The sequence below is a fragment of the Anarhichas minor genome, unplaced genomic scaffold (assembly GCF_050575085.1).
Source record: "Anarhichas minor isolate MPS153535 unplaced genomic scaffold, ASM5057508v1 ptg000006l, whole genome shotgun sequence".
Classification (NCBI taxonomy): domain Eukaryota; kingdom Metazoa; phylum Chordata; class Actinopteri; order Perciformes; family Anarhichadidae; genus Anarhichas; species Anarhichas minor.
Window position 1 is genome coordinate 5,064,107 of NW_027466452.1, and position 260,894 is coordinate 5,325,000.

At 41.3% G+C, this 260,894-nt stretch overlaps 3 protein-coding genes across 3 annotated transcripts in view; 2 read left to right on the top strand and 1 right to left on the bottom strand.

The window, feature by feature from the left end:
- The window catches only part of LOC142935516 (cadherin-12-like), a 59,284-nt gene extending 23,858 nt beyond the window's left edge, over window positions 1–35,426 (top strand). Inside the window, exons 4-12 of the mRNA XM_076079925.1 lie at window positions 1,938–2,057; window positions 6,955–7,122; window positions 7,651–7,838; window positions 12,659–12,912; window positions 15,323–15,459; window positions 23,762–23,883; window positions 24,015–24,129; window positions 28,656–28,907; window positions 34,840–35,426. Of these exons, the coding sequence (XP_075936040.1) occupies window positions 1,938–2,057; window positions 6,955–7,122; window positions 7,651–7,838; window positions 12,659–12,912; window positions 15,323–15,459; window positions 23,762–23,883; window positions 24,015–24,129; window positions 28,656–28,907; window positions 34,840–35,426 (1,943 nt within the window). The remainder of the gene's footprint in view (window positions 1–1,937; window positions 2,058–6,954; window positions 7,123–7,650; window positions 7,839–12,658; window positions 12,913–15,322; window positions 15,460–23,761; window positions 23,884–24,014; window positions 24,130–28,655; window positions 28,908–34,839) is intronic.
- An 84,512-nt stretch (window positions 35,427–119,938) lies between these two features.
- Window positions 119,939–221,263, top strand: LOC142935525 (cadherin-18-like). The gene is made up of 11 exons (XM_076079936.1): window positions 119,939–120,826; window positions 150,416–150,710; window positions 159,865–159,984; window positions 186,285–186,452; window positions 191,069–191,256; window positions 195,014–195,267; window positions 196,612–196,748; window positions 203,586–203,710; window positions 209,710–209,824; window positions 216,422–216,688; window positions 220,599–221,263. Exons 1-11 carry the CDS (start codon window positions 119,939–119,941, stop codon window positions 221,261–221,263), a joined length of 3,222 nt encoding a protein of 1,073 aa, XP_075936051.1.
- Window positions 221,264–231,655: 10,392 nt separating this feature from the next.
- LOC142935532 (E3 ubiquitin-protein ligase TRIM39-like) lies at window positions 231,656–235,655 on the bottom strand. Its single transcript, XM_076079945.1, has 2 exons — window positions 235,539–235,655; window positions 231,656–235,327 (listed from the first exon to the last, which is right to left on the bottom strand). The coding sequence occupies exon 2, from the start codon at window positions 235,316–235,318 to the stop codon at window positions 233,678–233,680; it is 1,641 nt and encodes a 546-aa protein (XP_075936060.1). The 5' UTR covers window positions 235,319–235,327; window positions 235,539–235,655; the 3' UTR covers window positions 231,656–233,677.
- Window positions 235,656–260,894: the final 25,239 nt, after the last annotated feature.

The window sequence follows — 260,894 nt, forward strand, 5'->3', positions numbered from 1 at the left end:
CAGCCATGTTTCTCTTTTTTTTTTTTCAAAGCTCCTGGAGGACCGTTTCCTGTGGAGCTGTGACTTCTCACGTTCTTTTTTTAAATAATACTCTTTCTAAAACATGCATTTGTATTGTAGCGGTACAGCTCTGTGCTGTTTCTTAAAGGGGAAACCCACCAATGTCACACATGAAGCTCACTTTAGTTGTCATGTGGAGAGCTACGTGGCTCCGGACAAATAACCCTGATGATGTCATTGGAGGAGAGAGGGAGGTAGAAATCAGTTAATGAAATCTCACCATGATGTTAATGTTTGAGTGACTTGTTTCAAAGTTGGTGGATAAAGTTGACAGACATAAAATGTAAAAAACAAATATGAAAGGAAAGAACTTCAGAACTATAATGAGATTTCACCCAAAGAAACTTTTTTGGGAAATCACAAAGCAAAATTCACTTTAAAATGTTGCATAACGTCATCATTTCCAAATGTGTTGACGTGATGTTAAATTACCTTTTGAAGACCTGAGACAGAAACACGGATGCTACTCTTTTGTCAGGACCCTTCTCAATTGTGTTTGGAGTCACCGAGAGAAGTTTGTTGATTACTAGACTGGACATTCTATAACAATTACCCCTAAAGACATAGTCACGACATATGAATGTAATAATCCATTGAGTTACATGACAAGCATACATAATGCATGTACATAGATACCCTTATGACAAGCAAAAAGGGAAACTCACCATCTCATATTTTAGAGAATTACTTTCTCTAGTCCCTGATTAAGGTATATTGACTTTTCTGTTTTATATGTTTGGATACCTTATTTTTATATTGATTGTCTACTTTTACACACTGATAACTTAACTGTGTAAAAATGTCCATTGACCTGCTGAATGTCTGTCTGTGCACAATGTTCAATAAAGACAATAACTTGCTATTGAGATGCTATACAATGATTATTATTCTGTAGAGCCACAGCCAAGATGAATATTAATTTGATAAACACAGTGACACTTTGAAGATCACTCCCTGACTGTATTTTTTCCCTGTCAAGCTGTCATCTGAACCAAGCTGACACCTAAATACAATGTAACAGATACCGTTGTTTCTTTTTAAATATTTGTTTTGGGGCATCTCTCCCCCAGAGAAAGAGGTTGTACTCAGGTTATCACCCGGCTACCAAGGCGCTCCCCCTTAACAGCTATCTTAATGGTGAAGTGTGTAACACCTGGCCACATGCTCCAAACAAACAAGCAGCATTTCACCTCCACTACTGGGTCCATACAATCTACATTTATAGTCACCAGTTATAAAATAGAAAGCCTTACAGCAGGGCAAGAATATGTCAAATTCAACCAAACTGGTTATCTTTTAATCTTCATGTGTAGCGTCGGCCTGAGGTTTACTTTAGCTAATCGGCTTATGCTTTGACTGTTTGTTTATTGGATTAAATGGCAGAGACGAGAAAACCCATTTTTTATTGTGTCAGTCATGATTTGTCATGATTCTGCTCTTCCATGTCAATATGGTTTAGGTAGCCACATGTCTACCTAAATAATCCAATGTTTCAGGCAGCAGTATCTGCTGCATCTGGAGCCTTGTTTTACTCGCGTTCTTATTGTGCTGGACTGAATCAATGTCAGCCCATCGATGAACCCGACATACGTAAAACACTGTTACTACACGCTCTGATGCACTGATGATCATTAAAGGATCTCCAGGATCTGACACTGCATCAGTCACCATGATCAAATATGTCATTATAGTAAAAGAGTAATAATCTTTGGTTTATTTAATAAATGGAAGAAAATAACCTTTTACCAAAATATTTATTTTGTTATCTCGAAAAAACTTGAGATCTCGATATTCAATACGCAGACAGAGATGTATTGTTCTGTTAGAAGAGAAAACACATAATTACATAACCTGTGTATGTGTGTGTGTTTGTTAAGGAACCTATGTGACTCAGGTGACTGCCACCGATGCAGATGACCCCACATATGGCAACAGTGCACGGATCGTCTACAGCATCCTTCACGGCCAGCCGTACTTCTCTGTGGACACCAAGACAGGTTAGAAAACGTTGATCGTCACGATTCCATTACTGCAGCCATAACAAACCAAGAGTTATCCACACAGTATAACTGCTCTGTGACTGCTGTGTGAACCCTCAGCTCAGTCATAACACAGCGAGTGAGTTTCTCCTCAGTCCTGCTGCTGAATGCTCAAACAAGCACTAAAGATTTTCAGTCCTATATCAGGCATCTCAGCTGAACGGTAAAGACTCTGCACAGTGTGTCATGTTTGATTTTCACCCCGAGGAGCAGCATGGGTCACCCTCCTGCCTCTTCATAAGTACAGACTGCATCAGAGATTACGGCTTAAAACAACGAGGCTGTGACTGGTGAAAACGGTAGAAGAATGTTGGAAGCAATCAGCGACTGTGATTTTTCACTTTTCCACTTACAAGCCACTAAAGCTCTTTAACCTCAGTGCTCCTGTTTGTCAATTCAACATCTGACAAACCACAGTAAAGCGGTGTATATGAGAGAATTACCCCGACATCTCTGAATCCTCCCAACATTCTACCAGGTAGCTTCAGTCAGAAATAGATGTGTGCACGTCTTCACTTTGATCTGAGGAAGACTAACCTGATCCGCCTGATGGTTTGTTACACAGAAACTTCTTAGAAGCCGTCATTGTAAACTGTTTTGAGGAGGGCAGGCACTTTCAAGACTTACGTGGCAGCTGATTGGATGAGCCATCTGTCAATCAAACTCTGACCAAGCCAGTCGAGAGAAGATCAAAAGATCTTTTCCATGGAGAACAGCCTTCAGTGTCGTTCTTTGCTCTTCTTTCAATGAAGAAATACTCTGCAGCTCTGATAGAACTGATGCTATTGCCATTGTTGTTTAGAACAAACAGTCACCTCTCACACACATCCTAAGCCACGCCCCTTGCTACCAATAGCTCTTCACAGGATTCTGATTGGTCCTTGCTCTGGCTTACCAGACACAAACATATTACTTGAACCTTGAAAGATCTTTTTTTTGTGATATGTCATCAAAGTAAGAGGAAGATAATCTGTGTTTGAAATGTTATTAGTAATGACCACATAAGTATTCTGTCTTTTCTCTTCTTTGGTGTGCATCATTTTCCTTCTACTTATCTGTCTCTCCTCACCAGGCTACATGAGTAACCATGATAAGTTATTTTGTTCATACAATCACAAATATGCACAGTTTTCCAATATTTACATTCGTAAAGTTAGAAGTAATTATAAGTGTGTAGGAGGGGGAGGAGAGAGAAAAAGATACAAATGGCGGACATAGTCTCGTAAGTGATTACGCCATGCGAGACTTGACAATGACGGAGGAGAGAGGGAAAAACAAAACGGACATAGTCACATACAGTAGTTACCTCATGCAATACTCCACAATGGCGGTGAGGCCACAATTATTTAACGGGGAATAAGATACACAATGGAGGCCGCACTTACACGTTACGTGTGAAAGAAATAAGGGTAACGGCGTATATGTGTGTGAGTGTGTGTTAGTTTGGAAAGAAGGAGAAAAGAGGAAGAAAGCTCTCAAAACAAGGCAGATCCTCACCGCAGCAGTAAAGTACAGTAACTATAATGTTATCACACAGAAGCCTGACTAGTGAACTCAGGTTTGGCAGCCGCAGCACTGAACCTTTAATTTCTAAAGTACAGTTTACCGACTTTACTCGCAATGGTAGATAGAAACAACAAAGCACAGCAGCGTGGAACAACGCTATCACAGCAGCAACAAGCACAACAGTTATGTTACACAACACTGAACGGGACTCAGTGGTCCGTAAAATACACACGAACACAGTTACACTTAAAACAAAACAAGGTTACAAACACTCTATGACCTATCTCTGCCCAGACAAAAGCCTCTTACTTAAGGTCGCTCAGTGGTAATTGGTTAGTTCTTCAAACTTGTTGGCGGAATTTCTCATTTCCTAGGATCGGTGATCGTGATTGCACTCTCTCAAGCGGTCAAGCGGCAAACTCATCCTCTGTATGACAGCGGGGATTTGTTCTTCGGACTTTTAGGCAGAATTTCTCCAATTCTAGGACCTGAGACCGACCCGGGTATACAGCGAGCCGATTCTAGTCATACACAACATTTGATGTATCATTCCATTTCCATGTAATGCTGAATACTATGGTTCAGCATTACATGTTATTCGCAGAGCTGCTCTCGAAGAAGCACCTTTCCCAAAACTGACCGGAAACCCTGATGAGACCGGGGAGCAGAGTTCTGTGGTCGCAGTAATCTGAAAGGCACCGCTCATTCAGCAAAAAGGAGGCCACATTAACTGATGATAACTTCAGTCCCAACAACAAATACAAAAATGTACCCTTCGTTGACCAGTATAACCTTGCGTCTTAAAGATGTAAAAAAATATTTCCAAAAGAAAAAGCCAAATTTCAAAGATCAGCAGTCGAAAGTTACGAAGAATCACATTATTTAATTGTATTAATATTAATTGTAGAATGCCAATTAGTCACATTAAAATGAATAAAACAATTTGTCAATTAAGCCCAATTTACCATATGACAAAAAAGATGAAGGGAGAAAATAGTGTCGCCTCCTTTTTTGAGATACACACCAACAATGTGAATTGAACATGTTTTTGTCTTTGTCACTAGACGAGCCCTGATCATGCCCAGACAAGTTATGAATTAGCATTAAGTTAATGATGTATTTAAGTCCACCCTCATAATAGTAAAAAACACTAAAACTGATTTAGTAATTATATCAAACTCAACATTTGAAGTGATATGTACCACATAGCCCCTTATTCTGGCAGAACAAAGTCTGCAGAGCGCTGGGTAGCTTTTCATCCCAGTGTTTCAACGAATAACTGCTCCGAGCCCTTTTTTATGTTTAATTATCTTGATAACATATCATACTACCATCGCTCTTTTGCTTTGTATTATCTATTTGGGCCATTAAATATTTGTTTTACATAGTGTTTTCACCATGAGCATCAACCGGAGGATGTCTGCTTCATACTTCTTGCTTCTTCTGGATCCTCCGCACGTCGTCCACAGATCTCTGATACACAAGTTTATCACTCACAGGTCCACACAAGTAAGACACAAGTCTATTAGAATCACAGATCATTGATACACAATAAATACAAACCAGTTTAAGACAACTGTCAAAAAGTGCTTAAGAGGAATGCATTTTTAAGTGTTGGTAAGCGTCCACTTCCTGTGGTGGTTTATGGTAAAAGTCTACCCCTGCCTTCACGTTAAAGCACATACTATATATTATAAGCAAGAAATGCTTGATTTGTTTCTGTTGAAATGACCTTTGTCTTGAATTTGTAATTTGTTTTTGTATTACATTAGATATGCATTACTAAATGTCAGTGGTGGGCCGTCAGGGCCTGCAAGGCCTTCTCTGCTGGCCTAGACAGAATCACAAAGTTATAGCTATTTTATAATTTAATCATTTTTCATAAATACACTACATGTATTAGTATACTTCTTACTGGAACTAAAACCCACGGATATACTGAACAACCGTGGGATTAAACTCTTTATTAACAAAAAAAGGAGGATGGACTTTGTCTTTAAATAGTGAACAGCAGCTTTGGTAAGTGAACTGCGTTTGTTTTTCCATCTGCAGTAGCTTCAATATGCTTGTTTATATATTATTATTTGTACAACTTGTTTTTATGAAGATGGATTTTTGTTTGGTTTTATATGTGATAGGAACTATTGTTACGTCCAATGTTGCTCTGGGGACACATTTAGTTGGTGCCAGTGTTGCCAACTTGGCGACTTTCTCGCTAAATCTGGCGACTTTCCAAACCCTCATGGCGACTTCTTTTGTCAAAAGCTACTAGTGACAAATCTAGCGACTTTCTCTGGTGTTATTGGAGACTTTTGTGGTGTTTTGACTCTGATGTGAAAGCACGTACCGTTCTACACTGTCGTGAACGAGCAGCGGGTGCTGCCATGAGCCAGATGTTAGTAAAATCAAATGACATCTCCTTTTCCCAACTGAGTCTTGCCTACTTCAAATCACTGAGAAGAGCACAGACAAAACCTAATATAGAGAAAATCTCTCATGCGAAACAAAGAAAATCTGTTCTAACTTTAGCAAAAAGCGTCTTTATGTACAACCTCAGTAAGACGCTGATTTAAAAAAAAGGGTTTCAGCCTTTCGGCCTTTAAGTCCACCGCACGAAATAAATGGGCCAGAAAAGTATTGTGCTGGCAATTACTAAGGTCCGTGTTCAGGGGATTGTCATGTTACCACACCAGAATGAGTGAAAACCATGTGCAGATATTCACAGGTAGCATCCACAGCACTGACCAGTGGCTTGAGTAGTCGACTACCTGACCAGTTGATTGATTCATGTTTGATTATTTAGTTTGTTTGTTTCCAATGTCAAGAATGAGATTTGTGCTAAAATGGTTTGTATGATATATCCTATTATATTTGAATATTGACTTGTAGAGTTGTCCTCATGAAAAGAACTCAAATAAAGTGCAGATAAAGCCAAAAGGCTTCAATGTCTTACATGCTTTTTTGTCTGGATAGCTGCTTAGAGCACAGCAGCACACCTCTCTAACCATTTCATCAAACCAGGGAATCTGTGCTCTCGTTGACAGGGAGTCCTTCACCTTGTTTTCACCTGGTCTTAGGAACCTGTAGGACATCGTTCAGCTCTCTCTCTCCTGCTGTGCTGTATCTTTGGCTGTCCTTGCCTGAATCAATGCAGCTCTTTGTTCAACTATTTATACAGCACATTTCTAGTCCTCCCACCACTCATAACACTGTTTCATCACTCAACCATTCACACACAGTTATACACTGATGGCAGAGGCTGCCAGGCAAGGCTCCAACTGACCATCAGGAACCCTATATGGAAAGCTAAATCATCGTTATCAACCCTTTTCAACCCCTCCTCCTCTAGGAGTCATCAGGACAGCTCTAGCCAACATGGACCGCGAGGTGAAAGGGGAGTACCAGGTTCTTCTCCAGGCCAAGGACATGGGAGGTCAGCTGGGGGGGCTGGCCTCCACCACCACCATCAACATCACCCTCAGCGACGTCAACGACAACCCACCGCGTTTCGCTAAGAGTAAGAAAGTCCCAACAATGATCTGTGATTGGTTGATTGCTTCTAACTGAAGAACCCAGCAGTGTTGCCAATTATTTCCCAGCAGCGAGCAGCACTAGCTCTCAAATGTTGCTAAATCAAGCGAGAAAGGTGCCAAGTCGGCAACACTGACAGCCCTTCAGGCCTCCTTCCAAAGCCACTCCCACAAAATTATCATGAACGTGAACAACAAACATGGCTACTGATAGTATTCACGGCTGTCAAGCTAGCAGTTTGTGGACTCTATGGATTAAATATCTGGACGGTTTTATTACAGTCCTGCAACAAACAAGGATAACAGATTTTTTATTTTTATTTCGTCAGACCATTTGATTCATTCATTGCTGTCAGGATGTAATGAATTCAACAAAAATATATAAAATGTTTTTTTTATTTTTATATTATCATACCTACCTTTTAAGATGAATGAATAAAATCGGTCTCTTTCAGTTTTAAATTTGCACTTAATTGCTTTTTGCTCTCTTCCCGTCTCCTCTGTCATTCTCTCAGGTATTTTCCATCTGCGGGTTCCAGAGTCGGCGTCAGTCGGCTCAGCAGTAGGTCAGATTCGAGCATTCGATCTGGATGCTGGCAGCAATGCAGACGTGGAGTATGCCATTGTTCCAGGAGATGAGGGCAACATGTTTGACATCATCTCTAACAGCCAAAGTCAAGAAGGAGTTGTAGTCTTGAAAAAGGTACATTAACACGTCATCGGCTGCACTTTAGCTGTTTTTGTCACAAAGACAAATACTGTACTGCACCAACTCGATATGCATGATGATTATGTGTGTGATGTCTGGCAGCGTGGCAGGTATGAACTAATTGAGGTTCATGCCAGCCAACATGGGCTGTCTGTAAATACGGCATACCATAGAACAGCATAACTAATTCCTTCAGGCCCTCTTGCTACTTCACAGTCGACAGTGGCATGTGACTGGTTCTTGTGAGTTTGTTCTTGTCATTGTGTTAATTACATTGATTTTGACTATATGCGTTGCCCGTTAATGACGAAGCATCCCGTCATGCTGCCTCATAGTGATATACCGGCATCATTTATAGTTTTGCGCATATTCATGTGGTTCAGCTGTAGTCGGACAGCACTGAAGGCCCAGGTATAAAGGTTTAGTCATTTTAAACTCTGGTCATTTAGTCCAGTTATATTTGAGTTAAACTCTGAACACATCTGTTATATCAGTCTAATTTTTGTTGATATAAACACTAAACATTTTAGTGTTATTTCAGTCGAATTAAACTCAACATTTTAAAAAACTTTTGTCAACTTTAGGCAAAAAGCTGGTGCACAAAATCTTACACTAAATGACGTTTTATTAATGCAACTTTGCAGAGAGGGTGTCTAATCTGACGGAATATATTTCGGCAAAACTTCCAGACATGAAACATGCACTATATTAATACATTTATTTCTTACCAACTCTATTGCGGCCCCCGGGATAAGTGAAGCATACTGTCTTTACAACAGAAACCTATTGATATCATTATGTTTACAATAGTTTGTACACTAAAATGTTGATACATTTGGTTGAAAACAATTGTATTGTTTTTGCATGCAAGGCAATATAAGTTGTGGAAGGCTACTTCCCAGCTTAGTTTATCTAAGCCCCAAACCAGTTTCACATGAAATGCTTATGAGTAGATGTTGCACACACTTTACATTGTACTGGTCTGGACCTGACTGTTAAATGTGTGCAGCAATTATATTGTGCATGCTTTATTATGGATCGCATGTTTAACTCTCCAAATTAAACAAACTTGTCTTGAACAAGAAGATAACGTATCCAATTCAGCTTTTGACTTTTAAGTGCAGCTAAACCACAATAAGTAAGCAATGTCCAGTTGTTGTGAAAGTTATTCATAGTGTTACACCACTGCAATTTGTAACTCAGCAAACTAAAGTTAATTTAAGTTAAAAAGCAAAGTAACGTTATAAAACATCTTATTGTTGCTTAATTTCAGCTCAGTTTCCTTGTGTGCCTCTGTGTCTATGTTTAGACACAACTGATGAATGAATAACCACAGTCACAAACAGCGGTGACATTAGGCTGTTTATTAATATAGTGGATAGAGAGATTTGGAAATGTCATCATTCGGGGGATAAAAATTGAGGGGAATGGAACCTCCAGTAGTTCAGCAGGGCAACTCTTGCTGAAGAGCCTGAGCTCTGTGCAGCGTGTCCTGTGTGAGTGAACAGGACGAATGGTTCCCATGGGCACCCAGAGGACGCAGGCAGCGCTCCTCTGAAAATAGGGACACCTCTGCGTCCACGGTGAACCCGGTGCTATGATAAATGAATGTATGCTTGCTCCAAAGAAAGGCCCGGTCCTCTCTGAGGTTGAGGTGAATGAAGGTATCAGTATAGACGGTGTTGCAGCATAAAGACACGGATATTACCTCAATGTTTTCCCTTTCTAAATATGTCGCCAAATACCTGCAGAGCTGTGGCTTAAAGGGCTATTCTGACTGAGAAATAGTACTAAAACTGTATTATTCCGTGATCAAATTGTTAAAAAGTTAGAACCAAAGGCAGATTTTGCAAACTCCAGCATTTTGCCAGTGATCTAAGAGAGGAAGGGATGTGTTGATCTGACTGTGATCCTAATCGTGCTTCCTCTTAACCTTCCACTGAACCGAGCCATTACACTCGCACACACAAACACACACTCATGCACACAAATCAGTCTTTATTCTGCAGCGTCAGCCATTGGATTCCCCTGATGATTTAAGATCACTGCTATATATCGGAAGAACAGGGAAGAAACTAAAGCAAGAAAGGATGGTGGAAGGAAAGCGAGGGAACTCAAGAGAAAAGGGGGAAAGACAGACATCACGGTTCATTTAGGATTTGTTTTTCTTCAAGTATATGACAGTTGCTCCTGGAGGACCACAGCAGGAAACTAGATCTTAGAGGAAAGCTCTTCCAAAAAGAGTCATCCGAGGACTTGAGAAAACTTCCAACTCCCCACTCACACACACACACTGGAACACACAGCGCACATGTCACATCACATCAAGCAGTTTAACATCAGAAGGGCTGCGAAGGCTTTTATTTCAGACTGTCCTCTAAATCAGATCAGACACCACAGCTACTTGGTGAGCGTGCTGTGCCTCTTATGTTTGCATTGAGAGAAGCCATGGCTCTCTGTGTGGCCATTCGGTCCCTGCTCATTGCTCTAAAACAAAGAGGCAGTTGTCAAGCATAAGTTGACTCACCATCACGAAACATTTCCATCACAAACACTGAATTAAACATCTCCATCAGACAGCAGAGGTGGCAGTGTATTACAACAGTCAGCTGAAACTTTGAGGTGAACCCAGTAGCTGTTAACTGATGCCTCCTCCACATTCAGTATCAGTCCAAGTGTGTATGTGCAAAGTGAGAGGACATGTTTAGAGTTGGATAAGATAGTGTTGCTCTGAATGCAGGGTGGACTAGGTGCAGAGATGAGCAAGGGTAGAGGGTAGAAGTACAATTTCAAGCTGTGTAACAATGTGCCCACTAGACACTACACTCACTACTTGGTATGTAGACTCCATACTACAGGCCCAGGTGTGTTTCCACCTGTCTGAGAGGAAGTCTTAGCCTGTTGTGTTTGTGTGGATCTCAGTATTTGAAGCCAACGGGACTGATGGAGACTTTTAGCCAGAACACTTTAGGAGATTTGAGGGACTAAAGACACAGATGAGCCACATCATACAGGTGGACACAGACCTCTGAGGAGATACCCAATGCATCCCCCACCACGCTGTATCATAGGAAAGAAAAACAGGGTTCACTATATCTCAGAGGTAAATATTCTACATTTCTCTGACAGCTTTTGTTAACTGTCAGGCTGTAGAGGAAAAACAAAGCATGTGTATAGTGTTTTGATATACAATTATTCAATTGTGTTTCTTTTGTAAATAACGGTAGCCGATAGTTTATATCAGGACATGAATGGAGATAGTGCCATTCTCGTGCACGGGGGAGGAAATATAGACAGTGCAGCTACACTGGGGCCCACAGAATGGGGAGGGGCCTAAAATAGCTGACTGCAACATTGTGTAGGATGGTCAACCGCCAAACCGCCACCTCAGGGATGCTCCTGTGTTCAAAGAAAAACCCACACTGAATAAATAATTTAGCTTTTTGCATCATAACACATTGTAAAGGAAAACCTATCCCCGTCATGGTTTTCTTTTTAGTTTTTTTAATAAAATAGTCAGTAATGATGACAAACTGATAATCGTATCCTACATGAACTATAAAAATGAAATAAACTAGAAAATTAATGATTAGTCATTTTATTTGGTATTTTTTTCAGCAATCATCATGCAATGTTGGTAATATGATTATGATGATGGATGATGTTGTCCAACGTAAATTAGATCTTTTGATGAGAAGATGATGTATAAATAATTCATAACTAGTAACTATTATGCACAAGGGCCCGTCGTAAACGTACACCCCGGGGCCCATCAAAACGACTGAACTCATGTACATGTGTTGGTGTCATTGGTGAGACTGGAACGGTACTTGGTTTTTGTGATGTTCATAGCAGTTTAGCCTGAAAGGAGCAGGTCAGTTGCTTCATGCTGTCACATCTCTCACATCTCTCACATCTCTCACACAACTCTCTCACATCTCCCCTTAAATTCATTGTGCTCGGACTACTTTTATTTATGGTAAAGCTTGATATTGTAAGTGCCACATCTCTCTCACAATTCTCTCACGCTGTTGTTCTCTTTAGCATCGGTCCACGATGGAAAAAAAATCACTTTCATTGACTCAGTTGAGTCAAACTATTGTCGTATTATATGGATTAGTTGCGCCCAAGCTCTATAGATGCAACTGACTAAAAAAAACAACTATCCATGAAGATTTATCATCATCACTCAGTCCAAACATATGGTCCACCATGTGGTTAGACCAGCGAAGCAGTGATGTGGTAATGTTTCTCCATGTGGCAGTGGACCTACACTATTAATGATAGTTGTGTCACAGGGAGTTGTGTAGCTTGAGCCCGCAAGGACCAGTTCCCCCCCATTTGTTATGGTGCTTCATGCCTAACTGTGTCTGTTTGGTGAGGATGGTTTAGGCTCACTCTGGTCCACACACAAATCAAGAGCGGACTAACCACTGGATTGTGTGAATGTAGATATGTGGTTTTAGCTAAAAGTCTGTGCTGATCATGGGAACTGTCACAAAAGCCTCATGTTTTCATTTTGCAGCACATTAGCAGAACAGCAGCAGCCTCAGTCCTGTACACAGGATGTATTCAGGCCCAGTATTGAGCCTTTAAAACCGAAGAAAATAAACCGAAAGCATAAAAATATGGCTATAGCAGCAGTAAAGACAGCGTGACACTGTCACTGACGGCTAAAAAGCAAGGCTCGATGTCTCCTGTGTAGACACAGCGCTACAGTTTACACTTACTAATATAGCAATGTAATATAAGCTCTATTCTCATAACTTTAATCTCTCCATGTGTCTTCATCTTTTATTCTTGTGTTTCTGCAGACTCTTGACTATGAGACAAAGAAGTCATACACATTTAAGGTTGAGGCGTCCAACGCACAGCTGGACCGCCGTTTCCTCCACTTGGGGCCCTTCAAGGACTCGGCGACAGTCAAGGTGAATGTCCTGGACACGGACGAGCCTCCCGCCTTCACCAAGCCATCCTACTCCATGGACGTGTACGAGGACACTCCTCTAGGAACCATAATCGGCTCTGTGACGGCTCAAGACCTGGATGCTAGCAGCAGCGCTGTCAGGTAACGAGGACTGCATTAGTCAGTGGGAACATTGTTACCAGCACGCTGTGCCACATACAGCCACCGTCAACGGACACAAGGAAACCTAACTGTTTGTTGTTTCAGTGAGATGTATGATTCAGATTTAGTTTGAGCCTTTTGGTATTATTAGTCCTGAGCTAGCTGGACCAGCACTTCCCAATTTAAGCAAATCTAAAAACCTGGTTGCACCACACAAACAGTTCTTAATGGAGCAGTGTGTAGGATTCAGTGGCATCTAGTTTTGAAGTTGCAGATTGCATCCAACTGAATACCCCTCCGCTCCCCCTCCTTTAAGTGTCGTAGAACTTCAGGTCTTCGGGTAACACCAAGGTCTCTATCTAAAGCCAATGTTCCGCTTGTCCGTTGTGGGCTGCTGTAGAAACATGGCGGTGCAACATGGTGGACTCCGTGAAGAGGACCTGCTCCTGATGCAGATATGAAGAGCTCATTCTAAACTAATGAAAACACAATGAAGCTTAGTTTCACTAATGAAAACGTAGTTTGCCAATAAATCCAACACACTTTAATAAGTGTTACTAGCTAAATATATATACCCTGTACCTCGCTAACTAAACCGTACAAAACGCCCAGAGTGAAGAGTAAAAGAGGTCGAATGAAAAAATGGTCGATGTATTCGACAGCTTTCTTTTCGAGTTTAAAAATAATGAACAAAAATTATTTAATTTAATTTAATAATTTCCCCACGGAATGCTCATATTATGCGTGAAGCCACTTTTTCACATTGCCAATAAAAGTATCAATCAATCACATTGTGTGTGTATATACAATGTAAGCTATAGTGAACAACAACATGAGTTTAACAAAAGCAGTGTGCATCAAATCCACTTCTTTCATTCTTACCTTTCACAATAAAAGCCCTAGACATATACACTGTAACTGTTTACCTGAGGAAACTCATTCCGCTAAAAGGAAACTCAATACAAGTCATTAGGATCCTGGTAGTTGGTCCTCCATCTGTGTGAATCTATTCAAACCTTTAATTAAAAAAGCTTTGCAACTGTCTGGTATGAATGGTTTTCAAGGGACATTTTCGCAGACAACTATTTAGCATTTTTGTGTCATTTATTTGTCACACCCCTGATGTGTGAAGGCCTTTAGTGTAAACTGCATGAATACTACTAACAGCATGTATGCATGTAAAAACACTGAGGAAGGTCTTTACACACAAACTAACTGATGGATTTATGAATAGCTGGAGGGCTTCATAGTGAAAGCAGCACGTCAGCAGCAGCAGCTTCGCTCCTCTGTGTCTACTCAGAATGTGTTCAGGGACTGTACTTCTGTATAGGTCGCCCGCATTTTTTGGTGGTGCTGAGAGAGCAATACACAATCACTTTGTTAAGCCCATAAACGTCCATGTGGTGTATATGGGAAATGCTGCATATTCAGTGGACTTTTTAATGCTTACTGCACAATTGTCAAGCTGCTGCCACCAGTTTCTTCTGAAGTAGCCCGTCTAATGAGGAAGTCCCCTGTCCGTACAATCAATGCGTTTTGTCATCAATTATTTTGCTAATATTTACACTGAAGACTACTCACGCTCTCTACAGGAAAGTGACCGGTCTGCCAGATGACCGGTAAGGCCCAAATCTCTTTTGACTTTGTCAGTATTTAACCAAAACCAAGATCTTTGTCTTATCTTAACCAACTGTTGTGAGCCTCATCATAACCATGAAGAATTTTAATCAAGCTGCAGTTTTAAGATTTTATATTGAAATTAGTTGTAAATTAATTTATATTTCTAATAATTTCGAGGAGACAGGGTTGAGGAGAATAAAGTTGATGTGAATCTAGTTCCAAGAATCAATGTTGATTTCTCTGAACCATGACGGAAAAGTTTTCCTGTCCCTGTGATGCATTACATTACATTGCATTACAATATTGTGTTCCTTTATTGCTCCATCAAATGCACAAATAAACTAAAAGGAAACTGGTGCAAAAAACAAATATTAAATACAAAAATATGAACATGTATTTTTCTCTTTTTTAAATGTACAGTGATCTAGTAGCAGAAATATTATATTTTTTATTTTGGAAAGCACTGACAAACAACCAGTTCTTTAATGTAGGAGCAGTTGTGGATGGTCTCTAACACCAATGTTGAAGCTTCATCAACGTTCAACATGTCCTGGTTTAAAATCAAATACAGCTCTACATTTGAGTTGGTCAAGGTTATTGGAATTCAAACCGAACTGCAAAACACCAACTGATCTGTTTGCGGGTTTAACAGCCGAAAAATAAATTTGCTTTCTTTAATGTGTTCTCCTTTTGAAAAAGGTTTCCTACTGTGCTCCTCTGTGGGAGTGGGATCATTTCTCATATCTGAGCTCCAGCCCATCACTATAACGTGTTCCTCTTATCTCTGCAGGTATTCCTTGGAATGGCAGATGGAGTCCGACAGCGGTTTTGACATTGAAACTGTTGAAGGGACCATTTCCACTAATGAATACCTGGACAGAGAGACGGCTGCCCAGCACAATATCACTGTAGTGGCAACTAAAGTCAGTAAGTATTCCACAGTGCAGAAACAAAGCGTTCACAGCTCAGAGCTGATCATGAAAACTTCTTACAAAGAACCAGAAGGAGTAAACATGGAGTTTTACAGACTGACAGGTAACTAGATCGGACTCTTTTAGTGTTTGTCACCCTGCATCATCATAACTCACGTGGGGAAGTCAGATTCTGTGACTGACAGTTTATGGAGCACTTTAATTCTTCTGATGTGTATATCTAAATTATTTGATTAATATCTTTGATTATTAATTATACTAACATTGTTACTATAATTAGATGTATAAAAGCCCTTTGTGGCCCTTTGTTCCTGGTTTGAGTTCAAATAAATTCTTTCTCGCAGGATCCCCTGAAGGCAAACTTCTCCCATGTGCACACACTCTCAGATAGATGACTGATGTGAACATCAGGGAGCGCACAGACACACACATGAGGCGTCTTATACAGTAATGATTCGGGTCTTTAATGGACTGACAAAGTGACAGGACAAGGAGTCAGATACAAGCACAGCGGCTTTTACAGCTTCCGATCTTTTAACCTGGACAATAGCTGTGCACACGTGTTGTTTTATATACATGGCCTTACACAGATCAATTATACGGTTGCTTCCTGAACAGATTTCCCCATCAGCAGATGTATATCACATCTCTGCTATCATTAAATCCTGTGGTTGGTTGGTTTGCTTTCACACCACAAACAAACTGCACCAGAGTCCACATGGTAGCGGACCGAGACCCACCTTTTCATGCAGTCTCGGTTGGATTGTTTGGTGCCCAGCAGGGTTCCATTGACAGCTCAAAAACACAAAAATACGATATTACATTTCACCAAACTTATTAGAAGGTGCACCAACAAACAAGGCCACACTCTCTCACACACACACACACACACACACACACACACACACACACACACACACACACACACACACACAGAGTCAGGTGAGAGAAACAAGCTCTTGTCAGCTTTAATCCAGACACAGACAGAAGGCTCACTAACCAGGCAGGCAGAACTAAGAATGCTGTCACAGCTCTTTGTGTTGTAAACTAAAGATCCTCACAGTAGTTTTACTGGATGAGGTTTTAACTTTGACAAACCAACATAAGTGTTCAGCTCCACAGAATTTCACCTCCAAGATTAGTGGCTGTAAAAGCAATAATAGTGATCTCTTAAAAGATGTCAGATCCCCATGGGGTCTGGAAATCTGGAAATCTACTTTGTGTACTAAAGCAACAGTTTGTACATCTGTGAACTTTGTTTCGTATGATTTAGGGATATCCATCAACAGAAATGGAATATAATATTCACTATTAGTGTATAATAACCTGCAATTTGAATGAATGTGTTTTCCTTAGCTTAGATTAAGCCTTTCATATCTACATGGGGAGCGGGTCCGGTGTGTTGCACTGCTATGTTGCTACGGAAGCCCAGAAGTTACAAACCAAACACTGGCTCTAGAGAGAGCCTTTCAAGTATATTTACGTATGTTTAAGTGGCAGCTTGAATTTGGTGGCGCGAAAGCACTGCAAATGCTTCTATGAGCAGAGGTATATCTGTAACCACACTGCCACTGAATCCTCCACACTGGTCCTCTAAGACCCACTCGGAGGGTATTACCTTACAGAGTGAGGTGGGGAATGGAATATTCATCCATAGCTCCACTTAAAAATCATGGAAAAAAGACACTTCAGAACATTACATAGTCATCACATAGTACTTAGTGTAACAATGGGCGTGCTGTCAATGGAGGTGCTCATAGCTAATTCATCATATTTTGAATGGCACCAATTAGCCAAAATGGAGACAGATATAGGCCGAAAATATTGATGAGCTACGGGGGTTCTGCTCTCCTGATGCCTTAAATTTTTTCTGCAGTCATATCACAGGCTTATATGTTGGCGTCAGCACATCTATCAGATTAGCATAATCGTTTTTTCATGTACTCAATATTCCAACAAAAGTCAACACTGAGCTCATACAAATAAGAAAAGAGTGCGACAAGAAGCTCTTCACATAGAAAAACTCTAAAATACTATATATCTGGGGAAGGAGTGATCGCTGTAAACAGGATTAAAATCAATATTTTACTGGAGATAAGGTGATAAATACTCACTTTGGACGGGTTAAAAATGACTATATTACTGGGGAAGAAGTGATGCATAATCACTGTGGACTGCATTGAAATTATTTACCAGCCCAGGTGCTGTAATTGTAAAGTTAGCCTACCTCCCATAAATAAATCCAGTCCAAATGAGGCCTAATTCACGCTTTTTCATAACCAAGGTTTTGACAGTCATCAGAGGGATTTAAGAAAAAACTAATTTTATTTTGCAAATATCAACGGCATGCTTGTTAAGAGGGATAAACTCAAAATTGTACCTTCAAAGTTTTGACTTAGAGTCCCGTCACAGTAATATGATTATGAACGCTATCAGTTAGTTACTGTGGTTCTTCCTCCCTATTAAGACAACTCAAAATTCACTCATTTGGTGTGTATTAATGTCTCATAGTTCAGGGATTTGCTGTGTGTGTCCTGTGCTCTCTGCTTCATAATTCACAGAGACAGTCTTTCTCATGTATTAAAGGATTTTTAACCTGTAGCAACATGTCACCTTCTTTAACTAACTTCATAATGGGATTTTAGTTTTTAAATGTTCAAAAGGTCCGCAACAATGTGTTTGCAGGTCTAGTTCCTTAACTAACAGTTAACTCATTAGGTACACAGGGTTGTCCACAAATTGAGTGATTTGATCACCGGCCTTTCCTCCACATGTTAAAGTGTCATTGAGCAAGGCATTGGTTCCCAATGGTTTGCCCAGTTCCTTGCTTACTGCAAGAGAGGGCTGTAGGATCACGTATTTTTGTAGTCCACCAGAAAGTTAGCATCACACTGGTTCCCTCCATAAAAAGCCAAAGGGATTCTTCAAGGGATTTTGGATTATTGCAGAAAATAATCTCTCTGGCAAACAACATTTATGATACCTACATGTTTTGTTCGGCAAGATAATCTTCACAAATGAACACCTGCTAACGTTAGGCTATAAACAAATTTCACCAACATGTTCTCACTCCGGACTACCGACACTTAGTTTGAAGCTTAGGGAACTGACCATCAGTTTTGGACGTATCAGGGACGGCGTGTCAATAGACGCTCTTTACATACACAGTGTCTTTTCAAAATAAACTTCAGTCTTCACAGGAATTTAGGCTTAGGCAACAAAACCTCTTAGTTATGTTTAGGAAAAGAGCGTGTCACATAACTACTGATTAACTAACGACTCTCGTGAACAGCGAGTGAAGGACGAGTCACATAACTACTGATTAACTAACGACTACATTTTGTTGCTGCTCTTATTACATCATATCACATGATCTCCATGAGCAGATGGAGTTTGTCCCGTTGTTATGGTCACTTTGAGGAGGTTTTGTCCATGCTGGCTTAAAAGCTATGATTGAAACTTTGTTCTCTGTCATCGGCCATGTATTCAGTACAATAGTTAATGGAGGAAGGACAGAAAGTTATGATATTTACAGTTAAAATACATGAAGAAAAATCATTGTGACTCTTTAAGCTCAAGGGAAAGCTGTATCTCCTATATTCTAACTTCAGCTGCAGTTTGCTGTGCCTCTCTCAGTGCAGCTCTAATGGAGACTCAATTTATTCAATTTGAGCAAGCAGCTTAACTCATCCTGACTCTGTGTGCACCATATGATTTCCCCCTGTAAGCTTCTTGAGGAGGCAAAGGACTGCAGTCACAAATCTTCCAACCTTCCTCATTAGAGCAACAATATAAATCCTCTCACTCAGTCATAGAGCAGAAAACAAGACTGTGTGGTTACATAGTAAGATGATGCACAATGGATTAACTGACAGGTGTTTGAGATTAGGATAAACACACACACACACACACAGCTGGGGATCATTTCCGCTCTGACTACTATCTGGCTCTATCTCGTGGCCAAAGCTGATATTACAAATGTCACCAATCAGAACACAGCGGCAGCATTTGGGGGTTGGCTGAATCATATGGCATGTAAGATAATGTGATGAATGCAAATTAAACATGATTTAGACACCAGCACTAGTGAAATGCTTACATTATGTTCAGTGAGCTGCTTATATAATTTAGCGACAGATAATGGATAGGTCTAAAAGTAAAAAGAAAACTTCAAAAAATCACACATGTAAACCCTGACATGAAGGTCAGGAAAAGCTAGTAAGTGGACCTGGAGTTGGGATGTTTTTTTTCAAACTATTTCCTTATATTTTCATAAATTGTAATAATAAAATTCAATAGCTGTTTCAGAGATTCTCTCTTATTTGTAAAAATAATTAAAAGACACAATTGTGAAGAAAAATAGCCACACAATCGCAAGCTAATGTTAGCTAGCTAACTGCCGCTATATTGAACTGTGCTGTGATTGTAATGCTACACTGGTTAAAGAAAAGTGAAAACCACAGACGGTGTGGGGAAAGGGGAAAAGGGAGTTAACGTTCTTTTATTGCTACTGATTTAAAACAGTAGACTCTGTTTTGAGCCATTTCCAACCATGAAATGCAGATTTTTATAAAGTTGGTAGGAAAGATCAATATTAACAGCAGCATTGATGTGTTTCATCATCGTTTAGTCTGTAGCTTAAAACACATGTTTAAGTGTGTAGTTACTCTTTAAGGAAAAAACAAAAGAGTTCCCAAGGAGGAGACCTCAAAAAGTAGACCAAATATTTCAAGTATATTTAGAATAAACATATTAGAAGATCCGTTGTGGTCAGTGGGTTTGGAATACAAGTCTGTTTATAAAATAGTCTCAGTGGATAATCAAGTGGAGAACACAGATTCTCTCTAAATCCAAATTCATAGTGAGCTTTGAGGTGTTAGGGTCTGAATACAAAAAAGAATGTAGTTGCCTTAAAGAGACTAAATATATCCTCCACATTACTCTTGTTAGGCAGGAAGACTGGTTGCACCATTACAATTCTTTTTTTTTCAGATAACCCACATAAATGCTAAAAAAACAAAACACACTGAAACTCATAGCTATGTCTCTTTGAAGAAGTCAAATCGTCCTGAAACATAAAATAAGTTTCGTCCCTCAATATGAAGAAGACTGTCATGATGAAATGTTGGTGACATTGGTGGGGAGCGGGACATTGTTGGTGACATCCTTTTTGCAAATCCATGGCGCTGTCCGTGGTGCTGAAGTAGCGTACAGATTTGTAATTGAGACTCTATATACATTTATAACATATATAATGTATCTCTCTCGCTATATATGTTTATATAATGTAGTGGAGGAGCTAATTCAAAGTGTTTTTAATATATTTTAAGGGTATTTTATTCTATATTATATTATTAGTATACTATATTAATAGTATATACTATTCTATAATTATGCAATATATTTCACAGGATGTTGTGGAGTAGAAGATGTTGATACTGTAACGGAGTTTGATTCCATTTGATTCACTAAATTGTTCATTCACTGGTGGATCTGCAACAATTTGCATGGGGAGAGGTTTTGGCAGGGTGGTAGGGAGGATGATGAATGGGGTCCTTAAATAAAAATACACACTAAAGGTAAATGACAACAGGAAATAATCAAGAACTAAAACATGTTGTTTTACTCAGTGAATTGGTAAGCTGTGTTTTGACATGTTCTGACTGTGGCAGACATGGGGTCACATGTCTCCCTCGCTTCCTCTGAACACTAACTGTCAGTCCTGCTGTGTGTTTAGTTCCAGTAGCTCTAAGCTATATGCTTGATATATTCATTCTTTAACTCTTTGCATGGGGAAAACACACTTGGTGCTTAAACTTGACAAGTGCTCTGTGAATGTAATTGTTGTCATTACTACACTAGTTGGCTACTTATCTCTACTATATTATGGTCAATTTTAAGGGTGAATCAATAAAACAATGACTCAGATTTCCTAAAACAATCACTACAGGCTCTGGATGCGAAGGAACATCGTGTGTGTAATGTGTCTCTAGGAGCTGTCAGTAAATGTCACCTGTACTGGGATACAGTCCTGGGTGAGCGGAGTATACAGCAGCATATTAGGCCGCCGTATCCCTGAGCGAGGCCTGAGGCTGCCCAGCCAGAGGCGTGGCAGAGAGCATCACTGCCTCAGCTGTCTGTGCTCACCTGGGACTGAATGCCGGTATAGATGGTGCTGCTGCACGGGTCTGTCAGGGCTGCTAAACCGAGCTTGAAGTTTGTCATGTACAAACAATGTTAGAGAACTGACGATGACGTCATCTTTGTATTTTGGTTGTTGATTGGTAACGTCGGAAGGTTGCCTCCACATCATTTTACGTATTTTGGCCAATCGGAGGTTAGAGTGAAACAATGAATTACATTAGATTGATAGAAGATGTCTCTCACTCAGGGAGGACACTCTCTGACCCCCACCACGTTGCCACTAACTGTTATGTCCTGAAGGTGTCCCTGTTTCGGTATTTTAATGTAAATTCCAAAGAAGAGAAGAAAACATTTTAAAATCAACCAGTTACTCTTTTATTACATTTTCATCTTCCTCTTGCCCCTGAACAATAGAGAAGCAACCTCCTCTGCCTCGATGGACCAGCCTCCTCTCATACATACATACAAACATACATACATACATTCGCTAGCAAGGACCACACCATCAAATAGAAGCGTTTATTCGATTTATTGAAGGTAAACGTGATTGAGATGCGAGGCTTGAGCTTCGTGTAACTCGTCTGTTTAGCCGAACCCCCTCAGGACCCTACGTAGAGGAGAGGGGGAGAGAGGGAGAGATACCGAATACGAGAGCTAGGCGAGTATTTATGGATATGCAGGATTGAGGAGTGGTCCTGCTCCCGAAATTCCGATAAGTATCTTCAATACTTGTACTTATAGTGCTATTTTAGTCTTCAGACCACTCAAAGCGCTTTAACGCTACATGTCATCATTCACCCATTCACACACTGATGGCAGGGGCTAACATGCAAGGTGCCACTTGCCCATCAAAACTAACTAACATTCACACACCGCCGGGACAGCTACGGCTACAGGAGCAACTTGGTTGAGTGTCTTGTCCAAGGACACATTGACATGGACTAGCGGAGCTGGGGCCTAACCGCCGATCCTCTGATTGAAGGACAACCCTGCTCTACCACTGATCCACAGTCGTCCATAGATTCATACACACATACACACATACATACAAACATACAGGTGCTGGTCATATAATTAGAATATCATCAAAAAGTTGATTTATTTCACTAATTCCATTCAAAAAGTGAAACTTGTCTATTATATTCATTCATTACACACAGACTGATATATTTCAAATGTTTATTTCTTTTAATTTTGATGATTATAACTGACAACTAAGGAAAATCCCAAATTCAGTATCTCAGAAAATTAGAATATTGTGAAAAGGTTCAATATTGAAGACACCTGGTGCCACACTCTAATCAGCTAATTAACTCAAAACACCTGCAAAGGCCTTTAAATGGTCTCTCAGTCTAGTTCTGTAGGCTACACAATCATGGGGAAGACTGCTGACTTGACAGTTGTCCAAAAGACGACCATTGACACCTTGCACAAGGAGGGCAAGACACGAAAGGTCATTGCAAAAGAGGCTGGCTGTTCACAGAGCTCTGTGTCCAAGCACATTAATAGAGAGGCGAAGGGAAGGAAAAGATGTGGTAGAAAAAAGTGTACTTTGTATTCAGGCAAAAGGAGCCCCAACTAAGTATTGAGTGCTGTACATGTTCATACTTTTCAGTTGGCCAAGATTTCTAAAAATCCTTTCTTTGTATTGGTCTTAAGTAATATTCAAATTTTCTGAGATACTGAATTTGGGATTTTCCTTAGTTGTCAGTTATAATCATCAAAATTAAAAGAAATAAACATTTGAAATATATCAGTCTGTGTGTAATGAATGAATATAATAGACAAGTTTCACTTTTTGAATGGAATTAGTGAAATAAATCAACTTTTTGATGATATTCTAATTATATGACCAGCACCTGTATATACGTACATACAAACTTGCATACATACCTATATATCTGTGGATAAAATGAGTTTTGAATGTTGCCTATTGAAGGAACAGTGTTCAACACTTAGGGGGATTAATTGGCAGAAATGGAATATATTATTCCTAACTTTTTCTTCATTAGTTTACAATGACCTGAAACGAAGCCCTTTTTCTTGATGTTTGATTTCTGCTGGTCACACTGATAGACTGTCAGTGTGTTGTATTGAGACATGAGGCTGTGCCACTGAGTGTGTAGTCATATATGGCTTCATGTCTCTTACAGACAACCCTCTGCTGTATACTAAAGTGTCGCTGGCTGTCAACGTCCTGGATGTGAACGAGTTCCCTCCTGAGCTGGCGGTTCCTTCAGATACCTTTGTCTGTGAAAACTCCAGAGTAGGACAGGTAAACAGAACTGTATCTGCTTGAGATGATGTGCTATATTAGCAAATACTAAACAACTGTGTTATTTAAATACATAGGTTCCCTTATTCAGTGTGCTAAGTAGATCCTTTCTCTGTTCGCTTCCTAACCAGGTGATCCAGACAGTCAGCGCTGTGGACAAGGACCTTCCTCCTGCTGGCCAGAGGTTCTTCTTCAAGTCCCCCAAAGAGCTTCGCAACAGGAACTTCACCGTTCGAGATTTTGGAAGTAAGCAAGAAAGGGGATTAAAGGGGAAGAAGAAGATGGTTACATGTTGAATGATGACTATTTTCTTTAATTAGCAAAGCACTTTGAAGTCTCTATCTTTATAACTTATGTATCAATTGAACATTTGAAAGAAGGAGTTGCTCTTAGTGATGAACCTAGAGCTCCTCTTTTGGCCGTCTCTTCTCAGGCTTTGGTTCACTCATCGTCACAGCATTGTTTTCAGCGGCAGCAAGCAGCTGTTTCCAGTGAAAGCTCTAAAAGCCCACTGTGCCCTCATAGCAACCAGCAGACAAACAAAGTCAGAGGCCAGCTGGTGAACAGAGTGGAGCATTTAGCTTCAGGAGTTGGTAGAGACCAAAAACTGAGCTAAAAGAGAGAATGGTTTGTCAATGTGTTGTCAATGAGTTTCTGCCCCCAAAGAACCCGAAAAACAAGTTAAAAGTCGTGACTTCATGATTATAGACTATTATAGATTTATATAATTATTTCCAAAATTCACAACATGTTTTTATCTAAGGACATATAATGCTTCAATCCTTATTTGTTGGGGTTCAGCCTTTCAAATACAATATTTCAACTGAGGTCAAACTACTGTTTGTTCCCCCGCTTGCTGTGTGGCAAACGAAGGCAGGAAGATACTGACAACATCAGCCACACGTTCATGAAACAATAATAATTTAAGATAATCGTTATTCTCGTCTGCTTTAATGCTGCAGTTCACACATTTAATGAAGCAGTCACAAGTGATGCTTGAGTCATGGTGCTGTCAGCGCCTGAAATCGCTCCTGAATGTGCAGTTGAGGTCAATTGTGAAGAGTAGAATCCTCCAGTACGGAGGAATGATTTGATTGACTTTTTTATGAATTTTGAATGCACAATTATTTCCCTCTGCACTGCAGTCACTGACAATGCTATAGCTCGGCAGAACGGCGTGTGCTATCTTCATGACACAGGTTGTCTCCAGACGCTTCAGTGATGAGCTTCATCGCTGCTTTACACGGTCAATGCTGGACTGTTGCACACACTACCGAACAGTCTTCATCACTAACCAGTGGGAGGTACACGCGCAGCAACAAAAAGGAAACATTTTGTGAGCTTACAGCTCTCGGCCACAGTGTCCTGTTTATTCTAAGGTTTTATCATTTGGTTACTATTCACTACTGAAAGAAAAAGAAAACATTTGCTGCTATTTAAAATGTTCTCCGATACCCACTCCCTGGGAGCTTCAACAAATCCTTCCCCGCTGAATGAAGAGTGAGTCTGAATGTTGCTCTGGGATGTTCAGCTTGTACAAATCCTCCCCTGACATTTCCTGCTTTCCCCTGCAACACCTCACCAACAAGCATTGTTGTGTTTTTGTATGTTTGTATATATACAGTCAGCATCACATCTGATAGACTCAGACACATAGGCCTACAGCCACCAAGGGGAACTGGAGCGTGCGTGTGTGTGTGTGTGTGTGTGTGTGTGTGTGTGTGTGTTTGTGTGTGTTTGGATACCTATCTAATAGTGGACCGCTGTGATGTTGCACATTCACCAACAGTGGACTGTCGAGTCGACTCAGAATCTGAAATACTTTGTTGATCCCCTGGGGGAAATTGGTACGTTACAGTGGCTCTTATATGCAAGCATAAAGTAATATGAGATAAATAGAAATAAAAGACTATGTGAAAAGTGGGAAATATATAACACAATATATGCAGAGAATACAAGTAAACAAGAAACAAGAAACAAGGAAGGAGAAATATGTGCATCAAACACACACAACATACAACCACAGTGTTAAGACACACACACACTCACACTTCATAAAGGCTCCTGTGTGTTGCGTATTAAGAAGTGTGCCACATGGTTGCTGCTATGAAAGGTCTTTTTCCTCACAGAATGCTTTTAATGAACTCATGAGTGATTTGTATTTGTCTACTGTGAAACTGTTGGTGTTGAATCTTTGCATCAAAGCAAAAACAGGTTTCAAACCTTCCAAAACTTCAAAAAATGAAGTGCACATAAATTGTTCCAATAACAAATGAATGATATTCTTGCTCTTGTTGGCTGCCTTTGCCCCAGAACCTTTGAACATGCGCTAAGAGAATGCAGCACAGCACTTGACATCTCTTTTTCAAAACGATAAAAAACAGTGACACTGTGATTTGAGTCACTGAAACAAACAGTGATGTGGGCAGCAGTTATAAGGTCTCCAATCAGGCCTATTTTATCTTATTCTGTCAATGTCATTATGTTTCCACGTCTTAGCTATTAGCTTGGAAGGAGTGGTATTTTATTATATTCAGTTCGGATGATTGCCAACCGTACAAAGTACAACGTTTTTCTCGCACATTGGATTCCCTGAACCTGTTGGATCACAAGGGTGTAAACACCTTACATGTGTTTATCTTCCACCATGACAACAGCTGCATTTCACCTGCAATTGCAACCTTCATGCACACGCCTTCATGCACACGCCTTCCCACTAGTGTGTTCCCCTACTGGGAGGGCATCAGTTTGAGGAGATCCAGAACAGTAGTTCTGACATTGAGATAGCAAAGTGAAAAGAAGTGTGTGGATGTTTCCCCAGCCATGCTGTTGATGAAAAACATCATTGCTGTCTGCTCACAGGCAATGCTGTTCTGAGTGGATGAAGAGCTACATGAATGCACCAGTGAGGGACTCAGCAGAGTTTCACATCATGACTCCCATCTGTGGTTAGGTCTGCTTTACGTTAAGGGAGAGACTGTTGCTTCAATAGCACGTCTCAAGAAACTGCAGACATTTCTGTATTAAAGAGCATAATCTTAGCCTTGACCTTACCTGAACCATGATGCATAACCTGCTTTATCCAGTAAAGTAGTTTCCCTACTTTGAGATATGGAGGATCACATGGGTCATGGGTCTGAACCAGCAGCACTGAAATGAATGGGCAGAAACCAACAAACAGGAAGTGATAAAACATAAACATTTAAATGTTCTTAATGCTTTCCAGACTTTGTGTTCCCTCTGATCAGATTTGAATCCCTGCTACATGTCTTCTGGGTGAATTGAGTCTTCTAAGGTTGATTATGTTTATTGGAATCCAAATAGATGAATTTACATCCCTTTACTTAAAAACGTGATGCAATTTGTGATGTTCTTTTTGTTATTTTGCATTCAATTGTGGTCATTTTTAGAGCAGGTCAGCGGATCAAAATGCAACACTTAAAACATGTAATTAGTTCCAGTATGAGTGTTACTTCAGAAGGAAGTCGATTATTTTTGAGCCATGAACTGGGCGGAGCTTCCTTCTGGGCCACATAGTGCATCCAACAAGGTCCATTCATCAAACTGCTAGTTAGAGATCTCAGGTGACAGACGTTTCAGGCCGGGTAAAGGTTAGTGAAAGTTTACTGATATCTGAAAGGGTGCAGAAAAAAAGACAGCATCATTGAAAGGGAAACGGGTGTGAGCAATAACATTTGAAACAATTCTCAAGAATGGAGGAAATTTCATAAAGACTGTGGGTTGAATTTGCATTAACTGTTGGTGGTCACTTCCACCAGGTAGTGGTTCTGTATGTAAAGTTCTGTAAAACTCACACCTCTTCCTAACTGGACGCAGTCGAGTGAACATCAGATTGTTTCAGTTTTTTAAATATAAAACCTCTCTTCTTATATCAGAACACATTGTCACACTGTCTACGCTGTTATACTATATGTGTCACACTCCTGGGTCTTCCTTATGAGTCTGTTACTGCAGCATTTGTTTTTAGCATTAGGTCTGGTGATATGTTTTTCTTATCGTCAATAAATCCCAAATTAATAACAAGTATTTTATTTGTATCAAAGCCTGTGCCATAGAGCTCCATTGTTCAAAAACTATGAAAACACATAAAAGATCCACACCTTTTCATTCCCATGAACACACACTGTGGTTCATTTTGACTCAGTCCCACAAAGTGATGTCACCAGAACAAAATTCTGAAAATATCACGGTACTCGTTTTTCTACAGTTATGGAAATTGAGTTTTTTTTATGAGAGGCTTGATGTCTGAAGGAGATTTTTTTCACAGCAATGTAAAATAGATATTGGAGAGGGAATTATGACCCGTTTAACTTTTTTAAAACTAGCTCAAAGTGTTTATTGTTTTGTTGTAGTTGTTTACCGTGGTATCGCATTGGCTATCGAGAACTACACATTTTCGGGTATTGACACATCCTTAATTCCACATCCACCAAATTTATCGAATGAAAGAAAAAATAAAATTAAAAAAACAAATGCACTATGTCCTCCTGTTTAAGTAATGTTTGTCAGTGACCAGTTTCAGGAGATGATTGAGACTTTTGAAAGAAAAAACACAATATTCTTGCTATTTTTGCAGATTTTAAAGTCCTGTGCTTTAGTTTATTATAAATTAGTATAATTGTAAAGTGGACAGACTAACACTTCAGCTGTGCTAATGCTTGGTATTCTCCAGTGTCGATCACATTTGTGTCAGAGGTTGGCGTGACGGTGACTCTGTCAGTGACGTAACATCACCCTCTGTTGGTTTCCAGACAACACCGCTGGCATTGTGTCTCGGCGTACGATCTACCAGCAGCGGTTGCAGGATGTGTATGTCCTCCCTGTTGTGGTTGAAGACAGCGGTTACCCCGCCCAGAGCAGCACAGCCACCCTCACAATCCGAGTGTGTTCCTGCAGGGGAGTAGGCTCGCTGCTGAGCTGCTCAGCTGAGGCCATCTTCCTGCCTGTGGGCCTCAGCACTGGAGCTTTGATGGCTATCCTGCTCTGTGTAGCTCTGCTGATAGGTAAGCTCATCTTTCTACTATAACATGATGATATGATGAAACGCCAAACACTGTTCATAGCCCCAACACCAGCTCATTATTTCACCTGCCAGCCCAGGGTCAGTCTGGGGTTGTGTTGAGGTGTACTAGTAAAGTAATGAAACATAATCCAATGAAACGTAATGAAAGGTAATGTAATGAAACGTAGCGTAGTTTAAAGCCACAAATTGAAGGACTGGTTTACAGTCTAAAAACGTGACATTTTTTATGAGTGCATTTTGAGAAGACTAACTGGACCATGACATACAACTTTTCTGTTCATGTAACTTTGTGACCTTAAAAAGAATATATATATTTTTTTCCAGATTATACTTTATTTTAAAAATAAAATGTAAATTTGTTATGTAGTTAATTTTCATTTCATTCATTCAGTGTACTATTTGAAGTCTCTGGCTTGCAGCTGGTGATGAGGTGAATTAATGCATGTGATGTAACACTAGAGGGCATCAACAACCCAGAACAAGCCTCTAATTATCACAGGGAGGTCTTTTTTTCTTCTACCATCTCCTTTTATCTCTGCCTGTTACATAACCACCTGTCCAACACAGTGGAAACACGCAGGGCCACGTGCACACAGCTCTCATGGTGTGTTTCAGTGTGTGTGTGCATAAACAACTGGTATGTGTGTTACATTACAGATAAAGCTGCTATGAAATGGAAGCAGTTTGAAAGAAGTTCTTTATCCTGCTCTCACAACTGAATCACTCCAATCATGAGAGTGTGTGTGCGTGTGCGTGCGTGTGTGTAGCATGGCAGAGAAGAATTGCAGCCTCCTGAGGACATTGTGCCTTCTTTATTGGTGTTCTCTGTAGAGAGGGAGGATAGCTGAAAGAGGACATAAAGGAGGAGAAGGGAGGATGGGCTAATAGCTGGTAACACATCCACCTTTTTCTCGAGGCTTTTCCTCTCATTTGTCAGGATGGCAATGTAACACTTTGCTGTAGAGGAAGAAGCTTGAAAACAGGGCTGAATAAATGATGGCATGGTGTTGATTACTGAAGTGTTACTATCTTAATATTTGTGCCTAAAATGGCAAATCTAAAAAGAGTATATTTTTACAAAGAAGGTTTCCTGGAAAAGGTACAATTGAAAATTGACACTGCTGGTACATACCAGAACAAAGGGAGAGGTTGTCTTGCTGGAGAATGGCATGTCCTGTGGCTTTCATAACATCCTCTTGGTACCTTCAAGGCAAAGGCACAAGTACAGCAGGCGGGCTGGGGAGAACTAGGCCAGAAGATAAGATCCTGTCCACTGACTACAAACATTTGAAAAAATTTATTGAGTTATTGATTAATAGTTTAGTCAATTACATGCAAGAAAATAGTGTTCAGAGACATCACAGTGCACAATGATATGAAACAGAGAAGTAAATGTGTGGCATTTTTGTATAATAATACAATTTTCTAATAATCAACTATTTGTGCTGGTACTAGACTCAAATACTGTATAAACCAAGAACTCTCTGTCTCTCTGTCTGTGGAACAACCTTCACATGTCATACGATCAACTTTACAAGACCCAAGAATGTGCAGTGTGGAATTAGGAATAAACCTTGAATAACCAGGCAAACAGCGCTCTGCTCAGCAGCAGCCTCGGCATGCTGTCTGCAGCGGACATTGACTCATCGACTGCAGTTCACGTTCGCTGATGATTCTGGATAAACTAACATTACAACGGAACTCTTCTTCACTTCCCTGGAGTCAAATGAGCGATGAGCATTTTGGTTTTCCACAGCAGCACATTGCGGACAGGCCGTGCACTGGTGAAGTGCTGACGCTTAGTAAAGTAAACTAAGTAGAGTCATGCATTAAACGGAAGGAGAACAAAATGATACAGTCTAAAAGCCACAGCAGTTAGAACAAAATACATTAAACCTGGACAAATATTTTAAAAGAATATTTCAAGCAGGGATTTCAAAAGATGACAGATTTCCGAGGCAGGCAGTTAAAAGCATAAGAGCGTAAAAGCCGATTAATTCACCTTTTCTGAAAGGGCTTTGACACCACCAGAGAGATGTTCTCCCAACCGAAGGCTACTTTCGGCTTATGAAGGCTCAAAGGGTTTTAGGACTTTGCTGACCCTCAATGATTAGTAGCATGACAATAAAACCGATCCATAAGTTAACAGGGGCCATTATAGGTCTTTTTAAAGGGCTGCAGCTCTTTGGCGACAGCTGTTGGATAACAATAACCCCGAGCGTAAGTAACTGAGGCATACATTACCTTCTTACAGATCAACAGAGAAGAGGCTGAAGGTAACATGACTGAACATCTGAATCAAATGCTATATCAAAAGGTTAAACTAATCTTATAGTGACGAATATCTAGTTACCCTGTTGTGTCCGCTCCAACTTCAGACAATTTACAAGTTTTCTTTCTGAAAAATGTAGCTTTAATGTGATTTTCATAAGGTTCCATGACATGTCCAGGAAGGTAATTGAAATACACATCAAATTGTGATAATTTGTATCACATTTGGGGTGTTTTATTTCACTTTGGTGTAGCAGAGGTGTTCCCGGTCAGAAACAGCCGCTCATTAGAAATGAATGGGTGAGAATACGGTCAGTGTTTAAAATTGAGTTCAGTAAAAAGTCCATTTAGCAGATGGACACACTTCCTCTACCAGACCTCCACATGAATGTGTGTTTGAGCACACACACACACACACACACACACACACACACACACACACACACCTCACTCCCCTTCTTGGCTTCCATGGCAACCCCCACTAGAACTTTTCCACACCTGTTGGCATTTCAAAAAGCAACAGATTCTTTCAATACGTCGACCTTTTCTCGCAGCTCTAGTATATAAAGATCACAGGTAATTCTGTGGCAGCACAATGACCAAACGCTTTTCTGTACATGAGGCTCTTGATCATTGAGGAGAGGCCAGGAAACTAACAGTGAAGATCTGTAGAGGAGGAAGTCATGATGAAGACAACGCAGATCCAAAGCCTCTATTAAGATCTAACACAACATTATGGATTTATAGTCCGCTATAATGGACCAGGAACACCATATGAAACAAACACAACAGGGGGCTAGTATCAAACAGAACATCCCTGAAGGCTCTAGTACAGTGTTCGACTCTCTCATCCTTTAAGTACATACGTATATACAGACCATCCACACTATCGCACTTAGAGCCCACAACAACCCTCACGGCCTACATAGCTGTAAACCCAGTGCACTTACATGTTACATTGCAGTAACATTTAGTGTCTAATAATGACTAGTTGAGCGGTCGGTGCGTCTCATATAGACACTAAAGAGGACCTTGTGCGTTGGTATCAGACAATAAGAACGAGCTGGATGAGCTGCTGGTAGCCAGATGATCAGTTCTGTTTCATAATGCCTTATTCTGAGTGGGGCTCAGGAGGGCAGTATGTGTCTGTAATGATAGAAAGTAGTGTTCCTTACAGCCTGGAGAGCTTTCAGATTCTCCTCCCCTCCTCCTCTAATGCTAACACAGCGTTATTCTCCCGTCTGCAGCAGGACACAGTACTGTTGCTGATCCTGCTGAATCACAAACTAATGATTTCACATTATTCTGACATTTATTATTCTACAGTATATTGGATTGCATGCTTCTTTATATTGTCCCTTTTTTGTAAATGTCTTGCACATGTAGAACTATTTTGTGACACGCTACAGTAAACAGAATATTGGCTGTAGCTTGAATCACAAAGGCAGCTAATAAACTGCATTTTTTTCCCAGACAGATCGCAGACTGTGTGTTCTCTTTTAAATTCCCCTCTGACCGACTGTAGTGCCTGCTATTATTTCTGGAAGCGTGTTGGTTCCTTTTTTACAGTCCTCAGGTGTACCGTACTATAAGTTCTTCTTTCCTCCTGCAGCAAGCAGCACAAAAGCCCTGATGCAGACATGTGATGGTTTTCTATTAAGCCTCCCAAAGAGCTGAGCATGCAGAAAGCACATGCTCTAGTGTACATACCAGCAGCCTCCATTAACCAGCGCCTCGTCTACATCGTGACCTTGTTTAGTTTATATAGCACATACCCCGAGGGATGTCGTTCTATGTACTGATCTGCCTCACAGATAGTTGGTTCATAATGGAAATGTGTGTGTGTGTGTGTGTGTGTGTGTGTGCGCACATCATTTTACCAACGAAGGCATCTTTGCCGAAGTGCAACAATTTGTGCTGTAATGTAATTTGAATATAAAGCAGAAAGATCACCTGAGACCAACAGAAATACAGCATTCAAACGCTGTGTCTTTAGGAAGACAGCTGTTTAATGGGGCTGCTGTGTATTGCAGTAAGCAGCAGCAGTGGTGGCATTAGCCGGTGTGGAGGCAGCCTCACAGGACACTTTAGATTCATTGATTGTCTGGTTAGAGCAACGGCCTTAGTTTCCTTGCTCCTGCTGATTATACAGTAGTAGACGGGACACGATGAGGACAGATGAAGTAGGAAGAGTGGCTGATGAGAGAGTGAGGTAGAGAAATCAACCAGGACAGAGAGCAACAATATATTCCCTATAATCGACATGTACGTGTACCATTTTGATGTGATGACACCAGAGCTAACTTCAGATTCATGACCAACAACACTTGGAAATAAACAGGAAGTATTCCCACAAAAACAGTGCTATCAGTCATTTTAGGCAAAGACGCCAAATTATATCCAAATAACTGATACATGCAATCACTGCAGACACATTGAAGACACTTCTGTTACTGACTTCTTCACTTCTGGGTGATTCTTTTGGATCTGGTTTAACGTGAGGCAGCGTCTTTAATCTTCTAATACCCAATAAGCTGTCAAACCAGGCAGAGAGATGGTGTCCTATTGGTTATCTTGTATTTCATCTTAATCCCAAATGTTGAACTACCATTCGTGTTGTTACTCAACTGTCTTTTGCCAATGTCTCCTAGCTTCTGCAGAGCTGTTACTCTGAACTAAAGCACTTACCATAGTTGTGGATTCTAAAGATTTGACAAAAGAATCTTCCACTTAGTCTTATTCCACAGCTTTCAGCCTCCTATCATGGCATTCCTCCGTGGATGGAGTTGTTGTCATTGTGTGAGCCAAGTATGGAACTAAGATCTCCATCCACTGAGGAAAACCATGTGATGTGGTTGATTTTTTTTAGATGAATGGGTTGAACTGGGGATTTTAAATCTAACCAATTATGAGTCATATATATATATATATATAAAACTCCATAATCTTCTACAAGAAAATGTTTTTATGTAATAATGTGCTGGGGAGGCAGCATGACTAGGATTGCATCAGAAATATTAGGAATACATGTCCTTAAATTGTCCATATAGGGTTGTGTGTTAATGTCAAAATGTGAGAGTGTGGGTTCACAGATCAGATAAGAAACAGCAGAACTGTAGAGAGCAGTCCGGGACAAAAGAGTAATCAATGCTTTGTACCAAGAGGAATTGAGACGTGAGTGAGCAGCAGGGCTTCCTCTTCTCACCATCTTCAAAGCTGCTCACGGTCAGCGTTGGCAGTTTGTATCCCTCACATACAGACTCTAACAGAGAGCACGTTAGCCCGGATCTGACCTGGGAGTCACGTGTTAGAGCCTGCCATCTGGATACTTTACACGGGGATCCATCCGCTTTTCCAATTGTTACTGACAGGAAATACTTGATAGTACAGCGGGATATGTAAGTGGTCCTATTAAAGTAGAGATCTTTAACCAGAAATTGTTAGTTAGTCACCCACTGAACGCAGTGTGATGCAAAGAGAAGTTCACCCATATTGGCTATCATTTAAAAGACGCTATAATCACAGAAACTGTCAACATACAGATTTTAAAACGAAAAATCAGGCAGAAAATACTGAGATTTATAATGCTAAGATCGATCATTTTCAAATAACTCATCATTTATTGTCCTTTTGTCTTGCAGTCATGGCAGCATTATACATGGGCCAGAGGCGCCACAAAGAGAAGGACACTCTGATGACATCAAAAGAGGACATCCGTGATAACGTCATTCACTATGACGATGAGGGCGGCGGCGAGGCGGACACGCGCGCCTTTGACATGGGCACTCTGCGCAACAAACACTCACAGCGCACCAGCACTCACAGCAGCAGCTCCAAGAAGGAGAAAAATGGCTACGGAGACGGGGTTCTGCTGCACCTCAGCAGCCGCTGCGACCATGTCAGGTCCCCTGACATCCATCGTCAAACGGCCAGTGTAATCGTGAACAACAAACGGGTGACTGAGGGCGATGCTGGAATGATCAGGGAGTTCATTGCACAGCGGCTGGAGGAGAGTCAGCAGGGTTACGCCGCCCCGCCCTATGATTCGCTGGCGACGTACGCCTACGAGGGCAACGGCTCGGTGGCCGGCTCACTCAGCTCCATAGAGGAGCCATGGGTTATTGACGATTCAGGGGATTTTAGCTCCCTTGGTGACTGGGGACAGCCGTTTAAAACACTGGCCAGCATCCTGGACAGACAGCCGCCGCCTCTGACTGAGGAGAGCTGAGAGGGAGTTGGACAGCAGAGAGACTACGGACAACTTTTCTAGACATGATTTTTTTTACTGTGACGGGCACTGGCTAGAACAATGTGAGGACTTTTTAGGAAGCTGTCCCTTTGAAGTAGAGTTGTCGCCTGGTTAGCTCGAGAAAACAGAATCTAGCTACAGATGTGTGAAAAGGTCAAGTTTACGGTTCCTCAAAGTGCCTGAGGTACTATATGTTTACATGTATTTTAATTAATGATAGTTAATAAAAACATCTCCATCTGATCCTTAAGTCTCATCAAAACATTCCCAACAGTGGTCAGCCAGTTCCTGACTCTTCCTCTAGCATGTCCATGACGTTGCCACTTTGTTTCAGAGAGAAAGGCCGCAACAGCTACTATGCAATTTGGTACGGACATACAAGTCCCTTCAGGATGAATCGATAACTAGTCCTCTAGGGCCATCTTCAGGTCCACATAAGAGTGTGTGCAATACTTTGTCCAAATATTTGCAGAACTAATGACATTCCCATCAGTCTCAGCTGTACTTGTCTTTAGTGCGAATTAGCAAGTGTTAGCATATTGATATGCTTAACTAAGGTGGCGACGTATTAGCATATTAGCACCGTCATTGTGAGAATGTTAACGTGCTGATATCAGCATTCAGAGAAACATTTAGGTTCACTGTCTTGGCAGAAATCTGATATCAGATTTCTTAACACTCCTGCTCTCCTTTTCTGTGAACCATTGTTTATACACTTTATTTGCAGTTGTCAAATGGCAACCACCAGACCAAGCTAAATGAAATAGAATAAATGGAACAGAAATAAAAACAGATGGACTTTGTTTTATAAACCCTGAGTCATCAGACTGGCAAATTAATTCAGTATGGAGGGGGGGCACATTGCCACATGTCGACACTGATGTGTGGACCGTGCACTAATTGTTCCTGTTTGTGCACACTGGTCATGATGCTGTTGTAAAGCTGCTCTGTTTAACAGGAGAGGTGTCTCACAGTGATGAGCCCACAGAGAATCCGTTCGGTCTCGCTCTGATCCACCTTGCCTCCAGCAGCCGGCAGCTGTTTTCACTGACAAAGTTAGTGACTGTGTTGGGCGAGCTACTTGGAAAGTGCAGTGAGCTACGCTACACAGGTACAACACATTAAATGATGCTTCGCTACACTGAAGCTAATCAAGAGACAAGTAGCAAGCTAAGCTACATCGCAAAAATAGTTTTTTATTTAGTTATTTGATTGGCAGTTTAAAAAATTGTATTTTTATTGAGCCCACTCTGTAGTAGCTATATCTACATAAATTTCAAGAAAAACATTTTAACTTTAGATTTTTGTTGTACCCTCTGCTGGTTAATGTTAAAAACTACAAAAGTAAACAAACTGTTTAACTTTTCATGACAACATGACAACTGTTGCAACATGAGTCTTCTGTGGCTCCCTCTCCATCACAGGTAAGTTCCAACATTTTGATTACCACATTATATAAACATGACCGCAACAACAGGTGAGCTACAAAACATCACTGTAATGAGATAAGATCTGATTATTGATACCCAGAGGGGACATCTGGTTGTTGCAGCAGCACAGTGACAGTAATGGTACAGATGAATAGACAGTCAACTAAATAAACAATAATAAGAGGTATATAACACAAAAATTACAAAATAATGAAAAAAATATACTACACAATAGGCATATGGAAAAGTGACAGTGGTGTGATTTATAGCAGCAGAGTCAGTACGTAGTGTTTTTCTGTACAGATATAGAGATATAATATAAATGTTATATAGAATATGATGCAAATATCTGTTTAACATAATACAATATGGTAAATTATAGGATATGAGATATAAAGTACGTGAGATATTCGTGATGTCATTCACGATGACGATGAGGGCGGTCACTGGTGTGTTTGATATGGGCACTCTGCGCAACACACACTCAGCAGCAGCTCAGCGAAGGAGAAGAATGGCTACAGAGACGGAGTTCTGCTGCACCGTAGCAGCCGCTGTGAATGTTAGCTAAAGATAAGATTCATTTCATTTTGCATTCTGGTCAGTGCCTCTGCTCCACAGTGCTGTATGTGTGACTTTGGAATGTGGGATAATGGCCCTAAAAGGGGTCGGTACCATCATTTGTCCAGTAGTGTCCTTTGAGAGTCTTTGCAGGCTGTTCCTGACTCCGAGATCAGCGTTTGCTGGTGTGTAAAATTAAAGTAACCGTACTTTCCAGTTCTCAAATTTGTAAAGAATAAAAGAAAAAAACATTTCTTTATGTTTCGACAATATTTGTCATAACTGGCATGAAGCCTATCCCCCATGGAGAGGGGCCAAACTGATAATTGATCCATCTTCACATGGGGATAATGGTGCACACTTTTGAAGAGGTACTCTCAGTTGAACATGCAGAGTGTGACACAGGTGTGCAGAACGAAAAACGGAGCTTCAATTAGGCGTGATGGTCGGGTTGTCTGCTTTATAATGTTCCTGAAGTTGTTGGAAACAGCCTCCCAATAGGGGGAGGGTTGGTCACTCTTTGTTGGACCACCTGACAAGCACTAAGCTGTCCTTATCCCTTTACTCCTCTCTTCACTGTTGTGATGTCAATAAATGACAATCAGCCACACTGTTCCACTGGGTGACATGCCTTTTTGTTGTTGTTTTCATTCATTTATTTTCCACACGTTCTCAGCTGGAAGGGGCTCAGTACAACCACACTCTTATCTGATGGTCACTGAGCAGCTCCACTAAAGCCCATCTTGGGGTTTTGGGTCTTGTTTTAAGGTCACCTCAGTGGTGGTAATAAGACAGGAGAAAGAGCTGCTCTCATACTTTACCTAGATAGATTGACTTGCTGGCCAGTGGATCGAGGCTGGTCTTTGTGACACGAGACCACCATGTTTCATTGGATGTTACTCAAGTTCTTTGAATTACATAAACATAACCTTAAAATTCTGTATAGTAAACATTTTGCAGTTATTTCCAATGTTAAGCTCTTTCCAAATATTTTTCAGTCATTTTTATTCAAACGGGTTTAAATGCTAAATGATTCATATGAATATAGACAGAACCACATGTGGCTCCTGTTCTACACTCATTATTATATCCAGGAAACAAAATGAAGAGCTGCATTACATTGACACTTAAAGAGGAAGAGACACAGCACTGAATGCTTTGATTAGTCCGCTGGCTTGCTGCTGTCTCTCACTTAAATGATTTAAATGGTAATTCTAGCCGAACGTGTCCTCTACTTTTAGCCCTAATACTCCAGCTTACAGTCTTTAGATGCTGTCATTTATCTCAAAACTGTGAAAAAGCCTGTCAGGAGGATTTATTTGTGCTTTAGAGAGTGTGTGAAAGTCCCACCAGGACACCAGCCATTACTGTGAGGCAAATACGAACAGTTGGGGGACCGTTTTGTTTGTCCTTCAGAAATTGGCAATTCAATACCTGTCTATGTGCATCAAATCCATCTTCTCCTGTGCAGCTGCTGTGATGGAAAATAGATTTAGTTGATTGCTACGGCGTAACAGATAGCCTCAGACACTGGAATGACCTTCATTTTATCAAGCCTTGATCTCAGCTGGGACAATACACTCGGCTTGACAGGACAGAGTCAATTCACTCCTGAGTTCAAGAAAGTTGTTTTCATCAAAGTGCCTCGTGCTTCATCTTCAGGTTCACAATACAAAAAGAGCCCCCCCCCTCCAAAATACAAGCAGCACTTCACAGAAGCACCAGACCCTCTGAGGATTCACATAAACTGGGTGCATGAACCTTTCTAGTCTACTGATCACTCAGAGAGCTGTACACTACTTGTTCATTCACATGCACATGTATACACTGAGCAATTTGGGGTTCAGTGTCTGGCCCAAGGACACTTAGACATGGAGACTGAAGGAGCAGGGGATCAAACTGCCGAACTTCTGATTACGGGACAACCCAACTCTACCGCTGAGCCAGTCTCCATATGTTTCAGCATCAGAGATGAGTAGTTTTGTATTAGTTTCGCTAACATTGTAATCTCTAAGGAAATTACTGAGATTACGATCACCCACACTGTCCGTTGTAATCATCCTTCCTGCTTTAACTTTGACTGACTGTAGTTGCATGCACACAGTTTTCCTGTGCAATGATGAAATATGTTTGACATTTCAGCTCTCACTTTCGGTTTTTACCTAAAAACTCATCTGGATTATCTAAGATTAATGATACAAATGTATTAGATAATACATGTATTAGATAATACATTTGTACGGTGGAGAGAAGAAGGAATAATAGCGGTATGTACACTCATAGAGGGAAAAACTTTTTAAACTTTTGAAAAACTCAAAGGAGAATTTAATTTAGAAAATGGGGATCTGTTCAGGTATTTATAGCTAAGACATTTCTATGATACAGAAATTAAAAAAGGAATTTCAGCAGAAGGAAATGAAGTGATTGAAGTGTTGACAGGTGCATGTAAACAAACCCCCTCAAAGTTGGATTCCAAACTGTACAGGAGTTTACAAAAACGAAACGGAAGAAACACTATTCCATGCCAATCTAGAAGATGGAGGGAATTCGGTTGGAAGAACTTAATCCGCTTTTTTATTACACCCCACATAAAACAAACAGTTGGGTAAAGAGCAGCCATGCTGGAGACAGTGTGGGCAGATGAATGCTAACCACTCACACATTTTCTGGTCATGTATACAAATACAAACATTCTGGGACAGAGTTATTCAGATTCTGGAGGAGATTCTATGCTACAAGATTCCCAGAGACCCCCGGATTGAGTACCTGGGATTGATACCTGGCGACATAATTCAAAAGAAGGACATCGATCTCTTTAAAATCCTGATACTCGCAACTAAAAAGGCCATCACAAGGAGCTGGTTGAGAAGTGACCCTCCAAGTCCAGGACAGTGGCTGAACATTGTAGAGGAAATATACTCCATGGAAAAATTGACTCTTTATCTCAGGATCACAGCAGAGATCCGTGATCAACGTTGGGGAAAATGGACTGTATACAAGGGAAAAGATGGGTAGTGTTCTCAGCTGGTGTGAAAAGAATGGATCAAAGGTGGTGACCCACTTATATTTTATTTTTACTTTTATGTCTATTTTTATTTTTGTCATTAAGGATGTTTTGTCATGATTTTTGTTCAGTGAAACAGCAAGTGACAAATTAAATAAAAAAATAAATAAAAAATAAATAAAAAAAAACTCATCTGGAAGTACTGTTGTCTTGTTTGTCTAATCGTCTGACTGCTTGGGTTGGACAGTAGACCTGATGTCACCGTGTTCCCAGATCTCATAATTGCCTTGGTGAGTATCAGATGTGAGGAATAATGGCCAAAAGAACAAAAATAAAAAATGTTTTAATAACACAGCATATAATAGAAATCTAAAAGTAATATATAGTATATATACAGTATGGTATACACTCACCGGCCACTTCATTAGTTACACTTATGTTATTTTGTGTGTGTGTTTTAGTCTTGTTCTTTTCTCCATAAATTGTAAGTCTGTTTTGCTGTATAGCTAAAGATGGATACCCTAACGATCTTTTTATTATAAAGCACAACCATGTTCTGCACTGAGACTTGACGATTGTTTGGAGGCAGAAAGGATGGACCTCCATCTCGCATGCTTTCACGTTAAAAAGCCGTGTAGCTACATAGTTACTTACGCCTTCGTCGTTTCCACAGCAATAAATAGTTTGAACCAAACTGTTTGCAGATGCCTCCATACAGGTACTGAGGTCTATCTGATAAACATGAAAATAATGTGAATCATATGCTATGGCCTTCACAGTCACCAGATCTTAATTGATAGTCCATGTCGATGTATCCTTGGGGACTTAACCCCAAATTGCTACCAAAGGCTGTACTATCGGTGAATGGGTATGAATGTTAGATATTCCTGATGGGCAGGTGGCACCTTGCATGGTAGCCCCTGCCGTCAGTGTATGAATGGGTGTGAATGGATGAATGATGACGGTGGTCAAAAGACTAGAAAAGAACTATACAAGTACAAGTCCATTTACCATCTATAAGAGAAAAGCAACACTGCTGCTTTCCTGGGTACACACTCTTCACTGGAGAAGCCTGACTGCATATGCAGCTGTTGCCACACTACATTTCCATTCAGGGAGGGATATATAAACATGCAATAAAGAAGGGCTTCATTGTGAGTGAAGGGGGATGTTATTCTGCAGAAGACTGGGAGAGCGTGCCAAGATGCCGAGATGAGTGGTAGAGGCAGACTGTGAAGGAATTTGGGTTAATGAACAATGGATGAACAACAAATGTAGGGCACAAATACAAAAAAATGATAGAGCCTGAGGCAGAAAGAGAAGGAAGCTGTGAGGGAGGAGGCAAGGATATGTATTTTCACCCTTTTCATTCTTAATGGATGTATTGAACTGCTTTTAAGAATGTGGAAAAATGATGATATTCTTGTCAACACATTCTCTCTGCCAAGTCATCAAAAACAGCAGCTCGATCATAACTAAAAATGTAATACAATGTTGACTTGGTTGGACATGAACAGAGGTATCCTGGGTGAAAGCCCTGTTTGTTTGACCCATCGAACCTCCCTTTGCCCATCCCAAACATTATCATGCCGATATGAAGCAGATAGGTATAATGTTTACAATGTATATATTATATTAGTTTACCATGTTAGCATTGTATCTTTTGCTGACCAAAGGATTCTCACTCCCAACTGGTCAAACAGCGACGCTTAGTCAGTGGCCCTACAATTCAAACTGTGACATTCTATGTTCCCCTCTCGTGACAGTTTCTCTTTTTCCCTTTTCATCATATGCAGAACACATACAGTGGGGAAAAAAAGTATTTAGTCAGCCACCAATTGTGCAAGTTCTCCCACTTTAAAAGATGAGAGATGCCTGTAATTTTCATCATAGGTACACTTCAACTATGAGAGACAGAATGGGGGGAAAGAATCCAGGAAATCACATTGTAGGATTTTTAATGAATTAATTGGTAAATTCCTCGGTAAAATAAGTATTTGGTCACCTACAAACAAGCAAGATTTCTGGCTCTCACAGACCTGTAACTTCTTCTTTAAGAGGCTCCTCTGTCCTCCACTCGTTACCTGTATTAATGGCACCTGTTTGAACTCGTTATCAGTATAAAAGACACCTGTCCACAACCTCAAACAGTCACACTCCAAACTCCACTATGGCCAAGACCAAAGAGCTGTCAAAGGACACCAGAAACAAAATTGTAGACCTGCACCAGGCTGGGAAGACTAAATCTGCAATAGGTAAGCAGCTTGGTGTGAAGAAATCAACTGTGGGAGCAATTATTAGAAAATGGAAGATATACAAGACCACTGATAGTCTCCCTCGATCTGGGGCTCCACGCAAGATCTCACCCCGTGGGGTCAAAATGATCACAAGAACGGTGAACAAAAATCCCAGAACCACACGGGGGGACCTAGTGAATGACCTGCAGAGAGCTGGGACCAAAGTAACAAAGGCTACCATCAGTAACACACTACGCCGCCAGGGACTCAAATCCTGCAGTGCCAGACGTGTCCCCCTGCTTAAGCCAGTACATGTCCAGGCCCGTCTGAAGTTTGCTAGAGAGCATTTGGATGATCCAGAAGAGGATTGGGAGAATGTCATATGGTCAGATGAAACCAAAATAGAACTTTTTGGTAAAAACTCAACTCGTCGTGTTTGGAGGAGAAAGAATGCCGAGTTGCATCCAAAGAACACCATACCTACTGTGAAGCATGGGGGTGGAAACATCATGCTTTGGGGCTGTTTTTCTGCAAGGGGACCAGGACGACTGATCCGTGTAAAGCAGTGGTCCCCAAACTAAGGCCCTCCACATTTGGCCCGGCCCCCTGAACAATACCAGAGACGCATTATGATTTTTTTTCAGTCTGGCCACGCAAATCCTAGACTAGCCCCTGTCAAATAGAACGGAATAATGGCGAAAAGGTTAGGTAAGAGAAAAATTGATTCAGAATGCAGGGTATTTAACCTGCAGTGGTCAAACGATTATTTTTTTGTTCAATGCAAAGAAAAGGCTGTTTGTCTCATCTGTCAAGAGGCGGTGGCGGTATTCAAAGAATACAATCTGCGCCGACACTATGAATCCCGTCACAAAGACAAGTATGATAACTTGCAAGGCCAAATGCGAGCAGACAAACTCTCAAAGCTAAAAAGTGGACTGTTAGCTCAGCAGAATACATTTGTATGCCAAGCTCAGCTGAACTTTTTTCTGTGAAGATCCTGGAAAGGGTTATTAATATTTGGTTATGTGTGGCTTTCTGGAAAACAATAAATGTTTACATTTAGGCACCCCTGCGATCGTCACACTTTTTCTGTTACAAACTGACCCCGGCCCCCATCAGAGAAGGGAAAAGTTATGTGGCCCTCACAGGAAAAAGTTTGGGGACCCCTGGTGTAAAGGAAAGAATGAATGGGGCCATGTATCGTGAGATTTTGAGTGGAAACCTCCTTCCATCAGCAAGGGCATTGAAGATGAAACGTGGCTGGGTCTTTCAGCATGACAATGATCCCAAACACACCGCCCGGGCAACGAAGGAGTGGCTTCGTAAGAAGCATTTCAAGGTCCTGGAGTGGCCTAGCCAGTCTCCAGATCTCAACCCCATAGAACATCTGTGGAGGGAGTTGAAAGTCCGTGTTGCCCAGCGACAGCCCCAAAACATCACTGCTCTAGAGGAGATCTGCATGGAGGAATGGGCCAAAATACCAGCAACAGTGTGTGAAAAGCTTGTGAAGACTTACAGAAAACGTTTGACCTCTGCCATTGCCAACAAAGGGTATATAACAAAGTATTGAGATGAACTTTTGTTATTGACCAAATACTTATTTTCCACCATAATTTGCAAATAAATTCTTTAATGTGATTTTCTGGATTTTTTTTTCTCATTTTGTCTCTCATAGTTGAGGTATACCTATGATGAAAATTACAGGCCTCTCTCATCTTTTTAAGTGGGAGAACTTGCACAATTGGTGGCTGACTAAATACTTTTTTTCCCCACTGTACATAGAATAAAAATAATTTAATTAAATAAAAATAAATAAATAATAACATAGAAAGGATCTGGATGGCTCTGTCCGCTCAAAAGCATGATAAATGCTGAGAAATATTCAGGAGTTCTTATCTTGTCTGATGGTTGACATGTAAACATCGTCCATTGCTCCCACTTCTCACGACATCACTCCCCTTGAGCTCTTATCCTGTGAGTTAATGGTTCCATATCATATATTTCATTCACAATTATCAGCCATCCATCTTGTGATGGTGGTTCTGCCTTTTTGCCATCTCTTCGTAATTGCCTTCTTACAAGCTGTTAGCGAAACATATGAGAAAAGTCACACCATATCTACAACCATGGTGAACTATAAAATGTATTTGCATAGCCAAACTTCTTAAGCTTCTCGTGTTCATATAATCTGTACCTTATCCTTCCTTCATTTTCTCATTATTTTCCGGCGTTTAACAGGGTTATTCAAACCGTTCACATTCAACGACAGTATCTAAATATTATTCTCTATCATTTGTGTTTATGAAGTCAAGTTACAATCCGTACCCCAAAAAAAAAAAAAAAAACATGAACCAAAAAACGTTAATCGTATATAGAACAATGTGACTTCAGACAGAAAGGATGCAACTTGCCATCTTTTGGGTTCCCTGTTGGTGGGAGGACGGTAGAGTCCTTCTCTACTGAAGGGGCCCTCCCTAGTGGTGAAGAAATACCTACTAACTGGTATTCCACCTACACTAGAAGTGTCCAACATTCAGCGCATACTTAAAGTGCTCCCTCCATCGAAGTCTTTCTAAATATATTGTCCATGGTTTGCATTATTTCAGATGGGAGAGACCATACCAAATACAACAAGCCTGTATAAGAGTAAGAACCTCAACCCGGTTCAGATCTAAAATGTTTGTTACTTCATTTCAAACCCTTCTTTTAAGGTGATGGGCTCTGTCTGAGCTCGGTGAGCCTCTCTCTGGCACGCTGGGGCTGCGCTGTCTGTGGCGTTGGTACGCTTCCATGGCAACACCTAATTCAGCCTCTCCTCCACGGCACCCTCTGTGTTCACCCTCGCCGCCACCGACACCTTTATCCCACGTTTATTCAGGTCCCGTGCAGCCTCGTTGGCGCTCTCAATGATCAAAAATTGACTTTGATCATTTACATGCAAACATTGCATTGATATGCATTTATGTTTTCCTCTTTGCAGCTCGTTTAGGTCCGGCGTCCCCAGTACACTCGTATCTTAGTATAGGGCGTCTGGTACCGGATCCATTTCTCTTTAAGCATCGCTTTGATCGGCCTGTATGCCTTGCGTCTTTTTATTGTGTCAGCTGCAGAGTCGCTGCAGAGTCGTTGTCAAAAAACAGTTGCTTGCCATCAAGTTCAATCTTCTGCTGCCATTGTGGTATCTTGCATGCGACAGGTCTGTTGAAGTGATGATGAAGGATGCTCCGTGGACACTGTTCTTGCTGGTATAATAAAGTTTATTATAAACAAGCAACACATGCCATTACGGACGTCTAGATCGTCCGGAGGTCTCAAGTCGAATCCGAAAGTCCCTCCTTCTAGGGCGCTCGCTTCATCTTTATATAGGGTACATGTCATGTTTACATCTGGGCGGAACGTAAGAGAATGTATGTGGCCCCCCCATTCTACACATCCACCCTTCTGCCCCTGGTCTCCTGCACATCTGGTTTTCATCTAAGACAACTACCCTTGGGGTCTTCGCTGTACTGTGTAAGGCCTGAAAATATACCACATATTCCCCCCTTCGAGACTTACACAAAGTCTCGAAAAAATAACAGAAGAGACATACAAGTGTATGATCATGACAAAATTAACAACCCTTTTTTAACATTAAAGCAACGATAGGCCTACGGAGTATATAAAAAAGTGAGAGTGAAAAACCTGTTAGGCAGCTAATTTTTCTTGAAATATCCATTAAACAATGTAAACAGGAAAATTCTCTCACGGTCCCTCTGCCAAGGCGACCATAAGTAATACTCCAAAACACTGAAATGAGAAATTTAGCAATTTGTGTAAGGAAATGACTTAAACAAATACATATGGAACACTCAGCAAATCAAAACAAAACAATGTCCAAAGTCAGGCTGGTCGACCCATCGCACCTTTCTATGGACCTTTTCCTGCCTACCCCACTGTCCCTAAACATCGAGAAAAAGAAAACATCCGAGGTCCCATTATATTTAGAAACCATCATTTCCCAAGCATTTAATATACAAAGACGAAAATTCATTTTTAATAATACTAATGTAACATTTCAGTGAAGACATCAAACTGTATAACGCTGCAGTTTTCTCAGCAGCCGTGACTCAGGTGTAGTATCGAAGATGTCTTGAATCTGGATGTTGTATCGCCAGTCCACGTTCAGAGTCCTTCAGATTTTCATGTTTTCATGTTTGAAGTGTCTGAATCCATTCAGCCCATCGGAGTCCCTGACAATCCACCACCCTCACAGTGGTCTTCCCCCAATATGTTCTAGAATGAAAGAAAAGAAGACCAGTATCTTTTGCATACAGAACAGATACACATTAAAACATCAAACACCGAATAATAACACTTCTATAAGTAAAATGTGAGATTATAACTCATAATGTCCATTAATCATTTTGTTCATTTGTTTCCATACCCCCCCCCTCGAGACTAAATAAAGTCTCGAAAGAGCAAAACAAAATCAACACTACAAACTACGCAAGCAATCACATAGGTAAATAATAGGATTATGATCATGAGATATTCAAAATGGATATTCCTCCACCACTTCGATCTTTATTGCGTCATCCTCATCCATGTCCGTGTCAGCTTCGTGTAATAATGGCATCAGAGTTTGATCGCCGGGTAGCACAACTCCAACCCATCTAATTATCATTGCCTTTGCAAAGGTCAACAACAGCGTACAAAAACAAAACATCACACACGACAGAACTAGCGCTACCAAAATCTGAACTAACACTGCAATGCCTTCCATTTAGTGTCCCTCTTTTGTACTGTATGGTATTGATCCATCATGTACTCTGGTGCCTGATCAGAGTCACCAAAGTTATTATCTACGTTTGAAATAGTCCTCTGAGCTGTCATGGATGACTCTCCATGCTTCTCTTCCATCCTTTGGTCTCTACCTTCAACCATGTCATTACTGTTGTTCACGCTAGGCTCTATTTTTGATATTAGCTTCTGGGTTGCATTAATCATATCCTTAACTGTTCTAGATGTCATATTAGATGTCCGCGTTATGTTTACAAATGTCGTAGGTGCCACAGATGTAGTCACTGTTGTAGCATTCATCCCCTTTGTAGTCATAGCTAGAGTAGTAGTCTGAGTAGTTGTATGAATATTCTTAGTTGTTTCTGGAACTAACGTAACAAGTTTCCTCTGTGTACTAATCACCCTTGGAGTGGTTACTGTAGTAACCTGTTTCTGAACCCCTTTAGTACTTCTTTAGTACTTCTTTAGTAGAAATTTCTTGACCTGTTGCACTCGCGAGCAAAATGACCGTATTGTCCACAAGTATAACATTCGTTTGATTGCTGTTGAAAGCTTGGATTAAACCTTCCTCCTCTTCCGAAGTTTCTTTGATCTCTTCCTCTCCAGGGTTGCGCTTGATCAAAAGCTGGCGGTGGGTAAGAGACAAATGGACTCACCGGCGGTGGCTGGAACGATTGGAGCTGAACCTGGTTCGGCTGAGGCTGTGGTACTCGTTGATCTAGTGGAGCCTGATTCTGCATAACCAGAGCCTGCTTCTTCTCCATCTTCCTGTTATCCGTCAGTTGTATTTGATTAAGTTTCCTGAGGGTCTCTTGGTCCTGGTCTTTCTGATCATGTTCCTTTTTCCTATACAGCTCCACTTGGTGGGCTATATGATCCGTATAGACACCCTTTGTCATGCTTCCAAGACCAACCACCTCTGCCAACTTGCTTCTCACTGGCAGGGGCAACCCCTTTTGTATTCTGGCTCGCAAAATTGACCGCTCCATTTGATTCAAATCCGGGTCATTTCCTGTGACATTTCTCCACACTTGATGAACTCTCGACACATAGGCCCTCGGGTTTTCTTCTTGTCCCAGTGGTTCAATAAGAATATTGTCAGGATGTACATTTGTCGGAAATGTGTCTTTCAGCGCCCTCCACACTTGACCTCTATTTGCAGCAAACAGCTCTGAATCATTCACAGCAGTTCCCACATATCGATTAAGTCCAGCTTTCTGTAGAATCTCTCCCATAGCGTGAATTCCAACGAGGTTGGCCAAGAGTCTCTTGATATCTCCCATGGCTGGTTGCTCTCCCACCAGGATCTCTTCCAACTTCGAAATCCAAGGATGTGCTCCATCTTGAAGAGTAGGTAACTTTTCCAGTATGTTTGACATATCTGCACTCTGCCAAGGCTTATACTCCAAATTCTGTCCTCGGATGACCACGGGAGTCATCCTGCTGGGATTCGACTGTTTTCTAGAGTGCACTCTATCTTTCTTGGCAGATTGGTTGAAGTTTGCATTCTCTACCTCTTCCTTCCGAAGCCGCAATTCTTCCAGCTGGTACTCTAGTTCTCTTCGTTCTTCTGGCCTATCAGTTTTTTGTCGTTCACGGCGGCATCGGTCTATGCTTATTTCGACCTTTCTCAAAGTCTTCCGGGCTTCCTCTTCATGGCTCTCTTCATCCTCACTGTCATCAGAGCTAACATTTCCTTTCCTTTCCGCTCTGGCCAGCATCCGCCTGACTTCAGGGTCATATCCTCCCCTGCTCCTGTCCTGGTCGCTTTGGTCACTCTCGTATCCATAGCTCCACCCTTGCTTCCCTTCTTCAAACTTTGTTTTCTTCTTACTTTTGGATCTTGGATGCATCGTTATAGTTGTCTCCGCTCGTCCTGTTTCTATTATTATGTCCTCCTCGTTTCTGATACGGTAGTCACCCTCCTGACTGATCACTGGGATCTGAGGATAGATTTTCTTGGACTTTGTCCCTACCTCATAAGGTGGCGGTCCCTTCACTGGGTTCATATGTGAGAACAATGAATTGGTGGCTTTCATCAGTTTTTCTGTTTGTTCTGTATTTTGTTTTATTTCTTCTGCATCTTTATCCCTCTTATCGTTTGCAGCTTTGATCAGTTTCTGTCCCTCATTTTCAAACAACTGGAGAATGCCAAGCTCCACTTGCCTCTTCTCCTTGCGTTTTCTCCCCTTTTTTCCCTTCTTTTGCTCTGCCTTGTATGTGGATACAAGTACCAGCATTATTTTAATTACATCTGGGTTAAGAGTCCCCTCCACTGGCCATGGTTGGTCAATTTCAGGCCAGCGTTTATGCCATTTTTCCGATATTTTTGCAATGTTTGCAATGCCTCTAATTAGAGGATTATTCTTCTGTACCACTTCAACAGGAGTGATTACCTTTGGATTTTTAGTATTCTTTTTCCCCATTATGATGACTTCCTCTTATTTTCCGTTATTTGTACTTTAAGAATTAATTGCTACAATTTAAGACTACTCAAGGCTATTTAGATTACTTCCCCCTTTCAATTAACCAATTAACCAATTATCCAATTATCCAATTATCCAATTATCCAATTAAGTTATGCAATTAACCAATTAAGCAATTATGCAATTAACCAATTAACGAATCAACAAACCAATCTGTCAATCAATCAACAAATCAATCAATTATCTAATCAATCAATCAATCAGTCAATCAATTATCCAATCAATCAATCAATCTTCCGCTCAAATCATCAGACAGTCACCATATTGATGTACACCACAGCACAGATCAGAACAAACCACGCACAATGACAAAAATGGACATCTGCAATTATCAGCAGAGGTTAGACCACACAACCATATGCCATTAATTAATTAAATGCATTAACTGGTCAATCAGTTGCCAAGTTTTCTATTTATTTATTTATTTATTTATTTCTCCTATCTGCCTAGATCATGTATTCTTTCATGTGTATAGGATCAGGTCAGTATCCTCTTAGGTTTATAAATGAAAGCAGGTTTATATGTGTACCCTCAATATTACCTACAACTGAGAACACATACAAAGTGTTTTTGCTAAAGAGTTTTTTCTAAAGAGTCTGTAGATAAATTTGTACCGGCCTTTAGTAGATTGAAACGTAAGCCTCCCCTTTGACGTCAGCCAGCCACACTCCGTGATGTGCCGGTCCACTGCCTTGCCTCCCCTTGTCAATTCTCATTCACCGTAAATGACATAACAGACAAGAAACAGGCAATGATTTAGTCTCTTATGAAATCCTTCGGTCCCGTTATCAGCATACATAAATATTATTACTAAGTTGAACCCCTTACCTAAACATTGTAGCATTTAGTGAACTCCCACTGAACCTAAACAGTTCAACTGGCAAAGAAATTCTCTGTATCTCCCAAGAGTGTTTTATCATCACCTTTCGACCTCCATCTGGAGGGAGTTTTGAGGCGAGTGAGGGGGGAGGGGTCAAATTCTACCCTTCTTAAACGAAGTTCATTGTGCATTTAACAACTCATTTGTTATTTTACGTCCCTTTTAAGAAGAGCTCATGTTTTATTTACTGACTCGTTCAATTCATTAGTCTTCTCCAACGAAGCTCATGGTTTTATGAAATACATCATTCAATTCAATTCATTACGTCTCCTTAAACGAAGCTCATGGTTTTATCAAATATATCGGTCCACATATCTGTCCTTTCAAATTATTAAATGTCCCGTTCTAAAATCACCACCTATGTACATTTATTCAATCATAATATGTTTTTTCTTTCTTTCCACTCATCCATTCTCATCCTATGCATTTTATGGCCCACATCTGGAACACATCAGCAGCTAAGATTCACACACACACATTGTCAGCACTTCGACGCACACCCATTCTCCCCTTTGCTCAATCCCAAAGTAAACAGACGCACACACCTTTATATATTTTTTTTCAGCACTTCATTCACACAGCATGCTTTTTGCCGCTATATTTCCTTTTCCTTATAAAATTTATGCTACCTCTGAGGTGTAAATATTCGATGAGAGGCTGCATCAGACACCGTTCGTCAACCAATGTCAGAGTGGTAACAGTCAATCGAATTTGTGAATTTACACTCTCCAGTTATTAAACTGACCATAAGATGTTATTTCAGGTTTTATTTCGGCCCGTACTACATGCACCTACACTTTAGGGCTCTACCTATCTGATTTGCGGCTCAATCATATGATCATTTCCTTTATTTCCTTATCACTCTTTCCTTTAACCTTTTACATTTATTTATTCAAATTACCTGGATCCAGGTTTCTCCCAATTTTGTTTTTCTAACTTAATTCCGGACTATGTCAGAGCCATCGTTACGCGGTGACTAATATGCATATGTCTTACCGTTAAGAAGTTGAGGGCCCCTTCTTCATTAATCTTGCATGATACTATTTAGTCCACCTTATTCGTTACCATGAAGCTATTCTAAACTATTCCTTTTCCTTTTCCTTTTCCCCCTTTTTTTTTTTTTTCCATAAATTTAGCACGGATCCTCACTTTAAACATCAAATCAACAGGACATGTCCATAACAAGAAGGTTCTTAATTTACGGTGTGTCCCAGCAACCTCACATAACAATTCCACATAACAGCCTCAATTAATGACCAGCATTCAATCGAGAGATCTCACCGTATGTGAAGTCGTAGTAGGAAACTGCCAGGCCACCTCCGATACTGTTCGTGACGCCATCTTTGTGGTATCTTGCATGCGACAGGTCTGTTGAAGTGATGATGAAGGATGCTCCGTGGACACTGTTCTTGCTGGTATAATAAAGTTTATTATAAACAAGCAACACATGCCATTACGGACGTCTAGATCGTCCGGAGGTCTCAAGTCGAATCCGAAAGTCCCTCCTTCTAGGGCGCTCGCTTCATCTTTATATAGGGTACATGTCATGTTTACATCTGGGCGGAACGTAAGAGAATGTATGTGGCCCCCCCATTCTACACATCCACCCTTCTGCCCCTGGTCTCCTGCACATCTGGTTTTCATCTAAGACAACTACCCTTGGGGTCTTCGCTGTACTGTGTAAGGCCTGAAAATATACCACACCATGCTTTCTGTTCTTCAACATTAAACTGTAGAAAGTTAACTGTTCTCGGGGTTGAAGTCGCAGCCGGCTTTGGGATCAGGGCTCTGTGAGCCCACTGGATTTGGAATTCAACGCCGTCGGGAAGCGTAAGATGGCTCCGTGACCGAGCTCCCTTCTTTATCTTCTAGGACTCCATACATGTGGAGGTTGTTTCTCCTAGAACGGCTCTCCAGATCAACAATTTTGTTGTGCATGTTCAAGTTTTATTTCACTACCGTTAGCAGCGTGTCTTTCATCTCCAGGCAAGCTGATTCCAGGTCTGCTATATGGGTTTGTGCCTTGATGCTTGCGTGTTGACTCTGCAGCTCACGTATGACTTTGACTTTAAACTCAGTAAAGTCTTCTTTTGTAGTTTTCTTGACATCGCTTCTAAATTCACTGAGGTCCCGTTTCACATCTTGTTTGAAGCCCCTCAGGTCCTTAGACAATTGTGTGAAGCCCTCCAGCAATACGTGTTGGTTAGCTACATTAGCTTCATCACCTGCAGTTGATTTTGCGTCGTCTCCGCCATCATCTTCTTGATTACTGACTTCTGCAACACCCAGGTTTTCTTGTGTTTTGTTCATTTTCTTGTCAGACTTACACCTCCTTTGCGATTTCCCTCCTCTCATACTCAACTTGGTATAATATTCGTTCAGATTTATATTGATAGGAGGTATATTGAATAACTGACTCTGAGGAGCTCATCTTGTTGTAGCGCCACCGGAAGTCCCCTCCCGTGACAGTTTCATCTCGTTACATGCATAATATTTTTTCAAAATAAACTTCTGTGTTTAAAGGAAACATATGATTTCCTATTGTGTCATCCATACAGTCTCTTTTGAAAATAAACTTCCATCATAATTTTTAGATGAAGTTACAATGAAAGAACTTGTTTAGATATGTTGTAATGTGCATCATAACTGTGTACAGGTGCCCCCATGTTACACGAAAGCGCAGCAAAGGTGCCGTCTTGGTGCCTCTATAGAAGATAGAATATGACAAAGTGCCCTTTATGGTGGCCCAAGACTTTCATACATGAATAAGGATCATGTCATATAAGGCTAGATAAAGTTTGTGGTCATGATTGTTAGTCGTCCTTTGTCAAATTTAGAAGCATTGTGCTCCCAACCACTCACCCCAGAGTCTTCTTTGAGACATTTTGCAATGCAACCAATGTCACAGTATCTATGCCATGGCTTCTGAAAGAGAAGATTAGCACAAAAGGGTGTTTAAAGTGTTTGGACATAAGACCATTGCTGCTGTTTTCTGGTGAGGAAAGTCTAGTATTGGAGGGTGCCCCCTTCCAAAAGTTCTTGACTTGACTTTCTTCTGTTGTTTTTGTCTGATGACAATCTTAGAACCAAATCACTGCAGAAAATCAAATATGCTAATGAAGAATGTTCATTCCTTACCCACATTCCAAAAGATGATGAAAGACTTGTCTGAAAAAATGGTGATGCAGCAAAATCAAATTCAGCCAAGCTGTTTGTCTTCATCAAGGGTCCTTAAAGAGACAATCAGACAAGGTTTTCTCAGAGGACAGCGATTGTGGGTAGAACACTTCTGGGTAGAGTGTTGCCTACTTTCATGCTCGTCTGCAAGGTTAGTTGCATGAGATTTTCCAAGCAATGTAATTGCTGAATATTAAATATTGACTAATGTATTGAACACGATACATACAATAAGGATGTAGCTCAGGTTGATGTATTTGACTCACTCTCTAAAGCAAGTCTGAAAATGTGTAAATGAGACTGAAGGATCATTTAAACTGTTACAGCTGACAGCCGCTCTGCATTTAACAGTGTTCAGTACAGTGAAGTGCAGCTAAAAATAAGTCTGACTGGCCCAAAGATGGATTCTCTCATGTCTGTTTACATGGTTACATAACTCAAAACAGTGTGAGAGAATCAAATAGCGTGTGCAATTTACACATGTTTATCAGCTATGTGGGGCAAGTGAAAATACCCAGAGGCCGTTTCTCTTCTAGCGGTGTGGTTTAGGTCCATTGAACTCAGTAGGCACTTCAGTCAAAATGACACAGTGACATCACAGCGTCCCCCAGAGACTCTATGGAGTGTAAGGAGTCCAAAAAAAAAAAACAGTTAGCAGTTCGTGTTAGTGGAATTAATCATATCCACGAGGGTCTTAACAACCGTAGTGTGTCTTGGAACATGTCTGTGTTTGGCTTCAGCACTGGAGGATGATTCAATTGAACAACAATCGATCCCTGAGCTGACTGATTGGTGAATCCAGTTCTTTCTGGATCCAGCATCTGCAGGGCTTGCTGGAGCCACAGCAACCACCAGCATTCCCATGCTCTGATCAGTGCATATGGTGTTGTATAGTGTGGTAATATGTAATGTCGTCCTCACGGTAAATCAGCAGGTTTATAATAATATTGTAAACCTTGTACAACCTGCTTTAGAAGACTGTATTTATGGTCATGCCCATAAGACAAATTTGAATTTGAGACATCAGGGAGATACTGCACTCCTGCCTTGTAAGTGTTTTCATATTTATTTCAGGTTAGCTCAAACCCTGGGCCTGATTGATCTGATGCTATTCATATACCGACAGTAGATTCTCCTCATTTTGAAGAAGACAGTTTTGAAACTCTTCCTTCTTGCCATCTTCATTCAAATCAAACTGGTTTCCTCCCAAAACCCTGCACCACCGATCCTGTATAAACCCTTCACACTTAAATTAACAAAAACTAAGATAAGATATGCATTACTTTCATTGATTTAAAGAGAGCCATTGAGTCTATTACAGACTTCTATATTGTGGAATAGGAGGCAGAATGTATGATTTGGTTAAATCAATGTATTTAGAAAAGTGTCCTGTGAAACAAACTGAATTCATCAGACGGTCCTTTTAAACACTAGCCCTATTTTTAGGCCTCTGCTCAAAAATTGCATACCCATACTAAAGAGAGTGTAGATATCTAACTACAAGGTCTATTTTAATAATTTTGATGGTAGAATACAGGTAAAACCTGTGAGACACTTGTTTAGATGTGTAAATATTGTGTATATGTTACTGGTTAATAGTGAATGAAGATGGAACACAGCTCAAATTGAAAAGTTTCAGGTTCACCTGAAAAAAAAGCACTTGTATTGAAAATATTTATTTGAAATAATACAGATACAAGCCTAGAAATACACCACAGTCATAGCACAACATGTTTTACATGTCTCCACAAACAAATTTCACTTTGATTGAGTGAAGCAGGCCAGCATAATAGAGGTTTGAGTACGGACAGTCAAGCCAAATTCTCATTTTTGGAACCAGCTGTTACGCTGGTTTTTATATATTTATATATATTTTATATACTATTTAACTATATATTTCACTTGTTGTATCACTACTAGTGTTCAATACATCCTAATACAGCAGTTTGGCATCATTTTGAGATCTCATATCTCTCCTCCATGGAATTTTCTCATCTCTGTCTGAGTCGTTGGAGACCTTTTTAAGGCCTGTGATTGGTGGATTTCATCATGTGACACCTTGTTCAATGCGGAAGAGACTCAGGCAAGCAGTAGGCGGGTTATTTAGTAGATTGACAGAGTTTTTAGCCACTAACAATCTCGATCTGTGCGGCGCAACCCCCATGCGTAAAATCATTGGCCCAGCAGGGAAATGCTGACCATTTCATCATAGTTTTGCCCAGGACCTTCATTTTAACACAGGCACGCAGTGGAGGAGACGGACTATACGGCTGAAATGGATTACAATCAATTTCGAGCATTTTTCGTCACGAAAATCACCTAAAGGTACGATGCGTTTAAATATTTTTGCTGGGGAGTGGCTTGTTGTTCGTTGGCTTTATGTATGTAACTTTTGAATGGTTTAACGGAGAGGAATTTGGAAGATGTGAGTCGACTGGCGGTCGAATCCTCGTGCTTTCTCATGTATCCATCCGCCATGATAGCGGACAGCGTTGTGTTGGGAGATGCAAACGGAGTGCATAGGTCGCCGATTCGTGGCGAAAAATACGTGATATTGTGGTAAATCTTCTAGTTGGTATAATTGTGTTTGGAGTGTGTAAAAAGTGACTTACATGATAGTGTTGCCCAGCTGTTGCTGTTTAATCTGGTATATAACATGTATACATGCAAAATATTCGCTCTCGATATGTACATTTTTTCGACGATTTTTGCTACGCCACTTGAGCACAAAGCCCCCAAATTCGGGGGCGTCGTGTTTAAGAGGTTGTCTGATGTATGTCACCTTGTTGTCAGATGTCAATGTTTGGAATGTTATCATAACCATAACCCCCTGTATGGAGGGGATTTCCAAAGTTGCAAGAGGAAGACACATAACTAACCAGAGTTATTATCATGTATGAATTTCCTACGGTTTTATAAAAGAATCAGACTTTTTCAGAAGCTTTGACATAAGCAGCATCTCCAAAGCCACAAAAATAGGATTGTATTGAAATAAAAACAGCCAAAGTAACAGTGCTGGCTTCTACTCATACAGTATATCTCAAGCAATAGGAAGACTCATGATGAAACAGGTTCTCATGCCACAGACTGATTGGTGAACAGGCTTTATCTTCTTCACTCGACCAGTGGTAAGAATTCACCTGGACATCTGTATTACTTTCATCTTCTCTGACTTAAAGGTATGTATCGCTCTTCTCTGTGATGTATAGAACTCAAAACATTCACAACATTAGAACGCAGGATACTCATCGCCAGTCGATCTTTTTTGGTATGCAATAGTGTTCGTTGAAATGCCAACAACAACATTGGGCATGGAATAAAGAGTGTGTAAAGCTGTCAGCAGGGAAGGTGTTTTTCCAAGGAGAGACATCCCAGAGGTGCAGTACATTGTCTGGCTCATAATACAACTCACTTCTCATTTGAATCTGAAAACTGCAGTTATAATTAGCTCCTAAAACAATTAAGGCAGAACTTCAAGCCATGTCAAAAGAAATCTTTCTAATTGTGACAGGTAATAAACAAACAGCTAACACATTGTGTATGTAAGTTAACCACATGTCTGCGCTTCAGTTTATTAGGACATAGGTAAATATCTGAGGATGTCATGAGGACTTGCATGGCTCTCCTCTCACTCCTCAGGGGTCTCATTTATAAGCCTTGCATACGCACAAAACGGGACCTGAAAGAAGCTTATGCCACTTCCCACACTTAAGTTGTATACAAATTAACTTGACAGGCAAATGTGTAACCTAAACATAGACTCATGCGTATGCACATTTTGTAGACACAGATAGTGAGGTGGTGACTTGAACCACATTGTATAATGACGCCTGTCACTCACTTAATTCACTCACTTCTAACCACACATTACTTATAGATCCGCTTCATCATTCAAACCAGCAGTGTTACTTGTGTTGTGCTCATGAGCCTTAACTACTCAATGAGCACCTTTCCATTATCAAAGATATAAACCAACTCACATCAAAGCAAGTTCCGCTCTATATTTCATCACATCGCTCAGCCTCAGAGCGCAGAGGAGAGGACCGGACTGTCTGGATACTAACTGATGAAATTATCATCATCAATAGAAATCCAAGATATCATGATTCAAGATTCAAATGATTCCGGGTGGTGGATAGCACTACCCAGTGAGCACCAACACGAATTTCAACGTTGATTTCTGGTTGAAATTCAGTCTGAACGTCTAAAAACAATTTTCACCGTCTTTTCAACCGGTTAAAATGTAACATCCCGTTAGTTTCATCGTGTCTCTGTGTCTATCTGTGTGTGTGTGTGTGTGTGTGTTTCCCCTGATTGCACTCATCCTACTCACCTGCCCGGTCCACCCAGCTGCCTCCAATCTTCTCATCACACCACTCATATATACTCCCCTGCTTTCCCCGCTCCGGTTGTCAGGTCGTCATTGTTCTTCCCTTTGTGCTCCTCGTGTCTCCCGTGCTGTTACCTCGTGTCGATTCAATGACTTTGCCTTTTTGTTGGTTTTTGGCTCGCTCCCGGTTGGAGTCGCTTTAAGTTTTTGTTTATTACTTTTTTTGGTGACCAGTAAAAGACCTTATTTCCAACTTCACCTTGTCTCCAGTGTTCTGAGAGCAAAGGTTTTTGTTTTGCAGCCAAAAATTCTCATTCCATCAGCAAAACAAACAAATAATTTATTCTCAGTTTATATATTTTTACTTACAAACTTGATTTTTGATTGCAATGTGAGAAATTTGCTCTCAAAACATTTTTTGTTTGTTTGCGTAATAAAGACACAAATATACCTTCATATACAGTTAGAAAACTCTTGAATGTTAGTGTTAATTTTAGGATCTGCTATCATTCATCTGCTGATGGTTCCCATAACCCATCTCTCATTTTGATGAATGTTGATTTTAGGGGATTTTAACATGCATATCTGCTGCCCATCCAAACTCATGGGCAAGGAGTTTTTATGCCCTGTGGACTCCTTAATCTCTATTTTGTGTGTGTGTAACACATCGGAAAGGTCACACACAAGACATGAGGCCTTTCTCAATATACGTTCTTGTCTGTACTGGTGTTCTCGTGGACTTGTGAAACATCATCAGTCGCAGCCAAAGTACTGTTCCAATTCAAAAGCCTGCATCGAGCCAAGCACGGTCCAAATGCCCGGATGTGAATATCCTAGAAGGCATTTCGCTCCAGCAACAAGGAACAATGGTGGAGGAGAAGTCACACTACATTTTCTAAATACTACTGTTGAGTCACGGAAAGCAATTTTAGGATTTTTGTAGACGAGAAGTTAGTTGTTTAAGCATCAAATCTGTGGTCGGTTTGTCAAGATTCAGCCGACTTAAAAATTAGCTCCGGCGATGTGAGGTGTTGCTAGCGGGACCGTCAGTAAACCTCGCCAGCACCCCCCGGGGGTCAGCGCTCACGGTACCCACCGAGAACAGCCTGATCTCGGCAGTAAACCTGAGCTATAATTCGGTTTGGTTGAATCTAACGAACAGTCTTTTGCTCTCAAGAGGTACAGGTAACGTTAAATCAGTTTGGGGGAGGGTAAAGTTAAGATTCATAAACTTATTTTTAATTTACATTTAATGTTGAACTAGAGCGCTGTCTTTTTACTGTTGACCGACTTATTTGCTCGTCTCTATCCATATTGTGCATGCTTGTTATACTGTCTGTCATTGTGCATTAGGACTAACATTTAAGCAATATTTTAATTAAGGGACAACTGAGGAAACCCGGGCCCTTATTGACTGGTGGGCGGCCAACAAGAGCCATTTTACAGGCCGGCGCTACTCCAGCAAGACTGGATGGGAGTGAGTATAGATTTTGAGTGCTCTTATTGTAGCACCCCGTTGCCACAGAGACCCGGTTCAAAACACCGTAAAGGCACGTACACACAGGAAGTTATGAAAATATAAATCTTTTATTTGTACAAATATAACTCTGTGGAGTAAACAGTGACGGCTGGTTTAGCGGGCAGGAGGAGTTCACAGACCAGGCATCACGAACAATTTAAAGCAAAAGAAATAAAACAAAAGTCCAAGGTAGCGTCCCACTAACTAGAAAAGAAATGAAAACGAAAACATAAGTAATCACAAATAACTGCCAATAAACAGAAAACAAACCCAAAAGATTCTACTTCAACCCACCTACTGTTCAGCAACCCAGCCACCCCCACTTGGATTCCCCCCCCAGTTACCATTGGGTGCACTGCTCAGGAAGCTCTAAAAAAACACAAATACAACATTACATATTTCTTGATTGTACCCAATTTCCCCAGCACACGAAATACATAAAGAAAACCCTTCCACTATAAATATCTATACCTGAATCAACCATCCCCCAAACACACGCTGTCCCCTCCGTAACGCATATTCATTTTTGAAAGCAATTGTGTATATTCACAACAAAAAACAATTACAAAGTCCTATTTTTTTATGTACAGTCATGCAGTTACATTTAAATTAGCCAGAACATTGCAAAAAGGTTTACATGCAGTCATGTTCATCCAGAAATGCAAGCAGTCCTTCAGGAGCAGAAATCTGGGCAGCAAGCCTTCCTCGGATCCCGTTCCCAGACAGGTCCCTGTCATCAGTGTTGCCCGTGTCATCCTCGATGTCATCTGGGCCTTCCTCATCCTCCTCCACCTGCTGCCACACAAATGTTATGGAGGATACAGCAGGCACCGATTACCTTCAGGGCAAACACAGGCAGGCAGGCTCTTAGACAAGCCTTTAGTGGGTAAGCTCCTGGCTGTTGGTATCCTTCTGCAGCTGTGATTATCTAGGATCTCAATTAATTCTTCTTAGTCAAAAAATCTGATCTCCATGATTCAAACACTGTATGCTCAGACTCAGGCATGTACAGTGCCTTGCATAAGTATTCACCCCCCTTGGATGTTTCATCCTTTTGTTGCTTTATACATGAAATCATGGTCAATATAATTTGGCTTTTTTGACAAGAATTTGCAAAGATTTTTACAAAATAATGTCAATTAATTAAAAATATAAGGTAAAGTAAATGATTGCATAAGTATTCACCCCCTTCAGGTCAGTATTTAGTAAATGCACCTTTGGCTGCAATCACAGCACTGAGTGTGTGTGTGTGGATGTGTCTCACTCAGGCTGGCACATCTGGACACTAAGATTTTTCTCTATTCTTCTTCAAAACAGCTCAAGCTCTGTCAGGTTGCTCAGTGATCGGGCGTGAACAGCTCTTTTCAAGTCCAGCCACAGATTCTGGATTGGATTGAGGTCTGGGCTTTGACTTGACCACTCCAGAACATTCACCTTGTGGTCTTTGAACCATTCTGTGGAGCTTTTGCTGTATGCTTGGGGTCGTTGTCTTGCTGGAGAATAAATCTTCTCCCAAGTCGTAATTCTCTTGCAGACTGAGTCAGATTATCCTCCAGGATTTGGGGATATTTTTCTGCATTCATGTTCCCCTCTACCTTTACAAGCCTTCCAGGGCCTGCTGCTGAGAAGCATCCCCAGAGCATGATGCTGATCTTGAAGTCCATCATCAGAGAAATGTGCCATGAGCTCTGGCAGTACTTGCCCTCTGTGAACAACCAATATTCTCTTAACACTCTCACTGGATGGCATGGTTTGTGGTGAAACAGGCAGTGTATCATCCAAATTCTGTTGCTCATTTTCAGAAAAGTCTCCTACAAAAACAACGTTGCTACTCTCAAAAACATCCTTGCGCCCACCCTGTGTGGAATATAGTGCAAAGTCAAAATTGTCATGGCTTGTAGTACTTCCAAGAAATATCACATCAGGGTTGACTGTTTAAAATATAGCAGATGGTGGGGCTGTAGCAACACAGAGAAGAAGTGGAGGACTGATTCTGAGAGCCAAACCCGCACTGTGACTGTGTGGACTGTCCATAGTTTTTTTTTTCTGTATGGTCAAATAAAACCTAAGGAGTTTTGTGTCCGTGTACAATTGTCCAACTGTAATTACATGTCAACTGTCACCTCTTGATAATCTTTGAGATCTAACTCAAAATATGTTAAGGGCCCCCGACCTCCTGTCTGGAAAGAACAGGCCAATTGCTTCCTGAATCGATTCCCTTTTCTGAGAATCCTTTGAAATGTTGACTTTTCTTGTTTCACCTCCTCGTCTGGCTCTCACTTGCTTGAAAGACTCTTTTTCATCATCATAATGCATCCATCCTATTTCTATTTTTCTCATTGTCTTCAGAGCATTTCTTTCCTGAGGTGCTTGTGAGTGCTCCCCTTGGTTTTTGCTGCTGCCTCCGTCATCACAAGGTTTTGTTTTGGCCAATTTGTGTTTCAGGCACTCAAAATGCTTTTTCGAGTGTTCTTACAAAATCCTAGGCAATCTCTAGGCGATCACCGTTTGATGGCAAATAAGTCTTTAATTCATCAGCTGTATGGTATGGTGCATCAAGCTAAACATGGACAATGGAATTTCTTTAAAAAAACAGCAATCCTGAATAGATAACCTAATCATTTTTGATAATATTTAGTTGTCTACAGTTTAATGAAACAGCAAGGCAAGTTTATTTGTATAGCACATTTCAACAAGGTAATTCAAAGTGCTTCACATTGCAAAACAACAAAGGTCATGTTTATTTTCAGAAACAATCATTTATAAGCAATAACAAGTGTCGATGAAAAGTATAGTTGCAGTCAAGTTCACTCATGCTCCAGGGTCTCTATTGTTTCCTCAGGAACATTTCTGTCTCAGGAAGACACTTAGATCCTCCATCCTGTGAGCATGCAATACAAGGAAAGTTATTGGAGGATATCATCATACATACATCATATATACACAACAAGAGTCTGGGCTACAGATGAGCTATGATTTTGCGAGGGAAGTGGCATTGCCACTTTGCATTTGTACTTCTTTTTTTTTTTTTTTTTAAATCTGACACCACGGCTAATATTGATATGAATTTAAAAGTCATTGAAACATACAGGTTGGATACTGTTAATGTAGCATATAAAAGGCGAGTCACTAAACACTGCTGCTGTAACTGCAGTAAAGTCTTGGTCAAATACATTTTTGTAACAATAATAGTCTGCTTTTACGATCTTAATCTTGGTTCATGCCAACGTTTGTAAATGCAATCATCAACTGTGTAGAATGAACTACTGAAGAACCCTATATATAGTGTAAGTGTAGTTTTATTAGGATAACTTTCAATTTTAAAAAAACATGCCATTGTTATGGCTCCCGTAAACATTTCTTTTTCACAGCTAAGGAATTGCTATATAAAAAAATACATTCATTTAAAAAGAATAAATTCAGAACAGGATATATTTCAAACATAACTAACAAACGTTTCTAGAGCAGCAACAGTAGTGTTTACCTCCGACAGCCTATATAAAACGTAGTCATTTCTTACCGGATACAAATCTAAAATGTCGATACAATACCAAATATTGCTGAAATCGAAATGCTGAGTTGCGTTTAGTGTTTACCTGTGTGCAGGTACCGCCGGTAGAGAGGAGGGGCTGCCGTCTCAGCCGGTAGCTGAGTTTACAAGAATTTGCCATGTTTTAATATAAACTATGCTACAAACTCTATGCTGAACAGGTAGGCTAAATACAAACAGCGTTAGCGTATTTTACAACAATTTGCTGCTAGCTTAAGCAGCGCACTGTGGTCAAAATAGCGGAAAATATTGCTTTTCTACATGTTGTTGAACGGCCGTTTGCCTCCTCTCCTAGGCTTTTACTTGAAAAAGATTGTATTGTAGTTACGAGCGTAGTTGTCATTAACTCAAACCTTACTTCACCTGGTTCACCTCCTCTCCACCATGGCCTCCCTGCTCTGCCCCGCCCTCAGTCAGTAAGTCATACAATATATTTTATATACATTTTTTCTTCACAGTTGTGGTAATGGGCTTCCATATATTTCTGACATCCTTTTACTGTTTTGTTCTGCCCCCACATTTCAATGTGTTGTAGAATGTCATTGCATTTACGTTCTCATATTTATCCCTCCTCTCTTGCCGTAGTTAGTTCCTTCTTTGTTTCTGATTCTACTGAGAGGACATGCTGCAGTAGCTTTTCACTCCTCCTGTTTGGTAGCCTTTAAAGACTGCGGTCAAGCCAGCAGACACTTAAATTTTAGTGCACCTACAGGTGCTGGTCATACAATTAGAATATCATCCAAACGGCGCAGCGAGCGAAGGACTTTGCAAAGTTAGCGGAAAGATTAATGTGAGACAACTCCCGGCATTATTGCATAATGGAAATAAGATTAAATTAATTATATTCACATTAAGTATAAAACATGCTAGCTGCATCTCCTGAGTTCAAGGGAAAGTACACCTAAATTGTGCGTAAAGTGTCTTTATTCTTTGATTTGAGGGTTGCTGGAAATTAATGATACCTGACTGACAGTCAATTAAGATATTTTACGAAGCAAAAACTGAACTGAATTTGTATCTTCAAATGGCAAAATTCTGAAATTTTTAAGGTGCTATAAAAATGTTTTTCTCAATTCCCCACAATGACTAATGCATAATGTTCAGGACAAAAAAAGGCTAATATCACAATATTTGAGGTGCTACAAAAATATTTTTCTCAATAATTCCATACAATGACTGATATGTGTTGATGACATTGTTGACTCCACCCATACAGAAAATCAGACATTTTTACTGTACCAATTAAGAAATAGTCATACATTTGAATCGAGAAAATATCTAATAAATGAATATTTGAAGTTTAATAAAAAGTATTTTCTCAGTAATTCCAGACAATGACTGATATACATGTGTTGAGGACATCGTTGACTCCACCCATTATGAAAATTTGACATTTTTACTGTACTAATTAAGAGATATTTCAAAGTAAGTCATACATTTGTACATTAAAATACGATGACTCCAACCATAATAAAAATCAAACAATTTTATTTGACAAGATAAAGGTTGTAGAACATTCAAGTTAACCAATTATTAAACATTTTCTAATTCACAATTAACAAAAAAACAAACAAACATGTATGGGCCCTCGTACATTGCGCCAGTACCCTCGAGATGCGGCCATAAATATCTGCGTTGGAAATCGTGCAAATATTAAACTAGATTCTGGATCCACTATGTGGTGCTTGAGAACATGCGCAAACATGCATTATGTGGACCAGAGAGTCTCTAGGAGGAGTTTGTATATAAGTATAGTGCATAGAAATGCACAAAAATCAAGCAAAAATTAAAAATGTCTGACTTCCTGATTATTTTAGATCACATTCCCAAACTAATTATTTTTTAAGTCTGTAGGTGATACTATATTTAGTGCTGGAGCTGCTCTTTTGAAAAATGATGGGGGGCACTATGGAGGCATTTTAAAACGGCCAACTCCATATAAAATATGTATTCCCATGACCTCTGACACATGTGCAAAGTTCCATGTCAAGGTATATTACAGGATGCGATGTGCACATATGCTGAACATTTGTTGAGTTTGGAGGATGGCAAGTAACACAAAAATGCAATATCAGAATAATAACAACTCTTGCGATTTCAATAGGGCCTTCGCGAGCCGACGTTGGTTGCTCGGGCCCTAAAAAACTGAAAAAAAACCAGCACATACTTTTTGTGTGACAATTAAAGACAAAGACAACAATTCCAGTTGGAAATCCTAGCTTTTTTGAGTCCATTTGTAGGCACTGGCTGTGGAACCAGAGGGAACAGCCGTCATACTGAATCTAAGAAAAAGAGAAAATTAACCACCTTACCATTAAAATTCACAATTTTTTTTCTAATTTTATCATTCATTAGATCAACATAACATTATGCTAAAAATCTTAAAATAATTAACACTATTATGCATTCAGAAGACTAAACCGGGTGTGCCCCAGTGGCCAAAAGGTGAACTGCAACATCTCTGGTAGGACTCCGGCCAGAGACCTTTGTTCCGTCATTTCCCATCTCTCGTTAACGGTAATCTCTCCGTCTTTCAAATAATATGCACAAACAATGACAAGAGTATAATAATTACTTACCCAGTCAGTTAAAGCAGGCCCTGGACCGGGTGGTTTTCCGGCAGCGCACATCGCACAGTTGTATTCTGAGTCAAACACTGATATAAAAACACACATTTTAGATCTTGAGTACTACAATATCAAAATAAAACCAATAAAAATGCTCACTCACCTGATCCTTTAAGTATTTTCAGAGCCAACAGTTCGCGCTGATGTGTCATCTCTTTTTTTATTGTGTCAAATGCCATGTTTGGTATATTTGGAAAGGCCTCCATGACTGTTTGCCATCTAAACATTGGCACAAAGTGTGATGTACATGTGAGCGATTGTAAATGCTGTTAAACCAACTAAAATCCAAAATGTTGAATTGATCAAGACTAATTTAGAAAAAGCTTGTACTTAGAGAAATATTAATCTCACCATGAATACAACCAACCCACAGCTGCATTGGGTGTTGCATGACTCCTCCTTTCCGTTTGATGCCCACCCAGTCAGACTTACTGTGGCAGATCCTCGTTTTCACTGTGCAAGAATTCAGGAAAGTGTCAATGTGCTATATGTACATACACATACAATTTGTATATAATGTGAAAAACAACATCATAATGTTGGGCTACTAAAATTAAAGAATTTTTCTGCTAGCAAGCCTCTGTAACTCCAGTCAAAGCATTACGTCCTGAGATATTAGACTTCACCAAAAGTGCATGATAGACTATTTATCCAGTGTTTTCCCTTGTGTTGTTCCCTCTCTCATAAAATCTGTCAGGACTGTGCGCTGCAACAAGGGAGCTATCCAGCAGTTTGAAAGCTTCAGCCAACATGAACTTCAACCCAATAACATTCTTGTCTAATCATTGACTTCAACTATTTCGTAACTATTTCGGCCCCGTTAGTGTTTTCTTTTTGCTGAATCTTGAACCTCCTTTCACTTACGAGTACCATAGCGACAAAGACATCCGTTTTCTGCCTCACTTTTTTCTCTCTGTTGGTTTATTTCTGCCCAGCAGATTTAAGGTCACCAAGTAACTAAGTTAGAAAGCCTGGTTGGCTGTAGTGTTTGCAAAGGGAATAAAACTCCTGCCTCTCACTGCACTTGTGTATTCACCGCATTCTTACAAAGTCCCAGGAACATACAAAGTTTTAACTTTGGGTCACAGGATTTAAAATGTTTAGAACCTCTGTTACAAGATGTTCTGTATAGTGCCTTATACCAGTGTTTATGGCCTGCTGCCAACTACTGCAAGCCTGCTTCTGACCATTGCCTCCATACCTAAGTTTATTTTATCAACTGTCCCAGAATTAATACATTAAATGATAGATATGAGGGAATGGAATTGATGTATTTCGGTTAAAAACCTGAAATTGCACAAGTACCTCCATCTTTTTGCTGCATGGTCGGAGTCTGCGAGCTCTGTGGACGTGGGAATTGGGTCAACCAAATACACGCTGCTTTGTGCAGCACTGATGTACTGAAAACACAGGAAATGCCATTTAAAGATTTATATTGACATCCAAAAAATTGTTAAGCTGTCATCGTTTTCTTACATTATGTGCTAATTATTAGGGTATGACCTTTTACGTTAACGAAGATATGCCATCTTATGCTGTAGTCTACGCAATACACAATATTACACTGACGCAAGCCAAAGCTATTCAAGTTTTGTACACATCACTGAATATAGAAAAAAAAGCAGATATTCAGTGGCAATATACAATAAGAGGAAACACCGCAGCAGTATGTTATATATTTTTTATAAGCTCCCTCTTTGCGCCATACCGAGCACACTGGAATGTTGAATGATTACAACAGCAACAATTAACGTCAAACATGTGGAGATAGTCATGTAAGATCAATCTTAAATTGATTTATAGCTGCATATTGGCATTTCTGTAATAACTAGGCTTTACAGTTTCCACCCTAACCATAAATACTCAAATTTGGACATGAGCTAATTGGCTAGATGTGACGCTGTAGCAACGCTATTGAGCTGTTTCTCTAGTAAAACTTAAAATACTTACCCTTGCCGTGCTGGCATTTTGAGTACTGATGGCCCGAGTTGCGAACATTGAAGTCTCATTGTGACGAAGTGAAGCACCCGAGAATGAACGACACAACAAAGACGTTGCAAAGACTGTGCAGAGAATTATTTTTTGTTTTTCTAAATGACGAAGAAAATAGTGGATGTGCCCATTTCAAAGTTGAGGCAATTCAATTTTGAAGTTTTTATTTTATTTTATTTTTTTGAAGGTTTATATCTCACTCATTGTCAGACATGAGTTGTGTGATTATATATTAGGTTTTGACAGCACCTTCAAGGCTTACATTTTTTTTTGACTTTTACTTCGAAAATTTCTTAATTGGTACAGAAACATTTATGATTTTCAGTAATTCAATTCAAAAATTACACAGAAGGTGATATATTTCAAGCGTTTATTTCTTTTAATTTTGATGATTATGGCTTACAGCTAATAAAAACCCAAACTTCTGTATCTCAGAAAATTTGAATATTACATAAAAGGATTTTTAATACATAAATGTTGGCCTACTGAAAAGTGTCCATATACAGTATGCACACAATACTTGGTCGGGGCTCCTTTTACCTGAATTACTGCAGCAATGCGGCGTGGCATGGAGTCGATCAGTCTGTGGCACTGCTCAGGTGTTATGAGAGCCCAGGTTGCAGCTCTTCTGCATTGTTGGGTCTGCCAATTCGCATCATCCTCTTCAAGGTCAGGCGAGTTTGCTGGCCAATTAAGAACAGGGATACCATGGTCCTTAAACCAGGTATTGGTTGCTTTGGCACTGTGTGCAGGTGCCAAGTCCTGTTGGAAAATGAAATCTGCATCTCCATAAAGTTGGTCAGCAGCAGGAAGCATGAAGTGTTCTAAAACTTCCTGGTATACGGCTGCGTTGACCTTGGACCTCAGAAAACACAGTGGACCAACACTAGCAGATGACATGGCACCCCAAACCATCACTGACTGTGGAAACTTTACACTGGACCTCAAGCAACGTGGATTGTGTGTCTCTCCTCTCTTCCTCCAGACTCTGGGACCCTGATTTCCAAAGGAAATGCAAAATTTACTTTCATCAGAGAACATAACTTTGGACCACTCAGCAGCAGTCCAGTCCTTTTTGTCTTTAGCCCAGGTGAGACGCTTCTGACGCTGTCTGTTGTTCAAGAGTGGCTTGACACAAGGAATGCGACAGCTGAAACCCATGTCTTGCATACGTCTGTGCGTAGTGGTTCTTGAAGCACTGACTCCAGCTGCAGTCCACTCTTTCTGAATCTCCCCCACATTTTTGAATCGGTTTTGTTTCACAATCCTCTCCAGGGTGCGGTTATCCATATTGCTTGTACACTTTTTTCTACCACATCTTTTCCTTCCCCTCTCTATTAATGTGCTTGGATACAGAGCTCTGTGAACAGCCAGCCTCTTTTGCAATGACCTTTTGTGTCTTGCCCTCCTTGTGCAAGGTGTCAATGGTCGTCTTTTGGACAACTGTCAAGTCAGCAGTCTTCCCCATGATTGTGTAGCCTACAGAACTAGACTGAGAGACCATTTAAAGGCCTTTGCAGGTGTTTTGAGTTAATTAGCTGATTAGAGTGTGGCACCAGGTGTCTTCAATATTGAACCTTTTCACAATATTCAAATTTTCTGAGATACTGAATTTGGGATTTTCCTTATTTGTCAGTTATAATCATCAAAAATATATCAGTCTGTGTGTAATGAATGAATATAATTGACAAGTTTCACTTTTTGAATGAAATTAGTGAAATAAATCAACTTTTTGATGATATTCTAATTATATGACCAGCACCTGTATATGAAATAACGATATGAGGCTGTATTGTCGACACAGAGCTGCTTCTGTCCTCAGCCGCAGTGATTCGTCCCTCTGAGCGTTTCTTGGCACTGCTGTTGGCATTTATACCCTGAGTGGCTTGTTAATTTATTTAGAAATCTCTCTCTCAGGAGTCTTTCAGCCAATTACTGTGACAGTGCACTCAGCATAAAACCTGAATCTACAGGCAGAATCTTGGGCAGGATGACAGTATCTTGTAAAAATGGTGTTTGGCATAATATTAGCAATGATTAGGGAGGATGGTCAACATCACTTTGGATGGGAGATAGTCCCGCACTCATCACTGATTAGAAAAGAGTTACCTGATGGTATAGAGCAGTGTGCGCCATAATAACCAGACACAACGGTTTCTTTCCACATGGCATCACTCTAATGATGAATACTGAAGGATTTTGGGGTTCTGAAGGCTGCCTCACATTCTTCAGTCCATAGGACATGGTGCGACTGGTCCTTGTTGGTCAGGGCTTTATAATGGAGCTGCAATGGTTGTATACAGGAGCACAAGTCGCCGGTACCAGCTAGCAGTTTCCAAAAAGGACCGTATAACTTTCTAGATCAGTGGTGGATTGCAGTTTCCGCCATTTGCATTTGTGGGCAAACCTCTCCTCGCCCCAGCTGGTAGCCCATTTAACCATGTCTCCTGCCTTGCCCACTCCCACTTGGAGATGTTGAGTTTTTAGAGAGTAGCTATGCATGGTGCAGACCATAGTGAAGTGGAAAACTCCAGCTGGTGTGCAAAAACAGTGTACGGTCTGTTTGAAGCTTCCAGTAGTACTTAATGTTGCACGGTGTATCGATACTAAAAAGGTACCACGGTACCCGTACGTTAAAAACGATACAATTTTGCATATTTTTAGTATCGATACTTCATTAAAATAGCGCAATCAGAGCGCACTCACTGTTCCGCTCCCTGTCATGCTGCCTGCACGCATTGACTGCAAGGGGACGGGGCTGCCCAGCACTCACACAGCAACAGGCAGCGCTCACTCACAGCGAGTGATCGCAGGGGAGACATGGCATCAAGTGCAGGAGCTTTTGCCGACCGTCATCGGCTTGTTGGAAAAAAAGATGCCAGAAGGGAAATCTGGAAGTACTTTGGCTACATTGCAGACAGTGAAGGAAAGCCCACTGACATACAGAGATCCGTCTGCAAAACGTGTTTCAAAGCCACACAGACCAAGAGAGGCAACACGTCAAACATGGCAAAGCACCTTTCAGACAGACACCCCGAAGTTTTTTTGCTTGTTTTTTTTGGCAAAGAACCTTCAACTGGCAAAAGAACTGTCCAGAAAATGAGACAATGCACATTATCGTCAGAAAGGTTACATTTTCCATGTGCATGACTATTGTCAGCAAGTCCAACTTCTTTTCTATTTTTTTAGAACATGTTCAGTAGTCCATCACAAAATACATTTCAGTTAATTTACTGTGTTAGTGTTGCTGTTGGTGTGTAAATAGTTTGACAAGTGTGAATATTCACAATTCTGCCAGACAGCATAGACTGGCTGTCTCATTGTTCGCCATAGTGTAATGGCATGTGTGTATTGGTGTATAGTATGTGGTGGCATGTTTTTCATTGTTGTTTTTCAATAAAAGGGAGAAATTGCCCTTTAATTATGTGTCCATCTTTAATGTACCCATCCCACATAGCTTTAGGTTTTTTTCACCTCAAACACACATCTGTAAAATTATGTAACTCTACAATTGCTCATACTTATGGAAGGAACTATGTAGTCATCTGGTCAGATACGGACAATAGGCCTACATAGCCGTGTATAATCAATGCTATGATGGCACCATGTAGTTGTTGGAATGCTGTTAAGCATTCCAACTATTGTTATCCTGTTTCTTTATACTTCTTTATATTTTTATATTTCTTCCGTACGCTTTTTGAAACTCTTCTGCTCCTTCATATTTTAAGCTACAGAAACCGTTCAACTATCAAAATGTTCAGCTCTTTCAGCAGAGGGGTGCTATGACTTTTCATAATTCTAACCTTTAAACTTTATGAATTATTAAGCTTTTTGCATTTTTTTTTTTGAATGGGTTTTTATGGAGAAAATGTTCAAATCCTCTTCAACTTTCAAATCCTTCTACTTCCTCATACTTTCAGCTACAGACACCATTTAAACTTTAAAATGTTGAGAAAATCCTGATCTATTGTCGCATTATTCAGCTTTTTGATATCTTTTATACTTTTTGAACTGTCCCATTTTAACTTTTATGATTTTTTCACTCCTTTTCTGACTTTATAATGGGTGTGTATTGCGCAGCTTAGAGTGCGTGATGTCACCGCTAGAGTGAAGAGCAGCTTGAGATTCTTGTGAAAAAAACATTTGTCTTTTGCCACTGTGTCCACAATCTTCACTCTTCATGCATCATTTCTGGATGTAGAAGTAGCTAATCTTGTCCTTGTCATAGACAAATGACTGTGGAATCCCACAGATTTACACATTTGACACAGAAGCCTGTAATTGAGAGGAAAACCAACTTTCTGCTCCATAGAGACCAATGTTAAATTTTGCTTCAAAAACATCTTCCACAGAACACGGTACCCCATTTCTAAATCGCCAGTTCAGCCACATTTGTTACACTACAGACACCATTTTTACAGGATCTGTTCTTCAACTCATCCTTCCTCTCATTTATTAATATCGGAGCAATAGGAGCTACGGTTATGGGAGTTTTGAGGATTTGTTTGAGAGGTGTTTCCCTGTTTAATCTCCATGAAAAGGCTGCAAGGACACAGGTGTTTCTGATTAAGCTCATTAGTGATGTTGATAAACACACAGACTCACAGACACACACGCGCTCCTCTCTCTCTCTCTCTCTCTCTCTCTCTCTCTCTCTCTCTCTCTCTCTCTCTCTCTCTCTCTCTCTCTCTCTCTCTCTCTCTCTCTCTCTCTCTCTCTCTCTCTGTGTATCTCTCATACAGTCATTCAGGTCTTACAGCTTTTTACAGGACTCCCCTCCCCCCACTCCATTTTAAAATAAAAGCCCCACAGAATGAATTCTAACTGGAATGCTTGTGATGAAGCCTGTCATTTAATAACCTCTGTATGTGTGTTTCATACTTTCTGATTCTGTCTCCTCCTCTCTCCCCCACCCAGCCCCACCCTTTCAAAATAAAAGCCCTTTGGATTAACTGTATTTAAACGTTACGCTCAAAATTAGGCTTTTTTGTTGAAATAATGAATGCTCTTACTAATACTGCGACAATTACTACTACTGCTGCTACTAGTACTTATTCTAATGCCAGTAATACTTCTACTACTAATAATACTTCTGCTACAACTACAACGTCTAGTTCTACTACAAATATCACTTACTGTTGACATTTTTTAAGCCACAGAAACCGTTCGAATATCAAAATATTCAGCTCTTTCAGGAGAGGGGTGATATGAATTTTCATATTTGTAATCATTAAATTCTTTGAAATATTAAGCTATTTGCAATTTTCTTTTGAATGGGATCTCTATGGAGAAAATCTTCAAATCCTGTTAAACTTCTTCAACTTTCAAAGCCTTCTTCTCATACTTTCAGCTACATATGACTTCATATTTGTAATCTTTCAACTTTTTGAATTATTAAGCTTTTTGCAATTTTTTTAAAATTGGATAGCTATTTTCAGAAATGTTTTTGAGATTCATTTCAGCTTTCAGCATTCCAATGCATTTTCAGCAGGAAATGCATTTTCTAGTATCAATATATAATTTTATGCCAGTTCTCCCAGTTTTGACGCAGACATTTTTGTACTCCAAGGACATGAGATCAACTTTTTTTAGGTTGTGGCACAAGGTCTAGGTCAGTGGCCAATGTTTTTAATGTTTTACCTGCTTTATCCTATAACAAAGCTAGCTATCCATAAAAAGTAGACAGTTGACATGTAACATAAATAGAGAGCCTTAAATTAACCAAAATTGAAACTACGTGCTTAAAGAAAAAAAGCAATTAGCTGTTGTTGATTTGCAATTACTGTAGTCTCTCATTAATAAGAATAGCAACATTATTCACCAATGTATTGTTAAAAGTACAGTGTGCAGTAATGGACTACAACGTCAATAACTATGTTTTCATATTTCACTATCACTGCCCCAAAACTGTGATTGGAACACAAGGCAAGTGAGCAACAAGTACAGTTGTGTTGTTAGAGAGGACTGTTGAATATGCTTCTGGTCTCATAAACGTGTCACAACCGTTGCAAAGCTGTAGTTCTCTAGTAAAGCCAGTATGACCGTCCAGTATGAAGGTATATTTGTGTCTTTATTATGCAAACAAACAAAAAATGTTTTTAGAGCAAATTTCTCGCACTGCAATCAAAAATCAAGTTTGTAAGTAAAAATATATAAACTGAGAATAAATTATGTTAGTTTTGCTTATGAATCTAGAATTTTTGGCTGCAAATCAAAAAGCTTTTCTCTCAAAACAAAATCCTTTGCTCTCAGAAAATGATGGATGTAGTGGGCGGGGCATACGCTGCTGAATGAGCCAGGTGTTGGTCCCTCCTATATATACATATATATATATACATCTATATATACATATACATATATACATATATATCTATATATATACATATACATATACATATATATATATATATATATACATATACATATATATATATATATATATAAATTATAATAATGATATGAATTAATTAAGTTCCCACATTGTTTCCCCTTTATTCATTAACGTCACATCTTGTTCCCTTGCACCTACATGTGTCATCAGTTCTGTACTAGTTAACAATCAGTAAAGATTTCAATTATTTATGATTTAGTTATAATTAAATTGGGAAGAATAATGCTGCACGTTGGGGCTGTAATCTAAAGCTTTCCCTATTTTATTTATATCAACATGTAATATTATGATTATCAATACTTAGCAGTACTAACAGTAATACCTTTGAGTCAAATGAAAATCAAAAAGATATTAAATTATCACTTGCACAATATTTATTGTATATTAATTGTCGTACATTGTCAGATTTTTGAATTATATCAGAAATATATTGTTTCTAATATAAAGACATATTTAGAAAGTTTGTCATACATTGATTTTTATTGTGCTACTCTGTAAATAAACAGTATACATACAGTACATACAGTTTACATGAACATACTGTGTTCTATGTGACAAATGCATCAGTCTCCTGCTTGACTTCTGAGCAGATGCAAAGAGCTGCTGACGGCTTCCTGTGTCTGTGAGGAGCTTCCCAAACCCACCAGCACAGAAGAAGCAGACGGAGACAAACTACGTCCTCTGTGCCGGTGGGGACGGGACGCTCCTCGTCCTCTCGGCTGGTGGGTGGAGCGGGCGGTGTCGGAGGGGGGTGGGGCAGGGAGGACGTAACCGTACTCACTGGGTCTCGGACTCACTGGGGTGCTGAGAGTGGTTCAGTGGTCTGTGGTGGGTCTGGGTCTTCCTGGGATGATGGTTTGGAAGACGTCCACTCTCAGTTGCCCCAGGAGTGAGAAAAAAGCACAGAGGAGTCCTGCCCTGTGAGACACAAACACAAGAGATGAATACTTTTAACTCAACTATACGACCTTTACATTGTTCAATGATGGAATCTTATTACTGATACTTCTGTAGTCTTAGTGAGGGATTACTTACTCAGCCCACTGAAAGAAAGGAGACCGCCGCTCTCCATCTGGTCCTGTAGTCCTCCATCCTTCTCATCTGGTCCTGTGGTCATCCATCCTTCTCATCTGGTCCTGTGGTCATCCATCCTTATCTGGTCCTGTGGTCGTCCATCCTTCTCATCTGGTCCAGAGTGAACACATCTTCTCTGTTGTCTAGGAGATCCAGGATGTTACAGCCATCGATACCTGAGTAAAAGAGACTTGGAAAACTTTTCATAACGTTAGTAATTTTTACCATACCTCTGTCTGATACAAGCCAACATATGGAGGTCACAGCAGTACACCATCAAGACCATACTTAAATTGTATCAGAGCTGTGTTTTATCCACCCTATTGTACGGTTCTGAATGCTGGAGAATGACACAAGACCTCAACAGACTATCAACCTTCCACACCAAGAGTTTAAGACAAATACTGCACATTTTCTGGCCAAACACCATTTGAAATGAAGAACTGTATGACAAATGCCAACAAGAATGCATGGAGACCATCCTAATGAGCAGAAGATGGGGATGGATAGGACATGTGTTGAGAAAAGATCCTGCTGATATTACAAGAACAGCCTTACATTGGACACCAGAAGGGAAAAGAAAAAGAGGCCGACCAAGAAACACATGGAGAAGAACTGTGGAGAGGGAGATGCAGAGCCTAAACCACTCATGGGCCACTATCCAGCGACTCACCCAGGACAGACAGGAGTGGAAGACTTTTGTTGCTGCCCTACATGCCAAGAGGCATAAAGGGAAATGATGATTATGTCTGATACAGTCACCTACACCTATGAAAAACGGATAGTGAGTAAAATGAACTATCTGTCAGGACCTGTGTTTCCCCTGATCTCCTCTCCACACATTCCTGTCCTTTATGTTGGTTACAATCCTGCAGCAAACATGCTGTCGGTCTCAATCCGAGTCGTGAGTAAAGTGAACAACCTGTCAGGATCCCTGTCTGACCCGTGTTTCACCTGCTCTCCTCTCCGGTGTCGATCCACGGGACATCACACCGTCGATCCGGCTTGCACCCTGTGTCGGACCACGGGCTCCACACATTCCTGTCCTTTATGTTGGTAAAATAAAATCTGTTATACCAGATTCTGTCTCCTGTAGTCTTGCTATTAGGTCTTGATCTTCAACTCCCGTGACACAATCTTTGAATAACTGTTAAGTGAGACTTTGAGGCAACTTGTGTTGAGTTACCTTTGTCTGGTAACGACATCTAGACTTTATAAAGAAAAATACACAACAGAATAACAACCATTCACTGTTAACTTACCTTTGGTTTCTGCGTCGAGCATCAACCATTTTTCAAACGGAAAATCAACAAAGAAGAGATATTTAAAAGCTCTGCTGCAGGATGCTGCCTATCGCCAACCCTGCCAGACGCAAGGGAAGGCTGTCTGGTGCTTTATCAGTCCTGCCAGACGCAACGGTTTTACAATCCTGCAGCAAACATGCTGTCGGTCTCAATCCGAGTCGTGAGTAAAGTGAACAACCTGTCAGGATCCCTGTCTGACCCGTGTTTCACCTGCTCTCCTCTCCGGTGTCGATCCACGGGCTCCACACATTCCTGTCCTTTATGTTGGTGAAATAAAATCAGTTTTACCAGATTCTGTCTCCTGTGGTCTTGCTATTGGGTCCTGATCTTCAACTCCCGTGACAGAATCTTCACTACTAACTTACCTTTGGTTTCTGCGTCGAGCATCAACCATTTTTCAAACGGAAAATCAACAAAGAAGAGATATTTAAAAGCTCTGCTGCAGGATGCTGCCTATCGCCAACCCTGCCAGACGCGAGGGAAGGCTGTCTGGTGCTTTATCAGTCCTGCCAGACGCAAAGGTTTTACAATCCTGCAGCAAACATGCTGTCGGTCTCAATCCGAGTCGCTGTCTTCATCCGACTGCCAGTATTCTCTGCATGGGCGGAAGCTGAGGCCTGAAGTGGAGGGTGGAGACTGTCTGTAGTCATCTGCCCGGCTCTTCTTTGTGGAGGGACCGAGGCCTGAAGTGGAGGGCGCCGACTCCCTGCAGTCCTCTTCCCTGCTCCTCTTCATGGAGGATCCGAGGCCTGAAGTGGAGGGCGTCGCGTCCTCGTGGTCGTCCTCACCGTTCCTCTGCCTCTTCACACTCTCCTGCTCCGTGAGGTCCTCTTCCCTGCTCCTGTTGGTGGACTCTTCTGCCCTCTGGGGGACTGGGGGCGGATCATCTTCCGGCACGTCATCCATGGAGTCGTACCCGGAATCTTCGTTCTCCGTGTCGGACTCGTCCTCGTCGTCCTCGTCCTCTTCCTCCTCTTCCTCGTCGTCCTCGAAGAGCAACTGAAGCAACTCACGCACACGTTCGAGCTCCAGCTGACCTCCAACCACGACGAGCTCCACCTGACCTGCACCCACAATGATGCGCTCCGCCCGACCTACACCCACCACGCCTGGCTCCACCTGACCTCCACCCACCACGCCTGGCTCCACCTGACCTCCACCCACCACGCCTGGCTCCACCTGACCTCCACCCACCACGCCTGGCTCCACCTGACCTACACCCACCACGCCTGGCTCCACCTGACCTCCACCCACCACGCCTGGCTCCACCTGACCTACACCCACCACGCCTGGCTCCACCTGAAATCCACCGACAACGCAAGAGATAAGGATCGGGAGGTTACCGTGGTCGTCGTCGAGGATCCTGATGACTTCAGGGAGGCCGTCTTGTGCAGGACGTTCGACGACGTAGTCGACACCAGCTGAGAGGGAAACATTTAAACTGTCAGGATTTCTCATAACATGAAATATTTCTGGATTACATGAAGCAATAATCAAAGTTCAAATTAGAAAAGACGACAGCAGAGCCATAAAGTAATTAGGACAGCACTACACAACTCACATAAAGTCCCCAACACGCAAGAGGGTTCACCTTTAAACATTTATAGCAAACATAGTGCAGCTCTGCCTCTGTTAGTTTGAACACATAACACAACTATATTAATAATGATAAAAGCAATACATATTATTGTCGTTATAGATATTATCCTTATTACTGTTATTATTATATGTCCGAAACAACAGAGTAGGGTGAGAGGAGCAGCTGGCCACGGGCTTTTCACACGTTTCTGATCTGGATTCAGATTCCAGCTGCTAATCAGTCAGTCAGCGGGTCAATTAACCGACTGTTGAGTACTCGTGAGCTCTGGACAAAGACGTTTATTTTGCATTTGTGTGGACGAAACGGTCAATGGCTTGCAATAAACAGCGTGAACGTATTTGTTGAACTAGCGACGCACAGTGAAACGTGTCTACATTAATCCAACATCCAACATTAGTTTATAATTCATTATTCTTCTGGTTTATGAGTTGCATATCACAGCGCGTGGAGGAGATGCAGCACGCGCACATGCAGCCCCGTACAGTTACTTAACGGATCGCTCTCTTGTCCCTCGAAAACCAAATACCACAACAACGAGCAAAGCGCATCTCAATGTTAAATGTTAAAGAAATAGTTTATGTACTATGATGACGTAAAAGGATCAGATGTTTGTTCAATAACTCAAGTTTCAACAGTCAAACCCACTCAGGGTCGCATCGTGCCCTGGTTTGATGGCGTAGGCCACGTCCTGACTTGGCCTCTAATCGTTCCATATGGTTACCATGGTACACAAATGTACACACAAGTCGTATTTTCAGAAATATACATTTTAATGTTAAAATAGGAAGATTTGATGTCTTCAAACCTAAATAACTGCATGTGTTTAAACATCTACACTATCTGTCACTCGAATATTCAGTTTACACAAGTGTCTGTTTCCGACAGGCCTGATAATATAGTGTCAACTGTTCACCTTTCACTGATTTCTAAACTGAGAATGCTTTAAATGCTTTGAAGGGGATGAATCAAAAGAAAAATGCTAAATTAAATGTACAAGTTGTCTTACCAGCACAGGTATGGGCCATCTCTCACAGCACACTCCCCGCAGGTGCTCCGCCTCCTTCAGCCGAAGATCTTCAGGCTCTTCTGTTGTCCACGATAGTAGCGATCTAGTAGTTTCTCCAACAAGTTTCGTATCAAGTAGCTTTTCTCAAGAAGTTAAAAACTCAAAGAGTCAGCTCTCCACGGTATGGATGTCCAAGAGGTGTTCAGCTCAAGAGTTGTTCCGCTCAAGAAGTGTTCCGCTCAGGTCCAAGTGCAGAGTGAGCGATCCGAAAGTTCTGAGGCCTTAAGTAACCTCGGTCGGGTCCGTTTCCATGGCATTCAGAGAGGCGTGCGTGTGCGTGTGTGAGTGCGTGCGTGTGATTGACCAAGACAGAGAGAGAAATATTAATTATTTTCTCTTATATATAATAGATATTTTGATTTGATTTATACTAGTTATTTTTATTTTATCTTTCAGTGCTCTATTACCATTCAGTACAGCTATGAGTTGTAAACATTACACAACCCGTCTCTGCTTATTCTCATACAACAAATCTGTATTGGAAACGAAATTGAGAGAGAGAGAGAGATTAAATAAATATATATACATATATATTTATTTATTTATTTCTCAATCTTTCTAGTAGAGAAAAGAGCCTGGATACTTGCAATCCTAAGGCAGAGGACAGTTAACAAAAACAGCAGCAAAACAAATGTCAAACGTGTTTATTAACTTGCAGTAACACATACTTTATATTTTTTCTATAAATTGTCCCTTGTTTTGCTTGCAAGGCAGTCACCTTCCCCTGCAGGATTTTCTCCAAAATTGTCCAAATCACATTGAGTAAATGTGATAAATGTGATCCCCCCTCAGCTCCTGGCTCCCTGTAACAAAACACAATGTAGAGTTAGTTTTATTTCACACCACAAAACAAAAAGGAGCAAAATACTCAAATTTAGTTTATCCATGTAATTGTTTGTAACGTTACCGGACTTAAAGTGATATTTCAGGTTGACAACCTGTCTACTTGAGCTCCTGTTGGTCCGTTAATGGACATAATATGAAGTATATATCATCTGTAAAATCGTCACAATCTCAGTAAGATATTAGTCAACCTCTGAGGTTTGAACGTGAAGGCATTAAAAGTTACTTTACAAGCTACGGTCGGATGCAGGCAGACGAGCTACCGCTAACGTTAGCTAGCTTGTCAGCTAACGTTAGCTAGCTTGTCAGCTATTGTACTTAACCGATCATTTTAACAAACGTAATGTTATAGCTCCCGGTAATGGAGTAACGTATGTAACGCTAGATGCACCTTGCCTGAGGCATGACTTTGTTAGCTAAGGTTAGCTACGCATGTATGACACAATTTAAAATACATCCTATGAGCTTGGTTTTCTCTGACCGAGAAAGTGAGGCTTCATGTCAACACAGCAGCCCTCCATGTCTCAACGACATGTCTCTCTAGAGACTCTACGACAGAGGTCCCCCAACCTTTTTTGCACCACGGACGGTTTCATGTAAGACAATATTTTCACGGACCGGCCTTCAAGGTGTGGCGGAAAAACACGACGAAATAAAATGATACGATCGGCATGAAAACAAATATACAATGCATACAAAATACAACTCACAATAACGCTGAATCAGTGGGAGCCCCGAGCTTGTTTCTCTGCAACGAGATGGTCCCATCTGGGGGTAACGGGAGACAATGACACCCGAAGTCTGTTGCTGATGTCCAGTCTACTCCGTCATTTAGTTTTGATTGCCGTCACTGCAGAACATCTCGCTTCACAAAGAGGATGTTGTTAATGGAAGCAGGGTTTTCAGTGCTTTAGTGGTGATCTCCGGATATTCAGCCTTGATTTTAATCCAAAACACCAGCAGAGTTGTTGTCTCAAACCTACTTGTATTAAGGCCGCCGTCATTTACAATCTCCAGCAGCGGATCCTTTGTCGCCACATATTCTGCAGAGCGGGTTTGGCGCGTCAGAATTACTCCTGATATTTAATTAGACTCCTGATATTGTCTGTTAAATGAAGCTTTATTTTTCTTGGAAGTTGTAGGCTCTTCTTCTGACTCCTTAGCTCTCCAAAAGTTATTTACTCATTTTCGCTAGCTTGCGGGCTTCATTTTTCAAAATAATTCATTTTTCAAAATAAAACTTCTTTCAGACTGTGATAATCAATAAATCGGAAATAATATAATATTTATTCTTTCTGTGCGGCCCGGTACCAAATGATCCACGGCCCGGTGGTTGGGGACCACTGCTCTACGACACTAACAACATGAACATAAAGTGAAGTGCTGCTACATTTTAAATGATTTTGACAAAACAGCAATATAATGTCAACTGACCTCCATGTCGCTCATCACAGTAACCTCCCGTCAGTGTTTACAGTGGCAGCAGATACCAAGAGCCAAGTGAACCCACCAATAGAAACACCTGGCTCATATCCACTACATCCATCATTTTCTGAGAGCAAAGGTTTTTGTTTTGATTTTGATTTGCAGTCAAAAATTCTAGTTTCATAAGCAAAACTAACAAATAATTTATTCTCAGTTCATATATTTTAACTTACAAACTTGATTTTTGATTGCAGTGTGAGAAATTTGCTCTTAAAACATTTTTTTTGTTTGCGTAATAAAGACACAAACATACCTTCATAGTCCAGCAGCTTATAGCATGTTCTGCCCATTTCTCTCTTCATGTTGCTGCTGTACATTGCAATAATTGTTTCCTGTCAATTTACAGTCAGGACTGTGGGTTTAATTGTCCAGGTGTAATATATGTAGGACATATAATGCTTATGCTTTTACATTTTTCCATCACGGTGTGAGGTTTTGTTTTGTTATATTTTGGAAGTTCAGCCTCCTATAATAAGTAGATTTTCTCATATTTGCCCTATGGGGCAAATTGTCCTTGTTTCCACTGCAGTGTTTGATGCAATTTATCAAAATCAACGTTGTTGCTAATCCTTATCATATCCCAGCATTCAGTCTACAGAAAATAAATACATTTCCTGTTTTCATAAAAGCAACAGTGGCATCGTGTAAACAAACTGGCATTCGAAGGGCTAACATTTTGAAAATGAATATTGAGTATTTGGTGGTGATGATCAGGACTGAAGTTTGTTAAAAACATTTAACTTTTAATGTAATATCAATATATCATTTTATGCCAGTTCTCCCAGTTTTGACGCAGACATTTTTGTACTCCAAGGACATGAGATCAACTTTTTTTAGGTTGTGGCACAAGGTCTAGGTCAGTGGCCAATGTTTTTAATGTTTTACCTGCTTTATCCTATAACAAAGCTAGCTATCCATAAAAAGTAGACAGTTGACATGTAACATAAATAGAGAGCCTTAAATTAACCAAAATTGAAACTACGTGCTTAAAGAAAAAAAGCAATTAGCTGTTGTTGATTTGCAATTACTGTAGTCTCTCATTAATAAGAATAGCAACATTATTCACCAATGTATTGTTAAAAGTACAGTGTGCAGTAATGGACTACAACGTCAATAACTATGTTTTCATATTTCACTATCACTGCCCCAAAACTGTGATTGGAACACAAGGCAAGTGAGCAACAAGTACAGTTGTGTTGTTAGAGAGGACTGTTGAATATGCTTCTGGTCTCATAAACGTGTCACAACTGTTGCAAAGCTGTAGTTCTCTAGTAAAGCCAGTATGACCGTCCAGTATGAAGGTATATTTGTGTCTTTATTATGCAAACAAACAAAAAATGTTTTTAGAGCAAATTTCTCGCACTGCAATCAAAAATCAAGTTTGTAAGTAAAAATATATAAACTGAGAATAAATTATGTTAGTTTTGCTTATGAAACTAGAATTTTTGGCTGCAAATCAAAAAGCTTTTCTCTCAAAACAAAATCCTTTGCTCTCAGAAAATGATGGATGTAGTGGGCGGGGCATACGCTGCTGAATGAGCCAGGTGTTGGTCCCTCCTATATATACATATATATATACATATATATATACATATATATATACATATATATATACATATATATATACATCTATATATATATATATATATATATATATATATATATATATATATATATATATATATATATATATATATATATATATATATATATATATATATATATATATATATATATATATATATATATATATATATATATATATATATATATATATATATATATATATATATATATACACACATATCTATATATACATATACATATACATATACATATATATATATACATATACATATAGATATATATATATATATATATATATACACATCTATATATATATATACATCTATATATACATATACATATATATATACATCTATATATACATATACATATATATATACATCTATATATACATATACATATACATATATATATATCTATATATACATATATATATATATATACATATATATATATATATATATACACATATACATATACATATATATATATATATACACACATCTATATATACATATACATATACATACATATACATATATATATATATATATATATAAATTATAATAATGATATGAATTAATTAAGTTCCCACATTGTTTCCCCTTTATTCATTAACGTCACATCTTGTTCCCTTGCACCTACATGTGTCATCAGTTCTGTACTAGTTAACAATCAGTAAAGATTTCAATTATTTATGATTTAGTTATAATTAAATTGGGAAGAATAATGCTGCACGTTGGGGCTGTAATCTAAAGCTTTCCCTATTTTATTTATATCAACATGTAATATTATGATTATCAATACTTAGCAGTACTAACAGTAATACCTTTGAGTCAAATGAAAATCAAAAAGATATTAAATTATCACTTGCACAATATTTATTGTATATTAATTGTCGTACATTGTCAGATTTTTGAATTATATCAGAAATATATTGTTTCTAATATAAAGACATATTTAGAAAGTTTGTCATACATTGATTTTTATTGTGCTACTCTGTAAATAAACAGTATACATACAGTACATACAGTTTACATGAACATACTGTGTTCTATGTGACAAATGCATCAGTCTCCTGCTTGACTTCTGAGCAGATGCAAAGAGCTGCTGACGGCTTCCTGTGTCTGTGAGGAGCTTCCCAAACCCACCAGCACAGAAGAAGCAGACGGAGACAAACTACGTCCTCTGTGCCGGTGGGGACGGGACGCTCCTCGTCCTCTCGGCTGGTGGGTGGAGCGGGCGGTGTCGGAGGGGGGTGGGGCAGGGAGGACGTAACCGTACTCACTGGGTCTCGGACTCACTGGGGTGCTGAGAGTGGTTCAGTGGTCTGTGGTGGGTCTGGGTCTTCCTGGGATGATGGTTTGGAAGACGTCCACTCTCAGTTGCCCCAGGAGTGAGAAAAAAGCACAGAGGAGTCCTGCCCTGTGAGACACAAACACAAGAGATGAATACTTTTAACTCAACTATACGACCTTTACATTGTTCAATGATGGAATCTTATTACTGATACTTCTGTAGTCTTAGTGAGGGATTACTTACTCAGCCCACTGAAAGAAAGGAGACCGCCGCTCTCCATCTGGTCCTGTAGTCCTCCATCCTTCTCATCTGGTCCTGTGGTCATCCATCCTTCTCATCTGGTCCTGTGGTCATCCATCCTTATCTGGTCCTGTGGTCGTCCATCCTTCTCATCTGGTCCAGAGTGAACACATCTTCTCTGTTGTCTAGGAGATCCAGGATGTTACAGCCATCGATACCTGAGTAAAAGAGACTTGGAAAACTTTTCATAACGTTAGTAATTTTTACCATACCTCTGTCTGATACAAGCCAACATATGGAGGTCACAGCAGTACACCATCAAGACCATACTTAAATTGTATCAGAGCTGTGTTTTATCCACCCTATTGTACGGTTCTGAATGCTGGAGAATGACACAAGACCTCAACAGACTATCAACCTTCCACACCAAGAGTTTAAGACAAATACTGCACATTTTCTGGCCAAACACCATTTCAAATGAAGAACTGTATGACAAATGCCAACAAGAATGCATGGAGACCATCCTAATGAGCAGAAGATGGGGATGGATAGGACATGTGTTGAGAAAAGATCCTGCTGATATTACAAGAACAGCCTTACATTGGACACTAGAAGGGAAAAGAAAAAGAGGCCGACCAAGAAACACATGGAGAAGAACTGTGGAGAGGGAGATGCAGAGCCTAAACCACTCATGGGCCACTATCCAGCGACTCACCCAGGACAGACAGGAGTGGAAGACTTTTGTTGCTGCCCTACATGCCAAGAGGCATAAAGGGAAATGATGATTATGTCTGATACAGTCACCTACACCTATGAAAAACGGATAGTGAGTAAAATGAACTATCTGTCAGGACCTGTGTTTCCCCTGATCTCCTCTCCACACATTCCTGTCCTTTATGTTGGTTACAATCCTGCAGCAAACATGCTGTCGGTCTCAATCCGAGTCGTGAGTAAAGTGAACAACCTGTCAGGATCCCTGTCTGACCCGTGTTTCACCTGCTCTCCTCTCCGGTGTCGATCCACGGGACATCACACCGTCGATCCGGCTTGCACCCTGTGTCGGACCACGGGCTCCACACATTCCTGTCCTTTATGTTGGTAAAATAAAATCTGTTATACCAGATTCTGTCTCCTGTAGTCTTGCTATTAGGTCTTGATCTTCAACTCCCGTGACACAATCTTTGAATAACTGTTAAGTGAGACTTTGAGGCAACTTGTGTTGAGTTACCTTTGTCTGGTAACGACATCTAGACTTTATAAAGAAAAATACACAACAGAATAACAACCATTCACTGTTAACTTACCTTTGGTTTCTGCGTCGAGCATCAACCATTTTTCAAACGGAAAATCAACAAAGAAGAGATATTTAAAAGCTCTGCTGCAGGATGCTGCCTATCGCCAACCCTGCCAGACGCAAGGGAAGGCTGTCTGGTGCTTTATCAGTCCTGCCAGACGCAACGGTTTTACAATCCTGCAGCAAACATGCTGTCGGTCTCAATCCGAGTCGTGAGTAAAGTGAACAACCTGTCAGGATCCCTGTCTGACCCGTGTTTCACCTGCTCTCCTCTCCGGTGTCGATCCACGGGCTCCACACATTCCTGTCCTTTATGTTGGTGAAATAAAATCAGTTTTACCAGATTCTGTCTCCTGTGGTCTTGCTATTGGGTCCTGATCTTCAACTCCCGTGACAGAATCTTCACTACTAACTTACCTTTGGTTTCTGCGTCGAGCATCAACCATTTTTCAAACGGAAAATCAACAAAGAAGAGATATTTAAAAGCTCTGCTGCAGGATGCTGCCTATCGCCAACCCTGCCAGACGCGAGGGAAGGCTGTCTGGTGCTTTATCAGTCCTGCCAGACGCAAAGGTTTTACAATCCTGCAGCAAACATGCTGTCGGTCTCAATCCGAGTCGCTGTCTTCATCCGACTGCCAGTATTCTCTGCATGGGCGGAAGCTGAGGCCTGAAGTGGAGGGTGGAGACTGTCTGTAGTCATCTGCCCGGCTCTTCTTTGTGGAGGGACCGAGGCCTGAAGTGGAGGGCGCCGACTCCCTGCAGTCCTCTTCCCTGCTCCTCTTCATGGAGGATCCGAGGCCTGAAGTGGAGGGCGTCGCGTCCTCGTGGTCGTCCTCACCGTTCCTCTGCCTCTTCACACTCTCCTGCTCCGTGAGGTCCTCTTCCCTGCTCCTGTTGGTGGACTCTTCTGCCCTCTGGGGGACTGGGGGCGGATCATCTTCCGGCACGTCATCCATGGAGTCGTACCCGGAATCTTCGTTCTCCGTGTCGGACTCGTCCTCGTCGTCCTCTTCCTCCTCTTCCTCGTCGTCCTCGAAGAGCAACTGAAGCAACTCACGCACACGTTCGAGCTCCAGCTGACCTCCAACCACGACGAGCTCCACCTGACCTGCACCCACAATGATGCGCTCCGCCCGACCTACACCCACCACGCCTGGCTCCACCTGACCTCCACCCACCACGCCTGGCTCCACCTGACCTCCACCCACCACGCCTGGCTCCACCTGACCTCCACCCACCACACCTGGCTCCACCTGACCTACACCCACCACGCCTGGCTCCACCTGACCTCCACCCACCACGCCTGGCTCCACCTGACCTACACCCACCACGCCTGGCTCCACCTGAAATCCACCGACAACGCAAGAGATAAGGATCGGGAGGTTACCTTGGTCGTCGTCGAGGATCCTGATTACTTCAGGGAGGCCGTCTTGTGCAGGACGTTCGACGACGTAGTCGACACCAGCTGAGAGGGAAACATTTAAACTGTCAGGATTTCTCATAACATGAAATATTTCTGGATTACATGAAGCAATAATCAAAGTTCAAATTAGAAAAGACGACAGCAGAGCCATAAAGTAATTAGGACAGCACTACACAACTCACATAAAGTCCCCAACACGCAAGAGGGTTCACCTTTAAACATTTATAGCAAACATAGTGCAGCTCTGCCTCTGTTAGTTTGAACACATAACACAACTATATTAATAATGATAAAAGCAATACATATTATTGTCGTTATAGATATTATCCTTATTACTGTTATTATTATATGTCCGAAACAACAGAGTAGGGTGAGAGGAGCAGCTGGCCACGGGCTTTTCACACGTTTCTGATCTGGATTCAGATTCCAGCTGCTAATCAGTCAGTCAGCGGGTCAATTAACCGACTGTTGAGTACTCGTGAGCTCTGGACAAAGACGTTTATTTTGCATTTGTGTGGACGAAACGGTCAATGGCTTGCAATAAACAGCGTGAACGTATTTGTTGAACTAGCGACGCACAGTGAAACGTGTCTACATTAATCCAACATCCAACATTAGTTTATAATTCATTATTCTTCTGGTTTATGAGTTGCATATCACAGCGCGTGGAGGAGATGCAGCACGCGCACATGCAGCCCCGTACAGTTACTTAACGGATCGCTCTCTTGTCCCTCGAAAACCAAATACCACAACAACGAGCAAAGCGCATCTCAATGTTAAATGTTAAAGAAATAGTTTATGTACTATGATGACGTAAAAGGATCAGATGTTTGTTCAATAACTCAAGTTTCAACAGTCAAACCCACTCAGGGTCGCATCGTGCCCTGGTTTGATGGCGTAGGCCACGTCCTGACTTGGCCTCTAATCGTTCCATATGGTTACCATGGTACACAAATGTACACACAAGTCGTATTTTCAGAAATATACATTTTAATGTTAAAATAGGAAGATTTGATGTCTTCAAACCTAAATAACTGCATGTGTTTAAACATCTACACTATCTGTCACTCGAATATTCAGTTTACACAAGTGTCTGTTTCCGACAGGCCTGATAATATAGTGTCAACTGTTCACCTTTCACTGATTTCTAAACTGAGAATGCTTTAAATGCTTTGAAGGGGATGAATCAAAAGAAAAATGCTAAATTAAATGTACAAGTTGTCTTACCAGCACAGGTATGGGCCATCTCTCACAGCACACTCCCCGCAGGTGCTCCGCCTCCTTCAGCCGAAGATCTTCAGGCTCTTCTGTTGTCCACGATAGTAGCGATCTAGTAGTTTCTCCAACAAGTTTCGTATCAAGTAGCTTTTCTCAAGAAGTTAAAAACTCAAAGAGTCAGCTCTCCACGGTATGGATGTCCAAGAGGTGTTCAGCTCAAGAGTTGTTCCGCTCAAGAAGTGTTCCGCTCAGGTCCAAGTGCAGAGTGAGCGATCCGAAAGTTCTGAGGCCTTAAGTAACCTCGGTCGGGTCCGTTTCCATGGCATTCAGAGAGGCGTGCGTGTGCGTGTGTGAGTGCGTGCGTGTGATTGACCAAGACAGAGAGAGAAATATTAATTATTTTCTCTTATATATAATAGATATTTTGATTTGATTTATACTAGTTATTTTTATTTTATCTTTCAGTGCTCTATTACCATTCAGTACAGCTATGAGTTGTAAACATTACACAACCCGTCTCTGCTTATTCTCATACAACAAATCTGTATTGGAAACGAAATTGAGAGAGAGAGAGAGATTAAATAAATATATATACATATATATTTATTTATTTATTTCTCAATCTTTCTAGTAGAGAAAAGAGCCTGGATACTTGCAATCCTAAGGCAGAGGACAGTTAACAAAAACAGCAGCAAAACAAATGTCAAACGTGTTTATTAACTTGCAGTAACACATACTTTATATTTTTTCTATAAATTGTCCCTTGTTTTGCTTGCAAGGCAGTCACCTTCCCCTGCAGGATTTTCTCCAAAATTGTCCAAATCACATTGAGTAAATGTGATAAATGTGATCCCCCCTCAGCTCCTGGCTCCCTGTAACAAAACACAATGTAGAGTTAGTTTTATTTCACACCACAAAACAAAAAGGAGCAAAATACTCAAATTTAGTTTATCCATGTAATTGTTTGTAACGTTACCGGACTTAAAGTGATATTTCAGGTTGACAACCTGTCTACTTGAGCTCCTGTTGGTCCGTTAATGGACATAATATGAAGTATATATCATCTGTAAAATCGTCACAATCTCAGTAAGATATTAGTCAACCTCTGAGGTTTGAACGTGAAGGCATTAAAAGTTACTTTACAAGCTACGGTCGGATGCAGGCAGACGAGCTACCGCTAACGTTAGCTAGCTTGTCAGCTAACGTTAGCTAGCTTGTCAGCTATTGTACTTAACCGATCATTTTAACAAACGTAATGTTATAGCTCCCGGTAATGGAGTAACGTATGTAACGCTAGATGCACCTTGCCTGAGGCATGACTTTGTTAGCTAAGGTTAGCTACGCATGTATGACACAATTTAAAATACATCCTATGAGCTTGGTTTTCTCTGACCGAGAAAGTGAGGCTTCATGTCAACACAGCAGCCCTCCATGTCTCAACGACATGTCTCTCTAGAGACTCTACGACAGAGGTCCCCCAACCTTTTTTGCACCACGGACGGTTTCATGTAAGACAATATTTTCACGGACCGGCCTTCAAGGTGTGGCGGAAAAACACGACGAAATAAAATGATACGATCGGCATGAAAACAAATATACAATGCATACAAAATACAACTCACAATAACGCTGAATCAGTGGGAGCCCCGAGCTTGTTTCTCTGCAACGAGATGGTCCCATCTGGGGGTAACGGGAGACAATGACACCCGAAGTCTGTTGCTGATGTCCAGTCTACTCCGTCATTTAGTTTTGATTGCCGTCACTGCAGAACATCTCGCTTCACAAAGAGGATGTTGTTAATGGAAGCAGGGTTTTCAGTGCTTTAGTGGTGATCTCCGGATATTCAGCCTTGATTTTAATCCAAAACACCAGCAGAGTTGTTGTCTCAAACCTACTTGTATTAAGGCCGCCGTCATTTACAATCTCCAGCAGCGGATCCTTTGTCGCCACATATTCTGCAGAGCGGGTTTGGCGCGTCAGAATTACTCCTGATATTTAATTAGACTCCTGATATTGTCTGTTAAATGAAGCTTTCTTTTTCTTGGAAGTTGTAGGCTCTTCTTCTGACTCCTTAGCTCTCCAAAAGTTATTTACTCATTTTCGCTAGCTTGCGGGCTTCATTTTTCAAAATAATTCATTTTTCAAAATAAAACTTCTTTCAGACTGTGATAATCAATAAATCGGAAATAATATAATATTTATTCTTTCTGTGCGGCCCGGTACCAAATGATCCACGGCCCGGTGGTTGGGGACCACTGCTCTACGACACTAACAACATGAACATAAAGTGAAGTGCTGCTACATTTTAAATGATTTTGACAAAACAGCAATATAATGTCAACTGACCTCCATGTCGCTCATCACAGTAACCTCCCGTCAGTGTTTACAGTGGCAGCAGATACCAAGAGCCAAGTGAACCCACCAATAGAAACACCTGGCTCATATCCACTACATCCATCATTTTCTGAGAGCAAAGGTTTTTGTTTTGATTTTGATTTGCAGTCAAAAATTCTAGTTTCATAAGCAAAACTAACAAATAATTTATTCTCAGTTCATATATTTTAACTTACAAACTTGATTTTTGATTGCAGTGTGAGAAATTTGCTCTTAAAACATTTTTTTTGTTTGCGTAATAAAGACACAAACATACCTTCATAGTCCAGCAGCTTATAGCATGTTCTGCCCATTTCTCTCTTCATGTTGCTGCTGTACATTGCAATAATTGTTTCCTGTCAATTTACAGTCAGGACTGTGGGTTTAATTGTCCAGGTGTAATATATGTAGGACATATAATGCTTATGCTTTTACATTTTTCCATCACGGTGTGAGGTTTTGTTTTGTTACATTTTGGAAGTTCAGCCTCCTATAATAAGTAGATTTTCTCATATTTGCCCTATGGGGCAAATTGTCCTTGTTTCCACTGCAGTGTTTGATGCAATTTATCAAAATCAACGTTGTTGCTAATCCTTATCATATCCCAGCATTCAGTCTACAGAAAATAAATACATTTCCTGTTTTCATAAAAGCAACAGTGGCATCGTGTAAACAAACTGGCATTCGAAGGGCTAACATTTTGAAAATGAATATTGAGTATTTGGTGGTGATGATCAGGACTGAAGTTTGTTAAAAACATTTAACTTTTAATGTAATATCAATATATCATTTTATGCCAGTTCTCCCAGTTTTGACGCAGACATTTTTGTACTCCAAGGACATGAGATCAACTTTTTTTAGGTTGTGGCACAAGGTCTAGGTCAGTGGCCAATGTTTTTAATGTTTTACCTGCTTTATCCTATAACAAAGCTAGCTATCCATAAAAAGTAGACAGTTGACATGTAACATAAATAGAGAGCCTTAAATTAACCAAAATTGAAACTACGTGCTTAAAGAAAAAAAGCAATTAGCTGTTGTTGATTTGCAATTACTGTAGTCTCTCATTAATAAGAATAGCAACATTATTCACCAATGTATTGTTAAAAGTACAGTGTGCAGTAATGGACTACAACGTCAATAACTATGTTTTCATATTTCACTATCACTGCCCCAAAACTGTGATTGGAACACAAGGCAAGTGAGCAACAAGTACAGTTGTGTTGTTAGAGAGGACTGTTGAATATGCTTCTGGTCTCATAAACGTGTCACAACCGTTGCAAAGCTGTAGTTCTCTAGTAAAGCCAGTATGACCGTCCAGTATGAAGGTATATTTGTGTCTTTATTATGCAAACAAACAAAAAATGTTTTTAGAGCAAATTTCTCGCACTGCAATCAAAAATCAAGTTTGTAAGTAAAAATATATAAACTGAGAATAAATTATGTTAGTTTTGTTAGTTTGTATGTTTGTAGTTTGTAGTTTGTATGTTAGTTATCGGAGCAATAGGAGCTACGGTTATGGGAGTTTTGAGGATTTGTTTGAGAGGTGTTTCCCTGTTTAATCTCCATGAAAAGGCTGCAAGGACACAGGTGTTTCTGATTAAGCTCATTAGTGATGTTGATAAACACACAGACTCACAGACACACACGCGCTCCTCTCTCTCTCTCTCTCTCTCTCTCTCTCTCTCTCTCTCTCGCTCTGTGTATCTCTCATACAGTCATTCAGGTCTTACAGCTTTTTACAGGACTCCCCTCCCCCCACTCCATTTTAAAATAAAAGCCCCACAGAATGAATTCTAACTGAAATGCTTATGATGAAGCCTGACATTTAATAACCTTCTTGTGTTTATCTAACATTATAAGTCCACCCCCCCCCCCCCCCCCCCCCACACCCCATTTCAAAATAAAAGCCCCACAGAGTGAATTCTAACTGGAATGCTTGTGATGAAGCCTGTCATTTAATAACCTCTGTATGTGTGTTTCATACTTTCTGATTCTGTCTCCTCCTCTCTCCCCCACCCAGCCCCACCCTTTCAAAATAAAAGCCCTTTGGATTAACTGTATTTAAACGTTACGCTCAAAATTAGGCTTTTTTGTTGAAATAATGAATGCTCTTACTAATACTGCGACAATTACTACTACTGCTGCTACTAGTACTTATTCTAATGCCAGTAATACTTCTACTACTAATAATACTTCTGCTACAACTACAACGTCTAGTTCTACTACAAATATCACTACTGTTGACATTTTTTAAGCCACAGAAACCGTTCGAATATCAAAATATTCAGCTCTTTCAGGAGAGGGGTGTTATGAATTTTCATATTTGTAATCATTAAATTCTTTGAAATATTAAGCTATTTGCAATTTTCTTTTGAATGGGATCTCTATGGAGAAAATCTTCAAATCCTGTTAAACTTCTTCAACTTTCAAAGCCTTCTTCTCATACTTTCAGCTACATATGACTTTATATTTGTAATCTTTCAACTTTTTGAATTATTAAGCTTTTTGCAATTTTTTAAAAATTGGATAGCTATTTTCAGAAATGTTTTTGAGATTCATTTCAGCTTTCAGCATTCCAATGCATTTTCAGCAGGAAATGCATTTTCTAGTTTTCATTAATATCTTGCTGTACGCTAATACTAATATTAATGCCATTTGTTAAGTGTTCAAAAAGCTGGGCAGGAACAAGCTGGTAAAAAAGGGAACCATACAGATGTTTTATTTATTACTATTATAGATAAATATACCAGTATCGTATTTGTGGTATTGTATCGAAGTCATAATTTTGGTATCGTGACAACCCTAGTAGTACTAGCCAGTATAATTTAGGGCTTGATTAGCAGGATAATGTTATTTAGATTTTCTGCACTGATTACATTGGAAATCTGTGATTATCTTGGACTTACCCTGCAGCACTTCTTTCTGACTGTATTTCTGAATAAAGCTGCAAAAATAAATATTGTTGGTCCTGTGTGTGGTTCAGTTTGAGTTAGGCTGGTGCTGAGGGAGTGGCTGACAGGTAGAGTGAGGAGGGTGTGGAGCTACACAAAGACACACAACACAGAAGGCAAAGCATGATCGTGACAATACCTAATTGGTTAACATGCGCTTTGTCTTGTACATTTTCATCTTCCCCAGAGTCTATAAGGGCTGTGACTTCAATACTCTGGAATTGCTATGACAGCCTGGCCACTAATTGGATCTTTCTTGGGGAGGATTGGGATCTAGCGATATGGCTCATTAGTATGCTGACGATCCTTGTCTTTTGGCCATACCTGGGCACACCAATAAAATGACCCATCTCACCACAATGAAGGCAACTACGGCATGACATACGTCTACGCCTTTCATCTGGGGTTAACCAGGTTGTACGTATCTTAATAGGCTCTGGTTCCAATAGCAAGTTAGCACTGTCACCCCGAACCATTCCCTGAGGGCAACTGCTCTAGAAAAATCTGTCTCGACACGACACTGAGCTCCATTCCAATATCCCACAGCTGTCTGACACCCTTATGAATCCGAGTCTGAGAATCCCGGTTTACCACTTGAAAGTGTTAGTCCCATGCCACTGAGCACTAACTCCCTTTACAAATTTCCCCTTGGGGATGAATAAAGTATATTTCTATTCTTCTATTCACCTGCCTCTGATCACTAATCAAGCACTCCCTCATCAGCACAACTCCCTTCACCTGTTCAAGCCACTATTTAAACCCCTGCCTCTCAGTCACTGTTGGGAAAAATCTAAATGACTAATTATTATGCATTTAATAATTTGTGAATGTTATACATTTAACAGAAGTTCATGTCCTCTGTAGTGTTTAAGGCCTTTCACTAACACTAGGTGTCTCAGCAAATGTTTAGTCTATTAAGAAGCAGTTGATTGCTGAAAGAACACTTCAGCTGTTTGTCCTGAATAAGAATGATAATAAACTTGTAGAAAGCGTCACTACTTACGCAGGGCTGATTTGCGGCCATGACTTACGAGAAAGTGACCTTTGTACTAGAACGAATTGTTAAAGTGTCCAGATACGTAGACGTGTGTGTGTTACCCTGTGCCAGCCCACTGCATGTTGTTTACTTAGTATAAATACCAGAGACTCGGAGACAGATCTTCGAGCGGTCTTGATGTACATTCTGTATGTGAATCAACCCTGTCTCCTTCTTTGCAAAGAATAAATGTCCAATGATTAATGATTTTTACACCAGTCTCGAGTGAATTTTACTAACAGTCACTCACGGCCAGATCATTGCCATGTCTACCCGTCCGTTTGGCTTGTCCTGTTCCCGGTTTCCCACGTCTGCCTGCCCTGCTGGATTTCCCCCCTCGTCTCTTGTATCATCCGTGGATTCCCTGTGTGTTCTTGTAAGTGTCCTGTTCTGATTTAAGTATTCATTAAATTCCTGCATTTGAGTCCTCCACCACACCTATTTCTGTACGTGGTTTTACTTTACACTCATAGCAATTCTTCATGAATGTTCTGGCCCCAGTCTTATTAATTAGTAAGGTAAAAAGATGTACTGTGTTTCGTACACTCAGGATCTGATATTACCAAAAACCGGATCAGGGACAGAGGGTGGCGAGATGACAGCTGGAAATTGGCCTTTCTTCGAGGCAATGCACAAGGCTCTGGGGCAGAGAGATGCCATCCAGCCTCTAAATATCATTGCCACAGCAGAAGACTCGTCAGATGTTGCAGAGGAGCCCAGTACCTCTGCTCCAGGGCCGGCCGTCCATCCCAAAACTACTGTCTTGGGGTTCCAAAAGGCCAAAACACAGAAAAAGACAAAATTAGGTTTTAGAGTACCTTCACACAGAAAGGCAGGAGAAGAGGCAGAGGGAGCTGGACAAAAGGGAGGAAGAGAGAGAGAAAAAAAACAAGAGCAGCTGGACACCCTCATTGGCATCTTTGGAAAGTTGGTGGAGAAGCAGTGACCCGTTACTTTTTTTGGTTGTAATACTTTAATTTGTGGTTAACCCTGTGGATTGGTTTAATATCATGTGTTTGAAAATATGTAGAGCTACAAATTACTATAAATTATACATTTGTTTATTTTTTAATGGCACCATACAGAGGTAAATTGCATATTCTGAAATTGACACATACTATGAATGCAATAGAATAAATTGTTGACATGAAATGGCTGATTTTTCAGGTCTCTTGGCAAACTTGGCTTGTCTCAGTTTTGCCAGAAAACATCTTGATGATCCCCAAGACTTTTGGGAAAATACTCTGTGGACTGACGAGACAAAAGTTGAACTTTTTGGAAGGTGTATGTCCCATTACATCTGGTGTAAAAGTAACACGGCATTTCAGAAAAGGAACATCATACCAACAGTAAAATATGGTGGTGGTAGTGTGATGGTCTGGGGCTGTTTTGCTGCTTCAGGACCTGGACGACTTGCTGTGGTAAATGGAACCATGAATTCTGCTGTCTACCAAAAAATCCTGAAGGAGAATGTCCGGCCATCTGTTCGTGACCTCAAGCTGAAGCGAACTTGGGTTCTGCAGCAGGACAATGATCCAAAACACACCAGCAAGTCCACCTCTGAATGGCTTAAGAAAAACAAAATTAAGACTTTGGAGTGGCCTAGTCAAAGTCCCGACCTGAATCCGATTGAGATGCTGTGGCATGACCTTCATGCTCGAAAACCCTCCAATGTGGCTGAATTACAACAATTCTGCAAAGATGAGTGGGCCAAAATTCCTCTACAGCGCTGTAAAAGACTCATTGCCAGTTATCGCAAACGCTTGATTGTAGTTGTTGCTGCTAAGGGTGGCCCAACCAGTTATTAGGTTTAGGGGGCAATCACTTTTTCACACAGGGCCATGTAGGTTTGGATTTTTTTTCCCCCTTAATAATAAAAACCTTCATTTAAAAACTGCATTTTGTGTTTACTTGTGTTATCTTTGTCTAATATTTAAATTAGTTTGATGATCTGAAACATTTAAGTGTGACAAACATGCAAAAAAATAAGAAATCAGGAAGGGGGCAAACACTTTTTCACACAACTGTGTGTGTGTATATATATATATATATATATATATATATATAGCAATATAGCATTTTTATGATTGTATACAAATTATATTATAAGATTATAATAATCATAAGACTTATTTCTTTATATTTTGATTGCATAAAAAAAAAAATGCACTTTATTTCATGTTACTTTGTCCATGTTCTTTATTGTAGTTTTACAAGAAAACAAACAAAGGATACAACCATATGTGCCTTTTTTACAACATCCCATCACTGCACTGAATATAGTACATTATAGTAGGATGATTGTATTGTGAAGGACACACTGCTACTACATATGTTATGTAATATTGCAGGAAGTTTGCTCAGTAGTAATGTGTGGGTGGCTCCTAAAAGAGCCGTTTTGGATGTGCTTAGGCATTACACGGTGTCTTGCCATGGGACCGTTCCCTCAGCAGAGAAGTAGGATGTGAAGGCCTCCCTCACCCTGATGGCCTCTCTTGCTGAGTTGTTGGCAGCAATTCTTCCCAGATCTGGCAGTGGCTCCACCCCTCCAACCGGTATGCTCACTGCAGTTGTTTGGGTGGTTTTCCGCAGGAAGTTATGCAGAACACATGTAGCCTTCGCACACTTCTCTGCAACTTCTGGGTGGACCTCAATGGCTCGCTTGTACATCCTCCACTGAGAAGAAAGGATCCCAAAGGCATTCTCCACAACCAACCGAGCTCGGGAGAGACGGTAATTGAAGAACAGGCGCTCCCTTGGAAGGATGCGGCCGGGGAATGGCCTCATGAGTTTTTTTCTCAGTGGAAAGACCTCGTCAGCAACAAAGACGTGTGGCTGAAGTCTTTGGTGGTCAGCTCCTGGTAGTGGCAGGTCAGCAGGCAGTTGGAGGGTGCCAGATTTAAGAGCTTGACCAAAAGCTGAGTTGGCCAGACTCCCACCATCGCTGGTTCTTCAGTAGCCTCCGACATCAATCAGCCGGAAACAATATTGCGCATCCACAACTGCCAGGAGAACCAATGAGAATGTTCCCTTGTAGTTGAAGAACTGAGATCCGGAATTAGCAAGGGCTTTGAGGACAACATACTTTCCATCCAGTGCTCCACAACAGAGAGGAAAATTCCACCGCTCCTCAAACTGCACAGCAATTGACCACTCCTCTGTGGTGGGCACAGCCATGAACTCCTCCACAAGGCAGTGCCAAATAGCTGTGGCAACATCTGGGACAATACTGGAGACCCCAACACTGAAGCTGTTTGCAATGGTCCTAAAGGAGTCACCAAGATATCTGCAGCACGGAAAAACATTCAATTTAACTGAGTTATATTGAAGATACTGTAGCTGCTAATGGCAGTCGTTTTTTATTGATATGACTGCACGGCTGCTATCATGAATAATAAACATCTTAAATGCTGGTGATTTTACATAATAAGTTACATAGTATGTAGATATGTGTATGTAACAGGTTGCTGTTACCGCCGTGGATCCTGTCAGCACAAAGACGTCAGCACACACTCAAATAGTGTTAGTAATGTTCTTTATTGTCATTAATGCAGTTCAAGATGCTCTCGGCCGTGCGCTCTCCTGCCGTGCCCCCGAGCGCACCGGCGTACATGCGTCCGTCAGGCTCGTCTCTCGTCCTGCCCGTCACCCTGTCAGCTCCTGTCTCCTGCTTACTCCTCTCTCTCGCGCCTCCGTCCCTACTACTGTTTATATAGGGAGAGAGACAATCAAGGACCAGTTTCAGCTGCGGCTAATCAAACCTCATCCCAGCACCGTTCCCTGAACCACTCCCCCCCACTCTGTCCCCTCTGCAGCTGCGCCCAACCACGCCCAGCCACCACAGTGTATAATCAAATGCATGGCTGCCGTATCTATACCTTATTAAGATTACGTTATTTTGAGTATTGTCTGAGTTCGGATCCATCATGGATCCAAACTCTATTCAGGAAACAAACTATTTTAAAGTGGCTTGCTTGCCCTGTTGTGGACAGACAGACAAAGCCTGAATTTATTTCATGCTTTCATGAATTCATTTTATGAAACTGCCACTCACCGGAGACAGATGGACAGGCGCTCCGCAGCTGAGACGGAACGCCTGTAGTTGGTGTCCAGCCGAGAAATCCTGGCACCGATCCGAGCCAACAGGTCATCAAACTGGCTAATGGTTAGCCTCATGTAGCGCTGGAAGTGGCAGTCATCCAGACGTAGTTCCTGGAGAAGTCTGTGAAATTCACCGAGCTGTGTGCTCCTACGGATGCTATTATGAACCCAGAGACGACGGCGTTTGGCATTCCGACGTTTGAGGGACTTCCACAACAAGTATAAAGCAGCAATTGTCTTTATTCCTTTCATGGTTGATGGCAGAAAGAAATGGCGCACAGTTTAACGGCTTCCAGGTCGATAAGCCATGCCCCCTCTCCGGTGCGATTCACGCGAATGAACACAAATGGTCCCCAGCGAGACCGGCGGCGTGAATGACGCGATTAACGCGTTGGTGTGAACACGCCATTAGCCAGAAATACCGTTCGTACAAATCCTTTTCCTGGCTGGGTCAGGGCTGCTAGCTGTGGGCTTTCTTTCCTTCTCCAGAAAGGCGTTGCCAGTAACTCCGCCACCAAATCTGTTTCTCTTCCTTTAGCCATTGAGTGTTAAAAAACAAAGCTAGGTAAAAAAAAAAGAATCTACATCAAGCAAAACGCTAAAAATGTCATGTCAATGTCATAACTTCTTACATATCTTTCAACTTGAACTCTCACTACTACTAACTTCTGCTAGCTAGCTTCAGCGTCAAAACACTCACGCTAGCCCACTGACCAATCACGCTGCACGTTATTGCTGAGCCAGCCGCACATTAATGCTGACGTATTGTAGACTACCTCGGTAGCTCTGACATGTCAAAGAATAAGACCAACACTAAAGATTTGATTGGTTGAAGACTATGACAATCAACAATATCGACCCCATTTACTTAATCTGCAAAGGCTTCCTAGAGGGCCTCGGGCCTCTCTTCTTACCTAGAGACATAGGGGTGAAATCTGATTGGATAAAAGCTCTACTTAAAACAAGCTGCACTGGAAGCAGCGCTGCAGGCTAGAAGCAGAGCAACTGAGGAAGGCAGTAGCTGTGCAATGAGAAAATAAGCTAATGGGAAAAAAAATTGTAGTGTATTTGTGAAAAAATTATTTAATTATAAAATAGCTATAACTTTGATTCTGTTTAGGCCAGCAGGGAAGGCTTTGCTGGCCCTGCCGGCCCACCACTGATTTGAATCCTCGTATGTTGCTGGTCTCATAATTCTCTCGAGAGATATTTGCATCTAAATGTTACATTTCTACAAAATAAATAATAAAGTGAGATGTGTTGGACATAAATGCAGTGTAGTTAACATCAGTTCAATAGTTTTGGAGTAAAAACACGTACATGTTATTGGTAAAATCCTCCCTCATTTTTAATCCACCACTGTGGTATGACATTCTCTTTTTTTTTATCACTGGGTGTACCCAGAACAATTACTGATCTTAGAGCTAAGAATGGATCCAAGACACACTGAATTGATTAAAAACGGAAATCCACTGACTCAACTAAAATATGAAGCTTAGTTTAAGTTCAATGATGAAAACTTCATGCCTACTCAATTTAACGACTTAAACCAATCAGATTCTACCACGGCCTCTGTGAGCCAATCATCTCATTGCTGTTGAAGTTAAAAACTTCCTTTTTGTGCTGCTGTCAGCTGATATTTCAGTGTCAGATCGATGTGAGCCTCCTCCAACCCATTCACCGCCGTCTCCATCACAACCATTCTTCCCAGTGAGCTCATCAGAAGTTCAGCTCAACATTTCATCCCTCCAGATCTTCAATATTGCTCTTCATCACCCACCAACATAGTGAGGGATGAAGAGAAAGGAGTGTGAGCAAACTGCAGAAATGAGCATGTGGAACCAATCATAAAAACCTTTACGTGTTTTTACGTGTGTAGCTTACTGGTCTACAATGTGTGTGTGTGTTCGTACTGTATGTATGTATGTATGTACGTATTTAGTTGCAGCAGCCAATCGTGGTCTCACTTTGGAGACGCAGAGGCTGCAAGCAAGCAGAGTGAGAAAAATATATATACACATGCACCCATACCAAGACAGAGAGGGAACGAGAGAGGAGATTAAACCAAATGGGGGAGCGAGAGAGAGAGATTAGGAAATAGAGCAGAGAAGGAGGGGACAGAGTGAAGAGAGAGAGAGGTGGTGACCGTCTGAACAGAGGTAGTCTTTTATTCTCAGTGCTATAACCACAGAGAGAGAGAGAGTCAGAGGGAGAGCGAGAGATACACACTTGCTTGTCCACAGTGGCGGGCAGTGAGCGGAATCGAGAGAGAGGGAAACAGACAGATGAGAGTCACATAGCGTGAGGAGGGGGAGTCCGAAGACATCCGTCTGCTCTAGGTAAAGACCATCATCTCTACCTGTCTTTCTCTATTTTGCACTCATCTCCTTCTTCTCTCCGTCTGTATCTTTTTTTTTTTAATTCCAGCTTCAGTGCTGAGAAAATGCTATTTAGCTACTGCAGCTGTTTCTTTGTATGAGTGTATGTGTGATAGAAAAAGTCCCTGCAATTGGTACAGTATACTCTCCACTTGTGTGTGTGTGTGTGTGTGTGTGTGTGTGTGTGTGTGAGAGAGAGATGTGTCCATTGTGTGTGCATTATTTGAGAACGTGTGTATGTGTGTTGATGAATTCACTCCATATGTGAAGCTGGTGGTTTTGGCCATAGAGCATATTCTTTGTAGGACTGCACATATGCTGACTGTTAGCACACACACTCACACCTATAGCCCTATCAGCCAGTGTATTGGTGGGGTTTGACTCCAGGCAGAGCAGAGCTTAAAAGGAATCATTTTCACTGAGGACTGTGATCAATTCTCTGCAGTCTTACATGCAGACTAGGAAACTGGATGAATGCAGATTTTTTTAAACATTCACCCTTAACTGTGGATTTTTTTTTAAGAGTGCGGTATTTCTACTCTTTTCTGTCAGAGATGGGACTTTCTCAGTGACCCAAAGCAGTAAAATGTGTAAATCCCTTGGTAAAACAAGATTTGTTTTTCCATGTGCAAATGCAGCCAATTAAGACCAACTAAAAAGTTGATGAGTCAATGTGATGATCTCCATTTGTTGGTTATTCTGCCTTCACCTTTTGCTCATGTCTGTGGTGATGTTGCCATTTTCTGAGGTCGTTGATCACTCAATTTCTTTTGTCTGTATGTTCTTAGATGTATTATGTACCAGTTTGGAGAAGTTAGGTTTTCCATGGGTGCCAGTGTTCTTTGTGTTTGTTCAGCCATCAAGGGTATCATTGGTCATTGTAACAGTTACAATGACCAATGTAACTATGCCATTCATACACCCATCCATCCAATGTATACACCTTGACCTACTTACCAAAAAATTCTCAAATTGTGGATATGATCTTTATTTACCTGAACTGCAGAGAGAAGAAGCCCTTTATTTGGAACAGACTTGAATGAGCCTTTACTTCTAGTTGCGCCTGTTCCCCAGTTAATGCAAACTCTAAACGTACTCCACATTACTTGTTGTTGTGATAAAATTATTATAATGTACATTTCCGCGGCACTAACTTCATCAACAAAACATGTCATGTGCTACTCACTCATTTTCTCACTTTCACTTTTTGACAATTCATTCCAGTTATTCCATCAGTGTAAAGGTATCATCAACTGAATGTAAACTTCCTACTGATTTGTCACATTAAAAAGTCATCCATTCACATCATTCTGAGGATATATTTTTTAAACTGTTCATCCCTCAACCTTTCATCTAGCGCCATCGGGTCAACGTTTGAATTTGTCCAATCCTTTGGGTTATGACCAAATACTTTCAAAACGCATGACATTTCCATCAGCCTCAGCTGTACTTTGTGTTTAATGCTGTTTAGCACATGTAAGAATGCAAGTCATTAGCATACTGATGTTGTAATATGCTCAAAGCACAGCTGTGCCTAAGGACAGCCTCACAACGCCACTAGCATTGGATGTAGACTCTGTTATTGGACTAATCAGATTCAATTGTGATACTAGTTACTAGTTGAATGGTGGTCCATTCAATATCTGTTGAGATATGTTGGTCTGATCCAAAGTGGTGGACTAATCAACAGGCATTGCTATATCTGGAGCCACGCAGCCTGCTTTTGAGAGGATAGATTTATTCTGACAAAAAGTGACCATATTAAACTAGACTAAACATCTAATAATCATGCCATTGTAACAGAACAAAAAAAACGTGAAGAACCTTCTGGTAAAACCCATGTTAAGCATTTAAATGCATGACTGACTGCTCTCTGCGCTGAGATTTCTTTAGTGTGTGAGGAGACAGGTCCGCTGCTGCTGCTGCTATGTTCAATAATAAAGCAGAAAGCATGAAACTCAAAACCCAAAATTTCTAAGAGCAGACCATGATCTAGCTGTCGGACTTGTCCGTTTACATCAACTGACTTACGAATGCAAAGAGTTCAATGACAAAACCTTTCATGTGGTTCCCATCAAGCTCACATTTTGTGCCCACCAGACACATAAACATGTCAGCTGTGACGCATAAAGTCAGAGCAGAGACGGTGTGTAATGGCACATGTGCACATGAGGTTTCTTTATTTTACGAATGTATTTATATTTTGTATTCATATGGACCGACTAACTTGTACCTGTTGATGGTTGCCAGAGCAGTTGGTTTTATATATTTAGGCATAATCCAATCTGATATTCAAGTCATATCGTAGAAAAGGCCAATTCATTCTTTCCACGTCTGCGTGTCCATGAGTGTTCGCTTTGGTCCGCTTGATGTAAAGGACTACAAAACGGACTCTACGTGTAGCATGCGCGCCGACTGCGCATGCTCCATTTTTGTTCTGTGGCCGACTGTGGCTCAGTTAGAGCGGGTCGCCCTTCAATCAGAGGATCAGCGGTTCAATCCCTGGCTCCACTAGTCCATGTTGATGTGTCCTTGAGCAAGTCACTTAACCCCAAATTGCTTCTGTAAGCTGTGCCTAGGGTGTGTAAATGTGTGTGAATAATGACATGTAGTGTTAAAGCACTTTGAGTGGTTGTAAGTCTATAAAAGTGCTATACAAGTACAGTCTATTTACCATTTACCGTAAATGTAAAAATTCAGTTGATGGCATATGCACGTCTAGCTTGTATGCCAAGAAGAAAGAAAGTGAATGCTTGTTTTGAAGAAAGATTGTGCGTGGAGATCCGCCATCACCCACATGTATATTATTTCTCTTTAAAGAAATACAAAGAAACCACTCCTGGCAAACAACATTATGGTGCATTACCTCTACCAACTGGAATGGAGTATGGATCAAGAAATGCACACGCATCAGACAATGCGGATCCTTAATTGCAGTAATGGAGCCAAATGCAAGTGAACGGTACAAGTGCACAGCTGTCTGTGGATACGGAACACGGAAAATATGTCTGAGGCATTATAGTTACTACCAGTTGATAACATGTAAATACAGTTTGTATCATTATTTGTCATGGTAGTGCGGGGCTGGACCCAAAAGCAAGGACTCGGAGTTGGAGTTAAACACAATTTTCTTTATTTGCCAGAGAGAGGTGTGGGAGCTGGGCTGGCGTCCTCTGCGGGCTGGTGGCTGGTTGAGGCAGTTCTCCAGGAGAGTTCCGGGGGGGGGGGGGGGGCAGAGAGGCTGTAGCTGGGGGGGGAAGCACAAGGTTACAGACGGGAAAGAAATACAAGTCCAAGAGGCCGTAGCTGTCGTTCACGGAGAGAGAACAAACGATCTGGCGAGGAGTTGAGGGAGAGCTGAGTAGATATACTGTGGGAGCTTGATGAGGGAATGAGTTCCATGTGTGTGAGTTGATTGGCAGCAGGAGGGGGAAAGGAAGGCCACGCCCAGGCAGACACACCTGGGACCATGACAGTACCCCCCCCTCAACGGGAGCCTCCGGGCGACCCGCCGGGCTTGTCAGGATGGGTCCGGTGGAACTCCCGGACGAACTCAGGATCCAGGATGAAGGACCGAGGTACTCATTGTCGCTCCTCTGGGCCATATCCCTCCCAGTCCACCAGGTACTGGTACCCTCTGCCCCGACGACGTACGTCCAAGATCCGTCGAACAGAGAAGGCTGGGTGGTTGTCGACCACCCGGGCGGGAGGTGGGGGATCGGAAGGAGGGCAAAGAGGGCTGGAAGAAACTGGTTTTAATTGCGAGACATGAAACGTGGGGTGGATCTTCATAGTGTGAGATAGTTTTAGCCTGAGAGCAGTTGGGTTGATTATCCGTTCTATGACAAAAGGGCCAATGTAACGGGGTGACAGTTTCCTAGAGTCGGTCTTCAGCGGGATATTTTTGGAAGAAAGCCAAACACTCTGACCTGGTTGGTATGCTGGGGCAGGGGTCCGGCGGCGGTTAGCAATGCGCCGGTTGCTGTCGGCAGAGCGGAGTAGGGCTTCGCGGGTGTCTCTCCAGACCTTCCGGCAGCAGCGGAGGTGCATCTGCACCGATGGGACAGCCAACTCGCACTCCTGGGAGGGAAACAGAGGTGGCTGATCGCCTACAGAAGATTCAAACGGAGACAAACCCGTGGCAGCACTGGTCAGCGAGTTGTGGGCGTACTCCACCCATGCCAGTTGCGAGCTCCAGGTGGTGGAATTGGTGGCGGTTACACACCGTAGAGCAGCCTCAAGGTCCTGGTTAGCCCTCTCCGACTGGCCATTGGTTTGCGGGTGAAAACCGGAGGAAAGACTGACCGTTGCGCCAAGAGCACGGCAGAATAACCTCCATACCTGTGAGATGAACTGTGGGCCACGGTCAGAGACTATGTCCAGAGGAATGCCATGGAGGCGGAAAACATGGCTCACTAAAACGTCGGCGGTCTCACGGGCAGTGGGCAGCTTAGGAAGGGCCACAAAATGAACAGCTTTAGAAAAACGGTCGACGATGGTGAGTATGACTGTGTTACCTTGAGACGGGGGTAGAGCGGTTACAAAGTCTAGAGCAATGTGGGACCAGGGACGGCTAGGAACGGGAAGTGGACGTAGTAACCCAGCCGGCGGACGATGGGAGGTCTTCCCTCGTGCACAGACCGTGCATGCAGCAACATAGGCCCGGGTGTCTGCTTCCATGGATGGCCACCAGAAATGTCGCTTCAGGAGGGACAGGGTACGGTTCATCCCTGGATGGCAGGCAAAACGGGAAGTGTGCACCCACTGGAGAACCTGAGACCGGACAGAGTTAGGGACAAACAAACAGTTTGGGGGGCCGTTACCTGGGTCTGGCTGTGTCCGTTGAGCCTCCCTGACCATGGATTCGATCTCCCAAGTAACTGCCGCTACCACACAGGTAGGAGGAAGGATGGAGTCTTGGCTGGGTAGAGAATCCACCGAGACATAAAGGCGAGAGAGGGCATCAGGTTTCGTATTTCTAGAGCCGGGCCGATAGGTGAGGGTAAAATTAAAGCGGCCAAAAAACAATGCCCAGCGGGCTTGACGGGAGTTGAGGCGTTTGGCCGACTGGATATACGCCAAGTTCCTGTGGTCGGTCCAAACCACAAAAGGTTGCTCTACTCCTTCCAGCCAGTGCCTCCACTCCTCCAACGCAAGCTTGACTGCGAGTAACTCTCTGTTGCCAACGTCATAGTTGCGCTCGGCTGGGGAGAGGCGATGGGAGAAAAAGGCACAGGGATGGAGTTTCTGGTCGGAGGTAGAGCGTTGCGAAAGGATTGCCCCCACTCCACTGTCTGAAGCATCCACCTCCACAATGAATTGACGAGAGGAATCGGGCTGAATCAGGATGGGGGCTGAGGTGAAGCTACCCTTTAGGTCGTTGAAGGCAGACTCCGCCTCAGGGGTCCAAGCGAAGGGGATGGAGGTGGACGTGAGTCTGGTTAGAGGTGCTGCCACCCTGCTGTAGTCTCTGATGAATCTGCGATAGAAATTTGCGAAGCCCAGAAAGCGCTGTAGCTGCTTTCGGTTGGAGGGTCGGGGCCACTCCATCACTGCCTTGATCTTGTCTGGGTCGGCCCTTACCCTCCCACTCTCAATGATGTAACCCAGAAAGCCGACTGAACCAGCATGGAACTCTCATTTCTCTGCTTTGACGAAGAGCCGGTTCTCCAACAGTCTCTGAAGGACCTGGCGGACATGGGAGACATGGTCGGACATGTTCTGGGAGAAAATAAGGATGTCGTCCAAGTACACAAAGACAAAACGATGGAGGAAGTCTCTTAGCACATCATTAACCAAGGCTTGAAAAACAGCGGGAGCGTTAGTGAGGCCGAAAGGCATTACCAGATACTCAAAATGTCCGAGTGGAGTGTTGAAGCCGGTCTTCCATTCGTCCCCTTCCCTGATTCTGACCAGATGGTAGGCATTCCTGAGGTCCAGCTTCGTGAAAACCGTAGCACCCTGAAGAGGCTCAAAAGCAGAGTTTATTAGGGGTAAGGGGTACTTGTTCTTTATTGTAATATTGTTTAATCCACGAAAATCAATACAGGGTCACAAAGAGTGGTCCTTTTTGGAAACAAAAAAGAATCCAGCTCCGACAGGGGATGAGGATGGTCTGACTATGCCAGCTGCCAACGACTCCTTGATGTATTTCTCCATGGCCTCCCTCTCAGGACGGGACAGGTTATAAAGCCGACTAGACGGGAGAGGAGCGCCCGGGAGAAGATCTATGGCACAGTCGTAAGGGCGGTGAGGAGGCAAGGAGAGGGCTAAGTCCTTACTGAACACAGTCCCAAGATCGTGATACTCCGCTGGGATGGCGGACAGGTCAGGAGGCTGAGGGCTCGGTGGTGATGTGGTGCCCTCTGCAGGGTGCAGTGCTGACTGCAAGCAGGCAGAGAGACAAAAGGGGCTCCAGCTAAGGACTCTCCCTGCCGACCAGTCGATGTGTGGGTTGTGCAACCTTAACCAGGGATGGCCCAAGACTAGCGGCGAGTTAGGGGAAGAAATTATGTTGAGCCGAATAATCTCACTATGGTTACCAGACAGGACAAGGGACAAAGGGACTGAATGATGGGTAACTTGCGCAAACGGCTTGCCATCTAAAGCAGTTGCCAAGAGGGGGGACTGTAATCGTTCTAAGGGAAAACCAGCCTGGATGGCCACATCTCTATCTAAGAAACTATCCTCAGCGCCAGAGTCGACCAAGGCTAGGAGGGGCAAGGATAGTTGTTTGTGACAAAGAGTGGCTTGAATCAGCAACCTAGATGGGAGTGACTGGCTCGGGGAGCTGGACTCTGAACTAGACAGGGAACTAGACGGGGAACTGGGTTGGCTCGCCAGAACCCCCACTACTACTGGCGAGCCCTGTCTTTTGGGCGGACTGGGCAGAGAGCAATGAAGTGACCGGACTGGCCGCAGTACAGGCACTCACCCACCCTCATCCTGCGCAACCGTTCAGCAGGAGAAAGATGAGCCCGGCCCAGCTGCATGGGCTCCTCGCCAGGAGGAGCAGGGTCTGGAGGCGTGGAGGGATGAGCCGGCATGGGGTACTGAACCGGGATGGGGGGGTTGCACTCCCCAGTTAGCTTGAGGTGGTGACGAGTGGGAGCTGGCAAACTGACTGGGACAGCCGGCCCTCTCATTGTGTCGCTCACGCAGGCGGTTATCGAGCCGGATAGCTAGGGAAACCAGAGAATCAAAGTCTACAGGTTCATCACGAGAAGCCAGTTCATCCTTTAGGTGTTCGCTGAGCCCATTCAAAAACACCCCTCGCAAGGCCTCATCGTTCCATCTGGAATCCGCTGCGAGTGTTCTAAACTCCACAGAGTAATCAGCCGCACTTCTGGGGCCCTGGCGAAGGTTAAGCAAGCGTCTAGCCGCATTACCAACGTGGTCCGGGTGGTCGAAAACCCCCTTCATCCTGCAAAGGAAGTCTTCATAGGAAAGGGCTGTAACTGCCAGATTAGAATTAACGGCTTCTGCCCAGGCTAAAGCCCTTCCTCTCAACAGTCCCAAAATATAGCGTACCTTGGAAACATCGGAGGGGAAGGTCAACGGCCGCTGGCTAAAAACCAGAGAACACTGGAGAAGAAAACCTCGGCACCTACCCAGGTCTCCGGAGAAGGGTTCAGGGTCCGGAGCATAGGACTCTCTAAATGGAGTGGGTACTTCCGGGAGCAGAGCTGGAGAGGGCTGGAGGCCGGGCTGTGCAGGATCAGCTGAGGGAGGCAACCGAGAGGTTAACAGAGACACTTCCCTTGTTAATTCCGCGATTTGGTCTACCATTGCCCGGTCGTTGTCAAATAGGGTGTGGAGATACGCTTGATGTTGTCCGAGTAAGGCTCCTTGGCTGGAAAGCGCCGTCGAGACGGTGGGCTTCTGCACCGGTTCTGCTGGGTCCACTGCTGGGTCCACATGGCCAGATCATTCTGTCATGGTAGTGCGGGGCTGGACCCAAAAGCAAGGACTCGGAGTTGGAGTTAAACACAATTTTCTTTATTTGCCAGAGAGAGGTGTGGGAGCTGGGCTGGGCTGGTGGCTGGTTGAGGCAGTTCTCCAGGAGAGTTCCGGGGGGGGGGGGGGGGCAGAGAGGCTGTAGCTGGGGGGAAGCACAAGGTTACAGACGGGAAAGAAATACAAGTCCAAGAGGCCGTAGCTGTCGTTCACGGAGAGAGAACAAACGATCTGGCGAGGAGTTGAGGGAGAGCTGAGTAGATATACTGTGGGAGCTTGATGAGGGAATGAGTTCCATGTGTGTGAGTTGATTGGCAGCAGGAGGGGGAAAGGAAGGCCACGCCCAGGCAGACACACCTGGGACCATGACATTATTCGTATGTTAAGGCCTTTACATACCGGGGCCGTGCCAGTCAATATATTTTTTGTGAATATTCATTTTTTGTGAATATTCATTTAAAAAGGATTTTCTTTTGGAATGAGGTTGATTTTTCTGAGCTTTCACACAGTGAATAAAGACATTAACCAATCATAGTGTACAACAACACGGAGGCTCTGTAGCCTGAGCCAAGACTGCACACTTTATTTCTCCTTCCATCCTTGACAAAGGCAGCACAGACCAGATCCACTTCTGTTCTGACCTTTCACAATAAAAACCCTGTGTAACTTTACAAGAGAGAACTTGGAATCCTTACTAAAGATTCAGAACAGTTTACCTCAGACAGACTGACAGATGCTGCTCTGGTCAATAGGATCCTGGTCGTTGGTCCTCTGCCTGCGCTGATCTAAAAAAATTGTTGCAAATTTGCATCGCTGTCGGTTTGAATCGTCTTGATGGGAAATATTTCCAGTGATTATTTTCCATAAGGGCTCCCATCATAATTTACACTAGAAAATTCCCAATTTGGCTCCGAATAAGTGCCTGAATAGACACACATTAATGCCTCACATCAGTCAAAATCTGAAGTGTAATTGAATTCAATTCAACTGTAATCCAATGGATGAACTATGTTATTGCTTATGTACAACATTTGTTTTACACCAACCATGAACAAGTTAAGCTTTATAATTATGAATATAAATCATTATGAATCAATTATATTCATTATAATTCAACTATTTGATTAAATATTTACTTAAGTTGATTTGTTAAATTGTTTGACTGATAGTGGTTAATAAGGTCAAATAATATGGCATCACTCCAGAAGGTCAGTGGTAGAATCATTGCCTTCTGGAGTTACATGAAGTCTGGTTAAGCAACATCTCTGGCTTACTGGACAGCTAGCCTGCCCCGTATCGATGTTGAATTAGCTTTTTGTAACCAAATCAACTGAAAATGATTCAGACTAACCAAATTAAGCCCGACTTATTGGTAAACTGGCTGTATGGAATGCGCCTGCATAAACATGTATTCTGACTCATTGTTGAGCCAATGTCCACTGAGTAACCTCATCAGAGTACGAAATAGAGAGCTATTTAAGATGCATTTTACATGATTACAAAGAAGAGAACACAATGAAGGGAGAAGAGACGAACAGTGCACAGATATCTATAGTAGTTAACACCAAACAAAGAAAGGCATGACAATAGAATATGTGTGTTTGTGTCGGCGTCTGTGTCTTGTCAATATTATTTATTTTGCCAAATATCACAATTCATGTATGTGGCTCAAGTGGCTTAACCAGTATGCTGTACAGATATTAATATATTCTGGACTAGTTTTCCGAGGTGTGGTCAAGGAGCCTTAGCTACAATGAAATTAAATCTCAGCCGCAGCGTACGGTGATATTTGAGACAATAGTATGCCTCCAACTTTGGGTCATCAGTTTGGGAAGGCCTTGGACTGTTTCAGAGAGAGTAAGTTTCTCTTTTCAACAGGAATTATGTTTGTCTGCTGTTAAGCTATCATCAGTGGAAGTCAACCTTTCATGCTTTTTTCTCCAAATAAAAAGCATACCAGGAATAAGGACTGTGCCCTTTGGGCTGCCTTTAATGCGAAACACCGGATTTTCTTTCTGTAAAAGAGATTGAGAGCATGAGAGTGGTGGTTCAGACATCACACTTATTGTACTGATATGAATAAATGGTAAATGGACTGTACTTGTACAGCGTTTTTCTAGTCTTTTCGACCACTCAAAGCGCTTTCACACTGCTTGTCATCATTCACCCATTCACACACTGATGACAGGGGCTAGGTGTCACCTGCCTATCAAACTAACTCATTCACACACACCGTAGGCACAGCTACGGGAGCAATTTTGGGGTTAAGTGTCTTGCTCAAGGACACATCGACATGAGCCAGAGTCGGGGATCGAACCGCCGATCGATGACCCTGCTCTCCACTTAGTCGTGGTTACACAGTCGCCTAATCGAATAGTGCTGTGTAACTGTATATTATACTGAATTCATCAATCTTTAACATTAAACAGTATCTTCATATATAAAGCGTATAGACAATTTACGTAATATTTTTGGCGGAGGCTGTAGCTTTTTTCCAGCATGCACCTTTTCAATAAGGTGACAGTTCTTACCACGTTACAAGTAATATGATTCCAGTAGTCGATTCTTACGGGGGTGCACTTTGCAGGGGAAGTGTATATGAATAAAAAAATGGCTTACAAATGACGTCTGCTCACATTTATGTCCAGTATCAAGGGACATCTTACGAAAATGTTCACTTACCGTGGAAGTGTTTCCTCGAGGAGCAGATGTAGTGCATTAGCGGCCCCTGTAGGTTTGAGTCCTTGACGTGTAGACTGCAGCAGCTTTTGCTTTAACGAGTGACGTTATGAATCACTAAAGTGAGTGAGCAGAACCACTTGCAAGTTGTGCCCTCGAATTTCAGCAACTTGCAGTGCCGTGCCCTGGAGCAAGGCATTTAACAGTGTAACCGTCTGGCCAACACTCACCCTGAATGTTTGCTGTAATGGATGCTTTCATATGCTTGTCTATTACTGACTATGACACATTTGATCATATTGATTCATTTAGTGCTGCTGGCTGTTTACAGCATTCTAGTTGTTTTTTTGCCACACTGCTATTTGATTTATTTTATAACTGCCATTCAGATACTGTGTTGGGATTTGGGTGCACTATTCAGCACCACATCAAAAGCAGTCTATTTATGTGAGAGTACTACTGAAATGTGCTTTAGGTTCACTACCATCTTACCCTTCATTCATAACTAACATTAGACGCTGCTGTGCGGCTAACCTTTCTGAGCACGTTTGCCGTCTTTCTGTATTTGAGCTTGGTTAAGAGTACTTAAAAGCTGACCCCTATAACTTCAATGTTAAACTTAACTCAGAGTAAAATAGAGAAAGACGGTCTGTTGATTCCTGCCTGTGGTCCCATTTCTACTACTAATAAAGTCTACTGTAGCAGCTGACTCAAGGGAAATAGTGGGAAATTAAGGGGATTTTACTTGCAATTATCCTGAAACCGCGGTTCTGGTTCAAAGATGGACTTTCATGTCAGATGTTTCTTTCATTGGACTTTGTTATTGTCTTAAAGGTTAATTAAAGGCTAGTTCAAGTCTTTAGAAGTGGGGTTGTATGAGGTACTTATCCAGTCAGTGTATAGCCTACAGTAGATAAAGGTTGGCATGCCCTCCGTTTGGAGAAACAGACTGGGGGAAGCAGCAAAACATATTTTAGACACCTAAAAGAAAGTCCCATTAGAAAAAATCTAAGTGTATGCTATATTTAGAATATTTTCTGATAGGGAACTGAAAATGAAACTTATATATACTGTTTTTGGCAACGGAGTCTTTGAAGAAAGTGTAGATGGGTTTCACTTTAACTTTAATTCCCATCAGAAAGGGCTAAAGGGCTATCTGATTGCAAGATAAAGCGGTAAAAATATTCAAAATGGAGTGTACAGTTAAACTGATGTAAATTTGTTTGTCTGCTTCTCCAAACTGGGGGGGGGGGGGTGCCGACCGCCATCCACTGTAAATACTACACTTCGACTATGGATGAGTATCTTATCCAACCTTATTTGAGAACACCGAACTATCCCTTTAATGAATGGAGGATGTAGGAAAATGCATTCTATGTCCCAAAAACTTGATGTAATTTCGAAGGGAAACAGGGATCTTGTAGAATACAGCCAGTATTTCCTCTGAAAGATTGTAGAGGTAACAATCATTTCACCATTTTGCATAATGCAACATAAGTTATTTCAAAGACGATGGCTAATTGTCAAATAATAGCATGGAGACAAAAGCCACTTTTGCCTGTAAGCCTTTTGTTGGAATCAGACATAGTTCCTTTAGCACCCAAGCTATTGACTATTTTGCTGTTGAGAAGTGCCACTTAAAACTCACAGGCTCATCCCAAGCTACCATAACCTGGAGACTTGTTTCCTCGGGCAATGAGGTATTTGTGTTCTCTTGTTTTTTATCACTGCCCCTGACCCAGGAGAGTAGTAACATCATTGGCTATCCAGAAGCATACTGCAGTGTTTGTGCAGAGGATGACCACTTGGACCAGCGTAACGGTGCACTGTGTTCTGTACTCCTGCACTCATGGAGAAGAGACGAGGAGGCCCTTGAAATAATAACAGGAAAGAACTCCTGGGAAGAGGTAGCAGTACTGGTGGAGGAACAATCTGTCGTAGGAGATTGTATGTATGTATGTATGTTTGTATGTATTTCTGCATATATGTATGTGTGTATGTATGTGTGCCTTCTGATCCAACTTTATTAAAACACAACATAAAACAAAATAAAACAAGTGACAACCAAGAAACCACTCCATCATTATGTATAGAAAATGAATTGAAAAATAAAGTTCAAAGTATTAGTATATTTATCGACTAAATCAATACATAAAATGTCAATAAAGAAAAAAGTACAAAATGGTGTTTCACTTGAATATTTCTAAATAAGCCCCGACGCGCAGCCATTAGACATGTTTTGTTTTGAATAAGCAGAAGTGACTCAAGGTAAACTCACACTAGTTAAACTAAATCAAAAAATGAATTGGAAAACCTTGACTTCCAGTTAAATTGGAAGAAACCTCGTCAGTATTCAAGTCACAGCCTCAGCCTTCCTCCAGTGGTCTGCTGTGTATTCCTCTCCAATTAGCATCATAATTAGCAACATTGGATGCTAATCCATGGCTAATTGGTTTTGATAGATCTCCAGGAACCAAGAGACGTTGTAGCGCAGCCTCTGCCCTTGGACTGGAGCCGAAGGGCAGTTAGTTGTACTGTTTTATATCTGGGCGTTCAAAGCGTTTGATCGATGAAACGTATCCCGTCAAATTAAGTCCACTGTTTAAAGTGCAGTATGAATCCAAAAGGTCACAATTATTTAAAAATGTATTTGATTTCAATCATTTTCTTTAGCTGTCCTCTTTCAGCTATACATTGAATAACAAGTCTCACTCTGTAATGCACTGTTCACTGTATACATTGTATTGTACTATAATAATGAGGCAGTTTAGCAGCAATTCAACAGCACAAAAAATTACATTTCTATAACCACAATAACATAAAATTATATTTTAACATTGTTTTATAAGGGTGATGACATCATAAAATATGACAACACAAATTTGAAGCTCCATTCGTAAACCTCAACAGACTTTGAATGTAAAACAAACAAACATCGGTACAGCCCTAGTGTGTAGGCCGATTCCACTTACTTTAAAATGTGGTATTAAATATGATGTTAAATCTGATCATTGGTTATTCTTTTTTTTACTGTAACTATTGTCTGAATGCAACATTGTCGTTCAGGTGTCACTAAATAGCTATGATTTCACAAAGACGTCCGTCCGTAGTGATGCTTTGCTGGCTGATTCTTTCCTTTGGGTGTTTTAAATACCTGCAGCATCACACGGCAGCTAAAAGCAGAAGTGCATCTTTACTGTAAATTGAGAGAGTGAACTTTTATTATTGCAGTAGTGGAAGTAAAGTCAACAAGGCCCTTCAAGGATAGAGGGGTACTGATTTAGGAATTTACAGTGACACATGGCACTCTCGTCTCCAGTGTATGCCACATCTTTGCTTGTTTCCTTTGGCAACGGGGACAAACTTGGGTCATGTGGCAGTATCCACAGCCTGAAAGCCCCTCCTTGGTCTTCTTATATATATGAAGATATATAATATAAGATGAATAATGAGTGTGTGTGTGTGTGTGTGTGTGTGTGTGTGTGTGTGTGTGTGTGTGTGTGCTGCATGGGTTACTGCATTGGCACTGAAAGCTGGAAGTAAATCATGAGGTGCTGAATTGTCCAATATTGACAATTAATTTGGCTGACTCTGAGGGCTCACTCTGTACTCATAGTATGCAGAGTACAAAATAGTCACAAAATATGACCTTTTACTTCACCCTTTCTCCTCCTTAAATGAATAATCCATGGACACTAAGTACACGCGGGTTATCCTCCTATTAGAACCCATTAGATTCTTGAAACGTTAAATTGAATTTGATGTTCAGATAAGGCAGGTTGGCCCCTGGACTGTCAAATTCACTTATGTAATTGTGTAATTGCAGTAATTTGGCACTTCACAATGCATTCACAATGGGAACAGAGGAATGGGCTCTGACAGAATGGCAGCCATCACAGGATAAAAACGCATAACTTGTTCCAAGTAGTATTATCGTTTAGAGATAAACGTGTTCAACCACACTGACAGGAAATAAAGGTTTAATATTAGATTTGCATTCTAAATGATTTATATGCTTCAAATGAAACTGTTAGATATGATGAACACACTTCTCCTATTTGCAATATTAGCTGTTTGTTTATGATTAAAAGAGAAATTCCAGTGATTCTACCAAGGGCATTTGTTTTCTGGCCCTTAACGTATCATTAATAGAATGCACCTCATAACAGTCACGAGAATAAGCTAATTCAATTCAAAATCCAAATGCCAACATTCATTTTAGTGTGAAACAGCAAATCTAATGGTGTGTATTAACATGAAGGGAACAACTACACAACATATATGTAATCATTTCAAGAATAATTTCCTCAAGCACAAGGAGATTAATCTCATATATCACATGTTCACATGCTTGTTTAATTGGCACCTGGTCATAAGTTATGTATTCTCTCCATGTTCTTCTAATTTTATCTTTGTCCATCAATCAATCACTATTCCCACAAAACCGAAAAAGACACAGGAGAAAAGGAGAACCATTTCAGCAGAAGCTTCCTCGGCCAGGCTCCATCACTTGCATATTGTTTATGCTTGCTTGTAGGTGAAGCTGGTTTAGCTGACAGGTGGAGGGATATACCTTGAAGGTAATGCAAATAAATCCAGCAGGCTTCATGTGCAGTACATCCTGCCAATAAGGACAGGAAATACAAAACAAGCCCAACAACAGGCGTGCCGGCTTTGCAGCATATTTCAGTTGTCAGAGCAGCACATTCTTTGACAGGAGGATTTGAAACTTTTGGTAGATGCTGTTGTTCTCAAGTTGCCTTTATAGCTTATATGCTAATTTGTTAATTTTAACAATACAGAACAAAAAAAATGGAGTTGAGAAACTGAAGACAAGTATGATTTGATGAAAATATCTAGCTTTTTGCTTGCAAGTGGATAAGTTAGTATGTAGAAAGGTGGAAGAGTCAGTAAATAGTGCGTGTTCGTGTAGAACTCGGAGATACACTGATTTAACTATTCACATGGTGTGTCAGGGGAAAGTACAGTGGCATCTGAAGATACCACTCTCATGCTCCATTGGGGTTTCAAAAAATGAAAGCCATAACAATGTATCTAAAAATACTGAACATATAGTCATTCAATCTCTATCACAAGCTATATAGACAGCTTTTATAAATCTTTGCCGTTTACCACTGATTTAAACTTTTATCAATACAAATGGAAATTGTTTGTTTGCTAAAATGTGATTATAATAAAGACATGGTGGAATAAGTCATGTTTACCATAGAATATTGAAAACAAATTCAGAGATCTTACTTACTCGCACACGTACATGTAAACATACAAACTGAGACTTACAGGCGTGTTTCATATAGTCGACAGCTGAGGTGAGAGCTCTGGCATGGTTTTTCGTAGTGTTCCTGCTATCGTCAGCTTACTCTTGAGGAGCTCCTGTCCCAGTTTATTAAAAAAGGCATCACATGTTATGTTGTGAGCATGGAGTTCCTGTTTCATATCCAAGACAATCTGTATCCCTTGGTTCTTCTCAGGGGCTCCTTGTTCTGGATTCCCTGTTTAGTCTTGCAAGTTCCATGCATATGGATGAAGCCGATCTTGATTCCATATTTTACAGGTTTAGATGGTATGAAGGGGCAGCAGCCCTAGAAAAACATAAGCTGCTCATCAACGGTGACATTAGGCCTAGAGTTGTCAAACAGGGGAAGGTGGTCCACCCACTTTTCCGACCATGTCTTGACAAGCGAGCGTGTCTCTCTGTCACTGAGCTGTTTTATGTCTTGGTTATGGAAATGGGTAAACCTGAAAATGGTTTGGAAGTTTCCCGTAGACAATGTTGGCCTAAACAGTTCCAGTTCTTTCAGTTTCTGCATCCTACAGGGATTCCATAGATTCTCCATTTGGTCTTACTAATTCAGCCAATTACAATCCACTTTTTTTCCCAAATTAGTGCAGTCCAGAACAATTTTCAGGATGGTGTCTGGCATGAAAAGCTCAAAAGAATACTTCAATTCCAACACATTTATCACCACCATTCACGTCGGCTCTGGTTTCATCCCTATTATGTTTGATCCGATTTCACCATTTGTGGCACATATTTCTCCTTCTTCAGGCTGACCAGCTGGTTTTGGAGCTGGTTCCCGACAAGCTTGTCTTGGGTCTGTTTCCCGACTGGTTAGTCTTGGAGCTGTCTTCTGACGTGCTGGTCTTGGAGCTTGTGACCAAAAATCTGTTGAAGCAGATTCAAGCACGTGGGCTGACTGCTTGGCTCCCGGTAATACTGCTTGTAGCCTTGTCAGTTGTGTCAGAGTACTGCTTGCAGTCTTATCAAGAACTGCTCATCGCTTGTTGACCACTGGGAAGTGAAGAAGAGTTTTTAACGTTAGTATATCATGGATCTAGCAGCAAAAGTAAACAATCCGCTGCAGACAACATCCTCGATTTGGTCTGTAGAGCCCCGAAGTCTCGCCCCCGCTGCTGCACAGAGCACTGTCAGCTTTTTTTATTTAAAGTTTATTAATATTGAGCTAAATTTGACACGGCACTCCTTTGGGGTCCCCAGCAATACACCCGCCAAGTGTGAAGTGAAGTGAAGTCTAGATCGGATGAACTGTTGTGGAGATATGCTGAGGACATGCCCACATACACCATACAGATAGACAGACATTCCCTGCTTAGTATTTGGAAGACTTCTTTTGGTCAATTGTTGATCACTTAACATTGAACAACCCAACTGTGGAACATCTACTAAAATGTCACTTGGAAGCATATGTCACTTTTTTTGTTATTGATTGAGCACATCAATGTCGGTGGCAAGAATATACACACTAGGTATGACAACAACACATACATTGAGTACACATTCCCTTCTGTGTGATTTTGGAATGTGATTACAAAGCTCTGTCTTCATGTTCAAACTGGCAATTAGTAACAAGCTAAAAATGAATGGGCTAGAGATAAATCAACAAAATTGTCTTTAACCAAAGCTTGGCGCTGACACTTGGTCTCCAATCTGAAAAACTGATTATTATTATAGAAGGCTATTAGGGAGGTTTCAAAAGAATGGCTTTTTCTTATTTGTTCAGCACTAATCAGAGTTTGTTCATACCTAAAATGAATGTTGTTCATGGATTTCATCTTTTCTGTTTCAGGAAGTGCAGACCTTTGATGAGCCTCTGACCAACCAGCTTTTTTTTTTTTTTGCTTTCAACATGAAGAAAAAGGACTCTAGCTTTCGGCCCTAGTGGATATCATATACGCTGTTGAAGCAAAACATTTTCATGGACTTTACTACAATTATATGGACTGCTTGTACCTTCGTTCATGTTCATTTTACAAAAGACACCAAATGGTTCTCATCTGCTGGAAAAATATTGAAAGGAAGCAGACTGCAACATATTAAGAAGCATCTCTTGTCCACACAAAGTTGAACGGATTGAACAAGATTATGGAGTTCTTCTTTATTTTTCTGAGGAAACTGTGCGAAATGATTTGTTGGACCGCACCGTATGCACACTCATGACTACCCTGCACTGTGAAAAGGACTGTATACCTGTGTGTTTGAGGGTATTTGTGGCTTTGTGCGAGTGTTTGTGTATGCCCACAGCGGCATGACACCGTGGAAGTGAGAGGGGAAGACATTTCTGGACCATTCTTTCTTGACAATGACACTTCCAGCAGGCGTGGCTGCAAGTTCCTGTCTTTGTCCTCTTGTGCTTTTCCTATGTGTTGTCTCCCAGAGTTGTTATGGGACCCGGGTCGATCTGAGTGCCCACACTAACCCCAGCTTGTACCCTAATCCGCGGCTCAAGTCACTGCCAGAACCAACCCCACTGCCAAGCTCCATTCCTGAAAAACACATGTCTCCAGTAAATCCCAGCCAGCACTCAAGCTTGAGCAGCAACCACTGGAGCAAGACTCAGCTGAAGCCTTGGCTTGAAACAATGTCCTATCTTACTGACAAGCATAAGGCACACTCAAACTTACCATCATCAATCTCCCCGACCACATCAAACTCAAACGGAAGACTCAAGCTGGAGCATGCACCCAAACAGAGTTCTAATTCAAGGCAAAATTCTAATCAGGTGGCAAGATATACCTTAAACAATCCCAAGCAATTTTCAAACATCAACCCCAGAACCAATCCACCACCAAAGCCCAAGGCATTCTCCAACTCTAAAGCAGAGTCCGGGCCAAAGACAAATTCTGAGTCAGTTCCCAACACTAAATTATCTTTACTACCTAGTCCTAATCAAACATCTGACTCATCCGATACAATCAACCCCAGCACCTACTACAACGCCAGCCCTCCTACACTATCTAATCCTAGATCTCATTCCAAATTCCGAATTTCACAAATAAATACAAATGCAAAATCTAGCTACAAGATCTCCAACCCAAACTTCAGAGCATCCATAAGAGTACAGAATAACGAGACCAAGTTCCTGGGGACTGACAAGGATTCCCCTTATCGACCCAAGAGAGGCTGGATCTGGAACCAGTTCTTTGTTCTGGAGGAACACATCGGGCCTGAACCTCAATACGTTGGAAAGGTAAGACATCTTTGTCATTTGACATGTTTTTTCTTTCAATGCAGTTCATAGATAAATGCATTTCATAGATCAGAGAAAATTCACTTGGTTTTCCTCAACCTTTTCTTTTCTTCTATTTCTGGGCATGTGTTAAGTAGAGAGCACACACTTGATGTTGACATTTCTTCAGCTTACTCGTTCATGTCTTGCTGAAATACTACTAACTTGGGAACAAAATACAGACTCTTCCATTTAATTTGTCTGTAATTTACAGCAGTGTACACCGATGTTGCAATGCAGTATTCAGAATACAGTTTTAAAAAGGACATGTGTTCTAATGTATCTATGTATAGAATTTGTATCTGATTATAGCATTATTAGAATCTTTCTGAATGCAGAAGCAGTTTTGGGAGTGGGTACCAAATGAGTCACCAAAGTCAGACAGGTAGGCAGTCAGTGAAGCAAACAAATCCCAAAACAGTCTGAGATTATTAGCAGCCGGACCATAGACTGTATATAAGAAGCGGTTTTGAAGCCTCAAATTCGACATTTTGGATGTTGCCATCTTGGATTTGGGCACTGACTATGACATCCAGCTATCATCAGAACACATATGCACAAAATATTCACAGAACCTGCTCTTTAAATTATAACAGAGTATTTACAATTTGATTATACAATTCCAAGCATACTACTTAAAAGCAACAAGCAATCACGTGGTGAGAGAGTGTGTGTGTGTGTGTGTATATGAGAGTTTATGTGTGAAGGAGGGGGAGGAGAGAGAAAAAGAAAGATGGCGGACGTAGTCTCATAAGTGATTACGCCATGCAAGACTTAACAATGAGGGAGGAGAGAGTCAAAAGAGAGGCGGACGTTCTTTTTGGTGTTTCCAGTTCTCTTCTAAATCCTTGTGATACAGATCGTATTGTTCCGACACCTACTCTCTAACTTCCATTTCACCCACCTCCTTCACTCCAGACCCTTTTGTGTCTCCTCTGTGCCCAGCGGGCTTTAAACAATTTGAGCCAGTATCATTCTCCTTATTATCGGAGGTAGTGCATCATCTGCAGTCTTTAAATTGCCCCCTAAAGTATTCCTTCTCAGCTACTAAAATAAGTTTTTAATAGTGTTGGGTCAAGTATTCTTGCATTGATAAACACCTCTCTTATCTCAGGGTGTGTTCCAGCTGCTCTGTTCTCCCTAATTTCAGGCTCATTTCTGAGCGACCTTTTCTGTCTAAAGCTCTGGTGCTCTGAGCTCGTTATATTTGTATGACCTGACCTATTGGATGGCCCTGTTGGTCTTCTTGGGCCCTACTATCACTATCAACCTGTTGTTAGGAATCTTAGCATGATTTTTGACAGCTCCTTTCAAATTTGACAAAAAAATGACTTCAGTGGTCAAAAGTAGCTTTTTCTATTTAAGATTGTAGCCGTGGTAAAGGCCTATCTGTCTCCCAAAGATCTCAAGTTACTCATGCTTTTGTTACCTCTCGGTTGGACTTATTGGGAATGAAAATGGTGATCACATATCACCAGTATCGGCCTCCCTCCACAGGCTTCCTGTTCGTTTCAGGATTGATTTTAATATTTGATCTGCACCAGCAGGACTCTTGCTTTCTGGTCATTTGTGTCTTGTGCCTGTTCAGCAGATTGGTCGACTGTGGTTGTTGTTAAATGAGCTATACAAGCGAAGTTTGACTTGACGAGACTACTTAATGCTCTATGTTTACCAGTGAGACTGTAACTGTGTCTGTCGGCTGTTTGCTGCTGATTAGTGTGCAGTGGGCTTGTAGAGCTTTGTCGGTGAGAGTGAAACAAAACGGTAAAGCCAGGCAGCTAAACAATGAAGTGAAACTCTCTGTAAAGCTCCATAAAGCCAAGGGAAGCTGCAGTCAGATGACAAGTCTCTGTAGGTTCATCACTATGAGTCATTTGATACGCTGTTATTATAAAATATATTGATTACAGCTGCTTTAAGTAGGTAGGAGCTTTGTGTAAGAACCTGGTTCAACGAAATTAATATTGTTGAACCCAATTATCAAAATTAGGTTTTTGATTTAAAAAAATCTGATATATGCTTGTTCAAGCTAACTGGCTAGCATGCAATAATTAGACAAATTGTACACGTTTTTTGTGTTATTAATTTGGTAATAATGTCTTGTTTATTAGGTTGTGCCAGAGCTAAGTGTTGTACTGTTGGTGTTCCCTCAAACAGATCCCTACATCGCTTAGTAGCTACTAACCTTCAGCAGTTTAACTGTTGTTATTTCATAGAACATTTTCTTTTGTTAATGCAAATTACTGCAGAGCTGCTGGTTGAGGTGGGAAGTGATGAATATTCTTCAGGAGGAAAACAGAAGGAGATCAGCCATAGAAGAACAATCAATAAACTATTGCCTAAACCTATTATCCAGTATAACCGACCTGGGAAAGTCTCTTTCTGTGTGGATCCGAGGGAGAGATTTAGTCCTGCATTCAACAGAACACTGTGTACATGAATGTAAGAACAAATAAAGCATGTGTGGTGCCCAGACAGAATGGCTTATCCTGGCAAACGTCAGTCTTTCAAAGCCATTGCATACAGACATTTACATATTGTACCAAGTATCGCTATCTGACGGTCTGTCTCCCAGAGTCAAAATAAATACAAGTCACTTGTTTAATACCCATCATGTGAATGGAAGCTGTGTGTGTCCCATTGGCCAGCTAATCGCTGCCACACTGCACAGAGCTAATACAGCGGTCACTGCTAGTGGCTGGACCTCGTTGTCCCAGAAGAGTAACCCCCAGGTTGAAACTATTTGCTCTTTCAACACTGTTGCCACTGTTAGCGCTCCATCAGGGGTATAAATCCAAGAACGCTTGCAGGGATTAGCTGTGTGCAAAACCATAGAAATAGTCAGTTTCATCTTGATCTGGGTTTGAAAAGGATCAATTGCAGGTTTTGAAACTATACGTACCGATAGCCAGCCCTTCAGATGATCCACCCAAGAGTTTCCTCATAGAAGGGCTTCAGAAAAAGTCAGCAGGATGAATCACCTGGGGAATATAAATATTATTACAATATTTCTTACCATAGTGTGGCCAATAACTACACATATGATGTTAGACTGTGAAAAGATATAATTAGAAAGACATACACACCTAAAAGCTGTCAAGGCTCTGTGTAACATCTGCATATATTATAAATATAAAACTATATTTTCATATTTAATATTATACATTATCGCAGACCGGCGATTTGGCCGAATTGGCCATGCATACGCATGCATGCGAATAATGCATGTGTGACCAAGATGTAGACTTTATTTTGGGAAATTATCTCTCCTTCCATTCACCTGCAGTGTGTTATGTTACACATAATGCATTTTTGAATCTAAAATAATCTCCAAAATCTAACTAAATCTAACAGAAAGGTCAGTTTGGCTGTTTGTTCTCTTTGCTTGTGAGAGCTCTGCTCTGTCTGTCTCTGTAACAGTGATCTCTGCACCATCAGGAAGCATCTTCTTCTATAAATAAAAACACCACCATGGTTACAAATGAAGGTTGGGTTAGGACAGTGTGGTTATTGACCAGCTCCATGTATTTTGCAGTATACACTACTGCATGTGAACCTGTTTTTTTATCATGAGGTGATGACATTTGGAGGGACATGAATGTAAAGTGCAACTTGACTCTTTGGTGAAGGGTTACAACCATGAGGCAGTAATTCAGGTTATCTGCGGTAGCCCCACAGCCCTGTCAGATGAACTCATCAACCCCACCCGTCATGTTCCAGATCATTTGATATTAAACTAGATAATATTCTTACATTTTTGTCAACGAAACACACAAGACATAGTGATCCTTGCATCGGGCTTGGTCTTGTTTTGATTCTTACAGTAGCTTTGGTCAACTTTGCATTTGTACTAATACCACTCGGAGTTGCAGAAGCTTGACTGTTCAGCCTTGCATCTGTGCTTGCTTACTAGTTTTCACCAGGCGGCAACCTCAGGTTCTGAAAAATCCAATGCTGAAGTGCCTTAAAGCTGCATTCTCTCTAAATAATCAGGGGGCGACTCCTCTGGTTGTATAGAAGTCTATGAGAAAATGACTTTATGACTTATTTATTACCTCAGTAAATGGTAAATGGACTTGTACCTGTGTAATGCTTTCCTAGTCTTCCGACCACTCAAAACGCTTTAACACTACATGTCGTTATTCATCCATTCACACCCATTCATACACTGATGGCAGGGGCTACCATGCAAGGTGCTACCTGCCCATCAGGACTAGCTAATCATCCATACCCATTCATAGCACAAGGAGCAATATGGGGTTAAGTGTCTTGCTCAAGGACACATCGGCTTGGACTAGCGGAGCCGGGGATCGAACCACCGATTGAAGGACGACCCGCTCTATCACTAAACCACATTCGCCCCCACATTGTTACAATGTGTTTATGGTCTCAATCACTAGTTTCAAGTCTTCTTCAATACAGCATGATGTTCATTTAGTAAATTATGGTCCATTTAGAGTCAGATAGACCATAAAGAGTCACAGCTCTGCTACTACTATCCAGTTTTTTTCACCTCTCAATCACCTAATCAGTTCATTCAGTGCACCTGCCAGTTACACTCACCTCATCACCTCATCAGCTCATTGCTCTCACCTGCTCACTCTGCCTCCTCCACTATTTAAACCCCTGCCTCACACACACTCACTGCCAGATCGTTCTCCGCTTCCATGCAAGACTTTCCCGCGTACACCCTTGGACTGATTCCCTGTTGCCGACCCTGCCTGTTTCGGACTACCTCGCCTTGCCTCTACCCCGGTAACTCACTCAGCCTTCTGTCCCCGACCACGAGAAACAGCCACTGTTTTCCTGTAAATATTCTTCCTGTTGTGGCTGCTGAAGAAAATAAAGTGTTGAGTCAAACTGTCTTTGGTGTTTGTCGTACTGCTCCTGGGTCCTTACTACACCCGTTACAATAAAGCAGAGTATGCTTTAGGGCGGGGCTACCTTGTGATTGACAGCTCTCTACCATGGCGATGTCTCTTCTGGGAGTTGTCCAAGTTTTTGTCTTACAAGTTTAACCCTTTCAAGTGTGTCTTCACTTTATCAAAGTTAATTGTAACATTATGGTAGCCTAAAAGCGTTCCGTTGTACTTAGCTCCACCCTCTTGTGTCACTTCTGGTTGTAAAAAAACAAGATGTTCAAAATGGCAGTCCACAAACCAATGGGTGGTGTCACAGAGACACGGTCCACTTCCTACATACAGTCTATAGTTTTCACAAACTCAATCTCAGCACACGGCCTGAAAGGGTAGATGGACGCTGGGAAACTAAACTGTGACATATGCAGTCATCATAAATGGTAATTTATCTGTTATTGTATTTGTGTGTTTATTTACCAATGGGTGTTTGTCTTGGTTTGAATGCAGAGTTTAACATGTTTAAACTAGAATTGGGTGTCATGTTGCTGGTAAGGAGGGCTATTATGTTAGTGCTAACACCTCTGACCACGTGTGTGTGAGCATTAACAGTGCGGTGGATCGAGTAGCCAGCGGTTGGCCTTTCCAGTGGCCAGTTGGAATGCAAAAATGTGATGAGGCTGATCTAATGTGCTCTGGCAGTGACGATACATGACATTGGCATTGCACTCTTTATGAAGGTGAGGACTTGACCCGGGGGGGGGGGGGGGGGGTTTCAGTGTGTCAGCGGGTGAGGGTTATGTGGCTCGCTCACTGAAGTTGGAAACAGATGTGCTTAAGGTGCAAAAAAGCACACATAGACGGAGCGTGTGTACACACACTCACACTCCCTGGGGCTCACTGAGTCATTGTTTTGTAGGGTGCTTTGACAGCTGAGCTACGCTTTTTCTCACTGTGATGAAGCCTCGCTTTCTATTGATTGCTCTTAGCAGAACAGCAGGGAGGTTGAAGTGCAGGCAGGGCACCCACTTTGAAAACACATGCATGCAAACGCGCGCACACACACACTCGTATAGTGTGTATCGACATTGACTGATGGAGAGAGCTATTCTGCTGGGAGGAAGAAGGGAGAAAAGCACAGGTGAGTTAAGAATAGTCTAGAGGAGAGAGGAGCAGAGAGAAAAGCTGAGGCAAAAATAGGAAGTAGAAGTGAGAGTTGAAGCAACGTGCGGAAGAGAAAGCAAGCAGGGTCCATAGAGGTTTCAAGTCATTTTTGCATTGTTCTGTCGTCAAGCAAGTGAACAAGCATGAAATAGTTATGTGCCTACTACTCTCAAATAACACTAGCTGGGAACAATCATTTCTGTACTGCGGGACACATTTCATGACAAAGCAAAACAAAGCACATGTTATTGATGGTAGCTGTACCACGTTATCGTGAGACTTAGACCTGAGTCATATTTAGGTCACAAATACATGGACTAAAGACTTGACTTTTACATAAAGGATAAGGCAGGCTTTATTCTGTATTTTTTCTGTTAACAAATCCTGTAAAAAGACCAAAAGCAACAATGTGCTCGTCCATTTCTAAATACGCTTTGACTTCCTCCCTAACGTGGCACTCTTTATCTTTAAAACAGCTCTGTACTTACTGAAACTGAAGGACCTTGTGCATTTGATGGGGACTATTTTAAGCGGCAGATTAATACACTTTGTATGCTCTCATGTGCATTTACAGGGGCAGTGTATGGGATTGACCAGCCTGTTCTCATTGCCAGGGCGTCAAATACCAATGCTTTGTCACGCCCCCTCGATGTCTGATACGGATGTACAGGGCACCCTCTGCATGTGATGCACCACATTTACATTAACCTTGATGTAAACCCATCAACATCATTATCAGACACTCGGAGACAAACACAGGACTTACAACTAGGAGACAACTTTTCGTATCCCAGAGTGTTTTTCGTATTTGTTACCTTGTTTACGTTTGACTCGGTTTACGTACTTATGTTAAGCCTAACCATGATGTTTGTTCTAAACATAACAGAGTTCACAGTGCCTAAAACTAAGCTAGTGTTTTTGTTCGAATTTGCAATGTTAACTAAGACCATAGTGGAGAGTCACAACCCTGTGGGATAAAAAGGTACTGTGTTTGATCGTTGTTGTTTCGGACAACAATGGAGTTCTATAGCAGAGAGGAATAAGACATATCAGGCTTTGGATACACACACAATACTTCAGTCAGTAGGATACATTCAGTTGGAACAGAAAACGCTACAAGCAGCAAAACCAGAGCCAAGCAATCGGCCCAAAGGGCACTGCACTAGTTCCTTTCATTGAGGCCAGTGTGTTTACAAGAGGGCTCCCATTGAAAAACACTGCATCATCAGTAAAAATGTTCACCCTGACTCAACTTGGACCTCAGTGGGATGCAATGTTACCACACAAATAACTAATAGATTACTTTGAATGGTGTAATTCTGCCTCTCAGTTGTTGTGACGGATGGACAACATGAGTCGTGGGACGGCCTACTTTTCATCACTTGTACTTTATTAATCATGTTTGTGGCTGCAGGATGGCAGTCTTGGTATTCCGCTCTCTGGTACTTTCTCTCTTTTTGTGTATTTGTTCAGTTTTTAGCTCCTCCTTTCAGCTTTTGTCAATTTCTGTGTCAGTACATTGAGAGCAATGAAAACACTGGAGTCAACTTCCTTGTGTGTGTAAACATGGCTAATAGAGCTGATTCAGATCCCCTGATGTTTTTGATCCTTCATAATTATCAATAATAATTATCACCATACCCTTTGGCTGATAAGCCTTATTGCTAATGGACCCATTATGCTGACCAGCCCCCACAGTGCCATTTGTGGCCTGGACATCTCCCTCCGAGGAGAGGGGAGCTGGGCAGATGATGAGAGGGTGAGGAAGCAAAAGGAATGAAATAAAAGGAGGGGAGATGAAAGGCAAAGCAAGAAAAGGAGAAAAGAGGGGATACGGGATGATGAAAGGAGAGGAGATGACGCGTGGCAAGAGGTTGAAGGAGGGCAGGAAAGTAATGATGAAAATAAAAAATTGTCTGTCTAAAAATGCCTGTAGTTTTGTAAATGTGAGACAGTTTTCTTCTGAAGTACTGTCTCGTTATCTCTTCTACACTCTTCCCTATCACTATCTCCTGGTGTTCCCCTCTATTTCACCTTTCAATCCCTCTTCCTCTGACTCCAGTGGCCAACTTATGAAGCAAAACATATAAAGAGAAATCTGTCCCTGTGTCATCTTGCGATACCCTTTATAACACTCCATGTTGTGTCAATCAAATTTGACGCTTTTTCTCACGCATGATTGAGGCCGGCTGCCACCTTGAAGAGACTTATTGGAAAAGTCTGGCGACACTAGCTGCTTGGGTTTATTTGGCACCCAGACAATGAATCACAGCATCCAGGCAGGCCTCCTTGATAACACTATCCACACCATGAATCTCTTGACTTCCCTTGATCTCATTATCGGCTCTGCAGTGCTCGAGGTAAGGCCAACATGTTTTTGAATCTTTAAGGGGCAATATAAGGCAACAAGACAGAGGCTTCAGTTTGCGTGTGATTGTCCAACTAGACAGAGGACGCCAGAGGAAGGCAGCCATAGGAGCAAATTTAAACAGGCTGATAACTGCTGACCTTTAGCTTTAAATGCCCTAGGATGTAATTTGTATTCATGCATAATAATATTAAAGGTCACATATTATGGTAAATGCACTTCTTCAGGGCTTTTAAACATAAATATGTGTCTCTGGTGTCTCCACAGACCCCCAGAGTGTCAGAGAAGACCATGATATCAGTCGTCTCCTGCTCCATCTATCTGAAAACCTGTGTAAAAACCAGCAGATCAGCGATAGGCTCCAGAATCAATGTCATTTTGGGGCCGTATGCCGTATAGTGGAACAGTATAACTAGGTGACCCCACCCGCGGAGCTCTGCAGAATCCCCTGTGTCCTCCATTGGGATTCTCTGGTTATCAGGGACCTGCCTACACAGCTCCAACAAGGAACGCTACTTGTTCATGCTGCGCTGCTAATGCAGCTAGCTTTGATTTTAGGTCCACAGACTGTAGAAATGTTTGAGTATGTAATACAGACATTAAGCGCCATTTGAAGCCAGTTAAATAACGACAGTAGTAGGTTGGATGTAGGTAAAGATGTTCCGTACAGATTACCTTTTTTAACCAATCGCAGAAAAAATACTTCCAGGTCGTGAATCAAATTTATTTGTGTCATCTTCAGTCCCCCCTCTTTCTTTCCTGATCAAGCAAGAGGCCCCCCCCCCCCCCCCCCCCACATTTATTCCTGTGAGGCTTCAGAAGGTTTGCTACGTTTCGCACACAGCGCCAGGAGGGCAAGTTCCAGTCATGAGTGCAGCTTGAGAGGGGAGATGACTCTCACAGTGCTGTAGTCTGTATGAAATGATTATTATGCTATCACAAGCTGTTAAATATATTACCTTTTCTAGAATAAATGCTTTGAAATGGGCATTTTTTAGATTGATGGTGCACATTGACCACTCGTAATCATGTTATGCGCTCTGTAGCTTTATACTGATACAAAGGGAGAGGCGTTACTTTTCTGACCTGTGGATATTTCCCTGGAGAATGAGCACACAAACACGCTTGTCTGGCTCAGACTACAGAGAAGTGCTCGCTGCCGTGCACTGAGGGGCCAAAGTGTACTGTAAGAACTGGTCAAACTATACAAAATAAAAAAGACAGTTATTCCTTTGCTTTGATTCGTGAGCACCAGTCACTAACTTGCTCAGGCCGGTGGTACGGGGAAGCTCTGCTCCCTTGAAAGAGATACCACCACCAAATTTAGATTATGTCTTTAGACTTTTGAACTGTGTTTATTGGTATGCAGCAATTTACCGAAACATATTCCTTTTATGTGTGAACGTTTCTTGGCTAAAAAGGGATTAACCTAGCGAGTAAGTGATTGAGCGGGGAGAGAGAGCCGTGGCTGAGCTCAGAAGAGACAGTTGTCTGTTAATCAGAGCGGAGGAGAAACTATTAAAGTCTGTCAACTTCTTATCGGTACTTCTCGACCTCGGAGAGACAATTTAAAGACAACTTGAATACTTGTTTTAGTTTCATAGTGTCTCAGGCTAAATCATACATAAAAGTGTAACACTGTCTGTAGCAACAAGCTGAACAGTGTGTAAGGTTACTAGGATCGTTCACAGATGCACTGTAATATTAGTGACACACTGTAGCAGCACCGTAGCAGTTCCAGTGTAACATACATGTTGAAATACCGTCAGCAGCCCGCTCACGGTCTCACTGAGTCTCACTCGGTCGCTATTTGTACTTTATACTGAGTTTACAAGCTTTTGGTTTACACATCACCAGTCACACTCCAAGTCAACTGGTCTGTGTAATATAAGATAACGTATCTCCTAACATCAAATGTACCTTTACATACAAATGTAAAGCAGAGAGTGTGTCTACCAGATCGGTGATTTTCAAGCCTTTTGTGACCATCATTCCGTGTAAATTCATATTGTTAAAGTACTCAAAATAATTGATAACATTAAGCCACAGGAAGAGTAGAATACAAATGATGTTCTGCCCACGACACAGTACTGAAGGCATGGGCTGAATGGTCATTCTCCATATTTTAGTGTATATTGTAAGGTTACAGTGAACTGCAGAGGCACCCACTCAAACCTCTTTACTTCAGTGACACATGTTTATGTCTTGGTAACTGCAGCATGAAACAACAATGATCCGAGCGCTATCACATCAGAGCATAGAGCAAACATAGAAATCACATGCATCTTATTCCTTACATGAAATTTGACCCCTGCATTTAACCCACCCTAAGCCCTAGGAGCTGGTGTAGAGCAGCCCAGGGAGCAACCTGTGGTTCAGTGTACTCGGACATAGGTAGGAGTAGGAGCATGCAATCACAGGAACAACACATGCACTTTAAACTTCCCAAAATGCAATCAGGATGAATCACTTGTCAAACATAAAGGAATTCTTTGAGAGAAATAAAGTTATTGTAGGAGCCTTAATCGCCTTATAGATAATCGATTAACAGAGCCCACAATGTGTTCACGATCAATATAAAATTAAAACACAATACAACAGCAACGCCTAGCCTTAACCTCTACAAGGGCAAACTCCCTAAGAACTAAAGAGAAATCTTCAGATGGCACCACAGACAGGATCCAGCCGTCCTGGATGGCTAGCATGCAATAGGTGCTGAGTGGACAAGAGCAGCTACCTTAGCACTCAGACATTGGCAGATCAGCTGAGTAGCAGCTGAGGGCGGAGAGCTTCAGACAGATACATCTGTTACAGTGTACATGCTGGTCCTGCTCCAATGGAGGGGAGTAACCAGTCTACAAGATATTTCCCTCCTTAACTGAGTGATAGCAGCCTCATCAGTACAGACATCTAGCACCCAACCAGTTAGGAGACGCTCTGCAAGCTACACAAGACACAGTACTATCAGTAACATTCAGCATTCAACAAAGGGTCAGTTGCACTCATACCTTCCAGACAAATATACCTCACGAGACGTTGAGTCTTGAGACACCTACTTTGTGATGTCTGCTTTCATACCAGGCCAGTAATACCCTTGACGGACTGCATCCACAGTCTTGTTTACTCCCCTGTGAGCCCCGATAGCACTAGTATGAAACTCCACAAAGGTGTGGTTTGACATTTACAAATGAAATGACCATGATTTTTTGTGGTTGGCCTTACTTATTGATTAGTAGTTTTCTGGCCTGCGATTAAGACCGTAGCGCTCATTTTTTTCAGCTTGATGTCAAACATTTCCTTCACTTTCTGAAGGTCCATCTCTGCTTCTCTGCATAGTATTTCCTACTGAGCAAAAGCTGTGTTAGATTTCCCATTCTTCTTTTATCCTGTTCATGATTAACGTAACTTAATTGCTTTATCTTAAGCCCCTGGCTCTTTTCAGGTTTCATTCTTTTATCGATGAATTTGTAATTTTACAGTTTTCTGTTTATATATCTGTGAGGCACTTTGTGTGCTGTGTAAAGTAGGGTTTTTATTATCATCATTATTATTATTATTAATATTATTAAAGTCTGAATAGAATTTAGAAAACATGGACATTATACATTTGAAAAACATGGCAATACAAATATTTAGATACACCCTCCCTCCTATTCACACAAATATTCAGCTATCCATCTCAGTGATAAATTAATTCATTTGAATTAATGTATAAACACCTGGACTTAAAATCTCACGTGTTCAAAATGTTCTACCCATTTAAAACATTTCCCACATATCTGTGTTCTCTGAGAAGTCATCTTATCCCTGATGGCAGAGACCACCATGCAAGGTGCCAGCTGCCCATCAGGACTCTAACTTATTATTCATACCCATTCACACACCGCAGGCACAGCAAGTGTCTTGCACAAGGACACTTCAACATGGACTAGCCGCCGATCCTCTGATTGAAGGACGACCCTGCTCTACCACTGAGCCACAGAAGCACACACAGTGACTCAGAGGGGCACAACGTTCTACAACAAACAATGACAAATGCCTCATCTTTAGCAGGGAAAGGTTAGTCAAAAAGAAGCTTCAGAGTGTGGTGGTAGAAGCAAGTCTAATGATAAAATTGTGAAAAAATGCATTGGAATGAATGCACATTAATGCAGTGGCCCTGCTTGCTCTCCTAGCTCTCTGTCCTCAGGCTTCCATTTGTTATCTTCCATGAGAACTCCCAGTCAACCTTCCAACCCCTCTGCTACAGCAACAGGTCCCCTCAACATGGTTACTCAGTAATCTGGTTTGGGGTTGACGCATGTAGACATCATGAATGGCAAAGAAAAACTTGTGTTTGCTCACCCACATGAGACTCCTGGTTAGGATAACATTACTTTTTCATGGAAATGTGTTTCTGCTTTCCCTTTGGCAGTACCAAGCGTTGAGTTCATCATCATGCCCCCCGTAAAAAAATGCTAGCTGTCAATTTTTCAGTCAAAAGGCAAGAATGTTCTGTCAACTGGTTTATTCGTGACAGTTTGGAAGATTGATGTAAAACCGTAAACAAGAGAACGAATGTCCAGTCAGGGTTAGTGCATATCAGGAAACACAGCCGCCAATCCAATCATCCTTACTGCACTAATAAATGCAGACATAGCCATTACCACCACACACATCCTCCCTAGTCCAGCCTCTCCCTGCCTAACTGGGAGTGATCTTGTCAGATAACTGCAGCACTGCTGTAGGATTGACCATTCCATCGAGCGGCGTGCTGTAATGTGGGGTCAGTACAGCCAAGGTGTGTTCTAATTACGGTCTGCAGTTCAGTGTCGCATGTTTGCGGTGACTGGTTGTGGAGGAGGAATAGACGGCTTGCTGCATTTAGGAGAGTAGCCTACAGTTTACAAGCATAGTTAATCATTGAATAATAGAAGCTGTATAATTGCCTCTATAATACCAACCTAACCTAGAAATAATTGATATTGGACGACTCTTTAAATCCCCAGATCACGTCCTCTGCCAGCATTTTGAAACATCTGTGCATGGCAGCTATGGTTAAGGTTAGGCAAATAAACTATGACTAAGGTATGCTTATGTTTAGGCAAGTCAAACTTCAAATAAGTTGCAGAATGTGAGCTCTGTTCTCCTGCACTATAGTCCCATGTTAACCACCCTTCCTCCTGCTTGTCCTCCGCACCCTTATTTTCCGCCTGGCTACATAAAGGGCCCACTTCTTCCTGCTATGGCTAAACGATGCCACTGAAGCCTTTCAGATTCATCCAATATGACATACTGTTATTTCCAAGGATACTAAGGTGACAAATGTCGAGACTTCCTCCTAAGAAAATGACGACAAGTGTTCGAGTGACAAAGCTCTCTAGTGGTAGGAAGCCGTGTGACATAATAATAGTACGACTAAGACCATATAGGAAGGAGGTCGGCTGGATGGATGGGTCGATAAAACATTTGTCAGATTAAAAAATGCTTCAGCGTGTCATTCTGAAGACCACTGACTAATGATGTTTGTGTAATATGGAGGCAAATTCCAAAATTTAGCGCTGAGGAAAAATGTGATGCTATGCCTTAAGTTTTTTAAGCTTGAGTCCTCTTTACTTTATACCAACAATTAATCTTCAATCAACAGGCGTACCAAGTGACTACCTATAGTCAGAGGCGTCCTCAGACCTGCCTCACTGAAAACCTTACAGGGCCCCTTCCCAACATTCAATCCCATAAATCTATCAACCAAAAACTGTATATGTGTTAATATCTCAATATTTGAGATGAAACATCCATAAATTCAAAATGTACAAATGTACAAAATCTGGTACATTCACACAGCTAACATGCCACCAATGCAATCTTTCCACATTGGCCTTGATTACCACTCTGCACAGGATTGGCGCCTAAAATGGTCTTAAGTATTGCCCCGTGCCCCACAGTAAAACATTGCGTGGCAATGTTTCATGTTTCTCTTTTTTGTGCTTCGTTTGAGACTATATGCTTTCATCATGTGTGCTATTTACCAAACGCCAGCATGGAGAAGCCTAAAAATAAGATTTAAAGATTGTCAATTAAAACAAAGACGGACATCTCATGAGTATGCATGTGTATGTTCTGTGCAGGGTGGCAACATGACACATTAACAATGTGGTCAGATAGAAAACTAAATCATGTTCATGCACCAGGAAGCATTATAGAAGTATTATACACTTTGGACGTTCATTCTTGACTGTTGGGGACAGAATGTGTAACAAACTATTCCAAGCTCTAAATTCCTTCTTTCACCAAAGACGATCTTGCACTATTGTCCGATTGGCGAAGTGGACCTTTGGGTTTTGGTTATTTTATCACAGAACATTACAAGCTTGAGACATTCAGGTGAAGAAAATACTTATGGAATAATCAGCAGTGGCATTATAAGAGTAATGTCAAGGAGAATGTTTTGGTTGTAATCTCTGAGTCAATCAGCGTATCTCAAGCAAGAAGATTCGGGATCACTTTATGTGTTTTCACCCATCAATAACCAGTAAACTGTGTTGACAGTCGGTTCCCCCAGTTAGACTGAACACACTGCAAATCTTCACCTGACTTTCAAAAAAATAATTCCCCATTTTGGGATTTACACTTACTGAGAGTTACAAGAAACGATAAATATGAAACTAGAGCCAGTTAGCTTAGCATAAAGACAGGAAACAGCTTGCTTGGCTCTGTCCAAAGATAACAATATAAGCTCACTGATGCAGAAATCGGCACATAAAAACAGCACATAAAACCAACGATTTACAGTTTTACAAGGGGTTATGTGTCGGACAATGTCAAGGCCAGCTTCCTGGAGCCTCTACTGCTTGCTGGTTGGCTGCCCAAGAAACAGTTTGGCACCAAACACCCTGTAAAACAATCTTTGATTCTCTTTACACAGCCTCTATATGAAGCGAATCATTGACCTGTAGCGTAATGACGTGTTTGACGATGTTTACACTGCTGAAAGGAATAAACTATGCTGTTAATGTAATAGAGGCATACGTCTCCAAATGCCACGGTATGGCTCTGTCACTGACAACAATCAGTGACAGAGCATGGCTCTATGGCTCTATGGCACAGAGCAAAGTGACCGCTGCTTCTGGTTCAAGTGGAGAGGAGTATTGGTGTCCTATATGTGTAAATATATATATATTAGTGCTGGGCAACGATTACAATTTTCAATCGCGATTAATCGCAAACAAATCATGCGATTAATCGCGATTGAAAAGTTCAATAATGAATTCAAAACTAGTGTATTGCGCACTTTTATTTTAAACGTACTGCTATATGAACAAAAGTGCAATAACATTTGGTTTGCAAACACTTTACAAAGTAGCAGTTAAAATACAGTTATTATGATTCTGATAATAGATATTCAGCCGGCGTTCACAACTTCATTTTCATGTGTGTAATAGATGCAATCTGAAATATACACTTTGAAAACTGCAAAACTATCAATGTCATGATTTTTTCCTTTTTTTATGTTTGTTAAATTCTCAGTAGCGATAACTAAATCTTATGCTTATTATACATATTCCAAACAAAAACACTTTAAAAACTCTAAAAAAATAATTTAAATGAATCATTTATTTTTTGCTTTTTTTGGTATTTTGGTCAGACACATATGCAACGCTGATTACCGTAATATGTGTGGTATTTGTTATAAATGAACGTTGGTACATATGGGTGATAAGAAGCTGTACGTGGAGGGACTTAGGACCCAGGGGAATGTAGGTGAAGTAAACAGGAAGAGACGCCACACTAACAGTTGTTCACCGTTCGCTGCTTGGTTCTTGTGTTAAAAATGTCTGCTTAATAATTAAAAAAAAACTGCGTTAAAGCGCGATAAAATAATTGTCGGTGTTGAATGCGTTAACGTGATAATAACGCGTTAACTTGCCCAACCCTGATATATATATATATATATATATATATATATATATATATATATATATATATAGATGGCTCTCTTCTGTGCTTAGCTATGGTGGTTTCAGTTGTCCATACTTCTGTTTATTTCCTACAAATTGGCAATGTACTTGCTAAATATCGTTGCTGATTTGTCCGTTATTAGTTACGGCAGCCGCTCAGGCGCTGAGGTCACATCAATAGCTAGCTATGTTTGTCTTCTCAGCAAACACTTACATCTATAATCAAGATGTCAACATTAGTGCATCGTGTGACAAACGGGTACAATTCATGGTTTTAACTGAGCGACGAGGTCCAGGCGAGTGCTGCTGTAAAGCTCACTGTCACCTTCACCCTGAGCCTTTTCCAAGCAGACTTGGAGCCGCCAGTCACACTGCTCCACAACGGAGGAAATGTGGAGTCAGAATAACTTTTTAATACTTTTCAATGGTTGAATATTTGTAAAACCCACAGACAGATGTAAAGGGTGTTTATTAGCGTTGATTTATAAATTACACATTTTACATACACATTTGACCTGAAACTATGCTATCAGAACTGCTCCTGAGAATATCAATTTCAACTTGAGTCCACTTCAAGTAAATCAATAGTAAATCTCTATCAGATTTTTGGTGGACCAATTAGAGCTAAAACAAGTAAAGTAATCAAAATTTTACTTGGTGAGCAGTTCAAGGCAGAGTTCAAACTATTTATTCAGCGAGGGTGAACAACGCAGCCAAGGGACAGGAACGACAGCTAGAACACCAAGACTGGGTAGCTCTATCTGGCCAAAGAACTGGGGAGAATGGCTGGTATATATGCTGGGGGAGCTGATAAGGTGTCTGGTGAGAACACACTGAGGGTAACTACATGCAGGTAAGAAATGGCAGGTGTCTGAAATGGAAGGAGAGGTTGACGACTGGAAATCAGAAAAACCAAATGTGCAAAACAGGCAGAGTTAGGCGTTAGACTACATTACATTACAGTCATTTAGCAGACGCTTTCATCCAAAGCGACTTACAATAAGTGTATTCAACATAGGTATTCAAGAGAACTACTAATCACCAGAAGTCATAAGTGCATCTCCTTTTTTAAACAAGCATCTAATAGCATAAACCAGAGCAAAAGTACAGTGCAGAAACAAACGAATACAATAAGTGCAACAAACTAAAACGAATACAATAAGTGCAACAAACTAGTATGAATACAATAAGTGCTGAGTGGAAGGCTCAGGGTAGTACTTCTTGAAGAGGTGAGTTTTCAGTCTGATGAAAGATGGGCAGTGACTCTGCTGTCCTGACGTCAGTGGGGAGTTCATTCCACCATTGTGGGGCCTGGACAGAAAAAAGCCGCGACCGGGTCGATCGGCCGCAAGGACCTCTGAGCGACGGGGCAACCAATCGCCCCGAGGCAGCAGAGTGAGGTGGTTGGGCGGGGGTGTAGGGCTTGACCATGGCCTGGAGATAGGAAGGAGCTGTTCCTTTCACTGCCCTGTAGGCTAGCACCAGAGTCTTAAACTGGATGCGAGCTCTTACAGGGAGCCAGTGTAGAGAACGGAGAAGGGAAGTTGTGTGGGAGAACTTGGGGCGATTGAACACCAGGCGAGCTGCTGCTTTCTGGACAAGCTCCAAAGGTCTGATGGCCGACGCCGGGGCTCCGGCAAGTAGAGAGTTGCAGTAGTCCAGGCGGGAGATGACAAGAGCCTGGATTAGCACCTGTCAGTGAGGAAGGGGCGAATCCTCCTGATGTTGTAGAGCAGGAATGACTAGAACAAAGACTCTAAGAAGCTCATGCTCTGGTTGTTTTGCTAGCTGGGATTAACACTATGGAAGTGTCAGCCAGAAGCTGTGTGTATGTCAAGCTTCTTGTCCGCAGTTCGTTTTGTTTTCTTTCTACCCACTAAATTCACTAAATATGCACATATAATGCAGCTATAAAATGATGATGACAGGGAGGAGTCACTGGGATCTTTTTATCCATGAATTATTCATTGCTATGGATATCTCTGCCTGTGTTTCCCATCTCTCTGTCACTGCTGGTGTGATCTTATGGGAAATAAGAGCAAACTTTGTAAATCAGATGCACAAATTTGCCGTCATTCTTGTGGTAGTTGTTTTTCTTTGAAAAGACTGGTCACAGATGAGGTTGGAGTAGAAGATACATTTTTCAGAATTATTTATTGGACATGAATCATGGGAAGAAAAGCACAGTTTGCTGGGCTGCCAAATTTCTTCAACTCTCTGAGGAAAACGTAAGGCCTTTATACCCTCCCGTCAGATAGAAGTGGGGGGGGGGGGGGGGGGGGACATACAGGGGTATCAAGTTTATGTCCATACATGTATGTTAACCAGATTAAATTTAGGTCTGAATCTGGAGGTCAGTTATTTATTCTTCCAGGGAAAAATGCTGAGCACAGGCATGCCAGACATACGTCCATATATGGAGATGGTCAGAAAATAGGCATGCAGGACATAGGTCCTTATTTAGATAAGAGTTGACCCCACTGGGGGTCACATTGATTTGCATTTCATGTCATATTATCATGTTATATTTTTGGAATGATAACAAAAACTGACTGGCTTAAGAACAGCTCATGAACTCATTGAGTTTAAAGAGTTGCTTCACCCATGTCACAAAAAACATTTTCAGTTTAATTGGAACTACTTTCTGCTAAAGAAGTTATGTTCTCCGTGGATTGGACATGGAAAGACACATGGCTGTTGATTATTGTTTAATGCCAATTTTCTATGCTGTGAACACCCCAAATTACATTCCCATTCATTCCCCACTGTGTGTGAGAACAACATCTTAGGAACAAATATAACTCAAACCCTGAACACATGAAACAAAAAGCTATCTGCAAAGAAACCAGAGGAAAGTGAGAAACAGATGTTTTATGTAATTTCGCTAAACCAACCGCACAGACCTCATACATGTCAAAATGACATTCTACAATTCTGAAGTGTGAAATAGCTCCCTAGATATATTAGCTATGTTTAAGCAATTTACATTTTCAGTGAACTAAGGTCTTCTTTTAGTTGGATTGTGTTACTTGGTCGATATAAGTCAACATGACTTACAGTTTGCCGTTCAAGTGAAAGTAAATGGTCGTACCACTACGGGGCCACAGCTATGGGTCAAAATGATTGATTAGCTTCATTTGAATTCAAGTACTCTAGTAGACGGTGTGCTTAGAAGCCCATTTACTGGGGTGCTGTTCAGCTATGTTAGATGAATAAATGCTTGAGGTCTACATTTTAATCAAGCAATAACTGCTAAGCTACATCCCAGGTGACAAATCTGACATGCACTGCTCTATCTCTGTTCATTATACAATAGTAGACCACTGAGGAACTGCTCGGGTGGAACCTCTGACAACATAATGAGTGTTAGATTACTCGAACTGGGAAAAACGAACACTGTAGTTTGACATTCTGGGAAATACACTAATTCAGAGTTTGATGAGAGGATTGATAGCACTCTCCTATGAATCAAATAGCTGGAATCAGTTAAAACGATATGGCTACCAGTCCCCCCAAGGCTCACTAATTAACATGTTTTAACACGCCATGCAGAAACAAAATAATAACAGACAAGTAATAGGAAGTCTAATTCATGGATTAATATTATTACTCACTACACAGCCGTGTTGCAGACCTCTAAATCCCCCCTACGTCTCAGAACCTTTTTGTGATTCAAATAGCTGTGGTGTTGCGATCTTTAGTGGTGAATCCTCACGGTTGGAAAGCAATAACCCATTTAGAGTTTAGCAGATGGGATTGAGTGTCGGTATGTTGTCTTTCTACATAGCTAGTCAATTACTAGCTGGTTAAGTGCTCCTGGAAGCTGCTACTATAGTGTCTGTGTGGACTGGAAGAGATGTACAACTCCTCACTTTACAGGTTACAGCAACACAGTCTCATATGAATGAAGTGAAATCTGAGGTAAGGTTTTCATTTTAACTGCACTTCAGCCAGAGACGAAGTGGGAGCTTGGTCGTTTGTAGTCCACCTCTTGCACACCCTTGGTAAAGGGGTGTAATTGAGGTTAAAGAGCTCTGACAGCCGAGGAGGTGATATTAATGCCTACATATTTTCTTTTGCCAATGTGAAGTGGGAGGGAGAAATCTCGGTTTGCAGAGCTTGATAAGTGTAGGTGATTTGTTCCGGTTTATTGTTTGTGTGAGATCGTGGAGAAGTTGTCTATAATATTGAAAGTTTCCCGTAGTGACATGGAAGGGTTCAGTAAGAATAATAAATCATCCGTGTGAAGACTAATTTGATGTTGTGAATTGGTGTCCTGAATTCCTTCAATTTCTTTGTTTTGCAGTAATGCTGGTGCTTGTGGTTTGATGAAAATGGCAAACAGGGATGCTGAGAGTAGTCATCCTTGTACGGTTCCCTAATGAATTATGAAGCTCAGTGAGGGGACCCTGTTACTGATTAGTGTGGCCCGAGGTGAGGTGTACAATGTTCTTATCCAATGGATTAACCACTCTCTCAAATCAAACATTTTATTCTTAACACATTATGACAGTGGTGGGCCGTCAGGGCCTGCAAGGCCTTGTCTGCTGGCCTAAACAGAATCGCAAAGTTATAGCTATTTTATAATTTAATAATTTTTCTTAAATACACTAAATGTACTATAATTTATAAAAATATTTTTCCCATTATCTTATTTTCTCATTGCACAGCTCCTGTCTTTCTCAGTTGCTCTGCTTCCAGTGCAGCTTGTTTTAAGTAGAGCTTTTATCCAATCAGATCTCACCTCTGTGTCTCTAGGTAAGAAGAGAGGCCCCAGGCCTGCAGACTCACACGTGCATCCATGTGCAGTTTAAGTGAATGGGGACAATATTGTTGATTGTCATAGTGTTCAACCAATCAGATCTTTAGTTTGACATGTTGGGCGTATTCTTTGACGTGTCAGAGCCTGCTAGCTGGCCTACAACTACGTCAGCATTAACACGCAGCTCAGTTTTCAGGTGGAGCGCTGCAGTGAGGTGCAGCGTGTGCTGTGATTGGTCAGTGGGCGAGCACGTGACTTTTGGAAAACGAAACCTAAGCAGAGGCTTAGTCGGAGTAGTAAGAGTTCAAATTGAAAGATATAGAAGAAATTCTGACATTTTCTGCATTTTGCTTGGTGTAGATTATTATATTTTTTAACTAGCTTTGTTTTTTTAACACTCAATGGCTGAAGGAGGAGAAACGGATTTGTGAGTTGGGATTTAACCGTGGGATTAAACTCTTTGTCAACAAAGAAAGGAGGATGGTGTTTGTTTTTAAGTGAACAGCATTTATTAAGTCAACTGCTTTTGTTTTTATATCTGCAGTAGCTTTAATATGCTTGTTTGTATATTATTATTTGTACAACTTGTTTTTATGAAGATGGATTTTTGTTTGGTTTTATATGTGATAGGAACTATTGTTACGTCCAATGTTGCGCTGGGGACACATTCAGCCGGTGGCAGTGTTGCCAACTTTCTCGCTAAATCTGGCGACATTTTGTCAAAAGCTACTAGTGACAAATCTAGCTACTTTCTCTGGTGTTATTGGAGACTTTTCTGGTGTTTTGACTCTGATGTGAAAGCACGTACCGTTCTACAGTTACTGTCGTGAACGAGCAGCGGGTGCTGCCGTGAGCCGCCCCAAAGCACTCACAGGCGGCTACTCGCGCAGCAGTCCCAGCTGCAGTCAGAGCAGAGAGGAGACGCAGTCTCGGCGTATTCATATATCTGCACTCTGCAGTTAGTGTATTTATAGGTGTTGAGCTTCATTATTACACCAAACAAATAATAACCGTAGCTGTGTTTCAGCTGCAGGACAGCAGTGAAGGCCCAGGTATAAAATGCACGGCCCGCCACTGCATTATGATGACCATCAATAATACATAATAGTTCATTCAACTTAAGTTAATAGTTATTTTACTGTTAACAAACAATTATAATGAATAATGTTTACTAATTATTTTCATCATTAGTTGTGCCATGTGTAGTATTGTAGTGTATATTCTATGATAGCTGATAAGAGACTGTAACAATTGCATTAACAGACGGTTTACAAACCAATTATTAACCATTAACAAAGTGTTACACATATCTGGTCCGTCGATGGAACGTTTAAAGATTTGTCACAAATTATTTTGTAATCACAATAACCATAGTAATAGCATATATAATATGCAGAACGAACATAACATGAGTAATTATAACTGATTAACAGTAAAATAACTACTATTTACAGTTATAGTAACAATCAATTTATTATGCATTAGTGATGGTTATTATGATGTTTTACCAACCAAGCTTGAGCAGGGCTCTAAATAGAAAGGTCCAGTTTACCGGCCTTGATGCCATAATTCTCCATTAGAGGTCTCTGGCCCTGCACCCTGTCCCCATACTCTGCATATGTGTGAGACTGTGAGGCTGCATGTGTGTTGGAGAGATCAGCTAACTAATCGTACACTGTTCAGGGAATACACTTGCTGCCAAGAATTAAAGAGAGCAGCAGTGAGTATGTGTGTGTGCTTGATGTCTTGCCAAGCGAGCGTGTGTATGTGTATGTGTGTGTGTGTGTACAGGCCCTGTGTGTGCTCAGGTTTCTTGGTAAGCATGGCGCCGTAGCCAAACATGGCCCCATCAGTCTGACGCTCTCCGTCTGACAAGCTGGTGAAGGCTCATATCTCTTTGATGTATTATTTTCATTTAGCTCTTCATACTCACAGAAATACATATTCACACACGGGACCTATTTCTATCTGTCACCGCTTCTTTCTCAGAAATGCAGCAGCAGCATGTTTTGGAATGTGGATACTGTATGATACAAAGACAGGAGCTACACTGATACATGTCCATGATAAGACCTTATAAATAGTTTCTGACAGTAAGCTGCCATTTCTACTATCTTATCTTGAATCGTATCATTGGTGGCATGAACATCAATTTGCAGGTCATGCAGGAAAGGAAGGATTTCTGGAGTCTTGCATTCATAATCTTCGTGAGCCAATAAAACCTGATTTTTACGAACATTTGGAAACCTCATATGTAGGGCAGTCTATTTTCTTTTAATCAGCTTCTGTTTCCCACATTCACCGATTGATCCGGTCCCATTGCACCCCATGAATTGCTATTGTAGAACACCTGTTTCTCACATCACACCATGTATGATCTTTAGCACACTTATTTAGTTTGCTTTGGTACTTGTAATAAGTATGCATCGTTTTAGGAATCGGACCCAAACATGCTAGTTTTTGCTTAATGTGTCCCAAAAAAATATGATTAAAAGTCATGTTTGATGACCTTTTAACAAGATAGAAACAAGACAAAAATGCTAAGTGTATGATGAAATGTATTACAATTTGTACCAATAAATACAAACTAAATATCAACATGAAAGCAGGGGACATGATACTGTTTTGATGCAATGTTTCTCAGCACCCTGCAGGTTAAAGGAGCAGTGTGTAGGATTTAGTGGCATCTAGTGGTGAAGTTGCATATTGCAACAAGTAGAATAACCTGCTCACCCCTCCCTTCAAAGGTGCATCAGAGAACTACAGTTTTTATCATATTTCATATGTGGGAGGGATGTGCTGTCCACACAGAGCATTGGCTACTTCGTGGTTTTTATCATTTTATGATCATATCATGCTGATTAGGTCATGAAAATATCATGCTGAAGGTTTTTGTAAAACATCAAAACAGATTTTGTTTATACAGTTGTGTGAAAAAGTGTTTGCCCCCTTCCTGATTTCTTGATTGAGAACAGGTGTGGCAGTAATCAGGCCTGGGTGTGGCTAGATAAATTAAACTCAGCTTTCCAAAGATGTGATAAACCACAGTTAATTTATGTTTTAACAGGGGGGGCAATCACTTTTTCACACAGGGCCATGTAGGTTTGGATTTTTTTCCCCCCTTAATAATAAAAACCTTCATTTAAAAACTGCATTTTGTGTTTACTTGTGTTATCTTTGTCTAATATTTAAATTTGTTTGATGATCTGAAACATTTAAGTGTGACAAACATGCAAAAAAATAAGAAATCAGGAAGGGGGCAAACACTTTTTCACACAACTGTACATGAAATAGTGAGACAGCTGAAGGAGACACACCTCTACTTACCGACCATCTATTCTGTCAATGAAAGCTCTACGAGATATGTTATTCAACGGAATTAGACTACATAAATATGAAAGCAATACAGGAGGGAAATGAATAATAGATGACAGTAGGAAATATCATCTGAGCAGCATGCTTTATCTGCTTTATTTACTGGCACAGGACGTATCTCTTTTACACAAAGAAAACAATAACTTAACGAATGGGGGTTTCCTCCACGAGGAAAAAAGATCAAATTGTTGTTCCTGTTTTCTGCATTATTTGTTACATTTGACACGTTAAGCATCAATAACATTATGACTTTTCTATGCCGGCAGTGGAATGAGGAAACCTGATTTGACGAAGGTTGTACCAAATGTCTTTTTTTACATTCAGAGCTTTGATTGAGGTTTTCGAATGAAGCTTTGAATGTCTGTCATCATATATATCATCGTATCATATTTGATTATGACATCCCCCTATGGAAATGGGGAAAATGTAATTTTGTGTTCTTGTAGTTATATTAATACATTAATATATGTGTGTTGCCTCCCTTCATGTGCAGCCAACGGATAGTTTTTTGACGGTAGTGAAACACTTGTTTTTGAAATGTTAAATGCCAACAAATATAGATTGAAGCAGAATATTTTATTGGATAAAAACATGTTGCGAATTTTGTAAATGATTACAATGAATATATTTCAATACTTTTGGACTGTGAACAAACAATCATAACAGACACTTATTTAGTGAAGCACTTTCTTCCTCTGTGCTCTTGTTGCATAATTGACAATTATAACGTAACATCCCTTCAAGGTCTTTGGAGCGGCACTTGAAATCTACGCACCAATATTCACATATTCTAGCTTGGACACCAAAAATATGCCTTTGCTTCTCTCGGCATATTTCTAAGGTTTAGTTTAGTTTATTACAATTATTTGTCAGGGACCTTGTCAAAAGATATTTTAAAATTAAAATGGATTTCATACAAAGAGAAGAGATATATTGTACACGATTTTATAATTGTAGATATATCTAGACCCCCTCGCTTCCCAACTGTCTCCTCCCTAATTTAACAGTGATAGACACAGGACAAAACACAGACATCAAGGTCTCTCATAAAGTACACTGACACTGTCTGTGTCAAATTATTGTAAACAGGATTAGTTTCTTAAAATGTAATGTTGTGACATTCCAGGATAAAAATATGGAAATGTGCCCAGCATGAAATACAATAGTAGAAATTAGGAAATTTTATTGCATTCAGATATACTTTGGATGCCTAAACAGTAAGATTTTGAGACAGCATCACGTTCATCAAACGGTCTGATGGATATATTAATATATTTATTTATATATATTAAGTATATAGTATACAGAATGTTAGTATACAATATCAAACACAGCAAATCTGACACTTTGTAAAGAGTTCCAGCTGCTGCAAAAGAAAACTAATTGACTGGCTTATACATTTATAGAGTTGGGAAGCAACAACCTGACCGGCCACAATAAACTGATAACGCTACAGAGCACTACTATACTATACATACTACTATCATTAGCATATGCAGCCCTTTTATCATTCACTTGTAATACAGCAGCAAAAAAGGGGAAATCCAGTACAGGTACAACAGCAGCAGTTGGTGGAGATGCTGTGAAAAAATGCAATTCAAACTTCTCATACTACAGGCAACAGTACCGTTTCCATTATGTTTCAGAGGCCATGTGAAATTGAATATGAAGTTACCCGTGTTATTTTGTCAACTTGAGTGGAACCGACAGTCGGTAATCGTCACAGAAACAAGTACTTTACTCCTCTTTCTCAACCCCAAGCAGAGCTTCAGGCACACACACAAATAGAAGACTAAATCAGTTTGTGAAATACAGGGGGGTGCTTGAATGACTCTTATGAAAGCCTCAATACCAAAATTTCGGTGAGTCTCAAAAATCACAACACAATTATTAGTCACTTGCAATTGTCACTAACAGCAGTTTTCATTATTCAAACTGAGGCAGCCTAAATACTTAAATAGTTTGATTAAAATAATTCCACCACAGCAACTAGACACAACACCCCACTGCACTGCTCTCTATCCATTTTCCTAGTTCATCCTCTAACTTCGACCGAGCACAACTGATTAAGGATCAGTGTGCAGCCACAGGGCGGTGCCTGGGGACCAAGTCCAGTTCTGAGAACCGCACTACTCAAGGACAAAGACAGGAGAAGACCCACACAACTTGGAACAACACACAGAAAGCCTCTTCACACTTGCTCATTTCTGTTGACAGAATGATGCACCGATGTTATATAAAGAGGATACAGTATTATCGAATCAGAGTGAAACTACCTTATCGTGTCTCTGCTCTCACGGTTAGTGATGGAGCTTAGTGTAGCATGTCCTTTAAATCCCACCAGGGAATTAACCTGTTTAAATTGATAACCGTCGCTTCCTCACCGCCCACATGCTTTTTGATTCCTATTTCACCGTCACATCCTTTGTTCTTCTATCTGGAGAAACACGCACATGGGGAAATACTTTAGCCTCAAAATGTCAGTTGCTGCTCCTTCATCAACAGCTGCTGCTTAGTAACACACGGCCATGCTGTTGCATTTTTATCCTCCTCTCCTCTTTTCTTTGTCTCCTCCTGTCTCTTCTTTTTGTTGTTAAATGTTTTATTTTGTGCCAGGGAGATGGATTGCTTTTGTCTTTACACTGCAGCTTTGTTCGAGCGCCTACTGACAGTGTATTTATGTTCTGTCTCTCTCTGCAGCTCATTGTGTCGTGTTGTCTGTTTTTATTTCATTTTATGGAGCCGACTGTGTCAAGATTTGCCTCCTTTGACACTTTGTTGTCTCCGCCACTGCTTTGGAATTCATGGTGTGAGGAGGCAGGTCTATTGTTAGCAGATTCACCATGTTCCACATGGCCTGAATAAGATAAAATACAACAATTAAATAAGGTCCATGTGTTAAAACAGTGTTTTTGTCTTTCAAGTCTTTTCTGTATTGAATGCTGAGTGATTTTAGATCGAGCTAAAAGTGTGGTGGTTGGGAGACATGGCTAAGAGACCTGACTAAATCCCCAAATGTAGGGATCGGAACAAACAAGTTAGGTTATATATTATATTATATGCAATAATAACCGTATAAATACATACATTACCTGAAAAACAAACTGATATATATTTCATGTAGTAAAAAATGTGAATCTCTTCTTTGCTACAATGCATAACTTAGGTATGCAGCATTATTTTACAGGTTTGACTCAGATTTTCAGTTTTAACTTTACAGCTAAACTGACCATTTAGAAACAAAAGTCCTCAATGATGATTCATTTAATTTTAATAGCCCAATACAACTTGAAATCTCCTGAACCATCATAAAAAAGCATCCCAATATTTTAGACTTCTTCATGTGTTCCCAAGCATTTTTTTAAACTTGCATTTACACATTGTCTGATTGCATGTGATACCATTACCAACATCTGAGGGTTCAATTCAATTTTATTTATACTGCCAAATGTCACATATCACAAATTTGCCTCAGAGGGCTTTACAACATAGGACATCTGTCCCTGGACATGAACTACATTATGCCGAGTTCAGACGACACAATATTTGTGTCCGTTAAGATGTTCACTGTATCTGAACAGACGATTCTAGGGTCCTAGATTCTTGCTGCGAGTTAGATAAGGGACATGAAAGACTGGCTTGCTGTCTTTCATGATCCCCGTGATGTCATTGGGGAGGAAGGGCCAGGGACCGACTTCTGGGAAGAAACAAAGTTGTCTGAAGCGGGGTGCATGATACTGGCTGTCTTGTGTCTGGTGACAAAAAGAGAAAGAATAAAACAACCAATCCATCAAAAGCGTTTTGCTTATAGTGAAACCTTAATATAGCTAGCCACCACACTGAAATTCACAAAGCAGACTATGAAAGCAAATATGCTAACTTTAGCTAGATATCACTGTGATACTGATTTGAAAACACACAGATACAGCGTCAATTTCATAACATTTTAAAGGCAGAATGAGTAGGATATGCTGGTTGTAGTTTGGAAACAGAGCATTTTTAACCTATGTTTTCATGTTTTAAGAAGTTTTCTTGTTGTTTTTGTGATGGTTTTAATGAAAAGCACAAACTGTAGTACTGTGCCAAAGACAAGTCCTCTCAATGACAATGTAGTTCACTCTATCTCTTCAAAGTTGGTCCCTCCTCCCCGGCTTAACAACACTAGAAGCCACGCCCCCTGACCTCGCTAATTGTTCCCAGCGGGTGAAAGCCCGCCCCAGATTCCCTCTGGTTTTGGAATGAGCTTTGTCTGCTTGGTGTTTCTTCATATATTTGCAGTTTTAAGGCACTGTCTGACATTTTTGTAGCTTCATCAGGATCTGGCACCTGGTCTCTACGTTTTTATCCAAATAAAAAAATACAGGCAGATGGCAGGGTCTCTGTGGGTATGGAAACTGCCACACGTGTTTAGTGGGTCTTAAGTGATGATTGAGAGGGATTACTTTGAATCTATACATTGTCTGTATTTGTCATACTCAGTGTGACAAAAAATTCTGAAAGTGTTTTTTTCGAGACGTTGGAGGTCACTCAGATGCTGCGTCATTTGTCATCCACTATGATACAGAATAAAACAATCAATAATCCATTTTTGTTGCAGACCCCTTACCTCTGAGGGGTCAGGCCATGACAGCGTGCAGTCTGAACCCAGCATTACTGTCACGGAACATTTGAGATAAATCTGAACACTTATGCTGTTATTTTATTATATTACACTTATGGTAGAAGTTCATTTACACGCAGCTAGTCACACATAGTCTGACTTGTGCCTGACAACGATACTATAATACTATTTTCTCTTTCTCCTGGTTCTTACCCGTCTCACTCTCTCTCTCTCTTTATCTTTAATTTACTCTGTGACACATCTAGCTCAGGAGAGACTGCATGTGTGGAAGATGTTCTGTTACACTCTCCTTTGTGACAGCAACTTTAACTTCTCCTTCCCTCATTTGATAGCTGTGCCTCTCATTGCGTGCTCCTCACCGTTAACTGACCACTCGTCCTGACACTTGGCTATTACTTTGTATCACATACTTGTCAGACACTTTACTGCTCCCTCCCTCCCTCATTTTCTCCTTCTAACATCTCCAGCTCCACTCCAACTCTGACAAGGGTGATGGTTCTGTGAGCTACATCCTGTCTGGTGAGGGGGCCGGGTCTATCTTCCTCATTGACGAGACAACGGGTGACATCCACGCAGCAAAGAGCCTGGACCGTGAGAGGAAGTCCCAGTATGTCCTACATGCAAAGGCCATCGACTGGCGGACAAACCGGTCCCTGGAGGCGGAGTCAGAGTTTATCATCAAGGTCCAGGATGTCAATGATAATGCTCCAACTTTCCCTGATGGACCATTCTCAGCAACTGTTCCAGAGATGTCTGATGTTGGTGAGCCAGGAGCCTTACACACAGACACTGACTTAGTCATACACCGACACTGACTGTATGGGACGCACCAGGCTTTCAACTAACTCCAATGTAAACCCTTCCCCGGCATTAGTGGATGGTGAGAGCTGGTGACGCAGTACAGAGTGTGTGAGAGTCTGGTTTTGGGCGGGCAGGAATGGTGGTGGATGGGTCAAACAAATACAAGACTTTAAACCAGGAGACTGCTGTTTGTGGCCTGTGTGAAACTAAAAGTAAGCGTTATTTTTGTCATCTTAGTCGTTAGTATCGTCACATTGATAGGTCACTACGCATGATACAAGCGTATATTGACAAGCCGTCCCGACACATTGAACAGTAACGTTAGAGGGGAACCTAGCCTGTTAATCTCTGATGCAGAGGGACACTGACCAAGCAGCAGTATTTGCATACTGCCCATGTAAAGACTGAGAATAGATTATGCATGCGCAAGGATACTTTTTACGAATGCAAAGTATCTCTCATTTGCTTGTAAATTTGTCCTTATTTAGATGTATTTCGTACTTGTCTACAGTAGGACAAAACACATAAGAACAAAAGCACAAAACAAACCCATTTGATCCCATTGGTCACAACAGTGACCGTAAAAAAAGTTTCCAGTTGTCAGGCTCTAAAAATGTTACTGAATGATGTATCAATGCATTTCCAGCAAAAATAAATATATAATAAAGGATTTAGATAAAATATGTACAGTGTCACATGTAGGGTTTAAATGGTCACATGACCAGAGCTGTTTACTTCCTTGCTGCACCATGAGAAGAGCATGGCTGCATCAAAGCTCACAAACAAACGATTATTAAAGTATGTTAACATAAAGAACATAGACATACACATCATGTTGAAAGGCAGCGTTGGTGATCTTCAAAAACATTTGTTTTTACACGTCATTACATCCGGACAGTAATCAATGAATCAAATGCTCTGACAAAAAAAGAAATCTGGTATCTGTTGTTGTCGCAGGAGTTAAAAAGCCCTTCCAGGCATTTCATTTGGCCCGAATGTCATGATTGGACGGGCTACCTGCCTGCGCCTATACAGCCCGTGCACTCATCGCTTGTTAGCGGAGTCTTTCACAAGCTGCTAACTTGACAACTGTGAGTACTAACAATTGCCATGTTCCTTGTTTATGTTCATTATGATATGTTTACGTTCATAATGAACATGTTGGGGGAGTGGCTTTAGAGGGAGGCCTGATAGGCTGTCAGTGTTGGAGCTACTGCTGCTAGCTACTGTCTTTGAGAAAGAGTACACAACACTTGGGTTGGTTTTTCATTTGGATCATTTTAAAATCTAGTGTACTCTTGCTATTTTCTCAAGATTACCAACCCTGCCTTTAAGGTGTCTAGTATTGATATATGCATTTGCAATTATTCAACTTTGCCCAGCGTGGTCATAGAATGAGCAAATATGTTGACGCCACCTCGACATGGTCAAGACAATCTGCAAGACAAAAATAAATGCCTCATAATGTGTGTGTATGTGAGCCTGGTAAGGCCTGTGATCGGCCGATTTACTCATGCAACTCGGGTTTAACAGGTTAAGTTAAGGCATCAGAATGGAGGAAAAAGGTGAGGTAAGTGACTTTGAAGGTAACATGGTTGTGGTGCCAGATGGGCTGGTTTGAGTATTATTATAACAGCTAATCTATTGGGAATTTCACACACAACCATCTCTTGGGTTTACAGAGAATGGTCCAAACCAGAGAAAATATCCAGTGAATGGCCAGACTGGTTTTAATTGACAGAAAGGCAACAGTAACTCAAATAACCATTTGTTACAGGCAATGTATGCAGAAGAGCAACTCTGATACTGCAACATCTTAAGCCTTAAAGCAGATGGGCTTCAGCAGAACACACGCCTGTTAGCTAACAAGAGGAAACTTGGGCTATAATTGGCAAAGGTTCTCCAAAATTGGACAATAGACAATTGGAAAAATGTTTCCTGCTCTATGCAAATGATGTGGTTCTGTTGCCATTGGGACAGTTTGCGGTGCAGTGCGAGGTGGGTGAGATGAGAGTCAATACCTCTACCGAGGTCTGAGGCCATAGATAGAAAACGGTGGATTGCCAGTGAGTCACTTCCCCAAGCAATGGAGTTCAAGTGAGGTGAAGAGTTGAGCCGGAAGGCAAAGCTTTCAATTTACCAGACTTCTAAATTTCACCCTCACATATGGTCATCAGCTTTGGTTAGTCACCAAAAGAATGAGATTGCAGACTCAAGCGGCCGAAATGAGCTTCCTTCGTTGGGTGGCTGTGCTCAGCCTTAGAGATAGAGTAGGAGCTCAGAAAATGTTGCCTGGGAGAGGGACGTCAAAAATACCCTTCTGAGCCCGGAAGATAACGGCTGGATAGATGGAAAAAACGTTGCCTGGTCTGATGAGTCTCTATTTCTGCTGTGGCGTTCAGATGGTAAGGTCAGCATTTAGCATAAACTACATGAAAGCATGGATCCATCCTGATTGTATCAATGATTCAAGCTTGTGTTTCGGACCATTCTGTGTAAATCACAGAGATGGTTGTGTGTGAAAATCCCCGTAGATCAGCATTTTCTGGCCGTCTGACACAAAAGACCATGCATTCAAAGTCACTTACATCACCTTTCTTCCCCGTTGTGATGCTTGGTTTGAACCTCAGCTGATCGTCTTGGACATATCTACATGCCTAAAAGTAATGAGTTGTTGCCACGTGATTGGCTGATGAGTATATACTAGTAGTTTTAAATGTGTTAAATCTGGGCTTGGGTATATCATCATTTTGATGAGTGCATACTAAGAGAAATACTGTTATTATTTTATCAATTATGTAATATAATATTCTCTATAAATGTCTACACATTATCCCACCGAACACAAAACACATTCATGACCTACTCTTCCATTAAAATAAATAAATTGTGGTTTACTTCAAATTGGTACTAATTGTTTCTGCTCATTAGATGGATAGTGTCTTTTCAAAATAAACTTCCAATGTCGGTTTACTTAGACAACAAAACTACTTGGTTGGGTTTAGGAAACAAAAGTACTTGAGGTAAAAAGAAACTAAAAAAAACTACTTTTATTTTGACAGAAAACTTCACACAGCAGTGTCCTGGGTGAAGGTCTGTGCTTGTTTGACCTAACCTCCACCCCTTCCGTCTGGCTCTGAGTGGACGTCATAGCTCTTTATACTACGTCAGTTGCTGTGAGCGTGTAGTAATGACATGGGAGGGTTTACATTAGAGTTAGTTGAAAGCCCGCTGCGTCTCATACAGATGCTGAAGGAGGCCTTGATACGTTAGTGTCAGACGTCGAGGGCACTGAACAAGTGTTGTTATTTGATGAGTTGGGAGTGAGAACGCGTTGCATTGGGAGAGATGTTGTAGAACATTTCTCTTCATGTTTTGGGCATGTGCTCATGTTTGTGTTTTTATTTAAAATTGATTTCCAGAGTCTCCAGCCTCCCACTTATTCCCATCATCAATCAGGCAACATGACATTGTCAAAGCAGACAGCTAACAGAGCATGAAGTCCAGCTGGGCTCCTTTCACTGTCTTTACTTCTTGCTTTTTAGTTTCTGTCTCTCTATGTATATTGATCAGTATCTCGCTCACTGTCTGTCTCTCTCCACATATGAGTCTTTCATCTCTCTCAATGACTCTTTCTCCCTCTCTATGCGCTCTCTATTCACCCCACTCCACTTTTCTTTGCCTATACCTCCCATCTCTCAATTATTTCTGAACCTTTCTGCTTTCTCAGTGGGGCTTCTTTTTTCTTTTTCTTCCTTCAATCGCTCTCGTCTGTTTTTCATTTTGTGCTCTCCTGTCTCACTCTTGGTTCTTTTACCCCTTCCTGATACTTTAACACTCTCTTTGATTTTCCTTTTCAGTAACTCTGTTCCTCTGACCTTTAGTATTCAAGCTGTAAATGGATTTGGAGGTTAAAGTCAGCAGCAGACTGTCAGTGGTACTGTTTATTAGACAGCGATGGCAGCTGTTTCTTACACTAGCCCTTCAACATGATAAGCTTTGCATCAAGCTGTATGTCGCACCAAGAGGATTAACTGCTGATAGGACAAGCAGAGAAGGAAGAGTAGCATACTACAATGTGAAAATACATTACAAGAAATAGTCCTGCATTCAAAAATCCCACTAAAGTATTATCAGCCAAATTAAAGTACCTTGTGTAAAAGTACTAAAAATGCAGAACAATGGATCTTGACAGTGATATATTATATGACATGCCCCTAGCTGCCAGTAGCTCCTCACAGGACTCCGATTGGTCTGAACCACTGTTGTGTATTACTTGAAGATGGATTCCATAGGTTGAACTGGCTTCTTACCCAGACGCTGCTACTTTACTCTTACGACTGCTTTAGGCTACATCCACACTAATACGTTTTCGGTTAAAACCAGGGTTTTAAACCAAAAACAAACTCCGTCCACACGGGCGTTTCAGCATCGGTTGTGAAATGATTTCTGTCCATATTAGCAAGCCTGACTCTTTACGCACACTGGGCATGCGGGTGGGTGCCGGTGTAAACAGGAAGTAGATTGGTTGCTTAGTTAAAACAATTACGACAGAGTAATACAGTAGTCTTTAATAATGAAAGGTCTCGCTTGATACTTAAGATCTTCCTCTAAAAGCTTAAACAGACAAAATTCATGGAAAGTTTTAGAAGTTGTATTTTTCATTCAGTTACAAAGCTGCGGTTCTTGCTCCATCTCTCTCACAAATCTAATTTACTTTAAAATGAACACATACAAATCCAACTTTACTAGATTATGGGTCAATAAATTTGGTTAACACACTTCTCTCACTCATTTCCTCGGTTTTGTTGTTGTCTGTTCTCACTCGTAGCTCTGCTGGTGGCTAAAGTCTCTATCGTACTAGAAAACATTCATGCTTTTGTTAGTTTACAGTTTCTGTGTGGACTTCACAGTAGTTGTGCAGAACAAAATAAGCATTAATAGGGAAAGGAAAGTCCTCCATTTTATGTCCATCAAAGCTACAAACCGTGACTTCAAACGTTCACTCCATATGGCTGATAACACCGCTGGTCACGGCGCTCGCTAATTGCTCCAATAACAGCTGCTTCCTCCGCATTTCGACAGTAGTAGAATTATAAAATGCTGAATTTAACTGCACAACAGCTGCTAGTATAGACAGTATATCAGTTATCCATATTAAATTAACCACTGGTAGTCGATCGATAATCAAGGCTGTTGTTGCTAGTTTTCTTCCGGAAAAGGGTCACGTGATAGGGGGCGTGACGAATCATTAACTGCAAAGACCCAATCAAGTAGCGAATGCTGGTGTCTACGTTGTTTCCAAACATTGTTTCCAAAATCTGCTTTCTGTGCTCGAAAACTCCGGCCTAGTGTGGGCGCTCAGTGTAAACATAGCAAAAGATATGCGTTTTTAAAATGGAAACGTAGTAGTGTGGACATGGCTTAAGTCATTGATGACCTCTTTATCCAGACAGCCACTGCCCTGATTCTTCCTGCCCATCTGTCAATAGTACTGATTTCCATTTTCAGGACATGAGTTTTTTTAGTGCAAAGTCCATATTGGCAGCATTATCGACAGTCACTGCTGCAATCTTGCCAACCTCTTTGCCCATTTGTTACAAATCTCCTTTTTGTGCCCGGTAAACAGCTTTGGTTTGAAGCACTTTCTGTTTTACACTGCCTTGGTTTATGTAACCGTGAGGTAGTGGTCCTGACTCAAGCTGGTCCATTCATCACATGCAATGGCTAACTGGCACGTTTCAGCTCTGCAATAACATTGGCCTTTTTGTACATTATACCAGTGGACTCAGTGTGTTACTGAGGGTGTTCCTACAGGGATGGGTGTAATAATTGGACTTTAGAGACTTGCTCATCTCCTTACAGCAAAGAAACGATTATTGTAAATGTGTGTAGATTATAGTGGTGGGACTAGCAGCTTCGGAATAATTTAAACAACACAGCTGCTCTCCTTAATTCTTAACAACCATGTATTAAAAACCTCAATACACACTGTTGTTACCTAAATTCCTTTGTGTTGCGAGAGGGTGCAGCCCTTTGAGAATGAACTGGGCACTCGTTCACACTCTCCTCTGTCAGCTTCCCTCTAGCTGCTGGTAAGAAGGGACTCTGATCTTGGCTGGGGCCGAATGTGTTTGAGGGAGGGGGATGGGCCAGGTCATGGTTGCTGCAGCCTCAGCCCGACAATCTACTAAAAGTTTTAAATACATTAGAAGCTTAACAATAACTTTAGTGATTAGCTGTCATATCATTACCTTCCTTGTAAGGATATTATTGCATTTTATTAAGCGTTACCAACATCTAAAATTAATGTCTCACACTGTACTGAGCCCGAGTCAGTGTGTAAGAGCCCCAAGACAGGGCCCAACTATAGACTGTTTATAAGAAGTGAATGGAATCACTGTGACGTCACCCATTGGTCTGTGGACTGCTGTTTTGAAGCCTTGCGTTCAGCATTTAGAAAACAGCATTACATTGTTTGCACATATCAAGCATACAGGTAAGTCAGCATCTTTGGCAGTGAAAGCAAATGAATACGTCCACGCAGAATTAAACTCTCTATTTTCCTCCGTGACTTTTATTTTTTTGGATTCATCCATTGATAGTTTACAGAGGGCGGGGGTCTGCAGATCATGATTAGCCACCTGCAGGGAAAGGCGCTTGACAGGTGTAATAGGATGTGACGCACATTTTAGTTGACAAAATATTAAAACATTTTTATTTAAGGTCAGGTATTACTGGCCTTGTTGTCTTTACTAGCAGCTGTTGTCCAGTTAAAGTTTGCATTTCTGCGGAGGAAGCAGCTGTTATTGGAGCGATTAGCGAGCAGCGTGTCCAGCGGCGTTATCAGACCTACGGAGCAGACGTCTGAAGTCACGTTAGCGGCTTTGAGCAACCAATCTACTTCCTCTTTACACCGGCACCCACCCACATGCCCAGTGTACGTGAACAGTCACGTGATATTCGATTTCAGGCGTTTAAGTCTGGACGGAGATCATTTAGAAAACGATGCTGAAACGCCGTGTGGACGGAGATCGTTTAAAACGAAAACTTATTAGTGTGGATGTGGACTCAGGGAGCCGCAACAGAGGGGCTGAAGAGCCGCAGGTTGCCGACCCCTGGTCTATACGTTCACATTATGGCATTATTGTATGGTTACAGAAGTACAGCACAATGGTAGTATAGATAGAGTATCTCACAGTTTTCTCACAGTTGTCTCATGATTATGTTCCACTAAAAACAAATACACAATTCTAAGAAAACTGTTGGTAATTTACAAAGAAAATGTATTAGCTAGTGAAGAATTTAAAACAATCCATGACCCTTCATTTGACATGAAGTGAACATTTTACACTCCATGAGCAGAAACGCACCGCAGGTCTACGATGATGAATGAGATGGTTAAAAGCTTTGGCTTCTCCTGTCTGCTGCTACATGGTCAGGCTAATGGGCTGTGGCTCTTTACAAAGAGCACTGCTGACAACACACACTGTGCTCCACTGCAGCTCATAGTCCGCATTCAGGGGATGTTTAGAGTGTCGCATTTCCATAGAAACAAGATATTTTCACAGAGAACAGATTATTTAGAATGAGAAATGAAAACCAAGCCACAGAGGCTCGTGTATCAGCAGTGACAGTATTTAAATGTGTAGTGTTTTGGTTTGCTTGTGATCGACTGTGTTTTCAGAGCTACAAAAAACATGATAGGACCAAAGACACCTTTGAAAAATTAAAAATCAGGGAGTGATCACACAGATTTAGGTTAAATACTCAGACAAGGAGAATAACTCAAGTCGACTTTTTCCGAGGATTTTAATATGATCTTCATCAGCAGATGGAGTTTGCTGATTTATCATGGAGATTGCTGATCATATTACTGAAGTATGGAACTGTGGTCATGTCATACTGAACCCATTTTCATATACATGTACCAAATGTATAATGACGATTATAATAAAGTTGAAGTCATATATGGTAATATATGATATTCACTGAAGAAGAACTGGTTTCCTCCCAAAACACCACACCACCAAGCATGTATAAACCCTTCACACTTCAAACACGTACACAAAAAAAAGAAAGAAAGATATTTACTTGTATCATTGATTTCAAGAAAGCCTTGGACTCTATTTGGCATGAAGGGCTCTATCACAGACTGCTACATTGTGGTCTAGGAAGCAGAATGCACACACACGCACGCATTTACATGCATAGGATATATGAACTAAAACTAAATAGAATATCAGGGCAAGCAGCGTGAACCATCAATTGTTCATCGATTATTGTTAACACTTGTCTCTTTGTTCTACAAAAGTAATCCCATAAACATGGCCCCTAGAATCACGAACGTATCATCGCTTATTGCTGCTTACCACGTGGAGAGTGAAACGGCAATGTTGATCAGAGCCACACTTTTGTTATAGCTACACAGTTGGAATCACTCTCATCAGTGGACGGTGTCTGTCGCCAACAGGTCACACTCTCTGCAGCAAAGTATTTCCTCCTAAGTGGGCTCAGGAGAGCACTGACTGTAGGAACAGCACCAGTTACGTCTTCTTGCTGCCTTTCTGTCACTGCCTCCATTCATCATGCCTCCTCTCCCATTTGATGTAGCTCCTCATCTGTGTACTCCTCATAATGTTCCGCTGGATTACCGGGCATTGTACATACTTTACTTGGGTTTAGTTAGAACAAAATAATGTAGATACATCCTGTGTGTTATAGCATGCTCTGCTGCTCCCATAGCGAATCCAGGGGACTGTTCTCTATGTTTTCTTTTCTTTGCACTTAAAGGCGAAGGTGTTCAAAATAATTTATTTGAAATGTATAGAATAATTCTATATGTTGCTGAGGTGGCAATGTAAAAGTGAGCATGATGCGTGGTTCAAAATGGCCACAATAATGAGATATATTCCCCATGAAATTCTTCTTTGTAGTTCAAAGGTCGAGAAGTAACTTTCTCTCAAATATATTATGTTCATAAAAGTACGAAAGATGTCGGCTTTTATTTTGGTCAGTATTCACAAACTCTTCCTCTCTTTATTTCTTTGTGGTGGTCTGTTGTTGTGGCTATTCACCATCTGATCACTTAACATGTGTTCCCTTCTCTGTGCAGGAACGTCAGTTTTGCAAGCGACAGCCTCAGATGCAGATGATCCGACCTACGGGAACAGCGCCAAGATAGTTTACAGCGTCCTGGAGGGACAGCCCTACTTCTCTGTTGACCCCAAGACAGGTAGAAAACACTTCTGAGCTCACTTTAAAGACATTTTGACTGCTGCCCAGGGAAAGTTCAAACAAAGGGAAAGTTCAAACAAAGGGAAAGTTCAAACAAAGGGAAAGTTCAAACAAAGGACGATAGGAATCACCTTTCATGTGCAGTGCCATTAACTAGCTAAATGATGCTGCCAAAAGCAAAGTGGATTTACTTTGTTGTCCGAGCTAAATGTTTGATGATGCAGGTGGTGAGTTCCTCTGAAGTGCTTTCAGCAGCAGAGCCAGATATTTTAGGGTATAAGTGTCACAGGTGGGGGCGGCCCTTCAAATGACAGCCTCCACCTGCTCCATTGTTTTTGGTGAAAGAGCAGCTGTAATGAAGGTTGCTGACTTGGTTTGGCTCAGTAATTATCAGGAAGCCCTGCTGTTACTTGTTTCCTAGTCATAGTTTTACCAGGAACATACATACTATGGACTGATTTTAAGGATGAAGGGAAAATACTTTATAAGTTTTAAAAATATATGTGCCAAATATTCCCCACCAATGTTTTCCAACTAGTTATTGCAACAGTAACTACCAAGGAAACTACACTATGGATAAGGTTAGAGAATTCAAACTCCTTAGATTATGTTAGGGGATAGCTTGCTCAGAATCTGGGATGATGTGGTTGTTAATGCATTGAAAGTGGTAATAGTGTCCGGTTCATTAGTCGATGTACAGAAAACCAGGGTATCATGTGTAAGAAATTCACTATGATCCAATAGATTTGTCCTCATTCATGAAACGTTCATGCAGAGATCTGATCTGATCTAACTTGTAACTACAAACACATAAAGTCAATGTGTTGTATTTGTCAATATCAATTTCTCCAAAATGTTTGTCGGTTGTCAGAACCCCAACAGACTTCCTACAGTGTGTTTTGCATTTTCATCACGTTTCAAAGTGGTACAGTCTTGCATGCAATGCCAAATTGCAATATAATACAAAAACAGCTGCACATGACCTAACACTAGATTGTTGAGCATGGCCTGCAAAAAGTCACACATGAATAATATACATCGCAGATGCCACTCGAGTTCTGAATACCTGACCTGTCTGATATAATGTCTCATACCAGCAGAGGGATGGGGACGGCTCACTTCCATTTGAGAGTGCAATGTCTCCATGAAGTGAAGGCCCCTGAATACATTACATTACATTACAGTCATTTAGCAGATGCTTTTATCCAAAGCGACTTACAGTAAGTGTATTCAACATAGGTATTCAAGAGAACTGCTAGTCACCAGAAGTCATAAGTGCATCTCCTTTTTTAAACAAGCATCTAAGAGCATAAACCAGAGCAAACGTACAGTGCAGAAACAATAGGATGAATGAATGGCACTGGTTTGTGTCCTGCAGGGGACCTTTTCGGATGTCTTCCATTCTTACTCTCATTTTCTGTCTTCTCTCTACTGTCACAAATTTAATTCTATGTTCACTCCCACTCACCACCTTTTTACTGTGACTTTCACACATGCGATATAGCTCTAGATATAGTTGACACAGCAATCAGCCCAGTGGTGGTGCAGCCAGGTTGTTGGGTGCTGTTCTTCTAGACCTGTCATCGTGATGCTCAATTATCCGTCCTACCCCTTCTAGTGGGTGGCACTTTGGCTCTTGTTATACCTTTTCCACAGCTGTGTAATCTGCCTGATTTACCTCGGCACCAGACGTTTGTCCACCCCCAGTTGTGACAGTATCCAAGTTCCTTCACTTTGTTAACCAGCCTTGGTTGATTGGGATGATGCACTATGGATGAATTAATTTACCTTTTGTACCTTTGACGTTACACCATCTTCACTAATCCTTGGTCAAATTATTCCCATAGGCTTTTGTCTATAACAACCATATTGCCAGGAAGGAATGTGATACAAATTTGAATCTGTAAAAACTCAGATTCCAGTCATTGTTTTCAAAATGACTTCCTCCGACAAAATCTGCCCATGGCAACATTTCTTATCAGTAACACGTCTAGTCAGTTTTGCTTGGACATTTCAGCCACAGATGTATTCATACAATTTACAATGAAATCTTAGCGATCTACAAGTTGGGACAAAAACGATGTCAGGCAGCTTAAAGTAGCAACGAACGCATGATTTATTCCAACTCAGTAGTTCAATTAAAGTCATTGCAAATCATCTTGAATTAAAGATGATGCAGGACTGCTTCTTTGCTCACTGACTGGAGTGCTGCTCGTCAGTGTGTTTAGTGCTGTCACTGGTGGCTGGATGATATACTTCTGGAACAGTGGCCAGGGCCTTTATTTGATTTCATTGTATTTCAGTGGCACAGAGAACCAGGCCTTTATTTCTAATTTCCCCTGTTCACGAAAACTCAAATCATCCAGCCACCAGTGGCAGAATAGAACCCTTTTAAGATTCCGATGTCTGTTTATTTCTAACATTCTTCCCATAGTGGCTCTGTGACTGAAATGTCTACGTTTTTGGAGCCATCCAGCACCATGATATGTTGTTTACAAAGTCCTGGATCAGGCTGAGCCTATAACTCGTAATCTACAGCATGTTTTAGAATAGTATGCCTTAAACTCAATTCATAAGAGATTGAATTTGACACTGTAGTTTCACGGGACACACGGCAGTTTTTAATCCACACACACCTGGACATGTGAAGAGAAGTAAGCATTACGTGTCTTTTCATTAAAGACACGTAATAAAGCCCCCCCCCCCCCCCCCCCCTGCCTGTCTCTCCCAACAAACGCTTTCCCAGACGTGATACTGTGTCCATTAGAGGTGCAAGAGAAAGGCCTTGTGGAGACAGTACACAGAGAATATCAAAGTGTTCACAGTGAGAGTGCTTGTCATCGCATATTCTACTCAATGTGAATGGAATTAAATGGAGACTGAAAAGAGGTTTCACAAGATTCCCTATCTGTGTGCCTTTACTTTATGTGTGTTTTTCTGTTGACAAAAAGCATCACAATGAGACAGCCTTAAAGTGAATCTGGTTGTTTTGCACGTATTGTGTTTCCATTATTATGCTTCCGGCATAATAGGTCATGATGAATAATATTGGACATTCACTCTCAAAGTACACACTGTGTTTATCGATACTAGTACTCTTATCGGTTTGGTTCCTTATCGATACTCTTATCTTATCTTTTTGATTATTTTATGAAAGAAAAAAACAATTAATAAGAAAAGAATCAGCATTGCTTTATTATTTGTGTTTAAATAACTCACTATTGTAGACTATACTATTACAATTTGAACAACAAATGCAAATAAATGAATATGTATATATGTATAAAATAAACAATATTCTTAGCAGCAAAGGGCTAAATACAGTTCAACCACACAGCTGCTCCCCTTATTAATGACTATGTATTAAACAACTCAATGTACTCTGACAGACTTATTAGTTGTTAGTTGTAAGTCTTTGGAGTTCAGTAACATGAGTCTCTACTTGGTGCACTACAGGCTTTGAATGGTTTGCTTTTGGGTGCACACCAGCCTTCCAGTTTCATAATTAGATGATGAGACTCCCAACCCCAAAATACCAGGGCAGACTCAACAGGGACAACTTGATCCTAACCTTATGTCAGAAAATCTAGCTGGAGGAAAGGATTCAGCACTTATCACAAACTATTCAATACCCACAAGATCAGACCCTAAGAGCAGAACCACCCCTGAGAGGGAGACTGGGATGGAGTATGACATAACATGCAATCGCTGTCGGGAGCAATGCATGGGGACCAGACTAAAACTGATCACAGCATCAACTGGGTAAAAAGTCAGAAGTCAGTGAAGATCTGATCTGACAAAGGATCAAGGGCACCATGCATTTTGTGGCACCAAACCATCAGCATTGTTCAGAGGAATCTGTGGGTATACCCACAAACCTCCAGTTGGCTTTCCAGTTTGTTTGCTGCACAGTCCAATGGCAACTACTGCATGCATGAGGGAGCAAGTATGTTCACACCAAAGGTTGCACACATGGCACGCAAACTGGGTATAGAAAGGCTGGAACGCTGAGGATACTGAGCAACATAGACACTATCAGTTCTGTCTGTCACTAAGAACCAATGTTCAACGTGCTGACTGACCACAGTAACTCTGGTCCGCATCTCTCAACTTCAATTTGTTAGAAGAAGGGCTCTTGCTTTTACGTGGTATAAATGCACTTTGTAAGTCACTTTGGACAAAGGCGCCTAATAAATGTAATATAATGTAAAAGGCACAATTGGTGAATTGAATACACTCAGGGGTTTGCTTCGACAGCATTTGGTATGACCACAACTTATGATGGCTGAGGTTAGCTCATATCAGCACCCTTAAGGTCGATACTGCTATGACATAGAATAGAATTTAATCGTATCAGTGCAATTAGGCATCGTCAATGTACGCTGAACAATGCTGTAAAGAGTGGGACCTGTTTCTGTCCCATATTCAGTCGCACGTCGATGTATCCTTGGGCAAGACACTTAACCCCAAAATTGCTCCGGTAGGTAGCCGTGCCTACGGTGTGTGAATGTGTGTGAATGTTAGACAGTCCTGATGGGCAGGTGGCACCTTGCATGGACACCTGCCATCAGTGTATGAATATGGGTGAATGATGACATGTAGTGTTAAAGTGCTTTGAGTGGTCGGAAAGACTAGAAGAGTGCATACAAGTACAAGTCCATTTACCATTTACACTGTGAAAAAGTACAAAAGAAACCAAAATGTCAAGGCAATATGCTGAACTTCATTCATCTTGCAATACAGAAATGTGCAATAAATAAATAAACACTTTAGCACTAAGCACTTTAATCTATCATTTTGTCAATGTCCAATGTCTCTTACTATACGTTTTATGATGGTTTGATGCTTCTGTGATGTTTTTTATTTCAAACAATGGACTCTTAACACTGTGCCCCCGACACATTTCCACTCAGATGAACATTCTATTACAGCATCAAAAGGAAAACGCAAAAGATGTTGTCAATTCGTTTTCAAAGTCGTACCCTGCTGTACAGTGTAAAATGCAGAGAACACATTTCCCCACGGCGGGACTAATAAGGGATTGATTATTATTATTATTGTGAAAGGATGATTTAAGTTAAAATTAGGTGGCATTTGTCATTTCACCTGCTGTATAGTGGACAATATTCAAATGCAATAAGCGAAACAGAGCTTATGTCACCACACCAAGTACAAAAAATATAAATTGAATCCGCTCTTCAGTTACTTCCTCGTTCACCTACTTACCTGGGGAGAATGTCAGGTTGTGGTAGGTGGCCTATGGTGTCCTGCCAAAAGAGAATGATTGATGTCCTCACTGAACAACTGCCTTGATGAGAGAACTGACTGCATTTTCATTTTCAATTTGACATCCAAATGGCGTAGTGACAAGCAAATGCAATAGACTGGGGGCAAGTTTCACTTATTGCGTTTGAATATTGTTAAGTCTTTGAAAATGAAAATGTCAGATGCCATTTTCATTTTAAAATTGTTAAATAATTGCATTTTTTCTTGAATTCTTTTTAAATTTAACTTGAATAAATGGAAAATCAAGTTAGATTTTATATATTGGAAATAAAATATGAATATTGTCAATGTACAACGGGATAGGACTTTGAAAATTACATGTTTTTCAATTTGAATATGGTACACCTATATGAGTACATGAAAATTGGAATTATTGCATTTTCATTCAGTCCCCAATTGGCTTCCATTAAAATCCTATCCTGACTCGTATTCCTGTTGATCTCTTGCTTCTCTTATCGGTCCTCCGACTCGTTGCCCAGGCAGGTGGGACCAGCTGAATTCTGGGACCACTTGGAATTCCACTTAACCAAGCCGCAATGAGTGTGGTGAAGAAAGACACGCAGAATTCAACCTCTTCTGGCAAGCGTTGCCATCATCACGCCAGTCAAATCGGGGGGATACAATCCATTTTCCTATGGAAGTGGGGTTGATGCTAATTAATAATTAACAAGCATTTCACAAGCAAGGACCACACTATCAAACAGAAGCATTTAACAGATTTATTAAAGGTAAACGTGATTGAGATGCGAGGCTTGAACTTTGTCTAGCTCGTTCGGTTAGCCGAAATGAGATGTGGGGAGCTTCGGTAGGGAATCGACCTTAGCACCCGGGCTCGGCGAACCCCCTCAGGACCCTACGTAGAGGACAGGAGGAGCACTGAATGTGAGAGCGGAACAGGAGGATCGTATTTATGGATATAAAGGAAGTGGCACGTTTGAGGAGTGGTCCTGCTCCTCAATTTCTGCATCTTTGTACCGGCTTACGTAGCCTAACTATGTAGGTTATATGAATACATATATACGTTATGTAGTGCAGTCACGGCACAAATTTAACGAGCGAGCACCTATTGAATCGGAGTCTATTCGATATGTTTGGATGACGTTTTGACCTAATTCTTTAACTTAACTTCTGAGTTAATGAGCTTTGAGTCGAAATATGGTAACAAGGTGGAAGCTACAAAGACGTGTTGTATATTATTGTGCGGAGCATTTAAACTACACGTTGATAGTATTACTTGAGGCTTCAATAGCACTAAATGAACAAGCAGTGAACAGATCAAATCGAACTCGAGTCGAGACAGATGGCATGGCAGGTTAATGGCGCATTTACATGCTCCTCGGATGATACCGTTGCCGGAGTTGGGATGTCGTTGACTCTAGTCAATTTATGAGTTTAAAGTTGTAATCTGCTAGCAACTTGCTATGAAGGAGTGACATATATTACGCTTGGAGCATTAAGATGATGCATCGATAGTGTTACGTAGTGTGGCGACGGCACTGATTGAACGAGTGAGGACAGATGGCAGCAATAGCTGTCGATCGTGAATACTTGATGGCCCTGATGGCCAGTATAGATAATGCAAGTTTAAGGCACTTTGGTATTGGCTTCATTTTTGGAACCGGAGGTTGCCGCCTGGTTAACACGCATTCACTTAAAGGAACGTATTCTGTGAAAGAATCGGACGTCCCACCACTAATGTCTTTGGGCTCGAGGATTTGGGTGAATTGTACCTTTAACGAGTGCGCAGATGTTTGATGTGGTTTGGTGTTCATCCGGAAAAGACCTGGTGTAGACGTAGCGATGAATACGAGGAGCTGATATAAAAGCGTTGAATCTATTGCTTTGTTTCTTGTTCTGAGAAAAGGAATCCCTTTATCTTTCAGCGTCTTTGAGGATAGCTACGGCCCGATTTTGAATTTCTTGTGTAAGACCAGCCGAGGCGGACCTTGCTGGAGCGTGGTTATGCTGCGACCATGTAATGTTACCGGAGTAGTTGAGTCGATGGCGGGAGATCCTCGGAGGCGATGGAGTAGGAGAACTCTGGCAACAGTGATGCCCTGTCCGTGGTTGCCACGCCCTGTTTTTTGTGATGGAGGTGATGGGAGAGATGTTGATTCTTGATGGACTCACTCTTCTGGACGTCTTTTGGAATACAGAGAGCAGGATCTCAGGTGCGGCTTCGGCGGAGAAGTTTTTTGGCCTCCTGTTGCTTTGTCTGCTGCTGCGGGCTAACTGAAACTTGGACGTGGTTGTTTACGATTTTGTCCGAATAGATGGCTGTTTGATGGGGATATTGACGCGAACCTACGCTAAAAATGACGTGAATGGAAGGATAATGTTGCTTGTATATTGTATCATTGAGTGCTAAAAAAGTAACAATTAATGGTGTGCAGAATGAATTGGTGAAGGCAGCTGAAGGTGGACACTGGGGCTTACCTATGCAATCCCAAAACAGATATTTTCATGGGTTTCCTCTGGATAGCAGGCACCTGAGAGAAAGATACTCATTTCTGGCAAAAGAATGTCCCGATTGATGAGATGACAGACGTGCTCTTACCCGTAATGGTGGAAGTCAAGCAGCGCGACAGACAGGAGGAGACTGATTGTTGTTCTACGACTACATTGTTTATGACTCCCACTAATAGGTGAAATTAGTGGGTCTTTAAATCATGTGATTTAAAGACCACACGCTATTAATCTGAAGTTTGGCAATTTTCGGAGCAAATTTCTCACAGCAGTCCGTCCATTCCCCTGACTTGAGCAGGTCTGGAAGTGTCTCACGCCCAGAATAATGTGACGAGTCAACTTCGAATGTGACAAGTATGTTCACTTGGCCTTTTTCAAAGAAGACATTTTGACATGTGACAGTAGGAACAGCACAGGTGTTAATAATGATATTGAATGATAGCTGGTTTTGGGTGCCTGAGTTTCTGGTGTTGTGAGTGCTGGCTCACTGCCACACTGGTCGTGGCCTAATGGGACACTTGAATACAACAGGGTCATTGATAATGTAATTACTGTTGTAACACATGTGTTTTTCTGCTCCGGGGAGCAGCAGTGCACTCATAACCTTAATCTCCCTGTCTATCTCTAATAAATGGCCCCAATGTGTAGCTTTGTAAATTATGATCTATAACTGTTAGTAGCCATTCCTCATCCAGTCTCATTAATAGTTACAGTTTATTTCTAGTTAAACATTAACAAAACTTGTATTTTCATGATTTCTGCCAGAATAATCCTAACAATACCCGTCTCTGAGCCTGCAGTGCTTGTTAGAAGGCATAACCTGTGTAAACAAGAACTCAAAGATTGCCTCTGATTGTTGTTGTTCTGAATTCATCACTGCAGCTGTGCTGGAAATGTCTCATATATATTGAACGGGAAAAATACAGCATTTGACAATACAATGCACCCAGATATACAAGGTTTATCGTTATTGGCCAAATATGTGAACACACATAAAGGATTCTCCATACCAGATTCATCTTTTATGTTAGATCGGTATATATACCATTTCTCCAATCTCCTTCTGCTCTTCCCTCACCCACCTCCCATTATTCTCCTCTGTCTCCTTGTCAGCAGAGAATTGCATCCCACCCTGGAGGGATTTTGTGATTTTCTCTCTTTTGAAGAAGTAGTGCTATTTAGAGGGAAATAAGTGTGATTTAGAGAGAGGTTCCATTAGGAGTTGAGAGCAAGGTCAGACACAGTTAATGTCATTATCTCATCTAGGTGGTCTACAGAGACTCCCAGTAGGCAAGGTCAGCCGTGAGAGCACATGCACACAAGCATTCATAAAGCCAGATAACCTCCCTCACATACTCTGCTACACGAGAGAAGCACTGGTCTGGCAATGTATTGCCATGTGAGCTTTACTTCCAGTAATCTCTTTAAGTTTGACTACAGTCCCTACACAGCTCCAGAGAGCAGATATTAATTGCTGCTTCATAATTTGTATCTGCTCTTTTCTTATTCACCTTCCGCAGCAGTCACAGAGTGTGTGTGCGTGTGTGTGTGTGTGTGTGTGTGATGGTTGCTGAACACAGGCAGCCAACAAATGAATGGACATCGTTATGGCCGTCTTCTGTACATGACATGTACTGTTAAGCTCTTGTCAGGGATTATCAGAGTACAGTCTTGAGTGTGCCGTGAGACTGTGCTGAGCTATAAATAGTTATGTGACTCGTCTATCACTCGCTCGTCACATGAATGGCTAGTCACTCTAGTTCAAATCAACCATGCTCTTCTTTTCCTAACCTTAACCTAAGCATTGTACACTGCATGTCCACATTCACCCATTCACACACACACGATGGCAGAGGCTGACATAGAAGGCAGAGGCTGCCAGCTGCTCATCAGTTCTAATCGAATCATTCATGCACACTCATGGTTAAGTGTCTTGCCCAAGGACACTTCGACATGCGGACTGGAGGACCCGGGGATCGAACAGCTGACCTTCTGACCTGCTCTACCTCTGAGCCACAGCCGCCTGCATTTTTAAAGGAGACTGAGCAAACAGTACGACCACAAGGCTGACAGGTTGGGCAAAGATGTTGGTCTCTTTGTGCTTTTCTTTTTCTTTGTATTTTTGTTAACTGGAAAACCGTGTAATATATTGTGTTCCCACCTACTCTTCATCTTGATCAATATGATAAGAATGATATTGTTTCCTCTTTATACTTTACACACAGAGAGACAGGAAATGAATTCTAAGCTTTGGCCATGAACTCGGCAGCATTGTGCCACAGAGGCTAGCTGCTGAATGCTAAAGCCTTGTTAACATGTTGCGAAGTGGAATAACATTTCCACAACAAAATGATGCGTCCAATTACCAAATATTCAGCCACTCATTAAGCCACTCCCTGTTTTATAACCATGAGCTATTATATTAACAGTTATTACCACGGACAACAAGTGAGATAGAGACTCTGAGGCAATATTTGTCACCCACCCTGCATTCCGCATACACAAGGGGATTCATTCACAAAGAATGGTTGCGGGCACTGAAAGCACCATGAATTGCACATCACTATCTGCCCCGTCTCAAGGTCCGATTCACAAGACATTTGCTCTAATAATATTACATATATTGAGCGCAATTTGCCCTTTTTTTTGTCTGATTCAATAACCATGTGGCAAAGTATACACGTTTCCTTTATGCCAAGAACAAAGTAGGTAGAACAATGTCAGAGAGAAAGGGACAAATGTAATGTGCAGAGCTACAGGTCCTGATGGATGAGCTGCAGAGGCATTCAAGAAATTGAAACGGGACAGAGTCAAACCGTATTTGGGATTTAATATGCCATGATTGCTGGAAAGTCTGGGCATGACAGCCCATACAAATGAGCTTCAGCTACCACCAAATCTCTGAAGACTAATGATATCACTGTAACTGTGTGTGGCTATTAGCGGTGATCTTTGGGTATTGGAACCTTTTTGCAATGAGGTCCATTTGCATAGAAAGTGGCCAATATTGTGCCAAATGTTTGCATATTACCTAATTTAAGTACGTACAAATAGCACAGGGGCACCGAGGTGCTATTTGCTTGCCAGCACAGTTAGAGTTAGAGTACCTTATAAACTATGTCATTGTCTTGGGTTTCCTGTTTTATTTTGAAAGTTACTCTCCCCATGTGTCATGTATTGTTTCACTTCCTGCCTTGTGTGTTTTCTTACCTTTGGGATTCTCTTCTGCTCCGATTTGTTCCACCTGTGTCAGTGTTTTGTGTTCCTGGTTTGTTGTTTTGGAGTTGCCTGCCTATTTTGGACTGAATCCGTAGGTTTGTTTTGTGCCATTAAATCATTGAACACCACCTGCTGCTTCCTCATCTGTTCATGAGTTATGGGTCCAAACTGTAAATCCTGTAATTGTAACACACTACATTTAAAGTAACATCATAAATGTTTAGTGTGCCAACATTAAGCAGTTAGCAGTTCTTTCAGCTGGGTCTTGTGTAGGCAGATAGTGTATTGTCATAAATAGGATTTGAATGTGTAGACCAATTCACTGACGCACGAGACAACCTGTTGCTTTGTCTTGCTTTGCTCTCTTTTCCCTCTCCTTCCCGTCTGCCTGGACAACATGAAAGTAGGCTACGGTTTCTACTTAATGTGCATTTACTGTAGTTTTTACTGCAATGCCTCATTTTATCTAAAACATCTTATCATGTTGCTTCACTACATTTTATTAATATTGTAGCGTGAACGGATCCCGCCCGGGGAAAGCGGGACAGGTTTGCGCACCTAACACGGTGGTCACTCCTGACGGCTGTCCTACCTGTGTGGGTTAGTTTTCTCACGGAGGTATCAGGACAATACCGTAGGCCTTTTATCTCACCCCGTAGCTAAATCGTTTTTCGGAATTATTGTCTTCCTGAGAGTCTTGTACGGCTACGCCCTAGGGCGCTCTCAGTGGGATGTAACCCTAACACCTAATATGAATAGTTATGTAGAACGTCTGTGCTTTACTATTGCCTACTGTGAACTTTTCATCATTTATGGCTAACACTGCCAAGTCTTCACCCAGAATACTCACCTTTAAGTTACTCAGGTAGAGTCCGTCGTCACGTCTGTATCACACGGTTGATGGACAGGGAAAGAGGGTCAAATTGTTCTAAAACACCAGAGTCTTCAGTTTGGGTCCAGGCTCTTACAAATGGTAAAGCTGTGGTTGTATTAATGTTTTTCCAAAGCAATCACATAGAACAAATTAAATTCAATGAAACAGCCTCTCTCAGTCAGCTCTCGCTGTGAGGTTTGTTTCTTTTTCATGCTGTCTTCTATCCCATCTCTGAGGGAGGAAGACAGCAGAAGGGTTCCCCGCTGAGGGGGTAAGACCCCTAAGGGTCTATTAAAGAAGTCTCTCCCAGTCTCTACGCTGGGGAAAAAGGCCGAATCTCACAGTTTTTTTGCCTCTTTTTATGCTACTCTGAGGCTAGTACATCCCCTAATCACATGCGTCACACATACAGGAGACATCTTGTACCAGAGTTAGCAACAGAATGTAACTGGTTGTAACTAGTTTGGTCCTGTTAGAACCAGAAGCCCTATATAAAGTGTCTAAGCAGTTTATATGTTAAATCACTTCTATCATGAAATAAAACAGTTTATATTTTAAATCACATTTAATAACAAGCTATATGTTGTGATGGTTACTTTAATGCTTTCATATTTTTCTACAATCTCTTAACAATATACTTGCAATAAATACATGTGTAAATAGATTATGTATTTACTGTTACTGTTACACCTCATCCTGTTAATTCACAACATTTAAAAAATATACTTATAATACCTCCATCCATTATCCGTAATATTCAGGGTTGCGGGGGGGGGGGGACAGGTCGCCAGAATCTCAGAGCTGACACATACAGACAGACAGCAATTCACTCCCAGGTTAACATCTATGGACAATTTGGAGTTGACGATTAACCTTAGCTACATGTCTTTGGACTGTGGGAGGAAGCAGGAGAACCCGGAGACACAAGGAAAAACTGCCAAAATGCAAACGCCACACAGAAGATGTAGTGTTCTCATGCAGTGTGTCGAAACTCTGACTAAACAAGTCAAACCGCAGCCAATAAAGACAGAGTCGTAGTAAGTTTCACCATTTACTGTCACTCTTTCCCATTAACATGCTGGTGAAAACTGAAAATAAAAGACAATACAAAATATTCAGTCTGCGCACTTAAACATTGCATTGCACATAGTTGTAAATGTAAATATACATTGTTAATTTGCACATTAGCAAACATTCATTAAAGCCACTTGCATTGCTGTAAATTTACATACAATTGTAAATAAACCCGTTTAAGTAACTTAATCAAACATACTTTTAAAGAAATCCTTACTGATATACGATGTTTTAACATGTCCAATGTCAAATAAATCAATTTATGAGTGCACGTTGTGTATGTGGGCATGTCACGTCCATGTGTGTACAACAGCGATATATTCAACCTTCATGACGTTTATAATGTTCAGCTTTGGTTCAAATCTGTTTTAGGTGTTGATTAAATGTCACGGTCATTTTGCCAACTGCAGTTATAGTGACGTTGTTTGTATTGTGTTATAGTGAGATTGTTTCTAATATTTTCTCCAGCCCATTTACATTAATAAAGCCTGGTTAAATACTAGCAACACCACTTAATATAATGTAATACAATCTTCAGCACGAAAAACTACACCCTCCAAAATAAAACTGAAAACTAATCTAAAACTCTTTAAATAGAATGTTGAAACATTCACGAAGGTAGAATTTACTGCAGGTTTGTTTAATTAGACTATTAGTTTGAGCTAGTTTAACCCTAGGCTAGTTTAATGGAGGAAACAGATGATGTGAACTCGAGTTAATCACGTCAGTAAACTGTGGCTACGTTAGCATATCGGCTAAGCTCTGGCTTGGCATGTACAATTCAGTGATTTGCTTGTGTGGGTGAAGTAAATATGCAAAAAATGTCCATGTTAAGTTCAACTTTGGGAAAGTTAGACACAAATTTTTGATAGTGGATCAATGGCAAGTCATCTTGCTCAGAGAGCTAATGCAACTTGCTAGCAATAGCATGTTCCCAGCTGGTTAGGGTGTTAGTCATTAGCTCACCAGCTACAGTGGTTTAAAAGTAAAAAATATGTACGTGTAATATCAATATTTATTCATGTTGTGGTGCAACTGTTTTACACGCAGTGAATACACAAAATTACACAAAATCGTCCACATTTATAAATCTTATTTTTCATGTGTTGATCATGCAATACACATTTGTGACCATTTTGAGTCAAATTTCTCTCCATAATGGACTATGGAGTTCAGGTTTGTTGCAAAAGGAGAAAATGTGGTGTAAAGTGTTATTTTTGAAACTAAGCCTGAGAAAAACTTCAAAGGTGAGTTCGATAAAGTTGAGTCAATCAGGCCTCAGAGTGAAGCTGTAACATTTCAGTGAATTGCTAAGCCTGGAGAGCTATTCATAGATTGACAATACATAGAGGAGGATTCTGAATAAAGACACCATCATATTCACAATCAAGGATTCAAGGATCATTTTTTATCAATATGCAACATGGGGTTTCACAAAGAAATCATACAAAAAAAACAAAAAAATAACAGTAGTGCATTATGTAAATAGAACATACAGCAGCAACAAAACAATTATCTGGGCAATATGACCTACATCTTAGAATTTACATCAGTGAAACACTGTCCTTCAACTTTGACTATGTTTGAGCACCAAGCATCATTGATGTAGACAGAGTCCACCTCCTCTCGTCCCACCGGAGTCCTGCTCTCTGTCATGTGGTCCTCCTGTCAAGTGCAGCTTGATAGGGATTGCCACTATAAAGCCACTATAAAGCCAGGTCTCTGTAAAGATGTGGGCTCAACAGTCACCGACCTCCTGTTGCTGGGTTAATCTGAGTTTTACTGCGATAGGACATTAGACAGGAGCAGACTGTGGTGGAGTAGCCTTTGGTCCTAGATGGGTTAGCTTAGCTTCCATCTCGATTCTCCTCCCTCTCGACTCAACTTTCAATAGAGTTTGGTCGGGCAGGTCTAGCTTGGTGGTCAGCTGTGATTGTCTCACGGTCCGCTCCCCACAACTTAATCCAATCCCCCAGCTTTCTCCTCTTATGTCGATGAGTTTATTCTGTCATATGCCATAAGTGCTCCAGTAATAAAGATGAAAAGACAACAAATTAAGAACCATAACAAAAGATTTTAGCAGTTTTGCGCAGTTCGATCCTTGGCTGGGACGTGCTGGGACAAGAGCAAGACACTGTACCCCGGGCACCTGTCATGGCAGCCCACTGCTCGCTATATACAATTTCCCCCTGACCGGGATGAATATAGTATAATAAATAAAAAGAAAACAGTGAAGAGGTGCATTACTGAAAATGATTGGGATAGCACTAATTTACATGTGAGTCATTGCTGTTCATCGCAACATAGGGTTGTATGTGTAAAGAGTTGGATCCCCTCTCTACACTTCTATTATTATAAACAAACTAATAGTGCATTCAGTGCATGATTAGCAACAGGCACGCCAGTCGACTTCATCTTTATAAATTGACACTCATCGTGGAAAACACGAACGTCACTAAGCTCTGCAGGTCCAGTTTATTAAACATCACCAAGAACATCAAGTTGTAGTTCTGCAGTAGGTGCCTAAGATCAGTCGTTCAATCACTAATAACTATAAAGATCTGAATCTATCTAGTCTACATAATCATCCTATTAGCTACTAGTGGGTCGTGACGAGGTAAATAAAGCCCAGACACAAAGATGTTTGTTGTCCTCAATCTGACAAAACGCACCTTTACGACCCATGACATAAAGCCATCTTTTTGTTTCACTGCAGATTAGAGATGATTAAGAAAAATAAATAGAAGAAGAATAGAACATTAGTTTATTCAATAAGGGGTATGAAAAGACAAGCATTCTCTCCCTGGAAAAAAAAAAGACAACCCATGCATCTTTTTGTCATAAGCTGCACCAAACACCCATTCTGTTTTGCTCTTATCTGTGCCGTGCTGATATTATACAGCAATTTCCTTTTTCCTGCAGCTCTCTGGTGGCCTTGGAACGGGGCACTGGCTCTGTGCCGTCATGCTTGTTTGAGCACATGAATTATCAGGAGAGAAAAGGATGGCTAACCTTGGACTTTCTGAAGTGGAGAGAATTACAAACATTCGGAGTGACAAAACGTGTGTGTGCATGTGTATGTGCGTGTGCATGTGTGTAGAGGAATATTTCAGTCTAAACCGTTCTTTTCCATGCTCTCCCTCACTCTTACCTTTTCTTCTTTGCTGGAAGACATATTAGATAGACATATTGTGCAATATATTGGTCTGCCTATGAAGGTAAATCATTGTCAAAATCACTGTTGATTTGAGACTGCAAATAGGAGCAGGCATGTAGGTAGACAGGCAGGTTTAAGTAGTCAGGCAGGAAGCCCGTCCAATCATTCAATTTAGGCCAAATTAAATAATTAGACGGGCTTATTAGAGTCCTGTTACTTACTCCCTCACTTCAAATTTATTATAATGTTGCTCAATTATTTTGGAGTTATTCTTCCCCTATTGGCCAAAAATCAATTCATGCAGCATTAAACACTCTTTTACATACCACAGTTGTGAAAGACGACAGATGACACCAATTAATTAAGACATTTATGCTTATCAATAGCTGAAATTTCCGTAAATACACAAGGAATGTTTGGAACAGCAATAGTAACTTCCACTGGTGGCCATTGATTAAATCACTGTTACATCAATCAACAATGTATTTATTTACGTAAGAAAGTCATGCATAGCCATAGTAGAAACAGGACTATATGTGACAGCATTCATCAGTTTATTTCTACTTTGATCATGTGCAGAAACCACATAAATGAAGGCTCATCACAGCAATGAAGTCCTGTCCCCTGAGTGCATATGGTTCTATGAGCTCAGGTGCATCGTGTAAAGCACAGTATGGAGGATCAAACTGCTTATTTAGTTTAGTGGAATTGAGCATCCCTGTTTCTTTCTAGCCTCTCATCACTCCTACAATCCAAACTCTGGAGGGTGACTGCAGCATGCATGTGATGATGGAGATATAAATGATCGTGATGATGATGATGACAGAAATACTGTTGGATGACATTCTTTATCTGTCAAATAGGAAATATTATTTCTCAATTGATTCATTAATCTCCACAACTGCACAGACAACTTGTAGCCAGGGGCGACCGTGGCTTGGAAGGTAGAGCCGGTCGTCCCTCAATCGGAAGATTGACTCCTCCAGTCCATGTCGATGTGTCCTTGGGCAAGACACCATCTGTATGAATGGGTGTGAATGACTACATAGTCCTGATGGGCATGATAGCCCCTGCCATCAGTGTATGAATGGGTGTGAATGGGTGAATGATGACATGTAGTGTTAAAGCACTTTGAGTGCTCGGAAGACTAGAAAAGAGCTGTACAAGTACAAGTCCATTTACCATTTACCTCAAGGGTCTATTGTTGGACCAAATCTGTTCCATTAGGTCACATGATCTGTCACAATAACACCTCATTTCACTGTTATGCAGACGATACACAGTTATATCTCTCCATCTCTGAATGCAACACTAGAGAGCTGCATAGCCATGTGAGAGACTGGATGTCACAAACCATTTTGCAGTTGAACTCTGACAAAACAAAGACTTATCATCAAGCCCCAAGAACCTCTGTAAACAAGTCCAGCCACTGCTTGGTCCCCGTATTAAAATGTTGGGCACTGCTTAGCATCTGGGTGTTATCTTCGACACTGAGCTTTGGACAAAACACCCCAAAAATGGTAGAATCATGCTAAGATCAGAGCAATGTTATCTTTCAGCAGTAGAGAAAATCATTCATGATTTTAATTCCTCATGCCTGAACTATTGTAATGCTTTGTCAACCCCCCCCCTAATAGTCCGAGATGTAACTCAACTTCAGAGTGTGCCAGACTTCAGAGCCTTCAGGGACGCCTGTATCCTCACCCTGACTGAAACCTGGCTTGATGAGGTCATCGCAGATCCCAAAGTCAGTCTCAATAATTTCTCCATTATACAGGCTGACAAGACCAAGGAGAGGGGCGGTGGAGTCTTCATCTAAGTCAACAATAGGTGGTGTAATAACATCAAAACCCATAGCAAAGTCTGCTCACCAGAGTTATGAAAACATTGTTTTCCTGCTCCCACTACAAAGAGGAACAGAAACACACCAAGCCTCAATCCCACTGCTCTATCCGTGGTCGGAGGACGGAGGCCCATTATACAGCTGCAGGGCTCAGAGACTGGGTCATTTTTCAAGGAGATATTGGATGAAAAAGTGTCTGTTTTGTGTGTACGTAGAGCGGTGCACAGCCCGTGTAAATTGTGGTAGAAAACGTAATGATACAATCCACTTAGCTGTCTAAAACAAAGTCATCTATAGCTGATTAATTTAAAAAGCAAGAGGAGGAGAGAGAGAGGAGGCTGGAGGGGAAGGAAAGACAATGAGAGGTTGTGACTCACTCCCCACTAATGATGAAAGTGACTCAGCCAGTGTCATTATGAATACCAGTGCTGAAGAAATACTAAGATCTTTAGCTTAAACAACACTAAGTGTAAGTAAAAGTATTGCATTCAAAATCGTACATAAGAAAAAGTATGCAAGTAGGTTAGATAATCTAGAAAATGTCCTTTAAGTGTTAAAGTAAAAGTACTCCTTGTGCAGCCAAATAGGCTCTTAAATTGTTCCATTGTTATATAATTAGATATCAGATTGTGGTTATTGATGCAGTAACATGTAAGATCAATTTTAATGCTAGAGCTAACTTCACTAGAGCTAGTTTCATTCATGGTTATGCTGTTGTATTTCATTTACTCATAAATGTAGGGAGGTAAAAGTATGCTACGTTTACATGCATGTGGTGCATGTAAACGTAGTCAGTTTAAGGTTCTGTTACAGAATACAGAGAAGCCCCCCCCCTCTTTTATAGCCTTCTTATGGGTCCTGACAGCATGCAGATGTATTTACTTATTTATTTTAATTTTGAATCTGGATTTACTCATTTTATGCCTAGTTTTGCTAAACTCTCATTATAACTAATCTTAGTATGTCCAAACACTGTAACCAGGTGACAAATGCTGAATGAAAGGATGTAATTTAATTTTGGTTAAATGAAATGGTGCTAAGAACTAGCACAGACTGCTACAGCTTTGATGCAGAAACATCAGTTGAACCTCGATAAGTATAGCTTGTCTGTACCCTCTCATACTCTGTGTGTGTGAGGGATTACAGTGAAAAATGCTACATCCATAATGTCAAGTAAGCTGTATTGGGGAGAATTCACATTCAAATATATTTCCCTGAAGACAATCCTTGTACTATTTGGGCTGCTCTCGTTTCGACACGAAGCTGTCTCAAGCTCTTTAGGTCTTCTGCCTGGTGAATCCAATAGTGACACAGAATTATTAGTGTTGGTCTTTAAAACCAAATGAAAATGTATCCCAGGAGTTTGAAATAGTGTCTATTGTGTTCCTGATCTCTGCCTCCATCCCTGTAACACACAGGCAGAATTCCTCCAGGCCCTAGTCCAGTCCGTTCCCATCTCTCACGCCAGTCTCTGCACTTATCAACCTTCCTTTTATCCTCTTTGTCTCTGTCAGTCTCTATGTGTCTCTCCCCCAGTCACTCTGCGATACAGGTGCATAAAGTGTGCTGCCTGTCCTGTCCAGCCTGCGCCCTGTCTCTCCACTCAGTCTGAAGGGGCTGATAAGGCCAGATGGCTCTCTGCTTTGTCAGCCTCTGAAGCGAGTAATGCAGTGGAGCAGAGCCTCCAGGCTAAACACTGTCTGCATCTCATGTGGGAGGTGTGTGTGTGTGTGTGTGTGTGTGTGTGTGTGTGTACTGTGGAATTCTGTCCTTGTTAGTACCAGTTTAGGTCCAGGCCTTCTAACTGTGGACGTTTTGCAAAGTGAGGTTATTTTGACTAGTCTTCCCTCCTTCAGGCTCCACATAGCCACAGCATCATGAAATCACACACACCAAAGTTACAACATACCAGGCATAAACAATAGTGTAATAGAAATGTATAGCTAAAGAGTAACACTCACAGCACTACAGTTACCCTCAACTAACAGTAAAACATAACTGGGGCAAGTAGTACTGTACAAAAAATAATGTGTGTTTCTCAAAATCAGAATTAAATGACAGAAATCATATAGACCCATGATAATAACTAAATAAAACATGTAGATATTAATCACTTATAACAAGACTAAGACTCTTGAGCCATGCTAGCAGCTCTGTGAGTCTTACTGCAGAATAGTGATGATTTGAGCTAAATGCTAACGTAACAATGCTAACATGCTGAAATGAAAGTCTTAACCTTTTGATGTTTAGAAAGTGTCATGTTTACGATGTTCACCTTCTTAATTTAGTAGCTACTGTTGAAGGTATCTGCTCACAAACCAACATTTTGGACAAATTCACCTTGATGGCTCTACATTAAACGTTATTACAGGTCAAACTCACGGCAATCCGTCCAATACTTGAGATATTTAAGTCTGGTCAAAATGGTAGAAAGTGGCTGACGGACCAAATTACCAAGTCCCTCAGGGCTATAAGGTTTATTTTAATCTATTACTAGTTTCCCTGTTAAAAATGTAAGAAGTAAAGTAACTATTTTACTTGACTTAATGAAAGTAACACAATAATTTACATTTGATTACTTTTTGATTTCTTTTCTGACTAATGTTTGGAGCTAGGAGTGAACGGAATGCACAGTCCGTCGGGCTGCCGCACGCCACCGTATTCTCCTCAGTCAGCTGTCAGACAGACTTCAAATAATGAAACCTTTTAAAACTGAGAAGTTATTATGAATCCTGATGTCATTTGAAAGGTGTTTACTGGATGAGGAGAGCAGAGAGACGAGACCTCTCTGATAGGTGGGGTTTCAACAGGTTTAGGCACTGACAGCTTGGTTGGGTTTAGGTTATTGTCAGTTGGCGAACAGTCTGTAGAAACATCACCACAATATATTGATGATACATTTAATGTCATCTGTGGTATGTAGGTAAGTGGTTGGGAAGAGACGAGTTGGGTACGAGTCAGCATTTTTGCACTTCTGGTTCCCTCGTACCGAGTCAAAGTGTTTTCTGAATGTGTTTTTGGTTGGATGGCTGAAATAAGGTCTGTGGTGAACACAAGATTGCAACGTTTTGTTTTACGACTTGAAACAGGCCAGTAAATACCCCTCTGGTGAATGTAGAAGCTTTTACGTTTCTTATTTAAGGCGATTGTTAACAAGTGGCTAAATGAGACTACAAAACATTATCTTGCCGACTAGTCCACCTTTACAGCTTCATTATATATACTCATGCATATGTGACCGTGGTGTAGCTTGATTATAGCCTAACATATTCATTCATGCTTTAAAAATCATAAAAGTGGTAAGGATAAAACCTGTAAGTATCATAAACTGTTGTTTGCCACAGAGCTTTTATTCTGAAATAATCCAAAATCCAAAGGAAGAATCCCAATGGCTTTTTGTCGAGGGAACGGATACATTTACAGATATTAAACATCACTGACTTTGCCAGATTTTTTGAAGAAAGCAAATATAATCATCATTATCATCATCATCGCATGTTTCTATTACGCTAAACGTCAAGATTGTACTGCTTTCAATACTGAAACTCGCCTTGTATTTTTGTGAGGTTCTCCCTTTTTTCCCACCTTACCCTCCAATCTCCAAAAATCAACTGTGTTTTTATGTCTTTTAATGCCTTCTGATTCATGTTCATCAGCGTGGTCAAACTTTGACGACGAAACCATGGTTGTACTTAACAATCACACTTTAGTTTGCCTTCTGTGGCTTTGTTTTATCCTTTTCTGGAGCTCAAACACTTCAAGTTAGGAGCGAAACAGGCCCACTCGTCATCTCCTATAGTGGGCAGCAGCTTCTTCAGCTGAAGAAGACCATATCCAGAGTCACCCATGACCTGCAACTCTCCTCTCTAGACGCGCTGGTTATCATAAATGGGGATTTACATCCCTGCCCTCTCTCTGCCACCCTACCCTCTTTTAAACAAATGGTGTCATTCCCTACGAGGGGTGGGTGATAAAACTATCGATTTGTTTTATGTAAACATTAAGGACAATTTTATTTCAAAGATGCTCCCCCCTCTTGGACAATCGGATCATAACTTGATATTATTGACTCCCAACTACTCTCCTTTAATCCGGAAGCTGCTGATTACGTCCAAGACTGTTCGTGTGTGGACGGAGGATGCATGTGAAAAGTTAAGAGGGTGTTCTGATTGCACTGACTGGACTGTGTTTCCAGAGGATGACAATGATCTGGACAGCATCTCTGATGAAGTCACCAGTTATATTAATTACTGTGTCGAGTCTATCAGTCCCTGTAAACAAATACAAACTTTCCCTAATAACAAACCTTGAGTGAGGAGATCAAAGATGTTATTAATAGGAAGAAAACTGCTTTTCTCAGCAGCGACAAAGATATGATTAAAACTGCCCAAAAGGAATTAAAGCAATAATCAAACAGGGTAAGTGTAAATATAAGGAAAAGGTTGAAGGACAGATGTCCAATAGTAACACAAGGGGCCTTTGGAACGGCATGAAATCTATTACTGGTTATGGGACCAGTTCTCCCAGCGTCCCTGGTGCTGGGATCAATGTAAATGAAGCAAACCAGTTCTTTGCAAGGTTTGATGAATTTGATTTCTCTGTATCTCACGAGAGCGTCCTCTCTTCTCTTGCACCGAGTAGTCCTGAGGACTGTAGCCCAGCTATTGTAATACATGTTGAGGAGGTTCGACAGCAGTTAAAGCGCCTTAAGGTTAACAAGGCAGCAGGCCCTGACGGTGTCCATCCACGCACCCTTAAGGTCTGTGCTGACCAGCTGTACTCAGTCCTTCATTCTATCTTTTCCTTGTTTCTATCTTCATCAAAAATTCCAGTAATATGGAAAACATCTTGTTTAGTTCCAATGACAAAGAAAAACAATGTGAGGATTCAAAGTCTTACTAACCTCAGTCCTATAGCCCTGACGCCGCACATAATGAAATGTTTTGAAAGGGTTGTCCTGGGTCACCTGAGTAGACAGGTCACAGGTCTCAGGTCTCAGATTCCTTGCAGTTTGCATACAGGAAGGGTGTAGGGGTAGATGATGCACTACTTGTTTTGCTCCACAGTATTTATAGTCATCTTGCAACAACTACCAGCTCTATTAGGATCATGTTCTTTGACTTTTCCAGTGCTTTCAATACAATCCAACCGCACCTTTTAGCTAAAAAACGTATGACTTTTAAACTGCACAATACAACTATTGCTTGGGTCTTGGATTACCTTTTGTCTCGACCACAGTTTGTCAGGCCTGATAAAAAACTGTCTCACACTATCTTAACTAAAACTGGAGCACCACAGGGAACAGTTTTATTCTCACTTCATACAGCTGACTATAGGTAGAGCCATGTGTCCTGTAACATCCAAAAGTTCTCAGATGACACTGCCCTGGTTGGTCTACTTACCGGAGCCAATGACCTAAACGGGAGGTTGAATCTTTTGTCAGCTGGTGTGATGACATTTTTTTTAAACTAAATGTTGGAAAGACCAAAGAGTTGGTTATTGATTTTAGAAGGAAGAAGGAGGAGGTCTCCCCAGTGACAATTGCAGGTCAGCAGATAGAAATTGTCCAGTCGTATAAATATCTTGGGGTCTATCTGGACAGTAAATTAAACTGGAAAAAGAACACTGATGCTGTATTTAAAAAGGCTCAGTCAAGACTTTTGTTCTTGAGGAAGCTTAGATCCTTTGACATCAGCAGAAAGCTTCTTCATGTTTTTTTACCAGCGGATCTTAGCTAGTGTCCTCTTCTAGGTCGTGCTCTGCTGAGGGGGGGGGGGGCGGCGGCATCACTACAGATGACAAAAACAGGATCAATAAGATGATCAGGAAGGCTGGCTCAGTGATTGGCCTTACCCCGGACTCACTAGAGGTCGCTGTAGAAAAGAGAACAAGGGCCAAGTTTAAAAAACGATTGTTTCCTATGAGGGCCATCCATTACACATGTTTTTAATGGACTCAGAAGCTCATTCAGTGAGAGACTCAGGATGCCTTTAGATGTGGTGTTTAGATTTAACATCTTTCTGATGTCAATCATGTTTCATATGGCATTTTCTGGTGTTATTTATTCTTTGTAATGTGTTTTTTGTCCGTTGTGCACTGTGGACTGTGTCTATTGTTGTCTGTATGAGTTTTTGGTGGCAAATGAGTTTCCCCAATGGGGATTAATAAAGTTTTCTAATCTAATTTAATCCATACAAGCATAACATTGGTCAAATTGGCATAAACTATTGACAGGGGAGAGGAATTTTGAATTGTGTCATTTCCGTGTGCAGGGCTCACAGGGAAACGCTACCGCTCTACAGAGACGTATAACTGTAGGGACATATTGCTGATGACCATAGTTTTGTTGTTAAGGGATCATCGCAATCACCATAATGCTTGACCATCATTTTCTCACTCAAAGCCTTTCATGGCATCATTGCTCTTGCTGCTAAATGTGTCTTCTTGTTCAGCCCTCCATTCATCGAGGTGCTCCGTCTTCGTCCCTTGAACGAACAAGGCCGGCTTACGGCGTTATTACTCACGCTTACTGATTGCACGTCAACTCTTAAATGTGACGGTGGTGCAGGCAGGTGGACACAAATGCAGAAGCAACAGGAAAGCTACAGGAACCGACAAATAAATGTTTCAGGGCAAACAAAGGCAAAACAGAACTGGCTGGCTCCAAACACGAAGAGCAAAACAACAGCTGCAAACACCTGGAAGCATAGAGCACGAACTGACAGGGAGAAATGGGAAACAGACAGTTATACATACACAGAGCACAAGACTGGAGTAGGCAGCACTGGAATAGGAGGGAAACAAAAGGATAGGCCAACAATGGAGACAACGAGGTGGTAGGCAGCAACACAAGGCCAGAGCAAATGAGACTAACACAAGGCAGGTCTCGAGGAAAATGATGCTGAATAGGGCTACAGCAACACAAGAGGTATAAACTGTCTGGAGTAACCCACACAGAGCAGAAATAACAAGCATCCAAAATGAAGGTCTGCCCAAAAATCAAGCAACAGACCAATCTCAATAAGGATCAATAACCATAATGTAGAACTGGAACTATATAGAGTCCAAAAACTATGATCTTAGAGCTGGGCTCTATTTAAGTTATAGTTGTAACTCCGGTCACATTAGCTCATAACCTCGATACTAAATTACCATCTGGAGGCTAAGCTGCTAACAGGCTAAGCTGCTAACAGGCCTGTTGAACCGTAAATACAATCGCAAAATAAAGACACGTTCATAAGCCAAGTCATAAATCATATCATATATCGAATATGATTTGACCACATAAGCAGTATTATAGTGTAGTTACTCACATTTGTACATGCTCTGTTACTGGCTGCCTCACAGTCCAGTCCAGTGGACAGTCAGAAGAGATGACATGCGTGTTGAGTCTGTCCAAAAAACTAAACGTGTTTTCTTATTTTGTGGATAAGAGTGGATTTTTCTAGCCACTCTTCCCTGAAACATCAAGAGGTGGAATATGTTTCCAAGGCACTGTACAGTTTTGAAAATGTATTCACTTTTTTAAGTTGTGTCAGTGATACTTTTTTTTATTATTTCATGTTTTTATTTATTAGTTTATTATCGGACATGTGCATGTACTGTAATAGAGTGACGATCTATGGAACAAATGCCTCTTGTTTGTTGTTATTGTTTTGGTTGTACAGAGTAAATAATTTAGTGAAGCAAGAGGGAGGAAGGAACATGCAAACAGGAATGCATGTTGTGTCAAATAACTATATATATTTATATACTTATACCTAAGTTTTAGGTATATAATTGAGAGATGATGATGTCTTGCAGATAGGGGAGAACATGGTTCAAGAACCAGACAGCTCGCACAACTATGAATAATGTATGAAGAAACACTTTCAGAAATACATGACTATCAGACACATCTCAAAAAGTGGGATGGGAGCCAGACAGAGCCCTCAGCGATCAAGCTCCTCTTCTGAGGAACCAGCTTCCAGTCTCAGTCCGGGGGGCAGACACACTCGCCACATTTAAGACTTTCCTTTCTTTTTCCTTTAGGGCGATGTCGTATGTGTACAGATTGTAATGCCCTCTGAGGTGATTTTGGACTACACAAAATAAATTGAATCGAATTTAAATCAAATCAAATCCCTTTGATTTTCTGTTTGTGAGAGTGTAGACATCTGGTTTAAGCAGGAGACAGGCAAACATGTACCTGATTGATAATTATTTCATATCAGTGTGCATGAGGGCAGGTTGGTGTATTAGTATGTGTGATTTCACTGCACACAACCCCTACCAAATGACATACTGTAGATGCTGACTGAGTAAACTAATGCTTTGTGCAGTCACTGTAAGTAAACAGTGTTTTTCACATATAGCTCCTTTTGTCTCTCTCTACCTCAGGTATCATCCGTACTGCGACGTCCAACATGGACCGTGAGACCAGGGACCACTATGCTGTGGTGATCCAGGCCAAAGACATGGCGGGCTCAGTCGGAGGACTGTCTGGATCGACTACTGTCAACATCACCCTCACTGACGTCAATGACAACCCTCCAAAGTTTCCTCAGAGTAAGTGACCGCTCTCGGTTTGTTTCTAACAGCAGCAGGTGAAAAAGTAAAGGGTTCTTTTAAGCTATAAACTTAATGATGTGACTACTGTAATGAAACACCACTGCTGGAGTTGATATTGACTTTACAAATCAGCATTTCCTGGTAGAAAATGGATTCAAACGCTGTCTACTGTTTGAAATCAGTGCCAATCGTCAAGATCAATTCTAAAATAGAGTTTAGCGTTTGGGACTAAACCTACGTTGTGAAATGAAAGAATGTAAACGCCCTCTAATCAGACCCCCCCTCCTCTCCTCTCCCCACAGTGTTGATCATTTTTATGTTTTCTGAAACCACTGTAGCATTAGGTTGCCATGTTTTTATTACATTACACTGGTTACAGAAAAGGAGCAGGCCCGCTCTTCTCTCGGCAAACTAGTCGGGGGGGGGGGATGTCTTTGTTATCCCGTTTGTTGTCAGATAAACAGTCTATTCCTCAAAATCATTGGCCCACGCCATATCGTTATTTCCCGCTATTGTAGCGTCATCAGTCATATTTGTCGTTGCTGCGACACGGTTGTGTCATACAGAAGTGGGCGTGGTTTCATCTCTCAGCCCCTTGCCTTGTTTTTTGTTTTTTCAAAAGATGCAATGGGTGAATTTCGGCTCAGAGTGGAATCTCTTCTTTATGCTTCAGCCCTTCTCAGGTTTTTGTCCCTTTAGAGATTTAGATAAATGCTTATAGATTTCTACATGATGCAGATACATTTGCCATAATCTAAGACTGAGAGAAAGTCTACTTATTGAGTTATAGAAGTATAGAGACTAAACCTTTATCACATGACTGAAGCTCCTGTCAAGCGATCTGACTTCAAGTCATTTGTTGTGAATATAAGTCGAAGTGACTAATATATGTGACAAGCGCAAGATTATTGAAACACAGCATTTGCCCGTGGCTATGAGTTTCAATGATCTGAACCGCTGGCCTTGTTAGCATTACATTTCTTGTCCATCTCGTTGTACCTTATCTTCCTTTAGCTCGTTATTTCCAATAACTATGGCTTCTGATCCTCATTTCTGTCTCTTTTTCTCCTCTGGGTTCTTTATTTCCTCTGATCCATGGTTGTTCTGTTTCATCTTCTGCTGTGTTGAAGCCTGCTGTTGTTGTATGAAACAGCTATTGAAAAGGCAAAAGGTTTAGCTGCTGCTTATTGAATGCTGTTGATTTAAAAGTGTAAAGTTTTTAAAAAATGGCTGAAAGTGTAACACCTCCGATGTGACAGCTTTTATTAGACTATAATTACACACACATGTAGTGGGTTACAGTTATAGATTCAGGCAGCATGAACAAGTAAACGTTTATTTTGGTCTCTGATTCAAGAACAAGAGAAGCCAGTCCTACAAATAATCTTTGTGTTTCATGTCAAAGAACATCATCAGCACATAATTGTCTTTACTAAATCCAAATAGAAAACCAGACATACAGGACAGACAATTCACATGTTACATCAACTGTCACGGGGCATGATGAGGACTCAAACGCAGACAGTCAGGTGTAGTGAAAAAAAGGCTTTTAATGAACCAAAAACAAAACAGGGAATCCAGGGACAAGACAAAAGACGAGGGGGAAAATCCGGCAGGAAAAGGCAGAACAGGCAGACTGGAAAACCGGGAACAGGACGAGCAAAACGGGCGGGTTGGACGGAAAACAAACACAATGATCTGGCAGTGAGTGAGTGAAAGACAGGGGTTTAAATAGTGACTAGGCAGAGTGAACAGGTGAGAGTAAAGAGCTGATGAGGTGAGTGTGACTGGCAGGTGCACTGAATGAACTGATTAGGTCAGTGAGGAGCTACAGAAAGAAACAGACACAGAACACACAGGGCAAAGCCTGATCGTGACATCAACAGTAAATGAACAATGGTCATGGTCAGAGAATAGTTCACAGACAAAACACACAAAATCATAGGAGTTCAGTGACCATCCAGTGTGTTTTGAATTGAGGGAAGAAAATCTTTCCTCTATCTTTCTGGCCTTCTTTTAGCTTGCAGCGTCATTTTATAACTGTTCAGTACAAATATTTGGGGGACTCTGCTATTTATCTCATGACAAAAGTTAGAGGATTTAAATATCAAGCTGTGTGGGAGAACCTGGTTCATGCATTCATCTCCACCAGATTCCAAACAATTAAAAAGTGATCACAGGGCAATAAAGACTCAATTGCAAAATAATGTAAAATGTCTCCTTCACAGGCACGCTGTAGGCCCTGCAGTGTAGGGTTTGTGCCTAATGATTATATTGTTTTACATGGCAATGTGTATTTACAAAGACCAACGTGTTACAACCAATATGGATCTCTATCAGGGCTCTATCAGGGCTGGCTCTGTCAGCAGCTTGCGTACCTATGTTGTGTTGCACTAACTGGCAGCGTGGGAGGGTGGTCAAAAACAAGGAAGTGACATCATCAATAGAGTGGAGAAAGAAAGAGAGGGGAGGAATAAAGTGAGGAGAGAGAGGAGACGAGGGTAAATGGTAGATGATATTTATACGCCTTTCTATTTTTCTGACCTCTCAAAGTGCTTTAACACCACATGTCAACGTTCACTCATTCACACACTGATGGCAGAGGCTGACATGTAAGGTGTCACCTGCTCATCAGAATGTAATCTAATCTTTCCCACACACTCACACACTGATGCCTTCACCAGCAGTTTGAGGATCAGAATCTTGCGAAGGACACTTCGACATGCTGGTGGAGGATTGAACCGCCGATCTTACGATTAAATTAAGTCCCACTCTACCTCATAGGACACATCAAGAGACCTAAATGATTTAAACAAAGATTACATATGAGATGGGGTGACTAAGTTAAGGTGGACCTAGTCCTTTCCTTAGGAATTCCTCAATCTATAACTTCCTCTGTGTCAGGATCCCTGTCAGACCCTACACCTCCCATGGCCACACAGCTGCAGCCACTCCAGCTGATCACCTCCTGCAGCCTGACACACCAGACTCAGGTCCCAATAACGATACCCCTGGCAATATATAAACTCTGGTCCTGCAGTCTGGGGTGGGCAGGTCGTACCGTCTTTCACCCGCTTCTACCCCGTTGCATCTACTCCCTCGAGCGCCTGCCTCCGGTGTCCGTCGGTCCGGGAATCCCCCGTGCCCTCTGTGTTAACGGACTACTCACCGCCGCTCTGCCCTCCGTTGTGTTAGCGGACTACACACGCCGTCAAGCTGCCAGCTCTCCATTGTCTTCTGCCTCGTGTACTGGTTGATCTGCATACTCTCCGGTGTCGAGCCACGGGACATCACACCGTCGATCTGCCTCCCCTCCGGTGTCGAGCCACGGGACATCACACCGTCGAGCTACCAGCCCTCCGGTGTCGAGCCACGGGACATCACACCGTCGAGCTACCAGCCCTCCGGTGTCGAGCCACGGGACTCACACCGTCAATCCGCCTGCCCTCCGGTGTCAGACCACGGGCTCCACACCTTCACACACCTTCACAATAAAACCTGTTTATATCAACTCCTGTCTCCTGTGGTCTTGCGTTTGGGTCCTATCCGTGAACTCCCGTGACACTCTGTCCTTTTCACCAAAGTCTGACACTGTGACTTTCAGTGTGTCCCGTTATAATGTAATGTAGAATATGCTATGGCATGTTCATGCTACATAGAAAGCACCACAGGAACACTCCAGTGTGTTCCAAACAACATGTGTGGTGTCTCTTTTGATATGTGCGAGATGTGCTCCATCCTGAAGGGGATTGATTTTCATCACCGGCCGTGGGTGTGGGAGGGGGAAGGTAGCTCCTTGTCTCTCAGGGTTAGAGTACGTCTGAATGGTTCTGTGATCGGTGGTTGGAGAGCTAGATCGCTCTGAAATATGAACCAATATCTATGTATGATGTTTCTTATTTGTTCGCTACAGATCTTATTCTAAGGACAGTGATTTTCACACAATGTATTCCCTGCATGGTGAGATTTTCCTCTATTCGTTACCTTATATGCTTTGTTACACATGTATAGAGCACTTTAAACTGCATTTGCGTGAGTCGGTGCCCTCGAGCTTGAAATATAGCTGCCATACATTTCTATTAGAGGCCTTTATTTACAACTGCAGGGAGACCATTATTATTTCCCCCTGTTTTAATGCTGTTGATGCAAACTGTTGACTTGTTATATTCAGTGTGATTTACACTTCACTAATTCCATTAGTTCATGTTTTATTCACCTCGCTGCTGTTTGTTATCCTCTAATTCACTCTATTTGCTTCTACTCTGCCTTTTATAAGAATCCCTGTTAAGCTATCGTCAGTGAACACACTTCCTGCACAGATTTTTTCTCACACAGTGCCAAGCAGCCAGCCTGTGACAGCTCTGAGGACAGAATCAGCAGTGTGATTTCTGCTTTCGGCATCCAGGGGAAAAGTGGAAGCTGAGGGTGTTGAGCGTTGAGTTCTTCAGAGCTGCTCACTCTCAGTTTGGGAAGAGAGCAGCACAAACCTCTACTACATGTGACCTAGAAGTGAGGTGGCAGTGTAACATCAGACTCCTCTCCAGTGAGCACCAGAAGAGCACTAAATATGTTTAAAAGATTTAATGAAATGAAATGTTGTGTTGCTGTTGCAGAGAGCTACCAGCTGTATGTACCAGAGCTGGCTCCTGTAGGGAAGGCAGTGGGTCAGATCAGAGCCAACGATGAAGATGAAGGGCAGAACGCTGAGATGAGCTACAGCATCACTAATGCCGACGCAGCTGCCATCTTCACCATCACCACTGATGCTGACCGCAGGCAGGGAATCATCTCACTCAAGCAGGTATGAATCAGAGATCACAACACAGGCCCACACTGATGCTTATGGAAGCACATGATGGGCTTCAAGTGTGGCTGTGAGGGGACACTGTAGTGAAAATAACTGTCATGGCAGCCCCGTTTGACACTGATGTATCAGCCTTTTCTTCCACAGGGATGTCAGATCGGAACATCAATCATCTGGGATCGAAACTAACTAACCCCCCCCCCATTAGTTAAAATAGTTGTTTAGGAACGTAACTTTAAGGGGACGGGTCTGTCTCCATGTTAAGTTCCACTGTGTTACATTCAAATTGCTGCTGTACCGTATGAGGAGCAGAAATGCAGGGCTCAGCATGAGTGGCTGTGTTCACTGTACTGTTGCAGTCCGGACTGCTCACATGTGTCCCCTAAGGGTTGTTGGTGGACACTGCAGCTAGTGCAGAATCAGCTGGAGAAATGAAAGATAAATTAGAGGCACCAGTTTTATCAGGTGCAAGGTGCCACAAAATGACATTGTGCCTTCAGTTTGAACAGTTTACTTTTTTTCAAAGATACTGGAATAAACTACACAGGAAATGGAATTGGATCAAATCCAGCATGCATGGCCGGTGGCTGGAATTCTTTGAGGCGGTCGAGTGTGTCTGATGCCCCTGCAGCCTTTGAACTGGGACAATAGGGAAGCCATGTGCTTAGCAAGAATGAGCAATACTGGTTTCTCAGAGCCACAAGCTAAAAGTTTGATTTTCTTTGTAGCTCTTCTTCAGCCGCTAAGAAACTTGAGAGCAGATGAAGGCTCCTCGCTCAAGGGGAGTCCATGGTTGTTCTTATTTTTCCAACAGTTTGAAGTTTGCTTTCGTCAGCACATTGCAACACATTGCATTCTGGGGGTGTCGAACGTTTTTGTGAAGAATTATCGAGGTGCTGGCCCAGACCATCAGGAGCAATTTGGGTTCAATGGTCTTGCCTAAGGATTCTTTGACATGTGGGCAGGAGGCCAACCATTAGTGGATGACCTCCACCTCACAGCTGCTGAATAGGGAAACAGTGAATACAACATGGATACCAGCTGATCAGTACCCTAAGTTCCCAATACAAACAATTTTCTGGACCACTTGCATCTATAAATGTACAAAGCCAGCTAGGGGTCATGTGGAAGAAAATAATATTAGCATAGAAATGTGTGCACGTCAATCTCTGTGTACAGATTGATAAACCATGCACACAGATTAATAAACTGTTGAACCAGTGTCAGCTGGTGGCTCCAAAATGTTGGGAGGACAAGAGGAAAAGCAACCCATGGGCTGTTATTTTGGCTGTCTGTACACAGCTTCAGTATACAAGTAGAACAACGACAAAAAGCCATATCAAACCAGACAAGAATAGTCTAAAACAGGGGTCTTCAACGTTTTGCAGGCCAAGGACCCCCAAACTGATAGAGAGATGGAGCAGGGACCCCCGACTATATATATTGTATAAAATTGTGTTTTATATTAAACTGGGCCTAGTGCCATGTATAAACATACCTCTTTATTGTGCATTCAATACTAAGCTATTCAAATAATACACAGGTTCATATATTCATGTTTTTATTTTAAACATGTGCAAGGTACAGTGAGTAGGGAGGCCGTGCCACTGCCATTTATAAACATACCTTGTCAGCTGATACCAATGCCAATATCAACATTGTCTGTAAATTGCATGATAATCATGCATACAAGCTATTCAAATTGATGTTTTCATTTTAAACATAAATGTGGAAACGAAAAATTAGTGATGGCCTATTAGTGCCACTGCCATGCATAAACATACTCGTTATCTTGCATACAATACTGAACTATTAAAATAATGGACAGATTCATGTTTGGGAAAAAAAAATACATATATATATATAAAAAAATTGTCTAATCAACCAAAAAATTTTGCGGACCCCCTAGGGGTCGCGGACCTCCTGTTGAAGACCTCTGGTCTAAAACATACAGATATTAAGTGTCTTGATACCTTATTAGGCATCATTAACAAATTTATTGTGTCTTCTTTTCTTGGGTATTTGAAGAAACCAAACATTTTCCCATAACAATGTAAAGTCTTGATATGATCAATGACAAACCTGCAAAGCTCTTGCCTAAATGTCTTGGTGTGAGAACAAAACTGTTCCAGAATATTCATCACACGACTGTGGCTCAGTGGTAAAACAGGGTCGTCCCTCAATCACAAAATCGCCGGTTCAATCCCCGGCTCCTCTAGTCCATGTCGACGTGTCCTTGGGCAAGAGACCTAACCCCAGCTCCCGTAGGCTGTGCCCGCGGTGTATGAATGTTAGTTAGACATGTGGCTATATTATCATTATTATCGGGATGTATTGAGAAACACATTCTTCCTACTGGGGAGTCAGCTGGGTTGGGGTTAGCTCTACTTTCTTATAATGCAGTAAAAGGGCTTAAGAGTTCTTAAAAACAATCACTGCAGGCTGGATGGGAATGAACCTATGAGTCACTAAAGCCGTCAGACCAATGAGCGGTGACACAGCACCATTACGTTACTGTACCTTCCTTCATGCCGTGCAGCAGTCAGTCGTTCATACCAGGATCCAGTCGCAGTTGGAGTGCAGCAGCACGTGGGGCCATCTTAGTCCCGCCATGGGTCCGCTGTACAGCTGAGGCAGTGTGGCCCGAGGATGCGCAGCAGAGCGGAGGCCTCAATCTGTCCCCATTTCGCATCCAGCTGCTGTCGCGCCTTCCACTTCAAATCCATTCTCACCATTGGCCCATAGTGCCACCATTGGCCCATCTGTTGAAAATACCTGTATAGAATGTCATTTTTTGCTTTTAAAAAGTTGCATTTTTTTATTTATCTATAGCTGTACTACCATTTCGCCACACTCTCGTACATACGTGGTACTGTAGAGAGCATCAATTTACGTGTTTTGGCCAATCACAGATTAGCACGAAACACTGGAATACACTAAATGATGTAAGAAGTCCCGCCCTTAAGGGACCCCCACCACCACTTTCTTGCCTGTCCTGCAGGCATTTAATCAGAATTTCAATTTTAAAGAAGTCGTGATAAATGATCGTGAGATTTGGTATTGGTTTATTTGAACCAGTTACTCTTTGTTTTACTTTTTGATATTTCTCTTGCCTGTCAACAATAGAGGAGCAGCCTCCCCTAATGTGAACAGAAACCCTTTAATCATTACATTTATTCAATTAGATATGATTTGGGGAATAAGCTCAACCTTGCCTATTATTTACAGAGCTCTGCTCTAATTTACATTTCAAAACACTGTTTAAAAATGCAGGATCCGGATGCACAACTGACCCGGTTATTATTCAGTATATTTGCACATTGTCTTTAGCTCGTGGTCCTATTAGCTCTATGTACTGTGTGTGTTAGGTGTTTGACTCAATATGTAGCTGCTGGTTAAAGAGTTACTAAAAATAGGATAAAGTAACATGAATCTTTCACACAGATTTCAATGTCTCTTCTATTCCATCATTCCTGGCAGGCCCCATATGAATGTAATAGGTGTAATTATTGTATCCTTCTCATTCGCTCCAAAGTAAAAGTAGAGATCATTAAACAGATCGCATACTGATGCCTGATGTGTCATTATAACCATTATAAGGCTTTAGTTCATCAGGATACGTCCTGATGAACTAAAGCCTTGATGGACACAAAACATAGTTCTGGTATCATTCGTCTATTTATTCATTGTCATAATTAAAGTGATTTTTGAAATGTGTCCTCAGCAGGATGATTGTGCTTTGTCTCCTCCCCAGCCTCTGAACTATGAGAAGAGAAAAGTTCACACTCTCAACATTGAAGGCTCCAACACTCATCCAGACTCCCACTTCTCCCACCTGGGGCCATTCAAGGATTCCACATCGCTGCGAGTCATTGTGGGCGATGTAGATGAGCCTCCCGTCTTCTCCATGGACTACTACATTTTGGACATGTATGAAAACTCACCTGCCGGTACCCAGGTTGGCACTATAACTGCTGTGGACCCTGATAGCACCAACAGCGCCATCCGGTAAAGGAAATAGTCCCCGATGTGATGTGTGTTTGGGTGTTTTTGTTGTGCATGCATATGTCTGGTGTTTGGGGTTCAGGTGTCCCTATGAGAAAAGAGGCTTTGCAGTTGTCAGAGCTGTGTCTCAGTGAGTGGCTCCAGCATGTGCAGCAGGCCCACTGACGAACTCTACCACTTTGCAAAAGCCTCACTTTTCTAAAAATACTACATTTCTGCTTATGTGTGGCACATGGGCTGCAGCAGGGGCAGAACGCTGCTTTCTCTCAGGGGTGAGCATAGCTTTAGGAAGAAGAGCACTGCTCTCACTTGTTGGCAGCAGAGAGACTCTCCTCAGGGCTGCGGTTAGCACTGTTGTAGGATAGCAGGTTGTGGACTGACCAGCCCAGTATCACCTCATGATACACAATCAATCACAATGTTATCACAGGAGGTAATTATTACCCGTTTGGTGGTGATATTTTAATGGAGTCACAACCTACCCACCATCAACAGATTATGGTATGATTATATCGACACATTATGGCCATCTTCTGAATCCATAAGGCAGTAACAACATGGAAAAAGATTACTTGGCTCATGTCTTAGTCGAGCGGCAGAAGCAAACACGGAATTTCCAAAAGCTGCAGTACTTGAAATGGCCACTTGAGGCTGGCTCCAAAAGCAATCCCCATAGACCCCCCTGTTACAATGCCCAACTTAAACGTTTATAGCCTGGTACGACGGTTTACTTCTCTATAGCTATAAAAGACAACTGTACGGGGGTTGACATTTTAGATAACTCACCAGTTTAAAGTGTATTAAGGCTTAAAGTTAGGCATAAGGGCATGGCCGATTTGAGTAAGTGGTGGGTGGCATACCAAGACGCTAGCTGCTAAAAGTCTGCTCTGCTGCATCATCCCACCTCTTTCATTTTTACAGTTAGGCTGTGTCGTCAAAAGTACTATAATATGTAGCTACATACAGTAATACATGTTAATAATAATGCAACTATCAGGTCATTCAGAGCTTAAACAATCTAAGGAGATATACAGGCATGATCTTTCATTTATTATGTTACAACCCCTTAAATAGTATTTACTTTCCTTCTGAAACAGTATTATAAATACATGCCAAATACTGTTATTTGGTTGATTTATAGTTTTTACATTCACATTCCATAAAAAAAATATATGGCTTCATAACACTCAATCAATATATCAGTCATGATTACTTTTTGTAGGACTTCTGTGATCTAAATAAATGCACAAGCAGCCTCTATTACATTACCCTCTAAATAGTAGCATATTGAAATATGTTTCAATGGCTTTGTTTCTTTTTTTAAATTCACCTCCTTCTCTGTCACAGGTACTTCATAGAAAACAAAGAGGAAAGGCCTTTGAATTTTAGCATCGGGGTGAACAGTGGCATCATCAGGACGACTCAGGTTCTGGACCGGGAGGAGACTGCGTGGCATAACATCACTGTGATGGCTGCAGAGGTTGGTAAGTTCGCAGCAGACCAGCTCAAACCCTGTCCCTCTCTGTCTAACTTCAACATCCCATCCTCTAGCTACCCATGCATCCATCCACCCATCCATCCATCCATCCATTGTATCCGATTGCTGATAAAATAAATTAATACAAAAATTGCTACTTTGGCTCTGATGCAGCAGCCTGCCTCTGTCTGTAGTCACCACTCTGTAGCCTCGCTCAATGTCTCAATGTCTGATCGGTTACACTTCATAAGTAAATGCTCATTAGGACAAGCACAGGCTACTGTACCACCGAGGGGCAAAGAGGTGTCGAAGGCAGCAGATATGGCTGAAATTGCAATAACCATCCCAATTCTGTACGCTGAAGTCAAGAAAACACCTTGTGTTTCCCCTGGTTACGGCAACAAAACAAAAAAATGACAAGAGAAAAATGGTAGTTATGAAGTTTGTCAACTCCAGTTCTATGAGTAGGAGACGAAGGAGGGGAAGGAGGGAGTGACACGGGGCCTGGACATGGGCGACAGATGTGACCCAAGACCAGATCGTCATCGTTTAAAAGATGAAGCGCAGTGAGGACACAGACATTCCATACATCAGATGTACAGTATATAACGCAGATTAGCTGATGCACATTCAACACAGGTTGGATCAGTGTATATGAGTCAGTTGTCATTCTGTTTGCCTCTCTTAGTATAGATTTCAGTTGTGGCAGTGTAGCTTCACTGATAAACCTGAGAATCCTCGGCCTACTTGATTACCAATAATCGTTATCCGCCCTGAAAAAAAAAGTATTGTTTAACCCCTAATATGTACAGTATGCAACATCTTAGAATAACAAAAAGATAGACGTTTACTCAGCCATTGCTTGACCTCAGAAACAAATGACATACAATTTTAAAGACATTTTTATAAGCTACTTAATTCTGTGAATTTCTGTGGGATATCCTTTGACATTTAGTGATCTGACAGGACCTCTGCATAGATGAGATTGTGCCGAATGCGTCTGTCCATCAGTTCTTCTTCAACGTCTCCTCTCATTTCTCTCCAGCCGATGCTTATCTTCCCAATTACCCTTTCTCCTACCCTTTACTGCACCGCAGTGTGAGTAATGGACTGAGCGATGGCATTCATAAAAGGCCAGGCAACAATCACCCTGCTGCTGAAGTCTCTGGGGATTAATCGAAGTTGCAGGAGGGACGTACCTCCGTATAGTTACACCCAGCATGTCCCACCTCATGTGAGCCAGTGTGAAATGATTGCCAGTACTAAAGTGTGTCTTAATGAGAGTATAGGAGTTAGTTAGAGGGAAATTAAAAGCCGTCATCCCTTATTTTCAGCCAATATTCTCGACATGTTGTTGTCAGAGACAGACGAGCGAAACATTTGTTGTGGTGAGGGGCTGGCTCACCGGGAGGCAAAGAGACGAAGATACTTACTCATAGCTTAGGTGCAATTTTTATTCAAATATCAGACGAAGAATGTGTCAGTACATCGTGTCATCTTCAGGATAGATAAACAGTAATCATGTGTATAGTGTTGAGGACAGTAGGGTTGATTCAGAGCACACCCTGGCCTCGTTAAATCAAGGGCAGAACTAAGGCTAAATTCTCACTTTGAGATTATATCAGATGTAGCTTATTAATATACATTTTACAAGCTAGCAAAGCTTCCATCTTAGACACCTGATTGTTTAAATATTGGGACATTTTCTATGTGTTACAATGCATATTTGACATGATTTTCCCTTAATTTGTCAAAAAGAAAAAAAAAACTGTACAGCAAAATAACGTTACATGGTCATAGTCAAGGTCATTTTAAACAGTAAAAATTGCATTGATTTTCTCAACATACAATCTTTCCTAATGTTTTTATTTTATGTCCAATACAATTCCTCTAATATCAGTTATGACCCACGTGTGTAGTTTACACATAGCACAGTGCCTGTTGTGCAGTTTAAGCTTCAACATTTGAGAGGTGACTAAACCTCCGGATACGTCCTGATGAACTAAAGGACACATCCAGATCAGACTTGATAGAATAAAAACCAAGCTGATGTTAAGGCAACAATGTGCCTTCTTTAGAGCTTATAACTGTAACATGACTGCATCTTATTTATTGTTTTCAGGGCATTTTCATAATCAACAAAAGTAAATAAACAAGTAAGTTGAACAAAAATCAAAACAATATATTATAAGATATTAATTAAGTAAGCCCTTGCTTTTCATTAGTGTCTTTAAAATGAGCCTTTTATTCTTTTACTTTACCTCATGATACTCATATGTTTTATTATTTGATGTTGTAATTGAGTTGTACAGTGCTTTGTTACCCTGTTTTGAGGTTGCTATATTTAAATGAAGGTGTTTATTAGTAGTAGTGGCAGTAATAATACTAATAATAAAAATGAACACACTTTTAAAATTAGACTTAAGAGGATCACACGGTAAATAAAAAATATAGAAAATAAAATGAGGTAATTTTTTCGTTTCTATTCATGAGGGTAGGATAAATAACACGATATACTTCAACAGCACCAATAACTACATCTTCCAAAATGATCATAATTAAGCTTAATTGTGCTGCTGACGCTTTAAAAAAATGATACTTTCCTTAATGAATCTCCGAAAGCAGTTCTTCTTTTTATTCTTTGGTGCCATTTTAATAAATGAACACTTCAGGAAACGTGTTTGCTAATTCTGACGTGGCTCACTGAAATAAAAAGCAATGTGTCATAATATGTCCCACTGTGGAACTGGAGTTGTGGGGTTGTGTTTGAAACAAGTATATTCTCAAGCTAGAGGCTGACGATACAGCAAAATTAGTTTTTGATCTGCCACCAACACTTTTCATTGTTAAAATCGGTGTATTTTTGCATTTCATGGCGCTTTCCACTGTTAATTACTTAATCACATGCGTTCATAACACACCAGGAGAATAGATGGACCCAGTGTGGTGGTGTATGCCGGCAAAAACAGCAGAACACACACTGAAGTTTACCACTGTGGAACTAGAGGCCTCACTGTAACATTGAAAAGAGACGTGTGTGTGTGTGTGTGTGTGTGTGTGTGTGTGTGTGTGTGTGTGTGTGTGTGTGCGCACCTGCAGGTCTCCTTGTCTCTCTCTCTCTCATTATTAATGTCAGCACAGAGTTCTGGATGTGCTTTACAGAGGTTTATAGCACAGAGGTTTAAGAGCAAAGGTCAACTTCATTCTGTCTGCAGGTGAGACTAGATAAAAAGTGAAAGAAGCAGAGAGAAGAGTCACTTTTTCTGATAGGGTATCTGACTTTCAGCCCTGCCCATTACCCTTAGGTCTGATCAGAAATGCCTCTCCTGATACACTCTATAAGCCTTCTCTGATGGGATGAGCTGAGAGGAGCACAGCACAGCGAGAGAGATTTAGACGAGGAGAGATGACGGGGAGGGAAAAGATGAGAGAGATAAGGACAGGATAGAGTATGAAAAAAGACGCCAGGACTGCAGATTGGACGTCTAACCAAGTTCATCCAAGAACTCTACGCTTTAGTTCTTATTGTGTGAAGGGTCGAACGTAGCCTGTTCATAACAGCAGAGAAATGCTCCCTCAATGTTGCAACCTGAAAATGAACTGTCCAAAAACACGTCCATCTTCGTTTTGCAAATTGTATTAACAAATCCCACAGTTAAGCACAAGCACATGTTTGCCTTCAGCCTGCATACAGCGCGACTTTGCTTTCTTAAAGCAACAGCGCTCTCTTCTAAAGGGTCTGTACAATAAATGTCTTCCCTTTCACAAAGTAACAGTTATTTAAATAATAAAAAATATGAATTAACTTAAAAACAACAATTAAAAAAGACTGACGTGAAGAAAAAACACATCAGAACGCAAAACATATCAAAGTGTGTTACATTCATTCTTTATCAGAGGCGCTGGTTATTTAATGCCTCAATTTTATTTTTCAATGGAACTTCTTTCAGTACTTCTTTCTTTTTTTGTTCAGGTTTTATTTAAAATGCCAAATTCAGTTCCAGTTAGCTACCTTTTTCCTATTAATGCATTCCTTTAGTTCTTTAGTTTGTTTTGAAGTTTCTCTATTTTGCCTCGCAGTGATCTCGCATTACACAGTACCATTGCCTATTTCACCGTCGTACTCCACGCGGTCGTACTCCACGCGGTCGTACTCCACGCGGTCGTACTCCGCGCCCACCAGGTCCATGGAAATCAATCCGGCAGAGCGAAGCGCTAGGACTGCGTCTCTGGTATAGGTGATGGGCAGCTGAGCCTCCATGCCGGCAGGTGATGTTTGGCACAGCGTACAAAGTCCCCATATGATCAGTGCCAGACAGACGTATTGCGTAATCGTTGCCATGTGAATTTAGCACGCTTACACATAAGTAAAAGTACGAGGACGTAGTCAGACAATAGGCTATCAGACACAAACAAACAAATATAGTAGATCGCAAACCCGCATCGCAAGTAAAGCAGCGCCACCGGAAAATCTATACCGGAAATATTTTCATATCTTTATCCTCAAGTGCATTTATTTATTTATTTATTTTTGGAGCCATCAGCATTTTGTCTTTGCCCCAGTGTCCCTATACAGCTACATCTGGCCATCGTGATCAAGGAACAAAATCTAATCCTAATCCACTGAGAATACATTCGTCTACAGCAGCTCTTTTATTTGGCTTCTGGCATCAGACTTGCCAAACAGTGCATCATTTTTTTCAAAAATTGAACATTAATACCTACACCCTCCAGAGGTTATGATGAAATAAAATGTGTACATGCAGAATTCTATTAGGCTAAACTAAAGAGTATGAAATATCCACATCATTTGATAATAAAGTTCTTGTCGTGGCAGTGTTGTGGTCAACTGCACTGTGCCATCAAGCTGATTTATACTTTTTCATTTATTGACCTTTTACTATAAATCACACAGCAATACAATTATATTTGGCGTGGGATTTTCTGCTCCGAAAGTAAAGGTGGACATGACAAACAACCTGAAACCAAGATATATCTGTATGCATATCTTGGTTGCATTTAAATGGTGTTTGTTATCTATTTTTTTTAGTAAATTTAGTAAAAGACACAGAGCAACATTATCATTCAGGTTACTAATAGTTAACAGTATTACTTCACAGAAAGGTTGTGAGTAATGTTAATAAAAGCATTATTTAGTTTTAATACATTTTTATGTGAGAAAGTACTTGTTTAGATTCCCGATATGTGTTTTAAAAAGCGCCTGCCAGAACCTTGCTGCATCGTTATGGGAGATGTGAGAGCTGTTGGGGGGATTTTAAACCGGTCCGCCCGTCGCTTTGCATCCTTTAGTGCAGTGGTTCTCACACTTTTTCTGTCGCGCCCCACTTTGGAAGAAGAAAAATGTTCATGCCCCACCGCCCCAACAAAATTGTAACAAAATGGTCTATGTTTAATTTTTATTGAAATAACATTTTGTGACTCCTCCGTCTGTGCTTTTTCAAATAATAGAATAAAGAAAATTGCAATCACTTTTAAGTAAACCAGATTGCTCCATCAGACAAAAACAAATAAAATGTGCAATCACTTTGTTAGAACAATGCAAATGAAGTTATATCTGTGCAAAAAAGAACTACAATTTGGCAAAAAATAGCTTATTGCAATTGGCTGCAATTAACCTGTTTTGCACTAAACATCTTTTCAAGATAACAATAAAGTGCAACCTGTGAAAAACTAAACAAAACAAGTTTCATACTATCCGCAGCTAGAGTTTTCAGACATAAAGCACAGACTGGTCTCTCATCTCCTACCGCGTTCACTGTGAAACCCAGAGCAAGATAGGCGTCATCATATTTTCTTCTTGGCTGCTTGCTGTTCGTCTCGGATGCATCGCTTGCGGTTGCTTTTCTGTTCCCGCCTTCCAAATGTCTCTTCATTTGGAACACTAAGTCACACATGTGAGTCGCCAAGGATCATGGCCGTCGCGCATGCGCAAGCGTAACCTGTTAACGGCGTAACGTAAACATTTACACGAAAGTACAGGCATTTCGCCATGTATTTATTAATTACTTAAATTAAATTTAAAAAATGTAAAAGATTCTGCATTTCCCCCTGCGCCCCACCTGTAATACCACTGCGCCCCACTAGAGGGGCGCGCCCCACAGTTTGAGAACCACTGCTTTAGTGAAACCATGGTGTGAACTGTCTGCAGGTAAAATCCTACTTAATATTCCAAAGACAGCTGAGCGACTCATAGGAACAGGCGGCGAACCCGGGAGGAGTTATTTTTCCGGCAGCAACGTTATTAGTGTTATAAATTAGTATGGCGAACGTACTAAGTGTGAGGTGCAACAGCAGAGTGATGATGTTCCTGAAGGCTACCTGCTCGTTCTCGTTGACTACAGGGAAGAGGAGAAAAGTTTGGTTGCTACCCAGCATGCTTGTAGCGTTAGCAGGCTAAATCCAACATCCAGCAGCAGTGAACTGCAGTCGATGAGAGACGTGCTGGAATTCAGAGCCCTGAAGCTCTGCCCCCGCTGTTACACAGAGCGCTGTGTGCTGGTTTATTCTAAGTTTATTAATATTGAACGTGCCGCGTGTCAAAATTGCACTAAATCTGACACTGCACTCCCTTTGGTCCCCAGCTAAACACCGTGTGAAGTTCACAGACTGTGTTCTGCAACTTGCTGAAGAACAAACCAGTAAATAAAAAAATAACGAACCGGTTTGAACTCTACTTGTTCAGCACAGTATATTTCTTATGGACAGGCCAAATATAAAACCAATGGTGCTACTCTGTCAGTTGGAAAAACAAATAATCTGTCTTTTCTTTGGAAATACCAAGATACTGTAGCAATTTAAACCTGTTTCTTGTGTACATTTTCAGATAACCCTCGTATGGTGAGTCACGTTCCAGTCACCATCCAGGTCCTGGACGTCAATGACAACATTCCAGCCATCTCTGGGAGCAACAGTGCTGTTATAGTGTGTGAGAGCACCAAAAATGGACAGGTTGGTTGCTTATGCTCTAGCCTAGGAGAACTAAAGTACAAGTCTGTGGGTTTGGGGTTTGCAGGCAGGCCCAGCTGAATTTTGGGCCCATCTGGAACAATGCTGAATCAGGCGGGAGGCCGGCAACCAACAAACTTTGAAAGAAACAATAAACTCAACAAGATCTGGCAAATGCCACCATTACTCCAGCGGAGTGGGGCTGAGCGATCCCGCTGAGCAAACAGATTCATTTACTCAACATTGCGTTTCTTCATTTTCATTGGTTAATTAGTTATTTGTGTAGTTATTAGTTAATATATTTATTATATGTTAAACATATTATTCAAAATGTCCGAAGCTGAGTGAAACTGCTCAATCTTTTGTACCAATTGAGCCTTGGCGAAGCCCCGCTTCCCACTGCTACGCTGTCAATCGGTCAGAGCTACCATGGAGCCACACTGTCACTAACTGCACTATCTGAATAACTATCACATTTTTTTAATTTAATTAAATTTCAGAGAAAAACAGACAGAAGGGCCTAAAATATTATTTTTAAGGAAATATCCAGGATGAAAGCAGGTTAAAAAGATAAAGATAGAAGCTTAAGCTACACAGATCACAGTGTAAAGATGAACCATCACATCACTGTTCCTGTAAAGCCCAGTAGGTGTTTATTCACTGTTAAAGTCATTAAAATACATTCAGTATACCTTCAGTAACTAGCGTAGCATAGATGTGCTAACACTAGTTAATGGTGTACATGGGACACATGAGGCAAAGAACTGACAGAAACTAAAACCAGAGATTGTCACAGATACGTGGTTCTCCCAGGACAGCAGGAATACGATGTATTGCTCTGGATTAAATTAGCTAACAGTTTATAAAAGAGTTAAAATGCAACAGACGCATTAATTACGGATGTGAATACTTCTTCCATTGCTGAAAGGATAGAATCTCTGATCTGATAAATCAACAGCCAGAATGTTTCTTAAAAACTACAGGGACTTGCAGTTGTAGAGCCATTTTCATATTTGTACCATTGTCTTCACGAACAAGGTGTATTAGTGCCTACTTTTGATACACCTATTCTCTCTATGATACACCTATTCTCTCTATGATACACCTATTCTCTCTATGATACACCTATTCTCTCTATGATACACCTATTCTCTCTATGATACACCTATTCTCTCTTTGATACACCTATTCTCTCTATGATACACCTATTCTCTCTATGATACACCTATTCTCTCTATGATACACCTATTCTCTCTATGATACACCTATTCTCTCTATGATACACCTATTCTCTCTATGATACACCTATTCTCTCTATGATACACCTATTCTCTCTATCCCTACAGCCAACAGATGCAGAGAATGGTGCTTTATTCAGGATCTTAAGCTTGAAATGGGATTGCTCATTTTTCTCAACTCAATCTTGACTGAAGCTAATTCCATTGCATCCAGATAGTCAGTATGAGTTGTACTATATATGGCAGAGGTAAAGAAAGAGCGTCTTGACACGTTGCTTCTGAGGAGGCACAGACTCCATTCTCCTCTTGGAATGTTGGGCTGAAAGAGATCACAGAGCATCTCTTGCCAAGCTGCAATTCTGTCAGCCCACGGTCCTCTACTATGGTGACATGTTGGGACATGGACGTGAAGCTTCTTGGGCACTGCAGCCACCTGCTTTATGGCTACACTGCACCTGAACATGTTCAAATCAACTGAAAACATGGCATCTGTATTCTTGAGGGCTGCTCTCATCAGCACCAGCGTTGGGGTTGCCAGAATATGATCTGCCTGTCATCTGAAAGGTCTCCACGTGTGTAAGAATCTGAGGTTACCTACCCAGGTACTAATCACACAGTCATTCATGTCGAATGAATTTCTACCACACTGGGACAGGTGGACGAGTGAAGGGTTTAAGGAAGTGGGAATGGGGCAAGAGGGAGGGTCAGAGAAGGGAGGTCAGAGATTGGCTCATTTGTTGGCATTTGTTGACAATAAATAGAATATGGAATAACGGCAAACTTACCCTCTAATTATACAAAATTACAAGCTGCATGACTGAATGCATCTTTTAAGATTATATTTAAAGTCAGCTTCAGAGACATGCTCCCAAATTTAAGGTCTGACACAGTTGTTGCATATCGTGGAAAAATCCAAACTTAATGGCCAAAGCAGATGCCAATTATTCTTAAAATGTGAAAATAAACTCCTGTTCAGCTCTCAAACACAAACACAACTATATACACCACTGAACACATGGATGAATGCACAGTCATTCTCTCTCTTTCTCTCTCTCTCTCTCTCTCTCTCTCTCTCTCTCTCTCACATGCAAAGGCTGGCATGCACATCCATTCATGTTGATCTGTAGCCTTTTTTGTTGTGTGTCTGACACCATCAGTGGAGGATTTATCAGCTGAGCTGTCGACTTTGCAGCTTCTTGAACCCATAAATTATTCAGAGTGCGGAGCGTGCTGATGTTTCCGCTGCCGGGTCCAGATAGCAACAGAGACAATCATATTAAATTCACTGCAAGCCTCTGTGCTAGACAGCAGGGCCAGCACACAGATCTGCATCACAGCCAATGACTGTCCCCACATCCCCATTCACTCACAGAGATCACACATCACACACACTCCCTCTGTCATATTATAGGTATTACTCTCCCTTATTATCTGCCGACCACTTTCTCTGGTTTTTATGCAAATTTAAGTGTGTGAGTGTCCACAAATTACTGGGTAATCATTTAGATTGGCTTCAGGCAACAGACAACACATGCTAGCACAGTTAATGTCGAAGGAGGATTCTTTTTTTCCTTCCTGGCATTGCAATAAATTGTTACCAAGAAATGTTCATGCATGGCACGTCCATCCGGCACGACAATTTATTCTGCTACATTTGGGAACTCAGTTGTGAACCACATTTACAATATTGATTTCAAAACCATGATACTGGCTGGTAAGATTTCGGGGGAACACAATAGGTGTGATACTCACTCCTCGTTGGCTGTGATGAATGCATGGAGATGAGTGGCAGATAGGACCCAGAGGGCTCAGAATACACAGCAGCACTTGCTTTTTGCATGCTAGAAACATGTACACTGTATTCTGACTGTCAAAGATTACATATAGATATTTGTCAGGTATAGATTTATGGAAACACATTCATATTCATGGTGACGTCTTTATTACTTGTCATTGAGCTGTGACTGTGAAAGCAGATGTTAATGGGTCTTTGTTCATCTGTGTTATTCAGAGAAGAAGATATGGACATGTCTCTCCTAGCTGTCCACCATATGGTATCAGTTCTCATTGTCGTGCAAGACACTTCTTACTGCAGTGGTCTTGCATGGCAGTGTTCCACTGTGCCAGCAGACTTGAATTTCATAGAGGGTAATTGTGTTTGTATCAAATTTTCGGAGAGTAGAATGGATTTAATGGTGGATATTGCTGAAGGTTACTCAAATGAATTGTATGTCTGAATAGACTATGACGTGGAGTCATCATGGACACTTAAAGTCACAGTGATTTGAAAGTTCCAGCGTCTTTATCGTCTGTACTGAGACATATTTCACGTCTAAGTACAGAAAATCAATTTTCGAGTGATGTGCTGTTGTATTGTTTTTTTTAGAGAGATTCTTCTTCACCAAGCACAGGCTTATGAGTGAGTACATATTCATCTGCAAGAACTGCAGCGTCAGACATCTTAACAGCTTGCAGCTCTCTCAGGTACAGTTTTTAAACTCTTCCATAAGCACCAAGGAATTAAAATCTCCCAAAGCTTTAACCCTCTTTTAGATCTACAGCTAAACCTTTTTCAACTGTTCGGCAAAACCTGCCTCTTCAGATTAAGGAGATGTAGCCACGCCCACACCAGCTGACAACAATCCATGCTCTACTAAGGCAGACCACAGCTGATCTTTGAGCCCCGTTCCTTGCCTAGCCTACTGATAGAAATGTCAAACTTTTCTGCAATGAGTTCAAGATTTCCATAGTACTCCCCTCCAACTTGTCAATGGAACACTGACAAAATCCCAGCTCAAACTCAATCGTAGTGTAAACCAACGAAAAAGACACAGAACTAACAAAGCAACAGAACCACTTGGAGTTGACTGTGGCCAAAACGAAAGGAGATTGTGGTGGATTCTGGGAAGAGGAAGGCCCCACCATCTGCAGTCCGCATCAGAGGGCGTAACGTGGAGATTGTCACATCATTCAAGTACCTGGGCGTCCAACTCTAGACAAACTAGAATGATCCACCAACACCGAGGCCATCTACAAGAAGGGCCGCTGCGAGTACCGTCTTCTGTGGTGTGCTGAGGCAGACTGAATAAAGTCAAACAGAAGTCTGGGTCTCTCCTTGGCTCCAAGCTGGACACCCTGGGGGAGCTGGCAGAGGGCAGGATGCTGGTAAAACTGCTGGCCATCATGGAAAACACCTCCCACCCCCGACATAGCATGACAGCCAAGGTAGAAGGCAGATTTAGAAGCAGACTCAGTCACCCCCGGTGTGTAAAGGAGTGGAGCCAGACTTTTGTTTAGCGCTGACACGCTTATGTACTTGAAAAAGCAGAATTACACAAACATACATTTCACATTTAATATTGTTAATTCACAACTAAATTTGTCAATGCAAAAAATTGTTCACCTGCTGTGCTCCGTGAATTCATTTTCTATATTGCCATGATTGTTAATAGCTTGACACATTGCATAAAACATGAAAATATGGATGGTGGCACTTTGCACGTAGGGGTGTTTTTACTATTTTGGTTGGTCTGTGTCTGTGTGCTACTATTCCATTTTCCTTTTATATTAATATACTGTATGCATCAAAGCCATGCCAGGTAAAGTAAGCAAGCAGTCCTGACTCCCACAGCTCTCTGTGCAGTCATAAGACCTGTGCATTAGGGCTGTTATAAAGAGAGGAAAACAATCTAATATGTGGGCAGGGTTGAGTTTCCTGACACATGGCGTACTGTATATATACAGTAAATGTGGGAGACACCAGTGGAGTGTTAATGTTAACAAATCCAAGCTGCTGTTTCCTTGAAGACGCTCTCTAACAGTGAGATTTGGTTGATAAGTCTCAGCTGTTTAGGGAGCTCCGAAAGAATATGTATATGCAGCAAATCATCAACATTAAAAACATAGCACATAGGAGCTGCCGTATGTGTATGCAGCTGTAGCTTTGGAGTCTTATAAATGACACAAAATTAAAGAAATCTTACATTGAATTTGTTTTGGTAAGAAGTGTCACCAAATGTTGATGTTTCTCCTGCTATGGTGTTTGCCATTCAACACTACACAGAGGTTGCCAGTCTATCGACTTTAATTAGCTGACTAATGACATGGTCACACCTTAACAACGGCCAGGCGAAAAAAACTCCATTCCACCTGAATTTAGTGGAATTCAAGTGGTGGGATTGGCCAGGCGTCCGTGCTCGCTGAGGTACCGGTAACCGGATTTATTCAGGACCTATATCCTGACCAATGGGCTATCCTGACCAATGGGCTATCCTGACGCTAACTACTGGTCAATGCCTAACCTTTAACCAATGGTCTCTGCCTCAGCTCACAGGGCAGATCTGCCCAAGAAATGCAGTGAGATTCATAATTAAGCAGAAAAGAAAATTGATTGACTTTAACTGATGATGTTTCTTGCAGCTGGCAGCAACATTAACAGCTATTTAGCTAACCACATTAAAGCAGGGACTTAAACACATTGAATGCTAATGAAGGTTGTCGCCTATGATTCTGTGTTATGGATTGTAAGAATCGCAATAGGTCACAATTTGTCACTGACTGACACAGGCTGAGGACATTGACGAATTCAAACAAGTACTTAGTACTCAGCCTTTGTTTCTTTATAATCTTGCCGGCTTTGTTTCCCTCAGTATCTAATTGTTTCTGTTCACTTTCTTCATCTCTTACCTGCATTTCTTGGTAGCCTTTGTTGTTGTTCTTCTTCTTTCTTCATTCCTTCACATCTCCTCTGCTTTTCTCCATCAGGTGATTCAGACCATCCGAGCAGCAGATCTTGACAACTTTGCAAATGGAAGGTTTTCCTACTATGTGCCTGCTGGGCTTCCAGCCACTCCAAATTTTACTGTGAAGGACAACGGAGGTAAGACTTTGAGTGAGCACACACGTTGTGTGTATATATATATATACAGTATATCATCAGTCCTGCATGTGGTTTCAGTTTAGGGTTTCAGTCGATTGTGGTTTCAGTTAAATGATAAACAAGTAAGCGCTACACTTTGTATCTCGTGCTTCAGGTCACTGCAGACTTTTTCTGTATGAAACCAAAACCATCATCTACAATGATGTTGCTTTCAGGGGAGCTACGGTGTCTGTGGGGAAGCCTAGGCCCCACTGGCTCCTCTGTAATCTGAACACAGATAGAGGAGCCTTATCAGTAAATACTTTCATGAAATTCATCTGTGATCAGAAGTCTCTGAAGCTCATGCTCCAAGATCCCAGCATCACAGAATACTAAAGATGTTTTCAGCGAAAGTGCCCATCTTGCAGAGCACAGTATCCATACCTCCTAATACATGCATAGCCTCTGCACTGTTCTACAAAATGCATTGTGCTCAAAGTGGGACCCCAAAGGTAACAGCACTGTTGAGGGGAATTGCTGCATTTCTCCACCTGGCTACATGTCATGTCTGATATAAGAGCTCCAGTTAACTCAAAGACTGGATCATAATGAAGCACGGGGTCTGTGGTTTCTACCTGTACAACACATTCTGCTGGCATCATTACCACCAAGTCTTGTCTACTTTGCTTTTGGGGGGGGGGGGATCAGGTATCCCCCCCTATGTTATTTCCATCTTCCAACATTTCTCTCGTTTCTCCTGGTGTTGCCCTGAGGCGGATACAGGACTGAGCAGAGTTGACAGCAATCTCAGTAATGAGACACAGTGAGAAAAGGGAGTTTGGACCACAGTCTGTGAGCCAAATGCTACAAGCAGTTTGTGTCCTTGTTTACTTGTGCTTCCACAGAAAACAAAGCAAGCCTGGCTGATAGCTGCATTGCATGTTTTTTTCCTGAGCATATATCCTAATCCTTGTGACATATGAGATGTAAGATATTACAGACGATTTTCACTTCACTTTCAACCAAATATCAAAAGCCAGTCAGGGTGTAATGGCTGCGCCCTGAGATAAACATTAAACTTTTGGAATACATCAACGCACACTGCATGTCATGTGACGAGGAACAACCAATCACAGCCGGCAGATATCTTTATTCTTTAAATGTCAGCCTATGGTAAACACTGTCCAGATACCTAACAGCTGACTGCTTAGAAATAATGCGATAACTCTGCTGGTAAAAGGAAACCTCTGTTGGTATTAAACCAAGTTGAATGGACTGTGTGTAAAACCTACTTTACATATCTCTGTCTTTGTCTAAATGAACAACAGTTCAACTACAGCAGGCCAACACTGCGGTCCATACACATTGTCAGATGACAGCCAAACATATTTCTTTCGTGTTCATCTTTTCTTCGTGAAAGGTGACACACTTCCTGTGGTAACACTTGACAGCTGGATTCAGCTGTGTCACGTTTCTGTTCGGTAACCCGACGATCCGTCTCCAGTCCAGCCACCGATGTGTGAGCGGAGTGGCTCACTTGTGCCTACTGCCCTAAACAAGTCCGGTTTGAAGTAGTTCAACAGCTGCTTGTGTTGTTTAGTGTTCTTCTAACGATCTTTTGAATCAATCTGAATGCAAAAAGCTGCGTTCTACCAGTGGAGAGAGAGAGAGACTTTTAATGATATTTCTATAGTAAGATACTTTAGGGAGGAGTTTAGATTCATTAAACAGCTGCTGGTGTTTAAGCCTTCTGATTGTGGTCAGCTGTGATGTTGGCCTGGGGCCAGCTGAACTTCATATATCATGTTGATTCAGTCAGAACTATGGTATTATGTAATATATTATGTCCTTCTTACATCCCTCCTTTCACTTCTCTTTAATTCTCTTCCCACTCTTTCCTGTTTCCTCCTCTGTCGTTTGTCACCGTCTTTCTCCTCGCTCCATTACTCATTCCAAAGTACCGTAAGGATGCAAGACACCCCCTATCTCATCTTTGTCCCCTCCTTCTTTAACTTCCCACTCCCATCTCTTCTCTTCTTCAGTTGTTTCCTGTCATTGTGCCTGGTGCATCACCTCTTTCTCTTCCTCTCGCTCCTTAACTCCTCCCTCCTCCTCCTCCTCCTCCTCAGTTCTCAGTCAGAGGAGAATCGATAGCGCTGTTGACAGCAAACCTCTCCTCCAAATCCTTAGCAATTATTTGTTGTTCACTAATTCACTTTGTGTCCTTTGGCCTTCTCCCAGCGCCAACACATTATCCTCTTCAACATCCTTTGTTGTAGTGCACACAACAATGCAGCCGCACAGAGTGGACAAAACATCAACAGCTCATCAGCTCATCTCATTAGACTGATCATGTGTAAAAAAAAATAAAGATGAATTTATACAGTATGAGGCTTTAGTAGAACTTCATAGGATCAATCAGGAAAGAATCAGCGATAGCATTGTTGAAAACATGTTAGTGAGATAAGGGAATGAAACATTTTAAATGGAGACAGAGATGAATATGTGGAGGTAAAAGAAGCTCTTCTACCATTTACTGCCGATAGAGTAAAGCTGATCAGAACATTCTAATGAGTAATTTAACAACATGGATAATTACAATTCATTCATTTGAAACTAAAATGATACCAATGAGTTGTCATCTTGTATCAAGCATTGAACAATGGTGTGTAAAGAAAGATGATGTATTAGCTTAAGAAGCATCTTGATAAACAATGTCGGTATGAGATTTTGTCATCAAAATCTCAGATGATTAAATAGACCGATATGTGCTACTAACATCCATATGTGACCAGACCAGAACTTCTTCAAAGGGAAACAATTCAATTCAATCTATTTAGAAAATGTAAAATCATAAGAGAAGTTATCACGAGACACTTTTGATATAGAGCAGGTCTGACCGTACTCGACATTCCCCCATCAGCAGGCACTGAAGCAAGAAAAACTCCCTATTAAAGGTTTGACACCTTGGGCAGAACTAGGCTCTGGTTGCCACGACCGCTGTCTCCATGATCCTCTGATTACGGGATTTCACTCAAATTAAATGATGAAGTAAAAGCAGATTTACTAATCTCCCACCAACCTTTATGAGTGTCAGTCAGCCAGCAGAATCCTGAAAACAGTGAGCTACTTTGACTAGACTTAATGGGATGTCATATTTTTTATCCAGTTGCCCGTAATGCATCAATGTTGACATGCCCTCAGAATTAAACTAATGAATCCTTTTTTTTTGCGATACACTTCTTTAGCACTTCCACAACTATAGTTGCAAATTGCTCAACATATATAAAAAAAATGAAACTGACAAGACGACATGTTATGTAAAACAGATGCCCACAAGCAACATATTAACATATGTTATGGAAAAGTTAAGAAAAATGTGTTTCAAACTATACTTTTCAAGCTGATTTTGCTCTTTGAGCCGTTGAAGAAGGCTGATTGAAGGTTAACGATCCACAGCTGTTGATCCACATGATTAGCCAGCCTGGACCACGCAATACCTAATGGTCCCTGTGGTTTGATTCAAACTGAATTTAAAGTCAAATAAAGGACCCGGTGACCACATTAAAAAGCCTAAATTGATACAGAAAGACACCGACATAGTTTTGAGTGTTGCTTCTCCCTCTGCAGTGGACCATTGTGACTCTGCTGCTGTACGTGTGCTTGCACTGGTGTGTCTGCACACCCAGAAGCTCCATGCACGACAACAGGAAGCACACTATATGTAAATAAAGATATTCCTCTGTGCTGTGCTGAGTCCCATGGGCATACGCTGAATACATTACAAAGTCCACACGTATCAAGAGACATGCACACACTGTATATATATATATATATATAGATGCCACTGGCTGCTGGCTGACATGCTTTATCGTGGCTCACCAGGGCAGATTGAATGTACAGTGCTTTGTTAAGATACATTCTTCATACATATTCAACAGCTGTATCTCTGTCAGCTTAGCTTCTACTTCTCTCATCCCCTGCCTCCATTTATTTTCTAACTATCATTTTAATGATAATCAGAATTAATGCCTTGAATGTGGCTATAGATACCATTGAGGACACAACTGAGGTCATTTTAACATGTCGGGTTGTAACTTTACAGAACAGAAAATATAACAAAATTGTGACATGTGATACAAACAAAAAAAACATTTTGTGTAAATACTTGCTACTTAATATACCCTAAAGAATATATACCTAATAATCTGAATGTATCCTTAAAGGGTAACTTTCAACTTGGAACCCACTGTCCCATGTTTTTGTATCTATGTGACTTTTGGGGACACTTTAAAAACATGGGTCCAGTATTGAGGTAGAATGCTGCAGACGGCAGCCGCTAAACGGGCTGTAATGTCATCACTCAGGGCAGTTCCTCACCTTCAATGTTACGTCCACTAAAAGTGCTTGTTTTTGCCACTGGAAGGCTGTGATTTTGTGTCTGACAGCTTTAAAGAAAGAACCGTACAGAGAAATGAAACTTCTTTCTTTACCTTTCACTTGATCCCATCTGCTTGTTTAACCTGATCTCATGGGAAGGCGTACAAACAGCACGTCATTCTCAGAACATTCTGCGTGTCATGATACACAGTTTTATCTTTCAATGGTTACCGTGAAACAGCAGCGGTTATGTTTAGCAGACAAAACTACTTAGGTTTAGGAAAAACATCCCGTTTCTTTGTAAAAGAAGTACCTAAACTACGTAGAATGGAAATAATGTCACATAAGTACAGAAAACACGTCACAAACATCACTAACGTAACTTCAAAAAAAGTGGGGAGTTGCTTTAATCCAAATAGTTAATCCCCATGTTAACATGTTCTGATGATGCTTTGACTGATGCTTCAATACTTTTGGGAAAGTGTCATTCCAAACAGTATGTGATGAAATGATATGTCTAATATCCCTTACGTATGATGCCAAATTTAATATTATTGCAGTCTAAATTATTGTATTGTTTTTGTAATGAAGAATAACGTTACAAGGTTTCCTAAGATAGATAGATAGATATTGTATTCATCTTTGGGGGGAACAGCACATCACACAGCAGCATTACTCAAACGAACCACACGGTAAAAAGAAGAGAGCAAGAAGAAGGTATTACTTTGAAGCATGGGCTTATGTGCACATGCTTGCACACCATGTGCACATTATGTGCACATAAGGTGTGCAAAATTAATGGATGTATTAGTTATGGGTTAAATAGTTATAATATAGGATTCATTTGATAACAAATTGTAATTAGAAAGTCTATTTAGCAAGTCCAGGCCTCTGCTGCCTCCATGTCCACTCATGTCTATAGTGCAAAAAGGGGGGGATGAGTTAAATAGTTTGGTGACCGCCAGCAGGAATGAGCTCCTTTGCCGCTCGCTGGAACACTTTGGGGTAATAAGTCATTGGCTGAAGACGCTCCTCTTCTTTACCAGCATGTTGTGGAGGAGGTGGGGGACGTTGTTTAGGATGCTGACCAACATGGACAGCATCCTCTTCTCCATCTCTGCTTCCAGAGAGTCTAGCTCAACTCCTCCAATCACGCTCCATCCCCAAAGCATAGCAGCATAAAAGATAGTACTGGTGACCAACGACTGGGAGAATCAGCATCTTGTTACAGACATTGAAGTTCCAGAGCCTCAGCAGCAAGTAGTGCCGGCTCTTCTTGAACAGGGCCCGTGTTCCCAGCCCACTCTCGCTGTCCAGGTTCAGTCAGATGTTTACAGCATTGAACCGCATTGACATCATCCCTCTGAATGGATACAGGGGCCAGGTTCCTGCAGAGTCCACTATCCGCTTGGTCAGGTAACCCAGGACACAAGTGCATGGCCTTGAGTCTCCAAGCAGCAGAGATGACTGCTGTCGGAACAAGCGAAGACAAGCTATGCTCAAAAGGTCACAACATGCTGTGTTTCAGAAATATTAATGCTGCACACATTGTTCCTAAAGTTTAGCAATAGATCAAAAGACGGTGTGTCATTTTACAGAGAATTACCCCCAATTCCCATTTTCCCTCAGCTCTTCTTTTATGTTCTTCAACCCTTTTGTTGTATTAATTGTATAATGACTCAGTACGACCAATGAATGTCCAAACAGAAGTAGTACTGAGTGTGCAGTCAGGCAGATACAGGGTTCAGGTAATCTAAATGAACAGGTTAAAAGGTTATAAACCAAGGATTTTGGATTTCGTTTGTATTCTGAGAAGTTTTGACCATTCACGTCTGAGTGGGCATTGGTTACACGTGGGCCTGTGTGGAGAGCATAGAGGCTGAAATGCAATCTCAGAACCCATCAGTCGTAGACGTCGTCTCTCAACTCCAACTTCAGTCTCTTGCCTCAAGTTGCTATTTGGACTGTAACCTATGACAGGGAAGAGGAATGACAATGAGAGGAAGTCTTGGCCCAGATATTTGCTATCCGGATATCTGCTGGCTACAAATCTGCTGTTGCCCCCACAGGCTAAATTGACATCAGACCGATAGTAGATGAGTTCTGATATTGAGGTCCAGGTAACGGTACCGGATGCAGGTCCTCTGTCTTAAAGTGCTTTTTTGTTGTCTTCTTCGCCTTCAACACTGTTTTACATTTCTCTGTTCCCGTCCTCCACCCTGTCCTCACTGTTCGCAGACAACACTGCCAGCATAATATCTCATCGGCAGGAGGGCTTCAGCCAGGACAGAGACCAGGAGTTCTTCAGACTGGTGCTGGTGGTGGCTGATGGTGGGGAGCCTCCTCTCAGCAGCACTGCTACACTCTCTCTCAGGGTGTGCGTGTGTCAGAGGAACAGCAGGAGGCGCAACAGCAACGTCTGTCTGGCCCAGGCCTTCCTGTCCTCAGCTGGTCTCGGCACTGGGGCTTTTGTGGCCATATTACTTTGTATTGTCATATTACTATGTGAGTATGTGTGTGACATTTTGTCTATCTTTGCCTTGAATTTCCCCAAAACTGTACAAAAGCATGACTTAAGAGGTGCTTGACTTTTTCACGATATAATCACATGTGTATTATTAACATATCAATGTATAATTTTTTTAAATATCACGGTTACCCATTATCACAAAATAGAAATACTATCACGTAAGTATCAAGTACATTACATTACATTACAGTCATTTAGCAGACGCTTTTATCCAAAGCGACTTACAATTCAGAGTCTATCACATTTCTACACCGTAGGCACAGCTACGGGAGCAATTTTTGGGGTTAAGTGACCCTCTGATTGAAAGACGGCCCTGCTATCCACTTAGCCACAATCGCCCAAGTAACATTATTGGCTTGCAAAATGTACATTAGAAAGATAGATGTATTACTTTATTAATCCCACATTTAAAGATAAAGCTAAAGCAATAACAATAACAGAGTAAAAAATATTATATATAGATATATATAGAATCAACAATATATACAATAAAAATAGAATATTTTTTAATTAACTAACTAAACAATAGTGCAAAAATGTAAACCAAACAAAATAACAACAGTGTAACGGTGAATGTTAACAGTTAAGTACAAGTACCTCAAAGTTGTAATTGAATACAGTACTTGAGTAAATGTAGTCATTTACGTTCCACTACTGCAGTGGTTCCCAAACTTTTTCTGTCAAGACCCCCTTTGATGATATAGGAACATTGGACGACCCCCCCCCCCCCCGCAACCCGACCCCAAATTTTTCTTGGTTTTTAATGAATTGCATTATAATGCATGAACTGTATAAAATATTTTTATTTCTTTCTAAAATAAGTACATATCACTTCACAGTTTATTCTTCAGTTTGTTTAACTGGGAAAAAAAATAGCAATAATAAAATATATATAAAATAAAAAATATATAAAATAATTTGTAAATACAATTAACTTAATTTCAAACAAAGTGCAAACAACATATACTGTATTTCCTCACATTGAACAGCAGGTTTTCTCAAACAATAAAATAACACAATTATGAACAAGGTGTGCAGGTCTACATGGACCATATTATTTTGTGATCATATTCCTATGTATATTCCTATTCATATATATCAATCAGTGACTGGTGTGGGCTTGCTTTGCTTTACAGATTTTGTCAAAGCGGGGTTGCTGGTTGGAGATAGCTACTCTCAGTTCATTCTCAATGTTCAACTTTGATCTGTATTTGGTCTTCATTGCAGCAACTGCAGAAAACCCTGTTTCACATAAATAGGATGTGGCAAAAGGCAACAGTATGCCCATAGCTCTTTGGCCTAGTAGTGGGTAGTCTTTCTCCACTCCAATCCAAAACACAGCCAGTGAATTGGATGTGAACTGTAGTCTCCTTGTTGAGTCAGATGTCATGTCAATGTACTGCTCTTCCTCTGTGGTACTGAGGTCTGCAGGTGCAGTTGCTTGAAAGGGGTCTCGTAACCAGTCATATTTGGCAGAATCCTCAGGGAAGTACTTGTGAAAGTGCTTTTGCAGGGCTGAGATATGAGCCTTCATACATGGAATAATTGTATTTTCCAGCTCATTGTTTTCTAGGAATGCATTCAGGTTTTCAAAGGAGTCCACACTCCCCTCTGCAAGCCTTCTCTCCCACATCTTCAGTTTTTTTGTAAAAGATGTTATTTTGTCTGTGAGCTGTGGAAGATGAGTGTTGGTGCCTTGCAACTGTAAATTCAGTCCATTGAGCTTCTGATATATATCACTGAGATAGGCAAGCTTCTGTAAGAAGTTTTCATCATGAAACTTGTGGGCAAGGTCATTCCCTTCTTCAGTCAAGAGCACTCTAATCTCATCCCTCAGCTCAAAAACCCTGGACAGTACCTTCCCTCGTGAAAGCCATCTAGACTCACTATGCCACAACAGAGCTGTGTGCTCGGATCCCATTTCTTCACATATTGATGTTAGAATCCTGGATTTCAGGGGTCTGGTTTTTATGTAGTTGACTGTTGTGATGACATCTGTCAACACTGAGTTCAGTTCGGGACTTAGCTCTTTGGAGGCAAGTGCCTCTCTGTGAAGGAGGCAGTGTGTCCACTGTGCTTTGGGAGAGACGCGCCTGATAAGAGCTTGCAGTCCGTTGCGTTTCCCAGCCATCGCCTGAGCCCCGTCTGTGCAGACTCCCACGCAGTTCTCCCACTTCAGATCTGCCTCTTTCAAATAGGCATCAATTATTTTAAAAAGTTCTTCTGCAGTGGCCCTGTTTGGTATATATTTGCAGAAAAGCAAATCCTCCTTTATTTCTTCCGCATCAATATACCTGACATATGCTATTAACAAACTGTCTTTACTGCTGTCCGTTGCCTCATCCATCTGCAGAGCAAAACGACCATCTTTCATCTTTTCAATAAGCTGCTCTTCCATGTCTGCAGAGAGGTCACCGATACGCCTTGAAATAGTGTTGTTTGACAATGGAATAGTTTTCAGTTTATTGGCAGTTGCTTCATCAATAACTGTTGAAACCATGTCAATGGCTGCAGGTAGTATTAACTCCTCCGCTATTGTGTGAGCCTTTTTGCATTGGGCAACTCTGTAGGCTACTTTGTAGGAAGCGAGTTGTGCTTTAACGGGGACAGATGCAGCTTTTTCAAAGTGACTCTGCTGGGCATGACAGTTTTCCAATTGTTTTTGGAAAAACTCAAGGTGCTTGTTAATATGTTCGGGGTGGTGGGTTTTCAGGTGTCTTTTTAATTTAGTGGGCTTCATGCTCTCTGCCGCCAGTATTTTAAGACACAAAACACACTGGGGTCTCTCATCCTGACCGACAATAGTGCTTGTGAAGCCCAGAGACAGATATGCCTCGCTATATTTCCTTGCCTTTACCTTAGTTTGAGGCGTTGTCGAGGTGGTCGCGTCGCCTGTTGCGGCTGTAACAGAAGTTCCATCGGATTTGCGCTTTAGACCAGTCACAAATCTGTCCATCTTTGTACATACTTCCTTCTCTTATCTTTATCTTTCTCTGTCGCTCCGTATCTTTCTCGCTCTGTGTCGCTGTGTGTCTCTCTCTCGTTCGCGCTCCCTCACTCTCTCTCTCCCTCGCTCGTTCGCGCTCTCTCGCTCGGGCACGCGCTCGCTCTCGCTCTCGCTGGTTTTGCCACAGTCGGTCTGTGACATGAGCCGCTCTGGTGGCGTGGTTGGAACACAGTGCATGTCACGTCGGTTATTTTATATTGTTTTACCGGTGTATGTGTGCGTCTGTGTGTGTGGGTTGGTGATGAAGCCGCGACCCCCCTGTAGTACCACCGCGCCCCCCCTAGGGGTCGCGACCCCCACTTTGGGAACCACTGCACTACTGAGTAAATAGGAGCTTGTTTCTCTCAAGATTTTGAGGTTCATTCAGAAAAAAGACGCAAACTATTTTTCTCAAGTGAATCATCACACCTCCGTAAATACCTGATTACATCACAATATATGATACATCTGATTTTGTCCTTTTATTATTTCAAATACTGTATTGCCTTGTCCAAGCCCCCCACCCACCCCCCATACCCTTTGTTTTATTTATATTATAAGTGAAACTATTTATGTTGAAAGGATTTCTCAATCGGTCTTTGTCAATGATTACCACATTAGTTTTTAGTGACTAAACATTGAAAGCTGATTGATTGGCTCCGACACAGAATGAATACTAAGACACATGTCTTGAACTATCTCCAAAAAAGGTTGCCATGAAGGAAATACATGTTATATTAGATATAATGAAATATGAGTATTTTGAATCCACTTGATAAATCAATCATTTAGTTTATGTCATTGAAAAAGTTATTTGAATTTCCTTGAACGTCTCCCTTACTCTTCGATTTTTCGTCTCTTTCCCTCTTAATCCTTTCTTTCTTCCCTTTTACCTCCAGCCCTAGTGATGATATTCAACCAGCTACGAAATAAGAAAGCAAGCAAGGAGCCCTTGATTCTTTCTGAAGAGGACATCCGAGAAAACGTGGTCACCTACGACGACGAGGGAGGCGGGGAGGAAGACACAGAGGCCTTTGACATTGCAGCACTTCGAAATTCTCAAGCATCTGAAGACCGAAGGAAGTTCTACACCTACCTTGGCTACGGACCAAGCCCATACGGAGAAGAGGATGAGAACGAGGACGACAAGGTTGAGGATGACGAGGAGGGGATCACGGTGGTAAGAAGGAGTAAAACCCAGGAGGTGGATTATGGGAACTACAGTCCAGAGCTAGAAACTACATGGTTTGTGATTGATTGCGTTCCTCGAGAGATCACCCAGCCTTCGCTTCTCCTGGATGATCAGGACATGATTCAGAGGATCATCCAGCAGAAGAAGGCCGAAGCAGACTCTGACACACGGGGGCCACCGTATGACTCACTTCAAACGTATGCCTTTGAAGGCCAGGGGTCCTTGACCGGGTCAGTCAGCTCTTTGGGCCTGACTGCGGCAATGCCTGAACTAAACTATGCCTTCTTGGAAGACTGGGAGCCAGAGAGGCAAACACTGGAACGAATTGTTGGGGAGCAACTGGCTACAGATCAATCTAACCCTGACACCTAAAGATAACTAATAGGAAGTTTTTTTTAACTTTGGCTAGATTTGCTGAAACAGATTGCATTTTACTTGTGCCATTTAAACCTGGGTGCAGGGATGCAAAATGACTACTGCAAAAACGCTGTCAATTAAAAAATGTGATATCAAATCAGAGGATAAGAAAAGCCATGTATGTGTACCAGGAGAGAAGAACACACAGGCTGACGAGAGACTTCGGCAAACACATCCTAGTGTTTTGCTGAAACGAGGGACAAAATCGATACTGATGGAAGACCAGGGTTTTAACATGACAGGTCAATTTGCATATGGTTTTCTCCCTCTGCTCTGCTTGATATGTTAGTTAAAAAAGGTACAGCTACTTCTTGGCCCAAAGGATTCTGGCCTTGAACTTCACTGTTGCTAAAACATTTCAAAACTGTTTCACAGGTACCCTGGAGATGAATACCAAATTGGCTTGAAGTACGATGACCCAGTGTTGAAGGGTCACGTAACCAATCATCCAATGTCTTGAATTAGGGGGGAAATTAAGTTGTATTGATTCAATTGATTTGTTATTCATAAAACAAAAATAAGTGATACATGTGGTATCATTAAAGAAAGATTTAGAGAAAGCTGATGGCGGAAAGTGCATAAGTTGCAGATGATCTAAAGGCCATAGAAAGCTACAGGCCCCTCCCTTGTTAATTGGTTGATTTATATTATTGACTCATTCTTTAAGGTAAGTGTTTGCATGCGCATAGCAACATCAGCACCCTGAAGCATCAGCTTCCCAGATGTGGATTAGTGAAGGTTAGCTACTGTTTCATGGTCATGCTCTGAGCCTAAAACTTGTCACTTCTCCACTTAACTTTAAAAAAAAAAAACGTATCCACCGCTGGAACTGAACAATCCATAACCGAAGCCATAATAAATAGAAACTATACTTGTACACCACAATCACTATCAACCAAATAATTCTCCCCCAACTGTTTTGAAAATTGTGTTGGTCCGTCTGCAGCTTTTTCTCTTATCTCATAGGAACTCTTCATTAGCTGCAGAGACCATGTTAAACAAGCCTGTGATATATGTTGTGGGGGTGTACAGAGGAGTTGTCTCTGTGTGCCGCTCTTCTCACTATACATGCATCCACTGTGAATGATCACAGCTGAATACTCTATTATACATTTCAGTCAAACGTGATGACCCTGAGTGAGGCCCTTGTTGATTATTGGAACAACAACCATTTTTAAAACTAAATAAAGACAAAATGTCTAATGCACAATTAGTCTGATGCACAATTGAAAAGGAGAAATGGGCCTGACCGGTTGCATTTGTGTGATATCGTTTGGTAGGCAAATGAAGTACGGTAAGTAAGTGGTCGTGGGGACAGGCTATAAATAAACAGAGGCTTTGATATTGTTAGATATTTTCTTTCCCTCATATGTGAACACACAAGTTTACACACCTACAGAGGATCAAAAGGGGCTGAGACAACATTGAAGTCAGTGAGACACAGTTTTCAAGTTTGTTCCATTGCTCACATTGCAAGTCTGTGCTGTTTGGCTGTGTGTTGTGTCCACATTTCTGCAGATGCTAAGAAATATTGTTGTCCAACTTTTTGGTTTGTAACCACTGATTCCAGGTTCCTAATTGGTTTGGATACTTCTTTAAGTAAAGTATAAAAGTAATATTATTATTATTATTAAGTATTTGTTTGCCCTGGTCCTTATAGTTGATGCAAATAGATACAACTATACAACTAGTAGTTACACCTTTTTTGTTTGTTGTAGTCACTCTTGACAATATAAGTCAATTTGATTAAAATAGCCCAATATCAAAAATTTGCCTTGAGGGGCATTATAACTGGTACAGCATGCAAAACCCTCAATGGACAGCGATGCCAATGATTGCCTGAACAGTGTCGTCCCCCCCCCCCCCCCCCATTTCATTCTCTCACTGTCTTGGCAACCTTGCTGACTTCTGTGAACATATGAATATTTGTATTTCAGTGGATTAAGATCAGTGGAAGTACTGTACCTTTTCAGAACTTTTCAGAGTGGAAATGAATGAATAAGTTGACTGACGAATAATCAAGAAGATGGACGAAATGCAGCGTATTTTCCCTGGTGTATATTTTTATCGGTAAATAAAAAGATCAGTGATTTAATAAAAGCAGTTTGATTATGTGCTTTGATTAGTTTTGCATCAATATGTGCAATCCTCGAAACGTGTTAAAGTTTTGACTTGTTTTCTGTTAGATCTGATGCAGCAGATGGCTCATTCTCATTGTGTGTTGTTTTAAATGTCTTTTCTCTGAAGAAGAAGAAAAACACTCGCTCTTGTTGTGCTTTTTCTTTCTTTTCCACTGGTATAACTGAATAACATGCCTCACACAAAGAGCTTAAAAACTTTTTAGTTGGGGCCACGGCAGTATTTAAAGTGCCATATTGGCCTCGCAGTGCAGCTTTTACAGCCACTGAGGGATTTGTAAATCTGAGCCGGGTACCGTTTACCTGTTGGTGTCCCAACATAGCTCATTCCTTGAGGTCCAATAAGGGACATAGATAAATCACCACTAAAGTGTTTCGTAAAGCTTGTCCAACGTTTTATACAGTCTCTATGGCAGGGTTGTTATTTTGAATTAGCTTAGCTATTCAACATGGACACATCCAGCCCTTCAATATGATATTTTGGTGCATGTAAAGCATCATTTTTTCATGTTTAAGAGACAATGCTTTGGCTGCCTATTCTTAGGAGCGAGGAAAATGATGGAAAAAAGGTTGCAAAACACAAAATCCTATTTTCAAAAGATCAAGCATCACAAAACAAAACATAAACACCATCCTTACTTGTGCTGCTTATATTCAAGAAATGATTATGTATTTTAATGTACAACGCTTACTGTCTTAGAAAACAACAGTGACCTCAAAACGTTGGCTCAGCGGAGCTGGTAAAAATATCAATAAATCATGAGAAATGTAATTAGGGTTCTGGATGAAGATAGCATTTGAAGGCTTCACAGAGTAGGCTTAAGACTTTCCTTTTTGATAACGCTTATAGTTAGGGCTGGCTCAGGTTTATAGTTGGGGCTCAGCTCAGGTTTATAGTTAACGGCTCGGCTCAGGTTTATAGTTAGGGCTGGTTTAGGTTTATAGTTAGGGCTGGCTCAGGTTTATAGTTAACGGCTCGGCTCAGGTTTATAGTTAGGGCTGGTTTAGGTTTATAGTTAGGGCTGACTCAGGTTTATAGTTAGGGCTGGTTTAGGTTTATAGTTAGGGCTGGATTAGGTTTATAGTTAGGGCTGACTCAGGTTTATAGTTAGGGCTGGTTTAGGTTTATAGTTAGGGCTGGATTAGGTTTATAGTTAGGGCTGACTCAGGTTTATAGTTAGGGCTGGTTTAGGTTCATAGTTAGGGCTGGTTTAGGTTTATAGTTAGGGCTGACTCAGGTTTATAGTTAGGGCTGACTCAGGTTTATAGTTAGGGCTGACTCAGGTTTATAGTTAGGGCTGGTTCAGGTTTATAGTTAGGGCTGGTTCAGGTTTATAGTTAGGGCTGACTCAGGTTTATAGTTAGGGCTGGTTCAGGTTTATAGTTAGGGCTGGTTCAGGTTTAGAGTTAGGGCTGGCTCAGGTTTATAGTTAGGGCTGGTTCAGGTTTATAGTTAGGGCTGGTTCAGGTTTAGAGTTAGGGCTGGCTCAGGTTTAGAGTTAGGGCTGGCTCAGGTTTAGAGTTAGGGCTGGCTCAGGCTTGCCTTGGACCAGCCCATAGATATGCTGCTGTGGGCCTAGAATGCCGGGGGACTTCCTATGATACACTGAGCTCCTCTCTCCTCTTTTGTATCTTCTTCTGTATGAATTCATGTCCCATCAATACACATTATTAACTTTGCTTCTATCCCAGAGTCTTTGTGCTTTTTCACCTCACAGGTTTCCATGGATCATAATTACACCTGTACCATGGTCATGCTTCCTGCCATGGCCTTGCTGACACCCACTGCTACTATTATTATTATTGCAACTATTAATGATTTTATTATAATTATTAATATTTTATATCCATTGCTGCCGTTATTAGAAGTAGTTGTAATTTTTCCATCATTATTCTGCTTACTACTCTCATTGTATGAATCATTTATATCATATTCGTTGAATATGGCCCAGGGCCTCTGCCGGGGATTGTCTGTCTTTCAGTGTCCCTGGGTCCTGGATCGTTGGAGAGTGACATCAAGAAGATTGGAGGCAGCTGGCCACTGCCTTCGCCCTACAAGACCCGCCCATCTGGCTTCTTCCCCTCTGACACACCTGGTGTGCTGCAAGGAGTGTGTGGCAGCAGTTGATCCTTCTGGCATTCATTACGAGATTGCTCATTTTTGTTGCACTTTGAAATGTCCTGGCCTTTTGTTTATTAAAAGTATTTGTTTGGTTAGCTCCTTGCCTGGGTTTTCATGACATTTGCTATGGTTCTAGAGCCAGGCCATAACAATACTAACTCTAATATGTTGTTCATTCTGTGCACACACCATCTATTGCACTTCTGTCCATCCTGATAGAGGGATCCCTCCTCTGTTGCTCTCCCTAAGGTATCTTCCTTGTTGGGACTTCACCATGTGGTTGAAACAGGAATGGGGCCTACCTGGCATTTCAACAACCTTATTTAAACCACACCAAACCCAATCAGACGTTAAAAAATCTCACCTCTGTGTGAGAGTTGGTCCAAACCCAACACTGGGGTCTCATTGGATGAGGGCCATAAGCACCACGGGGATCCCTGCGATACGGCCATGACGTCACTGAGACTATAAACATCAGCGCTACCTAAAGCCCTGAGCCATCCCACGCGATTGAATTCGTATGGAAGGTGGCGCTGAACAACGTTGTCGCTTTTAAGATAACCCAAAGAATAGTTCTACATTCACTGGTTGAACAATAGACTGTTTTTGTATCCTAAAGGAGAAAACGGATAACCTGCATGCTCTGCCATACGAAATCCCCGTATTCATAAGAGGAAGAGAATGATAACTTCTACGCCTCGCTCTCTCGTTGTAGGAGGAACAAACTTTATCGCCATGCAGCTCACTGAACCAGTGAAGCTCCAGTGCCGCGGCTGCCAAATCTAAGTTCGCCAGTCGGGTTTCTATGTGATAAAGTAACAGTTGCTGTATTTTACCGCTGCGGGGAGGATCTGCCTTGTTTTAGGTGTTTTCCTTCTCCTTATTGTTCAAACTAACCCACACACATAAACACACTCATACACACATATAGGCTGTGCTGTTATGCAAATTTTTTGGCGCACTTGTCGTGTAAGCGTGGCCTCTATCGTGTGCCTCATTCCTCCATTAAATAATCGTGGATTTGCCGCCATTTTGGTAGTTTTGCGCAGCGTGATCACATACGAGACCAGATCCGCCATCTTGATCCTCTTCTCTCTCCTCCGCCATTGTTAAGTCTTACTTACGAGATCACGCCAGTTCAGCGGTCAGGTCTGGTGTGACCTGTTGTAGAAGCACTTTGGGGTGTTTAGTGCCTAAGTGCCTTCTAGTGTTTGATTTGCTTCCCCCTTGAAAAGATATAAGTATCCATAGTTGACCTTTTAGCATATGTTGGACTGGCCATGTCCGTATCTAAACATAATTTATTTTTGACGCGAACTATCCATTTGACTCCAGTTAAAAAATAACCATGTCTCTCTTGTAGACTCCAGAAACTCTTTCTGAGGTGTTAAGGTAATTCTACTTGCTGCTGAAATGCAACGCGGCTGCAAGATGGTGGTGTAAACATACATTAATCCCATCCATTCATGAAATACCCCATAAAGTCCCAGGATGTAAAATAGGGGTGGTTGGAAAAAATGTATTTACATAAGAATTTAAATTCTTTGGTCACGGCCACGATTCTAATCTTTTACAATTCTGAATTGATACACAAATGTCAAAAATCTATTTTCTAAATGTTAATAATGGGATGTTGACAGAATGAAAAAGGCGGAAATCAGCACCCCGACATTCCAGACGGGTTTATGTTGTCGTTTATTTTCAAAAAAGGCAGCGGTTGCAAGTATTTCTTGATTTAATGACGAAATATTTGCCTTTGTGAGATGAATGTCATGTAGATTTTGAATACTTTCTATGCTGGCACACAGAGGATAACATTTGCGGAGCAGCAAACAAGCCCGGCTGACCAACGCACAATGAAGCCATGAGAACATAACTCTAATACGAAATACTAATTACAGACTGTTGATTTCATGATTGATCAATCAAAATGTAGTGGCAGTAAACTACTAAATAGGGAGAAATTAAAACTTGTAGTTGAGTGATTCATCAATATTCAGAGCTACACCTCTGTACAAACTATGATATTTTCACCCGTGACATGTTAAGCGTGACATGGGTGGAAAAGCTAATGGACAACATGCACTCCCCTACGTTAAGTGCCCATTTTGTTATAGGCCACTCCACTTCAATCAACCGTGATCAAAAAGTGTCAGAGAAAAGGCTACCTCTTTTCCCAAGTTCAACCAGGACAAGATGTCCTATGAATAATGAAGTGCAGAATGGCTGATGATTGTGCCCGGGCAGCGGAGGAAGTACTCCGGTCTTTACAGCAGACAGTAAGATAATTACAACATGAGGGAACACAGAAGAGGAGAGGGCAAGTCAGGGGGGGATGTGGTCAGAGACTGATTTCAGCATTCTCTAATGAAATAATATCCTTGATATCGGTGCATGTGATTGCTTGTGTTTAGACTGCAGACACACTGGTATCATAGTAACAGAGTAGTGCCCAGTCTCTATCTGAGTAGAAGGTAACATACAACTGTGAATGTAAATCAATAATGCCACAGTGTCATTAAAGCTCCACTATTAAATATTCATACATCAACAAGGATCAGATGACTCAAATGATTTAGTATATATTGTCACAGCCCCGGCTCAGAAGCTGCAACAAAACCGGGAGACAAACGAGCTGGCTGCGAGGACAAAGCAATTTATTTCAACAAAGATAAGTAAAGAATGCAACGTGTAGGAATCAGTTATCAAGAGTGAAGTGCATGTATGGATGTGTGGCAGTGTGTACAAAGTAACAGAATTCCAACGCTATTTAATCTATTGATGTGTTGCTGTTGTAAACATTATTGTTCATGCTTTGGAAACATTATTTATTTGTATTTGAAAAATAAATACAAATTCTGTTCAGAATTTATATATTTCTGTTATATATTTATACATTTTAAAAATTATATGTTTTTTTTTTTTTAAGTATTGATAAGAGTAGCTCTGAGTAGTAATACAATCCTCAAGATACCTCTCTCTACCTGAACACCACTAAAGTTATCTCCATGCTTGGAAAGGGAGGGGGGAGAGGAGGGGGGTTTAGTTGGTTGCAACTCACCACTCAATCTGACACACTGTTCCTTTTAAGTTGGTTTTGGAAGTGTATGAAGGCAAATCACTGTCAAGAGCGCAAATGAGGTCCCATGCGTGCAAATCAAACAGCCGCGCACAAGTATTACTTTTGCGAGCGCGTTCACATCACTCCGTGCAGAATGTCTCTGCTCGAGTGATAAGAAAAGCAGTAACGGTATCAGCAACAGCAAGCACTGCGACTACTATTAATAATAATGATAGTAGCAGTGGGTGTCAGGCAGGACCACGGCAGGAGGCAGGACCAGAGTCCAGATATCACAACGATCCATGGAAGCCTGTGAGTCGAGAAAGCACAAAGACTCCGGGGAAGAAGCAATTAGTAATGTGCATTGATGGGACATGAATTCATACAGAAGGAGATACAAAAGAGGAGAGAGGAGCTCAGTGTATCCTAGGAAGTCTAGGCCTATAGCAGCATATCTATATTATTGGTACCCATCTAATGAGCATCAGTAATATTGGTGAGAAGAGGAGCCTGCGAAGAGCTCAAAAGATATTAAAAGACAAAACCCGCCCAGCTACAACCTGTTCAGCCTGCTGCCGTCTGGAAAGAGATACAGAAGTATCAGCTGCCGAACCACCAGACTTCAGAACAGCTTCTTTCCTCCGCTGTGAGACTCCTTAACTCATCCTCCACCTTCCATATATGACTTTTTTGTGTCTGTGTGTGTTTTTGTTTTGCTTTGTAAAATGGGACTACAATCTGCGTTCCGTTGTGCAACCTGCGTGTTCTTGGAATATCTTAATAAACCACTCATATGATCGACTTCACACCTGGTGGGTGTTTTTTGCTGGGGGAGCACATGGAGAGCTTTGTTGAATTTGGTGCTGTTTCGACACGCGGCGCGTTCAATATTAATAAACTCTGAATACACCAGCACACAGCGCTCTGTGTAACAGCGGGGGCGGAGCTTCAGGGCTCTGCAGTCCGGCATGTCGCCCATCGACTGCAGTTCGCTGCTGGATGTTGGATTTATCCTGCTAACGCTACATGCATGCTGGGTAGCAACCAAACTTTTCTTTTCTTCCCTGGAGTCAACGAGAACGAGCAGGTAGCCTAGCTGTCACTCTGCTGTTGCACCTCACACTTAGTACGTTTTTGCCACACTAACTTAGCTGCAACAATGTAATCCATGCTCTACTTTATAACCACAGTGGTTATGTCAAAGCAAGCTGCATATACCTATTTAGAAATGAATAACACTGGTTGCTGCTGAGGACCAAAGGCAGTGTGAAGTTCTTTGTATGAGCAGTTCTCCAGAGAGCTGCAAGCAGCCACACCACAGGCCGAACATTCTGAACAGGCATGTACTCAACAGCCACTAGTCTCATCTGCTGTTAGGTTATCCTGATGCTGATTGGGCCTCTGCCACAGGTTAGACTGGTTTTAATGTCAAGCTGACGTTTTTACACTTGGACGCTGTAATTAGGGTGCGACGGTGTCTTCAGATCAAACGCACACAGACTTTTCTCCCAATGATTCCTCTGCTGATGAAAGTATCTAAGGACATTTCTAAACAGATGTCTTGCACATACATACAGTGGGATAGGTGCAGACCTGATGTCACAGCTTTTAGGCCGAGAGAGAAAAGTGGTCGCTCTTTCCCATCGTAGCACTACTGCTGCAGTGGTGCTGAAGGAAAAACAAGTGGTGCTCCAGCTTCCTTCACACAAGCTGGATGATCTGCCGCTGCATCTGACTTCAGCTAAAGATGCCCGACACTGACTCGGCACTTCATCATGTGAGCACTGCACCTGACCCACATTTTAAATCTCAGTCCGAAATGGCATCCAGCAGCAGTGATCCTTCAGCCAGAAGAGTAACAATCACAGAACTGCTTGGAAACTCACTTCCAGTGGGACAGTTAGCGGAGCAGTGGTGTGAAGTGGTGGGGGAGGGGTGCAGCGTTATAAGGCAGTACAGATCCTCCCACTGGAGCCAAATCCACTCACATGGTGGGCCTTCACTTAATTTGCTCCCATTTTTTCAACTATAATTGAGCGTAAAATGTAAAGTTTAATCAGGGAAAGTGTTATTGATTTTTTTCTCCAGTTCAGCCGTATGATTCTCGTTCTGTCGGCTGTAATCCTGTTGTTGAGCAGCGTCTCATCCTGGAGGCCGCAGAGCCAGATTGTTTTATATTTCACCCAGATCCACAAAGCTCCTACTAATTGGAGTAAACCACAGAAACCAATGTGACTGACTGGAACAGTGAGACCAATAGATATATAGACTACCTGAACCCTCCTTCAACCATGCAGCCCAACGACTTTAAAGCCACTTGATTATGCAGAGAAACTTCATAAACCTTTTTTCTTTTAAAAAGACCAGATAAGGAATTATTACGGGTTCTGAGAATCAATTAAACTAGTATTCAGTTTGAATTTAATGGGAAATAATTTTTTAGAAATCTAAGAAATACGCCAGCATGTTCATGTCTGACTGGGAGACCTCAGATGAAGAAACCTCTAAATTAATAACGATTTTTAGAGGATATCTGCGTGTATGGCCATACTCGCACTGAACAACCATACTGTGTCCGTCAAATTTAAATCAACCCCTAATTTAACTTAACTTAGTGGACTTTTTGATACAAGCACATCTAAAATCTATACAGAATCAATATATACAACAACACTCACAAGGGTTTTCTTTAAAGAAACAGACACTCTGTTCAACAGAACCAGCTATTCTCCTGAACATTCATACGCTGGATCGGTCAAATCAAAGTAAAGATTTCACAGAAAAATAGCAGACTTCAAACGGGCCACTAAGTTGTTGCTTCCAGCCTTGACCACTAGAGGGCACTCTAGGGCCTTCTTTAGGAAGTCCACAGGCCTCCTAGTGTCAGTGTTCTCCGTCAGCTGCCAGACTGGTTAAAACAGAATAAAGCCAATAAGATCACAGGTTCATTGCAGTGTTCAAAAAAATAAAATTTTCAATTCATACATTTATATTTTTAAATTTTTTTTAAAGAAAAAAAAGAAACCTGAGATCTGGCCAGTTTAATGAATGTGTCACTTATTAACTTGACTGATAATAATACAATCATATGAATACCATGACTGTTTTGGTTGGGGGTCACCACTTAAAGCAAACTGATGGCCAACAACACTGAAAAACAATATGACACACTGATTGGATCTAGTCTAAGTGTAAAAATAAGTTATTACAAATAATAATAAAAGATACCAGAGCCCGTCAAAGTCCTACGGTATTATATTTACAGTTATATCCAATATTTCCTGTCAATACTGTCACAGTACCTCAGTTCACTAAAATACCATACGAGGGCCAGCATCACAAAAGCTATTTCAATTTGATTTGATTGAAAATGGTTGCAGCATCACATTTCACAAATGGCTGTCGCCGTATATATATATAATACATATCTGACATGTCCCACAGCCTTGCATGCTCGTGCATGGGTCACGACAAGTATACTGTTTGTTTTGAGCGAGATAAACGTGTCAAAATGAGGAGAAAACATTTTTCATGTTGCATATTTGGGGAAGCATTATTTTGGTGGGGTAGGTAAATCCTCTCAGAGTGGGAGTGGTCGTCTGAGTGGAAGAAGTAGGAGGCTTGGAGGGTAAAATGGTTGTGTAATTCTGAGATTCTCATCAACAATGTCAAATTCACATTTGCTCCATTGTGATAAGTATTGTCTTTAGACCCTCCCCTAAAACTGCTTCAACAACCCCGTAATATCAGGAAAATAACAGTGTATCAGAAAGTGCTTAAAGAATTAAAGATATGTACTCTAATACAAACCATGAAGAGTAACTTAACACCAGGCTGAACATCTGTTTCACTCGCCTTTCTGGCTGAAAGTTCCATCTGTTGCTCCTGTAACCACACCCAACAGTGATGTCATAGTGTCCTGGAGTACACCTGTACATCACTGCAGCGACAACGTTTTAATCAAATCAAACAAGAATTGATCATGGAGGTGTAAACGTGTCAAAATGGTGTTGAACATTCAAGCAATGCTCTATCTACGATTGTGTGACACTAAATGAGTGTAAAAGACACAGGAGACATGTCCGACGGTGATCCGGCAGATGTCCATCTGAACGTCACCACAACTTAACCAATAACACAGACCCTGAGTTTTACAAAAGAACATATTGGAGACTCAAAGATCACCGTTTCTCCTAGACAGTGTGTACTATTAAATATCATAATACAAGTTAATCACTGTCTTTAAATTGTTTAAGGCATACAGAGGCAGCATGAGAGTCAGACGCTGAGACCATGCTGCACTAAAGGGTCGGCTAATAATTTAAGCCTGTCTTAAAACAAGTGTTAGTTTCCCACATTATACAAAGAAAGAAAGTGTTTGCTTGCTGTAATAATCATCCCTTCTGTCCATACTGGACATTAAAGGTACTATATACAGAGTTCACGTCTATTTCCTCTGCATGGCTCTCGGCAAGAGGACAGCTGAGCCAGCAGCTAGCAACAAATGGTGCTAACAGAGCTAACGGTGTTCGACTGGGGGCCACAAGCAGAGCTAACCAGCACTCTCACATGACCTTAAAGGCACACCAAGCTCTGATAACACACACACACACACACACACACACACACACACACACACACAGAGAAAGTGACTTCATTCTTTGATGAGGTAAACATTACTCCACTATATCTTTATACAGATAATAGTTGTTTTATGTTTTATGAATTATCTGAATATCCTTACATATCCTGTCCAATGTAAGTGACGTGGGACAAAATCCACAGCCCTCCCTCCCGTCACTTACTGTGGAAGCACTAAAGCGATATCGTAACAGCTAGCATTGACAGAGGGAATGATTTCAGCAACACAAAACTCCTTCACTACAAAAATAGAACAATATGAATACAAAAACATGAATGAGTGCATACGCATTTGATGAGATGATAGTTTGTTCGTTGATTGTCTGCCTGTTAGTGCTTTCAACTCAGTTAATGTGGCTTTGATGCTTTGACTTCCTCTTCTCAAATGACTAAAAGAATAATCAAATCTAGTCAGTGGGGGTGACCGGTGAGATTGTCAGAGGGGCGGAGTTCGTGCCACCGTGATGAAGACCGGGACTGAAGAAGGGACTGAGCTCCTCAATGAAGCAGCAGCCAGTGAAGGAGTAGAGATGAACCGCAGCGTCCACATCATAAAAGGAGACCAGACCCTCCTCGTAACTCACAAACACCCCCACTGTCTGAGGCCTTGAGATCAGACTGAGGCTGACAACAGGGCTGGCAAGAGTCAGGTACTCGTTTCCGTTCCTCAGACCCACAGCCCAGTAGCCATTCACAGGGCTCAGTGGTATTATTCCCTTCCTGTTCACTGACCCTCTGACCACTCCCAGGGTCCAGTCGGTCTTCCCTGTAACCTGGACCTCGTAGTAAAACCTTCCAGTGGAGAAACTCTGCTGTGCCAAGACATTGGCATAAAGAGAAAATCTCTCTGCGTTGTCTGGCAGGTCTCGCCTCACCTCACCACACCACACTTGTTTCCCATCCTCGGACAGGACGAGCCAGGGATTAGCAGTACGATGTTCAAGGATCAGATCCACAGCGTACTGCTGGACCCTCTTCAGCCTGGCCTCATGAAGCAGCTGCTGCTTCTCCCTGCTGAGCGTCTCCTCCAGCTCAGCCACAGCTTTCACCACAGTCCCCTCGTATGATGGCAGACAGAGGCTGACCTCCGTCCAGTCCTTGGTGCATAGAGCGCTGTTCATGGGTGTGAAGCTCTGGAGGAGTTGAAGATGGTCTTGAGTAAGTGAGAGCTGCTGCACTTCGGCAGTTCTCTTCACCAATACAGAGATTTCTTGTTCCAGTTCTTTGATGAAGCTGTCGGCCTGTTCCTCCGTCGCCTTCTTCCTCTCTTCGATCATCTCAATGATCTCGTTCAGGTCTCTCTCGGCCGTCTGCATCAGACTGGTGAAGATACGAACACCGTCTGCTATCTCTCTCTCGGCATCTTCCTGACTGTGCATTTTTAAGCGTCTAGTTTTCTGGATCTTGAGCTTCCTCTCCTGTATCATCTGCCGGATTGCAGCCTCTTCCTGCTCCAGCTCCGCTTTCCTTACTTCATATTCATCTTTCAGAGCAGCGATGTTGTGTGCCATGTGTTCCGAGACAGTGCAGAGCGAGCACACACATGTCTGGTCAGTCTTGCAGAACAGCTCCAGTGTTTGTCTGTGCCTGGTACACAACCTGGCCTCCATGTTCGCCATAGGATCAGTCAGCGAATGTCTTTTCAGGGGGCTGGCTGTCATATGAGGCTCCAGGTGAATACCGCAGTAGGAGGCGAAACACGTCAAGCACGACTTCAGAGCCTTCAGTTTGAGGCCGGAGCAGATGTCACAGGGGACTTCCCCTGGTTTGGCTACGACCGAGTCCTCGTTTAGTTTCTTTCCAGCTGACTGTCTGAACTCTGCAGCCATCTCGGATATGAAAGTATTGACGGGCAGCTCAGGGCGAGTTTTAAAATGCTTTTTACACATGGGACACCGGAACTGAACACTGTTAATGTTCCAGTGCTGTGTGATGCAGTCTTTGCAGAAGTTGTGTCCACATGGTATAGTGACTGGACTAGTAAAAACATCGAGACAGATGCAGCACAAAAACTGCTCTTCAGACAGCAGACAGCTGGCAGCTGACATGGTGATACTCTAAGAACAAAAGTGAAAGTGAAATTACTACACGTCTTCACATTACACAAATCTTATATAATCTTTAAACATATCCATTATATATGTTGTACTTGATGAACTGAAATATATTAGTAAGTACAATTATGTATGTTCAGTATACACTATATTTCACAATTCCTGTCTGTGCTAATGGTTCTTGTGTAAACCGGGTAAACACGATTGACTTTACCTGAAGGAGTTCAAGAAATGTTGGAGAAAAGCCCAATGATCCTTTTGAAGTCGTATTAATCCTCGTACACAGACTTGTGTCGGCCGCAGCTCACCAGTTGCTCTGAGCTGCTTTGAGTTATAAACAAGGAAATGAGTTGCTGACTCCCCCTCTTTCCAGTACAGCTCCGCCTCCTTCCACTAAACCGTGTGTGTGTGTGTGTATCATTCAAAGTGCCTGTATGTCTTCCTGCTTTGTGTTTGGTCTGTTTGTACTCTGTTCTTGACAGGACAGTCCCGTATCACTGCAGGGCCGGGATTTCAATGGATAACATCATCGTTTCTGTAATAATACTATTAAGAAACAGAAGGAATACAAATGATGAGAATATGGCTAGTAATAATACCAGTAGCAGCGGGTGTTGAGGCATAGGTGGCTTGCAATCAAGATTGAGGCAGAAATCCCTGCAGAAAGGGATCGAAGGAGGGAGGAGAGAGAGAGAGACGGAGGAGAAGAGGTTGCTTAGAAACATGCACATGGAGAGGAGGATAGAGGAGGTCATTGCATTATGGGAAGTCTAGGCCTATAGCATCATGGTCCAGGGCTCACCTGAGCCTGAGGTGATGCACAATCCACGAGACAGCCGGACATGTTGATTGTGAAGTGCAGATTGTTCGCTCACATTAGGCCTTGTAGAAGATCTTTACATTGTATTAGCTGCATTCTTTTATATTGCCTTTGTGTATTCCTGCTGTTGCTGTGTAACAGCAACCTCTGTGCAGACAGATACTTTTTGACATTAATGAACAAACCTCTGTGAGTGAAACCTTTTGGTGTAGTGTGAAGAGAGCCCCGGGCCAGACCTGTATGATGTCACACCTTCATGTATCAAATCACCTTTTGCTCTGTAAAACAGACCTGTATTGAGCCCATACAAATCCATTACCACAGACTTCTGAGCTGGGTTCCCAGACCCGACTTATTCCCTGTACTGAAAACGAATACTCATCTTGGGTGCAGCTAGTTTCAATGTCCCTTGACCTTCCTGAGAAGCTGAGCCCCACCCACACCTTTTGTTTAACTGTTATTTCCTGTAACCCTGTATGCAATCATGGCCAGAACTCACTCTGGTCAGAGAGAATTCTACAGCTGTGCTGTGAACTTCTGTCTCCACTGCGCAGTGAATAAAAGTCATCTAACCCCAGCCACAGAATTGGACCTGAAAGAATTTTTTCCTTCAACAACGTAATGAAAGATAACTTTTTAATATTCTAATCCATTCTAATCAATATTCTAATCTAATTTTTTCCTACAGTACATTATAATTAGCAAACACTTCTAACTTCAGATAACTGTGTAAAGGACCAGAGTTGACCTATGTGTAAATCAGCGTGTGTTCATTAGAATTGTGATTTGGCAGTGTTATAATAGGCGATGTAACACTGCCAGGTACTGTAGCAAAGGATGTATCCCTGGACGTTGACTTACATAAACCTGCATGTGAAGAAGCGTCCATCTGTTTCTGTCAATATCAGGATGCTGTCTGAAGACACAATGTCTTCTATAGAAGAGTCATAGTCGTAACTCTGGGGTTTTTTCCCGATGTCTTTCCCTCTCTTCTTCTGTTCCATATTTTGTCTGTCTCCCTGTGTGTGTGCTTGGCTGTGGGGGCGTGGCAGCTTTCACCCTCCTCACCTGCTTGTAATTAGGCTTGCAGGCTCTGTATACTGTATGTACCCCAGATCTCCAGTCAATCATTGCCAGATTTAGTCTGCTGCAGTGGTAGCATGTGTTTAGGATTAATTCCAATTCAGTCAGTGTAGTTTCTCCAGAGATTTGTCCTTGTGTTGTTGCTCTAGAGCAGGGGTGTCAAACTCAATCACAGAGAGGGCCAAAATTAAAAACTGGGACTACATTGAGGGCCAAACGGGGTCAACATTTAATAAACAGGACAGAAGGGATATTGGACAAAGTGCAAAAAGAATACATGTTTTTTGGCTACATTCTTTTATGCAGATAAAGACATCAAGAATCGTCTTAATTACGCAAGGAACGCTGTCAAAGTACTGAATAACATATTGAGATCACAGCAGTACACCATCAACACCAAAGTTAAATTGTATCAGAGCTGTGTTTTATCCACCCTCTTGTATGGTTCTGAATGCTAGAGAATGACACAAGAAGATCTCAACAGACTAACAACCTTAAGGCGAATACTTCACATTTTCAAATGAAGAACTGTATGACAAATGCCAACAGTAATGCATGGAGACCATCCTAATCAGAAGAAGAAGACACATGGAGAAGAACTGATGCAGAGGAGATGCAGAGCCTAAACCACTCATGGGGCACCATCCAGCGACTGGACAGACCGGAGTGGAAGATTTTTGTTGCTGTCCTACATGCCAGGAGGCATAAAGGGCAATAATGATTATTTTATGCATATGTACCAGAGCCAGATGTCTGGCATCTTTTCTTGGCTGCCAGTTCATTAATCTCTGGGGTTAAGTTCTGTGCTGTGGAAACCCTCACTGAGAAAAGCTGCTCACACAGGTATGTGCTTCCAAACATGCAGAGCATTTGAGCAGCACGTAGGCGGCGTTGAGCCATCGTTTTGGGGGTTAAGCTTGGAACATGTGCAGCGCCCACAGAGTCATACTTTGCCTTGAGTGTGTCATTACACTGGAGGTCTATCAGCTCCATTTGGAAGCAGTGTTGCCAACTTGGCGACTTTCTCGCTAAATCTGGCGACTTTCCAAACCCTCATGGTGACTTTTTTTGTCAAAAGCTACTAGCGACAAATCTAGCTACTTTTTCTGGTGTTGTTGGAGACTTTTCTGGTGTTTTGACTCTGACGTGAAAGCAGGTACCGTTCGGCCCGCGGGAGCTGCCGTGAGCCCCTCCGCCGCCTCAAAGCACTCAAAGGTGATTAGTCTCACAGTAGCCCCTCGCGCAGCAGTCCCAGCTGCAGAAAGAGGAGACCCACACTCTCCTGTGTCCAGACTGCAAATGAATCGTGCATGCACAAAGCCGCCGCTGTTCCCGCCTCTCTCCTACAGCGCTCATTACAATTATGCAAATTAGGCAATGACATCATTTAGCGACTTTTAGGACAACCAATAGCTACTTTCCTTACTGAGGAGTTGGCAACACTGTTTGGAAGTGCACAGGTGCTCTTTCCACGTCAACAGCAAACGAATTGCAGAGCAGTTGAAATTAAAATTTCTGAACTGCAAAATCGGCAATTTGCAGTTTATCAGCAAAATGCGCAGTCGGGAACACAGCGGTGGAGACACGGTTTGTCAGTGTTTGGCAACACGGAAAGTGACCCAAGTTTCCTTGCTGCATCTGAGTCTCCCACAGGCGCAGCTTGGCTTGGAAAGCTCTCCCTGTATTATACATGTGTCACGGTTTAGGCTTTACCCCTGTGTTCCTGTGTCCCCTGATTACACTCATCCTACTCACCTGCCCAGTCCACCCAGCTGCCTTCAATCTTCTCATCACCCCACACATATATACTCCCCTGCTTTCCCTGTTCTGATTGTCAGATCGTCTTTGTTCGTTCCCCTGTCTGTTCCAGTATTGTGTCTCCCTCGTGTCTGCTCGGTGCTCCAGCGTTTGGTACTCGTGTTTGCTCCTGGTTTGTACCTTTGCTTTTTTTCGTGACTTTACCTTTTTGTATTCTTTTTGTATTTTTGCCCGCTCCCTGTTGGAGTCGCTTTAAGTTTTTGTTTGACTTTTTTGGGTGACAAGAAAAATACCTTATTTCCAACTTCACCTCGTCTCCGGTGTCTGCGCTTGAGTCTTAGCTGAACCTGAGAGAACGTGACAGAACGATCTGACCATGAAAGACTCAGCAGACCAGTTTTGGGGAACCCGCTTGGCCAGGGGAGGGCCTTTGAGCTTCCAGAAGGCTAATGTTAGGTTCAAGGAACCTCTAGACTGTGGGGAAACTGCATCCAGCCTCTTACACAAAGAGAACCGGTTTCAATTATAAACAAAACATTTAATACCTCTCATGCTAAAACAATTGCATAGTGGAGTACATTATTTACAGTTACACCGAATATGACCTGCTCACCCCCAAAAACGTTACCACCCACCCAGTGGTACAGGAGCAAGAGGCCGGAATTTCTTTCTCTCCCGCCTTACATAGTTCAAAAAACATCCCATAATGTCCGTAGTTCCTATTGGCTAAATCCAGCTGGCTCCTCCTCCTCGCAGGACCCTCGCACGGGTATGACCTATAATTGCCTGTCTAGAAATCTATCTGTCCCTTACTCCCAACATACTATTCTTTACAGTTTAAAACATTCAATGACTGTCTTTTATGGCTTAACACTTCTATGGTAAACATTCTATATAAAGATAAGGATTTGCAACTTTTGGCAAAAACCTTCACAAGTTTCACAAGCAAATATAAAGGTGCTACTAAGATACACTTCTAACTACAAATCACTTCTAACTACAAATTCTAAAACACTTCTACAATTATGAATCTTCTAATTATGTATTCCAAAACACTTCTAATTATGATTTATTATTTATGAATCATTAAACACTTCTATTATAATTGCTTAAAACATAGTTCTAAACCCAAATTTCCTACACTAACCGCGAGCTAAGCCGCCTTTCCACCCCTAAAAGGACCATGACCGACTCAGCAGACCACTGTTTTGTGCACGGCGCACCACACCCGTCTGACCAGTTTTGGGGAAACCGCTTGGCCAGGGGAGGGCCTCTGAGCTTCCAGAAGGCTAACCTCGACCTAAGTTGCCAATTTACCCCTAAGAAGAAGAGACACAGGAAGAAGGAGCGGTTCCCAGTTCCCGCTGGGCTGCAGCGACTGCCCGTTCCGGCCGCCGCCGTCTCCGAGCAGCAGCGACCTCCAGTTTAACAGCTTGTGTCCAGGGTGTGAAGCAGGGTAGGAAATTTACATATTTTTTAGGGCTGCAACTAACGATTATTTAAATAATCGATTAATTTGGCAATTATTTTTTCAATTAATCGATGAATCGGATATTAATGGGCCAAAAAAGGCGAGTGAATAAAAACGTGTCTTTAGTCTTGCAAAGTATACCACCCCTGCTTTACTACTGTTATTAACGAGCTAACGCTAACTTGTCATGCTTGTCAAGCTGGATAACGAGTAAACACCAGCACCAGAAGAGCTACTGGAGGGACGCTACGTTCCTCACTTCAAAACGGAACAAAAGTAGGATTCTGTAGTGACTAACCCTGCTGTTGAACAAATCGGCATCAATACGTAGTTATTTCGGAGTCCCTTTTTGTCGGTTTATTGCCGTTAAATCACAGCCAAATCAGTTTATTTTGTGTTCATACAGCTGTAGTAAACAGCGACGTGTGGCTTGCTATACACAGTGAATACACCTCGATAAAATCCACAGAGCTCCTCTGGACAATGTTATGAACCAGACATGACGGCGTTTAGTTTCCCGGGATATCTGGGACTTCCACAACACGTACTAAGCAGAAATAGGTTATTTTGACATCTCCACGACTTATTGAGTGGCGTAATGGTCGCGTGACACAACGAATCGATAATGAAATTCGTTGCCAACTCTTTTAATAATCTAATTTTATCGATTCGTTGTTGCAGCCCTAATATTTTTTAGGGGGAAATTTTTGCCCCCACTGACTGAAATCCAGGGGCATTTCAAAAACAATTGGGGGCACTTTTTGAAACTTGTAAAATAACATTTAACCTTTGTTCAAAATAATAAATACTTATTTAGGCTTACAGTATATCAGCAATTGTCATCAAATGGCAATAATAAGACTATTAGGCAGTAGTCTACAGGTTCAAAGTGTTTTCTTAGTTTTTTGAACAAAAAACAAACAGAAAACAGAAATCAGACAATCATATTCAATTTTATTCTTATTTGTTTGTGGTTATTTATTTTATTTTTTTAACAATTATGAAGTCAATGATGCCTTGATTACATATACATCAGTCATTGTATTCAATTTTTGAGAAAAACATTTTTATAGCACCTTAAAAATTTCAAAAATGTGCCATTTGAAGGTACAAATTCAGTTCAGAGTTTTTGCTTAGTAAAATATCTGTCAGTCAGGTATTATTCATTTCCAGCAACCCTCAAATCAAAGAATAAAGACACTTTACGCACAATTTGGGTGTATTTTCCCTTTAACTCACGAGATACAGGTAGCATGTTTTATACTTAATGTGAATATAATTAATTTAATCTAATTTCCATTATGCAATATGTATACTTTGTTGGCATCTTATTCTGAAAACCGGATGTTCTTCTGAAGAAACCGGATGTTGTCCCGATCTGTGCCGTTTGAATGAGTTTACCTTGAATTTCAGCATATAGGTGCACTAAAATGTAAGTGTCTGCTGAGTTGACCGCAGACCTCGCAGTCACAGGTCTGATTAAGAAGCGCTCCATTTATTTATTTGTTTAGAACGTTCGGTTCTTCACGCACACGCAACATCAGTCAAGGCGAAAATCAAAACCATGCTATGGCAACTGGACCGGGTCATATAGGCTACGATGTTTTTGACAAGTTCATTAAATTATCATTATTATTAGAGGAAATTATGGGGGCATTTTGTGCCCCTCTCCTAGTGATATCGGGGGCAAAATTATATTTCTTAGGGGCAGTTTTGCCCTTGTGTATTTCCAATGCTGGTGTGAAGGATCTGCAGTGATCTTTCCAGCCCGTTTCCTGAATCTGGAGGTGTACAAGTCCAGGATGGGGGGCAGGCTGGAACCAATGATTCCATTAGTAGTAGTAGTAGTAGTATGATTAAGCCCGATGGATAATATACAGTGTGCTTTGGCACAGGCAGTTTTACTGCCTCTGTGCTACAAAGCCACACTGAATAATCAGGTTTATCCAAAAGTCTGCCGCGCTTCTCCTCACACAGCGTTGCCAACAGCGGCGTGAAAAAGGCATCAAAACGTGCGGCCTGATCGGGAATAGTGTGCTATCTATTTTCCGGAGAGATTCGCCTAGCGGTTTTCCCGAAAATTCCCAAAAACTGAGCAAAGTTTCTCCATTCACTTGAATGGGGTTGCGGCATGAAGAGAGCTAAAAAAAACACTTAACTTTGGGCCCATATTGACAGAAAAATGATTCAAAGTTTAAAACGTAGACAAAACGCTGCACTTTATTGAGCCAAATGGACATTTTGATAGCTAGCACAGTTTTCATAAAGTCACAGATTAAGTTTCAGGAAAATTTTGGGTCTGTTTCAGATTTTATAATGGGTGTGTATTGCACGGCTCGTTAAGAGTTAGAGTGAGAGCATAACCGTCGGAGTGGAGTGGAGCAGGAAAATCTTCTGTGATTTTTACAAACAAATTGCTCCAGCTCCCACAATGTTTACTCTTTATACACCATTTTTGGCCAAAAAGCTTGCAAATGTTGTGCTGTAGCACACAGATGTCAGTGGAATCCAACGGACTTACACATTTGGCTCAAAGAGCCACAGAGCGACATGAACTCCAACCAACTGCTCCATTAGACTCCATGTTAAATCTGACCACTCATTTCTCAAAGAAAGCAGACGGTACCAGTTTTGCATATTGCGCTTGAGCTCACATTTTTAAGACCACAAACATAAAAAAAAACATCTCCGCATTTGCCAGAGTCTTATCTCTCTCACGGTATCCATATTTTATTGATTAGTCTCATGGTTTTGGTATAGAGGGCATATGTTTGACGGGTAGTTTTGTTGAAAATCACTGTTCACTCTCTCTCTTAATTAGCCTCTAACACACAGGTGCTCCAATCACCAACATGCACCCAAGCACACAGGTGTTTATATGAGCTCATTAGTGATGTTGATAAACACACAGACTCGCACGCACATACACTCCTCTCACTCACTCACTCACTCTGTCTCTCTCTCCCTCTCTGTGTCTCTCTCTCTCATACAGTCATTCAGGTCTTGGAGACTTTTAGAGGACTTTTATTTTTAAATAAAAGCCGCACACACATGATTTAGAGATATACGTGATGCAGCTCAGCCAATCAAATATGGGTATTCTGATAAGTTTCCTGATTCGAGTGACACTTACAACACACACCGCGACACAAGACGGAGAGACGAGGAAAGACATGGCAGAGCAGGACAATAGTCATGTAAGCTGTAAATGATAAAACATAGGACAATCTCCAAATGAGAAGGATTGCCAGAGCTCTCTCTCTCTCCCTCTCTGTGTCTCTCTCTATCATACAGTCATTCAGGTCTTAGATATTTTTAGGACTTTTCCCCTCTCACCCCCAATCCCCCCCCATTTCAAATTAAAAGCCCCACAGAATGAATTCTAACTGGAATGCTTGTGATGAAGCCTCTCATTTTAGTGTCAAACATTATGATTCTGTCTCCTCTCATCCACCCAGTCCCACCCTTTCAAAATAAAAGCCCCACAAATACAAGATTCAATGCAAGAGTATGAATCTAAAATGCAGAAAAAAGAGTAGTGCTATCTCAATTGAACCTGAATGACACTACCAGTAACGTTGGCGTGTGTATATATTGCGATTTCTTCGGGCAGTAGAAGCCACACTATCAAAATTTCTTTAGGAATTTTCTAGTTGAAGTTGTTGTGCATATTTTTCATTGGAATGTATACTGAAAGCTGCATTGACTATTTCAGCCACAAAAGAAAGAACTACAAGATGCCTGTGCAGCACTTGGTGTCACTTCTGAGGGTTCCATCACTGACCTTGTCAACCGACTGGAACAATTTTGCTTGCTTTTCCAGGTGGTGTGTTGCACTTCACCTGTACACATGGAGTTGTGTACTACGTGAACTTTCTCTTCTGGGGAGAATCGGCCAGAGATCACGTAGATGGGCTTCTAAGCTTTAACAGTTTTCCAACTGTATATATTTCAGATGTGGCAGGCCAGGTTTCACGCCACATGAACAATAGAACCCAGCAGAAATTCTTTCAGCCCCATGATGGCCGGCTCTGTGCACCATCACAGCCAAGCATTGATGCAGCCAGGGAAAAGCCTTGACTGGATTCATAATCTCAGGTCTCCAGGGGCACCACTGCAACCTGTTTCAAGGAACAGACCGGTTTACTGGATTACATTCCATAACAAAAACAAATGAGAGGTATGCACTCTATGACAGGTTCCATCAGAAAAACCAACGCAGACCAGAGGAAAAACTGAGGAGCTTCAACATTTGCCCCTCTTTACGCTCAGAGATCAATTCCTCAGTGGCAGAACAGTTCAACCGTGAGCTGGCAGCATTTAGATATTCTGTTTGCCAAATGAAGGAGGCACACTTCAAGCAAACAGTTGGAGTACTCATTGAATTGCACAATGAGAAAATAAACAATTGCTTCCTCCAAAATATGATGGCAATATGCAGCACACCACTGGCGATGGGACAATATGGCAGGTTGGTGTTGGAATCTTCAGGTAAGAGCGTACATCAAAATTGTCATTGTTTTCATGTTAAAAGATGAGTTGTTGACAACCGTTTGTTATAGACTTCATTCTTTTGTGTTATAGAGAAATTCTGAACGACAAGCAGCCTTTCTTGACCTTTATGCCACATGCAATTGCAGCCACAAGGTGTCTAATCCCTGCTATTGTAGTAGATGACATCATCTCTTTTTGTATTTACTTGTTTAAATAGTCACAATCATAGATGTTGGTTTGTGGCTGTAAAAGTGAAATTCTTTCATCAAGTTAGTCGTGCTAAACAAAAGCAAAACGTTTTTCTGCTGAATTCTTTGTATATCATGGTAACACCTACACATTTTCTGACCAACGCCTCAATCTATCAGTCTTCAATTGGACATGCTGCAACCTTTAACTTATAAATGTGTAATACTGTCTTAGTAACAAAAATGACTTTAAAGTCATGTTGTTATATGTGATAAGTTAGAAGTACATGCTGTAATTTAAAAAAATGAAATCGGCCATTTTTCAACTTGAATGACAATATACATTTAGAGACAGACTATTTGAGGTGTGGTTTTTTGATGTGTGAATACAGGGTATTTTGTAAAGTAAGGTTTAAGGAAATGTTTGAACATTTAACAACTTTAAACCTCCATTTAAACCTCCATTTAAAGTTGTTTAAATGGAGGTGCTATGGATTTGAATGACAACAATGAACAAAATACAGACACAGCAAGGAGACAAACAAGTTGCGTGATGAAGGGCAAAGTCACCTCGGGACAATGCAATTGATATGAATCAAAACATTTTCAAGGTTAATAATGAATAAATTAAGAACTGTGTTTCTACGACTAACTGTATGCCTATACTCAGTTTGCCATAAGGATCCAGCATTCTCTGTAAAGTGTGAACTTTTCATCTTTTAGAGAAAAGTAAATCCTGAAAGTAATGTCACAATTTATTCTCTTTCTGTTCATTTTAAGTGGAGCAGATAACACAACCAGCAGCACTGCAGCCCAAGACCCGACAGACCAACAGGTAATTATTGTGCAAGTCTGATATAGCATGTCTGAACACATCATTACACAGTTAAACAAAGGGTTTAGCATTAAGTCTCCCTCCTGCAATATAAGAACACAACAGCAACATTTTCCACCCTAATTGGATGGCGAATTCCAAATTGGGGTTCCACTACATTATTCACGCTCCAGTGAAATCCTGCTTATGATCCCCCGCCACCATTACAAAAAAGTTTGGTTATTGTCTCCTATAACACCCACCCGATCCAACGTTTGTTTGGTTTGACACAACATACATGGTGCTCAAGGACCTCCAGTCGGGTACACAAGCATTATGTGCACATCACTGTAGACGTTTGGAAAAAATATTACTTTGCTGATGTAGCATTACGATGTATCACTTCTTTCTTGTTGAAATTAAATGTGCTATTTAGTTATTGTTTCATATTTTATAGTCAAAGTGACTTAAAAATGAAATGTACTTAAAATGAATGGTGTTTTTTTTTATAATGCTCCTTTTCTTCAAATGCAGAACATCATTCAAATTAAGACGACTGGAACACACTTTGTTGGCAGCCAAGTGGTGCCAGACCAAGGTTTTCAAGGGAACAGTCACTTTGCCAGAAGCGCTAGACGACCTTGAAAATGAAAATATGGATGAAGAAGAAGACTCACCACGAAGTGTCTTTGTCTTTGAATTCCAATATCAGAGTGATTACGACATGTTTTGTGAGGAGTTCTTAGATAAGGGATACAAGACGGATGGTTCATTTAAGGAGTGTGATTAGTTTGCATTAGCGAAGAAGGGACAAATGTTTGGGTCGCCTACCATAGTTCTACGACAGGCTTGGCACAGGGGAGGAGTTTCAGTTGGTTGCAATCTGCAACCTCACCGCTAGACACTGCATTTTTTTGGGCAGAATTTCTTGCCATATTTAATTATTCATTTGTAGATAAATTCTCATGTTTTTATATGTTTAATAGAGTTTTTTATTTTGATTCCAATTAACATATATAAAAATAGGTTCTCTCAACCCTGTTTCCTGACAGTCTCTGCGTCTGGTTCTATTCTTCGTGTGTTCCCACCCATGACAACTGCAGCTTTATTGATTCAGCAAATACTTATGCTTTCATTTGTAACAGAATTTTGACTATTATTGAATTGTTCACTTGTGCATTGATGATTGTTGCAAGTTCTTCTAAATCACACGTACAAGCCACTTAAGAAAGAATCTGTTGGTACGAGTTCACGCTGGTTCTTGATGAGGCCCAATGTCATGTATGGTGACATTTTTGTTCCTTTGTTTGCCATTGCTGCCTTGTTAGGATACTTTGTTTCCTTGGGGGCCCTCCTTACTTTGAGTGTGTCTTTGCGTGTGTAACCTCTGTGAGATGTCTCCTGGCTAAATGAATCTCCTGGAGCTGGTCAGGCTTGTGGTAACAGCAGGTTTATTCCACATCTGCATTTATGACAAAGGACAACATAGAAGAATGGGTCATCTTGTGGACAACTGCGCATGCTCTGTCTTTCAGTAAATCCTCCGTTGCGTTCAGGATTACCCATTTTGAAATACACTAACACAGTGGTGACATTGATACAGTGATCGTATAGTGGGTTTAATTTCATGTTTAATTTCATGTAAATAAAATAGCCGAAATAGAACATAAATTGTCTCTTAAATGTATGAGGAGAATTACAAAAGTATATATAACCAAAAATATATTTATACAGATTTCTCACACTGAACTGTTACCTTTTTCATTTTATAATAACAATTCTATAACTGAGTAAACATGTAGACTGTAGAAAACACCCCATTAGCATGTTTAAAATAGTATCACACTCTATAGAACATACTGTAACATACCTGCATTTATGACAAAGGACAACATAGAAGAATGGGTCATCTTGTGGACAACTGCGCATGCTCTGTCTAGAAAGACGGCATCAAGTTAGTGTTAGCTAACGTTAGCTGTGTTGGAGACATTTTTACTAGCAATAAAACACATAAAAAACGTATAGTTAACTTAATAAAAACATGGCGAATATTATCTAAGACACATAATATTCAACAAAATAAAGCCAGCTCAACCGTTATGTACTTTTAAAGTTAGTTATCATTATATTGTCCACGGACATTCACGGACCCGTTACCTTTCAGTAAATCCTCCGTTGCGTTCAGGATTACCCATAGTCCTTTGCGTCTACCATTCAGTGCAGGTACACATTTACAACAGCAGGTGGCGTACTTTTCCCATTTAGCGGGATTTAACCTGAACCTCTTCAACTATGTTACATACACCCCCCTTAAATCCTGCTAAATTGGGGCACATTGAATGAGAAAAAAAACAAAAGATACAATTTACAAAACTCCAGTTGCGTCATCATAAGAGCATAACCAGTTCAGTCAGTTAGAAACTTTTCACTTGGAATTAAGTCAGCAAGGGATTGGCCAATCCCCCTACCAATATAGACACAAAAAGATGCCGTGTACACCTCTCATTTTGTAAACACTGCTCTATGACATAGGCAACTGTAAGATACCTCAGTTAAGTGTAAAAAAAAAATCTCAAAATAGTCAGCACTCTATCCAGAAAACATGTTCCTCACAAAAGAAAACAAAGAATCAACTGATGACACTTAGTCATCTACAATCTGTTCGTTCATTTCACAAATGAGTCGAACTGGAGGTTTTACAGGTCTACCTGCCCTAGTGCAAAGTGGAGGCGGCTGTGCGCAAACTACATGGTCCTGCGTGAGTGCACCTAGCTGTGTGTCAGTTGCCTGTTTAGGGGAGGGGATATGTAGAGCTTCCTCTGCTGAGGGCTGGGAAGGTACTTCCTGGGACACCACACATCCAGCAGGGGGTCCAGGGGAAGGCAACTGTGCAGCTTGAACTGAAGGATCCGAGGTATTCAAAACCTCACACATAGTATGTGGGACCACAGTCACTCCAGTCTCTGAGGGTGGAGCGCTCACAGCCACAACAAGAGAACAATCGGGTTGGCTGGCTGTAGTGTCTCCATCACTTGCATCATCCATTTGTAGGAGCCAGTCAATTGTCTTTGTCACACTGTCCTGTACAGCAACAGGAACCACTGGGTCACATTGTCCACTTCCAGCAACTGAAGAGCAGCTTGACTCCAAGGCGTCGTCACCTTCCATCGGGAGAAAACTCACAGGGAGTAGGAGGTTTCTATGAACAACTTTTTCCCTTGATGTCGCAGGATCTCTGATGCTGTACACATTGATTCCAGGCCTCACAGATGCCACTTCATAAACGGTGGACTCCCATTTGTCTGCAATTTTCCTCTTGCCTCTCTCGCCGCGATTTGCAAGCAAGACTCTGTCGCCAACAGTGAGGGGTGACCCTTTTGCTTTGCGGTTGTAGTTCTTCGCCTGACGAGCCTGTTCTGTCCGACTGTTCAGCCGGGCAATGCGTGCAGCTTCAGACAGGTCATGTTTCAAGCGAGAGACAAACTCATGGTGGTCAACAACAGCACCATTAGGGAGGGCATGCTGGAACACAACATCAACAGGCAGACGCGGAATCCTCCCAAACATGAGAAAGAAAGGCGCAAAACGTCAGCATCTGAAGCATTTGTGGCCACCTAGCTTTGGACTGGGGCGGTAGAGCCCTTATCATGTTCCCAAGAGTCCTGTTGTATCGCTCGACAACTCCATTCCCCATAGGATGGTACGGGGTGGTGTGTGATTTTTGAATGCCAGCCATCTCCAGGAGCTCCTTAATGAGATGACTCTCAAAATTGGCTCCCTGATCCGAATGGATGCGTTTAGGGAAACCATATATGCAGAAAAAGTCATTCCAGAGACGGCGGGCAACCTGCTTCGCTGACTGATTTTTGCATGGGAGTGCGTGCGACAGTTTGGAAAAGTGATCCGTGACAACTAAAACATCCACACTCTTCTTGTCAGTCTGTTCAGCAGTCCAGAAGTCAATACACACTAGTTCCATTGGTTCAGAGGTGCAAATGCTTTCAAGAGGAGCACGGCCGTTAGGCTCTGGGGTCTTTCCAACCACACAGCGAAAGCAGTTTTTCACGTGATTGATGATGTCACGTTCCATCCCTATCCAAAAGAACCTCTGCCTGGCGAGAGAAAGTGTGCGTGCCTGCCCCTGATGACCAGATGAGTCGTGGAGGCCATGGAGGACTTGGGTCTTCAGGGAGTCTCGAATAACAACCTGGTGAATTGTCATGTTCATTTGTCTGTCTTTCTTTACCTTGTACAACATGCCATCCTTTATGGAGAGCTTGGGCCATTGTCTCAACAGTTTCATCACTGCACGAGACTCACCAGCACGTTCACGCCTAGAGGGTCTCCGGCGACGCCGGACGTAAAAGAAAACTCTGCTTAAGACATCATCCTGCTCTTGCAGATTAACCAGTTCACTCCTTGGTAGCGAATCAATCTGGTTGACATCGGCAAGCTGGAGAATAGCTGGTCCTGTGCCTCTCACTTGACTGACACCTCCAGAGTCATGTGCATCCAACACAGCCGAGACATCCTGTGAAGAGAGGGACCCCTGCGGCGGAGGAGGTGGAGTGACAACAGCTCCCTCCTCGGACTGATCAACAACCAACTGGCAGTTAGTAGTACATCTGAATGCATCTTGTACTGTCCTATCCACCATTCCATTTACATTGTTCAGTAATGAGGCATACGGTTCAGTCACAAGACGGTGGCCTATGCATGACTGGACAAATGGCTCCCTACTCAGTGCATCGGCAACCACATTCTTTGTGCCAGGGACATAGTTTAGGTCAAAACTGTATGCTGCAAGCCTTGAAACCCATCTTTGTTCACATGCATCTAACCTAGGCTTAGTTAAGATGTATGTCAATGGATTATTATCCGTCCAGACTGAGAAACATCGCCCTTTCAGCCAATGGCTAAATTTGTCACAGACCGCCCATTTAAGAGCGAGAAACTCCAGCCGATGTGCTGGATAGTTCAGCTGGGAGTGTGACAGTGTCTTGCTGGCAAACGCCACTGGTCTGGCAATCTTTCCATCAGGAGGCAACTGTGAGAGTACAGCTCCTAGGCCATCAAAGGAGGCGTCAACAGCGAGGATGAATGGTGTATCAAAATCTGGATGGGCCAACGCGACACTGTGCACAAGCTCATGTTTCAAAGTTCTGAATGCTTCCCTGCACTCATCAGTCCAGTCAGTCCGGGACAGTTTAACATGGCCTCTTTTGAATTTTGGTTTATGGCCTCTTCCTCTTTTGTGTGGTGTGGCAGGCTCAGCCACAAGGTTGAACAGTGGCTTAGCTTTAGCTGAACATCCCTCAATAAAATGATGGTAGTAGAAAACCATTCCCAAGAAAGATCTGATTTTCTTAGCACAAGGTGTTTTCCCATCAGAGTCCATCAGATCAGCTTCCTGCACATCATTTATAGCCTGTACTTTACTTGGATCCGTCCTAACACCATCTCCACATATGATGTGTCCCAGAAACTTGACAGACCGGCGAAGAAAGTGGCACTTCTTAGGCGAGAGCTTCAGGTTGTTAGCAGCAAGGCGTGAGAAAACCATCTGCAGACGCTCAAGCGCAACCTGTTCAGATGGAGCAAAGACCATAAGGTCATCCAGGTAGCATAACAGGCTTGTGAAGTTCTCATCGCCAAAGATGGACATCATCATTCGCATAAAAGTGGCAGGACTGTTTGTCAGGCCCTGGGGCATCCTGTTATACTCATGGAGACCGAATGGGGAGGAAAACGCTGTGTATTTCTTGTCGTCCTCGTGCAGCCTGACATTGTAGAACCCTGATGTGAGGTCCATTGTGGAGAAGAACACATTGCCACCAAGTCCAGCAAGGGAGTCTGTCTGATGAGGCAACGGATGTGCGTCCTTCACTGTTCTTGCGTTCAACCACCTGAAGTCATTACAGATGCGAAGATCCTTTGTCGGCTTGACAACCAGGACGAGGGGAGATGAATACTCGCTCTGAGATTTACGAATTATTCCCAATTCCTCCATCTCATTCAGAGCTGTACGAAGCTTGTCATAATGGCACGGTGGGACCCGCCTGAATGGAAGTCTGAAGGGCTTGTCATCCACTAAGCGGATTCTGTGGACAAAATCTGTCGCCTCACCACAGTCCATTTTGTGCCTCGAAAAGGTGGACTCATACTGCTCAATGAGCTGCAGCAGCTTATTCTTCCATTCGAGGGAAACTTCACAAGATGAGAGGTCCACGTCCTGCAGGCCCATGTCATTTAGGATGTGCGATATCTCCTCTAACATTAGCATGTTTAAAATAGTATCACACTCTATAGAACATACTGTAACATACCTGCATTTATGACAAAGGACAACATAGAAGAATGGGTCATCTTGTGGACAACTGCGCATGCTCTGTCTAGAAAGACGGCATCAAGTTAGTGTTAGCTAACGTTAGCTGTATTGGAGACATTTTTACTAGCAATAAAACACATAAAAAACGTATAGTTAACTTAATAAAAACATGGCGAATATTATCTAAGACACATAATATTCAACAAAATAAAGCCAGCTCAACCGTTATGTACTTTTAAAGTTAGTTATCATTATATTGTCCACGGACATTCACGGACCCGTTACCTTTCAGTAAATCCTCCGTTGCGTTCAGGATTACCCATAGTCCTTTGCGTCTACCATTCAGTGCAGGTACACATTTACAACAGCAGGTGGCGTACTTTTCCCATTTAGCGGGATTTAACCTGAACCTCTTCAACTATGTTACACGTGCATGTGTGATAGTTTGAGTGTGAGACAGAGAGAGGAACACACGCAAGCAAACAGAAGATAACTAATCTAGATCCACCTGCAGCTGTCAACAGCTCAAGCAAGCATTGTTGATGTATTATCTCTGCTTTCCTCCATATATTTTTATTTCTGTCACGAATTCCACTTCATCTTAGATTGTTTTCATCCTGCCTGCCTGTTTCTCTAACTCTCCTGTTGTTTCAGGTCCTGCCATTCACACCCTATCATCACTCATTCCCCTCACCTGGTCTTCCACGCCCATCTCACCTGCAGCCCATTCCCTCATTAGTCTCTCACTATTTAGGTCCCCTCACTTGCACTTGATCCCTGCTAGATTGTCTTGTGTGTTACTGCCAAGCTCTCCTGCGTTATCCTCATTCCAATATCTGATCTGCCTGTTTTCGACCTTGGATTCTCTGCCTGCCCCTTTTCGGATTTGTTTGCCTGTGTGACTGATCTCCAGGTTTTGACCCTGCTCATTTCTAATCAGCTAATTCATATCAAATGTGAACTACCTCTGCAATTGATTGGCTTAGTGTGTGTGTGTGTGTGTGTGCTCTCTCTCAATTGTTACTTTGTTGGGCCCTTCGACAGGAAGTACACCAACCACATGGGGCCCAACATCCAAGTGGGGCCCAAGGAGGAAAGCACAGACAGTGATTGTAGCTTGGAATTATTGCTGGGAAATGAAAGAAAGAAAATTCCATCAATTAGTCAGAAGAGATGCAAGTCTAATCAGAGCCAATTTGAGTCTTCCAGTCAGCGCAGCGTCAAGTCTTCCAGTCGGAGCCAATCTCCATTCAGTCAGTCCAGAAGCTTTACAACAAGTCATGACCCCACCCAAAAAATGTACTCAGCAGAGCTGATGCAGATGAAGATCAAATGGCACAGACATATACTAACAAGTAGGCGAGTGTTCCAACTTCCCTTGAAAAAGAGGCATCTGTCTATGTCGACTCAGTTATGAAGGAGGGTGGTGTAAGAAACATCACTGCTTGTATTGTTGTAAAGTAGTTCAGAAAATGTCAAGACACTTGTCACGTAAACACAATGACAAGGTTGATGTTGCAAAAGCATTAAGTTTTCCAAAGAACTCAAAAGAAAGGCGACTGCAATTAGACTATATCCAAATTCCATGCAAGTGTGGAGAATTTCAGTATTAAATGCATTATTAGTAGGATTAAATAACACCCCTAGTGGTGAGTAGAAGTGTTACAATAATAAATATGTTAGTCACAATATGTTTCCATATGGAATGTATTATAGGTTTACAATATTCTTACTTATAGAGGATATTATATGTTACAGTATATTAACTCATTGAATGTATTAAATCATAGAAGTATAGTCACTGTAGGTATTAAAACACTAAGAATAGTTTTGAGGGTCAGATAGGGATTCTGAGTGAGGTGTCAGACATGCAGCAGCAAATGGAGGCGACCTCATCGATGGAGGATGGGGCCAGTGGGACGGTCAAATGCCAAGCTGACCAGCAGGACAGAGAGGAGTCCAAGATGTTTTGCTAAGCGATCGATAATGGGAGGGGACAGAATTCAAATGAAGCCAATCACTAATCGCCACGGCGGGTCATTCACACGTTTTATGACAGTATCGGACACTTTCCGACTCTCAGGGGATACAAAAGACAATGTTTTAGGGAGTTTACCTCAGATCACTGCAGCTCTCTTTTTCAGCTAACTGGCCGCGCCGGACTGTGAGGAGATGCGTGTATGTGGTCTCTGCTCTCGAGAACATTACTATTGATAGTTAATTCAGTTTGTAAGTGAACTTTGTGTAGTACATTAAATATTGTTTTTAATTTGAACCGGATCTAGCTCATTCTTCTGATGCAGTAAGAAGCTCGCAGCAGAAGAGTACCTGCGGCCTGCAGGCTCTCTCATCCTTTGTTCTTAAAAACCTAACACAAGCAAACAAAGAAAAAGACTGAAGGAGAACAATATATGCATTGTTTGTACTGCTATGGGTTGTACACAAGAGTGATGTGGCGACATTTTCAGCTCTGCAAATTGAAGCCTCAGGGTGAGACATGCATTGTGTGCCTTTGCTGAACCTGCTCCAATTGGATTTAGCGATGCCTACTGGAAGTCCTTAAATGATATTGTAACCAGAATAATAATTTAATCTGGATCTTAATTATTATATTTTAGAACTATGTTACTGTCACCTTAAGTGAGGTTGACAGATGGTTTCCTCTGTACACAGAAAAGTGCTAGGAGAGTCAATCTTATCCTTAATAGACAATCTTTGTGACTCCATACACAGAGATCGATAGAAGTGATAATCTGGAGTTGTGAGGAGAAAAAAAAGATTAGTTAGATTCCGATAGAATAAAGTTAACAACTTTATATTGAATGTGGAACGACGAGTCATTAAAGAACTGCAGTTTCGCCTAGGTTTTTTTGTATAGCTTCTTCGTTGGAACCAGAGGTGTCGTCCATCCACCGTCCTGCCTGCCACCATTCAGTTTACCGTCTACCTTCACCTGAGAGGAATCTTCATCTCAATCGGACATCACAGTTCACTTGGAGTCCATTTCGCTGGACATTGTTTGTGCACGGGGGGGCGGTAGGACATTTGAGAACTAAGCTCTTTCTTTCATAATTTTTTCAATTTAATTTATTCCTGAGATCTCAGAGGTGTTTTTGATTTTCATATTACATGCTTGGACACTTTTTGATGTTTGGAAATGTGAAATTGTTGTAGAATGGATCATCATATTGTGTTCTAATTAAACCTGTTGTTGGTTGCGTAATTCGGGGTGGATATTTCTTGTCTGTGCAGCAGTCAGACGAGTGACCTATTAACCAATCTCCTCATCAAACCTAGATTAGATTTGATAATTCCCTTATTTTCTGTTATTCTGCACTGTCTCTAAAGCGACAGCTGCAGGGGGGTTACAATATGAATCATAAGATTGCACTTGCTGTGAAGCAAGACCGCTGCATTCTTGAATATGGATACAGACTGTTTAAGAAAAATGAGAAGGTAATCAGCCAACACATTCGACAGAAGCTGAGAGAGCTTGGTAGACTTGTACTGACAGCAAAACAAGTTACACCTGTGAACACGATCAAAGAACTCATAAAACCAGAAATGTATGGTCATGTTCTCACTGCTGCAAGATGTCTAGCTGGATTCAGTGATGAAACTGGCAAATATCAATGTCAAAGCACTTACTCAACTTGACCAAGCCAAGTGGAATTCTCCTCAACTCCTACTATTCACGGAGGATGTCCAAAATCTTCATTCTCATTTGTCTGAGAAATGGCAGCAACTCTTGAATGCCATGAGAGAAGAAGTTTCGCCCTCAAAAATGGAAAGACCTTGCTAAAGTTACCCTGGCACAAGTTATTCTCTTCAATCGCAGGAGAGAAGGAGAGGTATCAAGAATGCCCTTATCTTCATACCTATCAAGAGACAAATCAGAAACGCATGAAGACGTTAACTTGGCCCTTACGCCACTGGAGCAGAAACTTTGCAACCATTTTGTCTGGATAACTATAGTAGGAAAGAGAGGAAGGAAAGTTCCTGTTCTCCTCACCCCACTCATGAGGGAATCGCTGGATATTCTGATCGAGAAGCGAGAACAATGTGGGGTGCTGAATGAAAATCGATTCTTGTTTGCCTTGCCACATTCTGTCCATTCCATCAGGGGTTCCGACTGCATCAGGCAGTTTGTTCACGATTGTGATGTAAAAAATCCCTAAGCGCTAACCTTGACCAAACTCAGGAAGCACATTTCTACCCTCTCAACTTTTCTCAATCTCAAGACTACAGAACTTGATCAGTTGGCAGATTTCCTTGGGCATAACATTAATGTCCACAGGAAGCACTACCGCCTTCCAGAGGGCACCCTACAGCTAGCCAAAGTGCTTCTGGCATTGGAACAGGGACGACTTGGAGAATTCAAAGGTAAGAGTCTGGATGAAATTCACATTGATGTAAACGGTATTAAGTTCAATTATATTATATTTTTTACATTTGGTATAAATAATATATTTGTTTGATATGCATAATAAGTAGCTAGTTCAGGATGTTTGTTGCTACTATTACCAGTGTTATTGTATTCATTTGTCGTAATTTCTATTTGACCATCCTCTTAAATGTATCCAGAGACTCTTGAGACGGTGGCTTTGCATCTAAAACGAGTATGAAAAATGGAAGGTGAGAAGGGCTACAAATAGTAGTCTTAATCAAAGTTTTAAAAGTAGCCAAAATGAAAGGAAAAAGTAAAATAAATTGTAGAGAATGTTAAAATAATCAGGCAGATTTATTTACAATATGGGCTACCCACTAACTTAAGCTCAGAAGTTTAAGGAGCGGGGGAGGGGTGTTGATGCTGTTCTTCGCAGGTCCACATCAGACCTTCTCCGATGTCGCATCATTACGGAGTACAGCTGAACTATTATAGCAAGGTGTATGATGTAATTTAATTGTTTTATTTGGACATTGTAATGCATTTTACCAATTTATTTTTTAAACATAAACATATCACAATTCAGGTTATATATATAAAACATACACCTGAGAATTGAAATAATCATATTTTCTCAAAGAATAGTACTAAATAGTGTGCTGTACTGCCTACAGAAATGTTTTGGACTGGCCATGTGATTTCCCAAAGGACTGTTGCATTTTTTCACAAGGATTTTTAAGCCCTTGCACCTTCAACCATTAATTTGTCACTTAGCCCTCACATTATGGTCATTAAAATGTGTCAGTGCTCATTACTTAGGATGTTTTGCGATTTGCACTGGTATTGGTCCACCTATAATTTTCACTTTAGTGAATCAGTTTGTTTTAGTTTGTTCTGATATTGGGGTGTATGTTTTAGTTTTATTAAGTGAACTTTCATGGTATGACCATTACAATTATCTAATGCTAGTGCTACATTTGAACAATTTCTATCTCCTGCAGGTAATTGCATCAGACAAAAAGCAAGGTAATACGGCAATAATTATTTTTCTTACTTTTGGCTTTTTTCATATCTGATGAACAGTCTTGGAATAGTGCTATAATCCCACAATTAGTTCTCTAGGAGGATATGCTCCTGCGTTCTTAAACTGTGGTTTAACATATAAAAAGACATACAGTTTGCCACAATATTGCTGTTGATGAAAATAACCTCAGTCATTTTTATATTCCATATCTAGTGCACTGGGACACAGACATCAACAATCAAATAAATGTTACCGTCCTATAAATGCTCTGTAGGCTGTATGTCTTGGCAGGTGGCACAAATGGACTGAACCGTATCTGTTGGCAGCATGTACTGTTGAGATATTCTATTCCATATTTTGAGATTACACATTAGACTCATAACTCCATACTGATCAAGGTGGGGAAAATATCAAATTTAATTCTTTCTCTTAAAATAGTTGTACTATCATTTGACTGAATTTGGTGTATCAGGTGGTCATTGGCCATTAATGTTGTGTATTCACTAGCAATGTCAATGATTGCAGTTTCCATTGTGTGTCTAAACAGAAACAGATTCTGTCTACCCCACACCACCTAGATAAATGCCATATGTAAAAGGCAAGGATTCTGTAGCTTGAGTATTGTGGTTTAAACATTAATTATGTAAAGCCTTTAATCAATGTTTAAATGTTTTACATTGAAAGCTGGGATAAAAGTTCTTGTTTTTGCAGAGAAGCCAAGTACTTTAAAAAGAAAAGCAGACACAGATGACTCCACAAAGAACTTGGACTCAAACCCTAACCATTGTGCCTGTCCGCATTGCCCAGCTATACTCAGTACACCAAAAAACTTAAGACGGCATGTCAGAGAGGTACATAATCTTGAAACTACACCAATGATATGTAGCGAAATAAAAAATGGAATATATGTCACTCCAAAATATCACCACAGTCCGGTTTTTCCCATTCATGTCGTCAAATCAACATATCCACCTAAACTTGACTGTGAGGTAGAGAAGTGCCGCACATTCATGCAGATTGCTTGGTCGTCAGGAAATCCTGGAAAGGAATGCGTTCACCTTGAACATCTACGTCACCGTAGGACATGGTTAGTAAAGGGTTGATGTCGTCCGAGTGGGGTGACAAATGTGAAAAGCTGAACATTGCTGCCAACAACAATGGAGTGGACAGTGTGTTTTTTTGGAGATGAGGGATACTCTCAATGGTGGTACTTCTTTTCAGTATTAACAAATGAAATGGACAACTGGTGTCACTTTGGGAGGACAAAAGTGACATTTGATTCAGTAGATGGACAGTGGAACTGTCTGTGTCGGGGAACTAGAAGATGGATGCACCGTTGCATCCATCGTATGATGGGAATGTGGTGTATTTTCCAGCAGTCCCCAGGCACCCTAGGATCCTCTGTTATCCAAGTTGAGGACATTGATGACTTGGAAACCCATATGGTTGAAACCACTATCACGTGTGAGCCACATAACCTGAACGCACAAAAAACGTGTTTAATTACGAGTACCTGGCAACCAAAAGCTTATCCCATGCCTGCAAGACTTACCGGTGAAGCTGAGGACTCAGGAGGAACAGCCACCCCAATGTTTCATCTCCTCTGAAAACACCTGCCCCTACTGTCCAGGGCCTCAATAACAGCTATGACTATAAAGAACTGAACGCCGACAATTATTTTACCGCGCATTAACGCAGTTTTTTTTTTAATTATTAAGCGGACATTTTTAACACAAGAACCAGGCAGCGAGCGGTGAACCACTGTTTGTGTGGCGTCTCTTCCCGTTTCCTTCACCTACATTCCCCTGGGTCCTAAGTCCCTCCACGTACATATATACGTATATTACACGGTAATCAGCGTTGCATGTGTCTAACCAAAATACCCCAAAAAGCATCCGAGGACCGTAATCGCATACACTCTTCGTATTCCAACACATGTTTTCGGCTGAGGTGATGGAGTAAATTGCTAGTGTTGCCACCAGAGGCAATAACAGCGGCTCGATACACTTTACAATAACGTCTTTTGATCTACGTCGGATTTTTTAAAACCAAAAAACCTCCAAACAGCAGACGCAGCTCCTCTCTCCTCCTGCATCGCTCTTTTCTGTTCTTTAATGTAGCGACGGATCTTGCAACTTTAACCTAGTGAGGTAATAACCAGGCGGCAACCTTCGATTGAAGCCGATGCGGAAATGCCTTAAACTTGCATTCTCTCTACTGGCCAGCAGGAGGCGACTCCTCCGATTGCAAAAATAAGTCTGATTGTATGCGAGTCTACGAGAAAATCACCCTACATCACTTGTTATTGTTGTCTCAATCTCTAGTTTCAAGTCTTCTTCAATACAGCATGATGTTAATTTAGTAAATTACGGTGCATTTAGAGTCAAATAGACCATAAAGCAGGGTTTTCCTTAGGGCGGGATAACTGTGATTGACAGGTCGCTGACACTACCAGAGCCGTATACGGCATCACTACGTTACTCCTCCGCATTCCAATTATGGTCACTACCGATCATCGGTTGCAAAAACTAAAGATGGCGACGGACGTAATCCAAAATGGCGACACCCAAATTGCCGAATTCAAGGCTTCATAACAGCAGTCCACAATCCATTGGATGACGTCATGATGATTACGTCCCCTTCTTATATACGTCTATGGCAGGGGTCGGCAACCTTTACTTTCCAAAGAGCCATTTTGTCCTATTTTCCACCAAATAAAATTTGTCTGGAGCCGCAAAAGCTATTTGATATCACAGCTTATAAAGTGTTATATATAGTTACATTATATATACAAAAACTTGTATTTATGAAAATATAGAACAAGAATAAAGACAATTATTCACATTTTACTGCAATTTTACCTGTTATAACAATATCAAACTCTTATGAAGAGCTTAGTTTGCTGCAGCAGTTGAGGAATCGCTCTTTTTCGCTCATCTCCAGCGTGACACTTTTCAGCACATGCTGTGTGCTTGTTCTGGAAGCATACAGTAAGCCAGCATCGTTGGCAGTGAAAGCAAATTAATACGTCCACGCAGAGTCAAACTCTCTATTTTCCTCCGTGCCTTTTCTTTTTTTGGATTTATCCATTGATAGTTTACCAAGGGCGGGGGTCTGAAAATCATGATTAGCCGTTCGCGTTCGCGGGGGAAAAGCGCTTGACAGAGGTAGAGGATTTGACTGCCTGTGGGAATAATTAACAT

What these genes read in the sequence shown, in the direction of transcription:
- LOC142935525 (XM_076079936.1), top strand. Translation starts at nt 119,939, where the DNA reads ATGACACTTCCAGCAGGCGTGGCTGCAAGTTCCTGTCTTTGTCCTCTT. An exon ending in AACCTCAATACGTTGGAAAG is followed by an intron (nt 120,827 to 150,415) that starts GTAAGACATCTT and finishes TAACATCTCCAG; the next exon opens with CTCCACTCCAACTCTGACAA. An exon ending in AGAGCACCAAAAATGGACAG is followed by an intron (nt 203,711 to 209,709) that starts GTTGGTTGCTTA and finishes TTTCTCCATCAG; the next exon opens with GTGATTCAGACCATCCGAGC.
- LOC142935532 (XM_076079945.1), bottom strand. Translation starts at nt 235,318, where the DNA reads ATGTCAGCTGCCAGCTGTCTGCTGTCTGAAGAGCAGTTTTTGTGCTGC.